The sequence below is a fragment of the Pecten maximus genome, chromosome 13 (genome assembly GCF_902652985.1).
Source record: "Pecten maximus chromosome 13, xPecMax1.1, whole genome shotgun sequence".
NCBI classification, from domain to species: domain Eukaryota; kingdom Metazoa; phylum Mollusca; class Bivalvia; order Pectinida; family Pectinidae; genus Pecten; species Pecten maximus.
Window position 1 is genome coordinate 26,287,724 of NC_047027.1, and position 241,708 is coordinate 26,529,431.

A 241,708-nucleotide genomic window follows, 5' to 3' on the forward strand; every position below is an offset into this window, starting at 1 on the left:
CAAGAGAAGAGCGCCCTTTTTGTTCGCTCATTCATCGATCGAAAGTTGCTAATTTTTGCCGCGCTTTGTGCTGGCGTTAATATCATGCTTGAATGATTTGCGTTTAGATCAGTTTCTCAAAAAGTATATATAAACCCAACTTTAATCAAACTTGATACATAATTAGACCACATAGTTTACATCTAAGCACTGCCTTGTTACGGAATGTCTTCTAGAATTCATGGTCTAGTGACTCTGATAATCAGAGATGTTGGGAACCGGTCTTTAATATAAAAAAAAAAAATTGTGTTTAGCTCAGTTTCTCAAAAAGTGTCGTTGCCATTCCAACCAAATCTGGAATATCGGATATTTGAGCATTGAACGGCTTTCAGTTGGCATTCATAGTCAATATGAATGCCAACTGGACAGAGGCAAATTCCATGAAGCGCGCTAACTGAAAGCCGTTCAATGCTTATATTTACCATCTGCGATTTTTTATTTGTCGTGCGATTTTTTTTTGAAATTTTCAAATTCAAATTTCAGTTGGCAGTTCATAAGCTGGTGAACTCGCAACTGAATTGGTAGGGTTATATAGTGGCAGTGCCATGCAATGGTAAATATTGTAGTATGGCCATCTCAACAAACCCTACAGAATACGTACGTGAATCTAGTCATCTATTGTTAAAAACCTTAGATTTTGAGAAAGTTATATAAATGTCTATATATTGCTCCACCAATATCGGAATGAATTATCTGATATATCAGATTATTTTCCTCTCACCTTTCAGAAAGAGTGGGTTTTTTTTGGGTAAAACAGAGACCTATATTATTAGTATATAGGTCTCTGGGTAAAATGACATATATATTTAGGTGAATTTTGAGAATTGGTGATTTTGCATAATTTTATATTTGTTTTGCAATGCATCGATCAATAATTACACATATCTATAATGTATACAAGGTGGTTCCATACTACTGTCTATGTGAAAGTCTTATTGCTGTTGTGTTTTTTTTGTTTGGTTTTTTTTTTGGGGGGGGGGGGGGGGGGGGGGGGGGGGGGGGGATACTGAAATTGTAAATTGTAATGAACTTTGGAGTGTGCTTAGACCTTACTAAAGCGGGACCGGCGAGACATACAATTAATTACCATTTTTCAAAATTTTATATTTCAAATCGTGCAGTCTAATCATAAATAAAAAGAGTTCAGATTGCTCTCTTGAAATTCCGCAATTAAATAATTTTGCTACTCGCACTGATGTGATATGGAAATATTGACCCGGCCCATTTTAGACTGTTTTAAATTTCGTCGTACCAGAGACGTCTCTGACCTTACAATAAAAGTGTGTCCAGCATTATGCAAACGAACACAGTGCCTATTGAGTGTACATGTACCCGATCTGCCCCACTGGCCACAGCTCATGACCGTGACATAATACTCAGGTGATCTAAAACAGGGTTTAGTTCTCGCCTTTAGATCTAGATGTTATTTCCATCGAAAGAACGATTGCGACTGTTGAAATATTGCAGTTCGCGGAAGAATATTTATAACACGGAAAGCAGGAGTAAACTCGTCAGGTGAAAAAAGACTTTTATCATTATTATTTCACATGAATTATATTACTAAAATATTGCCATTCTATATTTTGTTAGCTTAAATATTGTGGAACTATTTCATCAGCTGTAACGCGCGGACGGATAACCAATTTACCACTAAATTTGTAGTAAACAAAGATGGCGACCCGATCCGGGATGTACTGGTCCCGACGAGGGATAATTTTGCTGATAACTAATCTACTCAGCGTGGTGGTTGCTGAGCGATACGGATCAGAGTCCAACACCATTCACATAGCCAATGGTGGTCGGTCACGAAAATATGACGCCCGGACGGCCGTCGTTGACGCTGACACAAGTCTCCAAGTTGAGGGTCTTCACAGAACTCGGAGGTCTGCAAGCCGAGTTCCGCCCACTCATCAACATGAACCTCAAGTGACCGCGGTAAGTTGATGTTGTTATAGTGACAAGAGATTCCACGAACTGTCACATTATATGTTGCCACAGTTTATTTCGTTCATCATAAAAATTACGTATCTGTATTTTTTGTCGTCACGTGATTCTCTCGATGCTGCTGAGAAACTTCCTGGTTTCGAAAACACTTTATGTAATGTCGTTTACAATGTCAACAATCAACTGAACATATGCTCAGATGATATGTATAACTTTTATAAAGACGCCGACGCTAAGGGAACAAATGCTGTTTTAAATGTCGGGAGGAACACCTACAGGGGAAAACCAATATGTCATATAAATAACTACCATGTAACCCTAATGACATCACCTTCTGTCTATTGCTAGGTTTTGTTTTAAAGACTGAAGTCAGTGTTCTGTCTCGTTCCTATGTTCTTTGGTTGAAATCAAAGTGTTTCAAAGTAACAACAGCAAAAACAGACATTTAAAAACATTTTTTCTTCATCAGATCATGAGACTGAGCTGGAACCAGTATGATAAGAGTACTATTTCCATGCCAAATCTCAACATCTTCAAGGCTTGTCTTTGCTTGGACCATCCCATGCGCGATCTCCCCTTTAATTTAGAACACCTTGTAATTTATATACCATTATTGTTGTTTGACGAAACCATACAGATATATATATATAGAATTATTAGAATGCGGAATTGGTCTCCATGAAGAGACCAAGAAGTCACTAGTTTAAGCTAAAGTGCTGCAAGGATATTTTTGTCCATTTTTACGTTTTGGTCTCTAATTTTAAGCAGTATATATATTTAGAAGTGAAAATGGCCTTTAGTATCCTTTAGCTTTCCTTAACAATTAAAATGGGATATTATTGTTCATTTTATACAATTAAAATGGGATATTATTGTTCATTTTATACAGACTTAATACAGATTGATAACTGAGAAAATATCATTGTGCCAATCGCAACCAATCTGATTAAAATCATCTGTTACATGGATATCTTTACAATGTACTATGCCATGTGACAGCTGATTTTAATCAGATTGAATTGGAAAACAAGCTTAAGCTTGTGATCAGTGAAATATTCTTGATAAGGATGTTTATTGGTTCTGCTGAAACAGTGGTCTTCTTCAGATAATTCTTCTTGATAAAAGGTTGTGTTGGGAATCATTATAAATTTCTTGATCAATCATCACCATTTCTTAAACAATCGACTAATTATTAATAAAAAAGGTTAACCAAAATAGGGGAAAATGTTATGAATAAGTTTTAAGACATCCCACTATGTTTTAAAAGGTTGTTTTAATGTATTTGTTATTTCAGTTTACCAGTGATATTGTTCATTATTGATTGTTGAAATCAGCTGTAAATCATGAAAATTTCCATGTAAAAGTCAAACATGATCGATTATAGTCATAGTCATAGGTAAAACGACTAATCATTGATTAATCGGGACAAGCTTTAAGATTAATGATAGGTGTTTTAGTTGTTAGTGTGAATCTTTCAAATTGAAACTGAAATTTTTTTTTAATAAGTTATAAATAAAATTCATTAAAATTGTGTTTACTGTATACAAGTTTAACATTTCCTGATTGTCAGTGATTGACCATGTTTTATTTTTAAAGGCCCAACTAAACGATAGTCATAACCAGATGATCGTACATTGGGCGGGTGTTGGAAGTGATGTGATCCTCGCACTGTCCAAGAAGAGTCATCCTGCCAACGACTCAGTCGGCAACAGTACTCTGTTCATCTCCTACGACTATGGCAAGACTTTCAACAACATGGCGTCTAAACTGATTCTGCCGTCCAACAGGGAACCCATCATCGATCACTACTATAACAGTAAAGTCTTCAACAGCTACGTAAGTTCTCAATTGTCAGCATTTATATATAGTGATAGTCAGGAGGGAGAGTGTGGGAAATAGTGATAGTCAGGAGGGATAGTTTGGGAAATGGTGATAGTCAGGAGGGATAGTTTGGGAAATGGTGATAGTCAGGAGGGAGAATTTGGGAAATGGTGATAGTCAGGAGGGATAGTTTGGGAAATGGTGATAGCCAGGAGGGAGAGTTTGGGAAATGGTGATAGTCAGGAGGGATAGTGTGGGAAATAGTGATAGTCAGGAGGGAGAGTGTGGGAAATAGTGATAGTCAGGAGGGAGAGTGTGGGAAATAGTGATAGTCAGGAGGGAGAGTGTGGGAAATAGTGATAGTCAGGAAGGAGAGTTTGGGAAATAGTGATAATTAGGAGGGAGAGTTTGGGAAATAGTGATAGTCAGGAGGGATAGTTTGGGAAATAGTGATAGTCAGGAGGGAGAGTGTGGGAAATAGTGATAGTCAGGAGGGAGAGTGTGGGAAATAGTGATAGTCAGGAGGGAGAGTGTGGGAAATAGTGATAGTCAGGAGGGAGAGTGTGGGAAATAGTGATAGTCAGGAGGGAGAGTGTGGGAAATGGTGGAAGCCATGAAGAAGAATTTCAGAAATGTTAATTAGTAGTAATAGCCAAGGAAGGAAATCTACTGATCTAGAGTTTAATATTTAATAAATCTATATCTATGTTAGCCTAAGATTTGACATATTTATAACTGTTACTTTGTTAGCCAACTTCATACTTCTCATTGCAAATACTGAAACTTTTCTCTTACTTGTGATTGAGACATGCATGTATATTTTCAAAAGTATTGAATATTGGCCTTGAAGATTAAAAAAAAATCAGCTATCCAGCCTTCTAGATTGTCATAGTAAACTTTTATCTATTGGAATTTTCAATGTACCTGAAGTTATATTCCGTTTATATCTCCAGTATGAACTTAAATGGAGATTTCGAAATCTTCATAGCCAGCATTGGCCTGTCATAATGAAAACATTAGAAAAATTCTATAGACTTAAGTCATGGTCATCCCTAAACAGTGAAACTCTTTGACTATTGAGGGGCTGCAATAGCTCAATCGGGTCTAGAGCACCATCCACCTCAAGGTGAAGGTCACAGCTGATTGATTTCAACTATTGAGGAGCTGTGATAGCTCAATCGGTTCTAGAGCACCATCCACCTCAAGGTGAAGGTCACAGTTGATTGATTTTAACTATTGAGGAGCTGCGATAGCTCAATGGGCTCTAGAGCACCATCCACCTCAAGGTGAAGGTCACAGTTGATTGATTTCAACTATCCTTCCCGTGTCCGTTTATTTCTCTGGAATCTAATTTAAACAGCCATCATGTGCTGTGGTGGTTGTGTCCTCTTGTTTAAATGGTAAACATCATATAAAGGGCACAGTATCTTTAATCCTTTATTAAAAAGGTCGTGCGATCTGAAGTAGGGAGTGGGCTTATTGTGAATTGCAGGACAGTGGAATATGGTTCATGATTTTACTGTACTGCAATAGTAGTCAAAATCAAAGATGTATATGTGGACTTATTTAATATTACCAGGCGTGAGATTTATTTTTAAAAAGATGTACCGGGTAGGTACTAGGACACAGACTTGTACTTACAGATTTAGAACCACAACCTTTATGTCTATTTCGTAATAAATATTTATAACTTATGTATGCTAATCAGATTTCACCACAATCGTACATTGAAATGAGAAGTTTAATTTCTTGATCATGAGATGGTGTATCTCATGATCAGTGTCCGTGTTATACAGGTGCTAGAACGATACTGAGTTTACATCCGGGAGGGGGGGGGGGGGGGGGGGGTGGGTACCTGTTTCAAACTGATACACAGGTAAATTGCATTGGCAGTTGTCCAATTGTACAGACCTGTAAGATCTCTTGTTACGGTCATATTTGTGTTATGGTTCTATGTGTGTTTAAATGTGTTTTGAAACTATATTATGTTAATATAAGTAAACAAATCTGTAATACAAGCTGAATAAACTAAAAAGACTGTCGTTTTAGTTGCTCTGAATGCCAGGTCGTTAAAAGTGGCATGGAGCCAGCTCAGAATATGTGCACACATATCTGTTCAAACTATCCATATTGATTTACCATATATTCAACCTTATATTCAGACTGTTAAATTACAAATGGGGTGCACTTAATAAAACTATATACAGACAGAAAAATTCATGTAAAATTTGAGTGAAAAACCCAGCTTTTTTATACATCTTTATTTTGCTAAAACAATCTAAAGATGATGACTTATATATATATATATATATCCAAGTGAAAGGTTATCGGTGTGCTCGAGAGTTGCATTGAAAATTACATTTTCAAAAAACATTAAAAAAAATCTGAATTAGTCTGGACAGCTAGCTATAGAAGATCAATTAAAACAGGAAGTTTTAAGGGATTAGTTTCAAAAGCTAAAGGTCTATTATAAATTTCTTTTCCTGAAATAGGGGCCGTGGTGTTCGGGTGGTTAAGGTGTCCTGACACTTTATCACTAGCCCTCCACCTCTGGGTTGCGAGTTCAAAACCTACGTGGGGCAGTTGCCAGGTACTGACTGTTGGCCAGTGGTTTTTCTCCGGGTACTCCGGCTTTCCTCCACCTCCAAAACCTGGCACGTCGTTAAATGACCCTTGCTGTTAATAGGACGTTAAACAAAAACAAGCCAACCAATTTTCCTGAAATTGAAAGTTCAAATACACACATACATTCTCCCTCATGGAAATTGCAGGAAATTTGCAAGTATGTTAGATATATTAAGATGAATATCACTTTGATAGAAACAGAAGATTGTTATTATTTTCTTTTTCATATATTTATCATGAAAACAACCTGATAGGAGTACTAGTTGTATTGGTAATTACACTAATTGTATATAATGTTAGAATTTTATAAAACTTTCTGTAGTTGTTTCAACGTATTTGTTTCTGTTTTTATTGTAGTATGTTTTCACGGATGTTGCCAACCACTACATATTTACGACAAAAGACTATGGGCGAACCTTCACATCGTACAGTGTTCCATTCCGCCCGAAATCTATCGCCCTACACCACAGCATTCCAAATATTATCCTCGGCACTGACGATGATGAGGAAAAGAAACGGGTAGGTACACACTTAATTAGCAGGTTTGGATTCAAGTAAATGCTGTATAACAGGAATGTTTGTTGTGATAAACTTTTATTGTGTATAAACTAAAGTGTGTAAACTTTCATTGTGTATAAACTAAAGTGTGTAAACTTTCATTGTGTATAAACTAAAGTGTATAAACTTTCATTGTGTATAAACTAAAGTGTGTAAACTTTCATTGTGTATAAACTAAAGTGTATAAACTTTCATTGTGTATAAACTAAAGTGTGTAAACTTTCATTGTGTATAAACTAAAGTGTGTAAACTTTCATTGTGTATAAACTAAAGTGTATAAACTTTCATTGTATATAAACTTTCATTGTGTATAAACTTTCATTGTGTATAAACTAAAGTGTGTAAACTTTCATTGTGTATAAACTAAAGTGTATAAACTTTCATTGTATATAAACTTTCATTGTGTATAAACTAAAGTGTGTAAACTTTCATTGTGTATAAACTAAAGTGTATAAACTTTCATTGTGTATAAACTGAAGTGTGTTAACTTTCATTGTGTATAAACTAAAGTGTGTAAACTTTCATTGTGTATAAACTAAAGTGTATAAACTTTCATTGTGTATAAACTAAAGTGTGTAAACTTTCATTGTGTATAAACTAAAGTGTGTAAACTTTCATTGTGTATAAACTAAAGTGTATAAACTTTCATTGTGTATAAACTAAAGTGTGTAAACTTTCATTGTGTATAAACTGAAGTGTATAAACTTTCATTGTGTATAAACTTAAGTGTGTAAACTTTCATTGTGTATAAACTAAAGTGTGTAAACTTTCATTGTGTATAAACTAAAGTGTATAAACTTTCATTGTATATAAACTTTCATTGTGTATAAACTTTCATTGTGTATAAACTAAAGTGTGTAAACTTTCATTGTGTATAAACTAAAGTGTATAAACTTTCATTGTATATAAACTTTCATTGTGTATAAACTAAAGTGTGTAAACTTTCATTGTGTATAAACTAAAGTGTATAAACTTTCATTGTGTATAAACTAAAGTGTGTAAACTTTCATTGTGTATAAACTAAAGTGTATAAACTTTCATTGTGTATAAACTAAAGTGTATAAACTTTCATTGTGTATAAACTTTCATTGTGTATAAACTTTCATTGTTTTCATATTTGTTATACGACCATAATTTTATCATATATATTATTGCCACATGGGCTAACCATAGAAATATGCATCCAAGAAATGATTTGAAAGCTCCAAAACATGAAAGCAATACACAAACATTGCATGTCTGTCAGTCCGTCCACTCTGGTTTTCCTTGGGAAGGCCCAAGTTTAGGTATGGACCTTTTATTGCTGTTTAGAAAATCCTTATGGGCCTTTTTCTCTTTTGTCTATGTAAGACTTTCAAATTTCCATGGGTTAATAAAAAAAATTTTGTGCCTGTGCCATTCACCACTGTTAAAAAAATCCTTATGGGCCTTTTTCTCTTGTCCATGTAAGACTTTTAAATTTCTATGGGCCATTAATAGTTTTCTGTGCCAATGGCCCATGGCCCTGTCCTTCTCAACCCCAGCATTATCACATATTGAGAGGTTAAACAAATCTGGGTATGAATTCATACACCAAGGTCTCTTTCCAGTACTCTGATCCTGAACAAATATTTACAGAGTTATTGTAAGGGAGAACATTTATTATGCTTGAGGAATTACCTTAGGGTATAAACAGAGTCATCACAAGTATGTCTGCATACATCAGATATATAGCATTAGATAGTCATGTCTTTTGGTTTGTCTAGCCGCCAGATCTGGGATAGAGCTACATTTAAAAAAAATATGCATTATAAGTGACATTTCAATGAAACACTGCTGTTTTTACTATTCTGACAGAAAAACTTTCGTAATATGTCGGTTATTTCAGATTTGTCATGATAATTTTGATATACCATTAAATTTATAATTGCGGTCACTATAGACAGGTTTTCCCTTTGGACAGATTTATCAGCAGTTTTACCTCTGTCTGTCAAATTTCCTTACCTCACAATAGAGTTGAAGCTGTTATCAAAATTTTATGACACCCATATAGCTACAGTGAAGTGACATCTCAACACTGTTATACATTGTAATAGTGTATAGTTGATATCATATGCTCTGTTTTTGAAGTCATTAAATATTGTATGCAAGCAAGTGTATGGAAGTGATTTCTGCAGATGTGGTTGGGCAAATTTTTATGCCCCTGACATGAAATGGGGGGGGGGGGGGTACATAGTGTTACCCATGTGTCTATCTCGTCCCACTCTGTCACAATGCAATGTAACTAGCTTATCTCAGGAATTGCTGATGCTGTCCTCACCAAACTGTTTTTCGGGGTGTCAAGTAGCAGCGGGGGCATTTATGTCTTACAGACATCTTCTAGTTTGATTTATACTCATAAACTAAAGGTCCGACTTTAGATTAGTCGCAAAAAATACGTAGCACAAATGATAAAACCAAAAGAGCAAGAGATAAATTACACTTATTTACTCTATAGTCAATATAATTAGTTACCAAACATTAGTGATGGAAATAGGTGTCATTTTCAGAATCGATAATCGGAAATTGGAAATTGTTCGATTATGGATTGTAATTTTGTTTTCTAAATTCTGTATTTTGAAGGAAATTTTTGTTCATCTATCACATGTGTCACACTTTTGTCTTATTACATGTCTTAGCCTTTGTTATCAATGTTTTTAATACTGAACACAAACAAATCGGTTAACAGTTGTTAATATATTTCAGTCTCCTTGTAAACAACCAATGAATATCAGTAAAATGTAAGATTTGGTAAAATTTTAGGTAATTGTAAGAAATTCCACAAAGCCGAAGATTTACAAATACTTTCCGAAATTTCTGATTAATTGCCTTTTTCAAAATCGTAATTGGTGATTTTTTTTTCTGCTAATTTCGGTAATCGGCCCACCACCACCAAACAAACAGGAAGCTTTGCGCCTGAGAGGATATCGTAGATTGTATTAGATTATACACAGTCACTGTCTTCTGTAACTTTAGTGTAAAACATCCACTTAAGTCCAAAAAAATGGATAACATGTTTGAGCATTTTCAAGTCATCATCTCTATATTAAATTGTTTATATGTCATTTAGCAGGTTTGTTCTCATATTGATTTTAGAGAAACACTTAGCTAATATCTAATTGTCTCTCTACACAGGTTTACAGAGCTAATAGTCAATTGACTCTACACAGGTTTATAGAGCTAATAGTCAACTGTCTCTACACAGGTTTATAGAGCTAATAGTCAATTGTGTCTCTACAAAGGTTTACAGAGCTAATAGTCAGTTGTCTGTCTACACAGGTTTACAGAGCTAATAGTCAATTGTCTGTCTACACAGGTTTATAGAGCTAATAGTCAATTGTCTGTCTACACAGGTTTACAGAGCTAATATTCAATTGTCTCTACACAGGTTTATAGAGCTAATAGTCAATTGTCTGTCTACACAGGTTTATAGAGCTAATAGTCAATTGTCTGTCTACACAGGTTTACAGAGCTAATAGTCAATTGTCTGTCTACACAGGTTTATAGAGCTAATAGTCAATTGTCTCTACACAGGTTTATAGAGCTAATAGTCAATTGTCACTACACAGGTTTAAAGAGCTAATAGTCAATTGTCTGTCTACACAGGTTTACAGAGCTAATAGTCAATTGTCTGTCTACACAGGTTTATAGAGCTAATAGTCAATTGTCTGTCTACACAGGTTTAAAGAGCTAATAGTCAATTGTCTGTCTACACAGGTTTACAGAGCTTATAGTCAATTGTCTGTCTACACAGGTTTATAGAGCTAATAGTCAATTGTCTCTACACAGGTTTATAGAGCTAATAGTCAATTGTCACTACACAGGTTTAAAGAGCTAATAGTCAATTGTCTGCCTACACAGGTTTACAGAGCTAATAGTCAATTGTCTGTCTACACAGGTTTATAGAGCTAATAGTCAATTGTCTCTACACAGGTTTATAGAGCTAATAGTCAATTGTCTCTACACAGGTTTACAGAGCTAATAGTCAATTGTCTCTACACAGGTTTACAGAGCTAATAGTCAATTGTCTCTACACAGGTTTATAGAGCTAATAGTCAATTGTCTGTCTACACAGGTTTATAGAGCTAATAGTCAATTGTGTCTCTACACAGGTTTACAGAGCTAATAGTCAATTGTCTCTACACAGGTTTAATTTACAGAGCTAATAGTCAATTGTCACTACACAGGTTTAATTTACAGAGCTAATAGTCAATTGTCTCTACACAGGTTTACAGAGCTAATAGTCAATTGTCTCAACACAGGTTTATAGAGCTAATAGTCAATTGTCTGTCTACACAGGTTTATAGAGCTAATAGTCAATTGTGTCTCTACACAGGTTTATAGAGCTAATAGTCAATTGTCTCTACACAGGTTTATAGAGCTAATAGTCAATTGTGTCTCTACACAGGTTTATAGAGCTAATAGTCAATTGTCTCTACACAGGTTTACAGAGCTAATAGTCAATTGTCTCTACACAGGTTTATACAGCTAATAGTCATTTGTCTCTACACAGGTTTACAGAGCTAATAGTCAATTGTCTCTACACAGGTTTACAGAGCTAATAGTCAATTGACTCTACACAGGTTTATAGAGCTAATAGTCATTTGTCTCTACACAGGTTTACAGAGCTAATAGTCAATTGTCTGTCTACACAGGTTTATAGAGCTAATAGTCAATTGTCTCTACACAGGTTTACAGAGCTAATAGTCAATTGACTCTACACAGGTTTATAGAGCTAATAGTCAATTGTCTATCTACACAGGTTTACAGAGCTAATAGTCAATTGTCTCTACACAGGTTTATAGAGCTAATAGTCAATTGTCTGTCTACACAGGTTTATAGAGCTAATAGTCAATTGTCACTCTACACAGGTTTATAGAGCTAATAGTCAATTGTCTCTACACAGGTTTATAGAGCTAATAGTCAATTGTGTCTCTACACAGGTTTATAGAGCTAATAGTCAACTGTCTCTACACAGGTTTATAGAGCTAATAGTCAACTGTCTCTACACAGGTTTATAGAGCTAATAGTCAATTGTCTGTCTACACAGGTTTATAGAGCTAATAGTCAATTGTGTCTCTACACAGGTTTATAGAGCTAATAGTCAACTGTCTCTACACAGGTTTATAGAGCTAATAGTCAATTGTGTCTCTACACAGGTTTATAGAGCTAATAGTCAATTGTCTCTACACAGGTTTATAGAGCTAATAGTCAATTGTGTCTCTACACAGGTTTACAGATCATTTGACTTTGGGATGAGTTGGCAGTTGATGCAGGCAGAGGTGAAGGCATACTTCATGTAAGTATCACCAGCTATTCAACCTGTTTTCATTTTGTTAAGGTGGCAATTTTCATTTTGCTGATGAAGGTGGCAATTTTCATTTTGTTGATGAAGGTGGCACTTTTGATTTTGCTGATGAAAGTAACACTTTTCATTTTGCTGATAAAGGTAACACTTTTCATTTTGCTGATGAAGGTGGCACTTTTCATTTTGTTGATGAAGGTGGCACTTTTTATTTTGTTGATGAAGGTGGCACTGTTATCATTTTGCTGATGAAGGTGGCACTAATTTTATTTCATGCTTTAGGTATTGTATGAAGAATCAAAACAAAATTGCTGTTAGCTGGCTAGCTGAACATTCAATATTAAGTGCTATATACCAAATACTCTTTTTAGGACCAAATAAATTCTTTCATTATACAAGATATAGGAACGTATATAGGTGAGATGTACAACGAAATCTAAGTTGTCAGACTAGACAAGGGTTAGATTAGACAGGTTATCAGAATAATTAGATGTCTGATAAAACACGATGTCAGACTACACAAGGGTTAGATTAGACAGGATAAATGAATGCCTAGATGATACTGTTAGATTAGACAGGTTGTCAGAATAGTCAGATGTCTGATATAACAAGATGTCGGACTACACAAGGGTCAGATTAGACAGGAGAAATTAATGCCTAGGTGATACTGTTAAATTACACAGGTTTCCTTGTTTAATGGTCAGTTTTCATGCATCATGTTTGATCTGTAATAGGGGAGAAGAACCATATGACAGGCCAAACGATACATACGTGGAACGTATCGAGAGTGGAGGGAAAAGCACACTGCTGAGGAGCTCGGACTATTTCACTCACGATATCACTACGCTGATGACTGATGTGGAGGACTTTGAAATCAAGGGAGCTTACATGTTTGTCACTAAAAAAGTGGTAAGTCATTGTTACAAAACATAGATGTGACAAATTATGAAGTTTTATGTTTGATACAGAATCTCTAATTCCATGCTTAATAAGGAAAATATCTGTACAAAAATATATTTGAAATTAACTTAAAATTTTGAAGTATGAAAGACAACAGGAGTTTGAAAGGTAAAATGTTTGGCTTTGTTTCAGAATCTCCTTGGTGGACCAGGTGAGACCCTTCAGTTGTGGGTGTCTTATAAACGAGGTCAGTTCCACAACGCCCGTTTCTCTCACAGAGCTGCTCACAAGGTAGGCAATAATTACATACAGACACCTCAATTCGATACTGCAGTTATGTATGAATACTAGTCTGTTACATTAAAAATTCATGAAAAAAAGAAAGAAAGAAAAGCGATTCATGCCTTCTGAACAAACAAAACTATGCATCCCATGATCCTGTGATATGGTAACAGAGTTTGAATACCTACGACTATGTCCTCCTACTCTCCAACATTCATGACTGAATGTCTGGTCGTATTTTCAGGACTATTACGTAGCAGACGCCTCGGAAGACATGGTGTTTCTGTGTGTCAATCATGACAATAACTCCACCCACCTGTACCTGTCTGACGTCGAAGGCAAAAAGTTCTCACTCAACCTTGAGAACATTGTATATTACAACCCTAAGGGAGCCAACAAGGACACCTGGCTAAGGTAGGCATTCTTTTATAGGAGTTATTGCCCTTTGTGTAATCGGCTGTTCATTGGTCACTTAATATCTTAAATATTCTTTTGTAGGTCTGTTGTGTAATTCTTGATACTTGTAAATCTGAAGAACCAGGTACTGATGCTGATGTGTTCTTATTGTATTGAATGTATTCTCATGGAAATGAAGGAATAACGTTCCATCGAAATTTTTAATGGTTTAGATGAATTCATGCTAAGTAATAAGCATTGCTATTGCTAGAAAGGAACCAAAGCTGATTGCAATGTAAATAAATCAGGGTAAGTACACACCTGACTTCAATGACGGGTAAAATGGGCCTTGGATATATAATGAAGACATTGAAAAAGTCTTAAAAGGCCTTAAATTTAGTAATAATACATATGAACCCTGTAAATGTTGATTTAGGTACTTCGCTGACGAGGCCTTTGCCGACCTGGCTAAGATTGAAGGTATTCGAGGTGTGTATGTTGCGTCCCAAATAATGAACCTCAGCACAGACCTCAGCCAGGAGACACAGCGAACACTGATTACGTTTGACAAGGGTGGACAATGGCAGCTTGTGAAGGCTCCGGCCAGGGATCGGAGCGGCAAACCAACTAACTGTACACAGGTAAATACAGGGCTGACACAAATTCTCGAACCAGATACTGATGGGACTGACACGAATTCCTGAACAAGATCTTATTTTGAAATTGTTGTAAAATTAATCAAGCTCATAGTTTAAACTGTAAATTCAACGCTATCTGATTAAAATTAGCTTTTATATTGCTACGCTTACATCGTACTACAGGCAGAGTACATAGTAAACTGAGTTACTGATTTTGATCAGATTGACTTCAACAGTAAGTATACCAGCCATCTGCTATTCTTAGTTCACTAAAGATGTTATCATTCTAAAAAAAAACAAATAAAAATCAATAGGGAATTCAAATTTATATCAAAACACTTTAATGTAAAGTGAAAAATGTCAACGTTTCCAGTTTGTTTGAATGAGAAGATGTCATTGGCTTAAGGGCCAAAACTTGTTACCTATTCAGCGACTATCAGTCGGTGGTGCTGAAATCAGATGCTCCGTACCGGTGGCGGGAAGTAGAGAAACAGGCTGGTCTGTGCTGTCGCGGTTGTGTCCTACGGCCAGACACTTTACCCTTATTGCTCTGGACGGCACGTGACTGCGATAGGCCTCACACCTGTTGTTAAGTAAAGTAGTCACCAACTACTACAAGGTGACCCCACCTCAAAATGACCTTAGAAATTCACAGAGCGAAGAAAAATACACCTGGTCATTCAGACCTATATTTCTTATTTCTCCAATCTGTTTTGTACAGATCCTAGTTTAATCTGAGCATGGTACAAGTTCCCAAACTTTGACAACCTTTCCCTCAATGTGTTCCAGAATGTATAATCTCCCATGATAAAAATATATCATCCCCTTATATAAGCTTGTCCACATTTTCCATTCCAGATGTTTATCGCTAAGGACTTTCACAAGGTAAACTGGAAGACAATTGTCAGCATGTTACGGTTAAGTTGTTTGCATGAGAGTCATGTGATTCCTTTTCCTTCGTTGGTGTTTTGTTTTTCTTTCCTCTATTTGTTCTGTCTTCAGAGTCAATCTCGGATCACTTTTATTTTTTATGACCTTCATCTTGTACTACAAGAAGTTGTTGGAGTTCAATTTTATTTTTGTTTGAACTTTTTTGTTGCATCTTTTCTAAATACACACATAAACATTTTATAAGAATTTCCCCAATTTTAGAGACAAATACTGATTATCATACCTACCTTGTTGGTGCTTTCAAAATTACTTTCACATATTTATTTGGAACTCCACTGAAGATAAAAATGTGTGCTGCAGAATTTAAAACTAGATCAAATCAAATTTTGATTAGGACAAATTTTTTGTTAAACATAATTTTTTAGTGTTTGATGAAATTCTTCTTGGTACTGATGCTGTTATATGCTGGTTTTCTTTATAAATAATGTCAAGGTAAGATGGTAAGTTATCTAGATATACTAAAGACTTTCCTGATAATATAAACATGGAAATTTTTAACAGCTGATGAGAATTTGGCTGAAGTATTATCATATGGTATTGTCTGTCCGTTCGACTGGAACTTCTGTTTTTACAAAGATCTTGTCTTGTAGTTTTCATGTTAATTTAGTCTGTTTTTGTTGTATTTTAGCTTTGTTTAGGTTTTATTTCCTTGTGGTATATTTTCTTTTTCTTTTTATTTGAAATGTTGGTTTATACCAAAATGTAAGTCCCCTACTAATGAAACTGAGGGAGCTTTAGGTTTCTTCTCCGTCCATCTTGTACATGTGTACGTGTGTATGTATGTACGTAATGCCAAAGTTTGTCAGCGCTCTAGCAGCTTATCACTTAAAGGATTATTTTAATGAAACTTCACACAATGATAAAGGACCATAAAATCTCTGACAAGTTTGAGTTTCAGAGTTTTTAGGTCAAGGTCACTGTTACTATATTTAGCGGGAGCCAGTAGGGGACATGTATTGCTTTGATACCCAGTATGCTTGTTTTATTCTGGTATTTCAACTTTATTGAAACATAAGTTTACTTGAAGTATTTCCTTTTTTATCAGTAATCCTTCGTTCCTATTGCACCACATGCACCCTGATACATTCTGTCTTTCATGTCCGTACTTCTTCCCAAAGATTGTCTTACATAGGGTTTCATTTGGATTTATTGGTGTACATCATGTGTATCAGAAGATTACAGCCATTTACCGGTACCTACATTAGTGTACCTCATCCGAATCATTGAAACACTAAAAAGAAAGAAAAAAAAGAAAGAAAATAAACATGGCTTAGTGCACTTCTTACCCGTTTGATAAAATATTTCTAGGTATTTGTAGTCCTTGTCTTTTGATGACTTTAGTATATAGTCCTCTGATGGAGTTTTCTCTCTCAATTCAATCCTACCTTGTGAGGAAGTTCAAAGAATTTTCTTCTCTTCGTCACATATATGTCTTTGCTGAATGTAATGCTTTTATTTTTAGCTGCAGAGATAAAAGAATATTCCCAAGCAGAAGCTATTTCTATCACTCAAGAAACCTTATGATAACATGCATTGTAGTCTAACATGTGTAAAAGTTTTGAACTGCATGTTTAAAGATGTATCCGGGAGACAATAAGTATTATGTACACAGACTTTCAGTGTGTAACATCGTTATTGATGTACATCATAAAAATTTGTGTTTACATCACCAAATATGTGTACCAGGTATGCATTATCAAAATCTGTGTATAGGATATACATCGTCAAAATCTGCTTACATAAATTATATTTCATGAAACATGAAAGTATGTGTGTGTGTCATCAAAATCTGTGTACATAATATACATCATCAAAATATGTGTACATTTCATCAAAATTTGTGTATGCATCATCAAAATATGTGTACACCATGACATATTAAGAGTGCATGCCATTGTTAATGACTTAGCTAGTTCTTTCATCAGCTAGTGTCAGTGTTTCTGGGTAAATTATAGAATGATCAGGCTCACTTTGGTAAAAGACACATGATTGTACATAGCTAGATCACCTTGGCTTGGTCCGGCAGAGTCCTTTTGTAAGCTTGAGCAACTATTCATTTGTGCCATTACCAGTATTTGAAAGCAAGGCAGTGATTGGTTGTTAGCTATCAGCCAATGTAAGCAGATGAAACAGACTGCCCATGGTAAATGGTTGATGAATATGTGATCAGTGCAATGCCATTTCCCTGACTGGTCAATATTTTCATATATAATTAAAATGTAGATTTGGCTGAAGAACTTTTTAATACCTACCAGTGGTTTAGGAATGTAAATATCAAAGTGTACACCCCTGCTGTGTAGACCATCATCAAATGAAGTGTATTACATCATCAAATGATGTGTATTCCATCATCAAATTCTGTGTATGACATCAGATTGTATGTTTGCCATCTTCAATATTGTGTATTAGATCATGAAAATCTGTGTATGACATCACCAATATTTATGTTAATAGGCAGTCAACTGTTCACTCCATCTTGCCCAGAAGTACAGCCGTTTGTTCCCAGGGAGTCGGGCGATACAGATCCTGTCGCGTACAAATGCCCCGGGAATTGTCTTAGCTACAGGAACCCTGGGGATGAACCTGAAGCGGGATGCTGATGTCTACCTGTCCAGTGATGCTGGGTACACCTGGCACATGGTATGTTTGTGTATACAGTAGTTACATATCTACCTGTCCAGTGATGCTGGGTACACATGGTATGTTTGTGTATACGGTAGTTACATATCTACCTGTCCAGTGATGCTGGGTACACATGGTATGTTTGTGTATACGGTAGTTACATATCTACCTGTCCAGTGATGCTGGGTACACCTGGCACATGGTATGTTTGTGTATACGGTAGTTACATATCTACCTGTCCAGTGATGCTGGGTACACATGGTATGTTTGTGTATACGGTAGTTACATATCTACCTGTCCAGTGATGCTGGGTACACCTGGTACATGGTATGTTTGTGTATACAGTAGTTACATATCTACCTGTCCAGTACACCTGGCACATGGTATGTTTGTGTATACGGTAGTTACATATCTACCTGTCCAGTGATGCTGGGTACACCTGGCACATGGTATGTTTGTGTATACAGTAGTTACATATCTACCTGTCCAGTGATGCTGGGTACACCTGGGTACACCTGGCACATGGTATGTTTGTGTATACGGTAGTTACATATCTACCTGTCCAGTGATGCTGGGTACACCTGGGTACACCTGGTACATGGTATGTTTGTGTATACGGTAGTTATATATCTACCTGTCCAGTGATGCTGGGTACACCTGGCACATGGTATGTTTGTGTATACGGTAGTTACATATCTACCTGTCCAGTGATGCTGGGTACACCTGGCACATGGTATGTTTGTGTATACGGTAGTTACATATCTACCTGTCCAGTGATGCTGGGTACACCTGGCACATGGTATGTTTGTGTATACGGTAGTTACATATCTACCTGTCCAGTGATGCTGGGTACACATGGTATGTTTGTGTATACGGTAGTTACATATCTACCTGTCCAGTGATGCTGGGTACACCTGGTATGTTTGTGTATACGGTAGTTACATATCTACCTGTCCAGTGATGCTGGGTACACCTGGCACATGGTATGTTTGTGTATACAGTAGTTACATATCTACCTGTCCAGTGATGCTGGGTACACCTGGTATGTTTGTGTATACGGTAGTTACATATCTACCTGTCCAGTGATGCTGGGTACACCTGGCACATGGTATGTTTGTGTATACAGTAGTTACATATCTACCTGTCCAGTGATGCTGGGTACACCTGGCACATGGTATGTTTGTGTATACGTAGTTACATATCTACCTGTCCAGTGATGCTGGGTACACCTGGCACATGGTATGTTTGTGTATACAGTAGTTACATATCTACCTGTCCAGTGATGCTGGGTACACCTGGTACATGGTATGTTTGTGTATACGGTAGTTACATATCTACCTGTCCAGTGATGCTGGGTACACCTGGGTACACCTGGTACATGGTATGTTTGTGTATACGGTAGTTACATATCTACCTGTCCAGTGATGCTGGGTACACCTGGTACATGGTATGTTTGTGTATACAGTAGTTACATATCTACCTGTCCAGTGATGCTGGGTACACCTGGTACATGGTATGTTTGTGTATACGTAGTTACATATCTACCTGTCCAGTGATGCTGGGTACACCTGGTACATGGTATGTTTGTGTATACGGTAGTTACATATCTACCTGTCCAGTGATGCTGGGTACACCTGGCACATGGTATGTTTGTGTATACGGTAGTTACATATCTACCTGTCCAGTGATGCTGGGTACACCTGGCACATGGTATGTTTGTGTATACGGTAGTTACATATCTAATGTATTTTGAAGCATTCCTAGTATACTGTATGCCAGCTGCGTGATGTAGTTAAGTCGCTATGTGATATAAATGAATTTTATGATTTCTATTTCAAATCTAAAGTGTAATTTCTTATATTAAAAATTATATGTAATATAATTAGTTTCATCTTTAAAGTAATTTTTTAAATATTTTGAGAAGTCCTGAAGAAGCCCACATGTTCGGGCGAAACTGGTAGACACACAGTTAATACAGATACAAATCTATCCTGAGCTTGTTGCTTGTTGAATATTTGCCTTTTGATAAGCTTGTAGGATTTTAATCACTGGTGTTCAGTGTAGTGAGGTAAAGTTAAAATTCTTTAATACAACCTCTTGTGCAATGAAATGTGAATTTTGTGATTATCTTTTTAGGTTCTGGAAGGTCACAACTTCTACAGTATTGGTGACCATGGCGGCCTCCTGGTGGCTGTTCAGCAGTTCGGTATAACTAACGAACTTTTGTAAGTATCATACAGTCCCTCTGGATGAGGTCATAGGTCACATGTTTTAGGTGACTCTGAAAGACACTTATATTTTACATTATGGTACACCTCTTTGTTTTCCTTTACTTGTTGATTTAATTATGTAGAAACTACCTTATAACTACCAGTAGGAAAAAATCGACAAAGTGTACACAGATGTATAATGTAATTAATTGCAGTGTTATTCTTTTCTAATTATATTACTTATCAAATCTAATTGATAAAAGATGTGTAAAAAACAGACATAAACCATATTCAACTAGACATCATGTACAAATTGTGATACACTTTTCATAGTGTGATTTGACCCGATGAGAGTTGCTGTTCTTTATTTAATGTCTGAAATTGGCAGCCAATAAGCAGAGTGTGATATTTACAGCTTAGAGAAAGTTTCTCTACTCCTATCTTGAAACGTCTCACAATTGTCCAGGTGAATTTCAGATTTTGTCTGAGGACAAAAGTTTCCTGGGATGAAAGTTTCCGGATTGATAGCTTTCCAGTATACACAATGTAAAACTATTTTTAGATATTCCTGGAATGAGGGCCAGACTTGGAACAATGTCTCATTCCACTCCGAGAAGATCCGAGTGTATGGTCTCCTGACGGAACCCGGTGAGAAGACGGCCGTGTTTTCACTGTTCGGTTCACATGTCGATCGACACAGATGGCTGATCATCCAGGTCAACCTGACCTCCATCTTCAGTGAGTCTCAACATACCACAAGTTTAAACTGAAAGTTCAAGCGTATAAGTAAATTTAAAGTGTTCTACACAATGTGTTATCAAACCTACAACCCATCTGCAGAAACTGCAGTTAGCACTATCATGATGCAAGTGAATGCTGTCAACTCAAAAAGCGATAAAATAAAATTACCACCAATATTTGAACATTTACAGTAAGATCCAGGAATATTTTAATCAGGATCTCAATGATGTATGTCTCCTATTACACATTTTTGTCCAAATTAATAGGTTTTTACTATTTGATGAAAATGCTACCTTCTAACCCCAAAAATTAGGACGGCATTCATATCCCTTTGAATGCCATGACTTATTAATTTGTCAATGCCACAAACATACTTGTAACAGTCATTTTAACTCAATTATGATTTTGATAAAATAATGTTTAAAAAATGTATCGCCTTAAGATATTTGAACAAAAAGTTAAAAATATTGAACTGCTATCAGTTAACATTCACTCTGCCTACAAATGATATCGTATTGTAGGTGTATGTCAGTGTATGATACCGTATTGTAGGTGTATGTCAGTGTATGATACCGTATTGTAGGTGTATGTCAGTGTATGATACCGTATTGTAGGTGTATGTCAGTGTATGATACCGTATTGTAGGTGTATATCAGTGTATGATATCGTATTGTAGGTGTATGTCAGTGTATGATACCGTATTGTAGGTGTATGTCAGTGTATGATACCGTATTGTAGGTGTATGTCAGTGTATGATACCGTATTGTAGGTGTATATCAGTGTATGATATCGTATTGTAGGTGTATGTCAGTGTATGATACCGTATTGTAGGTGTATATCAGTGTATGATACCGTATTGTAGGTGTATGTCAGTGTATGATACCGTATTGTAGGTGTATGTCAATGTATGATACCGTATTGTAGGTGTATGTCAGTGTATGATGCCGTATTGTAGGTGTATGTCAGTGTATGATACCGTATTGTAGGTGTATATCAGTGTATGATATCGTATTGTAGGTGTATATCAGTGTATGATATCGTATTGTAGGTGTATGTCAGTGTATGATACCGTATTGTAGGTGTATATCAGTGTATGATACCGTATTGTAGGTGTATGTCAGTGTATGATACCGTATTGTAGGTGTATGTCAGTGTATGATACCGTATTGTAGGTGTATGTCAGTGTATGATACCGTATTGTAGGTGTATATCAGTGTATGATACCGTATTGTAGGTGTATGTCAGTGTATGATACCGTATTGTAGGTGTATGTCAGTGTATGATACCGTATTGTAGGTGTATATCAGTGTATGATATCGTATTGTAGATGTATGTCAGTGTATGATGCCGTATTGTAGGTGTATGTCAGTGTATGATACCGTATTGTAGGTGTATATCAGTGTATGATATCGTATTGTAGGTGTATATCAGTGTATGATATCGTATTGTAGGTGTATGTCAGTGTATGATACCGTATTGTAGGTGTATATCAGTGTATGATACCGTATTGTAGGTGTATGTCAGTGTATGATACCGTATTGTAGGTGTATGTCAGTGTATGATACCGTATTGTAGGTGTATGTCAGTGTATGATACCGTATTGTAGGTGTATATCAGTGTATGATACCGTATTGTAGGTGTATGTCAGTGTATGATACCGTATTGTAGGTGTATGTCAGTGTATGATACCGTATTGTAGGTGTATATCAGTGTATGATATCGTATTGTAGATGTATGTCAGTGTATGATACCGTTTTGTAGGTGGCACCTGTAGTAATGAAGACTATAAGGATTGGTCCTTCCCTGATAACCCACCGTTCGCTGGCTGTATCCTCGGCCGAAAAACAGTGTATCAGCGAAGAATTGCGCATGCTTTCTGTTACAACGGCCTTGACTACGAACGCAAAGTCACACAGAACAACTGTACCTGTAATCGCGAGGACTTTGAATGGTAATTTGTGTTTGGGTATAATCATTACAGTGAAGGTAACCAAAAGAATTTATTTGCAGAAAAATCTGATGTTCAGGAAACTTCGATATTATAATTGAGGCTGATGGTAAATATGTAGAAATTTCAAAGAATTCAAATTCTAAAGAAAAAACTGGGCAGTTTGTGGTGTGAAATGAATCAGATGTCATAATTCAGAGTTTTATATACCAATTTATGAAACAGGGCAAACAAGAAACTAACATGGGTGAATTGTACATGTTAAATCTACTCAAATTTATACATGTGAAATCTCAAAAAGATGTAGAAAGACCAGAAAAAAAGTCCCACTGACTTTTCTTAACTCTGTCTGAAGACTGTTGTGACTTTTCGATACTCAGGCTGAAAAGAGTTTCTCTAGCAAAGTCTTAACATGAACTTTGATTTCATTTTGTCAACTTTTAGATAAATTCAAAATTTCATAATCCCGAGTCAGATATCCATTCTATCAGAGTGATTTTCTATTACAGTGACTTTGGATTCTATCAGAGTGATTTTCTATTACAGTGACTTTGGATTCAAACTAAACAGCTCAGGTCTGGTATTTGGACTGGGTACGTGTGAGGAAGATCGAGACAGTAGTATTGATGTCCATGCCATCCCCAATCCCTGTCCACCAGGAACATATTACCAGTATACTAGAGGGTAGGTATCCTGAATCTCGTCCACCAGGGACCTATTACCAGTATACTAGAGGATAGGTGTCCTGAATCTCGTCCACCAGGGACCTATTACCAGTACACTACAGGGTAGGTGTTCTGAATCTCGTCCACCAGGGACCTATTACCAGTACACTAGAGGGTAGGTGTCCTAAATCTCTTCCACCAGGAACCTATTACCAGTACACTAGAGGGTAGGTGTCCTAAATCTCGTCCACAAAGGACCTATTACCAGTACACTGGAGGGTAAGTTTCCTGAATCTCGTCCACAAAGGACCTATTACCAGTACACTAGAGGGTAGGTGTCCTGTATCTCGTCCACCAGGGACCTATTACCAGTACACTAGAGGGTAGGTGTCCTGAATCTCGTCCACCAGGGACCTTTACTTTAGACTGGAGATAAAATACAGCACAATAGCAATATGCAAATGAAATTATAATTATGTCCTCAAACTTTGTATTGTTTTTGCTCAAGTTCGTCTGATTATCATTATTCTTATTACTTCCACTTTCTTCCCTTTACGAGGTTTACATGTTTCCCCCAAAAAATGGGCGAAATTCAACGAAACTTTACATGTCTTTGCTGTTCATGTATCACCGGCAGTGTACAAGAGTACTTTTGTTTTTCATCAGTCACTTCATCAACTAGTCAGCCAGATCGAGGCCTCTGATTGGTCGAAATTTAGAGTTTGTCACATTTTGATGAAATTTGGTTTATAGGTGAAGTATGACACAATGAACACTGTTGGGGTATCACCTACAGTATTTATGACTGTGGGGGTCGTCTGGGGACATGCGTAATGGTGCCTGTTACAATTATTACTTGATCTTACTCAGAATCAGTTAAGTGATTGCAAATGTTAATAACTATTTAGAGACATTTGAAAAGGTACAATGAGAACAAGACCAGGCGTTCCGGAAGGTTACGCACCTGCTTCATCACTTGCTGTGTGATTCTATGTCAGACTGAGATATTAATTTTTTTATTTTACAGATACCGTAAGGTGTCCGGGGATATGTGTAAGGGTGGACTCGACCACAGATTCTCTCCCCTGATGTACTCGTGTCCTGTCAAAGGTGGGTACTAAACACTCCAGTGTCTTACTGGAAAGATTTGTCCTCTACTCTTTCAAGATTATAATAAAACCTGGGACTTACTTCGATCTGATTTGAATAAATCCTGGGCCATACTCCGTTCTTATTGTAAAATCTGGGCCATACTCTGTTCTAATGATAAAATTTGGGCCATACTCTATTCTTATGATAAATCCTGGGCCATACTCTATTCTTATGATAAATCCTGGGCCATACTCTGTTCTTATGATAAAATCTGGACCATACTCTATTCTTATGATAAAAAGATGAAATCTGGGCCATACTCTGTTCTAATGATAAAATCTGGACCATACTCTATTCTTATGATAAAAAGATGAAATCTGGGCCATACTCTGTTCTAATGATAAAATCTGGGCCATACTCTGTTCTTATGATAAAAAGATGAAATCTGGGCCATACTCTGTTATAATGATAAAATCTGGGCCATACTCTGTTCTTATGATAAAAAGATGAAATCTGGGCCATACTCTGTTATAATGATAAAAAGATGAAATCTGGGCCGTATTCTGTTATGATGATAAAATCTGGGCCAGATCAGTCTTGCAATGAACTAATACCTGAGCTTAATTAGATCTGATTCAATTAAAAACTGGGCTAATTCATTCTAATATTCACCTTATATTTTGTTTCAGAGATTCCTGAATTCATCCTGTACTCGACTCGCTTCACCATCCATCGTTATATCCTCGGGGAGAACCGTGATGAGCTACTAGTACAACGAGACTTCTCCCAGCAACACAGTTTGTTTGCTGTAGACTTTGATTACCGTGCCAACTGTCTGTTCTGGGCGGATGGTTCACAGAATATGATCAAGGTAACAGGCTCACAGTGATGTCTATATCTGAGATCTAATATGTGATTTATAAAAACAAGTCTTAGAAGATTTTATTTTCGCGAGTCTTGGCAAGAAAAAATTAAAACATTGAGAAATGTTTTATAAAAATCTTACATGAAATGAAAAGAAATTTAAGACACTTCTGATCACAAAACTCAGAAAACTATTTTGACAGGTTTAAGAGTCAAGAGAAATACTATATTGTGTACGGAGATCATTTGTTTATTCAGACAAGGGTGAGAAAAGATGACGGCCATCTTCTCAGTTTTTTGTAAAAATTAACTCAAAAACAAATACAAAAACAGTATAAAAGTTTTTTTCTTCTGAAGAATATTTTTCTGACTGCGAAACCGCGATGGAAATACAAGTGATACAAAAGACAGCAACCACATATGAACCTGATGCCATTTTGTTTGCTAATTTGATAGAAATTTGAGGGGAAAAGTCTGTTAATAATACATCGAGGGGTTTATTGTTATACAGAGGAAGTGTCTGAATGGATCTAGTGCTGTGGAGAACATTGTCACACGAGGTCTGGCTTCTGTCGAGTCCCTGGTGTTTGACTGGGCTGGAAACAACATCTTCTGGATAGATTCACACAACCGAACACTAGAGGTTGCAAGGAGCAACGGCCTCTACAGACGAACACTCTTCAACAGAACAAATCTGGACCAGCCACGAGCTCTTGCACTGGATCCACACCATGGGTTTGTACATAGTATCTTCCCTTGGGCTGTTAAATATGTGTTCTTGCTTCATAACTAGATATATCTGGCCTCAATTTTTGTAGAGCTCTGGAGCTAATTTTGTAGGAGCTGTGGTGTTATTTGCTGTAGTATTGGCCGTTGTATGCAGTAAAGTTATATCTGCCTTAAGCTGCTGTATATGCAGTAGAGTTGTCTGCCCTTGATTGTTGTAAACCTTTAGTTATGCAGGCCTCAGACCACAATTAATTTCCCTCCCTGTACCAAAGAAAAATCTAAATTAAGATATTTCAGAATTTTGCAAAAAATCTGGTTTTCACATCACGTTGTAGAACTATTCAAGCTGAACCTACAGTGAGCTGGAAAGTACCCTCATGACCGGCATTTAAGAAAGATATTTATATTTAAGTGTAACCACCCTAGCTACTATATTGTGGTAAAATCCGGAAAATCACAAAATATTACTACTCAAGCCTTATAACTCCCTGTGTCCTGCCACACAAACAAACATGGAAATGGTGTCAAAACAAAATTCTGTCACTAGATTAAATATTGCACTATAAATCTATGCTAAAATTATGCCTATATCTGTAATGGCTAAGTCGGGAAAAAATATTTAGCAACAGTCCTGAAATTTCCATATGTACTACATTCGTGTACAAAGACCCGGAAGTATAATTGTGGTTTGAGGCCACTTATCCTGGGATGTTGTAAGCCTGGAGTTGTCTTCCCTTGATTGTTTTATGACTAGAGTTGTCCTCCCTTGAATCTTCCTTGACTAGAGTTGTCTTCCATTTGGTTACGTATGTCATTCTTGGTTACCTGCCTTACAATCCCTTTTGTCATAGGACCTAAATGCCATTTGTACCGTAGATTAGTAGAGTTATCCCCCCTTGGTGTTTTAGGTGGATGTACTGGACTGACTGGTCAGATACTAGCCCGCGGATCAGCAAAGCATGGATGGATGGCAATCCAAGCACTGTCAAGATTATCGTTAACGGCTCCATTGTTCATTGGCCCAACGGCATCACCATCGACCACCGCCTGGAACGTATTTACTGGACTGATGCTTTCCTGGATCATATCATGTCTGCAGACATGGAGGGCAACAACCGGCAAACAATTGTATCGGGGAGCGCTGTCCCACATCCGTATGCCATTGGCATGTACAAGGTACTAAAATCACATGTACTGGTCTGTTACCATAACACCAATCTAATCAAAATCTAGATGGTCATTCTCACTACGTTACATGAACATCTAACAACATCCCATAAGATGTCACATTCTATTAACCTCTGAGATGTGTGTATTTCACTTTCATGGCGAATTGTCAATTTGTCGATGTCATCGACGCAAACCATTTTGTTACAGCATGTTCATTTATATGCTTTGTGGGACGAAATAACTTGAAACAAATTGACAGATTATGCAAGCTATGCACTCTAGTCATGCTAATTCTGACATAAAAAAATCACTTCCAAGATTATGGAAGTAGTCATTTGATTGGCTAATCCAAAAGGTCACCCCGACATGACCCCTTATGGGATTTTGTTTGATGTTCATGTAAGGTAGTGAGAATGACTATCTAGATTTTAATTAGATTGCTGTAACACAGGCAATTAAGTATATCTGCTATTCTCTGTAAGTGAAACATTTCCTTAAACTTTCATAACTTACTTTCTATAGTAATTGACATATACATAATTTTGAAACAGTATCATTTTATGCCTTTACGAGACATTAGGTATTTCCTCTTGTCAGTCTGTTACTTAAGTTAAAAATGTTTTGTCTTATATCGTAATTTAATAGTGATTGGATGTTGAGATATTATAGGGAAATACTTTTAATGGTTTAACATTAACGCTGTGAAGCTAAAAAGGAATTTACATGTTGCATTTAAGAACTGATAAAAGTGGACATCAAAATATCCTCTTGGATATCTTGTTTTTCTTATTAGAGAATACTCTGTGTGTGTCATTCTGACCATTTATAAGATTATTAATGAACTTTGAAATGAATTGTGAAATGCTAAGTACGAGTGTCTTAAGACAGTTTACTGTAATGGTTGAACTATTGAACTTTGACCTATTTGAGGTGAATTGAGAAATGCTAGGTACTAGTAGAGAGTGGTATGTATTACAGAACATCCTGTACTGGACGGATTGGTCGAGGGAGTCCATTATGAGTGTTGACAGTTCTGACCACGCCTTCATCCGACCTGTGCTCACAAATGTTTCTGACATCATGGACCTGAAAGTTCTTTCTCACCAGACGCAGCAACGTATGTCATGATAAACACTTTTTAAAAATTCAACTTAGTTCTGCCTTTGTAATAGATATGTAACATATTTATCCACAAATAAGCCCCTGTCCTTTCTCATCTCTGCAGAATTGTCAGTTTTAAAAATGGTGAACAAAAAGCTATTTACAAATAAGCCCTCCCCAAATGTAAATAGTAAAATCTTACACATTGATAGGGGTTGAGATCATCATGGTTGTTACTTGTAAACAAAATTCCTCTTTGATAGTATATGTCTTTCATTCTTTTGTTTTTAGTTGCTTTTTATAGTATGCTATGCAGCATGTATTTGGTAGATTTAATCAATTCGTTGGAATAAAAAATTCATCAAAAAATATATTTTATTTTGTGATGATTTCCATGAAAGAATCATCCTTTTTGCCTCACACCTTTAAAAATTGAAATATTGAACCATTGTACAAAATCACTAAAATTGTACCCTCCCTCCTCTCCCCTTATCTCCCCCTCTTCTCCCTCCCCTCCCCGTCCCCTCCCTCCCTCCCCCTCCTCTCCCTCCCCTCCTCTCCCCCATCTCCCCTTCTTCTCCCTCTTCTTCGCCCTCCTCTCCCTCCTGCTCCTCCCTCCTGCTCCTCCCTCTTCTTCCCCGTCCTCTCCCTCCTCTGCTCCTCCCTCCTCTCTCCCTCCTCTCCACCATCTTCCCTTCTTCTCCCCCTCTTCTCCCTCCTGCTCATCCCTTCTCTCCCCTTCCCCCTCTCTTCTCCCTTCTCTTCCCCCTCCTCTCACCCATCTCCCCTCTTCCCCCTCCTCTTCCCCTCCTCTCCCCCTCCTTTCCCCTCCTCTCCCTCACCCTCCTCCTTCTTTTCCCCCCTTCTCTTTCTTTTTCTCCCTCCCCCACTCTACACAAACCACAAATAAATTTTATTCATTATACTATTTAGCAAAATGAAATTGTTTTGATCTGATATTGTATGTATTAATGTGTCCATAAGTTCATTGTTCATTTAAGTAAGGCTTACCCGAAATATTCCTAATGTACTCTTCTGCACAGTGGAGACCGCATGCAGTGGGGGAAATGGCCAGTGCTCACAGCTCTGTCTACCTAAACCACCTACGACTGTAATGAACAAGAACAATCGCACCTGTCGCTGTGGTAACGCTGTGACACACACGCTTATTGATGATGGAAATGAACGATGCCATTGTGCAATAGGCGAAATCTTCAATAACAATACTGGAGCGTGTATGGAGAGAAATCAAACCGGTAAGCGAAACAGAGAACTGACTAGGAGGTAGTACTAAAGTAAATAGTGCTACAACAAGCTATGGATAAATTGGCATTTTTTCCATCTGGATTCAATTGATCAATGTTTAATTGATAAATTCTATATAACTATAACAATACTCAGAACGTGAACTGTCGATAGTTTCAATAATGATGGGACTGCTCTAAACTTAAATAATTTTTAATCACTTGTTAACTACATCATGCGGTACTGTTCATTACAATCAATGAAAATTCGCTATCACCGTCATACTTAGCTACACAAATATCTAATGTCATGTGCGGTAATCAATGAAAATTTACTCTCGGTCTCATGTGCGGAACTTCTACCTCCAATCAATGATATGGCAGCCTACGAAAAGTAAAAAATCGAAAAGTCCCTGACAAGGAACATTCTAGATTAAGGCACCACCACAAATTTTGACTAGGTTTCCTCTCCATCTGTCCATATGACCATATGAATGTCATGCCAAAGTCAGCACTCTAGTGGCGTCATTCCTTGACGGATTTTGATTAAACTTCCCACAATGATAAAGAACCGTAATATATCATGCAGTTTTAAGTTTCACGGTTTTTGGGTCAAGGTCAAGGTCACTGTTACTATTTATAGTGGGGTCTTGAAGGAGGCATGTGTTGCGTTAGCAGTACTCGGTATGCTTGTTTGACTTATTTTTGGAGGAAGGCATTAATATTTCATTGGCTATCTGAGGATTTTAATGAGACGTCATCAAGTTGAAGGTATGCGAGTTGGTATGTTAGAAAAAAATATATTGAGGACAGATGAATAATTATGTTTTTCTTTTAAATTACTACATATAAAATTAATAAATAATTTTTTTTTGTTGAAACAGCAAACGGATCTTGTGGAGCCCAGGACTTCCCCTGTAACAACGGGAAGTGTATTTCCTCAGCATGGATCTGTGACCGGGACAATGACTGTGGAGATTTCAGTGATGAGCTCGACTGCAGTGAGTACCTCTTCCATGTCCTGTGACAGAGCAGAAAAATAAAATTTTTCTTTGTCTACATTTTATTTTCAAATTGATCAATATGTCAGTTTGGTACTTATTTTCTTCATTATTAACACCGATGTAATGATTTCTCTATAACACTGCGTTTTGGGGACGTTTATTCATATGTAATTTTTTCTCTCTAATAACACAGCAATGCGTGGATGTCCTGCGGGAAGTTTTAAATGCAAGTCGTCATACCGTTGTATACCTGAGCGCTGGCATTGTGACTTTGACAAGGACTGTACTGACGGGAGTGATGAACTCAACTGCAGTAAGTCACAGTGAAGTTTTAAAAAGAATATTATCTATGAGACAAGTTACAAATAGACTTTAATATTTCTCAAAGACAAGCAAGTAAAATACCGCAATGCCAGAATTTTTTTTTTTGCATTAACAAATATCAATGACATAGCCTAGTGGTAAATGCCTGATAGTACACATGTCTTTGCGTCTGAAGAAGTGTGCCCGCTTCATAACTTTGTAACCTGTCATAGCAAAGGGATGAAACTTTACATGATATATATTCGATATGAGATGGTTAGTAGCGATATATATTCAATATGAGAAGGTGAGTTGCGATATTTTTTTCGATATAAAAAAGTGAGTTGCGATATACATTCGATATGAGAGGAGTCGCGATATATATTTGATATGAGAAGGTGAGTCGCCATATATATTTGATGTGAAAAAGGAGTTGCGATATATATTCAATATGAGAAGGTGAGTCGCAATATATACACGTATTTGATATGAGAAGGTGAGCCGCGATATATATTCAATATGAGAAGATGAGTCGCAATATGTATTTGATATAAGAAGGTGAGCCGCGATATATATTCAATATGAGAAAGTGAGTCACGATATATATTTGATATGAGAAGATGAGTCACGATATGGATTCGATATGAAAAGATGAGTCGCATACTTAGGTAATATGTTTTCTCCTGCAAAGGACAAGGTCCTAAACTTGTGAAAAAGTTGATCCGGGCTCTTATCTCCTACACTACCTGTTTCTATAAGTTGTGGGTTCATCTTATTTCTTGTCGTATAATTTCACATCCAGTGGGAGACTGTAATTCACCCTATTGTCTTGTTTGTTTTGTTCTCCAAAGACCAAGGTCGCAAATGCCTTTTTACTGTACCCTATACATGATGAACTAAGGAAAATTGTGTCTTTTACATTACTTTGAAATCAGAAAAATCTTGCTATGATCAGATATGTGATAGTAAATTTGTTTCTTTCGAGATCACTATCTGGCATTGTCATCGTCCAATGATTGTCAGTGTTTCATCGTCCAATGATGGTCAGTACCTTAAAATATAAGCTGTATTTTGGCGAGGGTAAAGAAAGACAAAAATCTTGTTGTCCAAAGCAATATACAGCTTATATTTTAAGACACTGACCATGTATTCTATTTATCATTTAACAGTCATCAAAAATAAGCATTAAGTGAAACAGTATCAACAATGTTCCAAATATTTAAAATGTTTAAATATCGTTTCTTTTGGAAGTAGGTCAGTTGAATTGATATACATGTTAAGATTATGAAATACAGCTGTTTTCTGTCACTGCAGTATACAGCAAAAATATAGGTGGTGGGTTTTTTCCCGCAATGCAGATTCTAGTTGTGGGATAAATAATAATCATGTTCTGATAAAAAAATATGCTATTGATTTCCGTGTGATTTATTGTGGTATGATAGATAGTGATCAGGGTCTGATCTGCTCTTGATTTCTTTATGATTTATTTTGATATATATATAGTGATCAGGGTCTGATCTGCTCTTGATTTCTATATGACTTATTGCAGATCATACTACATGTCCCTCCACGATGCACACTTGTGACTCAGGACGCTGTATTCCTAAGAACTGGACTTGTGACTATGATAACGACTGCCATGATGGTGTAGATGGGTCCGTATCTTCAGATGAACGCAACTGTTCCTACAGTGGTAAGTCAGGCTCGTCATATAGCAATAACAATGTAAGCGTTATAGCTCTGGGTTAAATTGATATCTGGAGAAATAAGCTAGGGGTTAAATTAATATCTGGAGAAATAAGCTCAGGGTTAAATTGAAGTCTGGAGAAATAAGCTCTGGGTTAAATTGATATCTGGAGGAATAAGCTCTAGGTTAAATTGATATCTGGAGGAATAAGCTCTGGGTTCAATTGATATCTGGAGGAATAAGCTCAGGGTTAAATTGATATCTGGAGAAATAAGCTCAGGGTTAAATTGATATCTGGAGAAATAAGCTCTATGTTAAATTGATATCTGGAGAAATAAGCTCATGGTTAAATTGATATCTGGAGAAAGAACATAAACTATCCTTAGCCTTATCCCTTATATCATTAAAAATAAAATAAAAATGATTTCTAGGTGTATTTTTGATGTTGGTATTAACATTTTACCATCATGTTTTGTTAGCCCACCAGCCTGAATGGCATGCTAGAGCAAAGAGCTATCAAGATTGTTGAAATGAATGACCTTGAACTTCAGTGAAGGTCACATGGGTCAAATTATTAGAATGTTAAAAAGACATTTTCTCAAAAACCCAAAGTCTTCAAAGACCTGATATTGGGCCTATAGCATGCTGGGGTAAAGGGCTATAAAGATCGTTAAAATAAATGAGTATGACATTGACCTTCATTCAAGGACACCAAGCTCAAATATGCTGCAATCTTTTAAAAGTCTTCTCGAGGATCAACACACATTTGGCATGTAGCATGCTGGGGTAAACGTGTTGACCTCAAATTCAGTGTTGCAGGAATCATTAAGGCCCATGGGCCTCTTGTTACAGATACTTAACTTATATACTGTCGTACGTAGTATGAAGGCAAGTTTAATTGCTACTGATACCTGTGTAATGACCTGTATTTACCTGTCTTTACCTATATTTATCTGTGTATATATCTCTATTCCCTTGAATACATACTTGTATTTCCCTGTATATTTCCCTGTATTTCCCTGTACATTTACCTGTATTTAGATGTATATTTACCTGTATTTCCCTATGTTTACCTGTGTATTTACCTGTGTATATATCTCTCTTCCTTGGTATATATACCTGTATTTCCCTGTACATTTACCTGTATTTAGATGTATATTTACCTGTATTTCCCTATGTTTACCTGTGTATTTACCTGTGTATATATCTCTCTTCCTTGGTATATATACCTGTATTTAAATGAATATCTACCTGTACAGTGCAACTTCCGAAAACCGAACCTTCTAAAAACCGAACACCTCTGAATACCGAACGAATTGACATTGTGCGGAATTGGTCCTTCTTTATTATAGTATTAAAAAACTTCCAAATACCGATCCCTCTGAATTCCGAACACCGGACTGATTTTGTGTCTGGTTCCTGTTAAAATATACCAAAAATTACTTCTGAAAACCGGCCTTACCTGAGCGATTATGACACAAGGTCAGGCCAGTCAACCGTGAAACAACAACTGTGACGGGTATTGTGTGAAGCCTTATTGTCTCGGGACCTATGTAGGTGATTTGTACAGGTATCCAATATATATCCCAAGGGGGCATTATGACGGATGGCCTAGTGTATAATCAACACGACAATTATGAAACAATGTCACACTTCATTGAAGCGCGTCGGTTCGTTTATCTTCTCAATGCAAGTAGAGCTAGAAGCCTGAGTTTCACATTTAATTTAAATGAGGCCCAAAGGGGGTTGTTTTCGTAATTGAAGCCTGTGATGTTTTTTTAGACAACAGCGATGTCGGAAATACGACCAGTATCATCTGATCAATTGTAATTGATATTGAAACAAAACATCTTCACACCCTTTAATATTAGTCGATATGTAAAATATTCCGTATTGGACTATCGGCCCCATCCACATTACGGAAGCTTCACCGGATGTAACAAAATGTAGGTCGATCGTAAAGTGTAGTTGTACATGTGAAAACACTGTTTAAAACTATAGTTATAGTCATTTGCCTTTCTTATATATTCTGCAATATATACATTGATTAACTTTCATAATATGCATATTATTCAGACAAACCAAATATTGTCTACGTGTGTACGTGCCGGTTTGTAATCGGGTGCATTCTAATAAAACATCGTCCGACCAATTATATCCGGAATTCAACCGGTCATTTTTCGATCAACTTCTCCAAACCGAACCCTCTGTAAACCGAACAAATAGTCATGTCCCATGCATGTTCGGTTTATAGAGGTTCCACTGTATTTCCCTATGTTTACCGGTGTATTTACCTGTGTATATATCTCTATTTCCCTGTATATTTCCCTGTATATTTCCCTGGTGTGTTTACCTGTGTATTTACCTGTGTCCACAGACATCTGCCTGTCAAGTGAGTTCCACTGCCAGGCCCATCAGCCTAAGTGTATCCCAGTCGGCCTGAAATGTGATGGCAAGCGTGACTGTGGTGATGGGTCAGACGAGATGAGTTGTACAACATGTCCAGCCGGAGAGTTCCGCTGTAGTAACGGGTCGTCTTGTATCTTCAATAACTGGAAGTGTGACGGTGACTTTGACTGCCCAGATCAAAGTGACGAGGCTAACTGTACAAGTAGGTCATCCAACCGTGCATTGACCAATCAAATTATAGCAGTGTTAAAGATACATTGATATAATGTTTAGTGAATCACTTGTGCTAGGTCAAAATTGTATTATATTTCTTTAATAGAAACTATCTGAACCAGGAGAAAAAAAAATGAAAAAAATATTTCTGCTTCACTTAATTTCATTGACATAAACACTCTCTTGTTCTATTTATAGCCTCGGCCCAACCATTGACATAAACACTCTTGTTTTATTTATAGCCTCGGCCCCACCTGTAACGACCATTACTCCACCTCAAACATCATGTCACTTTTGGCAGTTTACCTGCCACAACAATGCCTGTGTTTGGTGGAGTGACCGCTGTGACCAGGTCAACGACTGTGGAGACAACAGTGACGAGTTCAACTGTGAAGGTCAGTAGGCGTGAATCAATGACAACTAACACAACTTTTACTTCAGTTTTTGATTCCCTGATTGGGCATGAAAAGACACGGGCTCACCTGTCTGACCACAGGTTTTTAAAGTTTCCTTCCACAATAAGCCCTCTTGCACACTTCCATTCGAGCCAACAGGAATGATTGATATGAGATGGATTTGTAATAATTGTAAAATTAGTAGGGTCTAGTTTTGATTTTCATTGTTATGTTGCCTGTAATGTTAACTAAAATATTTCAATGTTAAAAAAGAAGAGTTTTCAGGAAAAATGCAGAGAGAGTGGGAGGGGGGTTGATTAAAAATGACATGTAAATATTTTTTGATATAAAAGTACTTCGTTATCCTTAATTAAGTTAATTTGATAAGATAAGCAAATGCCATGATACTTATAGAATTAATTTGTATGTGTATTGGCCTGACTCTAGTGAAGATGTTGTGTTACAGTTACAAACACCACCACTCCTGTTACCCCTGTCTGTCGTGTCACTGAATTCAAGTGTCGGGACAACCAATGTATTGGGATTGGTCTTCGGTGTAATGGTCAGGATGACTGTCTGGATAGAAGTGACGAGGACAACTGTTGTAAGTTTTCAATATTAGTTTACACAAGGGAGTAAGCTCTTATCACATAGGGAGTAAGCTCTTATCACACTAGGAAGTAAGCTCTTATCACACTAGGAAGTAAGCTCTTATCACACTAGGAAGTAAGCTCTTATCACACTAGGGAGAAAGCTCTTATCACACTAGGAAGTAAGCTCTTATCACACTAGGATGTAAGCTCTTATCACACTAGGGAGAAAGCTCTTATTGCACTAGGAAGTAAGCTCTTATCACACTAGGATGTAAGCTCTTATAACACTAGGATGTAAGCTCTTATCACACTAGGATGTAAGCTCTTATCACACTAGGAAGTAAGCTCTTATCACACTAGGATGTAAGCTCTTATCACACAAGGGAGTAAGCTCTTATCACACAAGGGAGTAAGCTCTTATCACACTAGGGAGTAAGCTCTTATCACATAGGGAGTAAGCTCTTATCACACAAGGGAGTAAGCTCTTATCACATAGGGAGTAAGCTCTTATCACACAAGGGAGTAAGCTCTTATCACATAGGGAGTAAGCTCTTATCACACAAGGGAGTAAGCTCTTATCACACTAGGGAGTAAGCTCTTATCACACAAGGCAGTAAGCTTTTATCACACTAGGGAGTAAGCTCTTATCACATAGGGAGTAAGCTCTTATCACATAGGGAGTAAGCTCTTATCACACAAGGGAGTAAGCTTTTATCACACTAGGGAGTAAGCTCTTATCACATAGGGAGTAAGCTCTTATCACACTAGGCAGTAAGCTCTTATCACACGAGGGAGTGGGCTCTTATCACACTAGGGAGTAAGCTCTTATCACATAGGGAGTAAGCTCTTATCACACTAGGGAGTAAGCTCTTATCACACAAGGGAGTATGCTCTTATCACACGAGGGAGTGGGCTCTTATCACACGAGGGAGTGGGCTCTTATCACATAGGGAGTAAGCTCTTATCACACTAGGCAGTAAGCTTTTATCACACTAGGGAGTAAGCTCTTATCACATAGGGAGTAAGCTCTTATCACACTGGGCAGTAAGTTCTTATCACACAAGGGAGTAAGCTCTTATCACACAGGGAGTAAGCTCTTATCATACTAGGGATTAAGCTCTTATCACACTAGGGATTAAGCTCTTATCATACTAGGGAGTAAGCTCTTATCATACTAGGGAGTAGGATTAAAATAGTTAAGTTTTTATGGACTTTTAGATGGAAATATGTTTGATGACAGTGGTAAGGCAATAAGCTCTGATAAGAAAAATGCAATGATGCTCTTAATCAGGATGTATATATGTCTGGACTTCAATGATGAGTGAGTTTTTGTGCGTTGCTAAGTAAATTGTTCACTTCCATTAATATTCTAAAGGCATAGTAGTAAGATATGTTTATGCTTGTAGAATAAAAGTTTTTCCCCCTGAAGCCCTGATTGTGGTATTAAACTGTGTTTGTGTGACAGATATCAGCTGTTATATTAAACGGTGTTCGTGTGACAGATTTCAGCTGTTGTATTAAACTGTGTTCGTGTGACAGATATCAGCTGTTGTATTAAACTGTGTTCGTGTGACAGATATCAGCTGTTGTATCAAACTGTTCATGTGACAGATATCAGCTGTTGTATTAAACTGTGTTCGTGTGACAGATATCAGCTGTTGTATTAAACTGTGTTCGTGTGACAGATATCAGCTGTTGTATTAAATTGTGTTCGTGTGACAGATATCAGCTGTTGTATTAAACTGTGTTCGTGTGACAGATATCAGCTGTTGTACTAAACTGTGTTCGTGTGACAGATATCAGCTGTTGTACTAAACTGTGTTCATGTGACAGATTTCAGCTGTTGTATTAAACTGTGTTCATGTGACAGATATCAGCTGTAGTATAAAACTGTGTTCATGTGACAGATATCAGCTGTTGTACTAAACTGTGTTCGTGTGACAGATATCAGCTGTTGTACTAAACTGTGTTCATGTGACAGATATCAGCTGTTGTATTAAACTGTGTTCGTGTGACAGATATCGGCTGTTGTATTAAACTGTGTTCATGTGACAGATTTCAGCTGTTGTATTTAACTGTGTTCATGTGACAGATATCAGCTGTTGTATTTAACTGTGTTCATGTGACAGATTTCAGCTGTTGTATTAAACTGTGTTCGTGTGACAGATTTCAGCTGTTGTATTAAACGGTGTTCATTTGACAGATTTCAGCTGTTGTATTAAACGGTGTTCATGTGACAGATTTCAGCTGTTGTACTAAACTGTGTTTGTGTGACAGATATCAGCTGTTGTATTAAACTGTGTTCATGTGACAGATTTCAGCTGTTGTATTAAACTGTGTTCATGTGACAGATTTCAGCTGTTGTATTAAACGGTGTTCATGTGACAGATTTCAGCTGTTGTATTAAACTGTGTTCGTGTGACAGATTTCAGCTGTTGTATTAAACTGTGTTCATGTGACAGATTTCAGCTGTTGTATTAAACGGTGTTCATGTGACAGATTTCAGCTGTTGTATTAAACTGTGTTCGTGTGACAGATATCAGCTGTTGTATTAAACTGTGTTCATGTGACAGATTTCAGCTGTTGTATTAAACGGTGTTCGTGTGACAGATTTCAGCTGTTGTATTAAACTGTGTTCGTGTGACAGATATCAGCTGTTGTATTAAACTGTGTTCGTGTGACAGATATCAGCTGTTGTATTAAACTGTGTTTATGTGACAGATTTCAGCTGTTGTACTAAACTGTGTTCGTGTGACAGATATCAGCTGTTGTACTAAACTGTGTTTGTGTGACAGATATCAGCTGTTGTATTAAACTGTGTTCGTGTGACAGATTTCAGCTGTTGTATTAAACTGTGTTTGTGTGACAGATATCAGCTGTTGTATTAAATTGTGTTCGTGTGACAGATATCAGCTGTTGTATTAAATTGTGTTCGTGTGACAGATATCAGCTGTTGTATTAAATTGTGTTCGTGTGACAGATATCAGCTGTTGTATTAAATTGTGTTCGTGTGACAGATATCAGCTGTTGTATTAAACTGTGTTCGTGTGACAGATTTCAGCTGTTGTATTAAACTGTGTTTGTGTGACAGATATCAGCACCCCGACGACACCAGTGAGCTGCAGTCCCGAAGATTTCCAGTGTGACAGCACTTTGTGTATTCCTACATCCTGGGTCTGTGATGCTTACCCAGACTGTGACAATGGCCAGGACGAGATCAACTGTAATGGTAGGTGTCTCTCTAGACCTGATCAAGGTCATCAGGTCTCCTGTGGGTAGGTCACATGTGATAAATCAAGGTCATCTGGTTATCAGACAATAGGTCAAGGTCATCTGGTTACCAGACAGTAGGTCAAGGTCATCTGGTTATCAGACAATAGGTCAAGGTCATCTGGTCATCAGACAACAGGTCAAGGTCATCTGGTTATCAGACAATAGGTCAAGGTCATCTTGTGATCAGAAAATAGATCAAGGTCATCTTGTGATCAGAAAATAGGTCAAGGTCATCTGGTGATCAGACAGTAGGTCAAGGTCATCTGGTGATCAGACAGTAGGTCAAGGCCATCTGGTGATCAGACAGTAGGTCAAGGTCATCTGGTCATCAGACAGTAGGTCAAGGCCATCTGGTGATCAGACAGTAGGTCAAGGTCATCTGATCATCAGACAATATGTCAAGGTCATCTGGTTATCAGACAGTAGGTCAAGAACTTTACGACACCAGAGGTAGGCTATTTCATCAGTCACCAGGGCTGTCTTTGGGCAAACAGATCTGTTCGTCTGGACACTTTGGTTTGTGTGTACAGTATAATTTTGTTAATATGGACACTGGTTTGTGTGTACATGGTTTGTGTGTACAGTAGAACCTTGTTAGTCAGGACACTTTCGTTTGTGTGTACAGTATAACCTTGTTATTAGGACACTTTCGTTTGTGTGTACAGTAGAACCTTGTTAGTCTGGACACTGGTTTGTGTGTACAGTAGAACCTTGTCAGTCTGGACACCGGTTTGTGTGTACAGTAGAACCTTGTTAGTCTGGACACTGGTTTGTGTGTACAGTAGAACCTTGTCAGTCTGGACACTGGTTTGTGTGTACAGTAGAACCTTGTCAGTCTGGACACCGGTTTGTGTGTACAGTAGAACCTTGTTAGTCTGGACACTGGTTTGTGTGTACAGTAGAACCTTGTTAGTCTGGACACTTTGTGTGTACAGTAGAACCTTGTTAGTCTGGACACTTTGTATGTACTGCAGACATTGTAAATCTTCATGTGAATTTTATTTGACAGCTACCCAGGTATGTGGTGCCACCGACTTTCGATGCGAGATGGTCGAGGGATGTATTGAGAGAAAACGTTTATGTGACGGGGTGCCGGACTGCGCTGACAACTCTGACGAGTACAACTGTGGCACATCTACACCTAGTAAGTACTGTCGCTATCTGGTATTGATAGGATTTGTTATATAAATTTATATTTTATCACAACAGACACGTATAATTTCATAACTAGATTCAGCGGAGAATATAAGATGAGGTTAGAAGTGAAAATATTTGCTGATAATAACGTCCGTAGAGAGCTTTGATAAATGATGTAAGAGGATAAGAGAAATGATAGTAATTGAGGTTACAAAATAAGAGATTTGATAGTAATTGAGATACTAGGATAAGAGATTTGATGGTAATTGAGGTAATAGAATAAGAAATTTGATAGAAATTGAGGTACCAGGATAAGAGATGTGATGGTAATTGATGTAACAGGATAAGAGATTTGATGATAATTGAAGTACAGTGCAACTTCCGAAAACCGAACCTTCTAAAAACCGAACACCTCTGAATACCGAACGAATTGTCATTGTACGGAATTGGTCCTTCTTTATTATAGTATTAAAAAACTTCCAAATACCGATCCCTCTGAATTCCGAACACCGGACTGATTTTGTGTCCGGTTCCTGTTAAAATATACCAAAAATTACTTCTGAAAACCGGCCTTACCTGGGCGATTATGACACGAGGTCAGGCCAGTCAACCGTGAAACAACAACTGTGACGGGTATTGTGTGAAGCCTTATTGTCTCGGGACCTACGTAGGTGATTTGTACAGGTATCCAATATATACCCCAAGGGGGCATTATGACGGAAGGCCTAGTGTATAATCAACACGACAATTATGAAACAATGCCACACTTCATTGAAGCGCGTCGGTTCGTTTATCTTCTCAATGCAAGTAGAGCTAGAAGCCTGAGTTTCGCATTTAATTTAAATGAGGCCCAAAAGGGGTTGTTTTCGTAAAGAAGCCTGTGATGTTTTTTTTAGACAAAGCGATGTTGGAAATACGACCAGAATCATCTGATCAATTGTAATTGATATTGAAACAAAACATCTTCACACCCTTTAATATTATTTGATGTGTAAAATAATCTTTAATATTATTTGATGTGTAAAATAATCTGTATCGGACTATTGGCCCCATCCACATGACGATTCACCGGATGTAACAAAATGTAGGCCGATCGTAAAGTGTAGTTGTACATGTGAAAATACTGTTTAAAACTATTGTTATAGTCATTTGCCTTTCTTATATATTCTGCAATATATACATTGATTAACTTTCATAATATGCATATTATTCAGACAATCCAAATTGTCTAAGTATGTACGTGCCATTTTGTAATCGGGTGCATTCTAATAAAACATCGTCCAACCAATTATATCCGGAATTTGACCAGTCATTTTTCGATCAACTTCTCCAAACCGAACCCTCTATAAACCGAACAAATAGTCATGTCCCATGCATGTTCGGTTTATAGAGGTTTCACTGTAACAGGATAAGGGATTTGATGGTAATTGAAGTAATAGAATAAGAGATTCGATGATAATTGAGGTAACACGATAAGAGATTCGATGATAATTGAGGTACCAGGATAAGAGATTCGATGGTAATTTAGATGATAAGATATCTGATGATAGTGATAAACACTATGGTTACGTTGTATGACAGGTCCCACAGATCACTGCCAGGGATGTGACACTCGCCATATGACCTGTCAGAGCTACTGTAAGTGTGTCCTGTGGATGAAAACCTGTGACCAAGTAAACGACTGTTTGGACAGCTCGGATGAACAACTGGCCGCCTGTCATTATCCTTATGGTAAGAACAGCATAACCAAGTCATCAGTATTCTAATATGTCATGACCATGATTTTTAGGTGCTGTGAAACAGACACCTTAAGCAGCCATCAAATCATTTGGAACTCTTCGGGGGTATCAAAATGTCACTTATTTCAATGATAAATCCCGATGAGTTCAGGATGGGACCGGAAATAAATCTGACCAAAACAAGCTAACAACACACTAGAAAATCTTGTCTCCTTCCGCGAAGTATTTGTTTGCGATTAAGTAATATCATTCACGCTTTTGTGTGTTTAAAGACATTTGTTGCATTTAAATGAATTATAGAAAAACAGTTTAAATCGTACACAATGACCTGTTTTATCCCTGAGTATTCCGAACTATTTTCTGTGCAAATTATTATGCTTGCTTCCTGGGAAGGTAACTCTTATACACTCTAGTTGATGTGACGTTGGAAAGTCACCTCGAGCTCTTGTTCTAGACAAGTGATAAATCTCTCTCATAGGGTAAGGAAAAGACAACCGACATGATGTCGAAATGACATTAAGTTTTTTGTGATGTCATAACATTTTTTGTGAATGGAACATTCCCTGTCTCAAACCTAGCATATGTTTTTGCGGAAGACCAATGTTTAACTGGAATTTGTTAATTTATAAGCATGTATGAGAAAAGACAAAAAGACAAACATGGCTCTTTTCCATGGAAGGGATATCTCAACCATTTTTTGAGGGATTTATGAATTTGATTTTCTAAAACCACTGAATATATTATTATTTTATGAAAAAGAATATGATAATGGAAATTGCACTGTGTGCCCTCGGTAAATGGATGATTGTATATATAAGTATATTATATGTACTTATCTTTACAGCAAACACTGGGTACCTGCAGTGGCTCGAAAGTGGCAGTGTAAACCTGTCAATATCCTGGAGTGTTGTGCCAGGGGTCAACCTCTCCTTCATTGTCTCTTTCATGTAAGTTGAATAACAAAGTCAGAAGTCTGACTCCAGCATACATCTGTCCAACTGACTCCAGCTTATATCTGTCCAACTGACTCCAGCATATATCTGTCCAACTGACTCCAGCATATATCTGTCCAACTGACTCCAGCATATATCTGTCCAACTGACTCCAGCATACATCTGTCCAACTGACTCCAGCATATATCTGTCCAACTGACTCCAGCTTATATCTGTCCAACTGACTCCAGCTTATATCTGTCCAACTGACTCCAGCATATATCTGTCCAACTGACTCCAGCATATATCTGTCCAACTGACTCCAGTATACTTCTGTCCAACTGACTCCAGCATATATCTGTCCAACTGACTCCAGCATACATCTGTCCAACTGACTCCAGCATACATCTGTCCAACTGACTCCAGCATATATCTGTCCAACTGACTCCAGCTTATATCTGTCCAACTGACTCCAGCATATATCTGTCCAACTGACTCCAGCATATATCTGTCCAACTGACTCCAGCATACATCTGTCCAACTGACTCCAGCATATATCTGTCCAACTGACTCCAGCTTATATCTGTCCAACTGACTCCAGCTTATATCTGTCCAACTGACTCCAGCATATATCTGTCCAACTGACTCCAGCATATATCTGTCCAACTGACTCCAGTATACTTCTGTCCAACTGACTCCAGCATATATCTGTCCAACTGACTCCAGCATACATCTGTCCAACTGACTCCAGCATACATCTGTCCAACTGACTCCAGCATATATCTGTCCAACTGACTCCAGCTTATATCTGTCCAACTGACTCCAGCATATATCTGTCCAACTGACTCCAGCTTATATCTGTCCAACTGACTCCAGCATACATCTGTCCAACTGACTCCAGCATATATCTGTCCAACTGACTCCAGCTTATATCTGTCCAACTGACTCCAGCATACATCTGTCCAACTGACTCCAGCATACATCTGTCCAACTGACTCCAGCATATATCTGTCCAACTGACTCCAGCATATATCTGTCCAACTGACTCCAGCTTATATCTGTCCAACTGACTCCAGCATATATCTGTCCAACTGACTCCAGCATATATCTGTCCAACTGACTCCAGCATACATCTGTTCCACTGGACCTCAGCATACATCTGTTCCAAACTGACTCAGCATATATCTGTCCAACTGACTCCCAGCATAATCTGTCCAAACTGACTCCAGCTATATCTTGTCCACTGACTCCAGCATTATATCTGTCCAACTGACTCCAGCTATATCTGGCCAACTGATCCAGCATAGCAATGTCCAACTTACTTCCAGCATTATATCTGTCCAACTGACTCCAGCATACATCTGTCCAACTGACTTCCCAAAGGCCAAATATCTATGTCCAACTGACTCCAGCATATATCTGTCCCAAACTGACTCCATCTTTATATCTGCCAACTGACTCAGCATATATCTGTCCAACTGACTCCAGCATATATCTGTCCAACTGACTCCAGCATATATCTGTCCAACGACTCCAGCATATATCTGTCCACTGACTCCAGCATACATCTGTCCAACTGACTCCAGCTTATATCTGTCCAACTGACTCCAGCATATATCTGTCCAACTGACTCCAGCATATATTTGTCCAACTGACTCCAGCATACATCTGTCCAACTGACTCCAGCATATATCTGTCCAACTGACTCCAGCATACATCTGTCCAACTGACTCCAGCATATATCTGTCCAACTGACTCAAGCATATATCTGTCCAACTGACTCCAGCATATATCTGTCCAACTGACTCCAGCATACATCTGTCCAACTGACTCCAGCATATATATGTCCAACTGACTCCAGCATACATCTGTCCAACTGACTCCAGCATACATCTGTCCAACTGACTCCAGCATACATTTGTCCAACTGACTCCAGCATATATCTGTCCAACTGACTCCAGCTTATATCTGTCCAACTGACTCCAGCATACATCTGTCCAACTGACTCCAGCATATATCTGTCCAACTGACTCCAGCATACATCTGTCCAACTGACTCCAGCATATATCTGTCCAACTGACTCCAGCATACATCTGTCCAACTGACTCCAGCATACATCTGTCCAACTGACTCCAGCATATATCTGTCCAACTGACTCCAGCATATATCTGTCCAACTGACTCCAGCATACATCTGTCCAACTGACTCCAGCATATATCTGTCCAACTGACTCCAGCATATATCTGTCCAACTGACTCCAGCATACATCTGTCCAACTGACTCCAGCATATATCTGTCCAACTGACTCCCAACTTAAACCTGAATCCACCATAAACACGTCCAGCTGATCATGAGTATAACATACTGAATCTGTCTTGTTGATTCCAAATAAATTCATCCTAATGAGTCTAACATATATAACATATATTTGTACCACTAAGTTCTTCGTAAATCTGTCCAAATGTTTAACAGAGTCCAATATAAATCTGTCCAAATGTTTAACTGAGTCCAATATAAATCTCTCCAAACTAGTCCAGAATAAAATGTCCAATTGAATCCCAATGTAAATCTGCTCACTGATTCTGATTTTGTATTCTGTGTTTTTTTACAGTGAGGCCAACAATGAGGGATCCTATCATAACAAGAGTGTTGGAGATGTTAACAGGTTCAGATTAACCAACCTTCGACCTCTCACCATGTATTACATCAGAATATACGCCTACGAGAAGGCTGGCCACGAGTTCCCATACACCAAAACAAACCAATTCAGGACTACAGAAGGACGTTAGTATTTAAATGTTATGTTTCATTTTCATTTTCACATTAATTTTTAGATCCGCTTTCTGTTCTTTCCATGTGTTTGGACTGATTAAATGTTTATTTGTCCGCTATCGGTGAAAACAGGGAACTATAGGTTTCCTCTCTGTCCATCTTGTATGTTTGTATGTAATGTCTGTCCATCTTGTATGTTTGTACGTAATGTCTGTCCATCTTGTATGTTTGTACGTAGTGTCTGTCCATCTTGTATGTTTGTATGTAATGTCTGTCCATCTTGTATGTTTGTACGTAATGTCTGTCCATCTTGTATGATTGTACGTAGTGTCTGTCCATCTTGTATGTTTGTACGTAATGTCTGTCCATCTTGTATGTTTGTACGTAATGTCTGTCCATCTTGTATGTTTGTACGTAGTGTCTGTCCATCTTGTATGTTTGTACGTAATGTCTGTCCATCTTGTATGTTTGTACGTAATGTCTGTCCATCTTGTATGTTTGTACGTAGTGTCTGTCCATCTTGTATGTTTGTACGTAATGTCTGTCCATCTTGTATGTTTGTATGTAATGTCTGTCCATCTTGTATGTTTGTACGTAATGTCTGTTCATCTTGTATGTTTGTACGTAATGTCTGTCCATCTTGTATGTTTGTACGTAATGTCTGTCCATCTTGTATGTTTGTATGTAATGTCTGTCCATCTTGTATGTTTGTACGTAATGCCAATGTTTGGCAGAGCTATATCAGCATCATTCCTCAAGTGATTTTGATCAAAATTCCACACATCGATAAAGTACCGTAATATCTTGAACAAGGTTGAGTTTCAGGGTTTTGGGGTCAAGGTTAAGGTCACTGTTACTATTTTTAGCAGGTAGGGGACATGCATTGCTTCAGCAATAGCCAGTATGCTTGTTTCATTATAGTCTGCAATAAATTTTGGTAGATCATATATTTGCCACTCTGAAAGTCTTTAAGTTGTAACACTGAGTACATTTTGAGACATGTAAGTGTAGTAACACTGTAACTGTAGTAACACACGTAACTTTAGTAACACACCTAACTATAGTAACACGTAACTTTAGTAACAAGGAGTTACATACATATCCTGTTCTGTTGCAGTGCCCAGTGCCCCCAAAAACTTCCAAGCAAGTTATAATGACCAGGATTCATACTTCACTCTCAAGTGGAAGTCTCCGGGAAACAGCAGCGGTATCATTCAACGCTTCACGGTGAGAAATCTAGAAATGACTTATAAATGGATTGGTGAATTGTTAGAGTTATGGGTACAGTTAATGTAGATTCTGAGGTATTGACATTGTTGATACATATTAAAATATCTTAACCTTAGTGATCAAGATAAAGAGATCTAGACATTGTTGATAAAGATTCAGAGATTTAGACATTGTTAATAAAGATTCATAGATCTACACATTGTTGATAAAGATTCAGAGATATAGACATTGTTGATAAAGATTCAGAGATCTAGACATTGTTGATAAAGATTCAGAGATCTAGACATTGTTGATAAAGATTCAAAATTCTAGACATTGTTGATCAAGATTCATAGATCCAGACATTGTTGATAAAGATTTAGAGATTTAGACATTGTTGATAAAGATTCATAGATCTAGACATTGTTGATAAAGATTAAGAGATCCAGACACTGTTGATAAAGATTCATAGATCTGGACATTGTTGATAAAGATTCATAGATCTACACATTGTTGATAAAGATTCAGAGATCTGGACATTGTTGATAAAGATTCAGAGATCCGGACATTGTTGATAAAGATTCATAGATCTAAATATTGTTGATAAAGATTCATAGATCTAGACATTGTTGATAAAGATTCAGAGATTTAGACATTGTTGATAAAGATTTATAGATCTAGACATTGTTGATAAAGATTCATAGATCTGGACATTGTTAATAAAGATTCATAGATCTAGACATTGTTGATAAAGATTCAAAATTCTAGACATTGTTGATAAAGATTAAGAGATCTAGACATTGTTGATAAATATTAAGAGATCTGGACACTGATAAATTTAGGTTAAGGTTTAATTTAGTTTAGATAACAGAAATAAAGAGAACTTGACATTTTATTGATTTAGCTGATAGAAGTTCAGAAATACAGACATTTTGTTGATATCCATGTTAATCTTTCAGGTATATTATACCTCCACGGACTCCTCGACCACAAACAAGCAGACCGTACCACCTATCAGCTCCTACAGGCTGTACATCCCCACTGTTAATGGAGACCAATCTTACACGTTCTGGGTAAGTCGGACAGGGGAGGAAACTGTAACTGTGGACAGGGGAGGTAACTCTGTAACTGTGGACAGGGGAGATGACTCTGTAACTGTGGACAGGGGAGGTAACTTTGTAACTGTGGACAGGGGAGATGACTCTGTAACTGTGGACAGGGGAGGTAACTCTGTAACTGAGGACAGGGGAGGTAACTTTGTAACTGTGGACAGGGGAGGTAACTCTGTAACTGTGGACAGGGGAGGTAACTTTGTAACTGTGGACAGAGGAGGTAACTTTGTAACTGTGGACAGGGGAGGTAACTTTGTAACTGTGGACAGGGGAGGTAACTCTGTAACTGAGGACAGGGGAGGTAACTTTGTAACTGTGGACAGGGGAGGTAACTGTAACTGTGGACAGGGGAGGTAACTGTGTAACTGTGGACAGGGGAGGTAACTGTAACTGTGGACAGGGGAGGTAACTGTGTAACTGTGGACAGGGGAGGTAACTTTGTAACTGTGGACAGGGGAGGAAACTGTAACTGTGGATAGGGGAGGTAACTGTAACTGTGGACAGGGGAGGTAACTTTGTAACTGTGGACAGGGGAGGTAACTTTGTAACTGTGGACAGGGGAGGTAACTTTGTAACTGTGGACAGGGGAGGTAACTTTGTAACTGTGGATAGGGGAGGTAACTGTAACTGTGGACAGGGGAGGTAACTCTGTAACTGTGGACAGGGGAGATGACTCTGTAACTGTGGACAGGGGAGGTAACTCTGTAACTGAGGACAGGGGAGGTAACTTTGTAACTGTGGACAGGGGAGGTAACTCTGTAACTGTGGACAGGGGAGGTAACTTTGTAACTGTGGACAGGGGAGGTAACTTTGTAACTGTGGACAGAGGAGGTAACTTTGTAACTGTGGACAGGGGAGGTAACTGTAACTGTGGACAGGGGAGGTAACTGTGTAACTGTGGACAGGGGAGGTAACTTTGTAACTGTGGACAGGGGAGGAAACTGTAACTGTGGATAGGGGAGGTAACTGTAACTGTGGACAGGGGAGGTAACTTTGTAACTGTGGACAGGGGAGGTAACTATGTAACTTTGGACAGGGGAGGAAACTGTAACTGTGGACAGGGGAGGTAACTTTGTAACTGTGGACAGGGGAGGTAACTTTGTAACTGTGGATAGGGGAGGTAACTGTAACTGTGGACAGGGGAGGTAACTTTGTAACTGTGGACAGGGGAGGTAACTTTGTAACTGTGGACAGGGGAGGAAATTGTAACTGTGGATAGGGGAGGTAACTGTAACTGTGGACAGGGGAGGTAACTGTAACTGTGGACAGGGGAGGTAACTTTGTAACTGTGGACAGGGGAGGTAACAGTATAACTGTGGATAGGGGAGATGACTGTGTAACTGTGGACAGGGGAGGTAACTTTGTAACTGTGGACAGGGGAGGTAACTTTGTAACTGTGGACAGGGGAGGTAACTTTGTAACTGAGGACAGGGGAGGTAACTAACTGTGGACAGGGGAGATGACTGTGTAACTGTGGACAGGGGAGGTAACTCTGTAACTGTGGACAGGGGAGGTAACTTTGTAACTGTGGACAGGGGAGGTAACTTTGTAACTGTGGACAGGGGAGGTAACTGTGTAACTGTGGACAGGGGAGGTAACTTTGTAACTGAGGACAGGGGAGGTAACTTTGTAACTGTGGACAGGGGAGGTAACTGTAACTGTGGACAGGGGAGGTAACTTTGTAACTGTGGACAGAGGAAGTAACTTTGTAACTGTGGACAGGGGAGGTAACTGTGTAACTGAGGACAGGGGAGGTAATTTTGTAACTGAGGACAGGGGAGGTAACTGTAACTGAGGACAGGGGAGATGACTGTGGCCTTTTTACAAGCATATGAGTGGATCATGTGAAAGAGAGGGAGCTGTTGATGGAGTTGTTTAAATAGATATGAAGGAGTTTCTGTCTTCAAAAGAGCATGGTTTTAGCTAGGACATAAAATTATACAAAATATTTAGAATCACATTTAATTAAGGTAACCATGTCTGTCAGTTTGAGAAATGTACAAACTTTGGAAAGACTCTTACAAGGGAAACAATTCTCAGTAGTGTTGTATGAAGAGAATGTAAAGGAAATATGATGTATTTTGTAGGTAACAGCCTCCACCAACTCTGGAGAAAGCCCTAGTTCCAAAAAGGTAACTCTTACAGTGGACGAGGGACTGTTGACCAGTGGTGTTGAGAACCTGGTGTTGACCCCTGGTCAGTACAATGTGTCCCTGACATGGTCCAAGCCTAATAGCTCTGCTAAGGTGGATCAGTATGAGGTGATGTACAACGACGCCTTGGGAACGGAACAAGTACTGAAGACAGCTGGCATAAGGCTGACGGGTAAGAAGTAAAGTTTGGAGAGGAGGAGAATATAAAGCTATGTCCAAAGGTTGTGTACACGATTTATAATGAATCTTTGGGGGGGGGGGGGGGGGGCATATAGTGGTACCCTTGTCTGTCCTGTCCAATTGCTTTCCGTCGTGTCTAGTCCCGTCCCAATGCAATGTAACTTGCTAATCTCAGGAACTGCTGAGTCAATCTTAACCAAACTGTGTTTCAGGGTGTCAAGTGGTGGCATGGGCATTTATGTCTTGCAGACATTTTCTTGTTGTTATTATTGACAGCTCCGGTCACTGACCATCTTATAAAAATGCCATGTTAAAGTCAAGGCAGGGTTAGCACTGGCCTTGAGAAAACCTTGAATTTTACCTTGGGCCTTTAGAAAGCCTTTAATTTCATTTTGGGCCGTGAAAAGCCTTTAATTTTATCCTAGGCCTTGAAAAGCCTTGAAAATTGGTCTACAGCTTTGAAAAATCCTTGAATATTAAGGTTTCATTTTCATTTCGATGCAACTTTGTCTATGCCGCCTCCCCTTACAGACATTTTCTAGTTTTAATTTTGACAGCTCCGGTCACTGACTGTCTTATAAAAATGCCATGTTAAAGTCAAGGCAGGGTTAGCACTGGCCTTGAGAAAATCTTGAATTTTACCTTGGGCCTTGAGAAAGCCTTGAATTTCACCTTGGGCCTTGAAAGCCTTGAAAATTGGTCCACAGCCTTAAAAAATTCTTGAATATTAAGGTTTCATTATTATAAGTAAAACCCTGCTCAATGATCATTTGGATGCAACTTTGTCTATGCCGCCTCCCCTACAGACGTTACGGTTTTAATAAATGTTTGATAAGAATAATTACCATGTCCAGTTGTATTTTGATCAAGTGGATAGTTATAAGTTTCCTTTTTGTTCTCTTGTTCCCTCTCAAGATGACTTAGATGACTGGTAAAATTGGCCTTGGATATTTAATTAAGACATTGAAAGGCCTTGAATTTGGTTTGACATAATCCGTATGAACCCTGCAAGGTCAAATCTTTTGTCCCTGAGCCGTTTTGTCACGATGTTATGATGGAATGTGTTTTAGGCTAACGTCTGTGTGTTTCTTGTTGAATAGTACCCCACCTGTGTCCAAGTGTCTCTTACACTTTCTACGTGAAGGCTGTCAACAACCATGGAACCAGTCCAACTGTGTCACAGATAGCAGCTCCCGCAGGTAAGCATTCTTCATATAAATACCTCAAAGCTAGGTCAAAGGTCAACAATGCCAGTCTTTGTTGTGTCACCAATAGCAACTCTTGATGGTACGTGTCCAGTACACAACATATAAATACCACACAACTAGGTCAAAGGTCATCAGTGCTAGTCTTGTTGTGTCATCAATAGCAACTCTTGATGGTAAGTGTCCAGTACACTTCATATAAATACCACACAACTAGATCAAAGGTCACCTACTGTGCAAGTCCTTCCTTTTCACCAATAGCAATTGGTGATAAGTCTTTTAATCATTATATTATACATAGATATCTCAATTCTAGGTAAAAATTACAAGTTTTATCAATTCATTTTAAGTGACAATACACAAAATGATGTCTACCGTCTTTTTCTTTAACACACGACAGTTTATATATCAAGAACAGTTTCTCTATGATCACGTATTTTCTGTTTTAGGTTCAAAGCAATTCAACTCCTACACACCATTCAAACTTTCCTCCGAGAATTTCAGCCCCGGAAAATACCGCATCAAATGGAAAACTGGGAAAACTCCTCCTTCAGATTTGGTAGGTGTTGTTGAAAATAAAGGGCAGTAACTCTGATTAAAAAGTCTTATAATAATGACAGTATTTAAATTTACCAAATTCTGTCTAGTACTCGGCCTACATTTACACCAATGAGTCCCATTAGTGTTTCAATGTACAATATTCTGCATCGAAAACTATTGTATGTTTTCACTAGTTATGGTGTAGTATATAGACACTATAAGTTATAAATTTGAATGTATTAGAATTTGTTCGGACGATTTAAATTTTCATGATTTTATCAAAGTTTGAAGCTGAAAAAGGATGTAATTTTCACAGAAATTGTGAAACATACCTTATTTTTTTATCAATTAAATTTTCTTCTTTTGAAAGTGCAGTTTGTAGTGACAATAGTGAAAACATTTATTTTTTATTCTTTTTTGTTTTTTGTTGTTTTTATTAGTATTGAAAATTAAATTGTTAAGATAAAATGAAATCTTGATATAAACATGTTGTGGTTATCTCCCCTTTTTTGCCTACACAGACCTACATCCTGTATTATGACTACTCGGCGAGGGACATGGAGCTTGAGAATATTGAGAGTGAGGCACACTCTGTAAATGTCTCTGGCAGCATGTCCTACACACTCACCTCACTCCGAGCCTGCGAGACTTACTTCTACCGAGTCGGAGTGGTGTTACCAGGGACATGCAGGCCTTCCAAACAGAACTTTTTCACTACTGCAGCAGGTAATTGTTTGGTCCTTGCACTACAAGCACTCTATTGATTCAGATCTACACAGGAATCTTTTTCAGATTCAAAGGTCAAGGTCACTGTTACTGGTTTAATAGAAAGTTTTCTGGACAATAACTGAAATCAAAGTGGACCAATCAAACTCAAACGTCACACAATGGTTTTCTTATTTGGAGTGTTTTTAGGGTTTCTTTTTGAGCAAAAATTACGAATGTCAAGGTCACTTAAAAATTTAGTTTCTGGGCAATATGGTCTTTAGAAAGATTGAGAAAATTAAGTCTTTGTCAGTGGATCTGGAGCACACCATATTATACTATACATTGTAATAACAACATGAAGGATTCTGAAAGCTCAGTCAGTACAGCATTAGACAAATGCCACGATAGCTAAAATCCAATGTGTATAATTTCATCCCAGAGCGATTTGTATTTCTGTGGGTGCTGGTATCATAGGTTGTCCTGTGCTGCCACGGTTGTGTCCTTGGGTAAGACACTTCTCCAAATTACTGTGGATAGCAATGGTGAGACTCCTGTATGATATTCAATCAGGTAGCCACCAGCTGCTACAAAGAGAGTCAGAATCATAATGATGCTGGTTGTTCATAAGGTGACATACCCAGCAAGCAAAGCAATCAAAATGATAATGGATAGCACTGATGTGCCTCCCGTATGATGTTTGATCAGGTAGCCACCAGCTACTACAAAGAGAATCATAATGGTGCTGGTTGTTTGCAGGGCGACACACCCAGCAAACAAAGCAATAAAAATTATAAAAGTCTAGTATTGTGATGTTGTGGGTATTGTAGTGTTTGTGCACATAAACATAAAGTTATTGTTTTTTACCCTTTGTTCGTAGATGAAAAAGCGCCTCCCAAGAATACGGACTTCAAACTGGATTACAACACCAAGACCAGTGGAGTGTTGTCCTGGGACGCACCGTGTCTCAACATCAACGTGCCCGACGTACGTACTATTGTGATTATCTAATGAATTTATAATGATATCTAGACAATAGTCATCATGGATATTGAATAATGAAGATATTTATCAATACACAAATGTTTGTGAATATTTATTGAAAGTTTAGACAGCTTATCCATGGATAATCTATGTATTTACAAAACTATGAGGTCATATATGAATATTTCTTAGATATTTTAGCACAGTCAGGAGTCACATGAATACTTAATGAGATATTGATGTCAGTGTAATATTTAGTGAGATATTAGGTAACACACAAAAGAAGGGAAATTTCTAATAAAAGTTTAGAGAGTAGGTTTATTAGGTATTAAGTAACACACAGAAGGAAGTGAATTTCTAATAAAAGTTTAGAGAGTAGGTTTATTAGGTATTAGGTAATACACAAAAGGAAGTGAATTTCTAATAAAAGTTTAGAGAGTATGTTTATTAGGTATTAGGTAACACACAAAAGAAAGTGAATTTCTAATAAAAGTTTAGAGAGTAGGTTTATTAGGTATTAAGTAACACACAGAAGGAAGTGAATTTCCAAGAAAAGTTTAGAGAGTATGTTTTTTAGATATTAGGTAACACACAGAAGGAAGTGAATTTCCAAGAAAAGTTTAGAGAGTATGTTTTTTAGATATTAGGTAACACACAGAAGGAAGTGAATTTCTAATAAAAGTTTAGAGAGTATGTTTATTAAGATAAACTCTAAACACATATTTTAGAAAAAGGTTACAGGTCCATCTGTAAACATTAAATATAAGTTAAAACTTGCATGTCTGCAAAAATGAAAACAAAACAGGTTTAATATGTTGTATTTTATGGTTCACAGAACTACACTGTATACATCGTTGAGGTAAACACCAGCACCTCAAATGCCTTCCTAATGCGGTCAACGTTCATGAACCTTACTGACTTGAAGCGTGGTGCCACCTACAATTTGACAGTCCGCTCCAACTTCTTAGATTCCAGACGTTCAGAGCCCTACATCTTCAAAGTTTGTAAGTAGATTTGATATCTTTGTAATAGACATATTGTATGATACTACCTTAATTCTTCACACAAAGAAAATGTTTCGTTTTTGTCCCAAAGTTAGTGTGAGACTATTTAAGTTAATTATCTGTGATGGGGTTTGTCCCAGGGTTTAGTTTAATACCTGTGACGCTATTTAAGTTAATTGTCTGTGATGAGTTTTGTCCCAGGGTTTAATCTAATACCTGTGACGCTATTTAAGTTAATTGTCTGTGATGGGTTTTGTCCCAGGGTTTAGTTTAATATCATTATCTGTGAGACTATTTAAGTTAATTGTCTGTGATTTTTCATTCTCAGCACCCTTTGGGGCCCCAACAGAATTCGAAGTTCTCATAGAAAACAGTGGTAAAGTAAAACTAATGTGGAAGCCTGCCAAGGACGCTCCTTCAGACCAACAATTCAAGGTTTGTACTATTGTGTCTGTAAAAAGGATTTGTGTGTGTCCTGTTTACCTGTTTAGTGTTGACAAGAAATGTGTGTCCTGTTTACCTGTGTAGTATTGACAAGAAATGTGTGTCCTGTTTACCTGTGTAGTATTGACAAGAAATGTGTGTCCTGTTTACCTGTGTAGTATTGACAAGAAATGTGTGTCCTGTTTACCTGTGTAGTGTTGACAAGAAATGAGTTCTGTTTACCTGTTTAGTGTTGACAAGAAATGTGTGTCCTGTTAACCTGTGTAGTGTTGACAAGAAATGTGTGTGTTATGTTTACCTGTGTAGTGTTGACAAGAAATGTGTGTCCTGTTAACCTGTGTAGTGTTGACAAGAAATGTGTGTGTCCTGTTTACCTGTGTAGTGTTGACAAGAAATGTGTGTCCTGTTTACCTGTTTAGTGTTGACAAGAAATGTGTGTCCTGTTTACCTGTGAAGTGTTGACAAGAAATGTGTGTGTCCTGTTTACCTGTGTAGTGTTTACAAGAAATGTGTGTCCTGTTTACCTGTTTAGTGTTGACAAGAAATGTGTGTCCTGTTTACCTGTGTAGTATTGACAAGAAATTTGTGTCCTGTTTACCTGTGTAGTGTTGACAAGAAATGAGTTCTGTTTACCTGTTTAGTGTTGACAAGAAATGTGTGTCCTGTTAACCTGTGTAGTGTTGACAAGAAATGTGTGTGTTATGTTTACCTGTGTAGTGTTGACAAGAAATGTGTGTCCTGTTAACCTGTGTAGTGTTGACAAGAAATGTGTGTGTCCTGTTTACCTGTGTAGTGTTGACAAGAAATGTGTGTCCTGTTTACCTGTTTAGTGTTGACAAGAAATGTGTGTCCTGTTTACCTGTGAAGTGTTGACAAGAAATGTGTGTGTCCTGTTAACCTGTGTAGTGTTGACAAGAAATGTGTGTGTCCTGTTAACCTGTGTAGTGTTGACAAGAAATGTGTTCTGTTTACCTGTGTAGTGTTGACAAGAAATGTGTGTCCTGTTTACCTGTGTAGTGTTGACAAGAAATGTGTGTCCTGTTTACCTGTGTAGTGTTGACAAGAAATGTGTGTGTCCTGTTTACCTGTGTAGGGTTGACAAGAAATGTGTGTGTCCTGTTAACCTGTGTAGTGTTGACAAGAAATGTGTGTGTCCTGTTTACCTGTGTAGTGTTGACAAGAAATGTGTGTGTCCTGTTAACCTGTGTAGTATTGACAAGAAATGTGTGTGTCCTGTTTACCTGTTTAGTATTGACAAGAAATGTGTGTGTCCTGTTTACCTGTGAAGTGTTGACAAGAAATGTGTGTGTCCTGTTTACCTGTGAAGTGTTGACAAGAAATGTGTGTGTTCTGTTTACCTGTGTAGTATTGACAAGAAATGTGTGTCCTGTTAACCTGTGTAGTGTTGACAAGAAATGTGTGTGTCCTGTTTACCTGTGTAGTGTTGACAAGAAACTGACAGGACACTCATCTTACACTTACTGTAAATTCGTAGTAGCATTTCCTAAAATGTACTTGTTCTATCAAAGTCAAATTTTGCACATGTACGAATTGTAGGGTTGACAAGAAATATGTGTGTTATGTTAAACTGTGTAGTGTTGACAAGAAATGTGTGTCATGTTAACCTGTGTAGTGTTGACAAGAAATGTGTGTGTCCTGTTTACCTGTGTAGGGTTGACAAGAAATGTGTGTGGCCTGTTAACCTGTGTAGTGTTGACAAGAAATGTGTGTGTTCTGTTTACCTGTGAAGTGTTGACAAGAAATGTGTGTGTTCTGTTTACCTGTGTAGTGTTGACAAGAAATGTGTGTGTCATGTTAACCTGTGTAGTGTTGACAAGAAATGTGTGTGTTATGTTAAACTGTGTAGTGTTGACAAGAAATGTGTGTGTCCTGTTTACCTGTGAAGTGTTGACAAGAAATGTGTGTGTTCTGTTTACCTGTGTAGTGTTGACAAGAAATGTGTGTGTCATGTTAACCTGTGTAGTGTTGACAAGAAATGTGTGTCATGTTAACCTGTGTAGTGTTGACAAGAAATGTGTGTGTTCTGTTTACCTGTGTAGTGTTGACAAGAAATGTGTGTCATGTTAACCTGTGAAGTGTTGACAAGAAATGTGTGTGTCCTGTTTACCTGTGAAGTGTTGACAAGAAATGTGTGTGTTCTGTTTACCTGTGTAGTGTTGACAAGAAATGTGTGTGGCCTGTTTACCTGTGAAGTGTTGACAAGAAATGTGTGTGTCATGTTAACCTGTGTAGTGTTGACAAGAAATGTGTGTGTCCTGTTTACCTGTGTAGTGTTGACAAGAAATGTGTGTCCTGTTAACCTGTGTAGTGTTGACAAGAAATGTGTGTGTCATGTTAACCTGTGTAGTGTTGACAAGAAATGAGTGTGTTATGTTAACCTGTGTAGTGTTGACAAGAAATGAGTGTGTTATGTTAACCTGTGTAGTGTTGACAAGAAATGTTTGTGTCCTGTTAACCTGTTTAGCGTTGACAAGAAATGTGTGTCCTGTTTACCTGTGAAGTGTTGACAAGAAATGTGTGTGTCATGTTAACCTGTGTAGTGTTGACAAGAAATGTGTTCTGTTTACCTGTGTAGTGTTGACAAGAAATGTGTGTGTTATGTTAACCTGTGTAGTGTTGACAAGAAATGTGTGTGTCCTGTTAACCTGTGTAGTGTTGACAAGAAATGTGTGTGTTATGTTAACCTGTGTAGTGTTGACAAGAAATGTGTGTGTTATGTTAACCTGTGTAGGGTTGACAAGAAATGTGTGTCCTGTTAACCTGTGTAGTATTGACAAGAAATGTGTGTGTTATGTTAACCTGTGTAGTGTTGACAAGAAATGTGTGTGTCCTGTTTACCTGTGTAGTGTTGACAAGAAACTGACAGGACACTCATCTTACACTTACTGTAAATTCGTAGTAGCATTTCCTAAAATGTACTTGTTCTATCAAAGTCAAATTTTGCACATGTACGAATTGTAGGGTTGACAAGAAATGTGTGTGTTATGTTAAACTGTGTAGTGTTGACAAGAAATGTGTGTCATGTTAACCTGTGTAGTGTTGACAAGAAATGTGTGTGTCATGTTAACCTGTGTAGTGTTGACAAGAAATGTGTGTGTCCTGTTAACCTGTGTAGGGTTGACAAGAAATGTGTGTGGCCTGTTAACCTGTGTAGTGTGGACAAGAAATGTGTGTGGCCTGTTAACCTGTGTAGTGTTGACAAGAAATGTTTGTGTCCTGTTTACCTGTGTAGTATTGACAAGAAATGTGTGTCATGTTAACCTGTGTAGTGTTGACAAGAAATGTGTGTGTCATGTTAACCTGTGTAGTGTTGACAAGAAATGTGTGTGTCCTGTTAACCTGTGTAGGGTTGACAAGAAATGTGTGTGTCCTGTTTACCTGTGTAGGGTTGACAAGAAATGTGTGTCCTGTTTACCTGTGTAGTATTGACAAGAAATGTGTGTGGCCTGTTAACCTGTGTAGTGTTGACAAGAAATGTTTGTGTCCTGTTTACCTGTGTAGTATTGACAAGAAATGTGTGTGTCATGTTAACCTGTGTAGGGTTGACAAGAAATAAATTCCATATCCAACAACCACTCGTTGTGTAACCTCTATATATATACTCCATACCTGTTTGTATATTGTATACCTGTATCTATATTATAAGTATACCTGTTTACCCGCAGGGCCATGTAGGCCGAGTGGTTAAGGTGTCCCGACACTTTATCACTAGCCGTCCACCTCTGGGTTTCAAGTTCGAAACATACGTGGGGCAGTTGCCAGGTACTGACCGTAGGCCGGTGGTTTTTCTCCGGGTACTCCAGCTTTCCTCCACCTCCAAAACCTGGCACGTCCTTAAATGACCCTGGCTGTTGACAGGACATTAAATAAAATAAACAAACAAGCAAAGTTTACCCGTATTCTACCTGTATGTTACCTTTATTACAGGGCTATGACGTTTTCTACAGTCGACACCACCATGTAGATGTGAGCGGCAATATTGACCATGATCAAAAGGACAACTACACTTTCCACCAGACAACCACAGCTGTTTCCATGGAGATTGCCCTGGATGGTACATACGAATACTACTTCAAAGTGCGTTATGCTGCGGTCGACCACTACCCGGGCACGTTCACCGAGCCAGTCCAGGTGGCAGCCTCAGGTTAGTCCCCTGCATTAGTATATAATGGCCCCAACTGTCTTTTCTATGTGGAATATCAGTTTTCATTTCATAAGTCCCCTACCGCTGAACCGTGGGGACTATAAGTTTCCTCCCCGTCTGTCCATCTGCATGTCCGTCCGTCTGTCAGTCTTCCGCACTGCTCTCAGTTATGCTTCAAGGTACATCAGTAACAGTTGTTATGTAACTTCAGTATGACTAGCTTCAGATCAAGTTTGAGTTTCAGGGTTTTTGGGCCAAGGTCAAAGTCACTGTTACTATTTTTAGCAGGGGCCTGTAAGGAGCATGTATTGATTTAGCAATACCCTGCATACTTGTAATTTTTTTTTTTTTTTGTTTTGTTTTTGTTTTTTTGGGGTTTTGTTGTTGTTTGTTTTTTTTGTTTTGTTGTTTTTGTTTTGTTGTTTTTTGTGTTTTTGTTTTTTTGTTGTGTTTTTGTTTTTGTGTTTTTGTTTTGTTTGTTTTTTGTTTTTTGTGATTTTAGTATCATATGGAATGCCCACTATGTCCATCCAGCAACAATTGCGAGAAGTTTTTTAGGCCCTAAAATCCATGATGGTTGATGTGGTTTCTTGGTGATAAGAGAGGATTTAAAGTCGGACACAATGGAATCCTTAATTAGCTATTTCAGTGATTTCATTATACATTTAGTCATGTTTGACATACAATTGTCATGTGATTGTTTCAGGAATTCTCCATTTGCCAGTGAACCAGGCAACTGTGGCATTGTCTAAGAAGAACCTCATCGGGATATTTGTTGTGGTGGCCGTCATCGTTGTAGCTCTTGTTGTTGTTCTTGCTGTCTTTCATCGTCCGCCATCATCGACTACAGCGTAGCTTCCTGTCCTTTGCAAACAGCCACTACGACACCCGCTCTGGGACAACCACCTTCTCAGGAGCCAATGAACTTGGTAAGTAATAAGTCCACAAATAACAGGCCCCGAAATCTGAAGCCTTTTTCGTAAAACAATTATATTTCTCAAGATTTAAATATCGTTATTAATAATATTAAAAAGTTCAGTCTGCTGAAATACTCCAAATGAACTGATTTTGATGTCATCACATGTAAAGTGTATCATATTTTAACGGTTAAGCACTGTGAGGAATAAGCTCACCTCTATTATTTGCCATTCAAAATGGATTAGTGAAATGAAAATAAGATTACCACAAAAATATCGAAAATTACAGTAACCTTATCTGTCCTATTTGCAATACTTGCAGGTGAGGATGAAGATTCTCCAATGATCCAAGGTTTCTCCGATGATGAACCGCTGGTTGTGGCGTAAAGTGGTCGTGGAAATCTGCAAACTCAACAACAAATCCAATATTACCATCATCAGAATTGATGATGGTGCCCCTCTGGGGACGTTAAGCTGTTATATTGTCTCATCTTTGGCCATCATAAACTTTTTAACTGTCAGATGGGCATCAGGTGTTATCGGACTAGAGATAATAGGATGTTCTTGGATCGGTGAAGTTGGATGTTAATCCTGAGATTACAACACCAGGTACTGGAGCACCTTGCCCAGTGCCTTATGCATAATATAGAGTCCCTCTCCAGTAGCCAGGAACAGGAACCTTGTTAGTCACGACACTGTTGCTATGGAAACATGTGCTGAAAACTACTCAAGACCCTTGTGAAGCACAAAAAGAAATATTTTTATTTTGAGGTCAGAGGTCAGTGTCAGATTACCAAGGTTCCTGATTAATGAGGTGAACTTTTATCTGTGCCCATCATTGAGATTCCGACCTCTCTGCACTTAGGAGATAAGACTGGAGTTTTGAGTGTGACTGTGACTTAGGGAGCTGATGGGGCGACCTGTTTGTAGTGGAGAGTAAGTGTGAACTTTGTGATATTCTTAAACAAGTTCCAGAGTGTAAGATAACGTACATATCATGACTTTTTCTCCCTCGGGTCAAAGGTCAACTCGGTGTTTTGTTTTGGAGGTGAATCATTACATCATATTTTATGCATATAATGTATGTTGATTACCAAGGGGAGACAATTCACTAATAAATATTTTCCATGATTTCTTCTCTAAAAATTATTACACGATATTGAAATCAGTGTTTGAATCACAAAACGACCATAGGTTAAATATTTGGTAATATTGTAAATCTGATACAAGTTATCTCCCTTCTTTGGGTTGTCGGTATCACATACTGGATTGTCTCCCTTTTCTGTGGCGATCTGACTGATGACCCCACAAGGACACCAGTGATCCATTGGATTAAGATCTGTTGGTTTTATTTTTTGTAATTTTAACATTTATAATTTGATCTGATTAAGTATGCTTTCTATATATTACTGATAAATGTTTTTGATTGATGAAGAGTGTTGAGTGCTAAATGTGAAAAATGTGTCACTATTATGTGGATATTATGTTTATTTAGCAATTTTGTGATTTATTTACCAATGATCATATCACCCTCTAAGTTCATATTTACTGTATATCTGTTTATATTTACTGTATATCTGTTTATATTTACTGTATATCTGTTTATATTTACTGTTTATCTGTTTGTGTCTCCTCTATGTCTTTATATTTACTGGAGCTCCGTATGACTGAACATCTTAATGTAATAAAATATGGTCATGTGACTATAAGTTCTCATTTTGGACCACAACTTAACAATCAAACCTTTGTTTTATCACGGGCAAAACTCCAACCACACTTTGTTCAAACTCATAATGAAATCTTGAATCTCTGAAATCTGCTGAAATCTCTGAAATCTTTTAAAAGCGTTTCCTAATTTAATCATGTTAAGAGCGATATTAAAAATAACCTGCGTTTATTCTATTTATTATTTGATAAATTTTAGATTTCTCAGCTTTCATAAGTATCTCTTAAGCATTTATTAGAGGAGTGCAGAATATAAGATGGCTTTAAGTTTTCTATAATTATGTTACTGTAGCAGCCTGTCGACAGATCTATTTTTAGCTGACGAGGTGTGACCGTAGCTTTAGCTCGTTATCTTATGTTGTACATCTTATTGTATTATAACTATTTATACTAATGAAAATGCAAATGTGCCATTAAACAAATGATTAAGAAAACTCTTAGTGTCTCCTGAAGAAGATATAAAATTTTCTGAACAAAACCATTTTGGAAGATGCCGACATTAATCGTAGGAATAAAAGCCCAGTCAACTTACTGGTAGTGTAGCATGTTTTAACAAACCAAAGTTTATAACTGCTGTAAGCTGTCGGTGGTGTCAGTTAATTGGTAACTTTGTCATCATTAAAATTTTGTTAATACTATGACAGATAATTAAGAACGATATTGTTTGGGTATCACAGCAGGCAGTCCAAAGCTTCCAAAATCTGGTGGGGAATGCTGGTATAATTATGACTTATTTTTTATAAAAAATGAAGTATATGGATGGTGTATATAAAATATTTACAAATTGGTACGATTCCAATGGTAGGTGGTTGCCATGTGACGGTGCAATTTTGATAGTGTAAGTCGTGATAGATTTTGTATCGCCTCTGGTCTCTGAACATGTGTTCGGACAAGATTTAGTAAGATCTGTCATTGAAGGTGGCAGATCATGTAGATATGGCTCGTCTTGAAACTGTTATACCTCGTTGGAAGAAATGTGCCACTGTGACCTTGACATTAGGTGTAATTGTTTTATATCAGGGGTGGCCTACTCGCAGTAGAATTGTGTATTAAATGTCCATGATTTATTTACATTGATTTTCACTTTAGTTAATGGGACATGACCTAGTAATGTGAGCCTTTCTGTGAGGAGGCGTGGCCTAGTGTTATGGGTGTGGCTTAAGTGTATGATAAGAGGTGTGGCCAAGTGAGATGGGATGGCTGTAAGGAGGCGTGGCCTAGTGTCATGGGTGTGGTTGTACATGAGGGACATGTGGCCAAATGTCAGGGCAGTTTATGTGGGAGACATGGCCGGGTGACACAATGGCCGTTTGTGAAGGAGGGGTGGCTAAGTGTGATGGGCATGGCTGTATGTAAGGGAGGTGTGGCCTAGTGTCATGGGTGTGGTTTATGAAAGTGAGGTGTGGTCTAGTGTCATGGGCGTGGTTTATGAAAGTGAGGTGTGGTGTAGTGTCATGGGCGTGGCTTATGTAAGGGAGGTGTGGTCTAGTGTCATGGGTGTGGCTGTTTATGAAAGAGGCATAGCCAAGTGTCACAGCTGAATTTGCTGGAGGCATGGCCTTGTGTCATGGGCGTGGCTACAAATGAGGAGGTGTGGCCCAGTGTCATAGGTGTGGCTACATATGAGGAAGGTGTGGCCTAGTGTCAGATGTGGCTGCATGTGAGGGAGGTGTGGCCAAGTGTCACGGCTGTGTGATGGATGTGAGAGCACTTTTAACCAGAGAACTGAGGACCCCTGATAGGGGCAATCTGTCAGATTATAGATCTGCCATTCATATATAAAGTTTATTTTTCCTATATGTGTCATGTTTTTGTTTATGTGTAAAATCATTGATGGAAATATGTCTTAAATACTATGTACACTACAAATCATGTCTAATGTATGAAACAACATTTCTCATTTTGTACAAACTTGTTTCCCTCATGCTTGTTATCCCGATGTGCTGCGATTGGTTATAATACAAAAGCAATACTTCAATTTGAGTGTCCCATCACTCTTAATGGGAGAATGATCCAGGGCTTTTTCCAAATCAAAATAATTTTAAGTAGAAAATTTTGAAAAATATTAATTTGATTTTATTAATATAGCTTGATGCATTTAAGGGGTATGTCCTGAAGCCCCTCCTTAGAGCTGATTTGTTATAATATGTACCGACAATAAATAAAGTTTGAATTGAATTGAATTGAAATGAAGCCCCACAAAAGCTTGTGGATCATTCTCTATAAATGTGTTACTCATTATAATTGCACACAAAAAAACATGTTCCCAAGTATATATATCAAAATGTACCAAGGAATACAAATACTTTTGTTGATAATATGACTTGTATTCTTCATAAAAGCCGTGGTAAAATTGTACAATGGTCTTATCGCCAATGCTCTGTCTTGGTCACTCTCATTGTGTATATTTTTACCTGTGTGTTAAGCAGATGTCAGTTTGTTCCAGTGCTAAAAGTCTTCAACACCAGTAGGATTTTCCCATGGCAGACCGACTCATTTTATGAACCGTTGGGCGTGTTCACGTTACGGCTTGGAGACGTTTGGGTTGTATGTAATGATGTAAAATGATCTTTATAATGATATTTATATTCTGTTATGGATGTTTACACAGAAATGATATTCGAAAAAAAATATTTACACAGTAAAACTGTTTGTTACTATGGTACATAATAAATGTAGGTGTTGGGGGAAATTCCTAAGAATGGCGAGGCCTGTTTGGTGTTGGGGGAAATTCCTGAAAATTCCTAAGAATGGCGAGGCCTGTTCGGTGTTGGGGGGAAATTCCTGAAAATTCCTAAGAATGGCGAGGTCTGTTTTGTGTTGGGGAAATTCCTAAAAATTCCTAAGAATGGCGAGGTCTGTTTTGTGTTGGGGGAAATTCCTAAGAATGGCGAGGCCGGTTTGGTGTTGGGGGGGAAATTCCTGAAAATTCCTAAGAATGGCGAGGTCTGTTTTGTGTTGGGGAAATTCCTAAAAATTCCTAAGAATGGCGAGGTCTGTTTTGTGTTGGGGGAAATTCCTAAGAATGGCGAGGCCGGTTTGGTGTTGGGGGGAAATTCCTGAAAATTCCTAAGAATGGCGAGGTCTGTTTTGTGTTGGGGGAAATTCCTAAGAATGACGAGGCCTGTTTGGGATATATTTAATGAAGCCTGGCTCGCTGTGCTACTCAGCCCAAGTTAAGCTGTAGTAGTGACCACCATTCTGTTGTTGAGTAATTGTGGCACTGGTTCTATGCAATATGTTAATTGAAAAACATTCCATTAATAAAATCGTGTTAATTCCATCGGAGATTTTGTCTTTGTTTTGTTTTTTCTAGATTTATATACTTTAATACTGATGTTGACAAATATGAACTCATGCCCAGCAAGGTGACGGAAAAGTAATATCTGTCAAACAGGAAATAACTGCAATATTCACACAAGAGGCCTAGAAGGCCTGTATCACTCACCTGTATATTCAAACATTTAAAGTATTTTCTTGCTAACAGCAAATAGGAAAGGGTCTTCTTTTATCATATAACATTGAACTGGAGATGGTTAACTTTACTCCTACTTGGTAAAGGTTGGATAGAGATAGCTTATGTGTGAACCCATTGGATATAGAATATAATATATTTTCAAAGTTTACACTTTAAAAAATAAAACGCTTGTCTACAAGATATCTAGAAAAGGGTACATGTTTCCATAATGACCTCCCTTCAGGACTCAAGAGTAGTCATGGTAACATTTATCCACAATGACGCCCCTTCAGCACCCCAAGGGTAGTCATGGTAACATTTATCCACAACGACGCCCCTCAGCACCCCAAGGGTAGTCATGGTAACATTTATCCACAACGACGCCCCTCAGCACCCCAAGGGTAGTCATGGTAACATGTATTCACAATGACGTCCCTTCAGTGTCCATTGGTAGCCACGTAAGTTGTTTTCACTATGCCATCCCATCTGAACGGACAGAAAGGGCCTCAAGTGTTATCATGATAACTTGTGTATCCCTTCATGCCAAGGAATGTTGCTTTTGATTTCCTGTTCTCAAGACCAAAGACTAACTGCCCTAATCATGCATTTTTGGCAAATTCCATATCACAATTGCAACATTGCGGGGGCATATGAGGACAGGTGTCAAGGGAGATACCAACAGCCAGGGTCATTGGAGGGTCGGGTGTCTAGGGAGATACCAACAGCCAGGGTCATTGGAGGGCGGGTGTCTAGGGAGATACCAACAGTCAGGGTCATATGAGGACGGGTGTCTAGGGAGATACCAACAGTCGGGGTCATATGAGGACGGGTGTCTAGGGAGATACCAACAGCCAGGGTCATTGGAGGGCGGGTGTCTAGGGAGATACCAACAGCCAGGGTCATATGAGGACGGGTGTCTAGGGAGATACCAACAGTCAGGGTCATTGGAGGGCGGGTGTCTAGGGAGATACCAACAGTCAGGGTCATATGAGGACGGGTGTCTAGGGAGATACCAATTGTCATGGTCATATGAGGCGGGTCTCTAGGGAGATACCAACAGCCAGGATCATTGGAGGGCGGTTGTCTAGGGAGATACCAACAGCCAGGGTCATTGGAGGGCGGGTGTCTAGGGAGATACCAACAGTCAGGGTCATATGAGGACGGGTGTCTAGGGAGATACCAACAGCCAGGGTCATTGGAGGGCGGGTGTCTAGGGAGATACCAACAGTCAGGGTCATATGAGGACGGGTGTCTAGGGGCACCAACAGTCAGGGTTGTATGAGGACGGGTGTCCTGTCCATGAACACTGTATATGATACCCCCATCCGAAAGTTTAACGAAAGAACAAACAGGACCTTTTGGACTTTTCCAATACCTACACTACATATTAATAGAAGAAAAATAGCCGTTGCCTGGAGATTTGGGCTATAGTGTCGTCTTTTGGATTTTGGATAGAAAAAATAGCTTTAAATTAAGTTGTTCGCAGAAAAAAATGTAATCCCAACATGCAAAAAGCTGAGAGAGGGAAAAAATCTTTTTTAGAGTTAATGATAACCTTGTTCTGTCCTATAAGAACATAGCACAGTATTATTATCAATCTTAAATGAACTGTAGTCTTCGGAAGAAAACTGGCAACTTTACATGGTAGTCGGTATTCAGTGATATAATACGTCCGTTGAACTGAATAAGTGATTTAGAAAGATATCTAACTGTTCTACTTAAAACACTGACCTATCCCTATCACATGCTCATTGAAAGTGAAAAAGAGTATAGATGCTTAATACTGAAATTTTATGTGATTTTAAGCTGTCCGATGAAATATTATATTCTGGACCAATGTTTAATATACGAAAGTCGATTAGAGTCACTAAGAAAAAGAACGAAAATATATTTACAGATACACAGATTTATTCTGACAATATACATAAAATATGTATAGGACTTACAATCCTTTGAAAATCAGCTCTTATAAAGTAGCATCATTTTAATTGCTCGTACATGTAATTACGCGAAGACACAAAAATGTGATTGCGTTGTTACCCGGAAAAAACACGTAATTACACGGGAAAATATAGAAAATATACATATTAATAGTAAATACATCGACTCATTTCATGTGACATGTATTTCTGAAAGATTTTTCTCTTGGAATGGTATCGGGTAAAAATCAAATCTCATTGTAGGAAACAAAAGTTCGTGCGAGATGAACGGAAGCTTGAGAATCTTACCCCGAGGGTTGAGATTCCCCTGTCTCACTCCCAAGGGGGTGAATGATTTTTTTTATCATCCTGTTTACCCTCATATGTATATGATTGGACGTTACATCAATGCAAGACAATGTTGACGTCACGTGATTGAATTGTCGAAGTGACGTCATTGTATTTTTGACTTAACGACATGCAAATTGTTGAGAACATGCAAACAGTACATCATGGTATTGTTGCCATGACAACATTGAATGATTGTAGCGACGTTATATAATTCAAACAGCACGTGGAGCTTTTCTCAACTCTAGGGTTAGATAAGAAAAAAATCACTCTGCCCAGGGTAGAGAATATTTGACTCTTACACTGGTTACCATCTTAGTGTATGTATCTAATATATGGATGTTACTTTAATGCAAGGAAATGTTAACGTGACGTTAAAGAATTGTAAACGTAACGTTATTTCATGGTACTGTTGCCGTGACGTCATGTTACTGTTGCCGTGACGTCATGGTATTGTTGATGTGACGTCATTGTATTGTTAAGAACGTGCAAACAGCTCATGTAGCTTGTCTCAACCCTAAGGGGAGATTTGAAAAAAAAACTCACGCCGGTAAAATTGTGGATATCCCTGTCCAGGGTAAAAGAGTAATGGCCTGTTTCATGGACAGGGATATCTCAACCCAAGTCAGTCTAGGAGTTTGGCAAGTCAGCTCGAGCAACAGGCTCATTTCATTATGTGATTAACATACATTCAAGACGGAATCAAAATCAATAAAAACAACCAACGTTTAGACGGAGGATTTCCCATTCACAATAATTATATGACGTCACGAAAACAATACAATGACGTCATTTCGATAATTCATTATTATGACGTCATAATAGCCATACGTGTCAGCTGTTTTGTCTTTTCCCTGCCAAAAATAGATTCCTGGTATTAGGTATATATATCTTAATAAGATACATCTTAGTGATTCGAACTCCAAACCTTCGGGTTGATAATCGATCGTTCAACCATATGAGCTATGCTGACAGGAATTTGAAGTGTATGTTATTATTTAGAGTCAGTCTAGTTAATGCTAAAATTAAAATGCTTTATCAACTACGTTTTTTTTTTTTTTTTTTTTTCTATACCAGCGCATCGGAGGACCACTTTTTAAGAATAGGATTTTAGTTGTCTTTCGATACATTGAATAAAATTAGACATTGTAAAAATTGGTCTTCCGATGCGCTCTATGTCAAACAGGAAATATGTTTAAAAAAGATAAACGGCATAGTTCAAATGCTGGTGTTTATAATATAAAACTGCCGATGAAATAAATGAACGAACTAATTTGTTTCAGCACAGATAACAAAATGATATCAGTTTGAATCATTTGGTGATAATACCATGTGCGTAGCCAAGTATGTGTATGTAGAGAAATGAAATGAGGGGTGAATGAGTACCGTATTATGATATACAGTTAAGTGTTTGGACAATTTAAGTCCGTCATTTAACGATGTCCGAATAGTTACGTTGTCCTGTTTTCTTGAAATGACGAGCCTTGTACAGCATTTAAAATGATAATTTGTGTTGACTTTACCTTATTTTGGACGCTTGGAACACGTTTACATAATGTCCGAATATGTGTTTAATAACCATACGTACATAACCATAGTCCATTGGGCAAAGCAATACCTTTCCTGTGGGAAGGGCTGTAAAAGAAAGAAATCAAGACCAAAAACCTGAGATCAACCTTGTGTTTAAGTCGCGTTACCGTAACACGACGTTTTGGGATGATCATTGCGACAATGGGTGATGTTTTCATGACGGTATGTGTAGGTAAAATACATTTATATATAAAAATACAGTTGTAGTTATAAATGTTCCAGTAAAGTCGAATTGAATTTAATATAAATGAATCCTTCAACTGTACCGGTGGTCATAACATAGCACGACATGTGTTCTAGAGTTAAGTTAAAAGTTGGAATTATAACGATTATCATTATACATGTACTCAGATAGGGGTTGATTGACGAGGATTAATGTCCTTATTTCGGTTATAGCCCAGCCTAGGACACTCTCTCAGATAGGGGTCAGAGTTCAGAAGCTTAACTACCAGGGAACTGTGTTCATGTGACAACCCAGGCTTTTTTTAAGTTTCATAAAATTTTATTCAATATTTACAGATAAAAACGTCATTCAATAATTGGAAAGTAATATGGAATCAACATTGTAATTATTATCAATACATAACTCCTTTAAAAAACCCCATTTTAAATAAATAAATAAATCACAAAACCATCGATGTAATTATAAAAGAAACAGATCGGATACCAGTTTACCCTCTTGGATGGAGCAAAATATATTTGTAGTACACCAGTACTCAGAGAAAATCATCTGGGGAAAACGGGAAAAATCAGATTGCATACGCATACAAATGTTGTTAAGAAAATGGCAGACAAGAGAATTAGAAGTAGGTGACTTTTGGTACAATTTCTTGGAACAACGGATAAACCAAATCGATGATAGGGATTCTGCCATTAAATACAGAACAAGAGACTTTACTTTTAGAGTGAGACCCACAGGGGCATGAAAACGCCAAAGCTCTGAATCAGTAGGGACCTTTCCATCTGAAATCTGGTGTACCCAAGAATTAACTAATGCAACTAAAGGTTGAATAAAGGAGCATTCATAAAATAAGTGCGAAATGGTTTCAAAACCATCACAAAATGTACAATTTTTCGACGCATCGACACCAAATTTGTACATGCGAAATTAACAGGTAATATTTCATGAACAATTTTAAAAACTACATCCCTAGAGCGGGTATCCAAAAACTTGTTGCATACATTCAGAAAAACAGACTTGAAGTCAACTAATGGAAAAAGTCTTATAACACGTGGTGCCTTAACAATGCCAGACAATATTTGTAAATAAAAATCTTTAGTCGACGATGACTCAAAATTACTATCCGGAAAATCCGTTTTATACTTTTTGAACAGTTCATACATACAAGTATAAAAAGGGGGACACCACTCACTATGAGGGAAATTATTATCAAAAGAATAAAAATCACGAAACTGAATAGAGAGCCAATACATAGTAAAAAATCTCCACTTGGCTTCAGACTGTTCACAAACAAATTTTTGACAGTGCCTCAGCCGAATAGCTTGTAGTTTTACATTAATATTAACAATAGAGAGTCCACCACAACCCAGGCAAGCCAGGAAAACCACACTTGGTCTCGTTTGGAGACGTTAATCCCACTATTTACCAGCCTTGATATATAAGGCAAAACATTCGTGACAGCGTTGGTGTGCAAACCTAATGATTTAAAAATACATTAATTTACTAATTTCATTGAAGATCAGACAAAGAGTACATATATAATATCAAAATCTGTGCATTTGAAAATTAGATTTCTGTGTCTATCTGCGTTCAGAAAGCTGTGTTTCAATATATTCAATAACATTCCTAAGCATACGTATAGTAACGTTCACCTAACGTTTGAAAGCAAACGATTTTCTTAAAAGTATTTATTCATTTCTGCATCTTATCAACTGTCATGTAGTTAGGAAAATTCCAATAGTGAATTTTGTACTCTATGCGCATATATAACTCCGGACCTGTTCTTTTGGTTAATGTTTTATCATTCATTTTAAGATTAACAGTAACAAATATGTAAATCAGACTTAACCCTGGTTTCCGGTTGTAAGTAATGGCACCAAAGGGAGGATGGTGGGCTAGATCAAACCCCAGAAAACAATTAAATGTTACTATGCCCAAATTTTTAAATCATATTTAAATGAGATATTATCTCAAATTTTCACTATTCGCTCATTCACTATACATGTACGTTTAACAATTGATGATATAGGGGCTGATTTTACTTTTCTTAATTGTGAAAGTATCAGATTATTTTTTTCTACAAGTTTCATGCAATTTGTGCCGAAATACACAGAAACATATTTGAAAACAAAAAGTTTTTTTCTCGTTGTGTATAATTGTTATAATGGAATGAGTTAAATTATAATTCTATGTTGTATTGTGTTTCGGCTTATTATCGTGATAACATATCTTATATAAGATAATACATTATAAGGGATAGGAGATCTAACAATGCTATATAGTTTACATTCAGCACGTATCTGAATATAGCTGTTAAATTGTCTGACATGTGTAAAAGAGCTTTCAGAAACCCCTTTTCCTCGTGGAATCAATTGAAATCTACTTTTACCTGAAATGGTTTTACATGTACGTCTAACTGCAAAAAAAAAAAAAGCAAATACATGTACTTGAGACATATTTTAAAATATAATCTGTTTAGTATAAAAAAGATAATCTGAACTGTATAAAATAAATATGTATTGTAAAAGGGAATGGTAGTAGAGATAAACAGAAGAAAATTAGGAGAATTTAAAAAATAATTTGCTCTATTTTGAAGGTATAGTTCCAAATAGACTGATTGATCAACACAAGAGAGGTTGGGGACACCAAACCAGAATCAAGTTAATAATCATTTAGTAGAGTAAAGTAACAAAAAAATATTATTGAATTAATCTATTTTTTTTTTAAATTTAAGTTTCCTATGTTTAGGATTAACGATTTTGTATCAAAGCTCTTTTTAAGCTTATCGAAACACTTTTAAGTCTATATTAGTACATATATATATCTGGCATCTTTTTTATTTGACAACTAATTTTGAAATTATTTGGATTCATTTTCATTTTCTCATATTTTGTGTAAACCGTTGGATATCAAAACTAAGTTTTGTGTGCCATTTAGAATTTGCTTCAACTCTCATATACACATATATCTTGCAAATTTTGTATATAAAATTCATAAATTTGGCATTGATCTTTTATGTCCTGAATGCTCTAAAATGTTAGCGTAAGCATTTTGCAATTCTGAAAACCACCAGGGAGCTTTGTTATATCAGGTGTACCATTTTGACTTGTTTCTGATGCTGATGGTTCCTGTGTATGGCAAGCCGTTTTAACATTTAATCCCATTTCCTCTTAAGGGGATATTTTTTTCACTTAAGTGAAAAAAGAATTTCACTTAAGTGAAAAAAAATATAATGCAAATAATTTATTCACCTTAAGGTGAAAAGAATTTCACTTAAGTGAAATTCTTTTTCACTTAAGTGAAATAAAACATAATGCAAATAAATGTTAACCTTCCTTAAGACAAAAAGAATTTCACTTAAGTGAAAAAAAATTATGTGCAGACATAATGCAAAATACTTGTCCCTTAAGTGAAATTCTTTTCATCTTAAGGTAAATAAAACTGACCATATGTCCATAAAGTCACTCTGTCCTCCTATCCACCCCATGGTATAATGGAATGAACCCCTTGGACCTGTCAACTAAGAAACAGTGTGAGTAAACTTTAACTTTGATACGTTCTTATCACTTATCATAAGGGAAATAAATAAAACATATATTTAATGGAATTAAAAGGTAAGTGAAAGTAAATCATATGGGAAATAGTATTGATTTTACTAACAACAAATGAAGTAGAGAAAAGGTCTCGAATTGGTCAGAAATTAAACACCCAATGCTTGGTCAATAGATGGACTAGTCCATATCTGATTCATGAGAGTGGGTGTCCGATTTACTCAACAGCAGCATTTGCATTATGTTTTATTTCACTTAAGTGAAAAAGATTTTCCCTTAAGATGAATAAGATTTATTTCACTTAAGTGGAATTCTTTTTCACTTAAGTGAAATAAAACATAATGCAAAAAAAGTCTTTTAACCTTAAGGTAAAAAGTATTTCACTTAAGTGAAATAAATTTGAAGCATATTTTACCTTAAGAGGAAATGGGATTAAATGTTAAAACGGCTTGCCATACCTGTGGGGCAAGCTGAAATTTCTTCCAAAGAAACAGGTCTTCGGATTGTTCTTTGTCCCACTTTAACCGACCGATTGATTGCGTTCCCAATATGCGCCATACCTCTTTAGTTAATCAGAAAAAATAACCGCTAAATGTGTGTTCTTCTAAGACATTAATTTGTCAATGTAAAAGTGCTATACATAAAATTTAATTTACAGAGTCTTACTGAAATGTTCACTAACCTATAGCAATGGGGACCATATGAATTTGTTTAAGTTATACCAACAAATTCATGTGAACCATAATGATATATATTCAGAAACCTTTATAACAATTATGCCCATGGTTTATTACTCTGCTTGTTTCCCTATGTTTACCGTCATAATGTTATACCATATACGCTAAATTGAGTATCTCGAATGATGTCACAAATACTTCTGTAGATCTAACCGGTAGAGGAGCAAAATGAAAGTAGACAATTCGTACGGTAGTCTTGACGGGCCTCTGTTTTCAGAGGTCGCAGCTATTCTAAGTTTTACTTAAAAGAAAATATACATTGTCGCTTTTAAACAAACGTTTCAAATTCAAATTTCGTCCTAGGCGTCGTATGATATATCATATTTGTTAGTTGGAATTCTATTTTGGTCGATTGTTTATTTTTTCACATTCAGCCAATGAATGAGCAGATTTTCATTTTATGCATACTACGAAAAGTAGTGCAAAATGGCTCCACCATATATTACAACGCGTAAAAAACAAAATAGTGGCGTATTTAACTGTTCTTATGCGTGTGTATAATTAAAAACAACTCATAATCTTGCATATTATATAATTTTGTTCATATTATGTGGCAATAATTACACGCAGAAGCATCTGGGCGATTTTATGTTAATATAAATCCCGCGGACGAAGAACAGGTACTAGCAGATGTTGTGAGGCTTAAAAAATAGAAGAGGTGAGGAGTCTTCCAGAAAAGATAAAATTGCCAAAATTTTTATAGTTAATGCAACCAGGAAGACAATAGCATATCCGTAACCAGTGACTGGACTTTGTTGGGTGTATGAGTTGTCCGTGAAGTGTTTCTGTACGAATCGGGATTACTGGACGTGCCCCAGATCGGCGTGTTTTCTTGATGTTATGATTGATGAAGCTTGGTTGAAGGGGCGAGGACATTGACTACCCAGGGGAGGCCACGCCCCCTGTGATGTGACCGGGGGCAAGATACAGACCCGGGACCATGTCTATATCTGACAAGTAAGTCCACACCCTGACCGGACATGCCTATGTAAACAATCCCGTCTGTCACCTATTCACTTCCTGTGTTATGAACCTGTATACTGCTGTGGTCCTGGGGAAGGGAGGGGGTGGTGTCTACACAGGGAGGGTTATAAACGTCACACAATAGTTCTTGCTATCACGAACCTTATATTCTAAGTTGGTACTGTATGCGTGACAAGTTAGACCGCACACGTTACCAGTGATAAGTTACACAGTTCCAATCAGTATACATTGAGATGAGCTGTCAATGTAATTACTAGACGCAGATATATTGCATGCTATGTAAGACTTATCTCCTTGTATGTTTTTATTACTGCTGCTTACTGATGGTTTGTTGATGAATTGTTATCTGTTACCAGTTATCATGATGATTATTTATATGAAATTTATAGCTGTAACACTTGTCAATAGTATTGAGTGTTGTACACACAGGTTTATACTAAATGAGCACTAAAACTGACCATAGACTTAACGTTCGATTTTGTGCCTGTTTATGGTCATCTATATCTGTCGCTCGGATTGCTACACGCCAAAACAAGGAAATCACAATTCTCAGGTTCTTTGGGAAATTTTCCAGCTGATTATTTAAACCACCGTGTGTGACATGGATGTTAGCTTAACCCATACCTGACCTACATGTCAGTAAGAAGTTTTATGGATCATATATATATATGCCCATATTTGTTTACATGCAGTTAAGGAAAAGTCATTATCCTGTCAGGATTTTCCAGGATATTGTACCGTAAGCTTGATACTTTGAGACAGCCAGGAAGATTTCCGTGTGATGCTAATATTGGCAACTTAATTCTTGTTCCAGGGAATTCTAATTCAGCTTTTGACCTTTAGCATGTAATTTCAGAAGCCCTATTACTATTTCTAAGAAATCTGAAGAGTCAAAACATATGTCAAATAGACAAGTCCCTTCAAACCCATTAATTGGGCAAAGAGTCGGATATCATTTTCTGGAGTGAAAAACATACACTTAAGGTTCTATGGTTTCCCTAGCCTGTGGAACTATAATTCTAAAGTACTAAATGCATGCTATCTGGCCTGGGTGACAATTGAAATATTTGATAACATTGAGTCTGACATCGATAACAGTGCCACTGTCATTCATTCACTGTTCCAACAGTAGTTGATGGTTTCATGCACTGTTTGATATATCATTGACTTATGAAGGTAAAATTGTGTACAATATGGTTAAACAAGATATTATGGACTGTGGTTAAAGCGTCCGAGCACTAATCTTTCTGGAATACAGCAATGCACGAGATGAATGCACACCAGTTGAGGTATGCCTATATAGCTAATGTTGTTACATAGTGTATCAACATACTTGGGATTTATTATGACAGTGTATTGAAATACTTAACACAGTTCATGATATATTTGGATGGAGGGGCTATACATACCAATTATGGGCAGACAATCTTAAAATATCAAATAAGTTTTTATAAAGCCATATATATATGATCAGACAATCTTGAAAAAACAATTATATTTAAAACCAATATGATCAGATGATCTTAAAATACCAAATAATTTTTTTCTAAACCAATATGACGATCTTGAAATACCAAATAAGCTTTACTGTCCATATATCCTACTGTACTTGTCAGGGGATCGATGGTTAATACAGATGATGATGTTCAACTGCTTCTAGTTGACAAGATCTAATACATTATGATGAAAATGTTCCAACATACTTAGCTTGGAATCATATCTGTATCGTTGGAATGACTGTCTTCTCTGACTATTTTGACTATTATATAAGTCATTAAAATGTTTAAAAATAAGATTATAATTGTAACAGAGCACGTAATAATTAAATTGATATCATGCCTCTGCTAGAGATCAAACCTGGGACCTCTGGCTTACTTTTCTTACGATAAACCGAATGAGCTAAAGAGAAGATCTCTCTAGCCGAGATGTATATTGTGGCTAGTATTTACCAGGGTTACATACTCCCCCTCCAGGAAAGAGATCGTCCTCAAGTTTCCATGGGTAACTGTGATACTTTCGCCAGTAATGCTGACTACAACTCCCAGGTCCCTACATATGCGCCAATGTAATGGAGCATATATGCACACGGTTAATTCAATTTACATTACTGCCTTTGCTAGGGATCGAACCAGAGACCCCTAGCTCACTAGTCTTAACGCCAACTGATCGAGCTGGAAAGAAGATCTCTCTAGCCAGGTGGTAATTAATTGTGGCACGTATTTACCAGCTGGGTTACATAATGTGAAGACATTGTTACTACCTTATGGGTTATCCAAAAGTAAAAAAATTCAGAGTAAAACATGTATTTTGTCATTTCAAATCTATTAAGTTTACTTGTCACAAGAACATTTGATCACAATTTTGCTTAACAGTTTATGTTTTTGATGTTCTGTTTTCAGTTGATTCTTTTCAATTTTTCAATAGATTTATCTATCTTGGCTCATCTCATAGAAGCGTTAATGCTAAATATTTTGCATCATTTAAAGTTTTAACGATCCACTCGCTCTTAAGTTATAAAAAGTCATAAGTGGAAAGATGAAAAAATAAACATTGATCACATAGTTTGAATTTTTGAAACAATTGTCTGCTGTCAGCATGAAGCAACTTATATATATTTACACAATGTACATTGAAAACCAGAAATAAACGATTAAAAGATTTTTAGATAAATTAATTATTATGTGTAATATTATATTTCAACTTGTTAATTGGATTTTACTTAGTTTCCTTAATTTGTTACTTCAGGCCTAGGTTTCTGTTAAACAAAAAAAAAAATATTGTGTTAAAAAAAAAAGAAAAAGTGTTTATGTTTCATTTTGATTGCATAAAAGGGACATAACTCCTGCAGTCTACATGTCTTGCATGAGAAAGAGCTTGAGGTGGAACTTTTCTAAGGGAGGTAACTATGTCACAGTTAGACAGATGAGTCAGTTTGAGAGTCGTGAGTTGTAATAGAATATATCTCGAGGCTTTATGTGGTGCAGTTTATTAAATATAGATATAAGTTTTATTTTTGGATAAGATTTATATGTAGTTCATTGATCTGCCCCCGTTGTAAATGAAGTATAGTTTTTCTTCCCGATTGTTTTTATGTATAAAATGTACATCATATCTAGTTATGTATTTGACATACTTTAATATTGTTGGTCAAAGTTCATTATAATTACTTGCCAATTAAAAAATAATTGTCTAATTACATATTTGAAAAAATAAATTCTACTGTATATAATCCATTCTGATATATGCATTAGCAAATGTTGATGCAATTGCAGCCTCAGCCACTCAAAATAAATTTCAAGTCTGAAGTTTGAGAATTATACGATAAACGTGACATAACGTGCATACTGTTTTACATAATATTAGCACTTAACAAAACATGTATATGTACTTCTGGTTGTCGAGTGCCTGTATAGTGGCACAGCTGACAGTATGTGGAAGCCTGTGTTTATGTAAATTGGTTGAATATGTTGTGTGTGTAGTCATGTGTATTATAGTGTATTATAGCACCGTAACATGGCGACTCCTAGAGGTGAACTCAGGTTATTGTGCTAGCCATCAAGGTACGCTGATGAAATGCTGTAAAAAAAGGACTGACATGAAATAATTATAGGAAACGGGAGTCGCGGAAAAACAGAGACCTGCTGTAAATAATGGACTGACAGGTCACCAGGCAGTTGTAATACTTAATAGTCAGGACACAAAGGCCTGTTTTAAAGATTGGACAGACAGGTTACAGAGACTTGCTGTAAAGAGTGGACAGACAGGGTACAGAGACTTGCTGTAAAGAGTGGACTGACAGGGTACAGAGACCTGCTGTAAAGAGGGCACAGACAGGGTACAGAGACCTGCTGTAAAGAGTGGACAGACAGGATACAGAGACCTGCTGTAAAGAGTGGACAGACAGGATACAGAAACCTGCTGTAAAGAGTGGACAGACAGGTTACAGAGACTTGCTGTAAAGAGTGGACAGACAGGATACAGAGACCTGCTGTAAAGAGTGGACAGACAGGGTACAGAGACTTGCTATAAAGAGTGGACAGACAGGATACAGAGACCTGCTGTAAAGAGTGGACAGACAGAATACAGACACTTGCTGTAAAGAGTGGACAGACAGGGTACAGAGACCTGCTGTAAAGAGTGGACAGACAGGATACAGAGACCTGCTGTAAAGAGTGGACAGACATGATACAGAGACTTGCTGTAAAGAGTGGACAGACATGGTACAGAGACTTGCTGTAAAGAGTGGACAGACAGGGTACAGAGACCTGCTGTAAAGAGTGGACAGACAGGGTACAGAGACTTGCTGTAAAGAGTGGACAGACAGGGTACAGAGACCTGCTTTAAAGAGTGGACAGACAGGATACAGAGACCTGCTGTAAAGAGTGGACAGACATGATACAGAGACCTGCTGTAAAGAGTGGACAGACAGGGTACAGAGACCTGCTGTAAAGCGTGGACAGACATGATACAGACGCTTGCTGTAAAGAGTGGACAGACAGGGTACAGAGACCTGCTGTAAAGACTGGACAGACAGGGCTCAGAGACTTGCTGTAAAGAGTGGACAGACAGGATACAGAGACCTGCTGTAAAGAGTGGACAGACAGGGTACAGAGACTTGCTGTAAAGAGTGGACAGACAGGGCTGAGACTTGCTGTAAAGAGTGGACAGACAGGGTACAAAGACTTGCTGTAAAGAGTGGACAGACAGGGTACAGAGACTTGCTGTAAAGAGTGGACAGACAGGGTACAGAGACATGCTGTAAAGAGTGGACAGACAGGGTACAGAGACTTGCTGTAAAGAGTGGACAGACAGGGTACAGAGACATGCTGTAAAGAGTGGACAGACAGGGTACAGAGACTTGCTGTAAAGAGTGGACAGACAGGGTACAGAGGCTTGCTGTAAAGAATTGACAGACAGGTTACAGAGACCTGCTGTAAAGAGTGGACAGATCGGGTACAGAGACTTGCTGTAAAGAGTGGACAGACAGAATACAGAGACCTGCTGTAAAGAGTGGACAGACAGGGTACAGAGACATGCTGTAAAGAGTGGACAGACAGGGTACAGAGGCTTGCTGTAAAGAGTGGACAGACAGGATACAGAGGCTTGCTGTAAAGAGTGGACAGACAGGATACAGAGGCTTGCTGTAAAGAGTGGACAGACAGGGTACAGAGACCTGCTGTAAAGAGTGGACAGACAGGGTACAGAGACTTGCTGTAAATAGTGGATAGACAGGGTACAGAGACTTGCTGTAAAGAGTGGACAGACAGGGTACAGAGACTTGCTGTAAAGAGTGGACAGACAAGGTACAGAGACTTGCTGTAAAGAGTGGATAGACAGGGTACAGAGACTTGCTGTAAAGAGTGGACAGACAGGGTACAGAGACTTGCTGTAAAGATTGGACAGACATGTAATCACAGTCAGAAGCCTTGGCTAGCGAAGACGGGCCATCATCATCTTTGGTGTTTAAATTTGTCATCAGCATTGTTGTGGGGAATATGAGTGCAGTAGATCCTTTAAATTGGCCTACAACTAGCTATATATAGAGGGGCATTGTGATTTAATCGTGTGCTATATATGGTAAAGGTCACCATGCATCATCGAAGCTGTTTACCATATTTAAAACAAGAAATATCTTGAAGAAAGATAAATGGTGTAGTTTTAATGCTGGTGGTTATAATGTAAAACTGCTGGTGAATAAATTAATGAACTAATGCGTTTCAGCTCGGAAAACAAAATTATATCAGTTTAAATAGTTTTTGGTGATAATAAGACTGCATTTGAATCAAGAATATAATTTTATTAAAGTGTCATTTGAAAAGATACATCCACTTATTCAGCTTGTATTAAATCTTAACTTTGTTTCATTTTTAACTGCATTTTGCATTTACCGCTACATTGACTAATCACACACTTCGTCTTGACCAGTAATGCCACCAGTTGTGTTATATCTGGGGCCAAAAGAATATTATACCGAAAAAAGAGCTAGAAAGAGCTAATTTGCATGAGGCTCGAACAGGTAATTTTTGCAGCAGACAAATTCGCACATGACAATGAAGCTAATAGTGGATAAGGCTTCGTTTTGAAATTCAAATAGATGTCCTGAATAAGGCTGATGTGAACTGTCAATGTTTTGAATTATTGTTCTTATTTTTATATGGAAGACCATGGTATACAGTACATAGTTTACAATTAAATAAACACCCCTTATTGTGCCCCTAATGTACAGAGGTGTAGACGGGTTAAATGCTGGTCATGTACCAATGACATCATTGTGAAATGGTATATAGCATATGTTTGCAATCAGTATTAGAACTTACCTAATTCGTTAATTATTATAGATTCTTCATAACTTTAATTATTATAGATTTTTCATAACTTTAATTATTATAGATTCATCATAACTATAATTATTATAGATTCTTCATAACTTCCGAAATAGATATACAAAATGTCTTATCAATCTTATTCATAGATTCTAACCAGTCAAAATTGATCACATTTCTCCAAACTGGTTTAGAAAAGTTCGATTGTAACGGAAAGTGGAGGGCAAAGCACAATGATTTCCTTTAAAATTGGGCAGAGCAAAATATTTAAAGGCAAATTAATACGCTGGTTAATGGATCTAGCATACAAATTTGTTTGGGAACCTGCCTGCTGAAAATGCTATATTAGGCATATTAAAAAAACTGCTAAAAAATGCCTCATTGCGATGGCCAAAGCATTGGTTATCATTGGCATCAGTTCTCCATAATTATGTTACTTTATACTAGAGAGAATTTGACCTAATCAGGAGTGCTCAGATCTACATATTGACAGTGTTGATGTATACTGTGTATAATTCCTTAATTAAGAGCCATCCACATGTTGTTTCTGCCTGTGACAATTGAAGTGTTATTGTATGATAATATGAGAACTATAGATATCGATAAAAGGCTGAGTTTAATGTCGGAGATGTGGTAACATATGGCTACATTAGGGTCCTGACTGTTTATGGGAGAAACACATGTGACGGTTTATTGACATGGAAATGCTACTAGTAATGTGGATGTGTAATTTACCTATAACATGTCAGAAAACTTGACAATCATGTCCGAGATATGATGGGATGTCAGAATCCTTTGGGGTCACATTAGACAGGATGTCAGAATGTTTGGGGGTCGTATTAGACAGGATGTCAGAATCCTTTGGGGTCACATTAGACAGGATGTCAGAATCCTTTGGGGTCGCATTAGACAGGATGTCAGAATCCTTTCGGGTCACATTAGACAGGATGTCAGAATCCTTGGGGGTCATATTAGACAGGATGTCAGAATGTTTGGGGGTCGTATTAGACAGGATGTCAGAATCCTTTAGGGTCACATTAGACAGGATGTCAGAATGTTTGGGGGTCGTATTAGACAGGATGTCAGAATCCTTTGGGGTCACATAAGACAGGATGTCAGAATCCTTTGGGGTCACATTAGACAGGATGTCAGAATCCTTTGGGGTCACATTAGACAGGATGTCAGAATCCTTTGGGGTCACATTAGACAGGTTGTCAGAATCCTTGGAGATCGTATTAGACAGGATGTCAGAATCCTTGGAGATCGTATTAGACAGGATGTCAGAATCCTAGGAGGTCGTATTAGACAGGATGTCAGAATCCTTGGTCACATGAGACAGGATGTCAGAATCCTTTGGGGTCACTTTAGACAGGTTGTCAGAATCCTTCAGGGTCACATTAGACGGGGTGTCAGAATCCTTGGGGGTCATATTAGACGGGGTGTCAGAATCCTTGGGGGTCACATCAGACAGGTTGTCAGAATCCTTGGGGGTCATATTAGACGGGGTGTCAGAATCCTTGGGGGTCACATTAGACAGGTTGTCAGAATCCTTGGTGTTCACATAAGACAGGATGTCAGAATCCTTGGGGGTCATATTAGACAGGTTGTCAGAATCCTTGGGGTCATATTAGACAGGTTGTCAGAATCCTAGGAGGTCACATTAGACAGGATGTCAGAATCCTTGGAGGTCACATTAGACAGGATGTCAGAATCCTTGGGGTCATATTAGACAGGATGTCAGAATCCTAGGAGGTCATATTAGACAGGATGTCAGAATCCTTGGTGGTCACATTAGACAGGATGTCAGAATCCTAGGAGGTCATATTAGACAGGATGTCAGAATCCTTGGGGGTCATATTAGACAGGATGTCAGAATCCTTGGAGGTCACATTAGACAGGATGTCAGAATCCTTGGGGGTCACATTAGACAGGTTGTCAGAATCCTTGGGTGTCACATTAGACAGGATATCAGAAAAGTTTGATCTAGACATAAATAGCAAGCTGAAAAGTGCAACTCAAGAAACTACCCTTAATTTGATTAATTTAAGTAAATTAATTTCTGATTACTGTATAATGTCTTTGGTCCCCATATCATGTTATGCTATTACTGTATAAATGTATATATGCTCAAGTTAAGTTCAGCATATTAAATTAACTAGGCAAGCTAAAGCTAACGTCTGTGAGATCTCTCAGTGTACTCCTGACCCTGTGTTAGTCCCTTCCGTAAGGCTGGTGGTGTAGGATGACAGTGTATAAGCTGAGGCACACACACTCTACAGTGTGATGGGGAGGAGATACAGTGATAGGCTACATATACATGTACACACTTGGGGATGTGAACCAGATGTTGGCGACTATACACACAATACACTGACTCACTGACGAGGTCTGCTGACAACTTTTTAACAGTTTTATGCTGCCCTGCCCAGGGTTGTAGTGTCCAAGTGTCCTGTGAAGTTCTGACCACCGTCCAGGTGTGTTCAGGTGTGTGTACAGGTGTGTCAGAACACAGGTGTGTCAAAGTATGTGATCGGCGGAGGGGACAAGACGTGGAGGGTGAAAGGAGAGTTCGAGAAGATGGCGGTGGATATAGTCTTTGTGTGATGTGTCTCCAGTGTAGGGTAAATTATCAGGGGAGGTTTCAATCCTCGTTAAATATGCTGGTTTTATTCCGAGTGGAAATGTGTTCTAGTGTAGTTACTATAAAACGTGGATCATTACAAAAGTATTTTATGTGTGACTTCTACCAAAACGTGGATCTCTAGTAAATGTAATTCTTCATGGTTTTTATGTCAAAAGGTTTTCATGATTATCATCAGAGCGCGGATCTGTGGAATATAATTTTATGTGTGGTTGAAGAAAATAATGAGTTTGATGAGTGAATTCCTGGAGTTTAACGTGTAATTCTGTAATAAAATATATTTGTGTAGAGTTTTTGAAAATATCTGCTATTCACACAGTAGAGGAAGTTGATGATTCGTGGGGTGATAGTTTTTATCGTAACGTGCGAGTATGCCACTGGGAAAGAAATGGCGGTCCATGGAAGTCCTCAATCGTGGATCACGGGGAATGGGACCCCTGGAAAGTTTTCTCAACTCGAGAAATAAGTCTGGATCTCGGGAAAACCTACGTGCCTCTGCATCACAATCTGGTTCTCGGGAAAGCTTGAATTTAGACCATAATCATAATCGGCACCAACCATCACAGAGTCGCAGTCTCCGCAGCAGGTGGGTTTGTCAAAATACCGCAAGATACCAATAACAACAAAAAATATCACCTGTCACAAAAAATAAACACATCTCATTTGATTGGTCAAATTCCTTGTGTTTTAATTGGAATATAAAAATTAAAGTATTTCTTTGGCTTTGCTCTCCCGCTGCAAGCAGATGCAGCTCTACATTCCTGACATTTCTGTGATAAGGCGGTGGTGGTACCACTGGTTTTTGGGATTTCCGTATATCTTAAAGTTGTCTGTGTAACGATGACTGCATGTCGACGGAAGTAGGGCTGATTATCCGATAATTTCAAAATTTAAGACTTGATATATATATATATATGAAATGTTATCTTCCATTCCCGAAGCAGGGGTTTGTACGCTGGCAGAAAGATTTGATTTATAATTCTTTTGATACCTGGTAGATATATTATTTTTGTACCTATAAAATATAAAAACAATAAACTTGCTGAAACTTTCATGTCAAAAAAAAGAAAGAAAATATAATGTAAATGTGTATTATTTAGAATTTTGATTATTTCAAATAAAAAATAAATAAAGATACAAAAATAGGAAAAAGTAATAGGTTTGCTACTGTATGTGACAAGCTTAACCAAGTCTAAGGCAGTTGAGTAAAAGCTGTTTCTTGCTTTGTACATGTGTTCACTCCCTAGACTCTTCGAGTTAAGATTGATGTGTTGGGGCCCCGATGGGCTTGTAACAGGATAAATATGGTATGTAATCACTGGGTATATAATATATAGATAGCTGACCTGATGAATGGCAGAATTGTTTACATTTGTATTTAGATCGGTGTTAATTGGTAAGTGTGTGGTGGGTAGATAGGTATATTTGTATAAATAGCATTGCAAAGTCATGATCAATGCAAATTGATCCTGTCAACAAGACCGGGGAAGGAAAATTTGTTTCTAATTTACTCAACAGTAATGATTACATACATAAATGCAGGGCTTTTTTCACTGATTTAGGATATGCCTTTTTATCTCATTTTGGGAAGGAAACTAAAGAATTGGGAAGGAAATTTTCAAGAGTAAACTTAAATATATAATAATTTCATTTGGGAATAGGGCCCATTATCAGTCCCAAAAAGCCCACAGGACAAAAAACCTGTTTTTTTTCTCGATAAATATGGTAAACTTATAATGTTATATGTACTACTTATATATTAATTAACAATGTACAATACATCGTTAAAAAAGCATGTCCTATGTAGTAAATAAGGTAATAATTTAACTAAAAAAGGCAACAATTTACAGAAGATTTGGAACATTATAAACCAGTTATCTCTTACAAAATTGAAAGTTTTGATAATAGCACTATATATTCCAGCAAAGTTATGTAAATTTAATTGTCTGAGTTTAAGATCCGGAATAATTTATCCTAGCGTCTTCTGACTAATTACAATGTAGTGCACATGTTATGTAACAGGAAATAAAGTAGAGGTCGATATTAGCATATTATATAGAATTGTCACTATTAATGTACATATATTATAAACATACAGATATTCATGCTGGAGTAAATGGCCTTCGTGAAGGAATATTAGATTTAAATTTTTCAGTTTACGAAACAATAATGTTCATTTATAACTATACAGCAATACAGTACTCTGCCCTCTGGTATTCACAGACAACATTTGTTTGTTTATTTTGCTGTTTGAGGACTTTTTAAACCACATTTTAAGACGAAAAAAAAAAAAAATCTATAGATTTAATTGTGGCTTTTTATCCAAAGTGTACATATAGAGAGAGAGTGATCATCGCTTATCGGATATATATAATATACAATGTCACAGGGCGATCAGGATATTTTAAAACTTTTACCCAGGACGTGAGGACGGTAATTTCAGTACTAAAGATATAATAGTAAAATGATTATTGGATATCCCATATAACTTCATCGTCCCAGGGCGATCAGAATGTTTTTAGACTTTCACCCAGGACGGTAATTTCAATATATATATCAGTAAAATGATTGCTGGATATATCCAGTCAATTGGGAAGATGGAGAGAGTTGATGTAGTATAAGTATACACACTTTCCATGATGGAAATCATTTTATGTGAATAAATGGCGACCCATTAAATGTTACTACAGGTGGCTTTTATATATTTCTGGATACAACAGGTAATTTTAGGATTTGACGAACCTGACCACCATCAATATAATAATATGATTGATCTGCGGTGACCCGTGAACGATAACGTCACATCTGATCCTGAATTTGAATAATTTCAGTCTGAAGTATAATGATGTTACATGGAAGCAATACACCTGTGGAGCTACTATGAATTTAAATGAACACTTGGGATCCCTGTTGTGTGGAATTTGGAGCTGTCTTTTATGAAATTGATACCGCTTGTGTTGTTTTTGGACTAATTATACTGTATCTTTTCCCCATGAAACTATTTACATGCACATGTATGTAAAATGGATTTTTTCTGAGGTGGAATATTTTGTTCGGCCTTCTGGGATAGTAGCCGCTTATTTCCTGCCTACTGGGGATAAAATCGTGCATAAAGGGGGCGACATTGTATCAGGTTGCTGTAGGTTAATGCTGGCCTCTTTGTATAACAGGAATGTTGTTTTTCTGTAGGACTGAATCTGCCCACTGCTATTATCTGATGACGAGTTGCCATGGTAACTGTGATGTTGTATTTTGTCATTTATGAGTGGATGCCTGTTTACCTAGCACTGTGGTACTTGCCAGTGCTATATAGTCAGAGTTTGTAGAACAGCAGTCTTCAAAGGGATACAGTATTCATCTGAGAGTATATAATGTTACAAAATGTGTCAGTATGACATCAAACCAGGGGTTATAGAGGTCAGTGTATAAAAGAAAGGAGGGGTCAAAGGTCAAAATATACATGCTACATCCGATTAAGCAAACAGGAGTCAAAATGTATATTGCATACAAGAATGGCCACTGTTTCAAACTTTACATGCTACATGCAATAAAGCAAGTAAGGGTCAAATTTGTGTTGCATACAAGACCAAGGTACTGTTTTCAGCTACCAGAGGGATAAGGGGACAGACTTTAATGAGATGTAAGGTCATGAGGTCAGAAATATTCAGCAGTGAGGTAATATAAGGGGTCTTACTTTAATCAGATGGAAGCTTATATAAATAACTTATATGATTAAGGTCATCAGGTCATGATTAGGTTCAATCAGCAGTGAGCTAAGGGGTCGGACCATAAATCAGATGTAAGGTTGCATTGTAAGGTCAGACTCGAATCAGTAATGGGGTTATAGGGGTCAGACCTTAATTAGATGTAAGGTCATAAGGTCAGACTCAGCAGTGGGGTTAGAGGTCATACCTTAATCAGATGTAAGGTGATGAGGCTAGACACCAGTGGGGTCGATGGGTCATGATGAGGGGTACCGTTGAGACTTCACACACCAATGAGGTCAATTCAAGGTGTCAATAAATATATGAATCCTTTTGAATGACACTAGCAGTATATTGTATAATTATGATCTGGGTCAATAGTGCAAAAATGAAAGGTCAAGGTCAGAGTAAACAGCATGAGGAACCAAGAGTCTGATGCTGTACAGTTCAGAGGTCAAATATCGAAGGTCATTGTAAAATTTGGTGTTGTTATGGTAATATTACATATCAAAGGATTAGAGGTCAAGAAACGGTTTACCTATATATAGTGATCGATAATGTAAGGGGATGCAAATCCTGTTGAAGTAAAATAATTAAAAAATATGAAGCCGATTGGTTTGACATGTCGTACAATATACTACTGGCAGAAAACTGGAGGAAGTACTGGTACTGTGTGTAGTAATAGGTTAGATTTATGTGGTTGTCATATGTAGTGTCAGCATGTAGAAGGCCTTTCTCTCAACATCGTATGTCAAATCTGTTCAGATCTAGATGTGTCAAGTGGATACCATCTCATGCTTTTCATACATACTGTACATTTGTTGATTTTATTTTTCCTGGAGCATCATTTTCTCATTAACGTCAATTTCAAATTCATTTCCATCTGCATAAACCGCAATGGTGTATAAAATTTCATTAGTGTCCATTTTCCGAGATTTCTGTCAAGAAATTATTTTAATTTCAAGATTCCTAGGACCTTCAGTTGTCATGGCTTCGGAAAATGAAATAAAATCTTCCATTGGTATACACAGTCATGTTGATGGACAAAATTAATTGTAGATTTATAATTACTTTTAACTGGTGTACATAGAGGAATGTAGATTTTACACTTGTCACTGGACTTGGTAGTTTTGTGTGTGTCATTTGTCAAAGTGGTCAAAAGTTTAGAGATTTTTGTTAAGATATGCTGATTTTGTATTCACTGTACTCAAGTGAAAATGATTTCAAATAATTATACACAAAGCTGAGAAACGGGAAGGAAACCATTGATTGATGTGTCACAACGTAAGTGTGAATTGATAGAAGAGATGCGGATATGTGCATGGCCATGAGAATATGTATCGATGTGTTTCGTGTGGATTGAGACATTAATATTATAGACAATCGACAAATCAGTAAAAAATTGTGTCTTTCTTCACTTAAATTCATTCTTATGCCCCTTCATTAAATGGATGGGGGAACAGTTAGTGTTACCCATGTCCGTCCTGTCCCGTCCCGTCCTCGTCCCGTCCTGTCCCGTCCCGTCCTGTCCCGTCCCCGTCCCGTCCTGTCCCGTCCCCGTCCCATCCTCGTCCCGTCCCAATGCAATGTAACTAGCTAATCTCAGGAACTACTGAGGTTTCGGGGTGTCAAGTGGCAGCAAGGGCATTTATGTCTTACAAACATTTTCTAATTGAGTGGATATTTCAACTTTTAGATAATGCAATTTGAAGAATATCTTGAATAATTTTGGTCAAGGTCAAAGCCAATGTCAATGCACATATTGTTATGACTAGTAATTACATTGTAACTACATTTCAACCTTGATTCAGCGAAGAGAATAAGATTGTGTTTCCAACATCAGCTTTAAGAAGTCAGTCACGAGAAATATTAATTCTGTCGTATATTTTACATGTGAACTCTGGAATATAATATTCCAGATTCTATATATAACTTATTTGTAGGCACCTATATATAGTTGTTTTGCTTCGGTTCACAGAAATGTCAGAAACATATTTTCATTTTCGTCAATGTTTGAATTTCATTAGATATGTTATAAATTTCACCACAGATGGATTGTTTTCCTGAAATTTTCTTGAGAATTGTAAAGGGAGATAACTTGGGAAATATATTTTCATTTTTGCCAATGTTTGAATTTCATTAAATATTTAAATGTCTTATAACTTCGAACCAGATAGATCATTTTCCTTGAAATTTTCCTTGTTTTTGAATATTTACACATTTTCTCAAACTGAAAATATCTTCCCCAAAAAATGCCTTAAGTTGCATCAGTAATTATCTTGCAAACAGCCAAACTGATCACCATTGAAGATAAATCATGGCTTTACAAAAACAGTCCAGATCTGTTATGCTGGGACACAGTGGTTGTGAAGTGTATTACGTAAGCCCTGCAGTGTTAATGGTATGCCACTGAAATATACACATACCAGGCTTGTAGACCAATAGGCTGGTCTGTAGTTACTTCACTCCCTAATTACTGGTGAAGTTTGGGTGCTTACAATACACAAAACTGGTTATGCTACAAGAAATTGTTATATGTCCTTCTTCAGGAATTTCTGTTCAAATTTCGATAAAATAACTTGCTACATTTAGAGGAAATTCTGAAATTCCTGAAGTAAGCAGTTGTTTAGTTCTAACATCAACAGAAAATGGATATACCGCATTTGACCTAATATAAGTGTCAATGGCTGTGTGGGGCATGTTTCGAGTTGGCATTTGTAAATACACAGTGTGCTTATATATATATAATTATTAGATCAGATATGGTAAAAAGAAATTATGTGAGACATTTTAGACCCACATGTTATTAATTTAAAAATTCATACCTGGTAATCTTAAGTTAAATTAAGATGTTAAATGAAGTGGATAGTTATGTATAGCATTAACAAAATTTAAGTGTTATAAATTCAACCCCCTCCCCTTGTGTAAATGTTTAGTAATAATGTTTGGGCAAGGCTTATTGAAAAAGGGGTTTATTAAAATGTGTGGATAGTGACTTAATTTGTGGATATAGATACAGAGAAAAAAAAACCCAGAAGAATATTGAAATAAACATATTCAGATACCGGTAAATATTTTTCCTTCTCCTGGAATTGCTTGTTTCCTTCCTTCCACATAGAAATCTAGACCCCCTTTATAAGCTTGCATACTTCCATCTGATTGGTTGATAAAATGTCATAAAACTTACTTCAATATTACTGTAATGGAAAATAAATAAGTTTCAGTGAATACTGATTTAAAGACTCTGTCAATTATATAAATTTAATGAAGAGTGTCAAGCACCATATGCATATTGACAAAGTATAAAAAGGCTAAATTACTTATACCATGAAAATGATTCAGTTTTTGAGTCCAGGTGAATTGTGCAGGCCCTCTTGGCCTTTTGTTATTTCCTTTATGTAAATGATTATGTATCATTGCTATCAATGTTAAATCTTACCAATCTGTGATACTTTGATCATTGATCAACAATACCTGAGCAGGATACTTAAAGATTTTGTCATAGAAAGATGTTTGGAATGTGTTGATCTGAAATTTCAGTGAATGTGTTCAGATGTATCATATTACAGGACATCTATAGTGTTTATACAACAGTTGTTTACTGTTTGTGTAAACAGGTTTTCTGTCTCAACGCATTGATTGATGAAGCGGACTGACACATGTTTATGACCTCCTAATAAGCGACTCCCAAACCTTGTTTATTAATTAGTCTCCCGGTGACACTGAGTACGCCTTTCTGCTGGTTAGTGATGATATGTAGTATTTTGTCTGCTTATAATATACTAGACTGACCCCCTGTCTCTAGAATATTAAAATGACAGATATTTTAGAGGGTTGAGCTTGATGATTTTGGTCCCTATGATCATGACCTTAGTTTAAAAGAATGGACAAGAATTTAGCTTGGCAGTTCTCAACAAAAAAACTTAGGGTCTGAGCTGGTGGCCAGTCTAATAATATACCAACAGTCTGTCTTCTAGTGTTGGGAATCGGTTGAATTTTTGTGATCGATCATCACTTGTGTGTAACCGATCGATGATCGATTAAAATTGATTAATTTCCAAATGTATATTTTGTATTCATGTCTCAATATTTTGTGAAATGCTTTCAACAACAATTTCAGTAACTAATAACTGTTATACCTATATATAGCTACATGTATACTATCTTCCTGTGTGTTTATTTGTTTATTACACAGATAAAAATGAACAAAAATTGTTTTTTTTTAATAATTTTATCCAACACAAAAAACAACAACAAAAGGATTGTTCATTGGAGTATTTAGCTCATTGGAAATTTTTGCACGGGCTGTAAAATGCTTTAATCCATCCGTTATCGAAAGTCTAATATACTTTGAAAACAAAAGTAGAACTGTGACTTACCATTGAAGGAATACGACTTTCTGCACATTTTATAAATAGTTTTTGTCATATTTAAGGTATCAGTACTTAACAGACCTAATGCTTCTTGTTTTTATTAAAAACCAAAATGTTTCCATAAAATAGACCCTGTGCGTTTACCGGGAAGAAGGATCGTATACATTGACGTTGCTTCCATAGCTAGTCGCTTATGTTCTCACAAGCAAAATCTTAGTCATCGGTACGTTTGCATTCCTCCTAGTATTACAACACTGTACCAGTTATTGCGACGCTTGATTTTGTATGATACAAGCATAACCATTTCCCGCAAGCGACTGTGTTGTAGGCCTAGACATTGTCAAGCTGAACTTGCGGATGTTTATCTGAAATCGGCGAATATATTTTCATAAAACCTGAAGTAGGGCACTTCCGACGAAACTCGATTCCATATTTCTTACTCGATTAATTGATCAAACGTCTCAAACAAGTGATACTCGACGAACTCGATTAATCGGAACACCACTACTGTCTTCATCATGTTATCATGTAGGAAAGCTGGGTAAATGCCTAAATTGTGAAGCTGTTGAATACAGAATTTGAGGACACAACAACTTGACATCATGACAACAAATTATTTTTGTGCCCCCAATTCAACTCAGACCTGTTAAAACTCAAGGACTTTATTTCCAAATGAATATAAGTCCAGCATGAGAATACATTAAGATTTCATGGTGCACCTTTCCGGGTACAAGCTCGCCACCATTATGCATATTTATAGCAAATCATTGACTAATTCAGTGATGTTGCAGAAATTTCTTGATTTCTTAAAGATTTGGTTTGAAATCGGACCAATGCACAATGGAAAGCGGAGGGAAAAAATGTATTAGTTGATATTTCAGACTTTCAAGGTCAATGTTTATAGACCATATGGCCAACAGTGACTTTGCAACTAGAGGATCCAGTGTCATGTATCAATTAAGGTCACCGTTGTCTATTCAAGGAAATTGTCAAACAATGTAACGGGAGAGGACTTCATGCAAATGATGATTTCATTGTGTGGGACATTCATTCAAGATGAACTTTTCTTTGGAGGATGACCAAGACCTGTGACCTTTGTCTTTGGAGGATGACCAAGACCTGTGACCTTTGTCTTTGGAGGATGACCAAGACCTGTGACTTTTGTCTTTGGAGGATGACCAAGACCTGTGACCTTTGTCTTTGGAGGATGACCAAGACCTGTGACCTTTGTCTTTGGAGGATGACCAAGACCTGTGACCTTTGTCTTTGGAGGATGACCAAGACCTGTGACTTTTGTCTTTGGAGGATGACCAAGACCTGTGACCTTTGTCTTTGGAGGATGACCAAGACCTGTGACCTTTGTCTTTGGAGGATGACCAAGACCTGTGACCTTTGTCTTTGGAGGATGACCAAGACCTTTGACCTTTGTCTTTGGAGGATGACCAAGACCTGTGACCTTTGTCTTTGGAGGATGACCAAGACCTGTGACCTTTGTCTTTGGAGGATGACCAAGACCTGTGACCTTTGTCTTTGGAGGATGACCAAGACCTGTGACTTTTGTCTTGAAGGACCACCCTGGCCTGTGATCTTTTCTTTGGAGGATGACTCAGACCTATGACCTTTGTCTTTGGAGGATGACCAAGACCTGTGACCTTTGTCTTTGGAGGATGACCAAGACCTGTGACCTTTGTCTTTGGAGGATGACCAAGACCTGTGACCTTTGTCTTTGGAGGATGACCAAGACCTGTGACCTTTGTCTTTGGAGGATGACCAAGACCTGTGACTTTTGTCTTGAAGGACCACCCTGGCCTGTGATCTTTTCTTTGGAGGATGACTCAGACCTATGACCTTTGTCTTTGGAGGATGACCCAGACGTGTGTGACCTTTAATTTGCTTGAAAGGGTTACCCTCACCAGACCTATGACCTATCATCTTGGGAGAGTGACCTTCATCTGACTTGTCTGTGACCTTTATATATATAAGTGATTTAGACAGTAATTTCCCATCATAAAACTGGAAGATGAATGGGTGACCACTTATAGATAAGGGGCCAGATAAGGTTGGTGGGTGTTTAGGGGGTAGACAACAGTGGAAGAAACTGTCTGGGACTAAACACAAACTGAGTAGTGTGGACCAACAGTGTTTGGAGTGGTATATATAACAGTATAAACCTGTGTAATTTTAGCTCTCCCGAATCTGTGATGCCCTTGATGAATACATAACACAGTTACACATGTGTTAGGGGCTCTGGTGTACTTAAGAGCAAGCTAGTGTCACACGAGACTGTGTCTAATTTCTTAGTTTTTTAGCCATCGGCACACCTACAATGTCATAGGAGGTGGTGGGTGGTGATGATATTTAGTTACACCCTGTTTATTTATTCTTGTTTCCATGTCAACAGTTAGGTCATGATTGTAAAGACAAGGTTACAGCTTGGTAACTACCACACAGAACAGATACAGTAAATATAATGAATTCCGCCAGTGTCAATTAAATTTTTTATGCCCTCTAACTGCCATTCAGCTAACAAATTGACCCACCAGAATGTTGTATTACATTGTATGTTAAACATTTAATATATTCTTACGAGAACTGTTAACTGTAAGAAAATAACTTACACTTGTATCTACTTTAAGATAGAATTTTTGTCTGTACTGAAAATCACTGTAAACGAAGATACTAATTACGGTGCATTACAATTTCCACATGTTACCAAATTTTAACAGATTGCATTGCCCCTGTTATAATTTGGTACACATTCATAATTTAGGGCAAGCTTAAGGCTTCCTGTAAAAAAATTGTTAAGATAAGATTTCCACTAAAAAAGATCAGTGCTAATGTTATTGATAAATAAGATTACCACAAAAAAGATCAGTGCTAATGTTATTGATAAATAAGATTACCACAAAAAAGATCAGTGCTAATGTTATTGATAAATAAGATTACCACAAAAAAGATCAGTGCTAATGTTATTGATAAATAAGATTACCACAAAAAAGATCAGTGCTAATGTTATTGATAAATAAGATTACTACAAGAAAAGATCAGTGCTAATGTTATTGATAAATAAGATTACCACAAAAAAGATCAGTGCTAATGTTATTGATAAATAAGATTACCACAAAAAAGATCAGTGCTAATGTTATTGATAAATAAGATTACTACAAGAAAAGATCAGTGCTAATGTTATTGATAAATAAGATTACCACAAAAAAGATCAGTGCTAATGTTATTGATAAATAAGATTACCACAAAAAAGATTAATGCTAATGTTATTGATAAATAAGATTACCACAAAAAAGATCAGTGCTAATGTTATTGATAAATAAGATTACCACAAAAAAGATCAGTGCTAATGTTATTGATAAATAAGATTACTACAAGAAAAGATCAGTGCTAATGTTATTGATAAATAAGATTACCACAAAAAAGATCAGTGCTAATGTTATTGATAAATAAGATTACTACAAGAAAAGATTAATGCTAATGTTATTGATAAATAAGATTACTACAAGAAAGATCAGTGCTAATGTTATTGATAAATAAGATTACCACAAAAAAGATCAGTGCTACTGTTATTGATAAATAAGATTACCACAAAAAAGATCAGTGCTAATGTTATTGATAAATAAGATTACCACAAAAAAGATCAGTGCTAATGTTATTGATAAATAAGATTACTACAAGAAAAGATCAGTGCTAATGTTATTGATAAATAAGATTACCACAAAAAAGATCAGTGCTAATGTTATTGATAAATAAGATTACTACAAGAAAAGATTAATGCTAATGTTACCAATAAAATAAGATTACCGCTGATTTATGCAGATTTACAGTATTTACTTATATTGTGATTTGTTTATACAGTAACTTGTTTTATGTATATCAATACAATTTGTGCCCGATTTTGAATTTTCTGTTTCTTTACTCAAAAGAAGTAAAAATGTACAATTACTGGCTGTTTACCGTTTATGTGTACTAAATATTTTGTCACAAAAATTTCCCGAGTGATATATGTCCACATTCACCTAGAGTGGGTTTTCCCCCTGACAGGACTTTACTATGAGTCATCATCATCTATGTGTGATGATCAAATCACAGAAAAAAGTCATGGCATATATATTATTGTGTTCTCAACTGCTCTGTGTACTGTTGGGTCGGAGGGTAGCCTAGTGATTGTCGTACCTGTCCTTCACCAAGGAGACAACCTTCACCAAGGACACAACCTTCACCAAGGAGACAACCTTCACCAAGGAGACAACCTTCACCAAGGTGACCAGAGTTTCGGCTGGTCATCATGGAAAGGTATATGAACAATGTCGATTTTCTTCAGTACTCCAGCTTCCTCCACCATATATGCAGTGTAAATGTGTCCTTGCATCTGGACCATAAGATGATCTGAATATCCATTATTTTCCATGTGTTATACCGTTCTCTATAAAATTTGGTGTGTTATACTGTAACTATACACATTTCAGTGGTTTCCATATTTTAGTGGTTGTCTTAAAGCTTGATCAGTTGAAATTGATTTCAGTCAATTGGAGTGTGATAAGTGTCTCAATTCATCATTGCGTTGATCTGTTTAAGTTTCCAGTTACTGGTATGAACTAAAATGACAGTGCCAAACTACGAACAGCATAGAGTGTCTCATGATCAAATGCACCAGATAATAAAATTCATTCATTTTACTATTGTAAAACAAGTTATATCAAATAGCGTGTAAGCGGTTTTCGTGTGGGAGGAAACAGGTGTGTCCGAGGGAAACCCATGTGGTGGGGTAGGTGATCACACATACCTTTTCATATCCGATGACGGAAGTCCATTGTGTTACCACTCTAGATCTGCCACCCATATAATATACAATGTATATGATTTGACCTAGTGGTGATTAGATTGTTGGGTTGGTTGATGAATATAATGCTCACATCAGTATAATTTACCATTTATAACATTAATCGTATAAGAATAATAATAGAAAATAAGAATAATAATAAAAAAAAAGTTGTCCTATCATGATCAGTTTCACTATTGGGCGTGCAATTTAGAGTCGGAGTCAGGCAGTATCAAATAAAAACTGTTGTGTGTGTCATGAAATGTTTATAAAATTTTGTGTATTTTACAAGAAACAACAATCTAGCTATTGTCAAATCAGGATCTAAGTATTAGAATAAGGTCAGGACGGTATGCTAGCACTATATGTGGATATTGAGATAAATACTTCACACACAACTTTGTAATGTGAAGTATTTTAACACAGGAATGTCCGGATTGGCAGGGGAGGCATCGTACTTGTGTACTAGCCAGTTTGGCAGACTGCATATTATTTTTTAGGGGGGAGGTGGGGATCAGATGTATGGAGAAACGAAAGGAAAAATAATTCAGAGTGTGAGAATGTTAAGGGGACAGGTGAGGGGAATTCTGAGGGTTAGAGAAATTATGTTGACTGACAGGATGTGGGTGTGGCTAAGACAATTGGTGGGTGGGGACCTTAATATTAGCGATCGGGATATCATATTACGTAGGGAGATACAGTTTTAGTTTGTATAGAGACATTAGGACATTATAGGGTTTTGTAGTAGGGAGTGTAAGTGTTTTGCTGCTATTAGGATAAATATATCTGGAGGGAAGGAGGAGGGTATTAGTTTTGATTCAAATTAATTCTATGGTTGAGTTTTGTGTACTGTATACCTATATAGTATGTATAGTTCTATGTACCAACTATATGATATGTATAATTATACGTATTGAATGGAAACTTCAGTAGGAAGGAAGCTTATGGAACAAAGTCGTTTTCTGTTGGCACTCATTGAAGGTTCTCTCGTAACTTTAATTATATAACATGATGGATCGTCTTTTTCCTATTCTTGTGGATTTACAATCCTCCCATACACTTTCCCCCCATTTTATATTGGTTCAGAATGAGGAAGTGACCCTATAGATAAAGCTATTCATTGAATATACTTGGTTATAAATATAAAATGTTATATAAAACTTATATTTTCTTATGGAATATATACAGGAGATTTTGGTTTGTGTGTACAGTAGAACCTTGTTAGTCTTGATACTGGTTTGTGTGTACAGTAGAACCTTGTTAGTCTTGATACTGGTTTGTGTGTACAGTAGAACCTTGTTAGTCTTGATACTGGTTTGTGTGTACAGTAGAACCTTGTTAGTCTTGATACTGGTTTGTGTGTACAGTAGAACCTTGTTAGTCTTGATACTGGTTTGTGTGTACAGTAGAACCTTGTTAGTCTTGATACTGGTTTGTGTGTACAGTAGAACCTTGTTAGTCTTGATACTGGTTTGTGTGTACAGTAGAACCTTGTTAGTCTTGATACTGGTTTGTGTGTACTGTAGAACCTTGTTAGTCTTGATACTGGTTTGTGTGTACAGTAGAACCTTGTTAGTCTTGATACTGGTTTGTGTGTACAGTAGAACCTTGTTAGTCTTGATACTGGTTTGTGTGTACAGTAGAACCTTGTTAGTCTTGATACTGGTTTGTGTGTACAGTAGAACCTTGTTAGTCTTGATACTGGTTTGTGTGTACAGTAGAACCTTGTTAGTCTTGATACTGGTTTGTGTGTACAGTAGAACCTTGTTAGTCTTGATACTGGTTTGTGTGTACAGTAGAACCTTGTTAGTCTTGATACTGGTTTGTGTGTACAGTAGAACCTTGTTAGTCTTGATACTGGTTTGTGTGTACAGTAGAACCTTGTCAGTCTGGACACTGGTTTGTGTGTACAGTAGAACCTTGTCAGTCTGGACACTTTGGTTTGTGTGTACAGTAGAACCTTGTCAGTCTGGACACTGGTTTGTGTGTACAGTAGAACCTTGTTAGTCTGGACACTGGTTTGTGTGTACAGTAGAACCTTGTCAGTCTGGACACTTTGGTTTGTGTGTACAGTAGAACCTTGTCAGTCTGGACACTGGTTTGTGTGTACAGTAGAACCTTGTTAGTCTGGACACTGGTTTGTGTGTACAGTAAAACCTTGTTAGTCTGGACACTGGTTTGTGTGTACAGTAGAACCTTATTAGTCTGGACACTGGTTTGTGTGTACAGTAGAACTTTGTTAGTCTGGACACTGGTTTGTGTGTACAGTAGAACCTTGTTAGTCTGGACACAGGTTTGTGTGTACAGTAGAACCTTGTTAGTCTGGACACTGGTTTGTGTGTACAGTAAAACCTTGTTAGTCTGGACACTGGTTTGTGTGTACAGTAAAACCTTGTTAGTCTGGACACTGGTTTGTGTGTACAGTAAAACCTTGTTAGTCTGGACACTGGTTTGTGTGTACAGTAAAACCTTGTTAGTCTGGACACTGGTTTGTGTGTACAGTAGAACCTTGTCAGCCCTGACAATTTGGTTTGTGTGTACAGTAGAACCTTGTCAGCCCTGACAATTTGGTTTGTGTGTATATACATTTTGTTTATATATATATATATATATACCAGTAACACAACTGTCGAAGGAAGACAACTTTTTGACTTGTGCCCTGACCGGGCCTCGAACTCACGATCTACGGCACCCAATCACCTAACCAGAAATACCCGCAGCTTATACCGCTGCGCCACATCGGCGTTCTTAAAAAAGAATGTTTCAATGACGCAGTGATGGTCGGCCCGATACCCTGACATGATCATTGTGGAAGTCGTCTATAAGGTGATATAGAATACCTGGATCGCAATGTATTTACATACATGGATACGCATTGTACACATATTACAAATATTCATCGAGTACAACTACGACTGGAAATACAAATCTATATCTTCGTATCACCAACACAGTGCATATGATACATTGTGCTAAATATTTATATATATATATATATATATACATGTTGTCAGTGTTACTGTACTAGTGAGATAGTGTTATAACCTGCCCTATCTCGGGACCCCCCTCTAGCAGCTTCTTACACTCAGCTTCTGCTGCTGTAGTGCTTTTTCAGGTATCAAGCATGCAACATTTATCAAAATGAAAATCTCTAAAAGTTTTCTTTTGGACCATTTTTGTATCTTAAAAATAAGTGCAGTGTTATCTTTAGGCAGCTTACATAAACATTTTCAAAATTGTCAAAAAAATCAAACTACCTGTGCAGCAAAACTGTCAAAAAATCAAACTACACATACAGGTATTTTTGGTTTGTGTGAAGATAAGAATACTTATTTTAGGAATTGTTTAAAGAATCACAAAAAAGGACATTTTTTTCTGATATTGTTTATGTAAACACTGATAAAGCTGACAAGGCTTTGATCGGTAGTCATGTTTATTTTTGTGTATAGATAAGTTCCTGTAATAGAGGGTTGGTGATAGTGTGTTGTGTGATTACTGTAGGCTAGTAATGATACATGTTGATGGCCTGTATTATATATACCAGTACTGTAGTCCCTGTCACCTGAGTACCGTACTCATTCTAGTAATGATACATGTTGATGGCCTGTATTATATATACCAGTCGTCCCTGTCATCTGAGTACCGTACTCATTCTAGTAATGATACATGTTGATGGCCTGTATTATATATACCAGTAGTCCCTGTCACCTGAGTACCGTACTCATTCTAGTAATGATACATGTTGATGGCCTGTATTATATATACCAGTAGTCCTTGTCACCTGAGTACCGTACTCATTCTAGTAATGCTACACGTTGATGGCCTGTATCATATATACCAGTCGTCCCTGTCACCTGAGTACCGTACTCACTCTAGTAATAATACATGTTTATGGCCTGTATTATATATACCAGTAGTCCCCCTGTCACCTGAGTACCGTACTCACTCTAGTAATGATACATGTTGATGGCCTGTATTATATATGCCAGTCGTCCCTGTCACCTGAGTACCGTACTCACTCTAGTAATGATACATGTTGATGGCCTTTATTATATATACCAGCCCTCCCTGTCACCTGAGTACCGTACTCATTCTAGTAATGATACATGTTGATGGCCTGTATTATATATACCAGTCGTCCCTGTCACCTGAGTACCGTACTCACTCTAGTAATGATACATGTTGATGGCCTGTATTATATATACCAGTAGTCCCTGTCACCTGAGTACCGTACTCATTCTAGTAATGATACATGTTGATGGCCTGTATTATATATACCAGTAGTCCCTGTCAGCTGGTACCGTACTCATTCTAGTAATGATACATGTTGATGGCCTGTATTATATATACCAGTCGTCCCTGTCAGCTGGTACCGTACTCATTCTTGTAATGATACATGTTGATGGTCTGTATTATATATACCAGCCCTCCCTGTCACCTGAGTACCGTACTCACTCTAGTAATGATACATGTTGATGGCCTGTATTATATATACCAGCAGTCCCTGTCACCTGAGTACCGTACTCATTCTAGTAATGATACATGTTGATGGCCTGTATTATATATACCAGCCCTCCCTGTCACCTGAGTACCGTACTCATTCTAGTAATGATACATGTTGATGGCCTGTATTATATATACCAGCAGTCCCTGTCACCTGAGTACCGTACTCATTCTAGTAATGATACATGTTGATGGCCTGTATTATATATACCAGTCGTCCCTGTCACCTGAGTACCGTACTCACTCTAGTAATGATACATGTTGATGGCCTGTATTATATATACCAGTCGTCCCTGTCACCTGAGTACCGTACTCATTCTAGTAATGATACATGTTGATGGCCTGTATTATATATACCAGTAGTCCCCCTGTCACCTGAGTACCGTACTCATTCTAGTAATGATACATGTTGATGGCCTGTATTATATATACCAGTAGTCCATGTCACCTGGGTACCGTACTCACTCTAGTAATGATACATGTTGATGGCCTGTATTATATATGCCAGTCGTCCCTGTCACCTGAGTACCGTACTCATTCTAGTAATGATACATGTTGATGGCCTGTATTATATATATACCAGTCTCCCTGTCACCTGAGTACCGTACTCATTCTAGTACACATGTTGATGGCCTGTATTATATATACCAGTAGTCCTTGTCACCTGAGTACCGTACTCATTCTAGTAATGATACATGTTGATGGTCTGTATTATATATACCAGTCTCCCTGTCACCTGAGTACCGTACTCACTCTAGTAATGATACATGTTGATGGCCTGTATTATATATACCAGTAGTCCCTGTCACCTGAGTACCGTACTCATTCTAGTAATGATACATGTTGATGGCCTGTATTATATATACCAGTCGTCCCTGTCACCTGGGTACCGTACTCATTCTAGTAATGATACATGTTGATGGTCTATATTATATATACCAGTAGTCCCTGTCACCTGAGTACCGTACTCATTCTAGTAATGATACATGTTGATGGCCTGTATTATATATACCAGTAGTCCCCCTGTCACCTGAGTACCGTACTCATTCCAGTGATGATACATGTTGATGGCCTGTATTATATATACCAGTCGTCCCTGTCACCTGAGTACTGTACTCACTCTAGTAATGATACATGTTGATGGCCTGTATTATATATGCCAGTCGTCCCTGTCACCTGAGTACCGTACTCATTCTAGTAATGATACATGTTGATGGCCTTTATTATATATACCAGTCGTCCCTGTCACCTGAGTACTGTACTCACTCTAGTAATGATACATGTTGATGGTCTGTATTATATATACCAGTAGTCCCTGTCACCCGAGTACCGTACTCATTCTAGTAATGATACATATTGATGGCCTGTATTATATATACCAGTAGTCCCTGTCACCTGAGTACCGTACTCATTCTAGTAATGATACATGTGTTGATCATGTGTATTACTGGTATGTAGTTTGTATATATATATCTCCCTATCAGCTGTGTACCGTATTCATTATAGTAGTTGATATAATGTGTTCACTGTCCACAGCTATGTTTCCAGTGTATATATTTTCCTTACTATTTTGGATAGAATCTTCAAGATTTTTGTTTGGATAAATAATGAGAAGTCTGTGTGTTTTGTACCAAACATAGGTCAGAACAACCTAGATTTTGACCAACTTGATGAGGAAAAACAAATTCTGATTTATTTCCATGTAGGGGTGTAAAAATCCACTAGCCCAATGTACATGTGGGACTACCAAATTTTGGTTGCACTAGTGAAAATTACAGCCATCTTGCCCGGAGCTTGTGATCATGACTTGTCCATAATTTTTCAGTAGATAAATCTAGAGAAAAAATTCAATTCAGTCTTTTTCATGGGGATGTCAAAAACACTTCAAAACTTAAAATTCTTAGGAATTATATTATAATCTTAGTGTAAATCTAAATAATATGGAGTCATTTGTGTCAAATTGATCACACAAGACCTCCCATTATTACTATGATTATCATAATTTCCTGGTTTATGCTAAGAGGGAGATGTTGTTTTTAAATCTTTAATTTTTCGATTTTAGCCCTTGGCTATAGCTAGTGATTAGACAATTTTTTTCAAACCCCAGTTTCCTTTGCAGTATTGTGATATCTGTGGTAATGTTACATAACATTACTAATTTTATTTGTTGGCAAAATAAGGTTGATCAGTACAATCTACATATTTTTTTTTCTAGACAAAATATTTAAATTATCAAGAATTAATTTGTAAATCTTTTAAAATTCATAAAATTCATATGATAAAAATCATATGAATGTTCACTTGAAGAGTAATTGAAGAAATTGTTGATGAGAAAATATTATATTGTTTTGAATATGTTTGTTCAGTGTAAAATATATGTTTGTCTTAAGCTTGTTACTAAATATAGTATTTTTGTTGTTTTTTGCAGGCTTGGTAGTCTCAGTAATAATGTGAGGGAAGAACAGGGGTCTCCGAAACTGAAGGACAGCGGGGCCGCAGGGGAAACACCAGGTAAATAGGGGACATGGGGGATACACCAGGTTAATAGGGGACATGGGGGATACACCAGGTAAATAGGAGACATGGGGGATACACCAGGTTAATAGGGGACATGGGGGATACACCAGGTAAGTAGGGGACATGGGGGATACACCAGGTTAATAGGGGACATGGGGGATACACCAGGTAAATAGGGGACATGGGGTATACACCAGGTAAATAGGGGACATGGGGGATACACCAGGTAAATAGGGGACACGGGGGATACACCAGGTAAATAGGGGACGTGGGGGATACACCAGGTAAATAGGGGACACGGGGGATACACCAGGTAAAAAGGGGATATGGGGGATACACCAGGTAAATAGGGGACATGGGGGATACACCAGGTAAATAGGGGACATGGGGTATACACCAGGTAAATAGGGGACATGGGGTATACACCAGGTAAATAGGGGACATGGGGGATACACCAGGTAAATAGGGGACACGGGGCATACACCAGGTAAATAGGGGACGTGGGGGATACACCAGGTAAATAGGGGACATGGGGTATACACCAGGTAAATAGGGGACACGGGGGATATACCAGGTAAGTAGGGGACATGGGGGATACACCAGGTAAATAGGGGACATGGGGGATACACCAGGTAAATAGGGGACACGGGGGATACACCAGGTAAATAGGGGACATGGGGGATACACCAGGTAAATAGGGGACATGGGGGATACACCAGGTAAATAGGGGACATGGGGGATACACCAGGTAAATAGGGGACATGGGGGATACACCAGGTAAATAGGGGACATGGGGGATACACCAGGTAAATAGGGGACTTGGTGATACACCAGGTAAATAGGGGACTTGGTGATACACCAGGTAAATAGGGGACATGGGGGATACACCAGGTAAATAGAGGACATGGGGGATACACCAGGTAAATAGGGGACATGGGGGATACACCAGGTAAATAGAGGACATGGGGGATACACCAGGTAAATAGGGGACATGGGGGATACACCAGGTAAATAGGGGACATGGGGGATACACCAGGTAAATAGGGGATACACCAGGTAAATAGGGGACATGGAGAGTACACCAGGTAAATAGAGGATATGGGGGATACACCAGGTAAATAGAGGACATGGGGGATACACCAGGTAAATAGGGGACATGGGGGATACACCAGGTAAATAGGGGACATGGGGGATATACCAGGTAAATAGGGGACATGGGGGATACACCAGGTAAATAGGGGACATGGGGGATACACCAGGTAAATAGGGGACATGGGGGATACACCAGGTAAATAGGGGACACGGGGGATACACCAGGTAAATAGGGACACGGGGTATACACCAGGTAAATAGGGGACACGGGGGATACACCAGGTAAATAGGGGACATGGGGGATACATCAGGTAAATAGGGGACATGGGGGATACACCAGGGTTAAATAGGGGACATGGGGGATACACCAGGTAAATAGGGGACATGGGGATACACCAGGTAAATAGGGGACATGGGGGATACACCAGGTAAATAGGGGAAACACCAGGTAAATAGGGGACATAGGGGATACACCAGGTAAATAGAGGACATGGGGGATACACCAGGTAAATAGGGGACATGGGGGATACACCAGGTAAATAGAGGACATGGGGTATACACCAGGTAAATAGGGGACATGGGGGATTCACCAGGGTTGTTGCTACCTTATAATTATCGAACAAAATACAGGCCTTTCACATAATACAAAGAGCTAGTTGTTATCAATGTATTCTGACAAGACCATGACAGCGCAGTAGATTATTTCAGTTTTCTGAGAAACACAAACTACCTGGTACCGGTATCAACACAGCCCTCTGATCTTTACCTGTGGTCGATTTCGTGTAGTGATAATGTTGTACATGCTGATCTTTTGCTGCCCCTTAAAAAATCTAGCTAGGCGATAATTCTTTTCCAGGAAAGTCGGTAAAGTGATAATTATATAAAAGTTAAAGTGAAAATGCTAGAGTTGATACCTATAGCTATGAAAAAGTAACAGATGATAACCGAGTCGCCTTTCACCTAGGTGGCCGCTGTTCGATTGCCTGATCGGACATGAGTAGGTATTTGGTCACCTGCCTGACCACATAGGTTTTCTTCCCTACTCCCACAATAAGACCCATCACACTCGTCCACCTGAGCCAACATGAGTGATTGATATAAGTTAATATTACTTGTTTTCCAAATGTTGTTGAATAAATAATGTTTACATCACCTTCAAACTTCACACTAATGACCTTGAACTTTTTGACATTGCAGCTGGCTACATACAGCGCTGTATTATCATACAGCGTGATGAGAAGGGCTATGGATTTACAGTGAGGGGAGACAACCCAGTGTATGTGGAGGTAGTCAAGCCTGGTAAGTTGTGAAAAGGGAAAATATTTTATATCTTTACTAATTTTTAGGTCATTCAAGGTCACAGGGGCTAAACTATATCTAAACTCAGGTGATCTTTAAGGCCCATGGGCCTCTTGCCTAAGATGAAGCTCGTATTTATGAATGATTTGTACAGATGTAAGGACTAATAAATAATGTACTGTATATGTAAAGATTTAATGGTAATCTTATCAGTCCCCTATCGATGAAACTAGTGGAGTAGGGGTGGAGAGTAGGGGTGGAGGGTAGGGGGTGGGGGTGGAGAGTAGGGGGTGGGGGTTGAGGGTAGGGGGTGGGGGTGGAGAGTAGGGGGTAGGGGTTGTGGGAATACAAGTTTCCTCTCCATCTATCTTGTACTTATATATGTAACACCAAAGTTTGTCAGTGCCCTAGCTATATATAGCTAGCAGCTTTATCCCTTAAGGGATTTTGATAAAACTTCACACAATGATAAAGGACCATAATATCGTGGACAAGTTCGAGTTTCATAGTTAATAGTTCAAGGTCAGGGTCACTGTTACTATTTTTAGCGTTGAAGGGTAAGGGACATGTATTGCTTTATCGATACCCAGTATGCTTGTTTTAGCACATTACGAACTGAAAGCTTTCTACTAATTCATCGTTTTCCTTACCTATTTAAATTTGGTTATACGCTAAAATTTGACGGCACTAAAATTGATACATTTCCAATATGTTATTTAAGATATCAGAATTTTTCCTACTTTTTGATTTGAAGATATTTGTTTGACTTTCCTATTTGAGAATTTCTTTTCAAAATAAACAAATATATATAAAATACCTGATATATAAGTTTAAAGTTGAAGAGTTTGCATTTAAAGTTGTCCCTGTGTAATCTTTGTATATGTAGATATTGAAATGGGCCCCAGATATTATCTGAAGTTATTTAGAATACACTTATGGACTCCATCAAAAATTTATATGATCATGAAGAGACCGCATTTATGAAATATCCTGAGCAAGCCCTGAGTTAAGAAGGTATTGTCTTAAAAGTGATGTTCATAATTCGAAAAAATTGTCTTAATGCCAATGTTTGTGTTAATGGTACCAGGATATGACGTTGATGTGTGATATTGTTGAATGTCTTACCTGTTCCTGTGTTACAGATGGGGCGGCTGCCAAAGCGGGGGTACAACAAGGGGACCGTATTATCAAGGTAAGGATTCTGACCGCCACTGACCATAACATGTCCGTGTGATAAAAACTTAGGTGTATTAGACATGTGGAAATGAAATTTAGATTACTTCTGTACTGTTTTAAATGGTATTTACACTTTCAGTTTGATGTCTATAAAATCCCTATTTCGGATCGATACAGCACATGTATCTATGTTTACATTATTTCAATGCCAAGGCGTTTTTCCACAACACTTTTCATGTTCCTGTCATTTTATATTCTGAATCATTGTCTTAACTTAGAATCCAATGTTTATACGATTATACCAAAATGTCATAACACCAAGTTCTGCATTAGATCATATTCTCATGATCATCGGTCAAGGTTACAGGGTCACAAGGTCACAAGGTCACATTTGATACCTTCTGAGTTGGACACAATGTGTCCGGAATGATTGTCATAATCTGAGAACCCCTCAATATATTTGTTTACATGTTTACTTTGCATAGGAATGGAGGCATGGAATGATTCATCTCTAACAGACATTTACAATTTAAAAAAAGAAAAAGAAAAGTCAAACATTTTACGCTCATACTTATGCATGAAACTGTATCTGGAATTTGTCAGCTTTCTGTTAAACAGACCTACTGCTAAAAGATTCTTTTTCAATTTGTCAAAAAAAAAAAAAAATGAATAAAAAATAGTGGACACAGTCTTTCGTTATATAAGTAGAGAAAACCATAATTGTATACTTTGGATTGTCAGTATTTGAAAATGCCAGATTTTAGCTATTTTTGTGTTTTTGTGTTACATTTCCAAGTCAGAGCCAGGGTTGTTTATGAAATAAATTCTGTGATCAATCTGTCCATGTTCATTACTGATCATTAAATCTCTGTTAGGCTGGCTACCAGGTAATGTTTCTCTATGGAATGTTATTGTGACAATTAGATTTGATTTCCTTGACCTAACAGTTGTAAGTTGTAGCTGTAGACCATTAACATAATCATGGCCATAGTTTGTATTCAAACATTTGAATGATGAAAGGGAGGTAATTCATAACAGAATTTCCAAAGTTAGGAGATTTTTGTTTTGTATTTACATGTATACAATTAATTAATTAAATGCCAATGAGAAGAGTTGAGATGTGTAATGTAATTTTATATATCCATTCTTGAAACTGTACTAAGATTGGTTGAAGACAATAACAAAAATGAGTTAAATTAAAGTCACTTCAAATATTAATTTGAGTTTGCTTACATCAAGTCTACCTTCCTCCTATAAGAAATCATATTTGTAAGATTTACATAATAAATTTTTATTGGACTCGATTAGCGCTTACTTAAAGAATATTTTACTGTGACAGTAAATCTGCATACAGTGTAATTATATATATAATAAGTCTTCCTGGAAGAATGTCATGATCTCTCCCAGTAGGTATATTTGTTAAATCATCAAATAAATAAATTTAATTTAATGACTGTTTTCATTCTACTACCAATTATTTTTTACCAACATCTGGTTCTAGTAAAACACCACTTTATCATAGTGTATGTGCTAAAATGCAGGTCATGCAGTTGTATGATTATTTGCTGTCAAGGGAGGTAACTGTGGCAGAATTAGACTATAACTTCACATGGATCAAGCAGCTCCTAAAAATATCTAGCACATTTATTCTAGAACGCATATATCTAAACTGGGTATACCTACTGTGTAAATTAATTACGGTTTTCGGCACTTTTCTCAGCCAAGCTTCAAGGTATGTTGGTGAAAGTTGGTATGTAACTTCAGTATGAGCAGCTGTACAGATCAAGTTTGGGTTTTTTGGGGTCAAGGTCACTGTTACTATTTTTAGCCAGGGCTGGTAGGGGACATATATTGCTTTAGCTGTAAACAAATTTTTTTTTTTTTTTTTGCAGAAAAAATGTACCATAATCCCTTTTCTTTGTATTCTGTTTACATTTTATTCTTTTCCAGAAAAAAACAAACAAACAAACAAACAAACAAAGAATTACCCTCTTGATTAAAAAATAATAACCTTTACAAATATGGAGGTGACTTGTTAAAGCTATCAAGGCCATTTAACTATGTTAATATTTGTGTTTTTGTAGGTCAATGGTACTTTGGTGACAAATTCCAATCATCTGGAAGTCGTCAAACTCATTAAAGGTAAGTCTGTTTTATTTCTTACCTGGCCAGATGTGTCACAAGGGTTTCTTATTTACAGGGTGACACAAGTGAAGTAGTCATTGGCAAGATTGTGATTTTGTTGAAGAGGGATCAGTAGTGGTGATTCTAACTTAAAAACTGCTGCATGTATATGTATTCACAATGCTCAGAGTTTACCGAGAATACCAATACTAAATGGATGTTTTGGGGTAAATAGATATCTCATTTATTTATCCATGTATATAATTAATATAAGGTAGGCATTATTTTAAGCCCGATTTTATTTTATCTGCATCAAAATTTAACGACACCTGAACAGTGTCAGAGAAATCAACGTTTTCACCGGACATGGTGTCAGGGCTAAAGGAAACTCTACACCTGTATATAGTGTTGGAAAAAAATGAATGACCTGCTTAATAACTGTACACAGGTCTTGGATTCTTGAAGCATTTATAACACTTTAATTCATGATTGTAATATAATCATGACCTATATTTGGACATACTTTATTGAAATATGTACACTTTTCAATTATTACCCCGCCCTGAGGTGATAATGAGAACTTATTGATTCTATAAGTGTGATATTGGCTGAAACAAAATGATGTTAATATAAAATGTTTAAAATTACAAATCGTTGGTTGATTGTTATATGGTGAATTTGAAATTCACGAGGCTGAGGTTCAGGGGTGAATTCATGAGGCAAAGGTTTAGGGGTGAATTCATGAGGCTGAGGTTTTGGGCTGAATTCCTGAGGCTGAGGTTCAGTGGTGAACTCTTGAGGTTGAGGTTGAGGGGTGAATTTGAGAGGCTGAGGTTTAAGGGTGAATTCTTGAAGATAAGGTTTAGGGACAAATTCCTGAGGCTGAGGTTTAGAAGTGAATTTGTGAGGCTGGTGTCTAGGGGTCAATTCCTGAGACAGATTTAGGGGTCAATTCATGAGAATGGAATTTAGGGGTTGATTTAATTTCTTGGGATAAATTTCTGAGACTGTTTGGGATTTTCCTGAAACCCTGGGGATCACAGCAAAACTCCAAGGTCGACAGTGCATGGATAAATCTCTTCATGAAGTCGGCAGTGAATCTTCACATGTCAGATGTTGTAACACACAAATTCTTCAAATTGTTGAACTTTATAAAAATCCAAAAACAAGAAACAAAATGAGAGTCAGCTTTATGTGGCTTGATAAAAGCCTATACACAGAGACAGCTATGTTCATCACTTGATGGTTGTATTGGAGTATTAGTTGATCAGCTAATGCTGTTAGAGAACTGTGTTAAGGGCTGCATATGGGTGAGGTCAATTTGTGAAATGAATATGTACTTGGCAGTAGTATTTTTGGAAATAGACAAGGGCTTTTAGATTGAGTCTGCTGAGATTTATATAGGTTTCTGTTGAGATTCGGCTGATTACTCAAAATGAAATATTCCTGATCGGGTTTCAACATACTAAAGTGTGTTCCTGGTATGTGGGTTAGTGTTATGGGTTGTGAGGGCTATTGATACCCTTATGGTTCATCATCATTATATATTTTTTTTGAGGTAGAAATAATTCTGGGTCATCAATGTTGTAGGACTTTAAGGTTTTGAGGAAAGTAGATTTTATTTTCTTATAAAAGGGTATGATAATTTAATGTTTTCTGACATTTCAGGGATATTTTTAACAAAAACGTTCATACAACAGGGCATCCAGTTGACCCTTGACTTTTAGCAATTCCAGAAGTCAAATCACTATTTCTGAGAAATCTGAAGGGTCAAAACATATGCCAAATAGACACGTCCCTTCAAACCCAATAGTCAGATCTCAATTTGGGGAGTCAAAAACATATTCTCAAGGGTCTACTGAATGCCCTGATACAAAGTAGGGAGTTTGGTTTATTACTGGACAGTGTAATAGTATATGTTATCGTAGTTTACAACCAAACTACAGTATACCAGGCATGGGCTCTCTGCTGGATAAATACGGTATGTTGTTGGTGTATATCCTCCAAGCTTGGTAGGCTCCACTCAACAACTGCACTCAGCTATGAGATCTGATGTTCCTACAGACCTTTACCCATGTATACATTCACATTGGGGCAGTGTTAGATCCATCTTTCATTTTCAGCTTCTAACATTTCTGTTTTCTTGGCAAGCTGTACGCAGGAAGTCAGAGAAAACTTTCTTCTTGAAATGTTGATGTCGTTTCCTGGCGGTATATAGGCCCACACCATTTCCATTGTTGATACTACAGTGTTTTCACTGAAATATCTTAACATTTCCATGCTTCTGATCTCGCATCTGCTTCTGTCGATTCTTTCAACATGTTCCTCATTTAAATAGACCTGCAGGTTCATTTTTCCATACCCTGATCTGCTTTTTATACACAGAATCTTAGATCCTCTTGTAAATACTGGTAATCACAAAACTATAAACCCCTTCATCAGCCCCCATCCACTAATACCACTAAACCCCTAATACAGGGACTCTATAACTTCATCAAATTCTATATTAATAGCACTTAACCCCTTCCCACTGACTTTATTTATCCAGCAAGAGTACTAAACTCTTTCCAATTTTTATCCAACATGGCCACTTCCACTGAATCCCTTTCCTTCCCAGGCCCCCTGTTTTCATTAAACATTACCAATACTATTTGACCTCATTTGTCCTGGCCCCATTGTCATGAACAATAAACTAAACCCCATTAAGGTGTCCCTACACTTTATCACTAGCCCTCCACCTCTGGGTTGTGAGTTCGAAACCTACGTGGGGCTGTTGCCAGGTACTGACTGTTGGCCAGTGGTTTTATCTCCAGGTACTCTGGCTTTCCTCCACCTTCAAAACCAGGCACCTCCTTAAATGACCATGGCTGTTAATAGGACTTTAAACAAAAACAAACCAAACCAAACCAAACCAAACTAAACCCCATTCCCAGGGCCTTGAATCTCATCTGACACTTAACCTTCTAGAGGGCCCCATGAACTCCCTACCCAGGGCCTCGGGTCTCATCTGACACTACCAATAAACCCCTTTCTCAGGCCTCTTATCTCTTCGAAAACTACCAATAAATCCCCTTCCCAGGGCCTCTTGTCTCATCTGACACTATACCAATAAACCCCTCTTCCTAAGGTGTTAGGACTCATTTGACACTTCCAATAAACCCCCTATTCGGGCCTTAAGTCTCATCATGCACTACGAATAGACTCCCTTCCCAGGGCCTCAGATCTCATCTGACACTACTAACCCCCTATTCCGGGCCTAAAGTCTCATTTGTCACTACCAATAAACCCCCTATTCCGGGCCTAAAGTCTCATTTGTCACTACCAATAAACCCCCTATTCCGGGCCTAAAGTCTCATTTGTCACTACCAATAAACCCCCTATTCCGGGCCTTAAGTCTCATTTGTCACTAACAATAAACCCCCTATTCCAGGCCTTGAGTCTTATTTGTCACTACCAATAAACCCCCTATTCCGGGCCTTAAGTCTCATTTGTCACTACCAATAAACCCTCTATTCCGGGCCTAAAGTCTCATTTGTCACTAACAATAAACCCCCTATTCCGGGCCTTAAGTCTCATTTGTCACTAACAATAAACCCCCTATTCCGGGCCTTAAGTCTTACTTGTCACTACCAATAACCCCCTATTCCGGGCCAAAAGTCTTATTTGTCACTACCAATAACCCCCTATTCCGGGCCTAAAGTCTCATTTGTCACTACCAACAACCCCCTATTCTGGGCCTAAAGTCTCATTTGTCACTCACAATAACCCCCTATTATGGGCCTTAAGTCTCATTTGTCACTGCCAATAACCCCCTTTCTTAGGGCTTCAGGTCTCCTGTTTCAGGCCACAATAGTTCACATTATGGGGTATGATTCCAATTTACTTATGCTCAGTTGTTCATTGGTCATAATTTTTGTCACCAGTTTTCACTTGGATGATTTCTCTCCCAACACCCCCACCCCCCTCTTCTTCCTCATTTGTTTCCTAGTTTCCCCTTCATCACCAATCTTATTTTCCTTTCACTTCCTACACTACCTGTAACTCTCCTTTCCTGAGCCCCCTTGTTGCAGCCCTGTGCCAATATCTTATGCAGGTTTTCAGTGCAAGTCAAGCTGACTAAAATAGCAGTGTATTGAGGCACCTCTGCCAAGTTCTGAACCGATGGCTCAGATCTTAGGATCAAATAGAAAAATACAGGCTAAAAGGGCAGACTTTGGGGTAGATGTCTGAAGGGGAGACAACTGCAGTTCTGTGTCAAGGGAACACACAAAAAATGGCATAGAAAGGGGATCCGGGGACAACTGCAGCTCACACACAAAATGGTATAGAAAGGGGAGACAACTACTGGTCTGTGTCAGGGGTACACACAAAATAGTATAGAAAGGGGAGACTACTACAGGTCTGTGTCAGGGGTACACACAAAATAGTATAGAAAGGGGAGACAACTACAGGTGTGTGTCAGGGGTACTCACAAAATAGTATAGAAAGGGGAGACAACTACAGGTCTGTGTCAGGGGTACACACAAAATAGTATAGAAAGGGGAGACAACTACAGGTCTGTGTCAGGGGTACTCACAAAATAGTATAGAAAGGGGAGACAACTACAGGTCTGTGTCAGGGGTACACACAAAATAGTATAGAAAGGGGAGACTACTACAGGTGTGTGTCAGGGGTACTCACAAAATAGTATAGAAAGGGGAGACAACTACAGGTCTGTGTCAGGGGTACACACAAAATATTATAGAAAGGGGAGACAACTACAGGTCTGTGTCAGGGGTATATACAAAATAGTATAGAAAGGGGAGACAACTACAGGTCTGTGTCAGGGGTACACACAAAATAGTATAGAAAGGGGAGACAACTACAGGTCTGTGTCAGGGGTATATACAAAATAGTATAGAAAGGGGAGACAACTACATGTCTGTGTCAGGGGTACACACAAAATAGTATAGAAAGGGGAGACAACTACAGGTCTGTGTCAGGGGTATATACAAAATAGTATAGAAAGGGGAGACAACTACTGGTCTGTGTCAGGGGTACACACAAAATAGTATAGAAAGGGAAGACAACTACAGGTCTGTGTCAGGGGTACACACAAAATAGTATAGAAAGGGGAGACAACTACTGGTCTGTGTCGGGTACACACAAAATAGTATAGAAAGGGGAGACAACTACAGGTCTGTGTCAGGGGTACACACAATATGGTATAACAAGGGGAGACAACTACAGGTTTTTGTCAGGGATACACACAAATTGTAAAGAAAGAGGAGAGAACTCCAGGTTTGTGTGGGGTACACACGAATAATACAGAAAGGGGAGACAACTACAGGCCAACAAAAGGATGTACCACCCTGTGGTTGTCTTCCCTTTGTGTACTCAATATTTGTGGGTTCAGTCTAGCTCCCAGGGTTTGGGCTCCTGGGCAGATTCTAGTATAAATACAGTATTTATTGTATGAATTGATTCCATGTTGGTAGGCAGCTTTAGGGAAAAAAAAACCCGTGAAAGATAACATTTTATTAACATGTTGACATTTGTTTATATGGTTGGATGTGCTTCATTCCAATTTTCTAGAATTGTTTTAGTAAATGCTATATGGCTTCGAGTATATTAAAATGCCCTATCCAGCTATTCATTTGGTAGATTTATTAGACATTATCACACGACAGGCTGCTCAAGTGAGCATTTGTCTGTAGTCTGTTGGGCCCTTCTATAAACAGTCCTTGTTATGGCTATTTCTAAAAAGTACTGGAAGGATTTTTCTCAAATTTTTTGCGTAGGTCCCTTTGGTCCCTTATTGTACCTAATCAATTTGGATTCTGACCGGGAATACAAAATGGTTAACTGGTAGCCATCTTGGATTTGACATATGAAGATTTTTAATTTTTATGGATCATCAAAAATTACAGGAATATATTTGTATGTTCTTCTGGGACTATCAGGAGAAAAATATTGTCATATATTTGGTGAATACTACATGTTGATAGAGCATATAATTATTAAGAGGAAATTGGAGGAGAAAAGTAAAACAAAAACAAAACATTACATTGAACTAATAAATGTTCTAGAATAGTGAGTGCCAAGATCTCTCTGGGATCTTTTGTCTGTGTTATTTAGGATATTGTCAGTGACACAGATGATGGAGCCATTGTGAGGAATTTTCTGTATTCTCTTCTGTTATCTATGTTTTGAGGGTGTTTTCCTGGTACAGTGTCTGATGATTAAGGCCCTACGGACACAGTAGACAAGTTAGGGAATTGATATTGTAAAGGCGTTCTGAGCTCCCTGGTTCCAGTAATCCTATGATAGACCTGCTATTGGTTTTATTGGATTGGTCTGACAAGGTGCAATGATTGCATTGATTTGTTTATGAGAAACAGACTATAGATTAATAAAAACTTGTTGATGTTACTGGCTGGTGAATGGTCAGTGGCCAGAGTAGCTGTCTGTAGGGGGATTGTACTGGACTGGGAGCTTGAGGCCGGATGATTTATGAGAAACAGACTATAGAGTGATAAAAACTTGTTGATGTTACTGACTGGTGAATGGTCAGTGTCCAGAGCCAGTAGCTGTGAGGAGGGGGATTGTTATGTGAGCTGGAGTTTATAAATGGCTGCCTGGCTAGTGTAACCTATACACCTGCTCCAGGCTTTTCCTGCCTCAGCTGCAGCTCCGATACCATGGTGATGCATTTAGTTAGCAATTTTGAAGCAGACTATAGATCTGAAAGTTGATTGAAAAAAAAGCTCTGGCAAGCGCCAGCAGAGTTGCCTGAACAGATAACTGTTGTTACAGTGTGTCAAATGTACAGGGCAGACCCCAGGATGGACTAACACCTACATTGTAGGGATCAGAAACCCTAGTGATGCACAACACTAGCTCTGTGTAGGGGACAGTTCTCTTCTCCAACAGGATATCAATTCTGACATGGATTTACCAACACATGGATAGGACAGTATGGAGGAAGGCTCCGAATCAGATAATGGTAGGTACAGGACATTTTCAGGAAGTGCTCTTAACAGAAAGTTTACAGAAAAGTTACGTATTCATGAAGGTTATGTATACAGGAAGTTTACAGGAAGGATATATGTATACAGGGAGTTTACAGGAAGGTTATGTATACAGGGAGTTTACAGGAAGGATATATGTATACAGGGAGTTTACAGGAAGGTTATGTATACAGGGAGTTTACAGGAAGGTTATGTATACAGGAGTTTACAGGAAGGTTATGTATACAGGGGGTTTACAGGAAGTTATGTATACAGGGGGTTTACAGGAAGGTTATGTATACAGGGAGCTTACAGAAAGGTTATGTATACAGGGAGTTTACAGGAAGGTTATGTATACAGGAAGCTTACAGTAAAGTTATGTATACAGGGAGTTTACAGGAAGGCTATATATACAGGGAGTTTACAGGAAGGCTATGTATACAGGGGGTTTACAGGAAGGCTATGTATACAGGGAGTTTACAGGAAGGCTATGTATACAGGGAGTTTACAGGAAGGTTATGTATACAGGGGGTTTACAGGAAGGTTATGTATACAGGGGGTTTACAGGAAGGTTATGTATACAGGGAGTTAACAGGAAGGTTATGTATACAGGGGGTTTACAGGAAGGTTATGTATACAGGGGGTTTACAGGAAGGTTATGTATACAGGGGGTTTACAGGAAGGTTATGTATACAGGGGGTTTACAGGAAGGTTATATATACAGGGGGTTTACAGAAAGGTTATGTATACAGGGGGTTTAGAGGAAGGTTATATATACAGGGGGTTTACAGAAAGGTTATGTATACAGGGGGTTTACAGGAAGGTTATATATACAGGGGGTTTACAGAAAGGTTATGTATACAGGGGGTTTACAGGAAGGTTATGTATACAGGGGGTTTACAGGAAGGTTATGTATACAGGGGGTTTACAGGAAGGTTATGTATACAGGGGGTTTACAGGAAGGTTATGTATACAGGGGGTTTACAGGAAGGTTATGTATACAGGGGGTTTATAGGAAGGTTATGTATACAGGGGGTTTATAGGAAGGTCATGTATACAGGGGTTTACAGGAAGGTTATGTATACAGGGGGTTTACAGGAAGGTTATGTATACAGGGAGTTTACAGGAAGGTTATGTATACAGGGAGTTTACAGGGACCTATATTTTGTCCTTTGATTTTCATAAAATGTTTCTGGATTATTCCCCTACACTTACAGCGCTGATTAAGATAAAATCACTTGACAGGCCCTAATTACTACATATAAAGCCCACAGGTAAAGTGATATCAGAGAGGTTGTAGGCTTCTGGACATCGCTGACAGATGGTCATCAGGAACAGATGTAGCACCATGTACCAAGCCAATAATTGAGTGATCAGTCCCAAGCTGGATGCAAGGAAATGAAACCTTCATTATTAGTATAAAGCTATATATCACTCTGAAACACGTAATGTTTCTTGAGAGGTAGGTTAGCTTGGAATCTTTTCATACATTTGTCTTGATTGTTTTGACAGTTCTGAATTTTTGAGTTGGAATGATGACATGTTTGATGGTTCTGAACTTTTGTGATCGAGTGATGGCTTGTTTGATGGTTCTAAACTATCGAGATTGAGTGTTGACATGTTTGATGGTTCTGAACTTTTGAGATCGAGTGATGACATGTTTGATGGTTCTGAACTATCGAGATTGAGTGTTGACATGTTTGATGGTTCTGAACTGTAAAGATTGAGTGTTGACATGTTTGATGGTTCTGAACTGTAAAGATTGAGTGTTGACATGTTTGATGGTTCTGAACTTAAGAGATCGAACGATGACATGTTTGGTGGTTTTGAACTATCGAGATTGAGTGTTGACATGTTTGATGGTTCTGAACTTTTGAGATCGAGCAATGACATGTTTGATGATTCTGAGCAATGACATGTTTGATGGTTCTGAACCTTTGAAGTCAATTGTTAGCTTACCTGCCAGAAGGCAAGTGAGTGTATGAGTGGTATGTTGTCTGTTGTCTATCTGGCCTCAATTTCCCCACTCCTTTTATTCTGTGGCATACTGGGGTGAAGAGCTACCATGTTTGTTCAAATGAATGACCTTGACCTACATTCAATGTCACAGGGGTCCAAGACCTAATATTTGGCCAATAGCATGTCAAATAAAGTGGTTATCAGCCAAGTATATGAATAAATGACCTAGATCAACTTCAAAGGTGCTCTTGTTGCCGTGTTTGATAGTTCTTAACTTTTGAAGAAAAGTCTATATTATAGTTGCTGTAGATCAAACAGGGATATTATATATTGGCACTGGTTCAATTTTTGACTTTTAATAGTACCTATTCATCCATGGTAATGCATCATAATTAGGTCACTGTGATCTTCTCTAGATCAACAATGTGCTAAAATTAGGTCACTGTGATCTTCTCTAGGTCAACAATGTGCTAAAATTAGGTCACTGATCTCTAGTTCAACAATGTATTATATTTATGTCACTGTGATCTTCTCTAGATCAACAATGTGCTGAAATTAGGTCACTGTGATCTTCTCTAGATCAACAATGTGTTATAATTAGGTCACTGTGATCTTCTCTAGATCAACAATGTGTTATAATTAGGTCACTGTGATCTTCTTTAAATCAACAATGTATTATATTTATGTTACTGTTATCTCTAGCTCAGCAATGTGTTATAATTAGGTCACTGTGATCTTCTTTAGGTCAACATCAAAACTTTCATTCACATGTTATAGACATGGACTAAAAAAACTTCAAGAATATATCTTCTGAAGCATGCATCCATCACACTTTATTTTCTAGCAAGCCAGGAAATTAAATGTATTTATATACGTAGGTACATTAGATAGGATGGTTGAGTGTGTCCGCTTGGATACATTATATAGGTTGTTTCTCTGTATGTATACGAGATGGAATGTTTACAAATTGTTTTATGGTCAAATTTCATCGAGCTTAAAATTCAGAACTTTCAAGTCTAGTATTTGAAAAAATGAGTCTGCCATGCTGTCTACAGTGGCTGTGCTGTTGGTGCCGGCTGTCTATTTTTAGAAGACAGAATTGTTGAATTAAGATGAACAACAGAGATAGATAGGATATATTTGGGGAGCTGGGCAAAACCATCAAAACATGTGCTCAGTGGAATCACCTTCATACAAGCAGACTCCTCCTGTACATGTTTAAAAATGCAACCAACTTCAAAAGCTTAATTTGGAAACACCCTCAAATGTTTATTATGGAATCACCCTCAAATGTTTATTATGGAATCACCCTCAAATGTTTATTATGGAATCACCCTCAAATGTTGGTCCACCCTCAAATGTTTATTGTGGACCCACCCTCAAATGTTTAATGTGGAATCACCCTCAAATGTTTAATGTGGAATCACCCTCAAATGTTTAGTGTGGAATCACCCTCAAATGTTTTGTGTGGAATCACCCTCAAATGTTTAATGTGGAAACATCCTCAAATGTTTATTATGGAATCACCCTCAAATGTTGGTCCACCCTCAAATGTTTATTGTGGACCCACCCTCAAATGTTTAATGTGGAAGCACCCCCAAATGTTTATTGTGGAATAACCCTCAAATGTTTATTGTGGACTCACCCTCAAATGTTTATTGTGGAATAACCCTCAAATGTTTATTGTGGACCCACCCTCAAATGATTATAGTGGAATCACCCTCAAATGTTTATTGTGGCCCCACCCTCAAATGATTATAGTGGAATCACCCTCAAATGTTTATTGTGGATCCATCCTCAAATGATTATAGTGAAATCACCCTCAAATGTCTATTGTGGACCCACCCTCAAATTTTTATTGTGGACCCACCCTCAAATGTTTATTTTTGAACCGCTTTAAACCACTTTAATATATATTTGTATCAAATTATACATCTACAAAGATGTGGAGGGGGTAAAGATGGGTGTCAGTGTGGTGGTGGAGGGGTAATGATGGGTGTCAGTGTAGTGGTGGAGGGGTAAATGATGGGTGTCAGTGTGGTGGTGGAGGGGTAATGATGGGTGTCAGTGTGGTGGTGGTGGAGGGGTAATGATGGGTGTCAGTGTGGTGGTGGAGGGGTAAAGATGGGTGTCAGTGTGGTGGTGGAGGGGTAAAGATGGGTGTCAGTGTGGAGGTGGAGGGGTAAAGATGGGTGTCAGTGTGGTGGTGTGGAGGGGTAAAGATGGGTGTCAGTGTGGTGGTGGAGGGGTAAAGATGGGTGTCAGTGTGGTGGTGGAGGGGTAAAGATGGGTGTCAGTGTGGTGGTGGAGGGGTAAAGATGGGTGTCAGTGTGGTGGTGGAGGGGTAAAGATGGGTGTCAGTGTGGTGGTGGTGGAGGGGTAAAGATGGGTGTCAGTGTGGAGGTGGAGGGGTAATGATGGGTGTCAGTGTAGTGGTGGAGGGGTAATGATGGGTGTCAGTGTGGTGGTGGAGGGGTAAAGATGGGTGTCAGTGTGGTGGTGGAGGGGTAAAGATGGGTGTCAGTGTAGAGGTGGAGGGGTAATGATGGGTGTCAGTGTGGTGGTGGAGGGGTAAAGATGGGTGTCAGTGTGGTGGTGGAGGGGTAAAGATGGGTGTCAGTGTGGTGGTGGAGGGGTAATGATGGGTGTCAGTGTGGAGGTGGAGGGGTAAAGATGGGTGTCAGTGTGGTGGTGGAGGGGTAAAGATGGGTGTCAGTGTGGTGGTGGAGGGGTAAAGATGGGTGTCAGTGTGGTGAAGAGGAATAGTGTTGGGGTCAGTGTGATTGTGGAGGGGGTAGGGGTGAGGCCGGTGTGGTGGTGGAGGGGGTGGGGGTGGGGCCGGTGTGGTGGTGGAGGGGGTAGGGGTGGGGCCGGTGTGGTGGTGGAGAGGGTGGGGGCCAGTGTGGTTGTGGTGGGGGTAGTGGTGGGGCAAGTGTGGTGGTAGAGGGGGTAGTGGTGGGGTCAGTGATTGTGGAGGGGGTAGGGGTGGGGTCAGTGTGATTGTGGAGGGGGTAGGGGTGGGGTCAGTGTGATTGTGGAGGGGGTAGGGGTGGGGCCAGTGTGATTGTGGAGAGGGTAGGGGTGGGGGCCAGTGTGGTTGTGGTATGGGTAGTGGTGGGGCCAGTGTGATTGTGGAAAGGGTAGGGGTGGGGCCAGTGTGGTGGTGGAGGGTGTAGTGGTGGGGCCAGTGTGGTAGTGGAGGGGGTAGGGGTGAGGCCGGTGTGGTGGTGGAGGGGGTAGGGGTGGGGCCAGTGTGGTGGTGGAGGGGGTAGGGGTGGGGCCAGTGTGGTGGTGGAGGGGGTAGGGGTGGGGCCAGTGTGGTGGTGGAGGGGGTAGGGTTGGGGCCAGTGTGGTGGTGGAGGGGGTAGGGGTGAGGCCGGTGTGGTGGTGGAGGGGGTAGGGTGAGGCCAGTGTGGTGGTGGGGGGGGTAGGGGTGGGGCCATTGTGGTGGTGGAGGGGGTAGGGGTGGGGCCAGTGTGGTGGTGGAGGGGGTAGGGGTGGGCCAGTGGGGTGGTGGAGGGGTAAGGGTGGGGCCAGTGTGGTGGTGGAGGGGGTAGGGGTGGGGCCAGTGTGGTGGTGGAGGGGGAAGGGGTGGGGGCCAGTGTTGTTGTGGTGGGGGTAGTGGTGGGGCAAGTGTGGTGGTAGAGGGGGTAGGGGTGGGGCCAGTGTGGTGGTGGAGGGGTAGGGGTGGGGCCATTGTGGTGGTGGAGGGGTAAGGGGTGGGGGCCATTGTGGTGGTGGAGGGGTAAGAGTGGGGCCAGTGTGGGGGTGGAGGGGTAAGGGTGGGGCCAGTGTGGGGGTGGAGGGGTAAGGGTGGGGCCAGTGTGGTGGTAGAGGGGGTAGGGGTGGGGCCAGTGTGGTGGTGGAGTGGTAAGGGGTTGGGGCCAGTGTGGTGGTGGAGGGTGTAGTGGTGGGGCCAGTGTGGTGGTGGAGGGGGTAGGGGTGGGGCCAGTGTGATTGTGGAGGGGGTAGGGGTGGGGCCGGTGTGGTGGTGGAGGGGGTAGGGGTGGGGCCATTGTGGTGGTGGAGGGGGTAGGGGTTGGGCCAGTGTGGTGGTGGAGGGGGTAGGGGTGGGGCTAGTGTGGTGGTGGAGGGGCTAGTGTGGTGGTGAAGGGGGTAGGGGTGGGGCCAGTGTGGTGGTGGAGGGGGTAGGGGTGGGGCCAGTGTGATGGTGGAGGGGGTAGGGGTGGGGCAGTGGGGTGGTGGAGGGGGTAGGGGTGGGGCCAGTGTGATGGTGGAGGGTGTAGTGGTGGGGCCAGTGTGGTGGTAGTGGAAGTGGTTGGGTTGGTTTGATTACCAGAGAATTGATGTCTGTTTTATTGATTATGTTGCTGATAAATTTAGACATGGGACTTGATCGTGTGTCTGGTTGATTGCCTGGGCGCCATAACATCCTGTTGGAGTGTGACTGTTGTCCAATGTCAATATCTCGGTAACACAGTCATGGTTACTGTTTCCATCAGCTGACAACATTAACTTGTCCCTGTGACAACCATCCATGGTGTTCCGGACAAGGAATTAGATAGTCCCTCCTAAGTGTTCGACTTCAGCATCTACCTATACTGTATGGCGGTGACACCTGTGGATTTCTCCCTTTTAGGATACCTATAACATCATTAACAGGATGTGTTACTATACATTTAGTTAAATACAAACATTACATAAGGAGTGTGATTTCACTAGATCATGAATGCAACTGGGTCCCTATGACATTTCTATTCCTGCCTCCCCTAATATATGTATATGACACTGTGCCACAGGAAATTTGGTTTTTGTTAATTTCATTTTCTTGAGACTTAATAAGAAGCAAACATTCATGTGATATTATAGTCCAATATTTGCCTCAAACTTTTGGCAAAATTGAAAATTTGAAAATCTGCTTTGGGTTGCATACATGTTTTCTGTAAGTTGAATGAAGCCCAGGGGGGATTGCAATATACATGTATGTGTATCCCCACGAGCCTCACCTACAGACAGGGGTATACATTTGACCAGCTCCAGTGTACCTCCACATTGCCAGTAGAGGCTTGTTTATATTCTCATGGTGTTTGAAGGGCAGATTGGTTGCAAAGATGTTGTAGTTGGCATGGCAACAGCATTGAGGAGTCTGAGGGATGTAGGGTAGTATTTATATAACCATGAACCACAGAGGAGTGTGGGATGGCCTACATCCTAGGGTAGTATTTATAATCTCATACCTCAGTACATCTCACTCCCCAGTACATCTCATACCCCAGTACATCACACACCCCAGTACATCTCATACCCCAGTACATCTCATACCCCAGTACATCACATACCCCAGTACATCACACACCCCAGTACATCTCACACCTCAGTACATCACACACCCCAGTACATCACACACCCCAGTACATCTCATACCCCAGTACATCTCATACCCCAGTACATCTCATACCTCAGTACATCTCACACCCAAGTACATCTCATATCCCAGTACATCACACACCCCAGTACATCTCATATCCCAGTACATCTCATACCCCGTATATCTACACCCCAGTACATCATATACCCCAATACATCACACACCCCAGTACATCTCATATCCCAGTACATCACACACCCCAGTACATCTCACACCTCAGTACATCTACACCCCAGTACATCACACACCCCAGTACATCACACATCCCAGTACATCTCACACACCCCAGTACATCTCACACCCCAGTACATCTCACACCCCATTACATCTACACCCCAGTACATCACACACCCCAGTACATCTCACACCCCAGTACATCACACACCCCAGTACATCACACACCCCAGTACATCTCACACCCCAGTACATCTCATACCCCAGTACATCACACACCCCAGTACATCACACACCACAGTACATCACACACCCCAGTACATCACACACCCCAGTACATCACACACCCCAGTACATCTCATACCCCAGTACATCTCATACCCCAGTACATCACACACCCCAGTACATCACACACCACAGTACATCACATACCCCAGTACATCACACACCCCAGTACATCACACACACCAGTACATCTCACACCCCAGTACATCACACACCCCAGTATATCACACACCCCAGTACATCACACACCCCAGTACATCTCATATCCCAGTACATCACATACCCCAGTACATCACACACACCAGTACATCTCACACCCCAGTACATATCATACCCCAGTACATCACACACCCCAGTACATCACATATCCCAGTACATCACACACCCCAGTACATCACACACCCCAGTACATCACATACCCCAGTACATCTCATACCCCAGTACATCTCATACCCCAGTACATCACACACCCCAGTACATCACACACCCCAGTACATCTCATACCCCAGTACATCTCATACCCCAGTACATCTCACACCCCAGTACATCACACACCCCAGTACATCTCATACCCCAGTACATCTCATACCTCAGTACATCACACACCCCAGTACATCTCATACCCTAGTACATCACACACCCCAGTACATCTCATACCCCAGTACATCTCACACCCCAGTACATCACACACCCCAGTACATCACACACCCCAGTACATCTCACACCCCAGTACATCGCACACCCCAGTACATCACACACCCCAGTACATCACACACCCCAGTACATCTCATATCCCAGTACATCTCACACTCCAGTACATCTCACACCCCAGTACATCTCACACCCCAGTACATCTACACCCCAGTACATCACACACCCCAGTACATCTCATACCCCAGTACATCTCACACCCCAGTACATCTCATACCCCAGTACATCACACACCCCAGTACATCACACACCACAGTACATCACACACCCCAGTACATCACACACCCCAGTACATCACACACCCCAGTACATCTCATACCCCAGTACATCTCATACCCCAGTACATCACACACCCCAGTACATCACACACCACAGTACATCACATACCCCAGTACATCACACACCCCAGTACATCACACACACCAGTACATCTCACACCCCAGTACATCACACACCCCAGTATATCACACACCCCAGTACATCACACACCCCAGTACATCTCATATCCCAGTACATCACATACCCCAGTACATCACACACACCAGTACATCTCACACCCCAGTACATCTCACACCCCAGTACATCTCACACCCCAGTACATCACATATCCCAGTACATCACACACCCCAGTACATCACACACCCCAGTACATCACATACCCCAGTACATCTCACACCCCAGTACATCACATACCCCAGTACATCTCACACCCCAGTACATCTCATACCCCAGTACATCACACACCCCAGTACATCACACACCCCAGTACATCTCATACCCCAGTACATCTCACACCCCAGTACATCACACACCCAGTACATCTCATACCCCAGTACATCTCATACCTCAGTACATCACACACCCCAGTACATCTCATACCCCAGTACATCACACACCCCAGTACATCTCACACTCCAGTACATCTCATACCCCAGTACATCTCGCACCCCAGTACATCACACACCCCAGTACATCTCACACCCCAGTACATCTCATACCCCAGTACATCACACACCCCAGTACATCACACACCCCAGTACATCACATACCCCAGTACATCACACACCCCAGTACATCTCATACCCCAGTACATCTCATACCCCAGTACATCACACACCCAGTACATCTCATACCCCAGTACATCTCATACCTCAGTACATCACACACCCCAGTACATCTCATACCCCAGTACATCACACACCCCAGTACATCTCATACCCCAGTACATCACACACCCCAGTACATCTCATACCCCAGTACATCTCATACCCCAGTACATCTCATACTCCAGTACATCTCGCACCCCAGTACATCACACACCCCAGTACATCTCACACCCCAGTACATCTCATACCCCAGTACATCACACACCCCAGTACATCTCATATCCCAGTACATCACACACCCCAGTACATCACACACCCCAGTACATCACATACCCCAGTACATCACATACCCCAGTACATCTCATACCCCAGTACATCACACACCCCAGTACATCACACACCCCAGTATGTTGGTGTGGGAATCCTTGAGGCGGTTTTCCAGCCATCAAATAACATGTTGATATGATTCTAAATTAATAGTTTTCTTTCACTTGGTGATAGGATCTTTCTGTAGATATTTTTTCCATACCTAACTGGCCCTTGGGGCCAGATTTATAAGAGGCTCCAGTGTTAAATAGGTTGTGAGGTTTCTAATTACGAGCTCCTGATGCAACTGTGATACAACTGTTGAAGAGGAAGTGAAGGCTGACAGGTGTACGTAGTTCCTATCTGTACGTGTGTACAGAGTAGAACAGCCTCCCATATCTGTCTGCCAGGCTAGTTGTTTGTACAACTTATAAGTTTCTGCTCGGCAGTGTTTTTCCGATACATATGCACAGCTGATCAACACACACACAATCTTCTACTCATGTGTACAACAACACGGTTTTCCACCTTGAAAGAGTGCAACTTATCTGCTCGGCTGTGTGTACAGCTGATCAACACACACAGACACTTTTCTACCCATTTGTACATTAATATTGTGTACGACATAAAAGAACTCACTTTTTCACATTGAAAGAATAGCTCTTTGATTGTAGAGGGAGGTTGGACCGGGTTTGAGTTTGGTATGGATTTGTAAATTGAAAAAAAAAGTTGTCCCATTATATTAATATATGGCTAGCTATCCTGTTACAAGTCCACTTTTATGTCTGTTGCAATTAATGCAAAGGCTAACAAATACTATCTTAATGTCCTGTAATATAAAGTCATCGTCAAATTCAACAGCTATATAATATCTTACATCATATAATTTGACGACAGTAGATATCGTACATCATATTAATCTACATCTGTAAATATCGTACATCATATAATTCTTCCGTGGTAGATATTGTACATCATTTAATTCTACATCTGTAAATATTGTACATCATTTAATTCTACATCTGTAAATATCGTACATCATATAATTCTTCATTCATAAATATCGTACATCATATAAATCTACATCTGTAGCTATTGTCCATCACAAATCTACATCTGTAGCTATTGTACATCACAAATCTACGTCTGTAGCTATTGTACATCACAAATCTACGTCTGTAGCTATTGTACATTCATTAATTCTAATCTGTAGGCTATTGTTACATCACAAATCTACGTCTGTACGCCCTATTGTGACATTCACAATCTACCTCTTAGCTATTGTACATCACAAATCTACATCTGTAGCATATTGATACATCACAAATCTACTCTGTAGCTCTTGTACCATCATAATTCTACATTCTGTCGCTATTGTACCATTCAACAAATCTACGTCTGTAGCTATTGTACATCATAATTCTACATCTGTAGCTATTGTACATCACAAATCTACATCTGTAGCTATTGTACATCATAATTCTACATCTGTAGCTATTGTACATCATAATTCTACATCTGTAGATATTGTACATCACAAATCTACGTCCGTAGCTATTGTACATCATAATTCTACATCTGTAGCTATTGTACATCACAAATCTACATCTGTAGCTATTGTACATCATAAATCTACATCTGTAGCTATTGTACATCACAAATCTACGTCTGTAGCTATTGTACATCACAAATCTACATCTGTAGCTATTGTACATCACAAATCTACATCTGTAGCTATTGTACATCACAAATCTACGTCTGTAGATATTGTACATCACAAATCTACATCTGTAGCTATTGTACATCACAAATCTACATCTGTAGCTATTGTACATCACAAATCTACATCTGTAGCTATTGTACATCATTTGCTGTAAGCTTACACATCACTGAAAGAATCTGTTATTCATGTCAATCCTCCTGTCCAAACTGCTACTACCTCTATAATATGTAAACATCAAATGTTTAATCCTCCTCCTCTGAGTGGTGTTCTGTATTATCTCCCCTTAAACGAATATATCTGATATAGAAATCCGTCTACGTACCTCAGTACAGATGGAACTAGGCGGACATTTCAGCCTGAAGTCAAAACTTTAAATATCTTAATTATAACTACATGTAGATTTCCTCCCCACTGTTGATACAGTATCGGTTTTCGTTTCCTTGTTTCAGGAAGGCTTACACACTCATTTCTGTAAGTTTTCCTGTACAAATATTTATACAGAACCCCAGTTCTTAGTCTGTATGAACAATATGTTTGTATTGTCATTGAAAAGTGTGCCCCGGAATAATTTCAGGAGAATTTCGAGTTCTATGTGAATGTGAGTGATGGGTTTTACAGCAGGTTAGACTAGGCCTGTAGTACAGGTATTTGTGTTGGTAGATAAGATACTTGTATATATAGATTGTGATGGAAATATGGGCAGGGCACACAGGTGAGATTGTGTAAGACGTTACCTGTATCTACCTGTTCAGGTGAGTGACGATATATGGCCGCAATAAACATGTTATCAGGGTTTATACACATACGCTGCATGTACCTTCGTACTCGTTTGTATATTAGCATATCAGTCCTGCCACGAAACAAGAGTTACACCTGAGAAAGTCCTAACCACTCGGTAACAAGACTTATACCTGAGGAAACAGCGGCATTCAGGTATGAAAGTTAACAAGGCGTGAGATATACCTGTGTAACATACTGGTGCATTGTACATGCTAGTGTAGGACCTCGGAGGAAGTCTGAATTGTGAGGCGTACGGCCATCTCTCGACATTCGGTCCTGGAATTATTAAGGTACCTATATATAGGCCGGTCAGATCTGGCTACTCGCACACAAGGAGGATGTTAATTGTTATAAGTGTGTGTTAGGGAAATTATTCAATGTCCCAGGATTATTGTGGAGTTTTATACCAGAGGAAATATTTGTTGGAAGTTGCAGGTTGACCCAGTCTGGATTATATATATGGTAGTGACTCCCTTGTGTGTTGTGACATCACTATAATATATACCTGTGTATATTAATGGGGACTACAAGCTATATTGCCATTCGATAAAAACAATGTAGCACTATACAGTCGACAGCCATATTAGTACGTATTTATTTATATGACGTCACACTAATTGTTTGTCGTGACATCTGCGTTTTCATTAGTGAAAAACATGTCTTAACTCCATCAATCATTACAATAAAATGGAAAAGTATCAAAGATAATTTGTATAAAATAAATATAATCTAATACTTGTGGTCGTGCAATGTTGAATTCGTATGATTTTCAACAAGATCAGTGTTACATGAACATTTGTTATCAACTCTCTCTAAATGTTTATACAGGTGTGTAGTATGTATAGGTACACCTGTATATTATGTGTAGGTACACCTGTATATTATATATAGGTACACCTGTATATTATATATAGGTACACCTGTATATTATATATAGGTACACCTGTATATTATATATAGGTATAGCTGTATATTATATATAGGTACACCTGTATATTATGTATAGGTACACCTGTATATTATATATAGGTACACCTGTATATTATATATAGGTACACCTGTATATTATGTATAGGTACACCTGTATATTATGTGTAGGTACACCTGTATATTATGTATAGGTACACCTGTATATTATGTATAGGTACACCTGTATATTATATATAGGTACACCTGTATATTATTTATAGGTACACCTGTATATTATGTATAGGTACACCTGTATATTATGTATAGGTACACCTGTATATTATATATAGTTACACCTGTATATTATATATAGGTACACCTGTATATTATGTATAGGTACACCTGTATATTATGTATAGGTACACCTGTATATTATATATAGGTACACCTGTATATTATATATAGGTACACCTGTATATTATATATAGGTACACCTGTATATTATATATAGGTACACCTGTATATTATATATAGGTATAGCTGTATATTATGTATAGGTACACCTGTATATTATGTGTAGGTACACCTGTATATTATATATAGGTACACCTGTATATTATGTATAGGTACACCTGTATATTATGTATAGGTACACCTGTATATTATGTGTAGGTACACCTGTATATTATGTATAGGTACACCTGTATATTATATATAGGTACACCTGTATATTATATATAGGTATAGCTGTATATTATATATATATATAGGTACACCTGTATATTATGTATAGGTACACCTGTATATTATATATATATAGGTACACCTGTATCTTATATATAGGTACACCTGTATATTATATATAGGTACACCTGTATATTATGTATAGGTACACCTGTATATTATGTATAGGTACACCTGTATGTTATATATAGGTACACCTGTATATTATGTATAGGTACACCTGTATATTATGTATAGGTACACCTGTATATTATATATAGGTACACCTGTATATTATGTGTAGGTACACCTGTATATTATATATAGGTACACCTGTATATTATGTATAGGTACACCTGTATATTATGTATAGGTACACCTGTATATTATGTGTAGGTACACCTGTATATTATGTATAGGTACACCTGTATATTATATATAGGTACACCTGTATATTATATATAGGTATAGCTGTATATTATATATATATATAGGTACACCTGTATATTATGTATAGGTACACCTGTATATTATATATATATAGGTACACCTGTATCTTATATATAGGTACACCTGTATATTATATATAGGTACACCTGTATATTATGTATAGGTACACCTGTATATTATGTATAGGTACACCTGTATGTTATATATAGGTACACCTGTATATTATATATAGGTACACCTGTATATTATATATATAGGTATACCTGTATATTATGTGTAGGTACACCTGTATATTATATATAGGTACACCTTTATGTGACTTGATATGGAGGTCAACAGGATACACTCCATAGGATGATACTATTGAAGAGTTGTGATATGATTTAGGAAGTGAAGTGTGTGTCAGGGGAAAAGACTGTTTATACAAGGAGGTGTCATCATCCATTGGTGATAAGAGGGACATGTTGTTAGGGTTTGGAGTACTAAAGTTTTGTAGTAGACATGTTGTTAGGGTTTGGAGCCCTAAGGGTTTGTAGTGGACCTGTTGTTAGGGTTTGGAGTACTAAGGGTTTGTAGTGGACATGTTGTTAGGGTTTGGAGTACTAAGGTTTTGTAGTGGACCTGTTGTTAGGGTTTGGAGTACTAAGGGTTTGTAGTGGACATGTTGTTAGGGTTTGGAGTACTTAAGTTTTGTAGTGGACATGTTGTTAGGGTTTGGAGTACTAAGGTTTGTAGTGGACCTGTTGTTAGGGTTTGGAGTACTAAGGTTTTGTAGTGGACATGTTGTTAGGGTTTGGAGTACTAAGGGTTTGTAGTGGACATGTTGTTAGGGTTTGGAGTACTAAGGGTTTGTAGTGGACATGTTGTTAGGGTTTGGAGTACTAAGGGTTTGTAGTGGACATGTTGTTAGGGTTTGGAGTACTAAGGGTTTGTAGTGGACATGTTGTTAGGGTTTGGAGTACTAAGGTTTTGTAGTGGACCTGTTGTTAGGGTTTGCAGTACTAAGGGTTTGTAGTGGACCTGTTGTTAGGGTTTGGAGTACTAAAGTTTTGTAGTGGACCTGTTGTTAGGGTTTGCAGTACTAAGGGTTTGTAGTGGACCTGTTGTTAGGGTTTGGAGTACTAAGGGTTTGTAGTGGACCTGTTGTTAGGGTTTGGAGTACTAAGGTTTTGTAGTGGACCTGTTGTTAGGGTTTGGAGTACTAAGGTTTTGTAGTGGACCTGTTGTTAGGGTTTGGAGTACTAAGGTTTTGTAGTGGACCTGTTGTTAGGGTTTGGAGTACTAAGGGTTTGTAGTGGACATGTTGTTAGGGTTTGGAGTACTAAGGGTTTGTAGTGGACATGTTGTTAGGGTTTGGAGTACTAAGGTTTTGTAGTGGACCTGTTGTTAGGGTTTGCAGTACTAAGGGTTTGTAGTGGACCTGTTGTTAGGGTTTGGAGTACTAAGGTTTTGTAGTGGACCTGTTGTTAGGGTTTGGAGTACTAAGGTTTTGTAGTGGACCTGTTGTTAAGGTTTGGAGTACTAAGGGTTTGTAGTGGACCTGTTGTTAGGGTTTGGAGTACTAAGGTTTTGTAGTGGACCTGTTGTTAGGGTTTGGAGTACTAAGGTTTTGTAGTGGACCTGTTGTTAGGGTTTGGAGTACTAAGGTTTTGTAGTGGACCTGTTGTTAGGGTTTGGAGTACTAAGGTTTTGTAGTGGACCTGTTGTTAGGGTTTGGAGTACTAAGGTTTTGTAGTGGACCTGTTGTTAGGGTTTGGAGTACTAAGGGTTTGTAGTGGACATGTTGTTAGGGTTTGGAGTACTTAAGTTTTGTAGTGGACATGTTGTTAGGGTTTGGAGTACTAAGGTTTTGTAGTGGACCTGTTGTTAGGGTTTGGAGTACTAAGGTTTTGTAGTGGACATGTTGTTAGGGTTTGGAGTACTAAGGGTTTGTAGTGGACATGTTGTTAGGGTTTGGAGTACTAAGGGTTTGTAGTGGACATGTTGTTAGGGTTTGGAGTACTAAGGGTTTGTAGTGGACATGTTGTTAGGGTTTGGAGTACTAAGGGTTTGTAGTGGACATGTTGTTAGGGTTTGGAGTACTAAGGTTTTGTAGTGGACCTGTTGTTAGGGTTTGCAGTACTAAGGGTTTGTAGTGGACCTGTTGTTAGGGTTTGGAGTACTAAAGTTTTGTAGTGGACCTGTTGTTAGGGTTTGGAGTACTAAGGTTTTGTAGTGGACATGTTGTTAGGGTTTGGAGTACTAAAGTTTTGTAGTGGACCTGTTGTTAGGGTTTGGAGTACTAAGGTTTTGTAGTGGACCTGTTGTTAGGGTTTGGAGTACTACAGTTTTGTAGTGGACATGTTGTTAGGGTTTGGAGTACTAAGGTTTTGTAGTGGACATGTTGTTAGGGTTGGGAGTACTAAGGGTTTGTAGTGGACATGTTGTTAAGGTTTGGAGTACTAAGGTTTTGTAGTGGACATGTTGTTAGGGTTTGGAGTACTAAGGTTTTGTAGTGGACCTGTTGTTAGGGTTTGGAGTACTAAGGTTTTGTAGTGGACCTGTTGTTAGGGTTTGGAGTACTTATAAGGGTTTGTAGTGGACCTGTTGTTAGGGTTTGGAGTACTAGGGTTTTGTAGTGGACCTGTTGTTAGGGTTTGGAGCCCTAAGGGTTTGTAGTGGACCTGTTGTTAGGGTTTGGAGTACTAAGGTTTTGTAGTGGACCTGTTGTTAGGGTTTGGAGTACTAAGGGTTTGTAGTGGACCTGTTGTTAGGGTTTGGAGTACTAAGGTTTTGTAGTGGACCTGTTGTTAGGGTTTGGAGTACTAAGGTTTTGTAGTGGACCTGTTGTTAGGGTTTGGAGTACTAAGGTTTTGTAGTGGACATGTTGTTAGGGTTTGGAGTACTAAGGTTTTGTAGTGGACATGTTGTTAGGGTTTGGAGTACTAAGGTTTTGTAGTGGACATGTTGTTAGGGTTTGGAGTACTAAGGTTTTGTAGTGGACATGTTGTTAGGGTTTGGAGTACTAAGGGTTTGTAGTGGACCTGTTGTTAGGGTTTGGAGTACTAAGGGTTTGTAGTGGACATGTTGTTAGGGTTTGGAGTACTAAGGTTTTGTAGTGGACCTGTTGTTAGGGTTTGGAGTACTAAGGTTTTGTAGTGGACATGTTGTTAGGGTTTGGAGTACTAAAGTTTTGTAGTGGACATGTTGTTAGGGTTTGGAGCCCTAAGGGTTTGTAGTGGACATGTTGTTAGGGTTTGGAGTACTAAGGTTTTGTAGTGGACATGTTGTTAGGGTTTGGAGTACTAAAGTTTTGTAGTGGACATGTTGTTAGGGTTTGGAGCCCTAAGGGTTTGTAGTGGACATGTTGTTAGGGTTTGGAGTACTAAGGTTTTGTAGTGGAACTGTTGTTAGGGTTTGGAGTACTAAGGGTTTGTAGTGGACCTGTTGTTAGGGTTTGGAGCCCTAAAGTTTTGTAGTGGACCTGTTGTTAGGGTTTGGAGTACTAAGGGTTTGTAGTGGACCTGTTGTTAGGGTTTGGAGTACTAAGGTTTTGTAGTGGACCTGTTGTTAGGGTTTGGAGTACTAAGGTTTTGTAGTGGACCTGTTGTTAGGGTTTGGAGTACTAAGGTTTTGTAGTGGACCTGTTGTTAGGGTTTGGAGTACTAAGGTTTTGTAGTGGACCTGTTGTTAGGGTTTGGAGTACTAAGGTTTTGTAGTGGACCTGTTGTTAGGGTTTGGAGTACTAAGGTTTTGTAGTGGAACTGTTGTTAGGGTTTGGAGTACTAAGGTTTTGTAGTGGACCTGTTGTTAGGGTTTGGAGTACTAAGGTTTTGTAGTGGACCTGTTGTTAGGGTTTGGAGTACTAAGGTTTTGTAGTGGACCTGTTGTTAGGGTTTGGAGTACTAAGGTTTTGTAGTGGACCTGTTGTTAGGGTTTGGAGTACTAAGGTTTTGTAGTGGAACTGTTGTTAGGGTTTGGAGTACTAAGGTTTTGTAGTGGACCTGTTAGGGTTTGGAGTACTAAGGTTTTGTAGTGGACCTGTTGTTAGGGTTTGGAGTACTAAGGTTTTGTAGTGGACCTGTTGTTAGGGTTTGGAGTACTACAGTTTTGTAGTGGACATGTTGTTAGGGTTTGGAGTACTAAGGTTTTGTAGTGGACATGTTGTTAGGGTTGGGAGTACTAAGGGTTTGTAGTGGACATGTTGTTAGGGTTTGGAGTACTAAGGGTTTGTAGTGGACATGTTGTTAGGGTTTGGAGTACTAAGGTTTTGTAGTGGACCTGTTGGTAGGGTTTGGAGTACTACAGTTTTGTAGTGGACATGTTGTTAGGGTTTGGAGTACTAAGGTTTTGTAGTGGACCTGTTGTTAGGGTTTGGAGTACTAAGGGTTTGTAGTGGACCTGTTGTTAGGGTTTGGAGTACTAAGGTTTTGTAGTGGACCTGTTGTTAGGGTTTGGAGTACTAAGGTTTTGTAGTGGACCTGTTGTTAAGGTTTGGAGTACTAAGGTTTTGTAGTGGACATGTTGTTAGGGTTTGGAGTACTAAGGTTTTGTAGTGGACCTGTTGTTAGGGTTTGGAGTACTAAGGTTTTGTAGTGGACCTGTTGTTAGGGTTTGGAGTACTTATAAGGGTTTGTAGTGGACCTGTTGTTAGGGTTTGGAGTACTAGGGTTTTGTAGTGGACCTGTTGTTAGGGTTTGGAGCCCTAAGGGTTTGTAGTGGACCTGTTGTTAGGGTTTGGAGTACTAAGGTTTTGTAGTGGACCTGTTGTTAGGGTTTGGAGTACTAAGGGTTTGTAGTGGACCTGTTGTTAGGGTTTGGAGTACTAAGGTTTTGTAGTGGACCTGTTGTTAGGGTTTGGAGTACTAAGGTTTTGTAGTGGACCTGTTGTTAGGGTTTGGAGTACTAAGGTTTTGTAGTGGACATGTTGTTAGGGTTTGGAGTACTAAGGTTTTGTAGTGGACATGTTGTTAGGGTTTGGAGTACTAAGGTTTTGTAGTGGACATGTTGTTAGGGTTTGGAGTACTAAGGTTTTGTAGTGGACATGTTGTTAGGGATTGGAGTACTAAGGGTTTGTAGTGGACCTGTTGTTAGGGTTTGGAGTACTAAGGGTTTGTAGTGGACATGTTGTTAGGGTTTGGAGTACTAAGGTTTTGTAGTGGACCTGTTGTTAGGGTTTGGAGTACTAAGGTTTTGTAGTGGACATGTTGTTAGGGTTTGGAGTACTAAAGTTTTGTAGTGGACATGTTGTTAGGGTTTGGAGCCCTAAGGGTTTGTAGTGGACATGTTGTTAGGGTTTGGAGTACTAAGGTTTTGTAGTGGACATGTTGTTAGGGTTTGGAGTACTAAAGTTTTGTAGTGGACATGTTGTTAGGGTTTGGAGCCCTAAGGGTTTGTAGTGGACATGTTGTTAGGGTTTGGAGTACTAAGGTTTTGTAGTGGAACTGTTGTTAGGGTTTGGAGTACTAAGGGTTTGTAGTGGACCTGTTGTTAGGGTTTGGAGCCCTAAAGTTTTGTAGTGGACCTGTTGTTAGGGTTTGGAGTACTAAGGGTTTGTAGTGGACCTGTTGTTAGGGTTTGGAGTACTAAGGTTTTGTAGTGGACCTGTTGTTAGGGTTTGGAGTACTAAGGTTTTGTAGTGGACCTGTTGTTAGGGTTTGGAGTACTAAGGTTTTGTAGTGGACCTGTTGTTAGGGTTTGGAGTACTAAGGTTTTGTAGTGGACCTGTTGTTAGGGTTTGGAGTACTAAGGTTTTGTAGTGGACCTGTTGTTAGGGTTTGGAGTACTAAGGTTTTGTAGTGGAACTGTTGTTAGGGTTTGGAGTACTAAGGTTTTGTAGTGGACCTGTTGTTAGGGTTTGGAGTACTAAGGTTTTGTAGTGGACCTGTTGTTAGGGTTTGGAGTACTAAGGTTTTGTAGTGGACCTGTTGTTAGGGTTTGGAGTACTAAGGTTTTGTAGTGGACCTGTTGTTAGGGTTTGGAGTACTAAGGTTTTGTAGTGGAACTGTTGTTAGGGTTTGGAGTACTAAGGTTTTGTAGTGGACCTGTTGTTAGGGTTTGGAGTACTAAGGTTTTGTAGTGGACCTGTTGTTAGGGTTTGGAGTACTAAGGTTTTGTAGTGGACCTGTTGTTAGGGTTTGGAGTACTAAGGTTTTGTAGTGGACATGTTGTTAGGGTTTGGAGTACTAAGGTTTTGTAGTGGACCTGTTGTTAGGGTTTGGAGTACTAAGGTTTTGTAGTGGACCTGTTGTTAGGGTTTGGAGTACTAAGGTTTTGTAGTGGACATGTTGTTAGGGTTTGGAGTACTAAGGTTTTCTAGTGGACCTGTTGTTAGGGTTTGGAGTACTAAGGGTTTGTAGTGGACATGTTGTTAGGGTTTGGAGTACTAAGGTTTTGTAGTGGACATGTTGTTAGGGTTTGGAGTACTAAGGGTTTGTAGTGGACCTGTTGTTAGGGTTTGGAGTACTAAGGTTTTGTAGTGGACCTGTTGTTAGGGTTTGGAGTACTAAGGTTTTGTAGTGGAACTGTTGTTAGGGTTTGGAGTACTAAGGTTTTGTAGTGGACCTGTTGTTAGGGTTTGGAGTACTAAGGTTTTGTAGTGGACCTGTTGTTAGGGTTTGGAGTACTAAGGTTTTGTAGTGGACCTGTTGTTAGGGTTTGGAGTACTAAGGTTTTGTAGTGGACCTGTTGTTAGGGTTTGGAGTACTAAGGTTTTGTAGTGGACATGTTGTTAGGGTTTGGAGTACTAAGGTTTTGTAGTGGAACTGTTGTACACACTTCACCAGTCCTAACAAGGTATGGTTGGTACATATGTCTGTAAATATTTGCTGGTCATTTGTCTATCTGTCTATATGCTTTTATCTGCTTGCGTTATTTCTATGTAATACCCCTCAGATCTAAAGTTATGAATTACCCTCAGAGTTATGAATACCCATTTGAGTTATAAATACCCCTCATAGTTATGAACACCCCTCATATTCATGAATACCCCTCAGAGATATGTATACCCTTCATAGTTATGAATACCCCTCATAGTTATGAATACCCCTCAGAGTTATGAATACCCCTCATAGTTGTGAATACCCTTCATAGTTATGAATACCCCCTCATAGTTATGAATACCCCTTTGAGTTATGAATACCCCCTCAGAGTTATGAATTCCCCTCATAGTTATGAATACCCCCTCAGAGTTATGAATTCCCCTCATAGTTATGAAGACAGGAATGGTTGTGAAGATGATACCTCATTTTAACACCTATCTTTCTCTTTACCCAGCCCCTGTAGTATATCATGGTAAAGTGCAGACTGTTGACTTTTAAAATTGTCAACAAGTTTATCTTTCCAGACCATGATGCAGTATCTATAGTCTGTGTAAAGTAGATATTTACAGTTGACAATGTTTGTGTGTTATTCGTATAAAGTAGATATTTACAGTTGACAATGTTTGTGTGTTATTCGTATAAAGTAGATATTTACAGTTGACAATGTTTGTGTGTTATTCGTATAAAGTAGATATTTACAGTTGACAATGTTTGTGTGGTATTCGTATTTAAAGTAGATATTTACAGTTGACGATACATAGTGTTGGTACATATACAATGTTTGTTTGGTATTCTTGTAAAGTAGATATTTACAGGTGACTATACATAGTGTGGGTATATATAATGTTTGTGTGGTATTCGTGTAAAGTAGATATTTCCTGACAATGTTTGTGTGGTATTCGTGTAAAGTAGATATTTACTCACGATGTTTGTGTGGTATTCGTGTAAAGTAGATATTTACTGACGATGTTTGTGTGTTATTCGTGTTAAGTAGTTATTTACTCACGATGTTTGTGTGGTATTCGTGTAAAGTAGATATTTCCTGACAATGTTTGTGTGTTATTCGTGTTAAGTAGATATTTACAGCTGACGATACATAGTCTACATGGTGTACATGTGGGTTGCGAGTTCGAAACCCATGTGGGTCAGTTAATTGTCTGGTACAGATCATAGGCCGGTGGTTTTTCTCCGGGTACTCAGGTACTCGGATGCTTTCAGCTTGAATTTCCACCTCCAAAACCTCAGGCATGTCCCTAAAGGACCCTGGCTGTTAGGATGTTAAACAAAATAAACCAAACCAAGAGTACATGTGGTATTTGTGTATAGTGGATATTTATGTAGTATTCACTTAGGGCCAGGTTGATACATCTTTTGTGGTAGTAATTACATACCACACTGACCCAATGTGTAGTACATTATAAGGGGCCACCCTCTCTAAATCTGTGATCAATCCAGGTCAGTGGCCCCTTAGTCAACTTGTTTAATTCCAGTAACTGATCCTATCTTGGAGAAGGGACATCGTTCCTATTCTCACTAAAAGACTATTCTTCTACATTTGGCAACACCCATGCCACCATCTTTCCCAAAAAAAATTTGGCAAGGGACAAAATTTGGGAAGAAACTACTGTCGTAGAATTATTTTAACCTGGACAAGTTTCCTAATGTTTGATAACAGGAAAAGTGTTATACATTAAAGAAATTCAGTTCTGATGGCTGCTTTGATGGGGTTGATCAGACATTTGGAACGAGGTTTAGATATTATAGTCAAAACTGGATGTTTACAGAAATAGAGAAGTTACATTTTGCTGGTAATATTGTGTCGGGTTCTAGTTTTAGAAATCACATACAGAGAGGGAAGATACCTGCTGAGAACATTATGGTCCAGATAACACCATGTCAAAGATTCGGTCTGATAGTGTCACGTTTCAATCTGTGAAATTCAAAAGAATACTTTAAACCATACAGACCAATGTGTCCTATGATTTTATTTGAAATAGATTTATGTGATGCCCCCCTCTCTCCCACACATACTTACACCTAGCCTTGAGTCCTTACCACCAATGGTACAGATACCTTCTGAAATGTACCCCGTCAATAGCCTAGCGGTACAATATAAGGCAGGCATCTATAGAGGCGGAATTTTAGGAGAATAAACAGATTTAAATGTTGGAATAGAATCAAAGTTATATACATGTCTTATGGCCATCATGTTTACACACCATAATAGTTTATATGATGTCTTTGAAACTTTAGATTTCCGGGTACATTTTTTAAATAAGTTAATATGGTGTCACTAAAAATCTAGATTTCCGGGTATATTATTTAAGTACCGGTAATAAATGAGCTAGCTTGCAGGGAAAAATTACCTTGAATGACAAATTTGTACAGTTAATTTGCCTGGCTGCCAATGATAGGCAAGATGATTCCACCATCTCAGTAACTCATGAATGGGGTCAGGAAACAGATTTTTTTTCCATTTGGCCTTACATAGGGAATTACAATATTTTTGGTAGAATGGGGTTCATAGAAGCTTGTTAGAAATTCATCTATCATTGATATTTAAATAGTTTTTTTTGTTTTGTTGTTTTTTGTTTTTGTTTTTTGTTGTTGTTTTTTTTTGGGGGGGGGGGGGGGGGGGTAGGGGGAGGGAGGGGGGGGGGGGGGGGAACACCTTTGCAATTATAAGTATGTGGATATGTGTACAGGTATTATATGAAGATGTCAACACATATGATCTGTTCACATGTGACACCCGATCATGTGTGTAAGCTGGGTATAATGTAAAGTGTCCCTATGATATGATATCTTATGAAAAGTGTCTGTTTGGTATCAGTATCTATACTTTATAATCTAACTTGAGGTATTTACAATCGAGATATTAAAATAAACTGTTTTCCTGTTACAGCGGGATCCTTTGTGGCCCTGACCTTGCTGAACCGACCTGCGAGTGGCACCCAGTCCCCTGCCGGGGTCAATCTCAGAGGCCTGTCCAAGGAAATAGTCTCGTCCCCCCAGTCTGTCAATGTAAGTACTCGTCCCCCCAGTCTGTCAATGTAAGTACTCGTCCCCCCAGTCTGTCAATGTAAGTACTCGTCCCCCCAGTCTGTCAATGTAAGTACAGTATCGTCCCCCCCAGTCTGTCAATGTAAGTACTCGTCCCCCCAGTCTGTCAATGTAAGTACTCGTCCCCCCAGTCTGTCAATGTAAGTACAGTATCGTCCCCCCAGTCTGTCAATGTAAGTACAGTATCGTCCCCCCAGTCTGTCAATGTAAGAACTCGTCCCCCCAGTCTGTCAATGTAAGTACTCGTCCCCCCAGTCTGTCAATGTAAGTACTCGTCCCCCCAGTCTGTCAATGTAAGTACAGTATCGTCCCCCCAGTCTGTCAATGTAAGTACTCGTCCCCCCAGTCTGTCAATGTAAGTACTCGTCCCCCCAGTCTGTCAATGTAAGTACAGTATCGTCCCCCCAGTCTGTCAATGTAAGTACTCGTCCCCCCAGTCTGTCAATGTAAGTACAGTATCGTCCCCCCAGTCTGTCAATGTAAGTACATCTCGTCCCCCCAGTCTGTCAATGTAAGTACTCGTCCCCCCAGTCTGTCAATGTAAGTACAGTATCTTCCCCCCAGTCTGTCAATGTAAGTACAGTATCGTCCCCCCAGTCTGTCAATGTAAGTACTCGTCCCCCCAGTCTGTCAATGTAAGTACTCGTCCCCCCAGTCTGTCAATGTAAGTACTCATCCCCCCAGTCTGTCAATGTAAGTACTCGTCCCCCCAGTCTGTCAATGTAAGTACTCGTCCCCCCAGTCTGTCAATGTAAGTACTCGTCCCCCCAGTCTGTCAATGTAAGTACAGTATCGTCCCCCCAGTCTGTCAATGTAAGTACTCGTCCCCCCAGTCTGTCAATGTAAGTACAGTATCGTCCCCCCAGTCTGTCAATGTAAGTACTCGTCCCCCCAGTCTGTCAATGTAAGTACAGTATCGTCCCCCCAGTCTGTCAATGTAAGTACTCGTCCCCCCCAGTCTGTCAATGTAAGTACAGTATCGTCCCTCCAGTCTGTCAATGTAAGTACTCGTCCCCCCCAGTCTGTCAATGTAAGTACAGTATCGTCCCCCCAGTCTGTCAATGTAAGTACTCGTCCCCCCCAGTCTGTCAATGTAAGTACAGTATCGTCCCCCCAGTCTGTCAATGTAAGTACTCGTCCCCCCCAGTCTGTCAATGTAAGTACAGTATCGTCCCTCCAGTCTGTCAATGTAAGTACAGTGTCCCCCCAGTCTGTCAATGTAAGTACAGTGTCCCCCCAGTCTGTCAATGTAAGTACAGTGTCCCCCCAGTCTGTCAATGTAAGTACTCGTCCCCCCCAGTCTGTCAATGTAAGTACAGTATCGTCCCCCCAGTCTGTCAATGTAAGTACTCGTCCCCCCCAGTCTGTCAATGTAAGTACAGTATCGTCCCCCCAGTCTGTCAATGTAAGTACTCGTCCCCCCCAGTCTGTCAATGTAAGTACAGTATCGTCCCCCCAGTCTGTCAATGTAAGTACTCGTCCCCCCAGTCTGTCAATGTAAGTACTCGTCCCCCCAGTCTGTCAATGTAAGTACAGTATCGTCCCCCCAGTCTGTCAATGTAAGTACTCGTCCCCCCCAGTCTGTCAATGTAAGTACAGTATCGTCCCTCCAGTCTGTCAATGTAAGTACAGTATCGTCCCCCCAGTCTGTCAATGTAAGTACAGTGTCCCCCCCCAGTCTGTCAATGTAAGTACAGTGTCCCTCCAGTCTGTCAATGTAAGTACAGTGTCCCCCCAGTCTGTCAATGTAAGTACAGTATCGTCCCCCCAGTCTGTCAATGTAAGTACAGTGTCACCCCCAGTCTGTCAATGTAAGTACATCTCGTCCCCCCAGTCTGTCAATGTAAGTACTCGTCCCCCCAGTCTGTCAATGTAAGTACAGTATCGTCCCCCCAGTCTGTCAATGTAAGTACAGTGTCACCCCCAGTCTGTCAATGTAAGTACATCTCGTCCCCCCAGTCTGTCAATGTAAGTACTCGTCCCCCCAGTCTGTCAATGTAAGTACAGTGTCACCCCCAGTCTGTCAATGTAAGTACATCTCGTCCCCCCAGTCTGTCAATGTAAGTACTCGTCCCCCCAGTCTGTCAATGTAAGTACAGTATCGTCCCCCCAGTCTGTCAATGTAAGTACTCGTCCCCCCAGTCTGTCAATGTAAGTACAGTATCGTCCCCCCCAGTCTGTCAATGTAAGTACTCGTCCCCCCAGTCTGTCAATGTAAGTACTCGTCCCCCCAGTCTGTCAATGTAAGTACAGTATCGTCCCCCCAGTCTGTCAATGTAAGTACTCGTCCCCCCAGTCTGTCAATGTAAGTACTCGTCCCCCCAGTCTGTCAATGTAAGTACTCGTCCCCCCAGTCTGTCAATGTAAGTACTCCTCCCCCCAGTCTGTCAATGTAAGTACAGTATCGGCTTGTCTCTCTGTTTTGAACTATTTCCAACATCTATATATAGATACACTCTGACTTTATGTGCTCTTCGCTGGCTCAGCTAGATGGTACCATTAATCGGGATATTTTTGGATGTGGATATGTTCCTGCCTGCTATAGAACTGTTACAAACCATTCTTTTGACTATCAAAGTCTCAATCTTATATTAAAGGAAAACCAGCAGTAATCTTTTATGTATGGTATACTTATAATATAAGTAAAAAAAAGTAAATGAATATTTTTTCTCATTAAAACTCCTACATCATAAATTTATTCTCTATACATTCATCATCTTAATAAATGAAGCAATAATTAGTCACAAACCAAACTATCAAAATACAATTTTGGATGAAAATTTTTAGATTTTGTTGACCCCAAAATATCCTGGTTATCCTGGTAAAGTGTACTATGATGCCATATTGACATGGTAAACACATCTCTACATGTTGATATGGCGATGTACGTTGATTAAGTATGGTAATAGGTAGATGTCAGACTGCATCGCCTGGTTCTCCTCAGAACATCCTATGGTAGCATGCTTGGCTATGTAATCTGCTCATATTCTGTACAATTTGCCTGCTCTATTGACATGCCTTGTAACCAAACTGATAAATTTACCAGGCTTTTAATCATATCTTGACAAAAACAACCCTCAAGCTGACTAGTATTTGACCGAAAGAACGAGGTATGGTGATGTCGCAGTAGTTGACTTGTACAGCTAGTTATATTCATGGTGATGTCATCCTATTATCCTGGTACAATACAAATAGATTTTGGTGTCACTATATTTTCCTGGTACGACTAAATTTTGATGTCACCGTATTTGACTTGTACAACTAGATTTTGATGTCATAGTATCTGACTGGTACGACTAGATTTTGATGTCACCGTATTTGACTGGTATGACTAGATTTTGATGTCACGGTATTTGACTGGTACGACTAGATTTTGATGTCACCGTATTTGACTGGTACGACTAGATTTTGATGTCACCGTATTTGACTGGTATGACTAGATTTTGATGTCACCGTATTTGACTGGTATGACTAGATTTTGATGTCATCGTATTTGACTGGTACGACTAGATTTTGATGTCACCGTATTTGACTGGTACGACTAGATTTTGATGTCACTGTATTTAACTGGTATGACTAGATTTTGATGTCACCGTATTTGAATTGTACAACTAGATTTTGATGTCATAGTATCTGACTGGTACGACTAGATTTTGATGTCACGGTATTTGACAGGTATGACTAGATTTTGATGTCACCGTATTTGACTGGTATGACTAGATTTTGATGTCACCGTATTTCAATGGTACGACTAGATTTTGATGTCACCGTATTTGACTTGTACGACTAGATTTTGATGTCACCGTATTTCAATGGTATGACTAGATTTTAATGTCACCGTATTCGACTGGTACGACTAGATTTTAATGTCATCGTATTCGACTGGTACGACTAGATTTTGATGTCACCGTATTTGACGATATCCAGATCTGACTGAATGGGGACTATATACATGTAGAGCTATTTCCAGTAATTTGACTGGGTGTGGCTTTGCTTTTGTAGGCGCACAAAAGCTGGGAGTTGAAACAGTCCAAGGTGTTGGAATTACATAAGTACTATGAGCTTGCCGTAGAAGAGTTAGAGGTTTGTATAAATGAAATGATGGGTTTGGGCACACAAATGTTTTGATGACCATTAGAACAGACTATCTTATTCCAATCTGTGTATAAACTGTTATTCTCCAGGAAAATATCCAGGAGGCATTTCTTTCTCGTCTCCGAAACTATAATCCATCTGTTTCCTATAGAGTTACTGCCCTTCTTACTCGGAATGTCTCTAAAAGGTGTAGAATGCCTATAGCTATGTAATATCTATTGAATGTTCTCTGCCTTTATCTGGCCAGAATTTCCTTGATAAAATATTAACCATCGCCGATTAACTGGAGCAGGATCTGCCATTTTTATGTCTTATAAAGAGACATGTTTCTATACAGCTTTGCTGTACAAGGCCAAACAAACACAAAATATGTTTTCAGTATCATCAAAATTAATAAGGGAGCTTTTAAAACAATAATCAGCTTTTCATCGGCAAACTGACACATGAAAAAATAATGATACAGATGCTGTGTAATTTTCTTGATTCTGAGACTCTGTGCCTTCTTGCATTTTAAAAAACAGTTATTTTTACAACTCTTATAAAATCAAGGAGTTGATATATGGATGGAATTGTGATCTATAAATTATTCAAATTAGTCAAAGTCTGGCTGGAAGGAAAACTGGATTCACACATCCCCTGTGTGAAATGGAAGGTTATTTTAGGTCACCGATATATAGATATTTTATTCCTGTAATTTCCAGATTATTTAAGTGTATCTTTAATATTCATTAATTTTTTTGTCTTATTTAGAAATTTAAGAAGGGATACCAAAAATACCCAACAGAGAAGTCCCACGCACAACTTTTAGAGAAAGAGAAAACGGTAAAAACACTGAGGGACCAACTCGAGGTTTTAGCGGGCACATTACCTCCGGAATATAGTGTAAGTAGACTTCAGTGGCCAGATCAATAAAGGGGTAGGCAATAACTGTTAATTTACTTAAATGCTAAATGTATGGACTAATAATTTGGTAAAAATAACTTAATTTACTTAAATGCTAAATGTATGGACTAATAATTTGGTAAAAAAAATTGAAAAAATGCTAAAAAAAAAACTGTTTTGCCAGAAGGCTCATTAAGGCAAGTTGAGGCTAACCGTAAATTTCTTTGTCACATTGTATTGTTTTAGCAGTAGTTATCATTAATTTTTGGACCAAATGCTAGATTTCAAAAAAAAAAATTGTCATTAAAGCAAATGAAAAATGAAAATGCAATGTATGTGGCTTATTAATAACGGCATTTCATAATCTGTTAATCAAATCAGTTGCCTAATCTCATTAGCTACCTGAGATAATTGATGATAAACACTGATGGGCGTTACTTAAGGTGAGACAATTTAAAAGTTCTGAGACCCATTATAAATGTATTATTACAGTTGCCGTTACCTATTAGCGAGTCATCCCCCGACACAGCCTCCGGAGACGCCACGCCATGGGTAAGGATCTCTTGGTTTACTTCTGCAATTTATCATCAGCTGTTAATTGTCTTTTTATTTTGTAGTGGATTTGACAAGCAATACTTTTATCAGTAGTATACCAGTAATGTTGGTTTGTAGAGTGAAACCTGACTTAACTGACACTGTATAGGACTGAGTCGTTGTGTCGGATATGACAGTGTGTTAGTAAAGTCAATGTGTCGGATAGGACAGTGTGTCGGTAAAGTCAGTATCTGATATGACAGTGTGTCGGTAAAGTCAGTGTCGGATATGACAGTGTGTGTGTAAAGTCAGTGTTGGATATGACAGTGTGTCAGTAAAATCAATGTGTCGGATATGACAGTGTGTCAGTAAAGTCAATGTGTCGGATATGACAGTGTGTCAGTAAAGTTAGTGTCAGATATGACAGTGTGTCAGTAAAGTCAGTGTCAGATATGACAGTGTGTCGGTAAAGTTAGTGTCAGATATGACAGTGTGTCAGTAAAGTCAGTGTCAGATATGACAGTGTGTCAGTAAAGTCAGTGTCGGATACGACAGTGTGTCGGTAAAGTCAGGTTTCACTGTATCAGAATTAAAGTGAGGATATTCTGAATATTCGTTCATAAGTTCGAAAGTAATATTTTACTTTTGGTAAACCCATAATAAATTATATTATGGTTGTCCAACAGTGCAGATTTGTTCATTTAGTCACATCATTCCACTATTTGGGTATTTATGCATTGAAAAAAAGACAACAGCATAAAAAAAAGTGATGAAGTAAATTGCAAAATTTTCACCTGTTTGATATTAATTGAGAAAGCAATTTCAAAACAAGAAGAAAAATATCTTATTTATATAGTAGGAATATAGGTAAGTATACCTAGAATATTAAGTCGAGCTGAAAATATGTAATATTCTTTGAAATTACCATGAAATTGTGATCATCATAATGAAGATGGTAAGATTACAGATGTTTTTTTTACTGGGTACATATGATTGTAAGCTATATAGATATGGAATATATCGGGTCTTTCACAAACCTCAAATGGAGTATATCTATTACTTTACTTCAGTTGGTGTTATATACCCTGTTTGAGGTTTGTAAGAGACCTGTATATAACTCAGTGTGCTGTCCATGACTTCATAACGAGTTCCGTAATTTTAGAAAAGGTAGATATTTCGTGTAGAGATAGAACTTCTCTGACGTCCATGTTGTTTCATTTAGAGACCACTTCTCAGTGTGGTTGATGAGTCGTGATATAAATCTTGTAGTATCTTGTAATATAATTTGGTTGGTGTATGTGTAGGTGTGTAGATGTGTAGGTGTGTGTGTGTAGGAGTGTGTGGGGCGATTTTGTTTGTTTTTGTCGGAAATGTACAACTCCCTTTTGACAAGGTTGATCAATAATTACAGGAAGTCCCTAAGACATGTTGTTAAGGCTAAATGTATACTATGCTTTTGGTTGAAACCCATTTGGGAGAAAGGATTTTTCCCTTAAAAGTTCTGTTTTAAATTTCCCGGAATTTTTAAAACGAAAATTTGAAACCCAAAAAAAATTGTAAAATATTTTAAAAAATTTCAGGAATTTTAGGGGGCGTAAAAATTGTTTTTTTATTTTTCCCCTAAAAATTTCAAAATTTTGCCACACACCCCCCCGAAATTTATTGAATAAGAAATTTCAAAAAATTTTTTTTTCATTTTTTAAAATTTTTTTCTAAAAAAAAAGAAGATTTGTCTTTAAGTAAAAGGGGTTTTAAAAATTCTAGATTAAAGTGGGTTGATTTTTGGGAAAATTTTTGGGGGTTAAATTGGTTTTTTGGCAGATTGGGCCAAAAACCAAAAATAATTGAAAAAAAGGGGGAAAAAAATGGGTTTTTACTTTTTTATTTTTTAACCCTCCAAAAGAACCCTTTTTGGGAAGAGGGGCCCTTTCCCCCAAAAATGAGGGAAATTTTTTTCCCCCGGGGAAATAAGTTTACATCTTTAGGGAAGGGGGGCAGGGGTTTTTAATGGGAGGGGGGGGGGTTTTTTTGGGGGGGGCAAAGGATTTACTGTACAACAAGGGGGATTTTTTCCCAAAGGGGGGCGTTTTTACCGGGGCGGGGGGACTTTCATCGAAAAGGGGAAGGAATTTTTAAATTCCCGGGGTGGGGGGGAATTCCATCCGGGGGAAAAAAAGGGGGGAAGGTTTATGAAAAGGGAAAAACCTGTTTGTAGGGGGTTTTGGGGAGGATGTTTAACGGGGGGGAGGTTTTTTGTTAACCGGGGGACAAGGGGGTTTCCCCGTCAGGGGGGGGGCTTAATGAAACCCAGGGGGAGTTATGAAAACAGGAAGGGGTTCCACTTCGGGGGGAAATGGGGGGACCCATTTCCCGAGGACAAGGGGTGTCTCCTCTACCCGGGGCGGGGGGTTTAAACCGCACCGGGCGGGGGGGGAAAATTCCGAGGCGTGGGGCTGTTCATCCCAAAAAAACAGTCTAACCCGTCCCAAGCAAGGGATATGTTTTCCCTTTTTTTTTTAAATTTTTCCCCCGGGGTTTTTTTTAAAAGAGAATTTTTTTTCAAAAAAAAAAATTTTGGATGTGTTTGAAACAAAAGGTTTAAGGGGGGAGGAAGAAGTTAAACGGGGACAAAATAAAGAATTTTTAAAATCGTTTTTAAGGGCCTTCCGGGAAGGAAATTTTAAAAAGGGAATTTTCCCGGGTGTTTTTTTTTCCTGAAAATTTTTTGAACTAAAAATTTAAAATTAAAAAAATTATTAAAAAAAAAATTTTTTTTATTTGGGCAGAAATTTATTTTTAAAATTTTAGAAAAAATTTTTTTAAACATTTTTTTTTGGGGGGGTTTTAAAAATAAAAATTTTTTTGAAAAAAAGTTGTTTTTAATTTTTTAAAAATTAATCAAATTTTTCTTTTTTGAACATGTGTTTTTTCCCGTAGAATGACCCTTGTTTTTTTAAAAGGGACATTGTTTTAAAAAAAAATTTTTTGGGGTTTTTTTCAAAGGGTTTTTAAAAATTTTTTTTTTTATAAACGTTTTTTTTTTTTAAAATAATACTTTTTTTCTTTAAATTAAAAGGGATTTTGTTTTTTTTGGGGGTGATTTTTAAATTTTAAAGTTATATGAGAAATGGGGGAATCCCGGGGGGGGGGTTTTAAAATCTTTTCCTGGCGAAAAAGGGGGTTTTTTCCCCCGGCAAAAAAGCGGGTCATTTTAGAAAACAAAAAAGGGGAAAAATTAAACCAAGCAAGAAGCTTTTTCCCCCCAAAAAGTCAAAAAAGGCAAAAAGTTTTTCCCCTTTTAAAGTTTGGGGGAAAAAAAAAACCCCAGGAAAAAAACAGTTTTTTTGGGAAAAAAAATTTGGTTTTTGGGGCTTTTAAAAAGGATTGCCTTGAAGGGGACTTACTGTAAAAGAAAGGGAAAAATTTTTTCTTCCCCAAAAAAGTTTTGCTTTGTGGGAAAAAAAGGCAGGGTTTTGGGGTTTTGGGGAAAAAAATTTAAAAAAAGGGAAAAAAAAAATTTTCATAGGGGGAAAAAAGGGGGTTCCAAAAAAGGGCCCCAAGGGAAAAATTTTAAAAAGTTCCGAAAAAAGAAAAAAATTCCCAAAAAAAGATGTTTCAAAAAAAAAGGAAAAGGGGGGGCCCTTTTTGGGGAAGAAAAAAATTGGGGCCCTTTCCTTTTTTCCCAAAAATTTTTTTTTTTTGGTTTTTGGGGAAAAAACTTTTTTTTTTTTAAAAAAATTTTTTAAAAATTTTTGAAGCTAAACCCCCCCCTTTTAAAAATTACATTTTAGGGTTTTTGATAAAAAACAATTAGGGGAAAAAAATTTCAAAATTTTTATTGTGTGAATAAATTTTTCGAATTAATTAGGTAACTGTGTCATTGGGAAAATTTTATTATTTTTATTTGGTTTAAATTTTAAAAATTTGAAAAATTTTCTTAAAAAAAGGTTTGATTTTTTTGAAAAATTTTTAAAAAAATTTTTTAAAAAAATTTTTTTTTAACAAAAAAAAATTTAATTTTTTTTACCTTTTTAAAATGCTTTAAAAAATATTTTTTAAAAATACTATGCTGTTTTGGTAAAAAGATTTTTTTTTTTGAAAAAATTTGGATTTAAAAAAATTTTTTTTGCCCCCCGGGTTTTTAAATAATTTACGGGGGCCCCCATTTTCTTTTTTTTTTTTTTTTCCGGGGAGTGGAAATTTGGTTTTATGGGGGGCAGGCCTGTTTAAAAAAACGAATTTTGTTTTGGCCCCTTTTAAAATTTGCTTTAAAACCTTTTGGTTTAATTTCCCTTTCTTTGAGTGAAAGAATTTAATTTTGAAAAATTAAATTTTTAGGGGAATTTGGGTTAAAAAAATTTTCTTTTAAGTTGAAAAAAATTAAATTTTAAAAAGTTTCAAAAATTTTCCCTTTTTATAATTCACAAAAAGGTTTGAGAAAATTTTTAAGAGTTTTGGGGGGGTTTAAATTTTCCCAAAACAAAAAAGGGGAAAAAATTTAAACTAGGGTTTTTTTCCCATTTTTTAAAAAATTTGGTAGAAAAAGGTTTTCCCTAAAAAAGAAAAAAAAATTTGAATCTATTTAAAATTGAGAAATTTGGGGTTAGGGTATTAAAAATTTCTTAATATTAGATTTAAAGTTAAAAAATAAAAAAGATTTTTTTTAAAGAAAAAAAATTTGAAAATGGGTTTTAAAAAATAGAAAGTTTTTCTTCTGGAAAAAAATTAGAAAAAACCGGTTAAAGAAATTTTATGAAAAATGTTGGGGTTTTAAGGATTTTGTTTGAAAAAGTATTGAAAGGGGTTACGAAAAAATTTTTGGATCTTTTTTTTTTTAAAAAAAACCCTTTTAAACCCTGCAACCGGAAAAATTTTGGGGTTTTTCCCCTCAGGGGATTTTTTGGGGTAAGGGTTCCCCCCCCCGAATGGGGGTTTTTTAAATAATAAACCCTTTGGGTAAGCTGGTAGTAACTCGCTTTAAAAAAAGGGGGGTTTGGGGGGGTTGAAAAAAAAATTAAAAAAAAAGGGGGTTTTTGGGGGGGAAATAAAAAAGGGGGGGGATATAAAGGGGTTTGGGGGGGAAAAATTTTTTAAAAAAGGTTTTGTTGGGGGGGGGTTTTAAAAGGGTTTGGGGGGGAAAAAGAATTTTTTAGGGGGGGGATAAAAGGGGGGTTAGGGGGGGGAAAAAGGGGTTGGGGGAAAAAAAGGGTTTTTGGGGGGAAAAAGGGGGGGTTTGGGGGGGAAAAGGTAGTTGGGGGGAAAAAATTTTTTTGGGGGGGGGATAAAAGGTTTTTTTGGGGGGAAAAGAATTTTTTTGGGGAATAAAATAATTAGGGGAGGGTATAAAATTTAAGGGGAGGGAAAAAAAAAAAGGAAATTTAAAAAAATTAAAAAAGTTAAAAAAATGGAAAAAAAAAAAATTATTGTTTTAAAATTTTTACGTTTCTTTAAAATTTTTGCCTTAAAAAGGGGAAAAAAAGGGGATGGGCTTTCTGTTGGCTTTTTGATTTTTGGGAATATTTTTTTTTAAAAGGGTTTTAAATTTTGAATGGGTTTTTTTGGGGAAAATTTTAACCCTTTAATTGTAATTGTAAAAAGGGTTAATCTGAACTTAAAATCCTCCCCCATAAGGTTTTGGCCCTGGGTTAAAAAGGAATTTACCGGGGGGGAAATTTAAACAATTGGGAATTTAGCTTGAAAAAATTTTTTAAAAATAAAAATCTTGGAGGGTAAATAGGGTTTAAAATTAAAATAAAATTTTTTGGGGTAAAAGGGAACCCCTTTTAAAAAAAAAGGAAAATCTAATTGGGGAAAACTATATTTCCCGGAAAATTTTTAAATTTTATTACGGGGAAAAAAAATTTTTTTTGGGGGGGTTTTTTTCCAAACCCTTGATTTTAACGGTTTTAAAAAGGGTTTTTTTTTAAAAGGGATTAAAATTTTGGTTTTTAAAAGATGGGTTTTTAAAGGAAAAAACGAAGGAGGTTGATTTGAGGGGGAAAAATTCTTTTTTTTTTTTTTTAGAAAATAGGGGTTTTAGAAGAGATGTCTAGTGATTTTAAAAGTCTTTTTGGGGAGAGGGGTTTTTTGGTAAGAATTTTTGTGGGGAGGAAGATTTTTTTTTAAAAGGGGGTTTTTGTTTTTTTTTTTTAGGGAAAAGGTTTTTTAAAAGGGAATGGGGGGGTTTTTTTCGAATTTTAAAGTTTAGAGATTTTTTTTGTTTGAGTGAATGGGGGGGGGGGGTTTTTTTGAGTTACATAAGATGCCCCCCGAACAGAACCCCCAGGAAAAAAGGGTTGAATTTAATTTTTTTTTATTTATTTTTTTTTAAAAAAAGTTTTACAAAAAAAAAATTTTTTTTGGGGGAAATTAATTTTTGGTAATATTTTTAAAAATTTTTTTTTAAAAGGGTTTTTATGTTTTTAAAAAACCTTAGTTAAGGGACAAAATTTTTTCGAAAAATTTTGTTTTTTTAATTTTTTTTGGTTCCACGGGGTAAAGGGGGGGGGGTAATTTCCTTTTGCCTTCAAGATTTTTTAATTAAAATTTAAAAAATTTGAGTACTTAATTCAAAGGGGTTTTTTAAAATTTTTAAAAATTTTTTTGAAAAAAGGGGGTTTTTTTTTTAAAAAAGGAAAATTTTTTGGGGCCTTAGGGAATTTTTTTTAAATACATAATTTTTTAAATTTTTTGGGAATTTTTAATAAAAAAAAATTTTTTAAATTTTTAAATTCTAAGAATTTTTAATTTAAAATTGATTAAAAAAATTTTGAAAAATTTAGAAAACCAAGGGAAACAGATAAAATTTTTTTTTTATACCCAAAAAAAAAAATTTAAAAATATGGTTTTAAATTTACTTTCACAAAAAGTTTTTAAATTTTGATCATGAAAAAATTTTTAAAAAAATTTAAAAATTTTTTATTGGGGCAATATTATTCCTTTTTTTATGGTGGTTTTGGGGTTTTTTTCCCCTCCAAAAAACACCAAAATGCCCCGGGGTTCAATAAATAAAGATTTTTTTGGGTCCGGGGCTTTTGGGGTGGGAACCCCTGTTTTTTATTCCCGTCAGCGTCGCCCTTTTTCAAGGGGGGCACAATAAAAAATTTTTTTTTGGAATTTCCCCCAAAATAGTTTTCTTTTTTTAAAATTTTAAAATTTTTTTTTTTTAAAATTTTCGATTTATTTGAAAAAATCCCTTAAAGGTTGGGGCCAAAATGGTTTCCCTGGGTTAAAAAACCCCTTTTTTTACCTTGGCCTAAAAAAAAATTTTTGTAAGGCCTTGAATATAAGGGTTATTAGGAAAAAAAAACCCCCAGAATTTTTTTTTAATTTTTTTTCCCCTTTAAGCTAAAATCCTAAGGGTTTTTTTATAAAAAGGGGGAAAAATTTAATTTTTGTTTCGCCCTTAATATTGATGGGGGGCCTTGAATTTTTTAAACCCAAAAAAAGTTTAAAAAGGTTGAATTTTAAAAATTTTTAATTTACATTTTTAAAAAATGATATTACGTTATTTTTTTAAAATTTTGGAAAATCTTTTTCCCAAAAAGTTATCCCCCCAAAAAAGCAAAAAAAAGGGAAAAAAAATTGGTGTCGTTTTTCTTTTACTAAGTTAATTTTGGGGAAAAAGGGTTGAAAAAGGGGAAAAAAAATTAAAACCCTTGAAAATTTTGGGTTTTTTAAAATCTTTTCCCCCCGTTTGACAAATTTTTTGGGGTTACTAAAACCGATTTAAACCCGGGTTTTTTTTTGGGCCCAACTCCCCAAAAGGGAGGCCTTTTTAAAATTAAAAAAATTTTTAACTTTTTTTCAGGCCCCTTGGATTTTTCCCCTTTGATAAACCTTTTTTGTTTTGGTTACCCCCCAAAAATTTTTTTTTTTTTTGGGGAAAATTTAAAACCTTAAGTTTTTTTTTTTTTCCTTTGGAAATTTTTTTTTAAAAATAATTTAAAAAAAGGGATTTTAAATTTTTTTTAATTGTGATTCCTTTTTATTTGGGAAAAAAAATCAAAAAAAGGGGGTTTTTTTGAAAGGGCTTTACCCTTTTAAGGAGACCCAACTTTGGCCCTTTTGGCACTCCCCTCTTTAAAAATTTTTATACTAGGGGTTTTTTTAAATTTTTATGCCTTTTGTTTTTTCCTTGATTTCTTGTTTCATTTAGGGGTTGATTCAAAAATTTTAAAAAAAATTTTTTGTCTTAATTTTAAAAAATTTTTTTGGGAATTTTTTTTTTTAGAGAGAATTTTCCCTTAAAACCTTTAAAAATTTGCCAATATTTTTTTAAAAAAATTTTTAAACCCAAAATTTTTGAAAAATTTTTAATTTAATCTTTTTATTTTAATTTAACCCCTTAAATTTCCGGGTTTCAAAATATTTTGTTTTGATTTTCCCCCTAAACTCTTTTTCTTTCCCCCCAAATTTTTTTTTTTTAAAAAAACCCCTGGGACCTTTTAAATTTTTTTTGAAAACCCCTTTTTTTTAACTTTTTTATTTTTCCCCCCCTTTTTTTTTCCTTTTTCGATTCTGCTTTTTTTGTTTTTCTTTTTTATTTTGGGTTTTGAAAATTTTTGATTTTCTTTTTAACCCTTCGGAAAATTTTCATTTTAAAAGGATTCCCCCCTTTTCACCCCCTCCCCCAATTTTTAAAAGGGGCCCCCCCAAATTTTTTTTGGGGCCGTTTTTTGGGAAAACCTCTTTTAAAATTTTAGCCTCCAAAGGGAAATTTTATTAAATTTTTTACCAAACTTTTCTTTTTTCTTGCAATTTCCAAAAAAAAAATTTTAAAAGATTCCTTTTTCCCCCCCCTTTTTTTCCTTTTTTTCCCACCCCTTTAAAATTTTAAATTTTAATTTAAAACCAAAAAAAAAAAAAAAAAAAAAAAAAAAAAAAAAACCCAAAAAAAAAAAAAAAAAAAAAAAAAAAAAAAAAAAAAAAAAAAAAAAAAAAAAAAAAAAAAAACAAAAAATTTTAAAAAAAAAAAAAAAAAAAAAAAAAAAAAAAAAAAAAAAAAAAAAAAAAAAAAAAAAATTTTTTTTTTTTAAAAAAAACCAAAAAAAAAAAAAAAAAAAAAAAAAAAACAAAAAAAAAAAAAAAAAAAAAAAAAAAAAAAAAAAAAAAAAAAAAACAAAAAAAAAAAAAAAAACAAAAAAAAAAAAAAAAAAAAAAAAATAAAAAAAAAAAAAAAAAAAAAAAAAAACAATTTTTTTTTCCCTTTTTTTTGGGCCAAGGGGGCCGTTAAAATTTAAAAATTAAAGAACCCCCCCAACGTTTTCTTTTTTTTTGGGAAAAAAAACCCAGCCCCGTTTAATTAACACCGTTTCACAATTTTCCCTTTTTCGGGACCCTTCTTTTTTGGGACCCCCAAATACAAAAATCTCCTTTTTATACAAAAAATTCCCCATATAAATTTCCAAAAAAATCTTCCTTTATACAAAAATCCCCCTTAATTTCCAAGTACCCCTTTTTCCCTTAAATTTAAATTTCCCTTCTTTAAAAATTTTTTCCTTTTAAGTTTGGAAAATTGTTTGACCCCTTTTTTATCAAAGTAGGGTTTGTTTGTTTTTTTTTTTTTCCTTTTTTTTATTTTTCAGTTTTTTCATTGGGGTTCCAGGGGGGGAAAAAAAAATGGGTGAAATTTTCTCCGGGGGAAAAAGGGTTTTGATTCCCCCTTTAACGGTAAAATTTTCCTGTATTTTGGGAAAATTTTTAAAAAAAAAATAAAAAAAAATTTTTTTAAATGGTAAAACAAAAAAAACCCAAACCGGGGGGAAAAAAAAAGACGAAAAATTGCTGAAAAATTTTTTTTCCAAAATTTTTAAAAAAATTTTTTCCAAAACCTTAAAAGCCCCCGGCACAAACACCTTTAACATAAAAAAAATTTTTCCTTTTTTCCCCCTTTTTTAAAACCCTTTATTTGCCCCCCAAAGCTTTTGGGAAATAAATGAAATTTTCATTTTAACACTGAATTTTATATTGTTAAGACTTTAAACTTTTAATAATGATCCTTTACAAATGGTGGATATGTAAAAAACCCCAATTATTTTCCAATATTTTTTTTGGTGAAAAAATGTTTTGTTTGTGAAAGAAAAAGGCTTTGTATGTTTTTTCAGGAGGTAGTCATAATACTACAAGGAGAACCCACCCCAAAAGACCCTGGTTTGAAGGGATGTAAACCCAGCAAACAAACAAACAGTAAAAACGGCTTACTGTGTCAGAGGTTCCCCCCACAGGAAATTTTATTTTGAATACACCAATTTTTTGAAATTTGAAAAAAGAGTTGAGTTGATAAGGTGCCACTTGTAGTAAGATTTTTGGGTGTAGCATATGGCCGGTTTGTTTTTTTGTTTGAAGCCCTGAAAAACAAAATTAAAAAGAGATGGTTTTTGGGGTTTAAAGGAGTCCCGGAGAAGGGGAAAAAGAGGTGGATAAGCCTATTTTTTCCTCCCACCAGGCAGTTGTCGAGGATGGTCCAAATCACAGTTTAGACAGAAGAAAAGGGAAGTGGTTAAGGACAACCAAGTTTCGAGAGGAGGGTTACAAGATGATCAAAAATGATTATTTTACAAGATATGTAATATGAATTTAGAGAAGGGTAATATGTAATGTTTTTGAGAATGCTAATTGAAATTTACAGATATGATAATGTTTTAGGAATTTTAAAATTTAATTTTTTTTTTTTGAAACGTCGAGTATGATCATATTTTTACGAGATACGATTATGATTTATTTTTCGAGATATCAAATGTGATATATTTACAGGAATGTTAGATTTATTTTTGAGATATGCGAATGTATGTATTTTCCAAAATATTACAATTTTTGTTTAAATTTTTAAAAGAGGAACGGTATAAAAACTTTTACAAAATACGATTATGATTGTATTTTTCGAGAAGCGATGTGATTGTTTTTAAAAGATATTACAAACTTGTTTTATTTAAGAAAAGGGTACGAGTTGATCAGTTTTACAAGTTATACGAGTATGATTTTATTTTATGAATTTTGTGTATTTGATTTTTGACCATGTTCCAGGTAGGGTAAAAGTTTGGTGCTATGAAATGAGGGGCAGATGAAAGGAAAAGAGAGGAGAGGGGAAAAATAGAAAATACCTGTTAAAACACCTAGATAAGGCATTGTAAGTATACCTGTTAAAACACCTAGATAAGGCATTGTAAGTATACCTGTTAAAACACCTAGATAAGGCATTGTAAGTATACCTGTTAAAACACCTAGATAAGGCATTGTAAGTATACCTGTCTTAACACCTAGATAAGGCATTGTAAGTATACCTGTTAAAACACCTAGATAAGGCATTGTAATTATACCTGTTAAAACAACTAGATAAGGCATTGTAAGTATACCTGTTAAAACACCTAGATAAGGCATTGTAAGTATACCTGTTAAAACACCTAGATAAGGCATTGTAAGTATACCTGTTAAGACACCTAGATAAGGCATTGTAAGTATACCTGTTAAAACACCTAGATAAGGCATTGTAAGTATACCTGTTAAAACACCTAGATAAGGCATTTTAAGTATACCTGTCTTAACATGTATTAAATGGTTGATACCTATCAGAGCTTATAAGACCTGGTGTTGGTCCTGATGTGAAACCTGTCAGGCATATATGTAAAGTGTATTGCTTCTAAAATAATCACAAATGATGTCACAATTATCTCAGATGGTTGATCAAAATATTTCGGGTTTGGAATCTTTTTCTTTTAAAAGAAAAATAAATAAATGAAAAATTTCAAGCACATTTGGTGCTTATTAAGTTTAATTTGTATAGCTTGAACTTTGCACATAATGAGATTAAATGCTTGTTATTTACCAGACAAACCGACTCTGATATAAAGAATACTTGTTATTTACCAGACAAACGGACTCTGATATAAAGAATGACCGTGAGCAGGCTGTGTCCTGGGCTCTCTCTACATTCCTTCGATATGTGGGCTACAACAAACATAACTCCAGCCTAGACAAGGTACCCAGCTTTGTCTGCCGCGACAGGAAGGGCATCCGCCTCTCCAGCAAACCTACTAAACGGGTAAATATATATCACGATTGATAGGAAATATCAACAATATGCCTGTTATCTTTAATAAATCATGATTTGTTTGATAAATAATCATAAATTGTTTGATAAATAATCATGATTTGTTTGATAGATAATTAAATAATCATGATTCGTCTGATAAATAATCATGATTTGTCTGATAAATAATCATGATTTGTCTGATAAATAATCATGATTTGTCTGATAAATGATCATGATTTGTCTGATAAATGATCATAATCTGTGTCATAAATCAATCATATTTGTGTGATAAATAGATCAGAACTAATGCTTCATCAGAGGTAATGATCTGTGTGAAAAGTCAATTTATATTGATCATCTTTGTGGAGAGTAAATGGTGATCTTTGAGATTGTTGATTGTAGTGATAATATGTGTTGTCATAAGTTTTAATGATGATTTCTGTGATCATGGTGTAGGATTGTAATTGTGTTTTGTATGTTTCAGCCACATAGAGGCCATAACTTTGAGCCGACCCATTACTTTAAGGTAGAGACATGTATGTACTGTAAAGCTGTGATATGGGGTGTGGGCTACCAGGGATATTTCTGTAAAAGTAAGTATGATGTTACATTGTGCACTTATGAACTGGTAACTTAACAAGTAACCTTTAACAGGAATATTCTGTGAAAGTAACATTGTATTCTTGTGTTTATAACTTAATATATTATGTTTAATATAACCATTACCATGGATACTTTTGTTGATATAACTGTTACCATGGATACCTTTGTTGATATAACTGTTACCATGGATACTTTTGTTGATATAACTGTTACCATGGATACTTTTGTTGATATAACTGTTACCATGGATACTTTTGTTGATATAACTGTTACCATGGATACTTTTGTTGATATAATTGTTTCCATGGATACTTGTGTTAATAAAACTGTTACCATGGATATTTGTGTTGATATAACTTTTACCATGCATACTTTTGTAAAGACAAACTGTGGCTCCTGTGTATATTTCAAATGGTGACAGTAAATATCAATAATAGAAAAAAAATCTGAACAATTATAGAAATAATTTAACTTTTACAAAATTTACAAGAAACTGGCGACAAATACTTAGAGTTACACTAGGAACTAATGTCTGACAGCATTGACTGATATGGTTTGGTTACACTAAGAACTAATGTCTGACAGCATTGACTGATATGGTTTGGTTACACTAAGGACTAATGGTTACACTAAGAACTAATGTCTGACAGTATTGACTGGTATGGTTTGGTTACACTAAGGACTAATGTCTGACAGCATTGACTGATATGGTTTGGTTACACTAAGAACTAATATGTCTGACAGCATTGACTGATATGGTTTGGTTACACTAAGAACTAATGTCTGACAGCATTGACTGGTATGGTTTGGTTACACTAAGAACTAATGTCTGACAGCATTAACTGATATGGTTTGGTTACACTAAGAACTAATGTCTGACAGTATTGACTGGTATGGTTTGGTTACACTAAGAACTAATGTCTGACAGCATTGACTGATATGGTTTGGTTACACTAAGAACTAATGTCTGACAGCATTGACTGGTATGGTTTGGTTACACTATAAGAACTAATGTCTGACAGCATTGACTGGTATGGTTTAGTTACACTAAGAACTAATGTCTGACAGCATTGACTGGTATGGTTTGGTTACACTAAGAACTAATGTCTGACAGCATTGACTGGTATGGTTTAGTTACACTAAGAACTAATGTCTGACAGCATTGACTGGTATGGTTTGGTTACACTAAGGACTAATGTCTGACAGCATTGACTGGTATGGTTTAGTTACACTAAGAACTAATGTCTGACAGCATTGACTGGTATGGTTTGGTTACACTAAGAACTAATGTCTGACAGCATTGACTGATATGGTTTGGTTACACTAAGAACTAATGTCTGACAGCATTGACTGGTATGGTTTACACTAAGAACTAATGTCTGACAGCATTGACTGATATGGTTTGGTTACACTAAGAACTAATATGTCTGACAGCATTGACTGGTATGGTTTGGTTACACTAAGAACTAATATCTGACAGTATTGACTGGTATGGTTTGGTTACACTAAGAACTAATGTCTGACAGCATTGACTGGTATGGTTTGGTTACACTAAGAACTAATGTCTTACAGCATTGACTGATATGGTTTGGTTACACTAAGAATTAATGTCTGACAGCATTGACTGGTATGGTTTGGTTACACTAAGAACTAATGTCTGACAGCATTGACTGATATGGTTTGGTTACACTAAGAACTAATGTCTTGACAGCATTGACTGATATGGTTTGGTTACACTAAGAACTAATGTCTGACAGCATTGACTGATATGGTTTGGTTACACTAAGAACTAATGTCTGACAGCATTGACTGATATGGTTTGGTTACACTAAGAACTAATGTCTGACAGCATTGACTGGTATGGTTTGGTTACACTAAGAACTAATGTCTGACAGCATTGACTGGTATGGTTTGGTTACAGTAAGAACTAATGTCTGACAGCATTGACTGATATGGTTTGGTTACACTAAGAACTAATGTCTGACAGCATTGACTGATATGGTTTGGTTACACTAAGAACTAATGTCTGACAGCATTGACTGGTATGGTTTGGTTACACTAAGAACTAATATCTGACAGCACTGACTGATATGGTTTGGTTACACTAAGAACTAATGTCTGACAGCATTGACTGATATGGTTTGCATGGTTACACTAAGAACTAATGTCTGACAGCATTGACTGATATGGTTTGGTTACACTAAGAACTAATGGTTACACTAAGAACTAATGTCTGACAGTATTGACTGATATGGTTTGGTTACACTAAGAACTAATGTCTGACAGCATTGACTGGTATGGTTTGGTTACACTAAGAACTAATGTCTGACAGCATTGACTGGTATGGTTTGGTTACACTAAGAACTAATGTCTGACAGCATTGACTGGTATGGTTTGGTTACACTAAGAACTAATGTCTGACAGCATTGACTGATATGGTTTGGTTACACTAAGAACTAATATCTGACAGCATTGACTGATATGGTTTGGTTACACTAAGAACTAATGTCTGACAGCATTGACTGATATGGTTTGGTTACACTAAGAACTAATATCTGACAGCATTGACTGATATGGTTTGGTTACACTAAGAACTAATGTCTGACAGCATTGACTGATATGGTTTGGTTACACTAAGAACTAATGGTTACACTAAGGACTAATGTCTGACAGTATTGACTGATATGGTTTGGTTACACTAAGAACTAATGGTTACACTAAGAACTAATGTCTGACAGCATTGACTGATATGGTTTGGTTACACTAAGAACTAATATCTGACAGCATTAACTGATATGGTTTGGTTACACTAAGAACTAATGTCTGACAGCATTGACTGGTATGGTTTGGTTACACTAAGGACTAATGTCTGACAGCATTGACTGATATGGTTTGGTTACACTAAGAACTAATGTCTGACAGCATTGACTGATATGGTTTGGTTACACTAAGAACTAATGTCTGACGGCATTGACTGATATGGTTTGGTTACACTAAGAACTAATGTCTGACGGCATTGACTGATATGGTTTGGTTACACTAAGAACTAATGTCTGACAGTATTGACTGATATGGTTTGGTTACACTGAGAACTAATATCTGACAGCATTGACTGGTATGGTTTGGTTACACTAAGGACTAATGTCTGACAGCATTGACTGATATGGTTTGGTTACACACTAAGAACTAATATCTGACAGCATTGACTGATATGGTTTGGTTACACTAAGAACTAATGTCTGACAGCATTGACTGATATGGTTTGGTTACACTATAAGAACTAATGTCTGACAGCATTGACTGATATGGTTTGGTTACACTAAGAACTAATATCTGACAGCATTGACTGATATGGTTTGGTTACACTAAGAACTAATGTCTGACAGCATTGACTGATATGGTTTGGTTACACTAAGAACTAATGTCTGACAGCATTGACTGATATGGTTTGGTTACACTGAGAACTAATGTCTGACAGCATTAACTGATATGGTTTGGTTACACTAAGAACTAATGTCTGACAGCATTGACTGGTATGGTTTGTGGTTACACTAAGAACTAATATCTGACAGCATTGACTGGTATGGTTTGGTTACACTAAGAACTAATGTCTGACAGCATTGACTGGTATGGTTTGTGGTTACACTAAGAACTAATGTCTGACAGCATTGACTGATATGGTTTGCATGGTTACACTAAGAACTAATGTCTGACAGCATTGACTGATATGGTTTGGTTACACTAAGGACTAATGGTTACACTAAGAACTAATGTCTGACAGCATTGACTGATATGGTTTGGTTACACTAAGAACTAATATCTGACAGCATTGACTGATATGGTTTGGTTACACTAAGAACTAATGTCTGACAGCATTGACTGGTATGGTTTGGTTACACTAAGAACTAATATCTGACAGCATTGACTGGTATGGTTTGGTTACACTAAGAACTAATGTCTGACAGCATTGACTGATATGGTTTGGTTACACTAAGAACTAATGTCTGACGGCATTGACTGATATGGTTTGGTTACACTAAGAACTAATGTCTGACAGCATTGACTGATATGGTTTGGTTACACTAAGAACTAATGTCTGACAGTATTGACTGATATGGTTTGGTTACACTAAGAACTAATGTCTGACAGCATTGACTGATATGGTTTGGTTACACTAAGAACTAATGTCTGACAGCATTGACTGATATGGTTTGGTTACACTAAGAACTAATGTCTGACAGCATTGACTGATATGGTTTGGTTACACTAAGAACTAATGTCTGACAGCATTGACTGATATGGTTTGGTTACACTAAGAACTAATGTCTGACAGCATTGACTGGTATGGTTTGGTTACACTAAGAACTAATGTCTGACAGTATTGACTGATATGGTTTGGTTACACTAAGAACTAATGTCTGACAGCATTGACTGATATGGTTTGGTTCTTTACAGATTGTGAACAGAATATACATACACGGTGTATAGACAAACTAGAGGACAACTGTAAAAAGAAAGACAAAGACAAGACTAGACCATTATCTAATATATTCAAAGGGAAAGGTGAGTCTACCTTCGTCATTACTGGATTTCTTCTCGTTACAGAATGTTCCTATCCTTGTCAGACCTTGTTACGATTTACTGGCATTGTTTAAATTCCTTAGAATGATAGAGTGATTGGGGAACTTTCCAAAAACTCTAGAAAAAATAACCATTTTTTTTTTTTTTTGTGTAAATCATTAAATTAAAGCAATAATGTTAGATATTCAACCCAGAAATAAATGGGAAAGGTTTATGACAGATAAAATGTTGAGAACTAGAATTAAAACCTCCTTTCCTTATTTGAATTCTTATTTTTAATCATTTGTTCATCATAGTTTTGTAACAAGGTCTGACTGTCATTTTCTTCATTTTTTTTTTGTTATTCTTTTTATCATTTTATTTTATTTTTGTTGTTTTTATATTTGTGATTTTTTTTTTTTTTAAACCTTGATTTTATTATTTAATTTTATTTATTAAAATGCATTGTTTGTTTCTGTAATTCTCAGAAATCTTACTGGACAGAAAAATGATTATGTATTTTGGGTTGTTTCCATCTCAACATATTATTATGAATTAATTGATCAGGAAAAAAAAAAAAGAAAATCAAAAGTGTTTTAAAGTTTGCAAAGAAATATCACCTCAAAAATGATTTTAAGATAAGAATACTTTAATTTCAACAAACCAAGAAGCTAAACAGTATTTCTGAGAATTTCGATACAGACATGTATTTTCAGTCCTGTTGCTATGTCCGGTGCTGGCATGACTGTGTAATGGCCGACTTTATTATGTTGTATTTACCTGAATGTGTTGGCTGTAAGTTTGCCTGCAAACTTTGAATTGTTATAGGTGATATGCGCAAAAGTGTTTTGCCAGAGATTGTCCTCTCAGGTAGAGTTTAACTCTTGTGTGTGTACTGTACCCTCCCTCCTGCCCGAGGGGCGGGGCAGTCCTGCTTTAACTCCTCTGTGTGTACTGTACCCTCCCTCCTGCCCGAGGGGCGGGGCAGTCATGCTTTAACTCCTGTGTGTGTATTGTACCCTCCCTCCTGCCTGAGGGGCGGGGCAGTCCTGCTTTAACTCCTCTGTGTGTATTGTACCCTCCCTCCTGCCCGAGGGGTGGGGCAGTCCTGCTTTAACTTCTCTGTGTGTACTGTACCCTCCCTCCTGCCCGAGGGGTGGGGCAATCCTGCTTTACTCCTCTGTGTGTATTGTACCCTCCCTCCTGCCCGAGGGGTGGGGCAGTCCTGCTTTAACTCCTGTGTGTGTATTGTACCCTCCCTCCTGCCTGTGGGGCGGGGCAGTCCTGCTTTAACTCCTCTATGTATACTGTACGCTTTTTCCTGCCCAAGGGATGGGGGCAGTCTTGCTTTACCTTATACCATTGCTTTTTATAACACAAACTTGGAAATTTGTTGATTGATAAAGATATAAAGATGATATATAATATACATCAATTTAAATCACTTATTATCTAAAACGTCTTGATGTGGAATAGATATAACATACTCAAAACTTTAGTCCATCTTGTCATTGATGATGTTATTGACAACTGTAACATGTATTTCCTTGTTTGTGACCGTTTGAGGTGAAGTAATGGTAATTATCTGATCAGTGAGTACTGACCTGTGGTCAGCTGGATCTGTATACATTATAAAGGTATCTGATTTAAAGAAAAAAAAGTCTATTTTGTCGTTACACTGATGGGGTGTAGCAGCAAGTCTTGCTACCATTAGAATCAATCTGTAACCATAGCAATAGTTACATAGTAACAATTTAAGTCTGCTACCTTAGCAATACAAATGTTGCCTTAGCACTACTACCTTAGCAACAAATATTTTACCTTAGCAATGAATCTGTTTCCTTAGCTTTACTATCTTATTAACAAATCTGTTGCCTTAGCAACAAATCTATCACAAAAACAAATGTTCACAACAATTCTTTACAAAGAAAGAGATCTTCATAAAATAACAAAATAACAATGGTGTTCCTGAAGTAACAATACTGTAGCAATGTTTTCAACAAATAAACAATACTTTTCACATAGTAACAATACTGATTACATAGTTACGTCACTGTTCACATGTAGGAGCTAGTCCTGTCTATAGTAATAAGCATATATTAAATTGGCTTGTTGATATGCTAATTAGGGGGGAGGAGTGGCTTGTTGATATGCTAATTTAGAGGTAGGGGGTTCTGAATATGCTAATTTATAGGAATGAATGGCTTGTTGATCTGCTAATTTAGAGGGGGAGTGTTAATTTAGAGGGAGGGATGAGTTGTTGATATGTTAATTTAGAGGGGAGAGTGGCTTGTTGTTATGTTATTTAGAGGGAGCGGGTTGTTGATATGCTTAGAGAGAGGGGTGGCTTGAAAATATGCTAATTAAGAGGGGCGTGACCTGATAATATGCTAATTTAGAGGGAGATTGGCTTGTAAATATGTTAATTTGGAGGAAGAGTGGCTTGATGATATGCTGATTTAGAGGGAGGGGGTTGTTGATATGCTAATTTAGAGGGAGGGGGTTGTTGATATGCTGATTTAGAGGGAGGGGTTGTTGATATGCTGATTTAGAGGGAGGGGTTGTTGATATGCTGATTTAGAGGGAGGGGTTGTTGATATGCTGATTTAGAGGGAGGGGGTTGTTGATATGCTGATTTAGAGGGAGGGGGTTGTTGATATGCTGATTTAGAGGGAGGGGTTGTTGATATGCTGATTTAGAGGGAGGGGTTGTTGATATGCTGATTTAGAGGGAGGGGGTTGTTGATATGCTGATTTAGAGGGAGGGGGTTGTTGATATGCTGATTTAGAGGGAGGGGTTGTTGATATGCTGATTTAGAGGGAGGGGTTGTTGATATGCTGATTTAGAGGGAGGGGTTGTTGATATGCTGATTTAGAGGGAGGGGTTGTTGATATTCTAATTTAGAGGGAGGGGTTGTTGATATGCTGATTTAGAGGGAGGAGGTTATTGATATTCTAATTCACAGTAAAACAAATTTCTATGTACGTTTGTGCACTAAGGTGGAGGAAGAGGGATGTTAGAGGTGTCTGTATTCCAAAACCACATATCGAAGCACTGTATGTAATTGTTAACTCTGCATGTACTCATTTCTAGTTACATGTATATACTTACAGATACCAGTCTTGTCTTTTCTATGTTATATTTCATCTCTCTAAATTAATATGATACATAATAACCTCTAATTTGTGTGATAATTGACCTAGTTGGCTAGTTTGCTAATGTTGATTTATAAGAGATTATATTCACTCTAGTAGACTCCACACTGACTGTCTAATTCCACTTTAGATTTTAACTTATTTTCCCCATGATTTGTGTAAATATACAGGGATTGAGGAAGTTTGTGCCTGTTTTTAATAGTCATAAATAGTAAGAGTGACATATTTCTGAGTAATACACTTGAAGAAATTTTATACTACAAGTGGAATTGAACATTATGTATCATTGAATCACTCTAAACCTGATCTTTGAACTCTGAACCTAATTCATTGATTGACAAATTCTATCTTCCTCCAAGTTTCTGACATCTCTCATCTGCATTATCACTGCAGTGATTTATCCAATACAGACTATAGCTTTACAAGTTCTCCATATGTCACTGCAATTATTTATCTGATACAGGCTATAAATTTGTGAGTTCTCAATATGTTTCTTCATGGATTTATCTGATACAGACTATAGCTTTGTGAGACCTCTGTAAGTCAGTACAATGATTTACCAAATGCAGACTATAGCTTTTTAATTCCTTTTTCTACAGTCACAGCCTTGTATGCTAGTCAGTATTTACAAACTCGCTGTTATACTTTGTACAAGATATTGGAATCGTTAAGTTATTGTGACTTGTTTTAGAAAATTGATTTAAAAATACAAGAGGAAGTTAGTATCAACTCTGGACTTTCTAATTTCTGACAGTAAAAACCCAAGTATCAACTCTGGACTTTCTAATTTCTGACAGTAAAAACCCAAGTAAGAAGTAAAGTACCTTTAAAAGATACTGTATATGTTGTTATTATTGAGGGGCTCTTTGTTTTCTAAAGGTTGTATAAGTTTCATGATTTCTACAAAAAAACATATCCAGTTTGCTTCAAACTTTCTGAAAACAATGAAACAAATTTTGTTAATCGGAAAAAACTTTACAATGTACCTTTTTGAGCTTTTATTAAGATTTTGTGATGTGATTGTGTTGTAGGACAAACAATTAAGGAGAGTGAGGTGACAGGCAGTCCCGGGCCCCAGGTTACAACTAACTTTGAAATACAGGCTGTAAAGGACGAGGAGGATCCAGATCTGCGTGAGTTTGATGGACAAAATCTCATTTTCAACTATAAGTGATGTCATTTAAAATTCAGTGATACCTGGGCACCTTCATGAGATGTTAACAGGAAATGTTCAGATGGTTGAGTAGTTTGTGTAAAACAATCTTTTGATAGGTTTAATTATATAAGTGAAGACAGTGTTTAATGACAATTTCTACAATTGATCTACATTTCCAATTTCAGATCAAATCCGAAGTGCCGACTCTGTGACCAAGTTGGTGAACCAGTTTGATAAACTTGTGCCCTCACCCGCAGACAAACGTCGATCACCAGGCCAGCTGTCAGAGCCAGAAATGCACAGGTAAGGTTAATCTCTGAGAATGACTAGTTATTGAAAAAAAATCTGTATGTAAATTAATAACTATCAATGAATGATGCTCAAATCCCATACAGGAAAAATCATTCATAGATGGTAAATAACCAATCTGATGCCTTGATGGGTAAACCAATCTCTGGCAACAAATAATGGACCAGTCAGATGCCTTGATAGGTTAACCAATCACCAGCAGCTAATAATTGACCAATCAGATGCCTTGATAGGTAAATCAATCAGTGGTATTGACCAGTCTAATCATATACCTTGCCAAGTGGACCAATCACATCCTTGTGACTGACCCAGTAGAGTCGGAAATGTTACATGATCAATAGGTTACAGGACAAATCTATATACATTATTACTTAACACACAACAAATATTTACCCTTTGTTTCCCTTCTGTCCTTTTCTCATTTCTAATACCACATTTTCATTTTATTTTTGAGCAGCAAGAAGGTTTTTCATTTAATTTAAATGAAATTGCTTCCAGTTATTGGCAATGAATCTGAATCTTATCAATATAAATATGTTCTTTTCTTGATATGTAAAAAATAAAAAAGGAAAGAACTGAGAATAGAATTTTGAATGTATTCTTGTAATACAATCATGCTAAAATCTACCTCGGGTAGAAACTTGTTATTCATCCATTTAATAGATTTGTTTGTCCTTCATTTCATCTGTCTTCTGTATGTGTGAGTGTTTATCCTTTTGCCTTTCATTCCCTCTGTCTTATTGTTCATCTGTCCGTCTCGGTATGTGTTCCCTTGTGTTTGTCCTGTGTATTTCTGTCCTTGTCTTTATATGTCCTGTGTGTGGATTTTCTGTGTCTTTCTGTCTTTCTGTGTGTGACTATTGCACATTGCCTTGGTGGTTTTACTTAAAGAGTATACAATCTTGAGCTAGCTGACCTAATGGTGGAGAAGGGTGCACCAACCACATATATACTATATAGACACAATTAATCTAACAGTCTTAATGGTCGGATAAAGCTTTTAGAACACAATATTTGTGATTTTTCAGTTAGGACAAATTCCCTTTAGTCGTTTCAGACCTACCTACCTTTTCCTTTTTCACATTTTCTCTTCATCAGAAATATTTATGGAAGTTCAGGAGTCAAGGAGAAAAACTCTTGTTAATCATTGAAGTTCATTTTTGAACCAAACACTGATGATAAAGATGAGTTATTAATGTATATCTAAATTATTTTTGCTTAAGCTGTATTTTTTTCCTTGGTTTAATATTTTTAAAATACAAATATGTGAAAGATTTTATTTTCTGTAATTCATTTAAATATTTATCAGAATCAAATCAATAAACTAAAAAATGAATTTCCTTTTTTTTTTTACTATGTTTAGAATTAAGCCTAGGGATTCCCTCTCTATATTTAGAATAAAGGGAATACCGTTTTTTTTATATTTAGAATAAAGGGAATACACGTTTTCTATATTTCAATTGTAAAAATAAATTCTTCATTTGGATTAAGGTTTTCTCTTAGAATGAGATGAGTTGAGCTTGGTGGCAGATATGCCTGCTTTATACAAATTATAGTCTCATAGATTAGTTTAGCCAGATTTATAGTGAAGCATTGGCGACCCTGTTTGAGTGACGAGGCTTAGACATACCGCCTCCATATGTCTATCCCTCTTATCTGGTAGACATGTTTTTAGCAACTACCCAGTGAATATTCAACAGATTTAACTTCTATTAGAGTAGAGTATTACAGCTTGTGTGAAAGTCTGTGGAATATTTATTGTGTCATTGCCACAGAGTGTCTGTAGGTGACATGTGAAACGGATATCGGGGGTATAAGATACACTAACTATCTGCCATTAAATACACGGACACGTCCAGTGCTTCTTTTGTTTAATCACTACATGTTTACTTAACAACTGCACACTAAACATTTGGCAGAAAAATAAACCTGATGAATTTCACACCATTCTTGATTGTCAGCATCCAATCACAGCATCTGTTACATACTGTGCTGCTGTGGTAGAGTAATAGGGTATCTGATTGGCTTGTCTCACTCTGTTTCGCCCGCCATTGTAGGAAAGGTACAGATTTAGGGCGATCTGAAAGTCTGAAAGGCCGGGCAGACGGCCGTGGAGAGCGTCCAACCCGCGACCGCCAACGTGCAAAAAGGTAACAGGGTCATGCATCACCCAATCGGCATGTCATGGATGGCTGACTTTATTGTGGACTCTACTTCCGACTGCTGCATGTCATTATTTCAATTCAGCTTGCATGTATCGTCGTAGATTTTTATTTTATTTTGTCATGTTGTAGATGATTTATCTTAATTTGTGCTTTGATTTGGGTTTCTGTGCAAATTTGATTAGAACTGAGTTTCCAAATAGATTATTACTAACAGAAAACCACACATAGTGTCACAGAAAAGTAAAAATGTTCTACCAACAGCTTTCATCATTGCGACAATTGTAAGAATTTTCTTTAGATATTTAAGCATCAATCATAAGCTCTTTTCAAACTTTGCTCAAAATGAAGTGTTGCCACACTGCAGTGGTAAAAATGAGGTTATAGCTTCTTAAAGTCGGGGATGAGAAGGAGTTCAAAAATGGTTACAAATTAAACTGGATTTTACACATTATTCCATCTGCCCAACATTGATTTCCATATAAACGTACATTTATTTGAATTTAACTTGAATCTAGCATTCCTTAGGGATTCAACAGGTCATGTTATGACTAGTTCAGCCTGATATACTTAGAAGGCAACACTGTTTGGTTCTAGAGGAGGGTAGTGTAATAACGAAGCTATGTCCGCCGTACTAACACACTAACCGCATGTTACCAGGGAACCCATTCACAAAAAGTCTATTGGGGTCACTCTCTATATCCATAAGATATTCCAATTGAACACAAAAAGAAAGAAAAAAGGGGAAAAAAAAGAAGAAAAAAAAAGAAGAAAAAAATAGGGGGAAAATAAGAAATTAAAAAAGAAAAGAAGAGAAAATGCACAAAACAAATTTTTGAAGTTTCTTTCAATTTAATGTATGAAAAATATAGCTATCCAAATTCTGTACAAGTGTAAGTGTACTTTCTTAGTTATGGGTCCCCAAGAACATCATTGAAATATTGTAAACTAATTACTTTATAGGACTAATGATCCTCCTTCTGTGTAAGAAGTGACCTCATTATCTCCCATGTTCTGTAAATTATTTCCCCCACTCTATAAATGATGTAGGACTAATTATCTCCCCTACACTGTAAATAATGGTGGACAAATTATTCCCCTTTTCTATAAATGATGTAGGACTAATTATCTCCCCTACTCTATAAATGATGTTGTACTAATTATCTCCCCTACTCTATAAATGATGTAGGACTAATTATCTCCCCTACTCTATAAATGATGTTGTACTAATTATCTCCCCTACTCTATAAATGATGTAGGACTAATTATCTCCCCTGCTCTATAAATGATGTTGTACTAATTATCTCCCCTACTCTATAAATGATGTAGGACTAATTATCTCCCTTACTCTATAAATGATGAAGGACTAATTTTCTCCCCTACTCTAAAAATAATGTAGGACTAATTATCTCCCTTACTCTATAAATGATGTTGTACTAATTATCTCCCCTACTCTATAAATGATGTAGGACTAATTATCTCCCTTGCTTGTTCTTACAGACTAATCTTGTCTGTCGTTGTGTCGTTGTGTCGTCGTTGTTGTAGATAGTACACCTCATCTGTCTCGACTCTTTGTTATGTTATCATTGTTATTAGTTATCATGGTTGTTGTTATCACCAGTTACTGTTATCGTTATATGTGTTGTGTGTTATTACCTTCGTAACTGTCATCACTCTTTTCTCATACCCACCTCACACTGTCTGGTCCTCTTGTTGTAAATCTAGGTCGCATGTAAATTATCGGGGATTTGGAATGGTGAAGAAACACATTCTTGTACCTTCTCGAGGTTTTAATCTAGGTCGCATGTAAAAAATCCTTGGATCTGTGAAGAAACCCATTCTTGTGTCCTCTCGAGCTGTAAATCTAGGTCGCATGTAAAAAAAAACCCCTGTGATTGGTGAAGAAACGCATTCTTTTACCTTCCCGAGGTATAAATCCAAGTGGCATGTGAATTATTCCGGGATCGGGATTGGTGAAGAAACACATTGCTTTACCTCCTCGAGGTGTAAATCTAGGTTTCATGTACATGTTCCTTGGATAGGGATTTGGATGAAACACATCCTTGTACCTTCCTGAGGTGTAGATCTGGGTTGCCTGTAAATTTTCTCAGAATAGGGGGTCAAGGAAGATGTATTATATAACAGAAACGTCCTGAGATTTATTTCAAGAGTACATGTGAGTTTGAATATTTCGAGGATTTACGGAAAAAAACAAGCACACAAGTATACAACTAATAGTAAACAAGTAATCTGCTCCAGGCATTTACAGAAACAGTATTGCCCTAATGGCTATGGTTCTTGCTTCACTGATATATGGAATGCAAAATGACTTGAATTTTATTCTATAGCAAAAACCACTTTCTTTTATTTGTATGTCGATATCTTATTTGTATCTTTTTAAATATTACGAATATGTATGAGGGAATGCTACATTATTTATACATATAGTATGTGCACTGTTACAGCTTTGGGTTTTCTGCCATTTTCTTCAGTGTGTGGATGTGACCTTACTCTAAAGGGGAGATCACTATGTGCCATTTTAAATATTTATGTCATGATAATGAGAGGAATTTTATTACAGTGGATGTCATAACTACAAGGAAGATCAAGACCTCTGCTATATATTTTATAAACATACATCATCAAGGGGAGATTACTCCATGTTTCATTAGTTATATATATACATTGTTAAGGGGAGATTACTCCAGGTTTCGTTAATTATAAATATACATTGTCAAGGGGAGATTACTCCATGTTCATTAGAAATAAATATATATATACAATGTCAAGGGGAGATCACTCCAGGTTTCATTAATTATATATATACATTGTCAAGGGGAGATTACTCCATGTTCATAAGAGATCTATATACATTGTCAAGGGGAGATTACTCCATGTTCATTAGATATATATATATATATATGTACATTGGCAAAGGGAGATTACTCCAGGTTTCATTAATTATAAATATACATTGTCAAGGGGAGATTACTCCAGTGTCAATGAGTTTTAAATGACATTAAAAGGGTAGTTTATCTCATGTTTCAGTGTACTGGAAGATATTTCCTCCTGATAACATCGATTATAATATAATACAAACTTAAAATATAAAATATTTCCTGTCCTTTTGTCTATGTTTGTGTTACAGCGGCCTAAATTCTGGTGGTAACATATTAGTGTTTGTGTGCCCTATATGTTTAAATTGTAATTTTTTGTGTTACAGTGACCTATATTTAGATGGGAATATTTTTGTTACAGCGACCTAGATTTGGATAACATGATGATTTTTGTAGTACAGTACATGACACAGATTAACCTCGTAAAATATTTATAATTGTTTGACCTATATTTAGATGGTAACATGTTTGTGTTACAGCGACCTAGATATGGACGACGCTATAAAGGCGCTACACAACAATTCTGGCAGTTCGTCAACGTCAAGTCTTTCAAATCGGTGAGTGTTGATGTGTGAAAATTTGTACTAACATTAACATAGATAATGTCTTCTTAATTCTAATTTTTTTTTTTACACAAACCAAAATACTACAGCTTAATTTGGAATCTCTGGCAATTTCATTATTCTTATTTTCATGAGAACATTTTGATGATAACAGTTTCAGCTCTTTGTATTTATCAGTAAGAATGATAAAACTTACTTGTGAGTCCCAATAAAATATCATTTATGTATTAATTTTTTGCAGAAGTGTTGACAGTCCGAGTAATTCACTGGATGCGGTCAACAATATCCCACAGTCTGTGCCGGACGAGGACTCGGACTATGATGTAGAACAGGAACTTCCTCAACTTAAGTCTGTCCTCCCCGAAGATGTTTACCGTCGACTGAAGCCAAAGGAACGAAAACGACAGGATGTAATTAATGGTCCGTGTCATCTGGTGATATTGTTGAATTTTATAATCGTACATGTAATTAGTGTCCAAGTCATCAGGTGATATTTCTAAGGGGAGGTGGCTTTCTGTTACTGAAAATACTTCAATCTACGCAAAAATTGTGTATCAACAGATTAAGTTTATGTTTACCTCCATTTGCACCAGATCAGAATTGGTAGTGATTGGTCAAGGTAAAGGGGTCAAAGGTTAAAGGTTAAGGGGTCTCATGACCATTTGAAATAAATGTATGAGCAAGATATCTCATGGGCACATTATTAGATTAAGTTTAAATTTACACCAATGTACCCTTACAAAAAGATTTTTGTGGTCATTGGTCAAGGTTAAAGGGTCAGAGTTCACACTTGACCACCTTTGGAATTAAATGCAAGGAGTTATTGCATTACCAATATTACCAATTCTTATTGAGGAATTGAGAGTATATCTATACAAGCCTATGTAAATATAGATAGTTGAGTGGGGGAGAAATTTCATTTTAAATTGTCGTATTAAAACTCTCTGATTTTACCACCTTTTAATCAAATTTATCACATCTTTTCATTTCAGAATTGATTTATACCGAACGACGCCACGTGCGGAACCTAAAAATAATGGAAAGTTTATTTCAAAAGCCAATGGTTCAGGATCCCAATATATCTGAGGAATTTACTAAACTGCTGTTTCCAAACTTGGACTACATGATCCATCTTCATTGTAAGTGTTGGTTATCTCCCCTGTAAATACAAGTTGTCTCCCCTGTCAATAAAATCTTCCTCCTTGCTGATCATGTTTTTTCCCCAGTTTAAACATCATCAATTTTAAATCAGATTCAAGTTTGAAATGATCGTTAGAATAAATTTCCTAAAAAAATTCTATAATTCTGTGTTTATCATTTCAGGTTCATTGAATAATTCTTTAAAGGCAAAGAGGAGAGAAAACAAAGTGGTCGATGATATCGGTGATGTTTTATTAAAACGAGTAAGTAACAGGAACGAACATGATTGTGGTATAGTCTGTTTCATATTCATCTTGTGTTAGAACACAGTGAAAGTGTGGTATAGTCTGTTTCATATTCATCTTGTGTTAGAACACAGTGAAAGGTTTTGATAAATTTACTTGTTTAAAGTGATGTAGAAATAAAGCAACTATTACTGCAATGGTACAGGAAATTCATAATTGAATCAGGATACAATTAAGAATTAAAATTAAAACACTTTCAGTTTAACGATTGCTTCACCACACAACAGTGTGTAGTCTGGCTTTAATTTTTGTAACTTATCTTGAGCTTATTATGGGCAGAAGACAAAAAAAATTGACAAAATTTGGCTTGGTCTTATTATGGATATTTCGAGTGTAGAAGACAACATTGACAAAATTTAGCTTGGCCTAATTATGGGTAGTTTGGTTTTAGAAGACAAGAAACATTGACAACATCTAGTTTGGCCTAATTATGGGTAGTTTGGTTTTAGAAGACAAGAAACATTGACAACATCTAGCTTGGTCTAATAATGTGTAGCTTATCTTGGTCTCATTTCAGAAAGTTTGGCTATACATAAATATAGGAGACAATAAACATTGAAAAAATGCTTGGCCTAACTTGGTAACTGATCATACAGAGCTCAACTAATCATTTGTGACTTTAAAGCTTAGTCTAATGAAGTGTTTTATTTTTCATCGGACTTAAAACATTACTTAAAATACCTTGGCCTAATTAAGTGTGTTTTCCTAACAGTTTGACAATGAGGAGGGGGAAGCATTCCGTAAAAATTGTGCCATATTTTGTCGAAACCAGCAACATGCGCTGGATATGCTCAGGTCAAAACAGAAGAAAGATGCACGAATATCGACGTTTCTGGGGGTAAGTATCTGTAACATACAACCTGTCTAAACCAGTACCTGTCTAATCAGAACTCCTGTCTATACAGACTGCCAGATATTAGCTCCAATATTTCCTTTTCCTACTGGTCTAGGGAAATTTTGCCCATACTGAACTTTAAAATGTGCCACTGGAGATTCTTGCGTGCTGAGACGTACAAAGTGCTTTTGTTTTCTAAATAAAAATGAATTAACGATCACTACCTACAATTCCTGTTCCATTAAATACAAAGACGTCATATATGCAATAAAAAAATTACTGATATTTTGATTTTAGGCAGAACATGCTTTCAGCCATCACCAATTCTGAAAGGACATCATTATGTGGAAGGTTACATATTTTCCAGTTTTTCAAGTTAAAAAAGTCGAGTTTGATCATGACAACGTGAAAATTTAGAAATTTAGAACATATTTAGGATCTTACAGCCATATTTCTTAGTGCCTGGGTATAAGGGAGATAACTGTGCTAAACAGTAGATTTATGTAAATGTTCTCATTCCTGTTCATGTGTGTGTTTATCTAGGAGGCTGAGAGCAGTAACCTGATGCGTCGGCTACAACTGAAGGATCTCATCCCGACCCAGATGATGAGGCTGACCAAATACCCGTTATTGATAGAGAGTCTCAAGAAACACACATTGTGTAAGTCTGGCCTCGAGGAAACTAAAAACAACATGTGTTGAGAATATATGATAATATAGGTCACTGAAACCTGTCAGAGAGTCTCAAGAAACACACATTGTGTAAGTCTGGCCTCGAGGAAACTAAAAAAAACATGTGTTGAGAATATATGATAATATAGGTCATTGAAACCTGATAGAGAGTCTCAATAAACACACATTGTGTAAGCCTGGCCTCGAGGAAACTAAAACAACATGCTGTGTTGAGAATATATGATAATATAGGTTGATAAAACCTGATGTATATTTGTTGTGATGGTACAACAATTTTCAGCATTGTAAGTTTGAACTGAGATTGGACTTTCCCATAAATGAGAAATGGATTTCTCTCGCCCTACCGAGTTATAGAGTTTCCTGTCACATCCATTCAGTCTTGTGCCTTCTTGCAACATTTAGTGCCAAGTGATCTCGTAGTTAACTTAAGTTGACATCAACTCCACAATGGAAGTAACTGAGTCTTAATAGGATTATAAAAATCCACTAGTCCGACTCCCAGGGTGACCAAATTTAAAACTGAGTGATATAGAAATAACAGGTTTATACTCTATCAACTTCATTAAATTGTCTGTTGTCATCTGTGGTATGAATTTGCATTTCAACAACTTAAAGCGATCAAAATTTGAAGTCACTTTTACTATGAACATTTTCTATTTCCTTGCTGACCAACTTCATTAATTAACAAATTGTGCCGTTATGATATTTTCAAATGTTGTGGTGTTTTACTGAGGTGCATTGTAATTCAACAATTCTTACCATTTCCTATTGTATTGGTCAATGTTGAATCACAAGGGGCTTGATATTGCTTGAGATGCCTTGTTAATTGAGTAATGTGTTAAATACATAGAGAATGTTCGGAGGTTTGACTTGATGTACTTGGTTTTGCCGTGTTAATTGAGTAATGTGTTATATATATTGAGAACGGCCGGAGATTTGACGGTTTGGCCGTGTTAATTGAGTTGTGTTATATAATTATATTGAGGACGGTCGGAGGTTTGACTTGATGTACTTGGTATTGCTGTGTTAATTGAGTAATGTGTTATATATTTTGAGAACGGTCGGAGGTTTGACGTGTATTTGTTACAGTGGGGTCAGATATTGAGAACGGTCGGAGGTTTGACTTGATGTACGTGTACTTGGTTTTGCCGTGTTAATTGAGTAATGTGTTATATGTATTGAGAATGTTCGGAGGTTTGACTTGATGTACTTGGTTTTGCTGTGTTAATTGAGTAATGTGTTATATATATTGAGAACGGCCGGAGATTTGACTTGATGTACTTGGTTTGGCCATGTTAATTGAGTAATGTGTTATATACATTGAGAATGTTCGGAGGTTTGACTTGATGTACTTGGTTTTGCTGTGTTAATTGCGTAATGTGTTATATATATTGAGAACGGCTGGAGGTTTGACTTGATGTACTTGGTTTTGCCGTGTTAATTGAGTTGTGTTATATAATTATACTGAGGACAGTCGGAGGTTTGACTTGATGTTCTTGGTTTTGCCGTGTTAATTGAGTTGTGTTATATATATTGAGAACGGCCGGAGGTTTGACGTCGTGTATTTGTTACAGTGTGGTCAGATATTGAGAACGGTCGGAGGTTTGACGTCGTGTATTTGTTACAGTGGGGTCAGATATTGAGAACGGTCGGAGGTTTGACGGTTTGGCCGTGTTAATTGAGTAATGTGTTATATATATTGAGAGCGGTCGGAGGTTAGACTTCCTGTATTTGTTACAGTGGGGTCAGAAGAACACACGCGACTGGAGCGGGCTCTCCAGTGCAGTAAACACATCCTGGAGTACGTTAACCAAGCCGTCCAGGACTACGAGAATATCTACAGACTGGAACAGTTACAGCGACGAATGGAAAAGAAGATCCTCTCCGACTACATGGCCGACGACCTCAAGGTAATGATTATGGGTAAAGATGATCAGTTGAGATAGTAATCACAGGTATAACGGTCAAGGTGGTAATCGTGGGTGTAATGGTCAATGTAGTAATTGTGGGTGCAAGGGTCAAGGTAGTAATTGTGGGTGCAAGGGTCAAGTAAGTAATTGTGGGTGTAATGGTCAATGTAGTAATTGTGGGTGCAAGGGTCAAGGTAGTAATTGTGGGTGCAAGGGTCAAGTAAGTAATTGTGGGTGTAATGGTCAAGGTAGTAATCGTGGGTGTAATGGTCAAGGTGGTAATTGTGGATGTAATGGTCAAGGTAGTAATCATGGGTGTAATGGTCAAGGTGGTAATCGTGGGTGTAATGGTCAAGGTGGTAATTGTGGGTGTAATGGTCAAGGTGGTAATCGTGGGTGTAATGGTCAATGTAGTTATCGTGGGTGTAATGGTCAAGGTAGCAATCTTGGGTGTAATGGTCAAGGTAGCAATCATGGCTAGCTGACTAAGTGTAGATTTACATGGCTAGATTATAAAGTGTAAATTTGATGAACTTGCTTACATGTAGTCATTTGTGAGGTCTCTGTTTTGCAGACCCTGGACCTACGAGCTCACCGGCTGGTACACGAGGGCGCACTGACATGGAATATGAACCAGAGGAAAAGTTTAGACGTTCATGTCATTCTCCTAGAAGACTTATTTGTACTTTTACAAAAACAAGATGACAAGCTCGTCCTCAAGTGTCAGAGCACACAGTTGGTGGCGGGCAAGGAGGATATTAAATATATGTTCGCCCCCGTCCTCAAACTCAACAACATCCTCCACACCAACAGTAAGGCTACAGGTAAGTAGTGCTGTGTTTGTCATCAAATGTAGAGGGCTACAGGTAAGTAGTGCTGTGTTTGTCATCAAATGTAGAAGGCTACAGGTAAGTAGTGCTGTGTTTGTCATCAAATGTAGAAGGCTACAGGTAAGTAGTGCTGTGTTTGTCATCAAATGTAGAAGGCTACAGGTAAGTAGTGCTGTGTTTGTCATCAAATGTAGAGAACAGCTGACAGAAATATGTTGATTACAGATATCATAGTTTTACCTAACAGTAAATAAGTAAATAGCAAAGGTATATTTAACGATATCATAGTTTTACCTAACAGTAAATAAGTAAATAGCAAAGGTATATTTAACGATATCTAAATAGCAAAGGTATATTTAACGATATCATAGTTTTACCTAACAGTAAATAGCAAAGGTATATTCAACTGCAATCACCCATGTTTAGCAACAAGTAAAATCCAGTAAAAAAAGATAGTTTATCTCACATTGATTTTGTGATGTACAAACATTTACCTCACATTGATTTTGTGATGTACAAACGTTCGTGTTACAGATAAAAAGGCCTTCTTTGTGGTGTCAAAGTCACAGATCTACGAGTTATCGGCCCACACAGCTGATGAACAGCGAAAGTAAGTATACTCTGTCACTTAATCTACCTGACCCTGTAGTACAGGCAAGAGAATGTTAATTTTACAAGTTATTTATTTTCAGGCCAAATCATAATTATCGCCAATAAGTCACAGTCGCCAATATATAACTTCTGTCAAGGGTTGGACATATTATAGGGACAATCTGTTTATTTGTTAGGTTTATTGCTTATGAAGGTCATTTTGAGCAGGGTCTCCTTGTAGTAGTTGGTGACTACCTCACTGAACAACATACGGGAGGCCCGTAGCATGCCATCCAAAGCAATTAGGGTAAAGTGTCATGCCCAAGGACACAACCAAGACAGCACAGACTGGTCTGTTTCTCAGCTTTCCGAGAAACCCAACCGATATGGTTATAGGACAACAATATAGTAGTGATTTTATTGAACAGCAATAGGTATAGGGGGCCGCGGTGGCAGAGTGGTTAAGATGTCCTGACACTTTATCACTAGCCCTCCACCTCTGGGTTGCGAGTTCGAAACCTACTTGGGGCAGTTGCCAGGTACTGACCATAGGCCAGTGATTTTTTTCCGGGTACTCCGGCTGTCCTCCACCTCAAAAACCTGGCACGTTGTTTAATAACCCTGGCTGTTAATAGGACCTTAAACAAAAACAAACAAAGCAATAAGTATTGGTGAGCTTTTCAACAGACTTCGGCTTGTTCCAGTACAAATGTGATACATTTATATATTTCACAATACTCAGAGAAATTCTTCAAACCATATTTCTTTATAACCATATTTCTTTATAAATTGTGTTAATCCTTATCCTCACAAAGTTGTACGTTAAGTGAGATGTTACGTTTATTCTATTTGAGATGTTGACATTTGTTGCCTATCACCTGTTGTTGTTGCCTGAACTGAACTTTGACCTTTGCCATTTTACCTTTGACCTTTGTAGGTGGTGTAAGTACATCAAAGATGCAGCGGACGCCTTCAAGGATAAACACATCAAGGCGACAGTGACAGATGTCGCCAACCCACAACCAGAGGTTATTAATCAGGAGCGCGACACACTACGGGTGGAAAATCGCAGGTATAGAATCGCATTCCATTGGTCCTCTCACACCACTCAGATAACTGTGCATGCAAATCACCTCAAATAACTTCAGATGTGATGAGGAAGCGACTATTTTGTAACTATGGAGCTATTTTTCATGACAACTTTAGTTTTACTGTCAGTGGTAATATTGACAGTGTATCGTTTCTTTTGATTTAATTAGTACGATTCGGTAATCATAACATCCATGTCATCCCTCCTTGCTGTTGGGGAGTAAGTGATTTGCCGGCTAGGGTGGTCGGGTGGCATTGTGGTAATTAAACACTTGCCTTTCACCTAGGGCGGCCATGGTTTGATTCCCTGATTGGCCGTGAAAATGTATAGGAGTCACCTGCTCGACTCTGCAGGTTTTCCTTGGGTGCTCCGGTTTCCTCCCACAATAAAACCCCTCGCGCGCTTCAATCCAGGTCAACAAGCATGATTAATATGAGTTGATATAACTTATTTAGCAATTGTTGTAAAAAAAATTACATTTACATTTGCCGGCCAATAAATTGTTTGAATTCTTTAGATATTGATACACTTATCACCACTGAGGAGTTGTGTAGCATGCCAATGGATTTCAGATTGTTGTCCCCTATACCTAGTTGTCTCCCCTTGGTAAGGATTAGAAGCTCTAGCTCAAAGTTGTTCGGAAAAATCTTCCCACAAATACTTCAGTTTTACCAGAGATGGATACATTTGATTGTATTACAGCACAAGTGGATCCAGTCCTAGTGGAGAGTTCATGGCAGAGCAGGTTGAACTGTCGGAGGAACCTGGTCTCATCCAACCTGAAGATATGGTCATCAAAGATGCCGTCACAACAAAGGCCCAACCAGTCCTCACCCCGCTAGGTATGTCAGCCCCTCCAACAGTCCTCACCCCGCTAGGTATGTCAGCCCCTCCACCAAAACTGGTCATCATCCTCTAGCTATGAATTCCCCTGCCCCTCCCTGGTATGTAACCCCCGCCCCCTCCTAGGTTTAATCCTTCGAATGCCCCTGCCCCCTCCTAGGTTTAATCCCTCGAATGCCCCTGCCCCCTCCTAGGTTTAATCCCTCTAATGCCCCCGCCCCCTCCTAGGTTTAATCCCTCGAATGCCCCTGTCCCTCCCAGTTATGTAACCCCTGCCCCTCTACTAGTCCTCACCCCTAGGTATACATAATTAAAGAGTAAATATCTGTAACTTTGTGCCCGGATAGTAATTTCCCTTCCACATGGTAAATTTTACTCTTTGCAGGTCAATTTCTGTAAATTGAGATAAATTTAACCAACCCAAGATAAATGTCTCCTTCTGCAGTTAGATTTCTCTAACTTATGGTAAACTTCTACATCCAAAAGTAAATTTCTCCACCCCAAAAAAAAAAAATTCAGGTGAATTTCTCCAACTCATGGTGAATTTGTCTACCTGCAGGTAAATTTTCTCCAACTCTAGGTAACTTTCAACTTCAACTTTGGCAGATTTCTCTACCCTCAGGTAAATTTTGCCATCCCAAAATATACTATCTGCAGCTAAATTTCTGCAACTCATGTTTGATTTTCCAATCCTAAGATAAATTACACCTGCCTCTCCCATACATAAAGCCTACAACCATCCAACCCGGTCCATATGTACAACTATATTCCCTAAATTTCTCACCTTCACCCCAAGATAAGAACCCTCATACCTTTCACTATATAAATCCACACTGGGTAAAACTGACCAGGACGGGTAAGAGTATGATGTGCAAGGTAGGTTTAGTTATTAGTGTATTGTGTAGTTTGTGTAGGACAATAGCAGTCGCCACTAGATTCTCCTGTTGGTCAAGAAACAGCTGAAAAAAAAAAGATTTTCTAGAGTTATCTCCCCTCAGAGTGATAATGAATATGGTAAATATTTGTTTTGATACACAACCTTAATTTGTAGTTTGAAGAAAGACAGTATTTATTTTATTGCAGTTTTGATAAATTTGTTGTGAAAGAGAATGCATGATATGATATATTAAGATGGAAAAGTCACTATAAATCCTGCCAAGGTTTGTTTATCCTAGAAATCCTACGAGATTATCACATACTGTCCAGCTTGGCTGCATTAACTATCTTGGTAGCTGTTAGTCACTTAAAGAACACTGTCTCTCTGAACTAAAATCTCCCGTACGTTTAGATGTGTGACATATATCTCCTTATAAGGACGTTTGTATGTTGGCATGGTTACATCTGTTGTTGTCCACCATTGTTTGGAGAAATTCCTCCAATTCATCCTCTATGTGACATCACCATGGCAACAGTCGTCATGTCAGCATATAGCAGCCATGGTTCCAAGTGTTGATTTGTTCCAATGGTGTCTTGTCGTGCCAAGTATATTTAGATAATCTAACTTCATCAGTTCTTTAGTGTCTTTTCCCGTCAAAATCCATCATTACTTGTGCCTTTTACCACATATTTTGAAGAAATGTTGTTTTTTTTTAAGTTAAAAGAAAAAGAAGTAAAAATTCAAAAAATTAATTTAGTTTTCAAACATTAGAAATAATTTGAATTTTTTTATTTAGTGTTTTTTTTTTGTTTTTTGTTTTTGTTTTTGGTAAAATCAGATATAGTGGGGATTTTTTTTTTTTTTTTTTTTTAAACTTTTTAAGTGTTTACTTTTAATTGTGGATTTTGACGAGAAATGGTTTATTTTACTAACACTGTAGCCAGTGATGTGGAACATTCTACCACATGTCGAGTAACATGTACGTCAGGTAACACGTCAGGATAGAGAAATCTTTCATGTTCAGAAAACTACGGTAACAGGTAAATCTTTAAATGGTAAAAATATTTCTAGCATTGGTAAGGCAAGTAAATTTTGGATTTCTGTATGTAAACAAAATTGCTTAAAACAATAATTTGTTCACATGAATTTTATTTTTTTTTTTTTCAAACTCAAACCTAACCTTGGTTTCAACTATAGACATTCTGTACAAAGTATTACTGTGGTAGGGGTAGAAAGTTTTAGGAAGGAGAGGGTGACTCGTTACTGTGGTAATGTGTTCCGACATTCTGGTATTGCATCACGGTGCATGTTGCTATGAGACTGAGCCCCTGTGTCCCTTACACAGACAAGCTTCAGCTGCTGGACTCTGACATTGTGCAGAAGATGAAGGACCGCCGAGTTTTGCTTAAGGAGATTCTGAAACTACACGAGATGGACAGTACTCTACCAATACAGGTGAGTCATTTTGGACCGAGAAGTTATGTCAATATTACATCAGATTTTATATCATAAACGAAATACTTACAGTGTCGATTGCCGATATCTGATTTCTGCTAGAATGTCCTAAATGCTTACAACAGTAGATTGTGCATATCTGCGAACTTTCGCTATTTCAGAGGAAGACAAAATCTTAATCTATGATTAAGTTTATAATAAAACTTATATTATCCATAATTTCGAGAATTTTGTTAGCCGCCAAAAAGTTTAAAATACATATATGTGGTTTGAAGGTTTTAATTTGTCAAAAGAAAGGCAGAATATATTTTACAAACCTTCATATACATGAAAGACTTTAGGATCTTTGTCTGCCAGGCCAAACTAGTGATAATTAGCAGCCTGCCAGGCCAGACTAATGATAATTAGCAGTCTCTTAACTCTTTACGTACTCATTCAAATTTCGCGGTCGCTACCGGAAGTGAATGCTGGGTAGGTCCTTTGTGTATTGGAGCATATGGCTATCACATCAGACGTCGATAAAACGATCTTTTACTGATCTTTTACTGTTGTATAATGCTTAATATTAAATGAAGTTTATCATATGGAACAAGTACTGAGTACGGAAACTCTTTTACCCAATTTTTCCTTTAAAATACGGCGAAATCACCAGGCAGAATCGCGGGAACTGACATGTTAATCGGCACATGTTCACACATGTGCAAGAAATCACGCAGCCAAAACATCGTTTTTTCGGTGTGTAAAAATATTTTACGTATTTCTTACTTATTTTGATGATAAACGTTACTCAATTATATATATATTATCGTTTTTAATTGTTTTATTGTGTTTAACACCTCAACAATCTCGCAGAAAACGAAAGTAAATTTGAGGCCGCCATTTTGTAGCTATGTAAACAGCTCGGCATGAACCGGCGGAATTCTTTGAAATAGACAATCTTAACGAATGAATTATTCTTCTGGTACGTAAAATATACCATCAATACAATATTTACATTGCTTTTTATTTCTTAAAAACATCATTTCCGTGTCAATTCCTTCGTATGACTATGCTAAACCAGCAAGTAATATCAACATCTTTTGCGATGTTTTACGACGATTTGAGTCGTCACAAAGGATGGAAGGCATGTTAATTGCGACGTGTGTAGTCGTCATGAAGGATACAAGAGCACATTTTTGTGACGTCTGTAGTCGTCGTGAGTACGGAAAGAGTTTTAAATTAGGGAAGATAACTCTTAAACGTTTTTCAGATTTGTATGAGGAGTCCACATTCTAAGTTAAAAGAAAATGAATTCAGTCTGTACAATTCTTGCAAATGGAACATTCCACTTGTTTATTAATTAGAGAGTATTAATAATAAAAAGAACTTTCCATAATAATTCTGTTTGTATTTTGTGTTGCAGTTGGGTGCAGACACCAACCGACCAATTAACAAGCTTTTACAAGACATGGCCCAAGAGTCGGAGGACTGTATCAATATGTTAAACAGTGCTGAATGTAGGTTTTCCCTGGGGGTGGGGTTAACAAACTGGGGGTAAGGGAGGGGGGAGGGGACATGACCCAAAAAAATCCAAGGAAGTGTCAGGGTTGGGGGAGGAGGCAGGTGACAGAGTACGGAAGTCTGATGTTGTATATTAAAAATTGTCAAAGCAGATTTTCAACACAAGAGAACAGTGTTTAGATGTCACACAAAATCTTGCATTTGTAAGGATGTCTGTCTCTATGGTCAGATATTTTTGGATATAGGCTGAAGGCAGGGATTTAGGGATTTAGGTTAGTGGAAGGCAGTTAGAGGTATAGGCTTAAGGTAGGGAATTTTAGATATAGGCTAAAGAGTTAAGACTTGAAGTTAGTGGTATAGGCTGAAGGTAGGGAGTTAGGGATATAGACTGAAGGTAGGGAGTTAGTGATATAGACTGAAGGTAGGGAGTTAGTGATATAGGCTGAAGGTAGGGAGTTAGGGATATAGGCTGAAGGTGGGGAGTTAGTGATATAGGCTGAAGGTAGGGAGTTAGTGATATAGGCTAAAGACCAGGACTTAGTGATATAGACTGAAGGTAGGGAGTTAGTGATATAGGCTGAAGGTAGGGAGTTAGTGATATAGACTGAAGGTAGGGAGTTAGTGATATAGGCTGAAGGTAGGGAGTTAGTGATATAGACTGAAGGTAGGGAGTTAGTGATACAGACTGAAGGTAGGGAGTTAGTGATACAGGCTGAAGGTAGGGAGTTAGTGATATAGGCTGAAGGTAGGGAGTTAGTGATATAGGCTGAAGGTAGGGAGTTAGTGATATAGGCTGAAGGTAGGGAGTTAGTGATATAGGCTGAAGGTAGGGAGTTAGTGATATAGGCTGAAGGTAGGGAGTTAGTGATATAGGCTGAAGGTAGGGAGTTAGGGATATAAGCTGAAGGTAGGGAGTTAGGGATATAGACTGAATGTAGGGAGTTAGTGATAAAGGCTGAAGGTAGGGAGTTAGTGATATAGACTGAAGGTAGGGAGTTAGTGATATAAGCTGAAGGTAGGGAGTTAGTGATATAGGCTGAAGGCAGGGAGTTAGTGATATAGGCTGAAGGTAGGGAGTTAGTGATATAGGCTGAAGGTAGGGAGTTAGTGATATAGGCTGAAGGTAGGGAGTTAGTGATATAAGCTGAAGGTAGGGAGTTAGTAATATAGACTGAAGGTAGGGAGTTAGTGATATAGACTGATGGTAGGGAGTTAGTGATATAGGCTGAAGGTAGGGAGTTAGTGATATAGGCTGAAGGTGGGAGTTAGGGATATAGGCTGAAGGTAGGGAGTTGGTGATATAGACTGAAGGTAGGGAGTTAGTGATATAGGCTGAAGGTAGGGAGTTAGTGATATAGACTGAAGGTAGGGAGTTAGTGATTAAGGCTGAAGGTAGGGAGTTAGGGATATAAGCTGAAGGTAGGGAGTTAGTGATATAGGCTGAATGCAGGGAGGTAATGATTTAGGCTAAAAGGTTTGGGTGTTATCTATATATTGTTTTCTCCGCGAGTGGGTTTTCAGTGATTGAGGCTAAAAGGTTTTGGTGAGACCTATATATCGTTTCAGTTTTCTCGGTGAGTGGGTTTTCCTTATACCAGGATGTCGTGTGCGTAGATAGAGATGGTTTATTGAGTTAATTTACATGCACACACAAGGATAAAATTGCTTTAATCATGCACAATTTTATTTCTCTCTTTTGTATTACAGATTTTTAATGGCATATTGTGTTGTAATAACTATACCTCACTTTGTGAGTGTTCATGTGGTAATTGTACTCCCGGGGCACCAAGTCCTTAGGGAACGGGACGCTGCCCTACTGTAGCATGTCTCGTGGGTTGTACTGCCTGTACGCCCCCTCACTTCCAAGGGAAGAGGATGCTGCCACACCATAGCATGTTTTGGGGGTCGTACACACCCCCACAGTCCCCGGGGATTGTCGGAGTCGCCATATTGTAGCATGTGTGCATTCCTTTTGTTTTTGTGTGTTACCAGCTTGCCATCTAACATCTAGTTAAGTTGGAATGTAATGTATACACTAACGAAAGTGTGATTGATATAAAGAAAAACTTTTTATACTTGTGGTCACAGAAATGACCTGGGTCATCTCGGCCCAATCACAGGCAAATTATTCTAATGCCATGATGATATGCGACATGACCTTAGACTTTTGTCAAAAATGTGCCCGCAGACTGTCATCACGGTCATGACCTCACACATTAACATCAACTACTTTACCTCAGACAATCGTCATGGACATGACCTCGCTTATTGACGTCAACTACTTTACCTCAGACAATCGTCATGGACATGACCTCAGACTGTCGTCATGGACATGACCTCGCTTATTGACGTCAACTACTTGACCTCAGACTGTCGTCATGGACATGACCTCGCTTATTGACGTCAACTACTTGACCTCAGACTCGTCATGGACATGACCTCGCTTATTGACGTCAACTACTTTACCTCAGACAATCGTCATGGACATGACCTCAGACTGTCGTCATGGACATGACCTCGCTTATTGACGTCAACTACTTGACCTCAGACTCGTCATGGACATGACCTCGCTTATTGACGTCAACTACTTTACCTCAGACTATCGTCATGGACATGACTTCAGACTGTCGTCACGGACATGACCTCACTTATTGACGTCACAGACATGACCTCAGACTGTCATCACAGACATGACCTCATATTGTCAGCACGGCCATGACCTCACATTGTCGTCACGGACACGACCTCAGACTGTCATCACAGACATGACCTCATATTGTCAGCACGGCCATGACCTCACTGTTCTTGTCACAGACATGATGTCAGACTATGGACTTGACTTCAGATTGTCACCATAGACACAACATCAGGCTGCCCTATTGGACATGGCCTTAATCATTCATATAATGGTGGTATGCTGCAGACAATCCTCTGGGGACTTGAAAGAAAATAGACAAAAAAATTTTTGCATGATTTACATTTAAAGAGAATTATTTGAAATAACATTCTTGCATGATATCTTCACTGGAAAAAATGATATTTTTTTTTTAATTATTTTTTTTAAATAATAAGATATTTCTTAGCAGAAAATATCAAGAAACATTTACTGCAGAAACTATGTCTTGTTTTTCAAAGCTCTCTTAACTTGATTAGCATACTTTGAGGTAGATTTCGAAAAATTCCTTCTTTATTTTTTCCCAAAAAAAATAGTTTATACGTGGGTAACATTATATCTGCAGTAGTGAGTTGGGTAACAGTTTCTATGGTGGTGAGTTTGGTAACATAATTTCTGCTGTGTTGAGTTTGGTAACATAATTTCTGCAATAATGAGTTGGGTTGCATAATTTCTGCAATAATGAGTTGGGTTGCATAATTTCTGTAATAATGAGTTGGGTTACATAATTTCTGCAATAAAGAGTTTGGTAACATAATTTCTGCAATAAAGAGTTTGGTATCATAATTTCTGTAATAATGAGCTTGGTATCATAATTTCTGCAGTGTAAGTTGAGTAACATAATTTCTGCAGTGGTGAGTTGGGTAACATAATTTCTGCAGTGTAAGTTGGGTAACATAATTTCTACAGTGGTGAGTTGGGTAACATAATTTCTGCAGTGTAAGTTGGGTAACATAATTTCTACAGTGGTGAGTTGGGTAACATAATTTCTGCAGTGATGAGTTTGATAACATAATTTCTGCAGTGATGAGTTTGATAACATAATTTCTGCAATGGTGAGTCGCAGCTGATAGATAGTAACAAGCCTGCCATGTTTATCTACAGCTGGTCTAGCCAAGGAGGACCTATCCATGCCCATACCAATGGACAAACTACGGGAGATGGCCAACAGGATGAACCAGATCCTTACCAATCTTCTGGTGAGTTATCTCCCTTTAATATTGATATTCCTAATAGTTGAACAACAATGGTCTCCCTTAATCACTTCATCAGATATTTCATTGTCTTCCTAATTTAAACCTTCTCTCAGATATTGAATTTCTGGCATCTGCTGTTATATAATCTTCTATGAGTATTCAACTGTCACCTACAAAGTTGTCTCCCTTTTTATAAGTCTTCTTTCTTATATTAAATGATCTATAATTTTGTATTGATAGTCAGCAATCAGAAGCTGAAATCTGAAAATTTTCATCATAAAACACAATTCACTTGGTCAGTGACTTGCTGCTATGCAAATTTTCCTTTTTACAATACGGGTAAAGTTTTGAAAATTCCAAGAAGTATATAATCTTGAGATTTTCCCTGCCGACATATTGATGTTTATCGTTTGAAAATAGAAAATTATTTTGAGATCTTCGCTGTATCTTGACTTGTTTGTGTATGTATAGTTAGATAATGTTTAGATCAGGATGTTGAGCTCTCCATGTAAATATTTTGAGAAAAGTTTTTGAGATGTCCCCTAGTCGTTGTACATCTGTAGTCTGCCATGTTGTGTAACTGCCTTAGTGTTGTTACCATGGTGATCTCAACGGCCATAGCTTGGATGTTGTACATGTTCAGAAACTGTACTAAAATGTTGTCTTTTTCCTGAAGTCTTGCGTGGATTGAGCACTTTCTGTCACTGCTGTTGTGTCATATTTCACATTTACTTTGTGCTAGATCAGAAAAAATGTCCTCACTAGACCAGGGAAATACTGATAATGTCATTAAAAAAATGTCTTCACTAGACCAGGAAAATACTGATAATGTCATTAAAAACATGTCCTCACTAGACCTGAAAAATACTGATAATGTCATTAAAAACATGTCTTCACTAGACCAGGAAAATACTGATAATATCATTGTAAACATGTCCTCACTAGACCAGGAAAATACTGATAATGTCATTAAAACACATGTTCACTAGACCTGAAAAATACTGATAATGTCATTAAAAACATGTCCTCACTAGACCAGGAAAATACTGATAATGTCATTATAAAACATGTCCTCACTAGACCAGGAAAATACTGATAATGTCATTGTAAACATGTCCTCACTAGACCAGGAAAATACTGATAATGTCATTGTAAACATGTCCTCACTAGACCAGGAAAATACTGATAATGTCATTATAAAACATGTCCTCACTAGACCAGGAAAATACTGATAATGTCATTAAACACATGTTCTCACTAGACCAGAAAAATACTGATAATGTCATTAAACACATGTTCTCACTAGACCAGGAAAATACTGATAATGTCATTAAACACATGTCTTCACCAGACCAGGAAAATACTGATAATGTCATTGTAAACATGTCTTCACCAGACCAGGAAAATACTGATAATGTCATTAAACAAATGTCTTCACCAGACCAGGAAAATACTGATAATGTCATTAAAAACATGTCTTCACCAGCCCAGGAAAATACTGATAATGTCATTAAAAACATGTCTTCACCAGCCCAGGAAAATACTGATTATGTCATTAAAAACATGTCTTCACCAGCCCAGGAAAATACTGATAATGTCATTAAAAACATGTCTTCACCAGCCCAGGAAAATACTGATAATGTCATTAAAAACATGTCTTCACCAGCCCAGGAAAATACTGATAATGTCATTAAAAACATGTCTTCACCAGACCAGGAAAATACTGATTATGTCATTAAAAACATGTCTTCACCAGCCCAGGAAAATACTGATAATGTCATTAAAAACATGTCTTCACCAGACCAGGAAAATACTGATTATGTCATTAAAAACATGTCTTCACCAGCCCAGGAAAATACTGATAATGTCATTAAAAACATGTCTTCACCAGCCCAGGAAAATACTGATTATGTCATTAAAAACATGTCTTCACCAGACCAGGAAAATACTGATAATGTCATTAAAAACATGTCTTCACCAGCCCAGGAAAATACTGATAATGTCATTGTAAACACATGTTCACCAGACCAGGAAAATACTTTGCATATCCTTATCAGAATTTCTTATGCAAAAATTTAGGAGGGTTAATTTTAGTAAAGCATTCTTAAAAAATTGTGAATATAATTCTTGGTGATTACAGTATCATTTTGAACTGCAGATCTGTCTGTTTGTTGTTAGATTGGTGGGTATATCAACCAGTTGTAATTTCGAGCAGAGTCTCCATGTCATTTTTTGTTTCTCTGGAATCTTATAAGAGGACCTGTCTACTGTAGTGGTCATGTCCTTTAGCAAGACATTTTACCCCAAATGCTCTGGATGGCATTCGATGGGCCTCCCGTTCGTTGTTCAGTGAGGTAGTCACCAACTACTATAAGGAGACTCTACTGCAAAATGACTCTGGCTGTTCACCGGGCGATAAATCCACAAAACAAACAGACAATCATTGTAGTAGCTGGTGACTACCACACTGAACAACATGCAGGAGGGTAGTTACATGCTATCTAAAGCATTTGGGGTAAAGTGTTTTGCCAGAGACATAACAGCACAGGAAAGTCTTAGTATGTCTGCTCCCTGAGAAACACAGACTGTTCTGTTTAAGGATAGAATCTGTCAACTGAGCTATCAGTTACAGGTATATCACAGCCCCTTATTCCGTTACCAACACCTTATTCTAACAGGGATTAACTCTTTCAACCCTAAGAAATTTTAGTGGACTCTGCCATTCATTCATCATTTGAAGTCCAATATGGTCAGTAGGGGTGAAAAGGTTAAACAGTATTGCCTGTACATACTTAAATGATAAAAATAATATGATATTTTACCTCAGTATATAGTTTTGAAAATTTTGATACATAATATCCAAATTCCAGTTGTGTCAAGTTTTGATGACCATATGACAGAAAGTTATCTTTTTGTGTAAATTTTTGGTAAAGTGTCATAAACTGGTCACTGTGACAGAAAGTTATCTTATTGTATAAGTTTTTAAAAAAAGTGTCATAAAATGGTAACATATATGATATATATGAGAAAAAACTTACCAAGGTTTGTCATAGGACCCGGTACTTTTTCAAGTCTCTGGCATGCAGGGTACACAAACATCACTGTTGTTTATAGATCGAGGATGATTGTTCACATTGTCATGAAAATCCTTATTTCACAGTTTGCTAGCAGCGCTGTCCCAGCTCACTGTATTGCTGTCTGGAAGATCTGAGCAATTTTCTGTTTTGGGTTTTAAAAAGTCCTTGTTTATTTAAGTGCACTGAGAAGTTTTGTGAAGTAATGTGTAACCAGTCCTTAGAAAACTATGACAAGAATACTCTTATACAATACCAACAGTTATTACTATAGCTGCACCTTTCTTCCTTTGTAATGCCTACAAAATTACGTTATGTATCTATAGATTTATAATGGAATATTCTGTTGATCAATTTCTATTGCAATGGACTTTAATGTCTAATCTGAAATTATTTACAATATTTGACTTGGTATAAGCACATGCTTGGGGATAAGCCCAACCTGTTTTCATTTTTTCTGCATATAGGCCCATATTAATCAGGTTTTTCAGGTAAAAGCAATCCTTTCTATGAAAAACAAACAACTTTTGCTCATTTTCAATGCAGTAGCCCCCCGGGCCTATACCTGGTAAAAAACAGTACAAAAAAACCAAATCAAAAACAAAAAATAGATAAATAAACAACAAACAAACATCGAAAATGATAGTCATGGAAGACAACATCTTGTTACTTTAGAAATGTTGATACTTTATGATTACAAAGAAAAGTACAGTTGGTTAGACCTTTAATCTGAAAGTTAATGTAAACAATTAAGTCTTTATCCCTATAGACATGGCGGTATCTTCCTTATATCACAAAAAATTGTAAAATGATTTCTGTTCAAGAATATATGTGTGAAATGCTTTGGCTTTATGGACTTTCTATCCCATCGAACTTTTTTTTCTTACATCAGAATTTGGTCTTGAGAGTTTGGAAATTAATTGAATGAATATAAAAGATATTTGAATTTACATTGAACACATTTTCACTCTCCAAAGTCTGTTTCAAAATATGAAATCATGCTTTCCCAATAGATTTACTGGAATCCTTGATTATTAGAAGAAAAAATTAGAACCCACAACAGACATTTCTCAGGCCTTTTAGACATATTATAGCAAAGTTACAGGGTCATAAACCCCTCGACAGGTTGCTGTATGTAATATGTATTTGTTCTGACAGGAAAAGACGCGGGCTTACTCGGCCCTGACCGCGGGACAACCCGCATCTTCCTCCTCCTCAGTGAGTCCGCATCTCTAGTTCTGTTACCTTTACTAACACAGCATGGCCACAGTCACCATAGTACGGGCAGTATAATTGGCTGGGGCCACAGTCACCATAGTACGGGCAGTGTCATTGGTTGGGGCCACAGTAACCATAGTACAGGCTGTTTTATTGGCTGGGGCCATAGTTACCATAGTACAAGATGTTTCATTGGCTGGGGCTATGGTTACCATAGTACAAGCTGTTTCATTGGCTGGGGCCATAGTACAGGCTGTTTCATTGGCTGGGGTTATAGTTACCATAGTACGGGCTGTTTCATAGGCTTGGGCTGTAGTTACCATAGTATGAGCAGTTTGGTTGGTTGAGGCCATAGATACCCTAGATTTAGCTGGGACCACAGTCACCAAAGTATGATGAGTTTCATTGATAGGGTTCATAGACACCATAGTACATGTATTTTGATTGGCCAGGACTGGGACCACAGTCATTTTAGTAAAGGCAGTTTCATTGGTCAGGGCCAAGGTCACTGTAGAAATGACCTTTCCATTGATTGGTCAGGGCCACGCGTAACGTCACCACACATTATCCACCATGTATACTAACCCCCCATGTAGACAGAACCTGCAGTAACTTGTATCTGATATATGTTCAGTATTATTTAAAAGACAGTGTCTCATCAACAGGTATACCAGGGACATGTGTCTCATCAACAGGTATACCAGGGACACGTATCTCGTCAACAGGTATACCAGGGACACATGTCTCGTCAACAGGTATACCAGAGACACATGTCTCATCAACAGGTATACCAGGGACATGTGTCTCGTCAACAGGTATACCAGGGACACGTGTCTCGTCAACAGGTATACCAGAGACACATGTCTCATCAACAGGTATACCAGGGACATGTGTCTCGTCAACAGGTATACCAGGGACACGTGTCTCGTCAACAGGTATACCAGAGACACATGTCTCGTCAACAGGTATACCAGAGACACGTGTCTCATCAACAGGTATACTAGAGACACGTGTCTTGTCAACAGGTATACCAGGGACACGTGTCTCATCAACAGGTATACCAGAGACACATGTCTCGTCAACAGGTATACCAGAGACACGTGTCTTGTCAACAGGTATACCAGAGACACATGTCTCATCAACAGGTATACCAGAGACACGTGTCTCATCAACAGGTATACCAGGGACACATGTCTCCTCAACAGGTATGCCAGAGACACGTGTCTCATCAACAGGTATACCAGGGACACGTGTCTCATCAACAGGTATACCAGAGACACGTGTCTCATCAACAGGTATACTAGAGACACGTGTCTTGTCAACAGGTATACCAGAGACACATGTCTCATCAACAGGTATACCAGGGACACGTGTCTCATCAACAGGTATACCAGGGACACGTGTCTCGTCAACAGGTATACCAGGGACACATGTCTCGTCAACAGGTACACCAGAGACATGTGTCTCATCAACAGGTACACCAGGGACACGTGTCTCGTCAACAGGTATACCAGGGACACGTGTCTCGTCAACAGGTATACCAGGGACACGTGTTTCGTCAACAGGTATACCAGGGACACGTGTCTCGTCAACAGGTATACCAGAGACACATGTCTCATCAACAGGTATACCAGGGACACGTATCTCGTCAACAGGTATACCAGGGACACATGTCTCGTCAACAGGTATACCAGGGACATGTGTCTCGTCAACAGGTATACCAGGGACACGTGTCTCGTCAACAGGTACTCCAGGGACACGTGTCTCATCAACAGGTATACCAGGGACACATGTCTCGTCAACAGGTATACCAGGGACACGTGTCTCGTCAACAGGTATACCAGAGACACTTGTCTCATCAACAGGTACTCCAGGGACACATGTCTCGTCAACAGGTATACAAGGGACACGTGTCTCGTCAACAGGTATACCAGGGACACGTGTCTCATCAACAGGTATACCAGGGACACGTGTCTCATCAACAGGTATACAAGGGACACGTGTCTCGTCAACAGGTATACCAGGGACACGTGTCTCGTCAACAGGTACACCAGGGACACGTGTCTCATCAACAGGTACACCAGGGACACATGTCTCATCAACAGGTATACCAGGGACACGTGTCTCGTCAACAGGTATACCAGGGACACGTGTCTCGTCAACAGGTATACCAGGGACACGTGTCTCATCAACAGGTATACCAGGGACACGTGTCTCGTCAACAGGTATACCAGGGACACATGTCTCATCAACAGGTATACCAGGGACACGTGTCTCGTCAACAGGTATACCAGGGACACGTGTCTCGTCAACAGGTATACCAGGGACACATGTCTCATCAACAGGTATACCAGGGACACGTGTCTCGTCAACAGGTATACCAGGGACACGTGTCTCGTCAACAGGTATACCAGAGACACATGTCTCATCAACAGGTACTCCAGAGACACGTGTCTCATCAACAGGTATACAAGGGACACGTGTCTCGTCAACAGGTACACCAGGGACACGTGTCTCATCAACAGGTACATCAGAGACACGTGTCTCGTCAACAGGTACACCAGGGACACGTGTCTCATCAACAGGTACATCAGAGACACGTGTCTCGTCAACAGGTGTACCAGGGGACACGTGTCCAGTTATACTGTAAATTGTATTGATTTGATTTTGCAGAGCTAGAGTCATCCTCATGCTTTATTCATTTAATTTTTTTTTTGTATTTTTTTCCCTTCAAAACATAAACAAGGAACAACCTTAACAATATGCAAAAAAAAATCATGGTCAATAATCGGATGTGAAGGAAATGATGAAATACACTAGAGTAACATAGATTGAATGGAAGAGTTAGGAATTAATTGTCTGTACATGAACATAGAGGGATGTGACTGTCGGGCCTGTATGAAACTAGCTAGGTGTAATCAGAGTTTGTACCGACTGTAGCCATGCATGCTTTAGGACAGATACACGCATACCAGCGATATTTGACCGCCCCAAGATTGACTTTTCCCCCCTGTCGTGTGGCCTATTTATTACCAAACTGGTTACTTGCTTAATGAATACAGCTTTTATTTGTTTCTTAAGTTATTATTTTGCATATAACATATTTCAGAAAAAATATCTTTCAGATAAATTAATACACCGGGATCAATTAGTATATCTGGATATAATCTATATATGTCTAGCATTTTAAGTACTCAAGTTTTGATATAGAAAATTTTCAGGCAAATTATAAAATTGAGATTATAATATAAGAGTTCAAAACAGATACAGTGTATCAGTATTGTTAAGAGAGCCTTGAGGGTGTTAGATCGAGGAACAGTGTATCAGTCTTGTTAAGAGAGCCTTGAGGGTGTTAGTAGATCGAGGAAGACTTTGTCCTTTGTGCCGATAATATCCATCGCTCTGTGCATCTACTGCGCCCTATGTTTGCTATAAAGCAGCCGTTTTTCTCTGCAATAATAAACACTAAGACATTTAATTTTACCAAATTAATATTGACAATCAGGCCAGTGCAGGGTAATCATAGTGGAAACACATGTTTTTCGGATAATTGGATCTCGCTACAGCAGCATGGCTGCCCCGACCTTCAGCTGGTGTGTTGTATATGTCGGGTGTCCAGTGTGTGTAAGACACTATATGATGGGCGTGGCCCCATTAGTGACCCAGTTTGATGGGCGTTAAGTGTCACTGCATGGCTTTGGTAGCTCTGTAGCGTTCCTTGTTTACTGAATGCACGAGGCAATTCAACCTCTTGGTTACGATTTTAAGGTAAAATAGCAGTGTGTTTTTATGTTGGAATTTTGTTTATTTTGGAATTGTCTCGTAAATTATATACATTTTGTTTTTATATTATGTGCTTGCATGCTTTATCAATATTACGGAAAATAATTTATATTCATTATGAAATGTAATCATTAATATTACGTAATATATCACAGTTTATAATCCACGAAATATCAACCAAGATCCCGCTACACAAACTTAGTCAACTAACATTTAACAGTGATCCAGTAACATTTAATGTCTCTGGATATAAAACGTACCTTTGAAGAAAACCTTTAAAATCTTGGCTTCACTTTAAATATATTATACCATGTAGAGTAAGATTTGAAATTGAATTTATTAATGGTAGAATATTTCAGAAAGAATTTTCGAATAAATTTTGTTCAGAACTTTGTAGTGAAATCAGGTTCCGTTTAAAAAAAGATTGAATTAAATGAAAATAAAGAATGTTTGTTTATGTGTATGTTTTACACTGTCAACATCGTTAAGTATATATTGTTAGTAATACTTATCTCCCTTTGACAGGCTGTGGTCAATAACCGCGATGACGAGCGAGAACGACTACGGCAGGAATTAAAGGCTGCCCAGGATGAATTAAATATGTTGCGGGAAATCCAGCGACGTGTGTCATCCTCGTCGCCTACTGACGTAACACTTGCACGGCCCACAAGTATTATCTCTGTGGCCTCGACAGCATCCGATGTTGCGGAAGATGGTACCCTCACCCAGATAGACTCTACCGATACGGACACAGGTACAAGGACAAGGCCTACAGGTCCCTCTTGTCCTCTCAAAGGCCGATATTTGGCCCCTGAGTGTTCCCATTTTCAATCATCTGAAGCATTCTTTCAAAAGCTGTTTAATTTTCAGTTTCAGTTAAATGCAGGCTTAATCATTCTTTGTTTTTGGTTTTTTACCTTCAGGGTCCTCTGCATAATGGTCCCATTAGGCCTGATGTTAAATAATTTATGATCGCTATTAAAATAAGGTTACCTATCTGTAACACTGGAAAATACTAGTCGCAATATACCGCTCGGCTAGAGAGATCTTCTCTTTAGCTCGATCGGTTGAGCGTAAGACTAGTAAGCCAGAGGTCCCGGGTTCGATCCCTAGCGGAGGCAGTGATTTAAATTTAATTTATCATGCGCTCTGTTACATTGGCGCCCATGTAGGGACCCGGGAAAAATACTCAGCCTTGCTCCACAAGCATCGCTGTTACCCCTGGAAACTCGAGGACGAGTTCTTTCCTGGAAGGGGAGTATGTAACACTGGAAAATACTAGTCGCAATATACCGCTCGGCTAGAGAGATCTTCTCTTTAGCTCGATCGGTTGAGCGTAAGACTAGTAAGCCAGAGGTCCCGGGTTCGATCCCTAGCGGAGGCAGTGATTTAAATTTAATTTATCATGCGCTCTGTTACATATCGACTTATTGTCTTTACCTCTTTCTACAACTACTGACCAAAATTCCCTGAACTGTCGCAGAACACAACAAAATTTCCCAATTTTTGGTCTGTGGCCAATTTCCTCAAAAAGAGAGAAAAGTTTATGCAGAGGTTAAAAATGTATAATTCTGACAGTGTTCAGTGTTTACAAGACTAACAGCTAGCAAAATATTTAATAGGGTTTTCTTGTGTCTGAAGTTAGAATAAATTGAAATTTTTTTGTTCCAAACTGTATTAACTTTACTCCTTTTGTTTTACAGAAAACGCAAAGGAAGACCAACTTGAAATTCAAACTGTGGAACCAGTCAATGCCATGGAGATGGAATTTCCTGAGACAGACACTGTCTCCACGGCAACAGAGCTGCCACAGGAAATGGTGGATATTATGGGTGAGAATTTGGTAGGAGCAGAGCCTCCAGAATGTGAGTCTGTTGATGACCAGGACCCGCCGCCTCTGACAGAGGAGGAGGTTAATACCCCTAGTGACAGTCAGAATATCGAGGTACATCGAGTCGACGAAGTGTTGGCAGACGAAATCACAGAAATTGTGGAGGACTTGATTCAGGAACTTCCTGTAGTGGAAAGTAATGGTGATGGTACAGGTGGTCGACGGGATAGTCTTGAGGACTATGAGGATGCCAGTGATCGCCTTGATCCCGAGGGGGGTGCTGGTCGGGAAAGTGGACTAGAGGAAGATATGGTAGTGAGCTCGGACAGGGGAGACAACCTCACCGAGAATAGCGAGAAAGGAGATAATCTAACTGAGAGTGATGTAGAAATGCGCGATGTGGAGGGGGAGGAGGTAGAGAAAAGAGACACTGAGGGGGAAAGCGACACGGACAACATTAGGACACAAAGTGATGACCATATTCTCTCCAGCACGGAACAATGTGCTGTCGACAACAGGCAGCTTATAGACAGCTCGTGTGTACTGGACAACAAGACCGACCTAGACCGTCTGACGGTGGAAGGTGGCGCCGCCCTGGAGGAGATGACTGTAGACATTTAGTGACTTGTATAATCCATATCTTACTTGTCAACTCGGCGGTGTGTTCACGGGTCTTGCTGTACCAGCGGCACAGGGTCACAGGTGAATTTGTACAGGTGTAACCATTGGTCAGTTTGTACATTTGTGACCATTGGTCAGTACAGGTGAGATGTCCAGGTCCAAGTCATTATACGGAGTCTACTGTTGTGTTTGGAGTGTACACACACACTGTACTTACATATTGTACACCTGGCTTGCACAACTGTAAGTTCCCTGGAGTACATCATACACAGTCCGGTTTTGTACGATCTGTATAAACTTTTGTACCCTGAGAGGAGACTGTGTACTATCTGTACAAGTTATTCTTCCCCGAAGGGAGGTTTTCTCAGGGTGAGGGTTACTTGGTGTACAGTCTGTAAAAGTCTTATCTGCCTAGGGACATCTACCCTGAGGCGAGGTCTAGGGGGGGTACAATCTGTACAAGTTAATCTGCCCAGGGACGAGGCTTACCTACCCTGCGAGGTTTATCTACACAGAGGCGAGGTCTAACAGGTGTACAACCCTGTACAAGTTAATCTGCCCAGGGACGAGGCTTACCTACCCTGCGAGGTTTATCTACACAGAGGCGAGGTCTAACAGGTGTACAACCCTGTACAAGTTAATCTGCCCAGGGACGAGGCTTACCTACCCTGCGAGGCTTACCTCTCCTGCGAGGTTTATCTACCTTGAGGAGAGGTCTAGCGGGTGTACAAGTCCACCATGTATGTCATAGTGTGCTGTTATAGCTAGTAGCCATCATACAGGACTTTTTAATGCAATATTCTTCCATGTTTAATTCTAGAATGTGATACATACACTGGAATACGTTTTAGCGACCATGATCAGCTTCTTATCGAAATGTCCCGCGATAATATTGAATACATAGGATTCCTATGGATACAATGTTACTCAGAAACATGCAGAACATCTACCAGCCTTCAGCTGTGCTAATTTGACAAGACAAACCAAACATTTTTTATGTGTGCTGTAAAATGCCATACTATTACCATAGCAACATAAACAGTTATGGTAGGGAGTTATCAGGAGAAAAGGGTCATTATAGGGAGGTTTCCTAAAGCAAGGTGATCGCAGTAGGGAGGTTTCCTAAGGGAAGTGGTCACGGTTGGGAGATTTCGTAAGAAGGTGGACACGGTTTGGAGGTTCCGTAAGGAAGGTGGACACGGTTAGGAGATTTCGTAAAGAAGGTGATCATGGTCGGATGAATCCACAAGTGTTTGGCTAGTATATAGGTTTTAAATGTTATCAGCTGTTTATATTCTAACTTATGCATTTGTTTCCCCTATCTTCTGTTTTAAATCATTCTCTCAAGCTAGTGACCATGTTTGTATCCGTGATAGTAAGAAAGGTGCGAGGAAGACAAGAAGAATTGAGTGAGAGTGAGGGAGAAAGAAGAGAGAATGTAGTGCAGCATAAAGTATATGTTTAATGTCTTTTTAAAATGATGCATTGTCACAATTATATTGTATTGGAGGGATTCTTTCTGTATTTTAAGTCATTTCATGGTGAAGTCTTTCGTCTACAAGATACTGTGCTGAATTAATGTATATTTTCTGTACAGTGTAAATAGGCAGTAGTTATGTCTGTACAGCTGATTTCTTCCAACACATATCCGACCCAAATAATTTACAGGTGTGTGGCCACCATGTCAACGAATATTGTGACATGTACCTCTCTACGAATACACCTAACATAGTTATAACTGTATGTCTGTCAATTCCACACATCTTGTACAATAACTTAAGAAGAGTGCGTCTATGAATACCCGATTCTATAAATAGAACAGCCAATCAGTGCTAAACCAATCTCAGCTGTTTGTAAAAGTATTGTTCAAATACATGACATCCAAATCGAATACATGGACATCTAAAACGGATACATGGACATCTAAAACTGATATATTAGCACCTTAAGCAGATATATGAACATCAGAAACGGATACATGAACATCAGAAACGGATACATGATCATCCAAAACTGATACATGAATATTCAAAACGGATACATGAACATTCAAAACAAAGAAATGAACATCCAAAACGAAAAAAATGAACATCTAAAACAAATACATGAACATCCAAAACGAAAAAATGAACATCCAAAACGGACACACGAACATCTAAAACTGATACAAGAACATCTTAAACTGAAAAATTAACACTTAAAACGGATATATGAACATCAGAAACGGAAACATGCACATCATAAATAGAAAGATGTATATCCGAAACGAATACATTAAAATCTAAAACAAATACATGAACATCGAAAACGAATACATGAGCATCCAAAACTGATACATGAACATCTAAAACGTACACATGAACATGTAAAACGGATACATGAACATGTAAAACGGATACATGAACATCTAAAACGAAAATGATGAACTTCAAAAACGAAAAAAAAATGAACATCCAAAACGAAAAAAATGAGCTTCAAAAACGAAAAAAATGAACATCCAAAACGGATATATGAACATCCCAATCGAATACATGAACATCAAAATCGAATACAGGAACATCGGAAAAGGATACATGAACATCTAAAACGAATACATGAACATCCAAAACTAATGCATGAACATCCAAAACGGATATATAAACATCTAAAAGAGTCGCATGAACATCTAAAACAAATGCATTAGCATTCAAAACGGATACATGAACATCTAAAACAAATACATGAACATCTTAAACACATGCAGAGTTGTCACTTTTGCTTTCTCTATGACAACTACTCTCCGATTGGTCACTAAATTAAGGGATGGTAAAATTGATATAAAAGAAAACACGGGACCAGACGGGCCGGTTGTTTCGGCATCAAAAAGAAAACATTACTGCTGTAAGTCATTCAACACATACAAGTATTAGCTAGATCTATTAAATACATTATGTATGTTATAGTGTCATGAATCACCATACGGCTGTATCTCTCAAGACTCTTCAGTTATTGATAGGCTACATATATACAGAATGAAGTTCTGACGGCTGTGGAAATGTAAACAAGAACAAATATTTCTATGCATTGTGACTATATCAGTTATCAGATCATAATTCTCATTGGTGTAGTGATATGAAGAACAATGTTCGTGACGTCGTCACTCAATGACATCATTTTGTTTGGCGTCACTAAAACAAGTGTTTTTTGACGTCATGAAAATCCGTGCTGGCGGATGAATGCCGATCAATGTAACTTGCAACAATTTACGTAGTTATATTGTTCGGTTACCTCACGGTGGAAGTTAACGGTTAAAATGTTGAAATTGATGATTTTGTGTTTATTTCCACGAACTATATTTTTCTTCCGAGAACGGTCGCCTTTAGTCGTGACGTCACAAGATCATGTTCCATTGACCGCGCGCGCAAAACATTGACTTTGGAGTGCAAAGACACCGTTACAAGTTGAATATAATGTAAGAGAAAGTTCAATTAAAACGAAACTTAAAAAAATACACAAAGATGTGATTTTGTGACAATATCAAAGGTTTAATAAAAAATAATTCAATCTTATATGAAATAGTTTAATTCGCAGTAAAAATATTACTAATCGCCAGTACGACAAAAATGTTGGTCCAGCTGAAAAAAAATCGATACGGTATCAGGCAAATGAACTATAAACACAATATCTAACGACTTTCAGATGGCTACCCATCATGCATAATTGAGGTCGAAGCTATATATATATGTAATGACTATCGGTGACAATTTGAAGGTCTGAATTAGTAATGATCAGTTTCAATGGGTTAGGTTTCCGACAGGTGACTTGATGTTATAATTAGCAGTATAATATAATATAATGTAATATTATAAAATATTTTATTAAAGTGTCACGCATATATATGTATATACGTATATATTTACATTCTGTGTTGCATTTGCCTATATGTCGTTAGTAAACCAAATTGTATTCATGAGACTGTATACTACAATTTACAGTGATTCGGTCAGAGTAGGAATACAGCCCCAGGTGTTGCAGGTCAAAACAATGGCCGCCAGTTACTTTCAGCCTGGAGAGCTTTCGAATGCTAGCATTTATAATCCACAACAAAAAAATAAAGCAACTTCACAAGTTATGAGAGTAATATTTTATAATTAAAACAAAATGTAGTCATCACAAAATAACTATAAGCGCCGTTCTTGATCTAGGAATTATCAAATTGTCAAAGTCAATGTCGTCACACTCACAGGGGCTCGTTTCCGAATTTTCAGAAATGCAAGACACGACATTAAACATTTACATTAAAAGTCCAGTATTTATATAAAGAAAATCTCGTGAAAAATCGGGAGTATCGACATGGTTTCCGGTTGTGTATGTATATTGGATTTTAGTTTTGTGGTTATTCACTGATGTCAAAGGCCTACCTTCCAAGATCGAGCCCCTGTGAAGTTGAAAATCGTCTGCTAAGATATGACTGGTTAGACTTGTCGAATCTGTTTCGAACGCAATACAAATGTATCCTTGGAATCGTTTTCACCTACTGTCAAGACGACTTTCATTTAGAATTTAAGAACTGATATTCTTCTGAAAATAACGTAAATCCAGTCGATTGAAACGTAGGTGTTTCCGAGGAATCGAGTCTATCCTGTGCAATACTCGTTCAAAGCCGCATCACTTCTAAATGCTAACCGTATAGCATTGCGCCGAAAAACGGCTTGGATTTTAAACAATCAGAAATTATGCAGTTGTGAATAATTTGACGATATCTACAAACGTATATGAAATAGAAAATAAAGTCAAATCTGTGCAAAACCATTGTATGTCTTTGCTATTAATAACGACACGAGGGACTATATTATCCCTTCTGGAAATTTCGGCTGTTCCGGTATTTGAACTAGATGACGTCAGTGATAGGGTAAGCGGCAATTAAACGCGTCATAATCAAGAGTTAATAAAAAAAATTTATGAATGTAAATATAAGCATTGAACTGTTACCGTTAGGGCGACATGAAATATTTATCTGTCACCCAAATTGTATTCATATCGACTGTATCATTTGGTAACAGTTCAATGCTTAAATGATGCATCCTGCAAATGATAACAATGGTAATCAATTCTATTGTCATAACCATACCGGATACTATTACAGTCCCTACTGTTCAAATGTAGCATGTTTTTTTGTCATTCCAAACCGTTCACAGTCGTAATACGTCATGTCCCAACCGGACAAAGTCAAATTTAGGTCATGTTATGAAATCGCATATTTCTCCCTTTTTATATCTTAATACTTAGCATCTTCGCTAGCCAAGGTTTCTGATTACGCTACACACCACGTGGAGAACGTACTCCACGTGGTGTGTAACGTAATCAGAAACCTTGGCAAGCGAAGATGAATACTTCGTAGCTCAGCTACAATTGTGCCTACGTGCTCACTCATAACCAATCAAAATAACATTTTTAACCTGTTTACGGCATTACAGCCGGTTTACAGCCAACGTCGCTTCGATTTCCGTTCATAATTTTTCGTCAGCTTTCATCCTGATTTTGTAAAATATCACATTTATTGTCAAATATCGGCATTCTGTACAACTCTTATAGCTTAAAAATCAACTCTCCTTTAAGGGTTAACTTATGATAAAAAGAAAATGATCAACTATATTCGAAAGCTCACCTTTGAGTCCCTGAATCCGGCGCCGTCTTAAAACTGTCCCAACATTTTTTGCCGTACCGGCTAGGGTATGACGGGCATATAGATAATGTAGTAACATTTTAAATATCAAGATGATTAAAATTCCTTTACAATGTTTGTTGAACGTTGAAATACTGGTCAAAACAATATTTATTCTGTTATTCGTTCTGTAACTCAGGTAAAAAGTGGCCCAATACATCGCTTATATGCAAGCTTTTCCTATGTACAAGTTGTTTGGTTGCGGTGTTAATTTTCGCACTATCAGAGTCTTAAATACAACACATGAAACTCGTTAACACGCGCAACACCACAAGCCTATCATATGGTGATTAAAATAAAATCACTTAAACAAACAATAAATCTGACACAGTTGTACCTATCGAATCTTCATCGTGGTCGTTTTTAATGGAGAAAAGTATATCTGATCGTCAGGGAAGTTGGCCCAGGTCATGGCTTGTCGGAGATCTACTCTGTGTGACTGGTACCGGCCGTTCAGGTTAACCCGGGTACAGTCACGGAACCACCAACCGGAGTGACGATACTCGGCACAGTTTGAAGTATCCGATTGGTCGTTATCTCGGTCGTAAGTGGTGAAGGATTGGTCGTTGTTTCCGGTTATCGCATTAACTAAACAGAGACAAAACAACAGAATATTAAAAGACACCAATGTACTACTTCTGTTTACTTGGAACGAAATGTGAAGATCTTGCATAAATTAAACACCTTTGCTCTCTACAATAAAATGTGTTTTGGTTTCAGGAAACCGCACACGTAGACCATATGCTTGTAGTTCGAAAACGACTTTAAAAAAAATGTTCCCGAAGAATGCCTGGCGTAGACATTCGTTTTGGTGGTTCCGAAAATTCTTCTTGTATTAGACTACTTGTAATCGAGTACTCACATGACACGTTGCCGGTGAAACCATTCACGTTTAGTTTGTAATTCTGATCTTCGTGCGAGACCCGGAAAATAGAGTACTGGGCGTATCCTCTTGTCCCGTCCCAGCCCTCTAGCTCCACACGTAAAGTCCGTGAAATGTTTGTCAGAAGGTGAAGGTTTTCGTTACCTGTGACAAAGAAAACAGGGGAAATAAACATATGAAAATTCGATCGATATATTAATATTAATATATTAATCCTCCAAGTGATTGAAGCAAAGCTATGACGTGTGTTATCTGAGCCGATGTGGAAAGCGTTGACGTAACGCTGATCAACAGGGAACCAAAATGGCGATATTTCTGAATGTCAAACATGTGTTAAATGATATATTCTGCAATTAGGACTATAATGAATTTGACGTCTTAACACAAAATTCCATGCAGTTAGATATAAATACACACTGAATTTTAAGTATTAATGAGTGCAATTGAAAATTAACTCGTGACCAAGATAGGTCATACTTAACTCAAACTTACCAATCCAGAAATCTCCGAGCAGATCTCCGAAACCGTACTTGTAGTCATTCCAGCCACGATAGAAATCGACATCTCCTTTTGTTCTTCTCTGTATCACCTGAGTTGGAGTTTAAAATATAATATTTAATTAAGAACATAATTACATCCCTTGCTTAGAACACAGGGTACCGAGGTGTTAAAGGTTCAGTCGGATTTAAATCTGAGAAATACTCTTGAGAACCTTACACATTGATCACAATTCAATCGAATCAACCGCATCCGGGCAACCAACGTCATTATCGTTCAAACGCGAAACAAATACATTTTATACTTATTATAACTTATAACTATTATAACTTATCATATACCGGGTTTTTAGATTACCAAATGGTTTTGTATTTAACTTAAGTGAAAAAGGATTCTTCTGGAGTCAAACTTACCATCCATGGCCCCTCGGCAGTGTCCATTTCACAGAACATGTCGACACCGATCCCTTTTCTTGTTCCTATACGGTAGATGCCTGACGGATGTTTCTGCGGTACCTCTGAACAGCTGCTGAAAACTTAATCCAGAGGTGTCGAAATATACTAGTAATCATTTCTAAATTCTTAATTATAAACGGCATTATATAACTAATGAAGAAATACGATATCTAATTAAGGAAGATATCTTACATATTATGGTTACCTACTTTTTTCATTTTTTTTATTATTCATCCTTTTGCATATTGTGAGTACATAAAATACAAAGAAAAAGCATGTATGATAGATACAGTTTAACTGCAACACAAGATCTTTTTTTTTTTTTTTTTTTGTGAAGAGCATCAAGGGTGTCAATGGTACGTTCTTGACCAACATTGATCCACGAATAAATAGCAACTTGGCTTGCAAAGTCAGATACTTTATCAAGAATTAACGTGAGGCAACAAAAAGATACTGTAGATTTTGGCTACTTGCTGATAGCCTCGCATGTATCGCAGCCAGTTTAAATGAATGAAAAGGTATTGAAAAAGTATTCATTTCGCATTCAAATCATCTTAATGATTTAGCGTATAACATGTTTCTAAACATTTTCGTCGGGTGGGAAAGTGTGATTTATGTAAGGATTTTGTTAGAGCCACAGACCAGGCATGTAAGGACCTTACTTCTACAGAGGCTGATCAGCTGTGATCCAAGGTGACGAACGGAGATTTTGATATCAACAATATTACTATTCAAAAGAAGAACGAAGTGCACTACTGAAGTTAGGCAGAGACAAATCTATTATGATACTACCAGCTGACGAGGGTAACGCCACATTCGTCATGAACACCGATGACTATGAGGAATAAATAAAAGGTATTGAAAAAGTATTAATTTCGCATTCAATCTTAATTGTTTAGCATATTGTATGTTTCTAAACATTTTCTTCTGGTCGGAAAGTATTATTAATGTAAGGACAATGCTACAGGACAACAAGACATACGAAAAGCTGCAGACCCAAAAGTTCAAAAGGTGTCTAGTAGCCATCCTGACAAAATTGTAAACAACACATGAAGATTACTGAATGCCAATTATGTTACTTGTACTCCACAGCTGAGAACATCCCTAGAAGTACCGTGCACCCAAGATCCACAAACAGGGAAACAGGGAAATACAGCGACCTTTCAGTTCCTCTGCCGTTTTAGTGGCCAATGAAAAGTTTTGGGGGACTGCGGCTGATCCGGCCAATCACAGCTATTCCAATTATATACCTTCCCTTTTGCATATAGTTCCCGTTTTACCAGTGTAATGACGCACGCTGGTCGCAATATCTACTACCGTTTCTCAATTTACAATTAGCATGATTATTACTGTTGAAATGTCAGGAATTAAGTAGCGAAAAAGAATTGAATAATTACTGCTTATGTTCGCGTAGTTATCCAATTAACGGGAGTGCAGGGCGTGCGTTTGATTGGTCGTCCAATCACTGCGCTTTTACATCATCAGAGGCTGAGGATGCATGTGTCACTTGGTAACACTTCGTCAAACCTCGCCCGATGGGAGCATACAATCATGAAGGCTGTTATAATTATTTCATAAGCGAACAACTCCGGCGTAAGCGGTCAACTGTTTGTACCTGATAAACGAAAAACGCCCCACACTCCCTCATACAATGTAGGTACCCGTGTGCAATCGGGAAAAAAATACGAAAATAACTCGAGTTAATAACAGCATGTTAGGCATTTTGAATTATGGCATATGCGTAACAATTTCAGACTCATTGAATGTTAATTTGCCCATAGCAGACAACATCCAATATCCATCTATATTTGGCCTCCTGATCCGCACACTGTTAATACGAAACTGTCATTACTAGGCCAAACAAGATGGCGGTCGTGCAGGCGTGTTTATCACGTTGCCTGTAAACGGCTTTCGAAAGGCTCATTCAAGACAATGAATGTTTGTTGTTAGGCACAAGTTCACAAGTACAGCGAATGACTGTTTTTGGCTGTACAAGGTAGGAAGCATTGTTATCTAGCTATAGATTGGTAGACATATGATCGTTGATTTAATTAGAAGTCGACTTGGTCATATTATACACACGCTGTTAACATATTAGTCAAACATTATCAATAGCCTAGTATAAACATAAATATCATCATTCTATTGTCATTTTATTGTCTCACTAGTTCCGAGTAACTGTGAGTTAATTGTTGTACTACCAGATTCTGTGTCAGTGTCTATATTTTGGGTAGCCTAGTATTTTGTCTTTGAAGTTTATAAAAACGCAACACGTCCAAAAAGTAAAAGCTTAAGTCGGTTCCTATTTTAGTTTGCATCTATTACATGTGATTGAGTCATTTCATAGCTTTAATACTTTGGGGAAATCGCCATTGTGTGAACTAGATCATAGTACTGACCAATTCTATAATTGGCATCAATTGGGATACTTGGACACATAGAAACATCTCGGACTAGTACTTGCAGCTTGTCTAATGTTGCTTATGTTTCAGAATCGATTTTCTATATGACTTATGAACATATCTTCAAAACTTTGATCAACCATACGTCGCATCTTTTGATAAGATTCCTATAAAAACTTGGTGTCAATACACACCAGCACCTATGATGCTCTTGAAATTGAAATTGCTATATCTATGGAAAGTGTGCTTAATTTCATTTTCCAACCCTGACGTTTTCAGGGCCTATGGCCCTTTGATTTTAAAAAAAAAAAAAAGTATGTTTTTGTTTCTCTATTTCTTGTTTTTGTTTTCTTTTGATTTTAGGTTTTTTCTTGTTCTGATATATACTATAAAAATTTGGCACCAGACAAAATCCAAAAATAGAAACAAATGCTGCAACTTTTGAATAGAAATTGAATTACAAGACAAGATATCCCAGGTGTATATTGACACCCAGCATTGAATGCTCTTAATTGGTTTTATGTCAGAATGATCTACTTTTTCATTCGTTCTACTTTTCCTCTCAATGACAAAGACAAGTGGACCTCCATGTGAGGTCTAAGAAACATCCCTCTTTTCAGGAAAAAGCGATCACAAACTTCAATTCTCAAAATCCAAAATGGCCGACTGTCGTTTATTTTACTTTTCTAATCAAAAATCGAAATTGAATTGACATAACTAGAGACAAGTTTGAGAAATATCCCTCAGGTACTTTTAAGGAAAATAACGCTGACAAGGATTGCTTTCAGACGGACGCATGTAAATTTGAATGGCCCGTCATCTGATCAAATATTGTAAAAATAGATCCGGCTTTAGTCATACTTGTAAGTGTTGATTAGAATCAGCTTCAGTCATACCTGTAGTTGATGGTATAAGTGACCACAGATCAGTTCTTGTTACTCTTGAAGCCCAACGCCATCGGCAAAATTCTTATTAAAGGAAAGTTGGCTATATTCGAAAGTTGATCACAATAGTCTGCGTTCAAAAGATATCTGTACAAAAAAGCTCTCTGTAATTGACATTCCTGATGTCATTGTGTACAGAAAAAAATAATTGGTATTTTTGAAAAGCATATACCCGATAGATCATAAATGGATTGCCCAACGACAAGCCCTGAATGATGTACGAACTACGGAAGGCAAACAGAAACAGACTAAGAAAGACGTACAAAGCTCCTTTAGAAATTAAATTCAAGAAAGCTCGAAATAAAATGAGCAATATTCTTAAATATGTCAAGGAGAAATTTAATTCTAGAATTGATTTTTTCGTAGATAGAAACTTTAATAACCCCAAGGTCTATTGGAAGCTTATGCGGCTGTTGCTGAAAGCCAAATGTTAACAGATATTCCCATATTTTAGGACTCTGTCACAGGTCACATGACAACTGATGACGCTATATTAAATCTGAAATCCTAAATAATTATTTTCGAAATGTGTTGTCCTTAATTATATACTATCGTCTAAAATAGAAGTGAAAACAGGAGTTCATCAAGGATCTCTCCTAAAGCCGTTACTGTTTCTTTTGTACATGAACAATATTTCTGACACTCTCCTTTCCATAACGAGGCTGTTTGCAGACGACACTGCATTAGTCCATTCCTCTTAAAACTTACGAGATCAAGGGAATGATAATATCAAGTATTGATTACAACATTGATGATCAAGAGTTTTACTTTCACAATACTATTATATCTATTGCCGATTATTACAAACATATAGGGCTTGATGCAAAGTGGGAAGCACAAAAAAAAAAAAAAAAAAAAAACCAGGAAGTATGGACTTAGTAAGAAGAACTTGAAAAACTTTATTTGACTTTTATACGTCCTTTATTGGAATACAGTGCATATATGCGGAATCTGGGATAATTGTGGTACCATTGTGAATAGCTTAAATTGTGGAATCGTGGAATGTCAACTAATGTCAGCTGGGAGATGAAAGATCATTCTCTCAGTTAAAAAACAATGTTTTATAAAAAAAAAATATCTTAAATTATCCTAAATATTGTTTATGAATTGTTAATTTTCTTGCTCTATTTACACCTCTTACCATCACATCTCTACCCTTCTTAAACTCGCATTGCCGAAATTGATATCATTATATTTTAATTATAATACAATCTTGTACAAATACTTCTGGACGGTGTTAAGTTGTTGGGAAATAGTTTCATATAAGTTGGAAAACTTATGCCCGATCCCCATTGTATATTTGTGATACAATAAACTGTGCTTCAATCAAAATAAAAAAAACCTAATCAATTGTGGTGCTGTTAATTTCATCAAAATTAGAAAGTCTTCACTGGACTACCTATTTTTACCAAGACAAATAGTCTTTAACATGAATTGGAATGGCAGTTCCTTGAGAAAAGGGGGGCAATAACAATGTTTTACAAAAAAAGAAATGCACTCGAATATCTTTGTTCATTATTACCTTCTTATGCTTCTGATTTTTCTTAATTACAATTTACGAAATATAGATCATTTTCAAATCCAGTAAACAGGTTGCATCTTACAAATTCTTCCTTCAAATCCAAATGCTCGTAGTCTCAGCTATAGTTAATCACCGTCTGTTAGGAATAAGCAAACAGTTACTTGGTTTAAAATAAAGTTACTTCCAAAACAAAAAAAACAAAAAAACAAAAAAACAAAAACAAAACAAATCCCGTTCTTACTACCTTTTACGAATACGACCCTTACACGCTCGATTGAAAAACGGGCGAATTCCCTAAGCTATGACGTCACTTATCACACCTAGTGCCCAACTCCTCGTGCCAATGTGGAAGCGCTAATGAGGATTTTGAACACTCTATATCGTTTTTGTCCCCTCTACTATAATCAAAGACAGAATTGGATGAATAAGTTGCACTGGTACAGTGATATTTCTATTGAACACTTAAACTTCAGTGACCTTTGTCATTATGCTTACTTAAGAATTTGTCATTCTGTGCAGAACTACATTAAAGACTCATCGGTTTCATTGAGTTAATTGTGAACTACCATCAATCTTTTAGAAGACTTCCGTCGATCCTAAAATTTCCTTTAATCTTTTTTATAGTTTAAAGTGAGCTGCCCAACGCTATGACTAACGAACAATGGATTGGAATACTGTGAAGGTAGAGTAAAATGAGAAGTGTTGTGTAGGGCTGGTTTCTTTAGAAACAATGATCAATAGTCTAGAATGGCAGTGCGACCAGTATAAGCGTTGGACAGTAGGTTATATTTATATTTATATATAGTTATATTCGTTCGGAAATGTAAGAGTGCATATTACTTGTATGAGTATGGGTCGCGAACGATCATTCACTCCGTGAGAGAAACAATATTTCAATTTTTTTTGTAAAATTATCCTAAATATTCTTCATGAATTATAAATGAAGGTTTTCCCCATTCTTTCCTTTCATTTACATTTCTCACCAAAACATCTCTACCCTTTCCTCTGTCCCCATTTCACCTCTCTTACAGCCACCCGCCAACCCCTCTCACCATAACATCTCTACCCTTTTCTCTGTCCCCATTTCACTTCCTCTCCCAGCCTATCGCCAACCTCTCTCACCATAACATCTCTACCCTTTTCTCTGTCCCCATTTCACCTCCTCTCCCAGCCTATAGCGAACCTCTCTCACCATAACATCTCTCACCTATCAGCCCCGAACTCCTCTTCACTCTCTCATGCTTTTCGTTCATATTTTCAATGGAAATCGATTGATATTCTACAAGCCGCACTACTCTGGTGCAATGGACCAAAAGTAACATGATCAATTGTAAGTATGCATCATGGCTAAATATAACCATGGGTCTTACTGTTGATATTAAATTTGTAAAGCTGCCTGTTAATTTCGGCAAAACATGAGTAAAACGCAAGTCTCGGGAGTAAAATATCACTTGATTTGTTATTTATATGAACCTAAATTATATGTTAAAAAGCTGGTGCACGTGGACACAACAGCAAATATTAACCATGTAACACAACAGTAAATATCAACCAAGTAACACAACAGCAAACATCAACCATGTAACACAACAGTAAATATCAACCTTGTAGCACAACAGTAAATATTAACCATGTAACACAACAGTAAATATTAACCATGTAACACAACAGTAAATATTAACCATGTAATACAACAGTAAATATTAACCATGTAACACAACAGTAAATATCAACCATGTAACACAACAGTAAATATTAACCATGTAATACAACAGTAATTATCAACCATGTAACACAACAGTAATAAATTAACTATGTAACACAACAGTAATAAATTAACCTTGTAATACAACAGTAATTATCAACCATGAAACACAACAGTAAATATTAACTATGTAACACAACAGAACATATTAACCATGTAATACAACAGTAAATATTATCCATGTAATACAACAGTAATTATCAACCATGAAAAACAACAGTAAATATTAACTATGTAACACAACATTAAATATTAACCATGTAATACAACAGTAAATATTATCCATGTAATACATCAGTAAATATTAACCATGTAACACAACAGTAAATATTAACCATGTAACACAACAGTAAATATTAACCATGTAACACAACAGTAAATATTAACCATGAAACACAACAGTAAATATTAACTATGTAACACAACAGTAAATATTAACTATGTAACACAACAGTACATATTAACCATGTAATACAACAGTAAATATTAACTATGTAACACAACAGTAATTATTAACCTTGTAGCACAACAGTAAATATTAATTATGTAATACAACAGTAAATATTAACCATGTAAGACAACAGTAAATATTAACCATGTAACACAACAATAAATATTAACCTTATAACACAACAGTATCAACTATGTAACACAACAGTAAATTTTAACCTTGTAATACAACAGTAAATACTAACTATGTAATACAACAGTAAATATTAACCATGTAACACAACAGTAAATATTAACCATGTAACACAACAGTAAATATTAACCTTTTAATAAAACAGCAAACACCAACCATGTAACACAACTGTAAATATTAACCATGTAATACAACAGAAAATATTAACCATGTATTACAACAGTAAATATTAACCATGTAATACAACAGTAAATATTAACCATGAAACACAACAGTGAATATCAACCATGTAATACAACAGTAAATATTAACCTTGTAATACAACAGTAAATATTAACCTTGTACCAAACAGTAAATATTAACCATGTAATACAACAGTAAATATTAACCATGTAATACAACAATAAATATCAACTATGTAACACAACAGTAAATATTAACCATGTAACACAACAGTAAATATCAACTATGTAACACAACAGTAAATATTAACCATGTAACACAACAGTAAATATTAACCATGTAACACAACAGTAAATATTAACCATGTAACACAACAGTAAATATTAAGTATGTAACACAACAGTAAATATTAAGTATGTAACACAACAGTAAATATCAACCATGTAACACAACAGTAAATATTAACCATGTAACACAACAGTAAATATCAACCATGTAACACAACAGTAAATATTAACCATGTAACACAACAGTAAATATTAAGTATGTAACACAACAGTAAATATTAAGTATGTAACACAACAGTAAATATTAAGTATGTAACACAACAGTAAATATCAACCATGTAACACAACAGTAAATATTAACTATGTAACACAACAGTAAATATTAACCATGTAACACAACAGTAAATATTAACTATGTAATACAACAGTAAATATTAACCATGTAATACATCAGTGAATATCAACTATGTAACACAACAGTAAATATCAACCATGTAACACAACAGTAAATATTAACCATGTAACACAACAGTAAATATTAACCATGTAACACAACAGTAAATATCAACCATGTAACACAACAGTAAATATTAACCTTGTAACACAACAGTAAATATCAACCATGTAACACAACAGTAAATATTAACCATGTAACACAACAGTAAATATTAACTATGTAACACAACAGTAAATATCAACCATGTAACACAACAGTAAATATTAACCATGTAACACAACAGTAAATATTAACCATGTAACACAACAGTAAATATTAACCTTGTAATACAACAGTAAATACTAACTATGTAACACAACAGTAAATATCAACCATGTAACTCAACAGTAAATATTAACCTTGTAATACAACAGTAAATATTAACTATGTAACACAACAGTAAATATCGACCATGTTTGAAGCTTACATCTCTGTCCATTTTTCACAAATTATTGTGTCAATAGTCTAATTTCGAGTATTTCAACGCTTGACCTAAAGCAATGCCAGGAGACGGATCAGATCAGATCAGACATGTTTATAAAAGTGTCACGTATTGATTAATGAAATTTTTATATAAAATACATACATTTAAATTTATCACCTAAACAAAAAAATAAAAACAATGAATCAATGCCATTTATATTTTGCTTACGAGACACTACTTTAAATCACTTAGATACCGCGACTACTTTATCTCGCGAACTTAACTCATCGGACGTATTCACTATACATGGTTTCGCGAAGGCCGTTGCAGAAATGCTTTTAATTCACCAATGATGAGTTATAGGGTTAGAAACTTTACGTATAATGTTAACCGAGAGCTTCGACGCCATCCAAAGGTTTTCATTTCGTACAAATAATCGCGAGGAATTCAAATTCACGAATAACTTTCCTCGCGGATTAACGTAAAAATAAATCCCACGCGAAATATAAGTGACTTTCAGTATTAGACATTATTTGGCATGATCTTTTTTGCAAACTTCTTTTATCAGAAATATCAATTTATCTTTACCAAAAACGTTTCACTTTTGTGATTTTCCTCTGTTTTGATAAAAACTAAAAGTCTGATGTCAAATTAAAAGCTGCAATCAATAAAAAATCAGTTAAAAAAGGGAGAGAGAAAAGGTGAAATCTAATCACTGAGCAACACGTAACACGTGACCCAAACAAAAGTGTCTTGCATTCGCGGAGCGGCCCAGATATCAAAGCGTTATACTGATATATCACACAACGTGGCCGTCTTCGATATAGATTACAGTGTTTTTCTTATATTGAACGGTTAACGTTTAATTCACATTTTTCATATCATGTATTTCATACTTTTCACACTTCTTGCCATTAAATTCATGTTAATTTAGGTTATACAATATTTTATTCAATTTTTACATGTCATATATATGATACATAATAATAAAAGGATTCAGAAAAAAGTAACATGTTAATTCACCACGATATACCTGAACTGAAATCAATAAATACTTAAGAGACTTCAATCACTTTTTGGTCTTTGAATAGGAACATATTGACACCAATTGGTAAAATATACATAACAAAATAAATTTTGTTTGCACAATTCGATCATTCATTCATTTCATTTCCAAAGACAGGGGAAACGTTTCTTTGTAAATCAAGCTCTATACTATGTTACTAATTAGGGAACAGTTAACTGGACGAAGTAAAAAGAGAAGTGGTAGTTCGAGAGTGCATTAACGGTTGGTCAAGCATGATAAACATACTAACTCATAAACTCGCTCAACTTAAGTTAGATTAGAATATGATATTCTGACAAATGTCTCCTAGGCGTTGAAATACAAGACTGACACAGTGATTTTTTTTGTAACTCATTGATGATAATTACATTTATGATACATGAAGATTGCTATGTGACTCATAAAGTGATGAGATGATGGTGATGACGACGACAACGATGATGACGATGATGACGATGATGACGATGATGATGATGATGTATCGTACAAAGAGGCTTACCTTTAGCGAAGTACATTGTTGACATAGATAAGCCAACATCCGTCTTCCCTCCAATTGAGCGAGAGTAAGTTTCACACCTTTTGTCAGCCGCCGTGTACGAGAAAGAGAGACAGTCCTCACTTTTGCAATTCTTCCCACATACACCATGGTTCGAGGCTGTGTTTGAACTTAGTGTATACGCACTGTGGCCTGTATCGGCTACACGCTGTAGTCTGGAGAACAGGTGATGTTCAGCGTCAACGATTATAAAAATCAAAATTAGACAAGGAAGTTTCATGTGTGTTGTCCAATTTTTTTTCTTGAGCAAAAAAAATTCTTAAACTATTACCATTTTCTACTTCACATGTATTACCATAATGACATTACAGTAATCACAGTAATAGTATGCGCTTCTTAGTTACTGGTTTATCACTTACACGCCCCCAGCTATTGCTGGGTTTCGTCTCACCAAGTGATCCTTGGTTGTATCTGCAGTAAATAATAAATAACGTCAGCGAATGGCAGAGTTCGTAATAAATTGTGACGAAAGGTGACGTATACGCACTCTTCAATCAACCAGCATCTACCTGGATCGGTTACGTTTGTGGAGTGTCGATACACCGGGCACAATTCAAACCAATCATCGCTAGCATTCAGTCAGTCGGAAGGGAGAGAGAGATCTTTATTAGCACGCAGGCACACTATTGTGTGCGACAAGAGGTCAACAAAAATTACAACATCATAATACAATATATAATATTCTATACAGAGTAGTGAAACATACATTGAAACAAAGTTTGTAGTGTACACTGTATGAAGGGACTGTATGCGGTGTCCGATGTAGGGACCGTCCAACTCGCACGGGAAAGATCCCTCTGCGGTTATTCGGCCAAGATCATACAGAAAAACGCCGGGTAAGAGGTTAGGATGGGCCAATCTCAGGAAATATTTATAAGGAAGTTTAGACTCGCATAAAAATATGAGTGTAACAATTTATTGGAACACTCTCTCCCTCTTGCCAGGTCAACCTAAAACTGCGAATGACGTCATAATAATAAACACGATAACTACTATTAGGACCAGGACCCGTCTGCTAAACTATGCTTAAACTTGTTGTAGGGCAGACGGTTCCAATCTGGGGCCGCGGTGGCCGAGTGGTTAAGATGTCCCGACACTTTAACACTAGCCCTCCACCTCTGGTTTCGAAACCTACGTGGGGCAGTGGTCAGGTACTGACCGTAGACCGGTGGTTTTTCTCCGGGTACTCCGGCTTTCCTTCAACTCCAAAACCTGACACGTCCTTAAATGACCCTGGCTGTTAATAGGGCGTTAAACAAAAACAAACAAAAGCAAACCAAGGGGTAACCCCCTCAAGCGGACAGAACACTGACTGCTGTTGATGAGAAGAAACCTATCAATGGGTGGAATCAGAGGATAAGCCAGTAACTAATTAAGTGGCGTGTACATGCTGAACGAGACTGATCAACTATCCTTTCAGATTTTCGCAATTTTTGTGGAAATCAAACTTTTGATAAACTTATCTTCAAATTTCATCCCCCGGTTTTACCGAAACGTCTGTCTGTCACATTTCATTTCCGTGAAAATAACTGGAAGTGTTGTTCACGTATTTTCTTCAAACATGGTAACTAGGTTATAAGCCTTAAGGACTCGGCAAGTTTGGTTGCCACTTTTGTTATAGTCCCTCCATCAACTAAACACGTCGTTTTGTGCCGTTTCAGTGAAATAAGTAGAAAAGTTGTAAGCACCTTTTCTTGTAACTTGGTAACAATGTTAAATGCCGTAAGGGCTAGACCAAGTTCGATTGCCATTTTTGCTTGACGTTATTTTAACCCCTTGATTAACGCTGTTTCGATGCAGTTACTCCCACAAATACTTTCCGATTATCATCAAACTTAGTAGAAGATTTTTCGTTCATTGAATCAGCATAGCTTATCGTTCTGTCAGGCTATTATAAAATTGTTTTACTTAACCTCAAAATTGTTTACCTACAATGTGTCAGTAAAGCGGGGGATATTAATTCAACGAATTTGCTCGTTCTTGCCATGTATCCTATGTTACATTAGCCACAGTGGAAAGTCACGAGACGTCTCAATTAAAGATTTAATATGAGTACACAGAGGAACCTCTATGGCCGAGCAGATAACTTTATATATACATGCCGGAGTATGATCGGAGAATCAAGTCCAGTACATCATTTTGACAGGTCCAATGCACCGTCAATTCCGTAACCCACTTAGACACGACCTAGTTCCCGTAAATCAAGTATAGAGTCCATGATGATTGGGGGATTAATTATATGTATAATAATATCATTTATATATTATTATACATGTAATCAGTTATGAAAATTGATAAAAAGACTGATTTCTTGGTCATTGACGAATGATCATTTTCGGGTTTTAAGCACCCACTACCTACTATTTTTTTTTTTTGGGGGGGGGGTTTCTTAATCCGATGGAAATATCTATTCAAATTCGCATGTTGCACGATAAATGTAAGTTCTGTAGATCTATTACTTAAACAATCAGAGTTTTATTTACTTATTGAAATAAATCATAAATAGGTCATTGGAAATACCTGGAGGATTAACAAATTCATTCTAAACGTGCAAGTGGGAACCTGAGCAGAGATGAGAGAGACTCATTTAGGCAAACTATGTAGATGTAAATTTCAAAATGACCAGGGTCAGGCCTTGTTTGTTTTCTTGAAATATATAGATCTGGGGGAATATCGGAGCATCTGTGAAATAAGAACAAAATAAAATGAGATTTAATGTCATAACATTAAAAGTGTAAGTGTTGTGTGACGATTTCTAATATCTGGCTATATTTTCATTCCTTGTTGCATTTGCCCTCATGTCGTTAATAAACCAAATTGTAGTTATGAGACTGTGAACTACAATTCACAGTGATTCGGTCAGTGTAGGAATACAGCTAAAGGTGTTCTAGGTAAATCAATTAAATCTCCAAAATCCGAAATCGAGCTCCTTGAATTTCGTCTGCTTGTATATATTAGATTTGACATGGAATCTGTTTCAAACGAAACATCCTTAGAACCGTTGTCACATACTGTTAGGATGGCTTTCGTTTAGAATTTTAGGCATTTTTCTGAATAAAAAGAAAGTAAATCCAGTCGAAAGAAACAAAGGAGTTTCCGTTGAAACAATCGAGTGATTCCGGTGCAACCCATTCAATGTCGCATAATTTTAAAATACATTGTATCAATATGTATCAATGCGTAAAACGCGTTCAATTTCAGTGAGAAATTATGTAATTGTTAACAATCTTACAATATTTACGCACATGTGTGATATATATAATAAAGCTAAATTTGTGTTAAAACAATTTAATGTGCGTGTCGTTTAGGATGACACGAGGAACTATATCATTTCTTCTGGAAAATATGGCTGTTTTGGGGTTTACTGGCGTTATTATGACAAATTGGAAATTCATTTTTAATTCAGTCACAAAAAATAAATATGTTATATAACATTGAACTATTACCAGAGGCTTGTGTTTTAGAAGATGAAATACTTGTATTTTCTATCATAGGGGTGATGGAGGTGTCTCAAAACTTTGTCACTAGCTCTCCACCTCTGGGTTGCGAGCTCGAAACCCACGTGGAGCAGTTGCCATGTATTGGTCATAGGCTGGTGCAAATTGTATTGATATCGACTGTATACCAGTAATTGAGCTGGTAATAGTTCAATGCTTAAATATTTTATGCAATACCTTGAATCAGTCGATATATCAATTTAATTACAAAGAACAATTGCATGTTTTCGTTATCATAAATCAAATACGGTACATATAACATGATATTGAAAGCACCTATCGTATCGATCTGATAATATAGACGTTATATAAATTATTAACATTGATGTCTGTTTGGAGGTTTTGTCCAATTCTCAAAGGATATCTGATAAAAAGTAAAAACATCATGCATGAATTTGATTAGCCCAATATGCGTAGGTGGTTAAATCGCTCCATGTTTTTTTTTAAAGCTAGTCTGATGATCTAAATATAGTATACATAGAGGTTACACAACGAGAGGTTGTTGTATATGGTATTGCTTTCAATGGAGTTAGTTTTTTCAAAAGTTATCAAAACACGAGCTTTAGTGAGTGTTTTTTTTTGTAACTAACGAAATTGGCAGAAATACCATATACAACAACCACGAGTTTGTGTGACCTATTTCTACCACAATAGAAAAGCTTTTCTGAGGATGAATTGACCTGTTTTGTTTCGACGTCGTCATTTTTACAATATTAGTAGGTGCCAGGATATGACCTTAATTGAAATGCCGCTAATTAATATGCAGTATCGGAAATGTATCGGAAATGTATGGAAACATCATAATCTACATTACAAACCATAACAAATTATTAAGTAAGTTTATTCTTTCAAAGCAACACAATAATTCATCAACTTCATGAGATTACATTCTGTGTACATTTGTATATATCAAAATGTTGGTTTTTTTTGAAAGGTGATATTTTCAACGATCATATAAATGTTTTTGTACATCCGCCAGAAATATATCTTTACTTAGAAACGTATGCAGGATCGATCTTCTGTATAAAATGTATACTGCATGCTCGGCTTGAACACTTAAGCTTCAGTGACCTTAGTCATTATGCTTACTTAAGAATATGTCATTCTGTGCAGAACTACATTAAAGACTCTCATCGGTTTCATTGAGCTAATTGTGAAGTACCATCAATCTTTTAGAAGACTTCCGTCGATCCTACAATTTCTTTTAATCTTTTGTTTTAGTTTAAAGTGAGCTGCCCAATGCTATGACTAACGAATAATGGATTGGAATACTGTGAAGGTAGAATAAAATGAGAAGTGTTGTGTAGGGCTGGTTTCTTTAGAAACAATGATCAATAGCCTGGATTGGCAGTGCGACCAGTATAAGCGTTGGACAGTAGGTTATATATATATTCATACATAGTTATATTCATTCGGAAATGTAAGAGTGCATATTACTTGTATGAGTATGGGTCGCGAACGATCATTCACTCCGTGACAGAAACAATATTTCAAAACTTTTTTTGTAAAATTATCCTAAATATTCTTCATGAATTATAAATGAAGGATTTCCCCATTCTTTCCTTTCATTCACATTTCTCACCAAAACATCTCTACCCTTTCCTCTGTACCCATTTTACCTCTCTTACAGCCACCCGCCCACCCCGCTCACCATAACATCTCTACCCTTTCCTCTGTCCCCATTTCACCTCCTCTCCCAGCCTATCGCCAACCTCTCTCACCATAACATCTCTCACCTATCAGCCCCGAACTCCTCTTCACTCTCTAATGCTTTTTGTTCATATTTTCATTGGAAATCGATTGATATTCTACAAGCCGCACTACTCTGGTGCAATGTACCAAAAGTAACATGATCAATTTTTAGTATGCATCATGGCTAATTATTATACCTCAGACTTGTATCACAGCTTCTGATTAGTGAAAACCATGTCACGTGATTAAAAACATTCGTTATGTCACCCTCTCGTGAGCCCTCCAAAATCGTTATGTCACCCTCTCGTGAGCCCCAACTCGGAACTCTCTTCCGTAACGTCTTCAAAAGTAGTCGAATCAGAGAAGTTCCGAGTATTCTGCTTGACAACAAGAATGGCTGCCGGCGGACGCTATCGTCTGCCAACAGAGGAGGAATTGGCGAAATTATTGCAAGAAAAGGATTCTAAAAACACCAAAAGGGTCATTAATGTGGCCGTGGATTCCTTTAGACATTTCCTATCTGCAACAGGTAGGCCTAGACCAAAGGATTGTGAAAACTTCGACGTCCATACATTGAAAGTTCAACTGGGAGAATTTTATGCCGGGTCCAGAAAGACGATGGGGTACCTCTTAAAAACTTTTCTTAAAAACTGTTGATAGTAATAAATAAACTTATTGATACCAAAATTAATTCACTTATGTTTTTTTCGGTATAATAAAACAATTACTGCCCTTGTTCCGAGTTGACATAAATATTTGCCCACCCTTGAGGTGTCATGTCACCCTCGGGCTACGCCCTCGGGTGACATGACACCTCTCGGGTGGTCAAATATTCATGTCAACCCGGAACAAGGGCAATAATTGTATAATATAACCATGGGTCTTACTGTTGATATTAAATTTGTAAAGCTGCCTGTTAATTTCGGCAAAACATGCGTAAAACGCAAGTCTCGTGAGTAAAATATCACTTGATTTGTTATTTATATGAACCTTAATTATATGTTAAAAAGCTGGTGCACGTGAACACAAAAGCAAATATTAACCATGTAACACAACAGTAAGTATCAACCAAGAGTTGTTCACATATTTTCTTCAAACATGGTAACTAGGTTATAAGCCTTAAGGACTCGGCAAGTTTGGTTGCCACTTTTGTTATAGTCCCTCCATCAACTAAACACGTCGTTTTGTGCCGTTTCAGTGAAATAAGTAGACAAAATGTAAGCACCTTTCCTTGAAACTTGGTAACAATGTTAAATGCCGTAAGGGCTAGACCAAGTTCGATTGCCATTTTTGCTTGACGTTATCTTAACCTTGATTAACGCTGTTTCTATGCAGTTACTCCCACAAATACTTTCCGATTATCATCAAACTTAGTAGAAGATTTTTCGTTCATTGAATCAACATAGCTTATCGTTCTGTCAGGCTATTATAAAATGATTTTACCTTACCTCAAAATTGTTTACCTACAATGTGTCAGGAAAGCGAGGGATATTAATTCAACGAATTTGCTCGTTCTTGCCACGTATCCTACATGTTACATTAGCCACAGTGGAAAGTCACGAGGCGTCTCAATTAAAGATTTAACATGAGTGCACAGAGGAACCTCTATGGCCGAGCAGAAAACTTTATATATACATGCCCGAGTAGGATCGGAGAATCAAGTACAACAAATCATTTTGACAGCTCTAATGCACCGTCCATTCCGTAACCCACTTAGTCCATGATGATTGGGGGATTAATTATATGTATAACAATATCATTTATATATTATTATACATGTTATCAGTTTACAAAATTGATAAAAAGACTGATTTCTTGGTCATTGACGAATGTTCATTTTCGGATTTTAAGCACCCACTACCTACTTTTTTTTTATTAGCTCACCTGCCCGAAGGGCAAGTGAGCTTATGCCGTGGTGCGGCGTCCGTCGTCCGTCCGTCCGTCCGTCCGTCCGGCCGTCCGGCCGTCCGGCGTCAACTTTTTCATTCAAACAACTTCTTCTCAATAACCAAGAGGCCAAGGGACTTGATGTTGGGCCTGTAGCATGCTGGGGTGAAGGGCTACAAAGTTTGTTCAAATGAATGACCTTGACCTTCATTCAAGGTCACATGGGTCAAATGGGCTATAATCTTCAAACGACTTCTTCTCAATAACCAAAAGGCCCAGGGACTTGATATTGGGCCTGTAGCATGCTGGGGTGAAGGGCTACAAAGTTTGTTCAAATGAATGACCTTGACCTTCATTCAAGGTCACATGGGTCAAATGGGCTATAATCTTCAAACGACTTCTTCTCAATAACCAAGAGGCCCAGGGACTTGATATTGGGCCTATAGCATGTTGGGGTGAAGGGCTACAAAGTTTGTTCAAATAAATGAAATTGACCTTCATTCAAGATTACATTGGTCAATAGGCTATAATCTTCAAATGACTTCTTCTCAATAACCAAAAGGCCCAGTGACTTGATATTGGGCCTGTAGCATGCTGTGGTGAAGGGCTACAAAGTTTGTTCAAATAAATGACCTTGACCTTCATTCAAGGTCACATGGGTCAAATGGGCTATAATCTTCAAACGACTTCTTCTCAATAACCAAGAGTCCCAGGGACTTGATATTGGGCCTGTAGCATGCTGGGGTTAAGGGCTACCAATTTTGTTCAAATAAATGACCTTGACCTACATTCAAGGTCACAGGGGTGAAATCGGCTTAAATCTGTAAACAATAATTTTGCGATAGCCAAGAGCCTCCAAGACCTGATATTAGGCCAATAGAATGCTGGAATGAAGTACTAGAAAATTTTTAATATAAATAAAACTAGCTTACAATGATATTTGAATAAAGAGGTAATCAACATAGTATCTTTAGAAATGACCTCAATCAACTTCAAAGTTGCTGTAGAGCCAGGTGAGCGATACAGGCCCATTGGGCCTCTTGTTTCTTAATCCGATGGAAATATCTATTTAAAGTCGCATGTTGCACGATACAGGTAAGTTCTGTAGATCTATTACTTAAACAATCAGAGTTTATTTTACTTATTGAAATAAATCATAAATAGGTCATTGGAAATACCTGGAGGATTAACAAATTCATTCTAAACGTGCAAGTGGGAACCTGAGCAGAGATGAGAGAGAATCACTTAGGCAAACTATGTAGACGTGAATTTCAAAATGACCAGGGTCAGGCTTTGTTTGGTTTCTTGAAATATATAGATCTGGGGGAATATCGGAGCATCTGTGAAATAAGAACAAAATAAAATGAGATTTAATGTCATAACATTAAAAGTGTAATTTCTAATATCTGGCTATATTTTCATTCCTTGTTGCATTTGCCCTCATGTCGTTAGTAAACCAAATTGTAGTTATGTAGGAATACAGCTAAAGGTGTTCCAGTAAATCAAGTAAATCTCTGCCACTTACACTTGGCGTCAACAGGAAGAGAGCTTTCTGAACCTTAGATTTTTAAGAAATGAAAACATTATGGAAATTTGAGTTATCGACCTGGTTTTCGGCTGTGTATACACGCTAGATTTCTAGTGATGCGCTTATCACTGATGTCAAAGGCCTGCCTTACTCCAAAATCCGAAACTAAGCTCCTTTGAAGTTCGTCTGCTAGAATAGATTAGCTTGGACTTGGAATCTGTTTTAAACGAAACATCCTTAGAACCGTTGTCACATACTGTTAGGATTTGTTGAGAATTTAAGATATTATTCAGAATAAAAAGTACGTATATCCAGTCGAAAGAACCAAAGGGGTTTCCGATGAAACAATCGAGTCTTTCCGGTGCAACCAATTCAATGTCGCATAATTTTAAAACACATTGTATCAATATGTATCAATACGTAAAACGCGTTCAATTTCAGTCAGAAATTATATAATTGTTAACAATCTTACAGTATTTACGCACATGTGTGATATATATAATAAAGCTAAATGTGTAAAAACCATTTAATGTGCGTGTCGTTTAGGATGACACGGGGAACAATATAATTTCTTCTGGAACAAATGGCTGTTTTTGGGTTTGGGTTTACTGGCGTTATTATGACAAATTGGAAATTCATTTTTAATTCAGTCACAAAAAATAAATACGAATGTTATATAAGCATTGAACAATTACCAGAGGCTTGTGTTGTAGAAGATGAACTATTTGTGTGTATTTTCTGTCATAGGGGCCGCGGTGGCCGAGTGATTAAGGTGTCTCAATACTTTGTCACTATTCCTCCACCTCTGGGTTGCGAGTTAGAAACCCACGTGGAGCAGGTTTTTCACCGCATACTGCAGCTTTCCCTCACCTTCAAAACCTGGCACATCCTTAAATGACCCTAGCTGTAAATAGGATGTTAAACAAAATAAACCAAATTTTCTTTCGTAGTGAGAGCTTTGAAATTAATTGTGGGTACAAACGTTTGTGGTTAAATCATGTTAATGTAATACAACAACAAGACATACAATGTTTTATGTATTTTCGCAGTTTAAAAATCATGAAAACAACGACAATTATTCACATCGATTTTTTCATGTAATACTGCATTCATGTACAGTCGGTATGAATACTTTTTACGTCACAGATTAACATCTGTGTCGACATGAATATTTATCTGTCACTCAAATTGTATTGATATCGACTGCATACCAGTAGTTGAGCTGGTACTAGTTCAATGCTTAAATATTTTATGCAATACCTTGAATCAGTCGATGTATCAATTTAATTACAAAGAACAATTGCATGTTTTCGTTATCTTAAATCAAATACGGTACATATAACATGATATTGAAAGCACCTATCCTATCGACCTGGTAATATAGACGCTATATAAATTATTAACATTTATGTCTGTTTGGGGGTTTTGTCCAATTCTCAAAGGATATATGATAAAAAAGTACAAACATCATGCATGTATTTGATTGGCCCAATATTGGTAGGTTATTAAATGGCTCCAATGTTTGTTTGAAGCATATCTGATTATATTAATATAGTATACATAGAGGTTACATAACGAGAGGTTGTTGTATATGGTATTTCTTTTAATCGAATAAATTATTTTTTCAAAAGTTACCAAAACACGAGCTTTAGTGAGTGTTTTTTTGTAACTAACGAAATTGACAGAAATACCATATACAACAACCACGAGTTTGTGTGACCTGTTTCTACCACAATAGAAAAGCTATTCTGAGGATGAATTGACCTGTTTTGTTTCGACGTTGTCCTTTTTACAATATTAGTAGGTGCCAGGATATGACCTTAATTGAAATGCCGCTAATTAATATGCAGTATCGGAAGTGTATCGGAAATGTATGGAAATATCATAATCTACATTACAAACCATAAATACAAAAATACAACTTCATGAGATTACATTCTGTGTACATTTGTATACATCAAAATGTTTTTTTTATAAATGTGATCTTTTCAACGATCATATATATGTTTTTGTACATCCGCCAGAAAGATATCTTTACTTAGAAACGTATGCAGGATCGATCTTCTGTATAAAATGTATACTGCATGCTCGGCTCTTTTAGCGGTGTCTAAATTTTCGCGAATTCAACTTCAATTGAGAAAATTAAATTCACACGAATTTAGCTTTTGCGATCCAGAGATATGATAGTATTTTATTTTTTGTGGTTGATAGTCCCGTATCTTTAACTGTAAATGCCCCGTGTCATATCAGAACAGCAATCCCCTTCTGTGATAGGGTCAACTTTTTACAGAAACTTAAGTATACTCATTTCAATGAGGTTATTGCTTGATACAGATAACTTCGTACTGAAGTAATTCTGAAAATAACGACAGCCTGTAAACACTGTTGAATTGTTCTCAGTTTTTTTATAAACATTAATGTATCAACTGCATTCCCCACTGAAATGTCTGTACACCTAGGGCATGTTTGTTTATGCGGGCAAACTGGTTCGTCTGTTTTTGAATGTCATATTTCAAACATAATATCTTGACGGACCTGCAGCTATTGATGCTATTTGAAAGTCTTTGTCAAAGCTCGTCTGAAAACAACAACAACAACCGAGATAAACGAATGTGTCAATTATGTTCGGTTTCTTCTGCCTTTTTCAATAGAGATATTCTTTACTACGCCCGACTTCGAGTGTCTACTAAAGTGACTGCAGTTAGCTATTGTAGAAACGTACTCACTTAAGTTACAAGTATTTCGCAAGTGTAGATTTGCTCAACCATTTGATCCGACTACAGCAACTAGACTTCGTATGCGCATGCGTCACCATTTGGAAGCACGGCAGTGATTGGTTGTTTTTATACCCACATTTAATCACATTACCGGAACAATATTACAGTAAGTTATTTGCCAAATGCTATATTTAGCAATTCAAACCATGGCGGAACATGGGATATATATCAGCGCAACTCAATAGGGTGTTATTCTAATATGTATGCGTAGGCGACATATCAACTTCGGTAAAATTCTTGTGGTATTGATCTTTTGTGAGCTCGGACTGTTTGTTTCAAAATTTGTATCCATCCACCACAATAATGCATTTCGTTTTGACGTCTTATCGTTCCACCTCGTGGTTCACATTCTACACGTTATGACATTTGAAGATTTAAGGAATTCGGATGCTATTTTTTCAGTCCCAGTTGTATTACGACCATTGGGCTTATAATAGTATAACATCAACATCTGTCAGTCCATTCGTCTATCCGGTTTAAATTTTGGAGCAATTTTCTTCTCCGGTCTACAATTAAGTCAGGTCATGTGTGTGAACCGAACCAATAGTTGGTATAAATGTTCATTTGGGGTATACAATACGGTTTTAATTTGGTAAAAAATATTTTTAGAAATGACCACCCTTGTCACCAGAAGGTATCTATGGGACTTACCTTTTCTCTCCCAATTTCTCAGTTAAAGTTTGGATGCGTGTTTCTTCAGTTGTTTACATTTCAGTCGTATCATGTGTATTTTTGTTGTTGTTGTTTTGCATGGAAGTGCAATCGCCAGAGTTAAACCAGCCCACCCAAAATTACTCTTTTGATAGAGCAATATCTGTTAAAATTTAAAACATTTTCAGACCAAAATATTGAAAGTAGCTACAATAATAATTAATTCATCGATTAGAAGATTTGACAGGTGTATATGCAGTTCCCTAGTTAACATGTTACACTTCACTTCCTGTAACCAGTGAGATGGTTAAAAATCGTGTTTACTGTCAGTAACTACAATTATTGCTTGCCACATGGCCGGATGGCCACGCTTGATTGCACTATTATAAAATTTGTGTTGTTTAATGTAGTGCAAACAAATGTATCAGATGATTGTTGCCATTCTTAACGGTGAATATTTAATGCCATGGAAGTTTATGTCAAATGTAAATGTTATGCCCAGGACATATCCCAAGGGTTATACGGGAGAAGAAGAATGAAAATGACTCAATTAATAGTAACTGTATGCAAGTAGAACTAATGGCTTATCTAATATCGCCTATTTTGCATATGTATGTAAATACTATATATATAGTATTTTTGTTTTTTGGTGGTTTTTTTTCGTTTTTTTGTTCCAAAACAAAAATACCGAGTGATGTATAAAAAAATCATGGCTTAGGAAATGTTACTAGTATCAATAATGGCTTTATTATCAGGTCGACTGAGACTAAATCTCAAGTGACGTATTGCGGCCGCCTTTGTGTCGTCGTTGTCCGTCGTGTGCCGTAAACAATTTTCATTATTTACTTCTTGTCAATAACCAGAAGGTCCAGAGTCATGCCATTGGACCAGTAGCATGCTTGGGTGAAGGAAACCCGTGTTTGTTCAAATACATGATCTTTGTTTTTTACTTCCAAGGTCACAGGGCTGTGTTTAATGTTGGTTTAAAAGGAAAACATCTATCAGTGTACACAACAGAACTCGGGTGACCATTAAGGCGCCCCTGGGCATCTTGTTATATACATTTATATCAAGAATACGTGTAGTTATTTGAATTCACATGTTTTGTGAGACTACATTAAAATTCATTACGTTATAATCTATAACAATGACCTCCTTCAGAGTCTATGCGATGCAAGAAATCGTGGAGACGCCATCTTTTCACTTTAATACCTTGCGGAAACAATATTGGCTTGACAGCAATCACAGAAAAACAGGATGTTTTTTAACATGTAGTAAAGCCGAGAACGAGAGTCAATATGATACGACTGATGCAACTAAGCTCCCTGGTGGTTACCATAATAGCAAAATGCTAACAATTTAGCAACATTCAGGACATAAAAGATCATGCATTTTATATACAAAGTTTGCAAATAACACACAAAAATTAGCTTTGACATCCAACGGTTTAAAATGAGCTTTGATGCAAAAACGTTAAGTCCTAAACATAGGAAAAATTTTAAGAAAAAATATAATAATATTTTGCTGTCAGTTTACTCTACTAAACGATTATAACTTGGTTTTGATTTAGCGTCCTACACCTGCAGGCATACCAATGTGAAAGCTCAGATATTCCAATCAAATAACTTGCATGAAAAAGACTACACAATTTGACCCCTTATTGGGAATGGCCAAGTTGAGAGTCCCATGTTGAAAGTTGTTATCAATATTTCTTAGAAATTCTTCTTAATTATGGACGCCAAAACAATCAGTCTATTGGGTATTGGTCAACCTTCAAAAAAGAGCAAATTATTCTCCTAATTTTCTCCTATCTTCATCCCACCTACCATTCCCTTTTACGATACAGATTTTTGTTCTACAATACAGATTTTCGAAACATATTGTGAAACATTGACCAAAAGAACTGGTTCGGAGTTATATATGCGCATAGAGTACACAATTCACTATTGGAATTTTTTTCACTACCAGTCAGTTGGTAAAATGCAGAAATGAATTAATATTTTCAAGGAAATTGTTTGCTTTCTAACGTAAAGTGAACTTTACTATATGTATGCTAAATAATGTTATTGAACATAATGAAACAGCTTTCCGAACGCAGATAGACACAGCAATTTAATTTTCAAATATACAACTTTCGATATTACATATGTACCCGCTGTCTGATCTTCGATGGTAAATTAATGTATTTTAAGTCGATAGGTTTGCATCACCAACGATGTCACGAAACCTTTGCCTCATGTATCAAGGGTGCTAAACTGTGGTCAAATTAACGTCTCCAAACGAGGCCAAGTGTGATTTTCCTGGCTCTATCTAGGAGAATAAACTGGTAACTAAATTTCCTTTGTAATGTCATGTGCAATCTTGTAATACATTGTATTGTACTTTCTTGTAATACTCTTCTCACTTAGCGTTTTCTTCGTCAGTTTACTCTACTAAACGATTATAACTTGGTTTTGATTTAGCGTCCTACACCTGCAGGCATACCAATGTGAAAGCTCAGATATTCCAATCAAATAACTTGCATGAAAAAGACTACACAATTTGACCCCTTATTGGGAATGGCCAAGTTGAGAGTCCCATGTTGAAAGTTGTTATCAATATTTCTTAGAAATTCTTCTTAATTATGGACGCCAAAACAATCAGTCTATTGGGTATTGGTCAACCTTCAAAAAAGAGCAAATTATTCTCCTAATTTTCTCCTATCTTCATCCCACCTACCATTCCCTTTTACGATACAGATTTTTGTTCTACAATACAGATTTTCGAAACATATTGTGAAACATTGACCAAAAGAACTGGTTCGGAGTTATATATGCGCATAGAGTACACAATTCACTATTGGAATTTTTTTCACTACCAGTCAGTTGGTAAAATGCAGAAATGAATTAATATTTTCAAGGAAATTGTTTGCTTTCTAACGTAAAGTGAACTTTACTATATGTATGCTAAATAATGTTATTGAACATAATGAAACAGCTTTCCGAACGCAGATAGACACAGCAATTTAATTTTCAAATATACAACTTTCGATATTACATATGTACCCGCTGTCTGATCTTCGATGGTAAATTAATGTATTTTAAGTCGATAGGTTTGCATCACCAACGATGTCACGAAACCTTTGCCTCATGTATCAAGGGTGCTAAACTGTGGTCAAATTAACGTCTCCAAACGAGGCCAAGTGTGATTTTCCTGGCTCTATCTAGGAGAATAAACTGGTAACTAAATTTCCTTTGTAATGTCATGTGCAATCTTGTAATACATTGTATTGTACTTTCTTGTAATACTCTTCTCACTTAGCGTTTTCTTCGTCAGTTTACTCTACTAAACGATTATAACTTGGTTTTGATTAAGCGTCCTACACCTGCAGGCATACCAATGTGAAAGCTCAGATATTCCAATCAAATAACTTGCATGAAAAAGACTACACAATTTGACCCCTTATTGGGAATGGCCAAGTTGAGAGTCCCATGTTGAAAGTTGTTATCAATATTTCTTAGAAATTCTTCTTAATTATGGACGCCAAAACAATCAGTCTATTGGGTATTGGTCAACCTTCAAAAAAGAGCAAATTATTCTCCTAATTTTCTCCTATCTTCATCCCACCTACCATTCCCTTTTACGATACAGATTTTTGTTCTACAATACAGATTATCGAAACATATTGTGAAACATTGACCAAAAGAACTGGTTCGGAGTTATATATGCGCATAGAGTACACAATTCACTATTGGAATTTTTTTCACTACCAGTCAGTTGGTAAAATGCAGAAATGAATTAATATTTTCAAGGAAATTGTTTGCTTTCTAACGTAAAGTGAACTTTACTATATGTATGCTAAAGAATGTTATTGAACATAATGAAACATAGCTTTCCGAACGCAGATAGACACAGCAATTTAATTTTCAAATATACAACTTTCGATATTACATATGTACCCGCTGTCTGATCTTCGATGGTAAATTAATGTATTTTAAGTCGATAGGTTTGCATCACCAACGATGTCACGAAACCTTTGCCTCATGTATCAAGGGTGCTAAACTGTGGTCAAATTAACGTCTCCAAACGAGGCCAAGTGTGATTTTCCTGGCTCTATCTAGGAGAATAAACTGGTAACTAAATTTCCTTTGTAATGTCATGTGCAATCTTGTAATACATTGTATTGTACTTTCTTGTAATACTCTTCTCACTTAGCGTTTTCTACGTTTGATGTTATATTAAGTTAAACTGGTATTCTGTTTGTATTTTGTTTTTACTTGTAAATATGTAAATAATTTTTGTCAAACTTTAAAAAAATGCCTGGGATGCTACATGAACAAATTTCCCTAATATTTAAGCTCCTGAACTCTGACCCCTATCTGAGTATAATGATAAACGTTATTATTCCAACTTTTAACTTCATTCTATAACACATGTCGTGCTATGTTATGACCACCGATACAGATGAAAGCAAAATTTATATCAAATTCAATTCAACTTTACTGGAACTTTTATAACTACAACTGTACTTTTACATATATATAAATAAATTACCTACACATGCCGTCATGAAAACATCGCCCCTTGTCGCAATGACCATCCCAAATCGTCGTGTTACGGTAACGCGACTTAAATACAAGGTAGATCTCAGGTTTTTGGCCTTAATTTCTTTAACAGCCCTTCCCACAGGAAAGGTATTGCTTTGTCCAATGGACCATGGTAATATACGTATGGTTATTGAAGACATATTGACCTTATATAAACGTGTTCCAAGCGTGCAAAATAACTTAAATAATTCAACACAAATTATCATTCTAAATGCTGTACAAGGCTCGTCGTTTAAAACAGGACAACTTAACTCCCCGGACATCGTTAAATGACGGACTTGATTTTCCGAACACTCAACTTTATATCATAATACGGTACTTATCCACCCCTCATTTCATTTTTCTGCATACACATACAAAATAACTTGCATGACTACGCGCATGGGAATATCTAAGGACTGTCAAAATAATAGGTTTGTTATCATTGAATGTGCATGTTTACAGAGACGGAAACACTTTCTACATTTGAGGCATCCGATCAAGAACGACCTTCGCATGTTCACATAATATTTACTATTATATAGGTTCATATCAACTTTCTGCAGAGTGAATACGCTGCTTATCTCACATTCCTCTATTTGCAGCGAGGACGCTGACTAAGTACCTGGAAACATTCTAATCGGACAAACCTAGACAACCTAAAAACTGCAGCTGAAATATCGACAGCTAAACAGAGGTTTGGATATTCAAAGGTTCAGTCGAGAAAGTCGTTTCCAGCAGCAGGGAAGGGGAGGCCATTCGTACACGCCAAGACCTAGTCAAATATATCTAGATGTGTTCGACCCATATTCGTTGCGTCATGCGACTCGTCCAGTAACGACGTATATAAGGCACTTCTTTTTATTAGTTGAACGTACAAGATACTAAGTTGAACGTACAAGATACTAAGTTGAACGTACAATATACTTAGTTGTACGTACAAGATACTAAGTTGTACGTACAAGATACTTAGTTGTACGTACAATATACTAAGTTGTATGTAAACTATAAACTAAGTTGTACTGGTACAAGATAAGTACAAGATAATAACTTGCACGTATAAAAGATACTAAGTTTTACGTACAAGATATTACAGTGTAAGTTGTACGTACAAAATTCGACGTTATACCTGAATGTACAAGAAAAATATTTTTCATAGTGACCCTAATTTGCCGCCGTCCTTATGCTCACATTCTGCATTGCTTTGCTGTAATCTTAAATTTATTTACCTATTTATTTATATAATTATGTATCTATTTATTTATATATTTATTTACCTATATGTTTATTCTATTTTGTAATGGATGGTCGACAGGCACAGTGGTAACACAGTCGCCTTTAACCCAGGCTGCCGAGGTTCGATTCCCCGACGGAACTATCCCACGACGAAGTTTTTACCGGACACTTCGGTTTCCTCGCACAGTAAGAACTCCTACACACTTCCATTCGGACCAACTAGAGTGATTGATTTAATTCGATACACATACTTAGAGGATATTGACTGGTTTCCCGTTACATAATATATATCACGAGTATGAAGGATTTTTCGGTATATTCTGTCGTGTGAATGAAATGTATGTCAGATAGTGTGAATTAGCAAATACGACATTTTGCTCCTGGTTGGGATGTTGTATTTTTCATCTCCTATTTTAAAAACAATTGGTGCCTAACTAATCCACCAAAGTCAGGACCTTGTTGGGGGAGGATTCTAGCAGAACTGGACTATGATCATTTCCTTATGAAATGTGTGATTGTCAGAAAACTGGATTGATGAAGAATTGGCACTCGTGATAGATACTATTAAATATCAATTGGCAAAAATTGAGGGTGTAATGATCAAAAGTCTGTACTATAAAACTGGAGTAAAAGAACAGATCATAGGTTATTGAAATTAACATCAACTGCCATCATTTTTATGACACGATAAAAATCACACAAATTCTTTATTAGCAATAGTTGTGGAATTGGTCAGTAATTTTTATATATATTATGTATGGTGGCTGATTTCTGCCATCTCGTTGTTTCGTTCTGGCGCCCCGACAGAACGATAATCTTCGTCTTTTCGCCCCCGATAATTAGCGTTATGGCGCCGCGCCATAACGAAAAGACGCCACAACTCAACGCGAAATAACGAAAACGTGAAGCCGCTAATCAGCGGGGCGAGTTAATTCTCCCCGCTAATCAGCGTCTTTTCGCCCCGCCAGAACGCTGTTTAACGTTATGGCGCCCCGATAATTATCGTCTTTTCGCCCCGCTGTTTATCGTTATGGCGCCCCGCTAATCATCGTCTTTTCGCCCCGCCATAACGCTGTTTATCGTTATGGCGCCCCGCTAAACATCGCGTTTCGCCCCGCCATAACGCTGTTTAACGTTATGGCGCCCCGCTAATAATCGTCTTTTCGCCCCGCCATAACGCTGTTTACCGTTATGGCGCCCCGCTAATCATCGTCTTTTCGCCCCGCCATAACGTCGTTTATCGTTATGGCGCCCCGCTAAACATCGCGTTTCGCCCCGCCATAACGCTGTTTACCGTTATGGCGCCCCGCTAAACATCGTCTTTTCGCCCCGACAAGACGATAATTATCGTTATGGCGCCTTCCGGCTAGTCATGGGCTTAGCAATCTTTCATAGAAGATGGCGGAGCAAAGCAGTTACACCAGCCTTTTGAACGGAGACAATACCACTAGTATCCTTTTTATTTAGCTTTAATAACCCTTTAGGTGAGTCTTAAAATAGTTTGGTACACATTGTACCGCTTATGTTCACTTGTGCTGTTTTATATACTGTATGTTCGAATATACGGTTAAGTTGCTTTTTCAATTTTACATTTTGAAACATAATTTATATTCAGTAAAAATGTGTAACATGTTGTTAAATACAATTTCTGATAATTTTCCTTAAACATTGTCAGAACAGGATCTAATTAGAGAATATCATTTTGCTGGCTACACGTACTCCGAGATTATTCTTATTCTTTTCTACCGACATCACGTATCTATAAGGTTTGTATGTTTGTTTTTCAGACTATTTGGACAACGCTTCAAATATTTGTTTTTTTTTATTCCCTCTTTATGAGGATGTTATATCTTTAATGTATTTTGAATGAAAGAGCATTGCATGTTATATATAGTGAGTTTACAAAGCCACGTGTATATTTATGTAATATTAATTATAAGCTGTTATTTCAGCTGTAGACAACGACATCGGATACTCAGATCACTAGGTCTTCGTCGTCAGCATGCGGTAACGGATGAAGTAGTTCAAGCTATACAGGTAAGTGTATCCTCCTTATTTGGTAAAATACATACCTGGTGAAAAGTATCATTTTATTCAGCTCATATACTCACTTCGGATAAGTTATTCCAGTATGATTTATAATGAGGCCCTGATAGGAATATATAAAACGCAGATGCATTTATAATTGTTATCGCATTTGTCGCATATTCTTTAATAAAAAAAAAAAAAACAATAATTGCGGCCTTTTGTGATGAGCAACCAATTTTCCACCATTCGCATATGTCGTATGCATTGTTGATCGAGTTTCTATTAAAAAAAATAGCAAACAAAGCTTCACAGTATGGATATATGCCTCACTTAAAACTATGAACACACACATATATCCATGAAAAGGGTCGGAAATGGTATACATATTATTACATATTATATGAAAAGAGTTGAAAAAAATAGGTTAAATGACATAATAAGGTAAAATAACCTATGTTTAATAGTACGAAACTGTAACAAAAATAAGAATGTATTGAATAAACTGGTATCTTAATTGTAATTATGATTTTCGTCAATTTTGTACATTTCACAATACAGCAAGACATACAACAACTTCAACTTCAACACCAACACCCTCCCCATATAAGCTTACCACCAACACCAGCCCCACCTCAACCCCCACCCAAACACCAACACAACCCCCCACCCCCACCCCAACACCAACACCACCCCCTACCCCTACCCACCCAAACACCAACACAACATCTCAAACTCCCACCATAGCCCGAACTCTTCATATCCATTCTATCAAACCTCAATTCAAGTCTGAACTCACTGATTCAGCACATAATCCTTTTTACTGGAAAGATACAGAAAAATTCCCCTTATGTGGAAGATATATTTTCCTGTTCTTATTACAAGCTCTACTCCTTGTGCCTCTATATTAAATCTAACTCTTTAACTTATTTAAACCCCTTGAAAATGGTAACAGATCCCCCCCCCCCCCAAAAAAAACAAAACAAACAAGCATTATATTATATCCACATCGCAACACTTAACATCTTGGTTCAAGTGTTGGCAGAATCAGCCTGACTAGTTTGGGTGGAGTCAACTTGGTCATTACCAGTGTGTGCGTAGCCAGTCTGGTCTGTACCGATTAGAGTGTAGTCGGACTGGCCGGTACTGGTGTTGACAGAGTCAGCCTGGTCAGTACAGACATGGGCGGAATCTCTGATCAGTACCAGTGAGAGCAGACTGTTGGCAGTCAGTACCGGTGTAGGCATAGTCTGTCTGGTCCGTTCCAGTGGGGGCAGAGCCTGTCTGGCCAATACCAGTGTGGGCGGAGTCAGCCTGCTCAGTACCGGTGTGAGTAGAGACAGCCAGCTTAGTAATGATGTGGGCCGAGTCAGTCTTACCAGTACTGGTGTGGGCGGAGTCAGTCTTACCAGTACTGGTGTGGGCGGAGTCAGTCTTACCAGTACTAGTGTGGGCGGACTCAGTCTTACCAGTACTAGTGTGGGCGGAGTTAGCCTTGCCAGTACTGGTGTGGGCGGAGTCAGCCTTGCCAGTACTAGTGTGGGCGGAGTCAGCCTTACCAGTACTGGTGTGGGCGGAGTCAGTCTGCTCAGTACTAGTGTGGGCGGAGTCAGCCTTATCAGTACTAGTGTGGGCGGAGTCAGTCTGCTCATTACCGGTGTGGGCGGTGTCAGCCTTATCAGTACTAGTGTGGGCGGAGTCAGCCTTATCAGTACTAGTGTGGGCGGAGTCAGCCTTATTAGTACTAGTGTGGGCGGAGTCAGTCTGCTCATTACCGGTGTGGGCGGAGTCTGTCTAGCTATACCTGTGTTTTATATTATATATATCGTGTAGTAAGTGCTTGTGCCCTATGTGGCTATTCCTTGTTGTATATAGAACTATTAGTGTATCTACTGTAATTTAAATTCTTCTGAATGCATTCAGGAACTTGTTGGATATTTTGCAAACTAGAGAAGAAAGAAAGAGCATGTTTATAAACAAGCTTGCTTCCGTCATTGTTACTATACTTACCAATTCATGAATGGCTGCAATCATGGAAAAGTATTCTAATAAAAGGTAAAAACTAGATCACTTCGGCCTTTTGTTTGTTATATAACAAAACATACCAGATTGTTCTTTTGAAGTTAAAATGATAAAATCGATACCAGATTGTTCTTTTGAAGTTAAAATGATAAAATCGATTAAGTTCTAAATTTCAAGACAACAGACTGTTTGTCAATCCCTTAAGGGAGACAATATGATAATTATAACTTACGTATTTCTGTTTGTAAATAGAAGTAGACATTGAACACAAAAATATAAAAGTAGTTTACATGACCATTGAACACACAGACATGACGACACAAATATCACTGTAGTGTAACATACATGACACAGGAACACACAATCTAAAACGAATACATGAACATCCAAAATGGATAAATGAACATCCAAAACAAACACATGAACATCCAAAACGAATACATGAACATCCAAATTGGATACATGAACATCTAAAACGGATAAATGAACATCCAAATGGATAAATGATCCAAAACGGATACATGAACATCTAAAACGGATAAATAATATAAAACGGATACATGGACATCTAAAACTGATATATTAACACGTAAAACAGATATATGAACATCAGAAACGGATACATGCATGCATCAGAAACGGATACATGAACATCCGAAACAAATACATTAAAATCTGAAACAAATTCATGAACATCGAAAACGAATACATGAGCATCCAAAACAGATATATGAATATTCAAAACGGATACATGAACATTCAAAACAAAGAAATGAACATCCAAAACGAAAATAATGTAAATCTAAAACAAATACATGAACATCCAAAACGAAAAAATGAACATCCAAAACGGACACATGAACATCTAAAACTGATACATGAACATCCAAATCAAATACATGGACATCTAAAACGGATACATGAACATCTAAAACGGACACATGAACATGTAAAACGGATAAATGAACATCCAAATGGGTAAATGATCCGAAACGGATACATGAACATCTAAAACGGATAAATTATAATATAAAACGGGTACATGGACATCTAAAACTGATATATTAGCACCTAAAACGGATATATGAACATCAGAAACGGATACATGAACATCATAAATAGAAAGATGTATATCCGAAACGAATACATTAAAATCTAAAACAAATACATGAACATCGAAAACGAATACATGAGCATCCAAACTATA

At 37.5% G+C, this 241,708-nt stretch overlaps 5 protein-coding genes and 1 long non-coding RNA gene across 8 annotated transcripts in view; 2 read left to right on the forward strand and 4 right to left on the reverse strand.

The window, feature by feature from the left end:
- The first annotated feature begins 1,690 nt into the window (after positions 1-1,690).
- LOC117340923 (sortilin-related receptor-like) lies at positions 1,691-65,951 on the forward strand. 3 transcript variants are annotated; one of them, XM_033902707.1, is made up of 44 exons: positions 1,691-1,974; positions 3,580-3,819; positions 6,787-6,948; positions 12,237-12,304; positions 13,045-13,219; positions 13,403-13,501; positions 13,737-13,906; positions 14,325-14,529; positions 15,385-15,411; positions 17,932-18,117; positions 20,236-20,324; positions 20,872-21,047; positions 22,812-23,001; positions 23,545-23,682; positions 24,691-24,773; positions 25,445-25,626; positions 26,131-26,354; positions 27,257-27,524; positions 28,497-28,635; positions 29,663-29,875; positions 30,748-30,864; positions 31,061-31,180; positions 32,720-32,863; positions 35,235-35,468; positions 35,722-35,874; positions 36,341-36,478; positions 39,559-39,696; positions 40,750-40,884; positions 42,459-42,608; positions 43,461-43,563; positions 46,160-46,332; positions 47,438-47,547; positions 48,489-48,602; positions 50,729-50,966; positions 52,075-52,173; positions 52,629-52,738; positions 53,241-53,445; positions 54,305-54,411; positions 55,244-55,412; positions 55,741-55,847; positions 59,805-60,021; positions 60,728-60,950; positions 61,261-64,024; positions 64,064-65,951. In XM_033902707.1, the coding sequence occupies exons 1-42, from the start codon at positions 1,711-1,713 to the stop codon at positions 60,874-60,876; spliced, it is 6,528 nt and encodes a 2,175-aa protein (XP_033758598.1). In that variant the 5' UTR covers positions 1,691-1,710; the 3' UTR covers positions 60,877-60,950; positions 61,261-64,024; positions 64,064-65,951. The 3 variants fall into 3 exon arrangements, with proteins under 3 accessions (XP_033758598.1, XP_033758597.1, XP_033758599.1); XM_033902706.1 differs by having other exon boundaries at positions 61,261-65,951; XM_033902708.1 differs by lacking the exon at positions 15,385-15,411 and having other exon boundaries at positions 1,692-1,974; positions 61,261-65,951.
- On the reverse strand, positions 19,311-19,838 carry LOC117340924. The gene is made up of 3 exons (XR_004535510.1): positions 19,807-19,838; positions 19,402-19,460; positions 19,311-19,328 (listed from the first exon to the last, which is right to left on the reverse strand). It is a non-coding gene; the product is annotated as an uncharacterized LOC117340924 (long non-coding RNA).
- A 16,547-nt stretch (positions 65,952-82,498) lies between the features above and the next one.
- Positions 82,499-83,347, reverse strand: LOC117340583 (clumping factor A-like). Its single transcript, XM_033902342.1, has 2 exons — positions 83,084-83,347; positions 82,499-83,041 (listed from the first exon to the last, which is right to left on the reverse strand). Exons 1-2 carry the CDS (start codon positions 83,345-83,347, stop codon positions 82,499-82,501), a joined length of 807 nt encoding a protein of 268 aa, XP_033758233.1.
- A 745-nt stretch (positions 83,348-84,092) lies between these two features.
- Positions 84,093-201,920, forward strand: LOC117340584. The gene is made up of 35 exons (XM_033902344.1): positions 84,093-84,980; positions 104,234-104,316; positions 106,612-106,713; positions 107,856-107,905; positions 109,974-110,031; positions 141,223-141,341; positions 145,383-145,463; positions 146,226-146,357; positions 146,850-147,004; positions 156,479-156,563; positions 157,961-158,019; positions 158,760-158,931; positions 159,407-159,515; positions 163,981-164,088; positions 164,914-164,955; positions 168,272-168,373; positions 168,582-168,699; positions 170,763-170,855; positions 174,244-174,321; positions 174,569-174,747; positions 175,320-175,466; positions 175,651-175,730; positions 176,485-176,610; positions 177,151-177,268; positions 179,041-179,210; positions 179,785-180,034; positions 180,575-180,650; positions 181,569-181,703; positions 182,424-182,563; positions 184,787-184,896; positions 186,299-186,392; positions 190,175-190,269; positions 194,499-194,558; positions 198,867-199,095; positions 200,045-201,920. Exons 1-35 carry the CDS (start codon positions 84,766-84,768, stop codon positions 200,791-200,793), a joined length of 4,719 nt encoding a protein of 1,572 aa, XP_033758235.1. The 5' UTR covers positions 84,093-84,765; the 3' UTR covers positions 200,794-201,920.
- A 4,387-nt stretch (positions 201,921-206,307) lies between these two features.
- Positions 206,308-219,007, reverse strand: LOC117340925 (angiopoietin-related protein 7-like). Its single transcript, XM_033902709.1, has 5 exons — positions 218,565-219,007; positions 208,292-208,413; positions 207,873-207,969; positions 207,360-207,524; positions 206,308-207,085 (listed from the first exon to the last, which is right to left on the reverse strand). The coding sequence occupies exons 1-5, from the start codon at positions 218,839-218,841 to the stop codon at positions 206,835-206,837; spliced, it is 912 nt and encodes a 303-aa protein (XP_033758600.1). The 5' UTR covers positions 218,842-219,007; the 3' UTR covers positions 206,308-206,834.
- Positions 219,008-239,161: 20,154 nt separating this feature from the next.
- Positions 239,162-241,708, reverse strand: part of LOC117340585 (expansin-like protein 7) — an 8,591-nt gene continuing 6,044 nt past the window's right edge. Inside the window, exon 4 of the mRNA XM_033902345.1 lies at positions 239,162-240,048. Coding sequence (XP_033758236.1) covers positions 239,650-240,048 — 399 coding nt within the window. The 3' untranslated portion in view covers positions 239,162-239,649. The remainder of the gene's footprint in view (positions 240,049-241,708) is intronic.

What these genes read in the sequence shown, in the direction of transcription:
- LOC117340925 (XM_033902709.1), bottom strand. Translation starts at nt 218,841, where the DNA reads ATGAAACTTCCTTGTCTAATTTTGATTTTTATAATCGTTGACGCTGAA. An exon ending in CTGCCGAGGGGCCATGGATG is followed by an intron (nt 207,970 to 208,291) that starts GTAAGTTTGACT and finishes ACTCCAACTCAG; the next exon opens with GTGATACAGAGAAGAACAAA. An exon ending in GCTCGGAGATTTCTGGATTG is followed by an intron (nt 207,525 to 207,872) that starts GTAAGTTTGAGT and finishes TCTTTGTCACAG; the next exon opens with GTAACGAAAACCTTCACCTT.
- LOC117340923 (XM_033902706.1), top strand. Translation starts at nt 1,711, where the DNA reads ATGGCGACCCGATCCGGGATGTACTGGTCCCGACGAGGGATAATTTTG. An exon ending in TGACGAGTTCAACTGTGAAG is followed by an intron (nt 35,875 to 36,340) that starts GTCAGTAGGCGT and finishes GTTGTGTTACAG; the next exon opens with TTACAAACACCACCACTCCT. An exon ending in ATTCAGGACTACAGAAGGAC is followed by an intron (nt 46,333 to 47,437) that starts GTTAGTATTTAA and finishes GTTCTGTTGCAG; the next exon opens with TGCCCAGTGCCCCCAAAAAC.
- LOC117340583 (XM_033902342.1), bottom strand. Translation starts at nt 83,347, where the DNA reads ATGACCCCCAAGGATTCTGACATCCTGTCTTATGTGAACACCAAGGAT. An exon ending in ATTCTGACATCCTGTCTCAT is followed by an intron (nt 83,042 to 83,083) that starts GTGACCAAGGAT and finishes ACGACCTCCTAG; the next exon opens with GATTCTGACATCCTGTCTAA.
- LOC117340584 (XM_033902344.1), top strand. Translation starts at nt 84,766, where the DNA reads ATGCCACTGGGAAAGAAATGGCGGTCCATGGAAGTCCTCAATCGTGGA. An exon ending in GGCCGCAGGGGAAACACCAG is followed by an intron (nt 104,317 to 106,611) that starts GTAAATAGGGGA and finishes TTGACATTGCAG; the next exon opens with CTGGCTACATACAGCGCTGT. An exon ending in ACAGCTGATGAACAGCGAAA is followed by an intron (nt 180,651 to 181,568) that starts GTAAGTATACTC and finishes TGACCTTTGTAG; the next exon opens with GTGGTGTAAGTACATCAAAG.